This window comes from Lacerta agilis, chromosome 1 (genome assembly GCF_009819535.1).
Source record: "Lacerta agilis isolate rLacAgi1 chromosome 1, rLacAgi1.pri, whole genome shotgun sequence".
Taxonomy (NCBI): Eukaryota; Metazoa; Chordata; class Lepidosauria; order Squamata; family Lacertidae; genus Lacerta; species Lacerta agilis.
The window spans coordinates 123,092,928-123,381,285 of NC_046312.1; the positions used below are offsets into that span (position 1 = coordinate 123,092,928).

A 288,358-nucleotide genomic window follows, 5' to 3' on the forward strand; every position below is an offset into this window, starting at 1 on the left:
TGAATAATCGGTGCACTTTTGTCAGAGCAAGAGTTTCAGGATTGTGGGGACACTTGTTGTCATGGGGGAGATCATTTGTCCAAATGACCTGGGCCAGCTCTATTAAAAGGGGACACACTTAAAAGCAATCAAGAGAAACCACAGCTATAAGATCTCACTACTTTGCTGATCGTCTCCATTCTGTAAATTTAAACCTGAAGCTGAGGAAGCTGGGGAATTAAGGCAGCCAATATGTTTTACTGCTTACACTTCTTCCTTCCTCGCCCTTTCTCTCTGGGTGATTTAAGTTTTCTTTCTCACCACGGCAACAAGCTTACTCTCCCGTTTCCTTCCATTCCACTCTTAAAGGCATAGTACACAGACTAGCTTGGCTCCGTAATATAGTCGGGAACATAGGTAATAAAGGTAAAGGGGCCCCTGAATATTAGGTCCAGTCGTGTCCGACTCTGGGGTTGTGGCGCTCATCTCGCGTTACTGGCCGAGGGAGCCAGCGTAAAGCTTCCGGGTCATGTGGCCAGCATGACTAAGCCGCTTCTGGCGAACCAGAGCAGCGCACGGAAACGCCCTTTACCTTCCTGCTGGAGCGGTACCTATTTATCTACTTGCACTTTGACGTGCTTTCAAACTGCTAGGTGGGCAGGAGCTGGGACCGAGCAACGGGAGCTCACCCCGTCGTGGGGATTCAAACCGCTGACCTTCTGATCAGCAAGCCCTAGGCTCTGTGGTTTAACCCACAGCGCCACCCGCGTCCCACAGTCGGGAACATTGACTGTGCTTAAACCCATCTGTTCCAAAAACCAAAGAGGGATTCAGCTTGCTCTCGGATTCTGAATTACAAAACCATTACAAGGTATAAGAAGGGGAACAGTACATTAAAAGTGTGCATAAAGATCACTCAATAGTCAAACCTTTGCGATAACTAAAGAAACATGTCCTTCCTTGGCCAGTTTTTAGGTGATTCACTATTTTAGTTCCTCCCCAATTTATTACACACATCGCAACTCGCTTGTACATTCATTCACACACAATACCACGTCCAAGCTTTACACACCTCCTGCTTCACCAAGAGCAGATCTGCATATGCAATTACATTAGAATTTGCATTTTACTGTACGGATAGCGCTCAGGCTCATCCTTGAAAGCTTAGAACAGGTTTCACTACGTTATTGGTAGAAGCAAATGACGAGTTGTACATGTGGTATGCAGAACCCAGATTTTCCTTTCTTTCAGGGCAGTGAATAAAGCAAGTAACCATTCCACTAATATTAACTAAGCTACCTTGTCAAGTTCTGTGAAATATGTTGTGTTCATATCGTGATAGTCTTTATTATTTTATTTCCAATTGGCTGAGGACAATTAAGCTAGCACCATTTAATCAATCTTGCTTTATGGCAATGCAGAAGCGAGGGCAACATGAAATGACACATTAGATACACATTAGCAATGTTTGGAAGAAATCACTATACAACGAAAACTGTGCAAAAGGGTTTTTATGCATTTATTTATAACACTTGGTTTCCACTTCAAAATAAAAGTCATGTGCAAAAACAATCTGCCACTGATTATAAGAAAAGTTGCACAACCTGCTGAGTCAAAGCTTCACTCTTTTCTATACTGCTTATATAAGTTTTCTCCCTTCAGCTGAGGTAAAATTTACCTTTTTGGCTGCAAAAACAACTAATCTGTATAACCATTAGGATATGCATTTGGTTGTTGTTGTTTTTTAAAATCAGCTTTCTGGTTCAAGCAGCACAGAGGCTGAAACATATCTTTTATTTATCAAATGTGCGTTGAGTTCATAGTACGTAATGAAAATCTTTTCAATATTGATTTATCTTTTGTGCTCAGTTGGCACCCCCAAGTATAGTACCCATTTTCAAGTATATACGCTAGTAAAAAGATGGATAGCTGCACTGTCTCCTTGTTCGCATGATAATTATTTCCTTTCAGACATCCTACAGGCCTGCTATTATGGATAGCTGAACCACTGCTGTCAGAAAAAGCCGCCTTATACTGTAAGAATCTGGGATGTCACAGAGAGTCACCTGCATTTTTTGAATTTATCCTACCATCTCTTGAATTGGTTTTACGGTACTCTATGCTCCAAGGCTCATGCCCGAGAGGGGTTTTTGGCACAAATGTACTGTTTCGCTGAGAGAATGGACTTGAGGCACACTGTACAAAATGCACTTGAACAACTGTGGATACAAATAGGTTTTCTTCCTTGCTACCGCTGGCTTCACTCTGATGGGACGACAACTATTTTATTAATCAGCCTCCACTATCAGGGGATGGACCAGGCTTTCTCCTTTGCTGAACTGATATTTCTTTCTACCCTTTTTGGAAAGGGAAGGGGGGAAAGCTCTCTTTGAACAGATGAACATGCATTTACTGAATATACTGAATATACAAAATTAAATTTTACATGAATATGGTCTGCTTCATCCACTGATAACAGGGTGCATACAGTATAACTTAAAAACAGATGCAGTTACACGGAAGCCAGTTAGAAATCCACTCATCCTAGATTATTATTTTAATCAAAAGATTGCAGAAAGAATTTAGAATACATAAATCAGACATACGTTAACTTGCTAGCAGAAAGGTTGTGCTTGTTTCCCTCCAAGTATTGCTGGTTTTCCTGGGGAAATGCTACCATTTCATTACCTAATCTTTCTCTACTGCTGCAGAAATACAACAGGATGTGTTGGACTCCCAAGTTTAAGAAATTAAACAAAATTCCCTTTTATTTTTCTTGCCAAGGAATGCAAGGTTTTCTACACCAAGAAGGAAATCGAGTGCTTTCAGATTTTCAGAACGTGCTTGTCATTTAAAATGTAGTCAACCCGTATACAGTTAATAGTAATTTATAAATAAACATTTACTATTTACAGGATTTCATTTAGTTTCCACAACCTATGGAGCTATTATATATGCTCATAGGTGATACTGAGGGAGAGCAGTTGACAAAAGCACTTGGTGATAATTGTTTTTTGGGAACTTCTGCTTTACAGGAACCACCAGAAATCCCCACCTAAGAGATTGGTTAAGAGGAGAAAAATCATGTTGCAATTCACACATGGATATAAATGACCTGATGGCTTGGTTTGCAGTTAATCTGTTTAGAATTTGTGGTTATAACTTGAAGTAACCAGAGGTCTTGTCAGGTCACCCAGCCACTGTTTGTGCTTTATTTTGCCACGGAGCTCACTGCAAGTGTATCATGATTTGGAATATCCTCACGCCTTTTAGATGTGCGTAGAGGTCCCGCATCTCAAGTTTCCACTTCAGCCGTCACACAGAAAGTGTGAAAACAGGGAGGTACCCAAGTTAGGCGTGCTTCCTCTTCCCTTCTCCTGCCTCTGCCTCACATCCAAACTATCCCGAGAGAGACCAAATTTCTATCTGCTCATTCTGGCAAAACGAAAAAGGAAAAGAAAACTCTCCATCACGGAATAATTCATTCAGAACATTATCTTATCAATCGAGAAAAGGTTTCTCTTCCTCTCCTTTTAGCAATGCCAATGCTTTTGTCTACTGCAGCGTGAAAAGAAACCACTGCTATCTTGGTTCCACATTAACACAGAAAGTTATGCATGTTGCTTTGTGCATTTGATTTTCTCCTCTATTAAAGCCGTGCAGGCAAAGTCTACCAAGAACCAGAGGAAAACTGATTTAGCTATAAAAACCATCTTCCCAGACTGCAGCTTGGAGCCACAGACTGAGGTTGTGTCATACATCTATGGAAAAGACCACTCCAGTATTCAACATGTCCCAAACATAGATGGAGAACGTCAAACACATTGCTCTGTTTCTGCTAAATATATGCTCCCGATTTAAGTAAATTATGTCCCCTAAAATAAAGGACCTCGATTTTACTTCCTTGTAAATATTTGCTTGCCTGAGAGGGGTTTTCTTTTTTTAAACTTGTGCAACAGGACATGTTGTCATAATTATGCCCTCCTAAATATGAATAACTATCTCAAGTATTTTCTCTGCTAGGATTGTGATGCTTCATTTTTAGGAGAGCCCAGATATATATTCATTCCATTGGTATTTGTATTTTAAATTCACAAATTAAGCTATGCTCCTAAAAACAGTATTTAATAGATGTTTTGCTCCTCTGCAGGGGAGGCTGGTATGGTGCAGCGGTACTGCCCTCCAGACTCTGCCGCTGCTGCCACGTACCTGGATGGAGCAGGGCACCACTGAGGTCAGGGCTGTGCAGGTGCACTGGCGGACCCAATCCAGCATTCTCACCAGTGCCCCTGTGCAGCACTGACCTCCCTGCCCAGCCCTGTCCAGGTCAGCGGCAGCGACAGCAGTACTGGGAGAGTGGCTTTGTGACACCGCCCCATCAACCCCTTTCCTTAGAATTACATTTCAGTGGCAGCATCTCTCAGATAGCACCTGACAAAATACACAGAAGATACAGGACATGCGTGGATATTTACTGTTCCATACAAAGCTTGAAAACACAATGAATTCGTTTGTGCTGCCCTCCTATGGATCATGATGGACGATTAGAAATTTCAGTGCTCTCAAAACTGAACTTTGGTTTTCTTCCTTTCCCCCCTCTCTCTTAAAATGTATGACTTCTTTTCCATACTCCATGCAAAGTCCTCCCTCCCCTACTTTTGCCATATACCTGCCTCCTACAACAACCCTCTTTTTTAAACCTCCTCTTGACCTACACCCCCAAGTCCATGCATTTTGTATTATTTCCTCTGCTAAAGGTCAACCATGGTGAACTGCTCAGTTCTCCTCTAGAATTCCCATTTTTGCGGAGGGTGTGCTCACTGGACCTCCAAGTGCCCCGATCAAGACGGGAAGGCTGTGGTTTCTTCTCAGCCCACCCATCAGATTGCTTCCTGCACTTACATATGCAGCAGAGTCATGCCGGTGGAGACCACTCTTTGCCCCCTGAACCTTCCCGCTGTCCCCTGCCTCCGGCTGTTTGACAGCTCTGACAATGCCCAGCTTCTTTAGTCTCTCCACCAGGTTCATCTTCAGTTGTCCTGCGTCGGGAGGATTAGAGGTTTTCTGTCCGTACATCTCCTGCAGTAACGTTTCGGCGGGCCGAGAGGCCAAAAAGTTTTCAGAGGCATTTACTCGAGACTCAAACGGCAAAGGGGAAGGACAAGGGGAATGCAGAGGAGAATTGGGAGGCGTTGAGGGAACGGCAAGTATCTTGGGGGACTGAAACGGCGGCACTTTCTCCAAGACTGGACTGTTGTAGACCTTGGCCGAGATGCCTTGCTCTTGCAGAAGCTTAGCTAAGCTTGTACTGAGAGTGATGGTCGAGTCTCTTGTGCTTGTCAGGAATTCTCCAATACTAAGCCTGTAGGATGCGGATGGGGAGCTTGTGACTGTACTGCTTGCACTGCTGCTACTTCCAGAGCACAAGGGGGCATATGAAGCACTAGAAAACGAAGCAAGAGAAAATTACATTCGCTATACCAAGGGCAAAAGAAAAGCAGAACGCTTTCAGAAATCAAGGGCGGGACTTCTATGTGCTGTAACAAGGCTCCAAAGTCCTCGTCAGCTTTCCTTTACCAGCAACATCCCACAAATCATCTCTCCTTTTTCCTTTCCTGTTCCTACCCCTTTTCAAAAGTTTTAAAACATGAAAAGGTAACCGTAATTAGCTAAATGCATAACTGTTCTGGGCAGCTAAATGCAAAATTATGGATCACTTGGATATAGCTGAAGAGCTAAGAGTACATTTGACGGCAAGCAGAATTCTTTTTTTTTTTTTTAAAGAATTTATTGGTTTTTCCAGGACAAAGAACAACATATCACAAATAACAACACAAACCCAAACCCACCCCCAACAATCCACAATAAAACAAATACAAATACACCAACAATTCTTATTCTTGTTTACATAAAAAAAAAAACTTTTCTAGTTCGAATCATTGTTAAGTGACTTCCCCCGTTTTCTCTCCTTCAGTTCCAATTCCATTTTTACTTTAATAACTTCTCATCAAAATTAAATCATTTCAAAAATTTAAACTAAACATATTTCTTAAAATCTTATTTTAATTCACAATAATCTATCACTCATTAACTTAAATCAAATCAATCCAGTTCTAACTTCATGATAGTTAATAGTACAACTTCATAACACAACATATTACATCTTATGTCAAATCATATCAAACATCTTCTTTCCCTTAGGTTGCTGCTAATAACAAAAAATTCAAATATCTCTTCTTTCATTCAAAACTTAAGATCTTAACACTCCGGCTTCAGGGTACCATAGTGAACCATCCTAATTTTATCCCTAATACATTTCACCCTATCCCTTTTCTATCCATTTTCTTACGGCAAGCAGAATTCTGAGGTGACCACCAAACCTCTTACCTGGGGGTGACCTGAGTGATATCGGATGGATGGAGAATCCTACAGGTGGTAAAAGTAAATGTAGAGTTTGTAGATGAGAGACATTTTCCTGGATTTGAAGCTAAAATATAAATAAAAACACATCAGATGAAAAGGAGATGGAGAACAGACTAGAAGGACAAAAAAAATGAATATAAAAACCTAACTTAGTAAGGGGGGAAAAACTATTCTTCCAAGGGAAATATATTTCACTGACATTGGCAAAGTATGCTGCTAACGTAAGTCTTAACTGTGGTTAAGGCCTGCTGGGAGGAATTCATGCTAAGAGGAGAAAGGCTGTAGGGAAGGAATACAAAAGTCTACGAACTGCTCTCTACAATGTAGTAAATTTATTACGGCCATTGGCCAGCTCTCTACAATGAGCATTCAATCTCCAGCATCACAAGAACATTTCAACTCAGGACTGGTTAATCTTTCACTGTTATCTTCTGCAAAAGTGACACAGGAAAAACTCCTTCCCGATAAAGATGTGAGGGAGACACATTTAATAGCTGGCGATCTATGAAAACAGTAAGCCTGTCTTTACTCAGATCCTCTCCTTTAGCTACACACAAACTTGAAGGAAAAACGAATTCTACATGCCCCCTTAAAATGTGCATCTTCTTGTATAGGAACGGCACGACATCAGTCTAGTTAGCAGTTAAACAAAAACAAAATATACAGAAAAATAACCTTTGGTGCAACTAGAGCACCAGCAGAAACAGAAGAGCTGTCACAGAAAGAGATCAGGTCAGCCAAGTACTGATCTGCGAACTGCCCTGAGATCCTATGCTGTTTGGATATAGATCTAATCAACGGCAACAATAACAATCACAACTGTTACAGCCATTACCTGCTAGGGAAACCGTTGCTAAATTAGTAGGTGGCAGAAAGATTCCTGCCAATGACTTTGGCACTGTGAGTTTCTTTTCCTCGAGAGGGGACTGCTGCACTTGGAAGGTTATGCCTTCATCCCTTTCTTCCTCGTCTTCTTCAAAATCAGAGAGGTGGTAGCCGTCAGCTTCGGACAGTGGTGTGAAACCTTTTGTCACAACGCCAGGGCGTGGGTCGAGAATTGTGCCGAGGTTAGGCTGAGCCAGCTGTTGCCAATGGAACAGGGTCTGAGAACCTAAGGGAGGAGAAACAAATGTCAAAATGGTTCTTCCTTAGCATAATCTTAGGCAGCCAGCTATAGAATTTTAATTTTTTTAAAAAAACTTCATTGAGAAAGAGAAAATCATTGGATGTAAAGGAAATTCAGATCGGAAGGATTTTAAATGGTGATGACAAATATCCTAACAGGCTTTTCCTTACGTTTAACTTTTACTTATTTATTTAAAATTCTGTAATAATTATTTGTATATATTAAAAAAATTATATATGGATGATTTATGATGGCCTATATTTGTAATGTCTAATAAAGGTTTGGTGAAGCAATAAGAATTTAAAAAAATTATTATACAATACAACCTCCACAGAGAAAAGAATACGGCATTATCTCACATTTAACTTTAAAACAGAGGAGACATTTGCCCCTGACGCAGAAATGCAAGAGAGAGACGATGGCATACATATAGTCAGGTCTCCTTTGGGTAATCAGTTAAACAGCAATTTCAGCAAGCAAAAATGATTAAATTTCTTTAGCTGTTCATTCCCACAAACACTATGAGGTAAGAACTTGTTACTTCTGTTTTACTGATAGGGAAGTAAGCCTAAGGGCTGTGTATAGTTTTGCAGGAAATGTGGGGGTGGGGGTGGGGTAGAGGGGAGAGCAATGCAGAAAGGATCAGCTGCTGCAGGTAGGCTAATGAAAAGAAAGTGGTGCCAAATGATGTTTTAATGCAAAAGTTACTTTCTGTCTCCAGCATGCACTTTGGATGAACAGCAGCAGCAGCAGCAGCAGCAGCAGAAGAAGAGTTTGGATTTGATATCCCGCTTTTCACTACCCGAAGGAGTCTCAAAGCGGCTAACATTCTCCTTTCCCTTCCTCCCCCACAACAAACACTCTGTGAGGTGAGTGGGGCTGAGAGACTTCAAAGAAGTGTGACTAGCCCAAGGTCACCCAGCAGCTGCATGTGGAGGAGGGGGGACGCGAACCCGGTTCCCCAGATTACGAGTCTACCACTCTTAACCACTACACCACACTGGCTCTCCCAGTCAACAGCGGGAGCAAGTTGTCCGTGTGGAGCTTTCCGATGTCAAGCATGCTTAACCAGCGACCCAGCTTGATATCAGAAAAGTTATCTGGGAGATGACAACCTGGCTCAGGCCATCTCATTGACTGGTAATCTAAGATTTGAACCCAGGTCTATTTCTATTGTCTTTATTACACACGTCCTATATAGGGAAGAGCTGTTTTCACTGGAGAGGGAGAGAGCAGAGACTCTCTTCACCTTACCTTCGAGGGGTTTGACAATCTGCAGTTTGTCTGGGAGGAGGGAACGTAAACTGTTGCTGGAGGTGCCGGAGAAATCAGTCAGTTCTGTACTGCTCCCCAATGAAAGGCAGCTCTCCACTGGGGTGCTACAGCCACTAAATTCTTCTTTCTGGTCAGTCAGCAAACACATCTGGCGCTCCCATTCCTCTTCAAAGAACTGCTTTTCGCTCAAGTAGTTCTGCCGACGGAGGGAAAGTCTGTGTAGAGCAGTAGCCAAGTCATTTTGTCCAGGGATGCCAGGATGGCTGAGTTTTTGAGCTTCTCTGCTGAAAGCACAAAAAAATACAAAATGTTATTATCTCCTATCTCTTCTCAGATAGCAAAGTGGCCAATATACAGTCTGTCAACTTCACTTTATAGATGACTAGCATTGCTCTGAATTCTAGGAAACAAAAAAATTGGGGCAGTTTTGAAATCAGGGCAGTTTTGAAAGGTTCTGCCAGCCTGCTAGCTAGATTGAAAAGGGTGCTCAAACAGAGATCATTCATTTTATTTGCACGCTGATTTTCCACAAAAAGAATCACGCTCAAAGTGGCTTACAACAAAGGAAACAGAAATGCATTTTGAAATCAAACACAGCAAAACAACTTAATAATAACATAATAAAACAACAACACAATAGCAAGTATAAAAGCATACGAAACTGTAAGTATAACAAGGTTGCATTCATGACATCCAACAGCAAAAATAACAAGGGAACTTGACAGTTTCCCGTCTCCCAAGATGAGATGAAAATCTACTCCTTTATGCCATGAGCCACTTTGGTTAAAACGCCCAAATGCATAGCAAACAGAGAAACAACTTTCGAAAATATATAGTAGATGGGTGCAGTTGAAAACTACGTTTAACACCAGCTGTTACTGTGGGCTGAATTAGTGGTGCTGCTCTACCGGTAGTAATTTGCAAGAAACTTCATCTAGTATGGTTGCTGTAAGGACGTTCAGTGGTTGCTCATGAAGAATCAGCCAAATGCAGAAGTTCTAAGCTCTTTATTGTGCACCTTATTTACAGTGGAGCAAAAGTTTCAATGTCCATCTCCTCACTCTGCAGAGTCCAGGAATGACCTCTTCCGGTTCTTTCGCCAGCAAAAAAGGCGTGGGATCCTGAACCCCTGCCTGCCCCTGCCACGTCCTTCCTGCCTCCCCCTTAGGAGCGTGGGAACCTGACCCCGTTCCCCGCTATCCCTGCGATGCTGAGGCTCTGCGATCCTGTCAGAGCCCCTGCACCGCCTTCCTGCCTCCGACTCCCCCTCCCACTGGAGGAATGGTAGCTTCCGGAGGAGGAGGAGGGGGAGGAACTGCTGGTGAAATGCACAGGGGGTTCCCTGTATTGCAGACCCTCCTGCGATCCCACCGAGCGCGGGGAGGGGGGGTTTCCTGACAGTTGCTAAGTCTCTCTGCAACATTGGAATGCCATCATTTCACAGGAGAAAACAGAGCTTTCCATCAAGAATGGATGCAGGTTTAAGCATAGCGTGGCCACCACCAAAGAAGTCTGTGCAGAAGAATCAAAATGGTCTCCCTCTTTGTTGCTCAACCATACTCCCTACTGAATGAACTCCCTTCTGCCATACAATAATTGTAGCCCGTGACTACTTCCTTGTTTGAACTGCCTTCAGTGCCGCATTGTTAATGCGTTTGTTCATCTTGCATTTACTGCTTTGAGAGTTTGGGTGTTTTTTTGTTTTTAAAATAGAAAGCAACCTAAAAAGGATTTTAAATAAATAAATAAGTAACCTGTGCTCAAATGGTTTCTGTAGTGGACACAGGATTGAGCTATTAAGAGGAAAAATGTCTGTTCACAACATACCAGGTTAGGGTTCTCACAGGAATTAGAAGTTTGTACACACAAATAAAATAATTGTGTTAAAACAGGAATGGCCGGGGGCGGCGGTAGATCCGTACATTTTAGTGTTACCTATGATCATAGTAACTCTCTCCCCAACAATTCATTCTATCTACACTAAGCAAGTTCAGTTCTCATTGGGCTGAGTTTGGGTTATGGCTTCCCAACCTTATAGGGTTTGTTTGGTTTTGTTTAGCTTTTTTTTAAAACAACAACAACAACAAAACCCAGCCAACCTCAGGATCCCCCCCCCCAAGCAGGCTGATAACATCCTTCTTGCGCATGGATTGTACTGATCTGGCTACATAAGCAACTGCACCCAGGGAAGTGAAATCAGTGCTGGTGGATATGACTTCCTACTTGGTAAGGTTCTCTGAGCTGGTCTTGTGAGACGGAGTCATCTTCCCTTCCACCTGCCTCAAGTCAGAATGGAAAGGCTTTGCTGTCATGACAACACTCGAGCGATTTGACCCTGGAATGGGTAGCGGGGCAGGACATAAAGCGGAACGGCCACGTGCAACGTTGGCAACTCTGACAGTATCAAATATGCGCTTCTGTTGAACCCTGGAAGAAAAAAAGAAAGATGCAGAACAGCATTGAAATTCTGACCAAGCAGATAGGGAAAGTCATTCCCCATGCGTGGCTAAATATGATTTGCTAGAATTCTAGAGAATATAAAGCTTAACTTCCGGAGCAGTCATTTTGTGAAATAGCCCCCAAACAAGTGCAAACTCCAAAGGGACTGTGCCCCATAGTACACAATCTCTTCACCTGCACAGGCCAGTGGCCTCATTTCTCAGTTACTGCTCTTGCCATCCCAGGGGTTCGTGTGTCCTCACATTTGCCAGCTAGCCCCCTTTCCTCCAAGTTCTTTGCACCTGGCGTTACCGCCCCCTTTCTGTACCACATCGAGTGTCCTTTGCTACGATTGGCACCATTTCCACTTCTTCCTCCTTCCACACCTGTGCCTTTGTTCTTCCTTATCCTTATTAATTAAAATATTTACCACCATGCCTTTGAAAAATAATGGAAGGCTTACAATAAGGTAATGTGTTCCCCCCTATCACCACTCCGACTTTTTCTGGGTTTTGGACTGCACTCACACCTGATTCTTGTGTTACATTGGGGACGAGGTAGTTGCTGCAAGTAGAATAAACTTCTTGCATTAGTAGGGTTACATAAGCAGAGCAGGACCACCTACGGTTATGTGACCACCAGCATCAGATAAAAAGAGGCCTTAGATATTCTTATCATAGCTGTCAACTTTCCTTTTTTTGTATTGGGAAACGGCTATAGCGGTCAACCTTCCCTTTTTTGCAGTGGGAAATGGTGCTGGAGTAAGGGAATTTCCCGCAAAAAAAGGGAAAGTTGACAGCTATGATTCTTATACAGAGAGGGAAATGGCTGGGGCAGGGGGTGGTTGGGTTATGGGATCCATAGCTTCCTCAGCTAGCAGTGAAATGTACTTTAAAAAGATTTCAGGAGCATAAAAGTTCTGGCGGTGAATTATTTGCTTTTTTTTGGTTACTAGAAATAAATGGCAACTTCTTTCACCTCCATGTTTTACGGAATAATCTTTCAGAGTTTAATATGAATTAAAAATAAAATAGGATATGATGTTAAAGCCCTAAAATACTGGTCAAGAAGGAATTTCAAGAAGAAATTATGATATGAATTCTGAAGCAACTTTAAAAGGTTGTACTCGAATGCGCATAACAATAATTTTGTCACAGCTGCTGACGTCGTATGACCATGTAATGCATATGGAGGAACGCTGGTTTCTCACTCTTCAATATTTAAAGAAAAAGAGCCTCCAGAACCAACCGTGACATGTCAAAATGCATTAAGGGTAGAAAAAACAAGTGCTGCACTTACTTTTGCTTAGAGAGGGATTCCTCATCCAGACTCAGCTCTCTCCGCATCGTTCCCTCAATCTCTGCTGCCAAAGACTCCTTAAAGTCAAGCAGATATTGGTGTTTAATGCCCAAGTAAGAATTGAAAACACAAGTTTTCTTTGCTCAGGCTAACCACATTAAGAAAATGAAGGGATTAATTTAAAGTGGCTTCCTATACTACATGTGTGTGTGTGTGCGCGTGCATATTTACTGCCTTCTTGGAGCTAATTGTCAATTCTGGATCCTTTTCTGGAGTCATCCATCTCATCTCCAAGGGCTAGGTGAGTCATTCTTGTTTTTAATCTCCCTCTACCACTTGGTCATTAGAGACTGTTTTACTAAAAGAGATGTTCCTATTGGTTATTTAGAAAGGGAGATATTAAGGTAGAAAAAACAACTTTCTCTGCAGAGTAATTGAGAAGCTTCAGCAACGTAACTTTCTACGGTACGTTCCCTATACCCAGATAGGACACAATAAATATCCCTTTATTCTAAGTAATGAATCAATATGTTCTCATTTCAACATTCCCTCTTCCTCCCTCCAGAAAAAAATCCACCAGTGAAAATTCACTATGAACAAGACTCAGGTTGCTAACAGAACCAGGGAAGCCAAAGGAAATTAAACTAACAAGTTGTGGATCAAGAATCAAGTTGTATTTAAAATGGTTCAGAACTGTAACACCATTGTGGTTCTGTAAAATCTGGATGCTGAAGTTAACTATTGTGCCAAGTCTGAGGTCAGAAATGTATATGTTGATTGCTGAACTTCCATCATTCAGCTGCAATGAGAAATTTCCCAACATTAATGAAGGGATTAAGTCATTCCTTAACAGCAAATTAGCTGTTTCTGCATAGGAAGAAGTATTTAATATGATCCTTGTTCAGAACAAATGCTTTTAAAATGTTAAGTTCTGACTCTACAGTAGTCAGCAAGGCATAACACTGAGACCTTACTATGCAGACAAGTGGCAAATAATCACAATATGTACATGGAATAAAGCCTGAATAAATAATTATCCAAAAGTTTTATTAAGCACCCTTTCAAAGTTTGCACATTCTTTCTAGCAACATGATATTCTAGTAACTCCTATATTTTGTGTGCACAACTGTGACCAGTTACCACTAAAGGCTAAATACAACACAGCCTCAGATGACCATGCTGTGTAGTTGTTTTTTTTCTTGACGAAAAGAGATAAGGAGGAAAAATGAAGCAGCTGCTATTTTCACAGGCGTCCTTGACAAACAGACGACTAAAGATCAGTCGGGGGGTATCTATTCCTGCTTCCTCCCTCTGATGATGGAACAGGAGAAGGCGAAAAAAACAGGCACAGAGGTCACTAAGCGATTGGCTGAAAAGTCTGCATGATGGGTGAGGGGAGAGTAATAATGCTATAATGAGGGTGCAAAGCCCGGGACAAAAGTCCCAGATTCTAGACTGCACTAAGACATACCATCATGCCTTAAGCATGAATGCAAGGTTCCTAGGTAGGAGCAAAGCAACTACTTCACTCCTTACAAGAAGCCCACAAACTAAGGCACTGGCTTAGCATGATGTGCAAAGCAGGCTGATGTATGCTAGAGTTGTCAAAAGCCTCCTTGTGCAGAATTGCCTGGTTTTTATTTATGGTACATTTACACCCCTGCTTTCACCATTAAATCTTAGGTGGTGTGCATGGACATCTCCCATCCAGAAACTGCCTAGCTTCAACAAGGAGTCTGCATATTTCAGCGGAACATGCTATGACGCCTTCCTCCTCTTCCAGCTGGTTTGTGTGGCGTGACCCGCAATGGCAAACGCTGAACAATGCAGGAGACGTCGGGGAAGCTCTCTTAACAACGACAAAAGCGGAAGGCTAAATTTAAAAGATGGAATCATAGCATGGCAGAGGTGGAGACCGTTAGACCCCTTTAGCAAACTGCCAGCTCTCTTTAAGGGACAAGGACAGTCGCAGTTCAAGTTTGCCCTTGAGGTTTCATGTTACTTAGAACCAGCTGCCGGTATCAAAGGAAAGCCTTGTTGAGTTACCACAGGAAAGGCTCCACATGACTGTGGGCGGCAGAGAAGGGCAGCTTGGCTGGCTTTGCTGCGGAGCCCCTTCGCTTCTTCCTGAGATTCATGCAACATCCCCAGACACTCTGCACTCCGCTCTTGCAAGTCATGCAGCTGGGAGAACACAAAACGTCAGTCATTTAGTAGGCAGAAAGAACAAAGCTACTGAAGAGAGAGAGAGAAAATCGCACGTAAGCCAAGGAAATATTACTGCATTCCACTTTGGTATGTACAGAGAACAGCACAAAAATGATAACCCTAAAAAAACCCAAAGTGTCACCCAACATTTCAGAATCCAGGGCTCCAACTTAAATGTCTCTTGCTCTGTCCATGTAGTGGCATGTTCCTAATTTTCTTCTTTACAGGTGTAAGGCAAATGGCATAAAAGGGCTTTTTAGTAGCAAGGAAATCTGAAGTTTAAACATGCTGTTTTCAGGAAGCCCTTTCTTCTTCCCAGTTGAAGGGGAATGTCCGACGGCTATATTTTTATGTGGAAATTCTTCCATTTTAAAAATGATTTGTTTCATAAAATAATCAGAAACATAAAAAAACACATATCAGTCAGACTAAGCGATTTCAAAATTAACTTTTTAAGATACCTATTATCAGGGAAATATTTTTTCCTTAATCCACAGTTCTTTGGACATATTAAAATCAATATGTTGACATGCCGTCAGTTTTTATTTTCCCATAAAACTTAAGCAATGTAAGGGAAGGGCTGCTTTCAATTTGCTTTAATTTAACATACTAAATTTTTTTCCTAGTCAATTATTTTCCAGTATTAATTACTGGGGAAAAAACTTCTGAGATATTTACACAACATGTAAAATGAAAATGGCAATTTTCTTTTTAGCTTTGCCTATTCAACACTGGTCGGGACGCGGGTGGCGCTGTGGGTTAAACCACAGAGCCTAGGGCTTGCTGATCAGAAGGTCAGTGGTTCGAATCCCCGCGACGGGGTGAGCTCCCGTTGCTCGGTCCCTGCTCCTGCCAACCTAGCAGTTCAAAAGCATGTCAAAGTGCAAGTAGATAAATAGGTACTGCTCCAGCTGGAAGGTAAACGGCGTTTCCGTGTGCTGCACTGGTTCACCAGAAGCTGCTTAGTCATGCTGGCCACATGACCCGGAAGCTGTACGCCAGCTCTCTCGGCCAGTAACACGAGATGAGCGCCGCAACCCCAGAGTCGAACGCAACTGGACCTAATGGTCAGGGGTTCCTTTACCTTTATTCAACACCGGTCAGATAAAAATAAGCTGAACTGGATCCAAATCCATTTGGGGTATGGAAAAAAAATCCATCAAATATTCTGGGCAATTTTTTGATTCAAAATTTTCTACCCAACCACCCACATTGCTGAGCGTTTATCACGGCAGAAGACGATTCATATGCTCCTATCTCCTTCTGTCCTTCCCTCCTCACTTTTCAAATGTGAAAGTACAAAGATCAATACCTCTGCTGTCAGCTGTCTCTGGGCATCTTTGGAAGCTTGTAGGTGCAATTTCAACTCTTCCTTTTCAATTACATGCTGAGGGAACACAAAAGATGATTATTTCAGCCTTCCTTTCCAGAATATTAATGGAAGTAACAATCACTTAGCACAAGGAACTGCCCCCCACTCTCCCAAGAATGGTGGCAAACTGGATCTGACTGGCAGACCACAACCAGAACTGGCCCACCCTCCACAGGCCACTTTTTACCACCCCAACCTTTCACCTTATGTCATATGACAGGTGACTGAACTTTGAAGAAGCACTCGAATTGTGCTCACCGTTCTTTTTTGTATTTTTTACAAGCAGAACATTTGTCTGAAAAGTTCTGCTTTTGCAGCCCCAGCTTGAATTCAACCAGCAGCTGCAAAGAACCCATTCAGCAGCTATCAATTCCACTTGGGAGTTCCCGAGTGGAGCCAGTTCCTGGAAGGACCTCCATTTGGTGACCTCGAATGGAACAATCAGCAGTACCTTCTAAGTCTCCCAACTGTTGCCTTGCTAGTGTGAGATAACCTGCCCCACATCATATGATGTCAGGTGTGGGAGAGGTGAGTGTGGCTGGGGAAAAACCTCTTTGCAGGCCAGACACCTGACAAAACCTAAACTGGCCCATGGACCAAATGTTTCCCATCCCTGCTCTAGCCTATGAGCACACAAACCTCTTTAATTTTATGCTGAAGATCAACAATCTGGGACAAGAGGGATGAGATCTCTTCCTGGTACTGAAGCAGCTCTTCATTCTTCCTTGCCAGCTCCTCACTCATTCTTGCTATCTGAGCATTCGTTTCCCCTAAAATATGCAGCACAGTACATGGTAAGTTAAGGAAATGACTTAACTAAGTAACGCTCATACTAAAATAACATAATAACCAAAAGCTTTCGCAAACCTAAGTTGTTCGGGGGGGGGGGATCCTAATGAAACAGCAGCAGAATTCATTCCAGCACTTTGGTCATCATCAGTGCAAGTTTCCCAGACAGAATTATCCCCCCTCTCTGCTCCTGCATGCTGTTCTGGGGGTTCTCCCCATCAAGCCAATTTTGGCAGGGGGAGGAGAGGGAAAGCTCTGTGGTGCTAATTGTTGTCCTTGTGCAGTCATCTGCTAGCAGGGCTCAACTGTTGACACCCACGGCAAGATGGCAACAATCCTTACTCCAGTCCAGATAATAATAATAATAATATTTATTATTTGTACCCCGCCCATCTGGCTGGATTTCCCCAGCCACTCTGGGCGGCTTCCAACAGAAACCAAATACAAAAATATCAAACATTAAAAACTTCCCTAAAAAGGGCTGCCTTCAGGTTTTTTCTGAATGTCAGGTAGTTGTTTATTTCCCTGACCTGTGATGGGAGGGCGTTCCACAGGGCAGGCGCCACTACCGAGAAGGCCCTCTGCCTGGTTCCCTGTAGTTTTGCTTCTCGCAGTGAGGGAACCGACAGAATGTCCTAGATTCTGCTTCTTACACTGGCCTTAAGTCACAGCTAACATTAACCAGAATCATCATATCCGCATCATACCATTGTTTCAACAACCTTGCAAATACTAGTTAACACAAGATTTGTTCAGATTCCAGTCTTAACCACAGTAAAGGCTGGCAAGGAAAGGTTAGGAGAATAGGTGATTGTGGGGAAAAGGGATTAGGAGAAGTCACACACAACCCTGTGGCTCATTTTGATAGCTAGGTAGGTAATTAGAAACATCAGGTCGGTAATACATAAAATTCTTTAGGTATGTACGTGCAGAATTGAGAAACTGATATTGGTAAAGCAAACCTGGAGTATCAGTAGCAGATCTACAAGATCTTTAAGTTTGTGTGTCTGTTTTGAAAAAGGCCACTTTAAAATGGATTCTCATTGGTAAATTGCATAGCAGAGATTATTTGGTGCAACTGGATGAGAACAACTAAAAGCTAGAAAGGTTGTTGAGAAGTGGCTCTTTTATTTATACGACGTGTTAGAATTCAAAGTTTTTGAAAACCCCATCTCACCTACAAAGTTTCAAGGGACCCAAGAATAATGCAGTAATTCCTGGGCTTGCATTAAAGATGGTATTCTGCTCGTTAAGACATAACTAATTGCAAACTGTATTAAAGCAGCAAAAATGTTAGTTCAAAACGTTTAGAAAAGTATTATGACTGCTAAGCATGAGAGATTAGAAAACAATCTGGAATATCATGCTTACATTACATTAGAGAAAGACAGAGCTTTGGAAAAAAGCAAAAATGGACCAGCTTTACAGGAGACAGAAATTCAAACAGTAATCTGTTTAGACCAGTGAGAAACTAATTTACAACATGGCAAAAACCACATGGTTTATATTTTCTGCTATTTTCATTTATACTTTTTCATGTTTCTTTACAGAAGTGCATTTGCATTGTTGCCTGTGTCAAAATTAGCTATATGAACCCTTGGGCTCATATGCAGCAGGTTTAGAAAACTTAACATCTTTAAGAGAGCTCAATGCTAGTAAGGCTAACTGCTTATAGAGTTATGACATGGAAAGATAGGGGTGTGGCTGGTGAGTTTATATTCAAAGATAAAAATATTTTTCTTATTCCTAGGGGAAGAAACCACCTATATACTTACTGATCTCTTTGACACAGTCACTGACCAGCTGTTGCTCCTTCTCTTCGTATGTCATGGTTTCAGTCTTCAAATGGCAGGCCTTCAGAAACATTCAGAAGTCTTCATTAATTTTAAAGGTAGTCCTGCATGTAAATAGATTCTCTCCTCTACCCACTCCCCAACCAATCAAAAATAAGTTCACTCTATCCTAAGATGTTGTGAATTTGACAACTAAGTGTGTCATTTGTTTCCATTTAAGCCACTTCCTTCACTTCCGGAAACACTGATCACTATGAACAAATTGGGTGGTTATAAAATATCAACCAACCACATTCTAAAACAGACACTTCAAAGGAAAATGTTTACTGCAAAAGCTGTCGGGAGAAAGCAAGGGAATTAAGATTAACATTTCCGTTTGATCCACCTTGAGTTCAACATACTGCTTATTACTACGGCATTTTCTTTTTCAAATATGTAGGAGTATTTGTTAAACCTTAGCAATGTGTTGCTGTACTTATGTTGCATGTCTGCACTGATGCTTCATAATGCATATTTTATTTTTCAGGTATCTTCTCCCTCTTATTTTTCCTTCTGTATTTTTCCCCCTTATAATTCTAAAACACACACACACACAGAGTCAGAGAAATCCACTAGCCTGAAAACAAATGAAATCACCAATATCATGCAAAATGTTAGAGAATATACTGGTAGGTTGAAAAAATGGAGGTTTTCGTAATTAGTATTTTCATTTGAAATACAAAAAAAAGACAACAAGCCTTCAGTAAGACAGAAGTCACTTTCAATCTAAAATAAAGACTTGGTAAGTATATAAAGAATAACCAACTGAACAATGTGGAGATAGACAATGTATCTATGGGGTTTATGAGACTTGAACTCTAAACTAAATCCTCAAGGACCACCTTGGCTATGGGTTCTGGAGGACCTACTCCCTGCCTTACAGGCCTTTTCCATCTAGCCGGGAATGGTGGGGCCCTGATTGACTCCAGCTGCAAAAGGTGAGGCTGCTGAAGAAGCCACAGACTGTCTTGGCTGTCACTTAGTGCATACCCAGGTCATCGAGACTGAGCTTCCACAGCTGCCACTCGCCATGAACCACCATTGGCAGGATTGGCAGCAACAGTAGCTATGTTCTGTGCTTATGATATGTTATTCTCTTGTTAATTAGATGTGCATTTTATATTTGACTTCCTTTAGTAATGCTTTATTTTGGAACGTCTAAGATGTTTTTCGTTAACTTTGCTGCATTAAATGTGCATTCTATGCGGCAGTTGATCTCCTATGTAATGTTTCATTTTGAAATCTTTAAGATAACATGCGAGCATCCTGTTAAATGTTCTGAATGTATACTTTTTATCTGTTTTATTCTGGATTGTTTTATTTGATGGTTTAATATGTTGTAAACTGCTTTGAAAATTTTCTTTAAAATTTAAGTACTGAAATGAAATGATGATGATGATATATCACAAGCTTGTCCTGAGTTTTAGTAGGTCCTTAAGATCTGTTTCCAAATTCCAGTTAAGAATGCTCGACAGAAATATGAATGTAGCTAAACTTACCTTTGTCCGAAGAGAAATGTTTTCCTCCTCCAGTTCCCTGAGTTTATCCTGCAATATATCCAACTGTAGAAGACTCTGTGACAGGTTGAAGGAGTCATTGAAGCGCAGGGGTGTGGAACAGCTAGAGTCAGTCTCGCTTTCTTCAGAAGCAATGGACACGACACGAAGCAGCTCATCTTTTTTTGTTAGTTCATGTTGCAGCTGGTGAACCTGATTTCAAACAACATTTTTTTTTTTTACTGAACATGGTCAACAATGCACAACATTGCAACAACCTCCAGTGAATTGGGGCTCTAGATTGGAGGGTTCTACCCATTTCTCTTCAGTAGCTACCTATGCTGAACTGCCAATTGCAAGATACTTTTGAGACTCAACGAGTAACTCTGCTTAAATCGCTTGCCAAGTCCCGCACTGTCCCACAAGACATATTATAGCATTGTTTTTCCCATTGTACATAGGACACTGACCAAGCATTACAACATTTCTCATACTGAATTTGCTGGCTGATTTGACTTCTTCATCACATTATGTTTCAAATAAATACACATTTCTGTAGAGGGTTTAGTCTGATGCAATCATCTGATCTTCCACCATAGAGCAAGCACCTCCAGCCACTTAAAATGCTTCAGGTTTAATACTACTTACTTTATCAAAGGCTTGTCCCAGTTGTTCTTCCAGAGCTTCATTTTGCTCAGTTAGGACATGGTTCCGTTTAAGCAGGGCTTGTCCAATTCGTGCTGCCAATTCAAGGTCCCGATCTCTCTGCTCAGAAAGACCAAGAGAGGACTTTATGATCCTGCCCAAATTTAAGATCTGCATTTAAGGTCTTGCTTGTGTGCCTGCTGCTAAAATCGACTAGGTGCTGAGCACACAAGACAGGGCCTTCACAATGGTAGCTCTGCAGATGTGAAACTACCTTCCAGTTAACATTTGCTTAACCCATTCAGATCTGGCATTCAAGAAAGCCTTAAGAGTTTCTTTTTACTATTGCCTCTCCTTAACAATTTGCCTGATCTAGTTTGTTATCTCTTATGTGCCTGTTTATCTGTAGCTACACACTGGGCTGGTAAATTTGTACCAAACCAGTTAAAAACAAACAAACTATTGTTTAATGTGAACAATCATCACATTGGTGCGTGGAGCTAATGCAGTGTTTGAATCATTCTTCCCTTGCGGTTGCCTCAACTTTTGGCAACAAGCCAATGCCTGTCTTGAAATTGACGTTCAAATCAAAGCTCGTGGTTTGTAAGAGCCAACCTGGAGATTCCGGCACTCAGTCGGTGAACTCCAGCTGTTTTAATATCCTTTAATAATTATCTGCAACTCTTTAAAATGTGACTAATTTTTGCCTAAACATTCCCTTTTAATTCTCAGACCAATTCTTGGTAGCACAGCAGTTTATGACTTGAATCATAAATCTTTTTGCCTGCTACAATTTTTTTTTAAAGAGATCCTCTGCTTTGAGGAATGTCTGTAGCTCAGACAGTTTTGGGCACCTCTAAGTATGTCTGGGAGAGCTCAACATCAGCCATACTGAGCTAGATGGACTAATACTTTGACTCAGCTTAAGGCAGCTTCCTATGTAGAGCACATAAACCTTAACAAGTACAAAAATAATAATTGTACCTCAGCCAGCAGATGTGTGACCACTTCAACATCATTGCAGTTGTTTGTCACCAGCTCTCGTCTGTCTGTGCCAAGAACTGAAAACAGAAAGAACTTCTTAATGTGGTTTAAACAAAACACAGAGGGTTGAATCCAGTGCTCCGCATGCTTCACTCCACTATGCAATTTCCTTTCCTCCCCCTCCATGTGTCCTCAATATCTGCTCTGAAGGGTCCCCCAACTCCCCAGAGATGATTTTAAGGGTACATGGAGGGGGCAGGAGAGAAAGGTGTTACTGCGCAAATGGAAGTCCATTGCTGGAGTGTTGGATACCACCCAGAATCCCTAAGTGATACACACTTGGGAACTTCCAGGATACTTGCGAGAATTAGTGGATGGCTTGAAAGACATGTTAAAATGTATATGGAAACCATGAAACAATAACAGTATGGAGCAGTAAAGAGCAAGAGGAATAGGGGGAAAACTTTAGCCATTAGTTTTAATGGAAAAGGTTTGCAAAGGAAGATTAAGAAAAAGCATGACAACCATGGAAGCGTTAAACAACGAGCAATTTCTACTATCTCTTGTCATGCAAAGGGTGGCGAAAGGTGGGGACTTGAATTACCTTGGGCATGTTTGTGAGGTCCGGCCAGGGAAGAAGGGGGAAGTTCAAGAAGAGCTAGTACGGAAGAACAGAATAAAAGCAGAAGAGGAAAAGGAAAACATCAATAGTTACAAAACCGTTGTGGTTTCTGGATTTGTGGTTCGGTTACCAAAACAAACTTGCTATATATAGCCCTGAATGTTTAAGGAACTTCCTATTACTATGTCAGATGTCCTGATGAAGCTGGGGTAATCTGCATGCAGAAGCCCGAAATGGCTCAGTAAAAACTGTACATCCAGCATGTGAATCCCTTGCTGGACAGAATGTGTGCATACAGCAGATGGTTGACAGAGTTGACTCAGAGAGGCATCTACAGGAAAATCCTCGCAAGCAATATTTGCACTGCACAGCGCCACACAACAGGAACTCTAGACTGAGGCCATGCGGCACATGAACTGTTTACATCTCATAGAACGGAATGGATAACCCCTGAGTTCACGAGGCTCTTTCTACACTGTTGATACTATTGTATTCTGGTGTCAGATCAAGCTTTTTAAAAAATGCAGAATTAGAAAAGTAGCTGGGAAACCATTTATGCACACACTTTTATTTGTCAACCATGTTTTCTTATTTTCTCATTTTGCAGATAATCAAAGAATGATGAAACAAACAAAACCGCCATCTGCCCTCCTCAGGAGATGAGATTTACAGATTACCATGAGGCCAGCACCCCCTAGGAAAACACAATTCCAGTCACTTATCCAAATGAATAAACAAATTATATAGTTTAAAATTAGACTAGCCATAAAATTTGTAGTGTGGGAAGTTGTACCGTGTCCTCTTTAGCTGTGTGCAGTTTTAAAAGCAACATCTGAGCTATTGTCACGAACATTTTTAATTCCTAGGAATGTTTATGGTGATCTGATGTTTAAGTGCATACATGTCACACAGCAAAGATAAATAACTGAACCTCACTAAGCAAAGATGTGACTGCTTCAACATCAATTAACTTTAAAAGTGGGTACATAACCTGATGAACACTTAGTTGAACACACTCCAAAAAACAAGTGTTCATTATCCACAAGTATCTGAAGAAACATCATGCCTTGTGGTTCTCCTTACTGTATGATGTTCAATGGCTGGTAGGAGCCGATTTGATTTCCCACTGAGGCAGAAATTCTATGCACACTTACCTAAAAGTAAGCCACACGGATATAGTTGGACTTACGGGAAAGTGTGTTTAGGATTGCAGCTTAAAAGGTTTAGGGAATGCATCTAATCCAATGTACATGGAAATCTTTTAACACAGATCACAGAAGGTTCCAATGATTTACATCAGGTGTGGATATAGGAACATGTTATATAATTTCCATCCCAACAGAATTTCATTTGTAGGCTTCCACAGCATGGGATGATGGGCTTTTACTGTGAGAAGGTACAGAGAGGAAGCAAGTGTTGCCCCCTCAAAGCAGTTATAGCAGAGCTTACTTATTCAGAAGTATGTCTCCCTATACTCAATGGGACTTACTCTTAGGAAAGTGTGCATTTGATTGCAGCCTAAAGTTCCCTAAGGAAGGGCTTGCGGGAGCCAAAATAGAATGAACATTAAAGGATATTTTGCAGTCCCCTTATTTCAGCTTGTGGTGTTACTGATAAGCAGAGTCTCAAGTTAACTTCTTTTTAACCTTTCCCTCCCTTCCCCCGGAGAGTGAACTTACTTTCCTGTGAAAGCTGGCAGCAAAAGTGTCCTGGCTCTGCTCCAACCAGTAGGAGGAAAAGTCAGTTCAATAACAAGCAAGCCCTGGTATTTCCCTTGGTGTAAATCCTAGGTGTGCCACCACAGAGCAAATATAGATAACTGAACCTTAGCAAGCAAAGATTGGCTATTTCAACATCAATAATTTCTTAAAAGGTGGGTACATCATTTTATGAACACTGAGCTGTTTTTTTTCATTGTTTCACTGCTGTACAACTCCAACAAAGAAGTGTTCACCTAGTTATAGTTAATTCACATTATTTATGAATGTTTTGATGTGTTTTGTTTTAAACACAGTATCTAACAATCTGAAGACTGTGCATTTTCACCCTTACTCTGAGCAGAAAGGGCGATGGTGATGGATTATGCAAAGGCCACTAAAATGTAGCTGGGGCACTCTCTTGAGCAGCAATGCCCTGTGTGCCATAGAGAACAGTAAACACACAGATCGCAAATATTTTTTATGCCTCTACTTATATCCAAATGGCTTACAGCTTATTTGAGAAGAGGTCAGAAAGAAGGAATGAAATAATTCATTTTTCTTAAAGAATGGAAGGACAAATGCCTTCACAGCTTAAGTTCTAAGAATGGTTGCTTAGCAATGCTGTGCTCTCACGGCACTATCAAATTATTTAAAGTGCTCTAGCAATTTTGCGTTCTCAAAGCACAAATATTATCTTCATGAATTTCTCACAACTATCCTGTAAGATAGGTCAGCAACATCCCTACATTTTAAAAGCATTATATAATGGCAGGATTCAAACGTAATGGCTTGCCATTCACAAGCAGATCGTGTGCATTTTGCTCTTTCACATTAGTGCCAGGAGGAAACAAACCACTATCCCTGGCTAAACATTATGCCCAAACCAAAAATCATGGGTGGTTTTTTTTCATTCTAAACCACAATGGTAATTCAAAGTTTGTTCTTGGTGTTTATGACTTACTGATAGGCAAACATGACAAATAGGCCACGCATATTGAAAGATCAAAGTAAGAAAAGAAGTCTACGATCTCACTGTGCAAGAGTCAGCCCCTTGTATAAACCCAAGAAGCTTTTTAGCTCCCAGGCAGAAGACGTATAATTTAATTCTGTATCTTGTAGGGACTTTCCCTCAAAAGCTAAGAGAGAGAAGGCTTACTAAAACCACTAACAGTGCAGTTCTACTCATGTCTTCTCAGAAGTAAATCCTAATGAATTCAATGCAGCTTACTTCCAAGATAAATGGGTCAGGATTTCAGCCTCAGTGATTCAAACTGTGTCTATAGAGATTGGTCAGGATTGCCACCACGCTATTCCAACAGTCAACTACAATTTAACAAAATGATTCCGGATTTATAACTTGTAGCCAGCCCAAAATCAGGATAACAGGAATCTATGTGAAGTATTTATGTGCCCACTTACCCTGTAGAGTGACAGCTGTAAGTAGCTCTTCATTTAGATTCATGTCCCTGTTGTCTAGTGCCATGTCCGAGTGCCAGCATATGTATATGGAGCAGTTCAGAATATGCCCAAGAAGCACTGCTTGCGCAGTATTTTCCGTTCTGCAGCAGGCACTGCTTCTGTACCACAACACAAGAACTTTCTAATATTTACTCAGGTTGTCTAGCAAATAAACATTCCTGAGCAGCAGTGCCATAAAGCAGGGAGGAGCTATACTGCAATATTATACTATTAGCACAGTGAGTTCAGAGTGCATTAGAAAAATGATGCTGTAGTTCCCTAGATTCAGGATTCTATAAAAATGTGCAGCATTGCAATTTGATCTAATTCTCCCATGGAAGTTAGATTTCTTATTTATTCTCATGCTGTAGGTGTTCATAGAGTATTCAAATCCGATGCAATACTGATTCTGCCCTGCTAAATTAATTACTGATAGCTGTGAGCTTTCATTTGAATATATTCTGATGTTGCACTGCTGTGACCATGCAGACCAGAGTTGTTTAAGAATTTCAGGGCAGCAGATCTGCTATGGATACAGTAAATTCACCAAAGCTGTATAATTAGTTTTAAACGGGAATGCATGCATTCCTTTTTTGGAAATAATAATTTCTATCCTCTACTTTCCTTCTATTCCTTGTTTTATGTATTTATTTAATTTATATCCCATTCTATACCAAGAGCTCTGAGTAGTTTACAGCATTTTTAAAAATAGCCATGACTCCTAATAGCTCCCAATATAAGGACTGTGATTTATAATCTCAGATCAAGCAATATAGAAACCACAATGAGACATACAGATGTTACAAACCCAATCAAAGTATCTCTCCTACTTCCTAGCTGCCAACGAATAAGCATTTCTGTGTGAAACCTGTCCCCAACTGTTTTATTATATTTATTTTGTTCTAAGGAAGGGGTGAGGAAAGGAAAGAAAGAAGAGATGCACACCACTAGTTCATTTCTGCAACGACTTACTAAAAGCACGTTATGCTACAATGAGTATTTTGCATTTCTGGTAAAAACAAACAAACACCCAGTTGTTATTTTTATAAAAAATGAGGATAGTAGCAGCAGGGAGGGGCAAAATATTACCGGTATACATTTCAATTCTGCGAAGTTCTGATAAAACTGAAAACTAGACAAAGTCAAAACAAGATACTGAAAAAGAGTTTGGGTTTGGATTTGATATCCCGCTTTATCACTACCCAAAGGAGTCTCAAAGCGGCTAACATTCTCCTTTCCCTTCCTCCCCCACAACAAACACTCTGTGAGGTGAGTGGGGCTGAGAGACTTCAGAGAAGTGTGACTAGCCCAAGGTCACCCAGCAGCTGCATGTGGAGGAGCGGAGAAGCGAACCCGGTTCACCAGATTACGAGTCCACCGCTCTTAACCACTACACCACACTGGCTCTGATGAGAGTCAACCAGCTAAGTTGTAGAAATGCAGAAAAGAGTGTATTGGAATACACCTGTCACTAAATCTCCTGGGAGACTGTACTCATTTTGCCTAACAGTTTTTAAGTGAGTTTTGGGGGTGGGAGCGATGGGGAAGCATCAGGAAGAAAGAATACATGGTATACTTTGCATTGCATGAGAAAGTCCAAGGTGGTTATGTGTTCATCTCAAAACTAATCAATTTTTGAATACAATAGTATGAGACCAATATACTTTTTAAGCAGCCATGGATCCAGCTCATTATCAACTTCATATACCTAGAACAGCCAAACAAATTAACCCTCTAAAAATACAGATGACTTGCAACTTACATGGGGGTTAAGTTCTAGGGATAGTGCATAGAGCCAAAATAGTGTATAGTCAAAGCACACACTCCCTGCACCTCCAGAAGCTCTCCCAAGTGCAATGATGGGTGGGACTGATGATGTCCCCCCCCGATGCCCCCTGACCAAGCACGTAAAGCTGAATTCATGCAAGTTAAACAGGTTTAAGTTGTGAGTTGACCGTAATTGCCTTTACCACCCCCAGTCCAAGAGTACAGAAGAGCTGTAATTTTTAAGCCTTGTATACAGTATTGCAAAATCGGTTTTTGTGGAAAAACACAAGGTTTACTTATGACACACCACTTCATTACACATCTGCGTGATCCCATGCAGAAGTATGTGCAAGTCATCTGTTTGCATTCATATTTTTCTGGTCTGAAAAAGACAATCCTAGCTCTTTTGGGGATATTTAAATTAACTTTATACTAGTTTTTAGTTAGAAAATGACCAAAGCAATTATTATGCAGTCCTAATCAAATTGTCTTCAATAGTACCAAATTTTCTGTTGAGGAAGAGAGAGCAGTTTGGGATTTTCAGTGAGAGCAAATTGTTTCCTGCTGTGGGGCCAAACCTACTTTTCAAGCTCTGTACATAACCAACATTTCAAAAGGCTCTTTTCAACATTTTGGTAAAATTAAGTTCTAAGAATCCAGAAATGTGAACACTTACCCACAGCACACAGAACTATTATTTTTATGGTGACAGAATAGCTTAAAGAGTGAAGGTGAAAAACATGGAAATAAAAAGTTGTTTAAGTCAATATTAACCAGACCTACATTGTTAGAGTTGTATAATCAAGATATGAAAGAAAATGATACCAGGGCTCTGTTTATCTTAAGGGTTTTGCATATAACCCAAGGTCATTCTCTCAGGTATAACCAACAATTTATTCCCCATAAGTTATGTTCTTTTCTAACTCTGACCAAGAGTTATAAAATGTGAATTGCTACCAGCATTATGCCTACTTTTTATAGGCTATTACATTTAGAAATAAACATATTTCTGGGTGTGTGTACTGAAAATATGTGAACTCATGCAATGTTCATCTGAAATTGCTTAGATCTTCCGCTGCACAACATGCCGTGAAACCAGTATGGTTTCATGGATGAAGTTATGAGCTTTGACCTGAGAAACTTTCAAGTTTCAGTGCAACCACAAACTCACTAATGAGCAGTATTGGTTCTCATTATAATATGGCCTTCAACTGCTCTTAGAAACCGATTAAATTTCATAATGAGGGAGAGATTCTATGCATGCCTACCTAGAAGTAAGCCCCACTAATACTACTGGACTTATATCTGTGTAAACATGTATAGATTGCACTTCTAACTTGCATTTATATTTATCACAGTGGGGAGAGACTAACCTGTGGCCTTTAAGATGTGGTAATTTCCATAATTTCTGATCACTGGTCATGCCAGCTGGGGGGTGCAGGAGCCCAACAATGTTTGGGGCGGAAATGAAAGATGGCTGCATTGGTTTTGGAGCTACTGCTCTACAGCAACGAAATTGCCACCTCTCGTCTGTCCCATCACTGGCAGAAGTTGCCAATCACCCGCCCAAATGCCGCAGCGTCAGCCAATCAACACCAGCCATTGACGCAGCAACCAATAACATGACCAACAGCTGCTGACAGCCACAGCAGCAACCAATCAAACATCCACCCTATGCACTATCCATGTATAAGACGACCCCAATTTTTTAGCATGATTTTTAAAGAAAAAAGCCTGGTCTTATACACGGAAAAGTATGGTATATTGATGCCTCCTGGGACTGTGTTGGGGACCCCAGATATACAGTACTTGTACTGTAAGAAATTTCTACAGTCTTGTCAGGTCACTGTAACTCTCACTTTGTCCAGTGTCACAAAGCCCAAGCTGAGGCTGATCAGGGCATCACCTAAGCAGTTCATTTATATTTGTCATTTCAATCCCTGGCAGTGAGCAAAAGCACTTACTCATGTAACGGATGGTCTCTTCAGAAAGAACCGGAGAAGAGATTTCAGAGACATGACTGTGGCGGCCTGGAGACTGGGTCCAGTCGGCATTTTCAGAGAGACATAAAGAATCCACACGTAACTTGTATTGAGGCAGCTGTTCCTCCAGCATGCTCACCAGCTCAACTTCAGCAAGATCTTCATTAGGACAAACATCTAAAAAGGCAGGCATCATGATACCAATCTGCTTTGGAATGAATACTAAAGGAACTATTTATTTTCTTTGCTTTGACAATAAAAGCAGCCATGATAGCTTATCAATAGTGATTTAAACCTAGACTAGACAGAAACAGCACAATCCTTAGTACATCTAACTAAATAAACACTGTAAGAAATTAGCAGCTTTGTCAGCACCAAACTACTAAAATGCATCTACTTGGGTTTCCCCCCAGCTTACACATTTTCCAGCTGATAAATGTGAAATGCATTATTAACTAAAGAGCAGAAATGCTTTCATGCATTATTTTATATTAAAGCTGTAGATCAGATCAGATCAGTATTCGGATAAAGATTCTGTGAGTACATAAATCGTTGCAGTAGATTAGCAACCATTTCCCTTTGCAACTCGTCTCTTAAAAAAAAAATCTTCTAAAGGAGCAGCACTTGTACTGTATAGATGAGGGGTTCATCCAGGCTGTGTAACTATCTGTTCCATTTTTCAATCCAAACAGTTTATAACAAACTGCCCTTCATCCAAAAATGGATTCAAGAGTGGTATATCTGGGCCTTTTACCTGATTTTCAACTTACCAGTGATGTTTTCTGAATCTCTGTGGTTGAAATTCATGAGGTTTGCTTCACACTTCAGTTATTTGGAAACCACATCCTATATGCATATTGTGTGTTGCTCCTTCTCATTTTGGTTGATTGTTTTGGTTTAAAACCAGAGTAGGCAACAGCCATTAGTCTACACTGGCATTACGAGTATGTGCTTCTTTCTTCAGCCATGTTAGGTCCAAGGTGACACATTTGAAACTTGCGCCTCATTGACTATTATGATCTTTACGTTATGATCTTGCCTGGATCGGCCATCATCTTGAAATAAATTCAAAAGACAAAAATTCAGTTTTAGACATTAAGCTGAACAAAATGTCAGGAAACCATTCTTTGAAGAAACACAGGCAGGGTTCACAATTCATAGCTTTTACTACTTAAGGATTTTACAGAAATAGTTAAGTCAAGTTGTACAGCACCTACAACTTTCTTACACTTACTCATGTTCAACAGCTGCAGGACTGGAATGGGATCAACTCTTTTATCTGTTTCCACTGATAAATCTCTCCCTGGAACCATGAATCAACTCCCAAGGACTGCCCACAGGTTGCAGATAATTAACAGTGCCCCAAATATCTTCTTAATTAGATATGCCATAAACTAAGCTATCATCATTAAAAGTTAAATTATACAACGTTACACATTTCCCCTAGTTAATTCAGTTCACAAATTCCCCAAATATATTATAGATATTTCAGGACAACTTTATGAATCATAAAGTACTACCCCATTCTTTTTAGGGGTCTGAAGCTTTGTATTAATTTAAAGGATAATCTGTGATAATCACATATCCATTAACTAGTAGAGCACTCCAAGGGACTCTACTGTATATGCTGTTTAGAAGCACATGGGGTTTAAGCAAGCAACCTGTTTATCTGAACTTGCACCTTTCACTGCTGTTGTGAGGAGCTGGAATAATTATATATTTTTCTCACATGTGATCTACTTTCTACAAAAAACGAAATTAACACAGTAGTTTAATGTGCATTACAGAAGCAAAGAAAACAGCTGCCTCCTCTTATAAGTAGCTACTTCTAAAGAGAAGAGATACTGTATATTTAAAACAAAACAAAAGAAGGGGAGTACACCGTCAAGAGCATCATTTCCATTTATTATTATTTTTTACAAAAAGCCCATATTCACACATGGACACTGGACAGCTTTCTCTTCCTTTTATTAAGATGTTGGAACCCTATCTAATAAAGCTTGTTACCGTATGTTGCCTCCTGCAGCAAAACGAAGCACAGACAAAATTTAACCCTTAAAAAAAATCACTAGGCCTTGTATATGTACTATGGTAAAACACTAACACTTAGTTTCCTGAAGTAAACATAACCAGGTTTTAACTTAGTTCCATTGCAATGTTAACCTTGCCACCTATTAAGATATCAAATTTCATAGAATCATGCATTCATCTGTTTAGAATGTGATTTTAAATAATAATAAAAATAATAATTACTGTTACCAAGAGCACTACAATATAAACATGCAACACAACTTTGGCTACCAGTGTGTTTCTGGACTCAAATAAAGAGTGGTAGAATTGACCTTTGAGTCCCTAAATGGTTTGGGATTAGATTATTTTAAGGACTGCCTGTAACAGAAGACCTTGCCCATCATCTAAGATCCGTGTCTGAAGTCCTGATTGTGTGCCTGTCAGTGATACCAGTCAGGCCGACAGTAAGGAACTCTCTTCCAATGAACATTCATTCGGCCCTTTCAATTCTGGTATTCAAGAAAGCCTTAAAAGCTTCTATCTTTACTATGGTCTATTACAAACAAAACAATTCAATTTGATACAGAAGTCTATAATTTCCTTAAGAGAATTTTGGTGATCTAATCCAGTTTTCTTAACATGACGTTCTCTTTTTATTTCTCTCTTATGTTGGTCTGCGAGGACTTGGCCCTGAAGAGTGACCAATAAATAACTTAAATAAATAAATAAAAAACAAACATCTGCATGTTGCAGTGCTTGAAGAAAAACTTAAAAGAAATGAACTTTATCTGTAAAATAGTCACTCATCACACCTTCTATCCGTTCTGCCCCCCCCCCCATTTTTGGGAGGATGTCCCAAAAATTCAGGGGGAGGAGGACAACAAGCATGGAGCCGAGTGCGGTATGGCTTCAATGGCCAGCTCCTTTTCTTCTCCTCTTGCCGCGGAAGGGAAGGAGGGTCAAAGCAACCCTTGGAGGCAAGAGCAGCCACCATCGAAGCCATGCTGCTGCTACGTTTGGCTCCACCCCCGGCCCCTCCCAACGTTGCATGTGTGCGACATCATACATATGATGTCGTCCCCCCTAATCGCCCTCACAAGCTGGCAATTATGGTTCTGTATGTGTCACGTTATACATGTTAGCATCCTGAAATCATAAACAGAAGTTCATTGTGTGGATAATAACAGCTATCAAATCTCTAATCACCGATTAACCTCATTTCCCCGTTATCTGAAAGCTATCTATTCCATTTGCTTGCTTTCAATTTAAAGATGTTGCGATAATACAAAATCTATACTGGACTCTCAGCATCTTTAAAATATCACTAAACAATTGCATATTTATATTTAGCAGCCAACCACTGCCATCACTAAGTAAATATTAGCTGTGTTATTTATCTATAACTACTATCACTGATATTATACATATTGGCAATCCATGCATAATCTGCAAGTACAAAATCACAATTTTTAAAATTACTTAATTCCAAGGGATATTTTAGAAATGTATAATTTTGTATATTCAAGGTAGGCTCATATTGTTAGCATGATAGCAAGACAATGATTCCAGAGGAAATTATTTTGGTCTACTGGAGTAAACAAACTATACCAGTGGTACCTTAAAGAATAACTTATTTTCACGTGGCCTTTTCTAAACCAACCCCTACTTTATTAGACTCATGAAAAGAGGTAAGGTGGTGGACATGTATAAAAAGGTAAAGGGAACCATGACCATTAGGTCCAGTCGTGGACGACTGTGGGGTTGCAGCGCTCATCTCGCTTTATTGGATGAGGGAGCCGGCGTACAGCTTCCGGGTCATGTGGCCAGCATGACTAAGCCACTTCTGGCAAACCAGAGCAGTGCACGGAAATGCCGTTTACCTTCCCGCCAGGGAGGTACCTATTTATCTACTTGCACTTCGTGCTTTTCAACTGCTAGGTTGGCAGTAGCAGGGACCAAGCAACGGGAGCTCACCCCATTGCGGGGATTAGAACCGCCGACCTTCTGATCGGCAAGCCCTATAGAGAGGAGAAAATATTAGATGGAGAGAACAATAAGCACAGCAGAATAGAGAAATTGCATGATAAAATCCATTCAAGTCCAAGAAAAACATCTAGCTAAGTAAACTTTGTAGGCACATAATAAAATATATTATTTTATTGAAATGTCAGAATATTGGAAAATTTAAATACGTGGATTATTAGACCAGTAAAACACAAAAAGAAAGAGAAAAAGTGTTAAACATAATTGCATGTTGTTCTCTTTCTTCCTTTGAATAGGTTAGAGGGCACAGAAGTCAATGCTATTTCCCTCCCAGTGCTGTCTGGTTCTCTGGCAATCCTACTTTCAGACAGCTGTTGTGATGCATTCTGGCCTGCCTCTGGCCTTATTACTGTAATCCTGCTGAAAAGCTGTCAATACACTTCATATGTATGCTGTCTTCCAGTGATTAATTCTGAATATTTTAATCTGAGAAGTTCTTTACATTTAAAAAAAACTTATATAGGTCAATATCAGGAAATTAGGAAACAGAAAGCCATTGGTGCTGTTTATTCTGATAACTCAGTAAGTTATACCGCAGAAACTCCTCATCAGAATCTTAATTTTTCCCCAATATGAATGTATCAACAATATATCAAAATCATGCAAAGGATTGATTCTGTATCAATTAATGACATTTTGGACAAATTCATCACAGGCCGAACTCTTGGTATGCACAGTTTTTTTCATGGCAGAGTATTTAAAAACACCCTGAAGCAGTTTGGTCTGGGGAAAACTTTATACAATCAAGCATTATGAAGTAGTAAACTGACCACAAATAGCTCAGTACAGTCTATTTTTATACCGGTTGTTCAACAAGGAGGAGAATTTGCAAACATTCTTGACCTGTGGACGTTGCTTATGAGACTTCTCCCAGCAATGTAATGGGATATTATACAAAAATGGCAGGTACAATTCATCCTTCAGTTCCAGCTTCAGAATATTGCCAAATGATCTATTATTAGTATTTTTACAGAACTAGCAAGGCCGGGGGGGGGGGGAACAAATCAGCAAACTGAAATAGAAATAGATAATTTTTATGAACTAAACTTTGGACAAATGTTTTAAAAAGCCTCCAATGATGCCGTAGAAATACACAATGCAGGTTAGCAATGGCATGCACCCGTATTTTTCGCTCCATAAGACGCACTTTTTTTCTCCTAAAAAGTAAGGGGAAATGTCTGTGCGTCTTATGGAGCAAATGCATGGTCCCTGGAGCCGAATTGCCTAGGGGCCAAAAGCAGTTTGTGCTCTTTTTTTTACAAAGAGAGAAGGGGGTGTTGAAAGGAAGCCGCTGAACAGCTGTTCAGCAAGTGATGGGGAGAGAGATAAGGCTCCCTTTCCAGCCCCGCCCCCTTGCCCAGGCCTCCATTGTTGAAAGCAGAGGTAGGCTGTTTGTTTCCCCAGCGACATGTGACTGGCTGATTAGATTATCTGTCTGGAAACTGTAGAAATGGCTGTAGGACTAGAAGCTGCAGAACTGTGAGTTGAACCCCATAAAAACGAGGCTTTTTCTCTTTGAAAAAGAAGCTGCACCACTTTGAGCTGATCCACAAAAAAGCAGGGCTTTCCCTTTGCAAAAAAAGTTGCACCACTTTGAGCTGATCCTCAAAAAAGCAGGGCTTTTCCCTTTGCAAAAAAGCTGCACCACTTTGAGCTGATCCTCAAAAAAGCAGGGCTTTTCCCTTTGCAAAAAAGCTGCACCACTTTGAGCTGATCCTCAAAAAAGCAGGGCTTTTCCCTTTGCAAAAAAAGCTGCACCACTGAGCTGATCCTCAAAAAAACAGGGCTTTTCCCTTTGCAAAAGAAGCTGCACCACTTTCAGCTGATCCTCAAAAAAACAGGGCTTTCCCCCTTTCCTCCTCTAAAAACTAGGTGCGTCTTATGTTCAGGTGCATCTTATGGAGCAAAAATACGGTAGGTTTTCTCCTGCACACAACAGCTTTGGATTTCCCTCACTCATCTCTCCGAGTACAAATGATACAACATATTTCGGAAGCTTAGCACAGCAAAGAGCGCCAGTATCTTTAATGAAATAGGATTCTGAATAATGCATCAGTGCTTCATGAAACCTCCAGGAGCAAAGGTGAACTACTCTGGCAAAATGCCTTGAGGAAGTCATACAGTAAGTTCAACTAAGAGTCCTAAGCCACAATGCTTCTGTTTAAAACCACTTTTCACTTATTTTAGTGAACTAATTGATTGGAATATCTGCTCATATATCCGTCACTGCCAACCTGCACTTATGATCAGTGTGGAGACTGAGGTGAAGGCCCAAACCTTCATAAAATAACATTTAAACTGAAATCTGAAACTAGCTTACATAGGAACAAACGCTTGTGAGAACAGTGTGGCTTCTTTCTGAGCACTGCACAGGGCTATGCTGTTAGTACATAAGCCAAACACATTGAAGCACATAGTGTTGACAAATATTGAGGCAACATTTATCACAGGAAATACCTGTTGCTTATCAAACACCATGGCTATTTGCAGACTCTCTTTCTTGTGCCAAGCTATTTTTACTTTTTGCCAAAGTCCAACTCTTCAAAATAGCAGTCAAACAACAAACGTTCCAATTCTAAGCAGTCAAGAAAATTGTATGCCATTACTATCTGAACAGTTTATTTGCCAGATAAAGAAGTGCAACACTAGATTTATTTATTTTTTTACATATCAAAATGTACCTATAGCCTAGTGAAGACCTAATGATAACAGAGTAGTGCACTGGCAAGGAAAGAGAGTACAGTACTTAAAACTAAAAGATGGATATTGGAATATATTTTCTAATAACTGCTCTAGGTAGTATTATGTAATTTTTTAAAGTTTATTTGTACGTAGTTTATTGACGTTTCATTCCATCCTTCCTCTGTGGAGCTCAGGGGGACATACATGGAAACTTCCCCAACTGCCCCATGCTTTTATGACGGAAGGACTTGAACATTGGTGTTTCTCATGCACTGGGTGTATTGGCAAAGATCACTGATGCAACTTATCATAACTATTCGAATAGCACCAAAATAATTCTTAGGAAAGGAAAGCATTCAATAAATTATGCACCAAATAAGCACATCTAGTATATAATTCCAAACACTCTTTTAGGCTTTCCAAGTAAGTCTCTTTTAAAAGACTTTCAAACAACTCTTACGGTCAACTTTATACCTGTCATACTTTGAAACATGACAAATAATATGGATATACTTCTACTTGTAACCATAAACTTTCTGTTCAAACAGTACATCCCAATCATATAAAGAGCTCTTCAACATTTAATAGGCTTGCAGCAATAACACTAACTTTACACAGCCCGCTTGGTTTCATTCTTTTGCCTCCAGTTGGGACTGATGCCACTCAGGGGTACATGCAACATGATAATGCTGTTTCTTAAATACAGCATTGGATTTTTTTTTTTGGGGGGGGGTTATCTGAAGAAATATTAAACTGGCAAAATCCCATGTGCACCTATATGGGATAACATCAACATTCACCTGACTGGGCAGTAACTGAGACATTTCCCTAAGCACACCCTTCAGAACCTACTATAATTACTGCCTCTGCTATATATTATATATACTTCAGTAGCATCTTGTGCTTCTTATTCTCCCTTAACTGTGCAAATGACACTGTAAAATAAACGGGGGGCTTAATGCAAGCAGGTAAAATGGAATAATGGAATAAGGAATAACTTATGGGCAGAGCAGAATGAATATGGGGGCTTAATGGAACCGGAATAAGAGTTCTGGTGGAATTCGTTTAAATATATGCAATAATTGCAGGGTTTTTGTCTTTTTTCCAAATTATGAGAAACTTTCTCCTGCTGCCCATGCCTTCTGCTATTATCACCTTGAGCAAGAAAAACAGGCACAGCAATCTCATTAGGAATATGTATTGTATATGTATTGTTGTACGATGCCATGCACTGTATCCAAAATACTCAACTATAAGTTTCCATGTAATTTTTTGGTACTGAAAAGCAAAAAGCATTAAGTTTCCACCTCGGCCAAAGTCACTTTTACAGCTTAGCCACCGCTACTATACCATACGATTCTCAGTAGATACATTGGTTGATGCATCCCTTGACCCAAATAACATCAAGCACCCCCATTGCAGAAAGATTGATCATTACTGCTGTTACGTCGCAATCAGCTTTAAATAACTTTTTATCTACTGTTTCAAGCAATGGCTGCATTCCCCCATTATGGTAAACCACGGTTTACCATAAATATCCACATTACCCATTTGGATTCCGCATCCCCCACGAGTGGCAGCCACAAATCACAAACCTTGGCTAAGTGTTGCATCAGTAACAGGGATTATAGTATGTTTTGCACCAACAAACCGCAATCTGAAGCCAAGGTGTGTTTCTGGCTGACTAACTGTGGCTTGTTTGAATGAAATAAACCATTACCCCACATTTCAGATGCAATGCTAAGCCAAGGATCATGGATTGCTGCTACAGCTCACCAGCAGGAAAGACCAAAGCAGGGGTTATCTGCATGTTCACTGTAAGCAATTACTGGTAACAACTGATTTTGTCTTTCCATGGGCAAGTATTTTATTGAAATTATATGCCCAGTGAAAAGCCCACCAGTAAATTATCTGATTGCAGCCAATATGATTAGAAACACACAAAATTACATCATTATGGGTGTATTTGCCACTGGTACATTTGGCTGCTTACAAAAGAGGAGGCACCTGAATCTTTATCATAATTTACAAATTATATATTCCTTTGCAGCAGTCATGTGTATTACGATGAATGTTTGAAGGAGAGACATGAAGACCCATGTTTCATCATTCCTTACAGCATTTAATGGGGGTGATAAGCATTTTGATCCCCTTGCTTTCTTTTTTTATCTCAGAAAAAAAATCAATATTTCAAGTATTAGGAGCAAAATTCTTCCCTGTGACGGCACCAATGAGGTGAAGCATCATGCCATATGTATTTGTTATTGATTTTAAAACAATTAAACTTAATAATTAAAGCACAGTGCATGCTAAGAATAGGTTGCGCAGGGAAGCAAATTTAAAATATGGAACTCAAAAGACATACACACAGACACAGCACTGTCACAGTATATTAGCCTCTGACTAATACTTGTTTGCCTTTTAAATAGCTTCAGACATATATCACGGAGGTCAAACTATGACAGGACTACTGTATTGCTGGAGGATTTATACAGAAGAGAGATGCAGGGCTTCAAAGCTCACCCAGTCAGTTATGTGAACAAGATGATCAGTGCTCCCCCCCCAGGGGGTACACAAGGGTATGCAGTACCTGCACCCTTTTTTGGGGTTGTAAAAAAGTGAGTACCGGCACGTATTTTTCGGCGGTGGGGGAGCACTGAAGATTATAAAGCTGGAACAAATAACAGTAACAAAACAAAACAGCCCCTTTATATATTTTCAGAAGCCCCGCTTTTACATTCCTGTTACAAAAACAAAGGCTTGTGATGCATTTGTACATTATATACAATGCAAAAGCCTCTAGCATTTTAAACAAAGACAACTCTAATATAGTTATCCAAAAGGAGCTAGCATCCAAATAGCCTTATATACCCAAGCTGCTCTCCCTGACACACAGACACCACACACACACACACACACACACACACACACAGAGAGAGAGAGACAGAGAGGCTTGACAACAGATTTCACTGAGGTCATCCAGAAAGGAGAAAGAGACTATTATTTCCATTCTGGAAGGAAGCAGGAAGGAGAAAAAAAAGTGGGGAGCTGACTAATAGTCAGTGTGGAATAGTGGTTATGTGTGATGGACTGGGACTGATCCGAATCCTGACTTGACCATGAAACTCACTAGTTGATCTTGGGCCAATCACTGCCTCTCAGCCTAACGTACCTCACAAGGTTGCTGCAGGGATTAAACGAGGAAACAAGAGACCCATGCATGCCGCCTTGAGCTCCTTGGGTCAAAAGGCGGGATATAAATGCAATGAACAAGAAATCAATAAATAAATAGCCAAGGATTGACACTAGGCAGACTCCTATACTTAGGGGAGGGCAATAAACACCAACAGATGCTGCTCTGTGCTTGGTGCTTGGGCACCACAGCCCTCCAAGGTGGGAAGGAGTGGGGGGTGGGCAAAAAGAAAAGAAAAGAAAAGAAGGAAGCGAGAAGTGTCTGTTCAAACGAAGGAAGTTTCAAGTGAGAGACCAAAGATGGGGAGGAGAAAGGAAGGAAGGATGGTTGGAGGAGAGAAAGAAAGAAAAGAGAGAGAGAGAGAGAGAGAAAGGAGGGACGAAGGGAGGGAGGCACAGCAGGGCTGACAACACTGGGGGAGGAGAAAGGAGGAGCGAGGCGGGGTAAGATGCTCACGCTCCCCCGGGGTAACATCCCCACTGGGTTCCTAGCACTTACTTCGGAGTAAACATGCACAACGTCCGGCTGTAGGAAGGAAGAAGGAAGGAAGGGCTGACTTGGGAGAAATGGAGGCTTAAGAGGAGGAAGAAGGGAGATGGCCAAGGGGACTAGGGAATGGGGGGAGGGGGCGAATGCAGCGCTTGCCATGCCGTCTCTTCCCCCCCTCCCCCATTTGCCCCCTTACCAGCTCCAGGCTCGGGCTCCTTTCCAGCCCCTTCACTCCGGCCACAGGCGACAATTGCGCAGCCGCCTCCTCAGCTCCCTCTTTCGGAGCGCCGGCGCCCAAGTGGAGCAACGTGCAGGGGGAGGGGAGCGGGAGGCGGCCACAAACTCGGTCACAAGATGGAGGCAGAAAGCACCGCTCGGCCTCAGCGGCGGCGGCGGCGGCGGCGGCAGCAACTGCATCCCCCGGCCGCCTTTCAAACTACGCTTCCCGTCATGCAACGGTGGAGAAACGCTCTCTTCGTTCCTATCTGTCCCAGCTTCGAAACCTCCCTCCGCCCGAGGAGAAATGCTGCCGCGGTGCACTTCGGGACTGGTAGTCCCGCGGCAGGCGGCAACCCTTACGCCGGCCTGGGTTCACTCCGCAGGGCGCGTTCACGGAGGGGGGCGGGGCCTACAGTTCGAGTCCGCCTCAGGCTGGCCGAGGGAAGCGGGCGAGGGGCTGAGGTGATTTTCTCCCCCCCGTCCCCGTTTGTCTGAGGAGAAGCGCTGCGCTGTCCGCGGCCTCTTTAGCAACGGGCGGCAGCCTCTGTTTCTGGGGCAGCGGCCCGAGGCTGACAGCCGGTGTGAGGTGGGCGCGCGGGCGGAGGGAAGGCGAGGCGAGCGGGGAAGCTCCACCCCCCCCCGCCAGGACAAGTTTGGGTCTCCTCAGGAGTAAGGCCCGCTGGGCCCGGCGGGGCTTGCTTCCAGGTATGCGGCGCCGTAGTAGCTAGCAGGTCCGGTTCGGTTGCAAAAAAAGAAAAAAGAGGGGCGGTTATTGTTATCGTTTCGGTTATATGTTTATTTTTGTGTTGCGACGGGGAGGTAGCGGGGGTTTGCACCGCGTTGTCGCCTCTCTCTCCGCGGCGGGGGAGAAAATAGATCCTTGCTCGTGCAAACCTAACACTTCCACTGACCCTGAACTTTTTGCAACACTTCGGGGGTGATGAAGGCGCCGCTCCGTTTCGATATCGCGGGGCTAGATCTGGTCAAAATACGGAGAGGGTAAGTTGGGGGGGGAGGGCGATTCCTAACAACAACAAGAACAACAACAACAACAACAACAACAATTAATAATATGGTGCTGAAGTGACTTCAAATCAATCCATTACTGTTCAAGCAAGAATGTTACTTGCCCAAAAATGGAAAGAAGTCGTCCCAGTGAAAGAAGAATGGATACAAAAACCTATGGAATTTGCAGAAATTGTGAAACTTATCGGAAAAATAAGAAAACATGAGAAACTTTTTTTTTTTATAAAAGAATGGAAATGGTTTATTGAGTATTTACAAATGAACTGTAAACAGATAAGGACACGGCCAGGGTTACTGTAATAACCTGCAGTTTTATAAGAGCATGCTGTATATTTAAAGTAGATGAATAAGTGAGTAAGTTAAGTTAATTTGGAATATGCATTGTGTGTGTGTGTGTGTGGATAGAAATAATAAGGAACCGCAGAAAGAGGGAGAAGGAAGTCGAGTTTTGAAATGTTATAGTGGTTGTGAAATTATTGAAATGTTTAAAATTGAAAATCATAAATAGAAATTAAAGAAAAACATACACAAAGTAATCCATTACAATCTATTGCAGCCCAATGGGATGGCCCCTCAGGAATTTGTGACACAAAGAGAGTTTGTAAATCTGTCTGTGTTTGGCTACCCAGAGCTTAAATGCATGACCTTTCACACACCCTTTCAAACACATGTATTCCAAGCAGATCCCTAGCCTGGGGGAGGGTGGGGGGGACAAAACTGTATCAATACAGGACAATCCTGTACTGTATATAGGACAGGTGGCAACTGTATGTGCAAGGCTACAAAGGAGGGAATTTACTGACTTATTCCAGGTCAGCCTAACTGCAATCTCTCTGGAGTAAATTATCATTAGCATTTCAACGGGGCACATAATGTTTCTTTATCCCATATGCAGCCAGATTTTGTGCATGCTGCTTGGAAAGTTAGCTGCATTCAAGCCTGTACGTTTAAGTATTTAAGTAAGACTTGAAGCCTGTACAGTGCATATAAGCAGGACTTGTAGTTCTTTCTCCTTTGCAGCATGGAAATTGCTAGGTAAATAATTATTTGGAGGGCCCAAGCCAGTTCCATAAATATTATTTCAGTATTTAACAAGCATTTGATTTTTTTTATCAGTATTTTAAACGTGTTGGGGTTTTTTTTCTATGTAAACTGCTTAGAGGTTTTTAGGTACATAAGAAAAGCCTTGCTGGAACAAACCAATGTGGCGTCCTGTTCCCACAGTGCTTTAGTTGAGATTCCTGCATTGCAGAGGGTTGGGCTAGATGACCCTTGGGATCCCTTCTAACTGTATGATTCTATGGTCAACCAGAACCCCATGAGAAGCCCCAAAACACGGCTTAAGTGCAATAGCAGTCTCCTCACTTGTGTTTTCCAGTAAGTGGTGTTCAGAGACATACCACCTCCACTACTGGTGGTAGCCAAGAATATTTAATTCTATACTGACCAGCCATATGTAAAGCTGACTATGGGAGGAGCCTTCTGAGAGTTTCATTCATACATCGTTTATAGTCCAGACCTTCAGTGTGCTCAAGGCTGCATGCATGGTCAAAGGGAAGAAGAAAGACATCTTGGTTTGGTTACTGTTTGGGCTGAATGCAAACTTTATTTTGATATTCTGTTTCAGGGTAAATGGGTTTGCATGACATTTTCCATGAACTAAGGCAGTTCCATGTCTTGTTTGGTAAGCATATAATTTATTTTGACTTGCTTCCATTTTGTTTGGACTATTCAATAACATATCACAATGTTTGTAGAATGTTGCAGGTATACATCTGGTTTGTGTGCTTTAACAAACAAACAAAAAACAGCACCAAAATAACTTTCCCATTACTACCTTTGGTTCCTTTAAAGGTAAAGGTAAAGGGACCCCTGACCATTAGGTCCAGTCGCGGTCGACTCTGGGGTTGCAGCGCTCATCTCGCTTTATTGACCAAGGGAGCCGGCGTACAGCTTCCGGGTCATGTGGCCAGCATGACTAAGCCGCTTCTGGTGAACCAGAGCAGCACATGGAAACAGTACCTATTTATCTACTTGCACTTTGGCGTGCTTTTGAACTGCTAGGTTGGCAGGAGCTGGGACCGAGCAACGGGAGCTCACCCCGTCACGGGGATTCAAACCGCCAACCTTCTGATCGGCAAGCCCTAGGCTCTGTGGTTTAACCTGCAGCGCCACCCGCGTCCCTTTACATTTCCTTTACATTTCACTAAACATGCTAATTTTGAGAACTGCAAAGTGAGAATGGGAAATGTGAGTTCTTCAAGTGTTGTCCATAGAGGGTACAACTGAGGCCTGCTCTGCTTCACTTTTATATGGAATATTCTTTGGGTTTTAAGAATGGGCTACTATGGATTCAATGTCTGCTTTTATATCTGCGCCTAAACATAGTGGCCCAATTTTGGCTCAAACGCACACAGCTGCCAGGCTTCATTCAATATTGAAGACCTATAGGGAGATCTCTAGTCTCTGATTGCATACAATTCCCAGTTCAACATGGATTTGAGGCATCCCAGGTGTGCCTGTTTTTCACATCATCCATATAATGTTCTCATTTAACTGGCACCTGCACCCCCTCTTGAACTTTACCGAGCTGCAGATAATGTGGTAAGGAAAAGATCTAACATAAAATCATGTTGCTCAGCTGTGGATATACTGAAGTGCATTGTGTGGGTTGTTTTTTAATGTGGGGCTTTCCTGGGTGCCATCTATCGCCACACCCCCTACTTCCATTGGTAAGGTTCTTCTTGGTTGGCTGCTTGTTGGGACCAGTCTTAACACCCATGTCCTTTTCATATATATATTTTTTTACTTGCTGTTTTGTGCAAGTGTGGACTACTGTATTGGAAAAACTTGTATCATAAAAATAAAAAATTGGCTGTGTACACAGGAAAACCAAAGGCTCTGCACATGCCTGTAGTGGACTTCAGTTTCTGGGAGTCAGGGTAGGTGGGGAAGTACTAACTGAGGGGAGGGGACAACAACACATTGTGTGCAAGGGAAACACTGAGATACATTCAGTTGAAAGCACTCATGTGGACAAAGATCACCCTGGTGTATACACAGCCTATATGGAACATTGTTCATAGAATAGCTGAAGTCTGCAATACAGTTGTACCTTGGAAGTCGAACAGAATCCGTTCTGGAAGTTCACTCAACTTCCGAAACGTTCTCCTACAACCAATCAGAAGCCGTGGAAGCTCCACCGGATGTTCGGCTTCCAAAAGAACGTTTGAAAATCAGAACACTCACTTCCGATTTTCGATTGTTCAGGTGCCGGAACATTCGATTCCCAAGGTATTCGGGAGCCGAAGTACATTATTTGGAGAAAGCATACTTGGTCATGATTTTTCAAAATGGTGTTAATTGTCCAGAGATTCTGGATAGTCTGGGGTAGCATTTTACTTTGTTATTGTTTTGTGAGATTCCAGCTGCCCATCATTATAGGTCACCTGGTAACAAAGCTGTTATAATAAAGAGAACACTTATTGATTGACTGTTATGCTTTTCAAGGACTGTTCCTGTATTCTACGGACACGAATTGAATCCATTGGAGCAGAAAAGCAATCAGAAGGCAGCAGCACTCAAGACTTGGTAAGAGAAAATGTACAGTGGTACCTCAGGTTACATATGCTTCAGGTTACATACTCCGCTAACCCAGAAATAACGCTTCAGGTTAAGAACTTTGCTTCAGGATAAGAACAGAAATCGTGCTCTGGCGGCGCAGCAACGGCGGGAGGCTCCATTAGCTAAAGTGGTGCTTCAGGTTAAGAACAGTTTCAGGTTAAGAACGGACCTCCGGAACGAATTAAGTACGTAACCAGAGGTACCACTGTATATTAACTTGACCTGTTTCACTAGTGTTAGTCCTAGTACAATTATGTCCACATTCTTGAAGCAGAGCTCGCATCACTTATTTTCTGCTGTCTTTGGTATGTTTCCAAATGGAAACACTTGGTACCTCTGTTCTCAGCAGAGAATAGTTATCAGCCCAACAATAAGAAATAAGAGCCGGTTCCTCAGAGTGTTTTTGAGACAATTACATGGAGAGGCATATTCATAATAGATATATCTGAATTAAGGAGAGCCACATTGCTGTGATTCAGAATCTCTCACAGGGCTCCCATCGCTAGCTAAGCCAAGCAGAGCTTTCTGCATGCAACATGAGAAAATTTCCCTTCCACAGATGAGAATTTCTGGTGGACCATAGCAAGAGTACATAATTTGGATTGTGGAACCAGTTAATTTCTCTGCTTTGGATTTATAGTGCTGCTGTTCCATGAGTTAGAATCATAGGATTGTAGAGCTGGAAGGGACCACGGCTCATCTAGTCGCTAACACCCTGCAATGCAGGAATATTTCATCCAACCTGGGGCTCAAACTCACAACCCTGAGATTAAGAATCTCATGCTCTACCAACTGGGCTGTCTGGTTTTTCCCGTACACCACTTTGGATATGTTTATGAGAAAAGCAATTTATACATTTTAAAAATAAAATATATTAATTTGGCTGCACATAAGTAACGTTGTAATTCTTGATGGACAGATGGACACTAAGTCAAGTAGCACATTATATTGTAACTTGGCACAGTTCCTGAATATAATAGAAGTGGAAATACAATTGAAAAACATGGTATATGGTTTTTACTGTCTGATGTAGTAGGAAATGCATTATTTAATTTTCTTACTCTTATTTCTCATATGCTGTGTGGGATGAAGTCTCCTTTATGACATTTATAGTAACTAATTCACCCTCTGAAACTAAAAGCAATGGCAATAGAAAAAGACCTTGTGCTTCTGGAAGATGTATAGGCTGGCAGATCTGCAAGATTAACATGAAGTTACACTGTTCACTGCAATTTTATACAATAAATATGTGTGTGTGTGTGTACACACGTCTTTTTTTCTTTTCAGACAGATGAACCTGCTTTATATTGGGGACAATCAGCTCAAAGAGGAGATGAAGAAATATCATGGTCCTCTGATGTATCCCATTATGATATCCAGGTGGAAATAGGTAACTGACTAGTTTGTAATTTGAAACAAGCCATCTCCTATTTTTATAATTGAAAGCATTTTTACTCCATTCTTTAGCTGAAAAAAGGCTTATAGGGAGGGTGATTTATAAGTACCTTATCTTCCTACCTTGTCTGGTTGAGAGATCTTTAGAAAACTGGACAGTATTGTTCCCTGGTGTGAAAATCCAGTGTTTCGCCAATGTTTGGCCAGTATGTTTGAGTCATACAACGTTTTTAATTGATCTTAATATTTGCTTGTTCAATTCCATCTAGCTCTATCTGACTGCTTGTTTTCTTTGTGATTAAAATATCAGGCATCAATGCCCTTTTGAAACATAATAGCTGCAGTGGTGTAAGTGATGACTTAGTCTTCCAAAGATGCTGCAGACTGCTAACTTGTTCTATATCTGTCTCTTAGCCAGGGAATGCCTCTAGCCCCTTCCTTTTACCTGAGGAAAGTGCAAGTTTGCATTGTCCTCTGATGAAAACCTAGTTGCTGCCAATGGTTACTCTGGGACTGATGGGAGGGTACCACTTGTGGCACTGTGAGGCAGAAGCCTATTTTCAAATTGACTTGAATTGACTTTCTTATTAAATCCCCAATTTGCTCCTCTACCAACACTTTCTTTTAATCACTGCCTAAATGTGTTTCACATGTTGTGTATATACTGTCCATTGCTGTGCTTTCCTGTATGCAAGCTAAAGAGTATTGCTATCCTTTTGAAGATATCAGTCTTTGTCATTTAGCACTCAGCTTGACCTTGTAAAAATGGTTTGATGGCACTTGGTAGCTGTTCCTTGGATTCTGATAAATTAGCTCTTAGACATAGAATCTATTCCAAAACCCTGTGATAGTTGAGCTAAGTCAAAGCCAGACTTGCAGCAGTGTCTTTTTTGGTTGCTCAGCTTAGCTGTTTCCTTATGTGCAGTCTCAGAACAGCTTTTTCTTCATAATCTGTCAGTATTTGCCTTGAATATTGGGATTGTGCGAATGCTAAATGATAAAGCAGTAACTAAGAAACATTGCAAAGTTGTTAAAGTGATCAACTTCTGTTTTGCTAATAGGAAGGGGATACAGCAACTTAACTTCAATCTACCTCGCACGTCATATCCCTACAGGAACACTGGTGGCTGTAAGGATTACAGATCTGGAAAGATGTTCTGAAGAACACTTGAAAGCTTTACAAGTAAAACAGATGTTTTAACATTTTAAATATTTATGAAGTTAACATGTAAAAGGAGAGATGATTTTTTAACTTTATACAAAGTGTTTGAAAATGAAGACACTTTGAAGTTGCCAGGTTATTAAAAAGAAAAGTACTTCTAGATATGCTAATAATTCCAGAAAATTTATGATTAGATGCAGGGACAGCTTTCTCAAATTGCATCTCTGGCATTGTGCAACAATCCAAAAATGCATTCATTTCTGATTCAGGGATTGTCTTCAGAGTGGCAGTAGGCTGTGGCTACGGGTTCGTGGAATGTTCCATTGCCCTTTTAAAGAATTAAAACGTGTATTCTTTCATCTAGAATGAGGTGGTTTTATCCCATTCCTTTCGACACCCCAATATCATGACTCTTTGGGCAGTGTTCACTGCTGGAAGCTGGCTTTGGGTTATTTCTCCTTTCATGGCCTACTGTAAGTATTCTGTTTGGGAAAGTTACACATTAATTGAATTATCGCTGTACAGGCTCATTAAGGATTGTGTCCACTGCATTGCAAACGGACTTCCACTCATGCAGCAGGACTCTCATTTTGTCTCTTCATCCCTGCAGTCCACCCCCCCAAAGCCACTCCAGAGGATCTTCCAACCCTCTGAAGCAGATTTTGAGGGTACATGAGGTGCTCCAGGAAGCAGGAGAGAATGGGAAATTTGTGTTGTGAGAGTGGGAAGCTACTCCGCTCATGCAGTGGAAGTTTTGGATGCAACTCCATGTGTTTAGTTTACATACCATGCATTTGAGCTATCAAACTTAAGAGCAGCTTGCTCGTTTATTGAAAAGTACATATATACTGCTTAATATTTTTTAAAGCCAGTACCTTTTGCATGTTGACAAGATGCAAGTCAAGGATGGGATAGACCAGTTGTGGGGAACCTTCTGCCTTGCAGTCGTTATTAGGCCCAGTATGGTTTCCAACTTGGCCCATAAGGCCATTTCTTCCAAAGCATATGTGATGTCAGGAGTGGGGTAGGTTCCTTTGTAGCATATGGGAGCTTAATGTGAGCTCCCAGTTGTTTTTCTGCAAGTGCCTTGTTTGTTTGTAGGCCAAACTGTGCCTGTAAACAGACTTATCAGTGGTTACCATAAGCCCCTTTGAACTTCGACAGGTAGCACTACAGGGCGATGGAATTAAGGATCAGGTCCATTGGCCATATTCAGTTCTCTGCACATGAGGCAGCTTCTTCCTTTAATGCCTGCCTCTTTTAAGCAGTGGGACTACCTCAATAAAGAGGAAAGAAGAGAGAAATTGGCTGTTTTGTAAAAAAAACAAAAACAAAAAAACTGCATCATTCAGGCCTACTCTTGAGTCCACAGGCAAATTCTTGTGTGGCAATATTTTTAGGGGCAGCACTGATCAATACAAAAAGAGCATTTCCAATATCCTTCATAATATGCAAAGTTATTCTTTGAACCTACATAGTTGTACACTATGTAGCAGGGGGATCAGATTTGTGTGTTACACCTTTCTGAATTACGACAGGAAATGTCAACTCTGCTTTCATTATATAAATAATGTTTTGACTTGCTAGCAAGTTAGTTACATGCACCTTTTCTAGGTTCAGCCAGCCATCTACTGAGGACTTATTTTCCTGAAGGCATGAGTGAAGTGTTGATAGGAAATATCCTGTTTGGAGCAATCAGCGGGTTAAACTACATGCATCAACATGGCTACATTCACAGGTAATGTGTAGAAAGGTTTTACAGAAAATGACAGACGATTGGGACCAAGGGTAAATGGGGAGACCAGAGTCCCCATCCCTGTTCTAATTGGGTGACTTGGGATTTTTGAAACTGTTGAGTTGGGAAAAGGCGCTCTTTGCTCTGTGGTGACCATATCTTCATGCACCATCATTCAGTGAGAGCTGGCATTATTCCTACATGGCAGTCAAGAGCAACACAAAACACAATGCACCTCTCCATTTTGCATAGATACACTCACTCTCTTATGCGATGCAGGGTGATGCCTCTTCATATGAACAATCCTGTACAATGTGTGTTAGACTTTTGTTTTTTAATTAATCTAACTAAACCATCACTTGTTTTGTCTTTCAGAAGTATTAAAGCTAGCCACATACTGATTTCAGGGGATGGCCTGGTGTATCTTTCTGGATTAAACCATCTTTGCAGCCTAGTGAGCAGTGAGAAACGGTTAAAAGCTGTGTATGACTTCCCCCAGTTCAGTGCATCAATGCTTCCCTGGCTGAGTCCTGAACTACTGAGGCAGGTCAGTATATGATGCAGTTCACTGTGGCTGAGCAGTTGTGCAGAAAATACGTATTGGCACAGATTGCTTCTACAAAGAATTCTAATTGTGCATTATAAAAGCTAATCTTAATTGCTTAATGTCCTCCTTTTTATTATTTTATTAACATTTGACATCTCAATGTTCTATATAACACTCTATAATTAAATACATGCATTTCACATTATTTGAAGTTATGGATAATGTGAAATGCATGCCTCTAAATTGTTTTAGCCCTATAATGTATGTTGATATATGAAATTATTCTTGCCGATTATTACTGAAATTAAGTGGAATGGTTTCGCACATCCATACATGATGGATTGCTACCTCTTAATCAACCATATCTTTCTTGTAGGAGCTGTAACAATTATTCTAACTCCTAAATTTTTGCAAATACTTTCATCACTCTCCATTGCTGGAGTGAACTAGAACCATTAAGCTGGAGGTCTGATTTCTGTCTACTTCTATAGTTATTACTTGAGATTTTAAAGAACACTTAGAATGAAATGATCAGGCCTTAGTAGAATATCAAGAATTATATAATGATAAATGGGAAATTAGAAACTTAGGTCTAAGCATACAGCTATATCTGGTTTGGCATTTACATGTACTTATATTACCAAGTTGGTACGCGGGTGGCGCTGTGGTAGACCACAGAGCCTAGGGCTTGCCAATCAGAAGGTCGGCGGTCCGAATCCCCACAACGGGGTGAGTTCCCGTTGCTCGGTCCCAGCTCCTGCCCACCTAGCAGTTTGAAAGCACGCAGTGCAAGTAGATAAATAGGTGCCGCTCTGGCGGGAAGGTAAATGGCATTTCCGTGCGCTGCTCTGGTTGTGGCTTAGTCATGCTGGCCACATGACCTGGAAGCTGTACACCAGCTCCTTCGGCCAATAAAGTGAGATGAGCGGCACAACCCCAGAGCAACCTAACGGTCAGGGGTCCCTTTACCTTTACCTTTACCAAGTTAAATATTACCAAGTTCTTAATGGATCTTGTTTGAGTGACCCAGATGAATAATTTACACACACCTACATATATATGCAGGAGCTAATATCACAGATTACATGACAGTGGCTTTCATTATGGAAGTACAGTGGTACCTCACTAGACGAATGCCTCGCTAGACGAAAGGCATTCGCTAACGAAAGGGTGACTTGCAGGACGAATTTCCCTATGGCCATGACTCGCAAAGCGAAAACGTTTTGCGGTTTGTTTGTTTTTTCGTAAAACCGCACTTCCTCCGACCGTGCTTCGTCTTGCGAGGCACCACTGTAGTCTCCTGGCACATAAATTAATTTCTAGCTTCTTACAGGTTTCAGGTATTTTAGTGTAAATATGATTAACCTTGGTACAGATTTTCAGTATGAAACAGCACTGAAGACCATAGCTGTATTTTATGGTGTTGATATTCCATTTTGCAAATGGAGCCATTTGAAAGGAAGCTAAAGGTTGTATTATGAACTTGTTAAATATCATTTTTGTGAAGAAAAAAATAGTGCAATTGTGTTAAAACCAGTACTATACTCGAAGAGCATAACATTGTGTGATTCAGGGCTTGAATGTAGCAACAGGCTTATTTTTATTTAGATTTATAGGGTACCTTTTTTCAAAGAACAATATCAACTTCATATAGTTGAATATGCATGTTTCTTTCAATTCATGGCACATTGGCATGTATTCAGCAGTTATCAATGCAGTGTCTCCTTCCATAGGATATGTATGGCTATAATGTGAAGTCTGACATCTATAGTGTGGGCATTACAGCATGTGAACTAGCTAATGGGCATGTACCTTTTCAGGATATACCTCGGACGCAGGTAAGGCACAAAACTCTTCAACTTCTGATAGATAACAATGTCACGAAAACAGAGGTGACAATTTTGAGGGTCTTGAAAACCTAGCTACCTAATGCAATAAGACTTCCTCTGTTGTGATATTTCTAAAATGTATGTGTTTCAGCACATTTGCAAACACAAAAATGCATACTTCTGGTGCTCTATTTTTTTAAAAAAATGTTGCAAAGTGGTTCAAAAATGTTTACCTATTCAGGAAGCATTGTTTTGAATAGTGTTTGTGCCAAGTTTGTTACATGTTCCCTGATTGTCCAGCCTCACTCTAATTGGATTGTTTGCTCTTAGCTGGCTGTGTAGCTTTGTGATACTATAATATAGATAACTGATTGGATTCAGAAGCAACATGAGATAGGGCAGTGGCAGTGAACAGCTTTGATAAAAGGTGCACATTTTAGAATCATGCCCCCCCCCAAATATTTTCACTGAAAGTACCCCTATTGAGCTAGAAATTAAACAGGTGTACATTTGAGGTGTACAGGTAGGACTACAGTCAATGGACATTTTCTTCCAGATGCTGCTGCAGAAGCTGAAAGGTCCCTCTTATTGTCCTTGGGCTATAAATACTTTTCCACGTGGTGAATCAAGGATAAAAAATTCTCGATCAGGGATTGACTCTGGAATTGGTGAAAGTATGACACACACAATGACAAGTGATAGATTGCAGACTCCACCAAAAACTTTCTCCCCAGCTTTCCATAACTTGATAGAACTCTGTTTGCAACAGGACCCAGAGAAAAGGTAAAGCTGTGAGAATATAGTTGCTGCAGTTATATTTGTATGGGTTTCAGAGAGCTTTCCAATTACTTGAAAACCTTGTTTTATACATGAGCTCGAAGTTGTCAACAACTTCCCTCTGTATATTTCATATAGATGCATGTCATAAATGTATATTTTGTTCATTCACAGTGCAAGTGGATATGTAATTTTTGGTGCGGATGCACCTAAAACTTTTAGTTGATTGATAAGTGGGCAATATGGTCACACATTCCTTGCGTTTTAAAAGCTATTTTGGAAAATGTCAAAATGACATTTTCTAACTTAAGTGTAGCTATAAATTTAATCAGTTCAAGAGGCAGTTAATTGACTAAATTCTACAGTCAGTTGATAGTCCCAATTTTAAAATATCCACATATGAGGAGCCAGAAGTGTACACTTTTTGCAGGGTTTATGCTATTTTGAAAATGAGCAAATTTAACAAGTATAAGTGGGGAGCTTATTTAAAATGGAATGCCTATGCTTGATTTTTCTTTCTATTGATTGACCCTGTAATAGGCAAGAGTAGGGGAAGTTATTACAGTACTAGCTAACCCCACTGACAAAGCTTAAAATATCTAAGTTCTGTTTTTCTTCCTGGGATCTAGGCCATCAGCAAGAGGGCTCCTGTCACATGCTTTCTTCAAGCAGGTGAGCTTGTTACAAATTATTAATGTGTGAATTGCAATTAAAGACCAAGGCTTGGATTGAGAAAACGTTCGTGAACTGGGTACACAAGCTGCTCATAGCTGAACATGGCTGAAACTGTGGTGCCTATAGCTGGAAGGCTATGTATCTGGAGCTGTTTGATTGCAATTGGAGAACTACTGCAAGTGGGTTGTGCACAATATGCTTGTAGAAGGGACACAATACAACTGCTTCTTGTCCTATGTGGTAGACAGTGTTCTCATCAGCGGTGGGGAATATCTGGCTGCAGGTGCTACAAATGAGCAAGGAACCTCTGGCCCTCAAATGTCCTCCACCCCTTTCTAGTGTCACTAATTCATTGAGAAAGTAAACCAGAGCTTTAGAATCTGAATTCTGTGCCTGTTGCAGGTTAACGAGAATATCCAAATAAATTCACAATGGCTTTGGCATATTTGTGGGTACAAGTTCACTATTCCAATCACTGTGTTTTCCCATTTCAGGTAAAAGAACAAACAAAGGGTTCTTTACTTTCACTGCTGCCTCCTGCCGTCCAACATGTCCAGCCACAGATGCCAACAGTGTGTTCAGCAGCCATCTGTAAGACTGGATGCACTTTGCCAAATGAGAGAGAGATGTACTGGGAATTCTAAAGATACTAAATCATACCTCTGACATCTCTCTCGAGGAAAAAATGTGATTTTCATCGCTGCTTTTTCCTTTTCATGTTCAAAATACAAATATTAGTTATATACTTGAAAATGTTAAAAAATTTGTGCCAATAATTTATATGAAGAGGAAAATGCTTCCAAAGTGGTACTACAGAATGCAGTAACCCTCACTTCTTGAATTACCATAAATGTCTACACTTTCTCAAGCATCTCCCATCCATTCTTACCAATGAATTGCAATGGTGCATATTTTAGCCTGGTATATCTATGCCTTTACTGCCTCAGAAGTGCTAATCTAAAATACTGTTTCCCTTCTCTCAGCTTGTGTGTCTGTGTGTGTGTGTGTGTGTGTGTACTGTTCATCACATATAAAAACTTTTTAAAAGTAATGCCTATTCCTACTTAAAAAACTGGTGTGCAAACCACTGTGAGCTTTGCATGCCACCTACCCTCCAACAGTTGTTGGGGTAGCCATTACTGATGCCTGGAGATAGCTGTGATCTTTAATGCAAGGTATCTTTTTACAAAACCTAATCAAGGGAGAATAATTTGCATAACAGCATTAAAACAGTAGTTTGAGACTACTTGATTATATTATTTAAAAAGAGATTGCTTAATAGACCCGCAGCTCTAATTGGAATGCAGTGCCTTGGGCTCACATCTCACTAGCCTTTAAAAAGGCAACATCTCAAGTTGAATACTGTTGCACCAGCGAGGAAAAGGAATCCATGTGGCATACAGAAGATCCATTGAATGGAAGTATGGCTTTAATACTGATTATGGGAGTACATGACTGTTGGAGGTATACTGCTGCAAACACTATTCTAGGAAGCAATAGATGCTTAAATGAGATGGACATGCCTTGCATTTTGTCCTCTCTGTTGTGCCTTTCTTTAAGACATGAAAGAATTCCCAATTACAAACAAGAAGAAGCAATATAAAGGCCAGACTGACAAGAAAGAGACCACTTTCTGTTCTTGTTACTCTAGTACTGTGAATGACTGACTGAACATGACCTTAACCAAAATTCTTGCTTTCTGTACAGCATATAATTTTGGGGACAGGGTTTTTAATACTGAGATATTTACAGCTATATTTTATTAATGTACATTTTATTTGATCATGTAAAATAGATGTTAGCTTAATTTTTTTAAAAAAGTGTAACCTCACAAAGTTATATCAGATGTGATGTTATTAGCATCACAATTGTTCTTTTAAATAGGAAACTACTGAAGTAATTTTTATGTGTTTGCGATCTCTTGCCATCCCAACTCTGACAGATGTAACTGGAATAAAATGTACTTTCAAGAAAGCTCTTTAGTCATGCTTCTTCTGGTGGTATTTTTACTTCATACTAAAACTACTTTTGAGACCAAATATAAAATTTAAACAATTAAATATGTAATAATGCAGTAGTTTTTTTAACTACTACATTATTACATATTTAATTGGGTTTTTTTATTTAAAAAAAAACTACTTTTATGATAATTATTTCCTACAGATTTGTCAAGATATATATTATTACTGCCAGTGCCACTGTGAGGATAAAAACTGCTATTTAATTCACTGGCAAAATGTTAAATGTAACAAATATGCAAACTCTGCAGAAAGAATATAGATGTAAGTTGAAATCCTAACCCCCCTTATTTGGGGGAGCAGTCCACTTAATTCAGTGGGATTTACTTCTGAGTAGCCAGCGTTATGTTTAGGAACAAATCCCATGGAATTCAGTATCAAATCGACATGTATAAGAATATGCTTTCAGAACTGTGTAGACACTTCACCCTGGCAGTAAATTTGCTTTGACTGGATAAAAAGACTAGGTTAATGGGTCTGAGAATACAGTACAGGGCAACTCATATAGGCAGCACCATCCAATTAAGGATGACTCTTAAGGAGAGGTCTGTTGAGTGGATACAGTGGGTTCTAGGCTTTTCAGCCACTCTATCCGAAGCAGAATGAGACCTCAGAGCAGTGTGCGGTGTTCTGGAGTCAAATTCTAGCAGCAAGTAGTTAATGCTAAAAGGGAACTTAGCTCAGTTGGTTAGAGAAAGGATTTATTTTATTTCTGATAAATATATGCATTTGCCTCTGCACCCATGCTCAGTATGCATCTCAGAGGACGGAGCCAAGTGGGAAACTGCAGATGTCTATCGTTTTTCAGGTCTTTTCCAGCAATCACCTAAGCACATTTCATCAAGCAAGAGATAAAACATTGCATTCTGTATTAAAGTAACACCAGTAGGGAATTTTGAAGCAAGCATTAGAGGAAGGTCTGTAGCTCAGAGGCAAACACTTTGCATACAGATTGTCCCAATTCATCTCCAAGTAAGACAACCTGAGCTACTGCAAGCCAGTGTATGCAGCAGGGCTGAGGAACCTCTGGCCCATCAGCTTAATTAGGCCTGGCACAGGTCCCAATTTGGCCTGCAGGACTGTTTCCAACAAACAACATTCACTTGCCTTACATCTGACATGTGAGGCAGGTATGGGTGCAGCTCCAAAGGGAAGACTGGTAGAATTGGGCAAATCTGTCCATTTTGGTTTCTCTGCTTCTCATTTTTCCAGTGTTCAAGTTCACTTCTCCACTGTTACATATCAGTTGCTTTCTTTTTAAAAGAAATTCCTAAAATTCATCAGAATCCAAGTGCAAAGTTTTCCTAATATAAACCTTTTTACCTAATGCACCATTTTGCAAGATGCATTTCCCTAATACTTATTATGTTCCCTAGTACAATGCATCTTGTGTGTTTTCGTGAATGCACGCTTATGCACACACTTTACCTTGTGTTTTTGTACACATTACTTTGCAAAATTCAGTGAATGATAATTTGGCAGGATGTCTGTTTTTCATTTCACATATTGTTTTAAAAAGAGCTAACTAGGTAGATTCACCTTTAAATACAAACAGAATCAAATTTCTGCCCCATTCCTAGCTTAACGCCAGCTCCCAGTTGTTCTGTTGCAAGTTTATCAGAGCTGATAGGAAGCCCTACTTGGGATCAGCTGCACTAGGGAGTTTCTCCATCAGAATACCCTGGTGCAGTGGGGGGGGGGGGAGAGAGAGAGAGCTTGCTGTCAGCACTGTTCCATCCTAGAGGAAGCTCCTTTTTAGGGAAGTCATAGAATCAACAGAGTTTGAAAGGACCACGAGAGTCATCTAATCCTGGTAATGCAGGAATCTTTTGCCCAATGTGGGGATCAAACCTGAGCCCCTTTATTCATTTGCAGGCAGTTTTGATTCACATTGTGTCTGGAAACAGGTGATTGACAGGTGGGTGGCATTGCCTACCTGTCAAATTTGCCTAGGCCATAGTGGCATATTTTACACACACACACACACACACACACACACACACAGAGAGAGAGAGAGAGAGAGAAAGAGAAATATATGGGTCAATATTTGACTTGACATAAGGCAGCTTCCTATCTACAATAATTTTAAAATATCCTTAAACTTTCTTTAAAAATGTATATACAAAGAGGGTTTTATTTTTCATAATAGCTGGGAGGGAAGTAAGAACATACATACGTAGCTGGTTTACACAGATTGTTTCTATTCATCCATTATTTGGGGGTCTTGCGTTCTGCCTCAATATATTTTGGATAATCCTAAGCACAACTTCCAGTTGTTCGGGTGTCATTTTTAAGATCTGTTCTTGATTGTTAAGCATCTCTGTTATTGAGCCTGCTTGATTTCTTGGAGTCTCAACAGCAGAGAGATAGGATCTGGGTGAATCTTTGGTTAGGAGAGTAGTAGAACTTGGAGCAGGAGTTGGCCTTCCCTGGCTGGAGCTGCCTTCCGGGACTCTTCCTAAATCAAGAAGAGCTCTTTCTACGGCTTTTTCAAGATGCCTGTAAGCTTCCATATCGATATCATCTGGGCCTGCAACGTTCTGAATATCAAAATAAAAACAAATAGTTTTATGTATGTATAATAATTATGACAAACTTCACTGTAAGACAGAGCTGCATCCCACTCATTCCCCCTTCTCCTCCTCTTCCTGTTCTCTGTCTCTTTGCATGCCTAAGTCTTACTTTATTTCATTTGACAATTTCATGCCACTGTTAATATCTGGGTCAGGTTAGTATCTGCTGTCTTCTAACTAATCAGCTAAATACTAGTGGTTGCTGTTCTATTTCCTTCCCCATATTAGCAATTGGCTGAAGTGCTGTGACCGAGAAACCAAACATTCTAAGCACTTGGATGGCAATGCATAGGTGCAAGTTCTTGGTTTCCCTAAACAGGTTCTGGAGCAGGGGAACCTGTGACCTGCAGGCCAAACTTGATGTCATACAGGACATCGGCCATGGAGCAGGTAAATGTGGGTCTTCAAGAGCTTAAAGTGAGCTCTCAATCTTTGCTGGAAGAAGATGAGCTCCCAACCACCCAGACACTAATGAGCAGTGGGAGCACGCCTTGCCCATGGAGGGGGAAGTGGTTTTTATTTCATGGAAAAAAACTTCTCCCTCCCAGGGCTATTCTTTGAAGCCCCCTGACATCGCAGGTAGAAAAAAGATGGAATGAGGAGGCTTGCAAAGTATACGGGTGGCAATGCCCCTTGTGCTGCGGTTCCCAGCCTTGGAACCGTGCCCCTTCCAATTGTGATCTCATACTGACATTGTGCGACTGATGGGTGGGTTGCCCCATCCACCTGAAAAGTTGGCCCTTCGGCAGAGTGGGGCAGATAGAGGTTCTCCACCTTTCCTAGAGACTGAGACCTAGATGCTGTTGGCAGGGGATTGCAATGCCTGTAGGGATGCTGGTAAGGCTGGAAACGAGTTGGAAGGGAGATCAAAACATGCAGAACTTGGCATTCAGGAAGTGCAGAGGCAAGATGACGTGTATTGCTTTTGTGGTATCTTGTGTTTTACTGCACCTGTGGATATTGCTGTACACCACCTCAATTTTGTAAGTGGGTGGCTTATGCATATTGTTGCAAACAAAGGAATAAGACTGCTAACATTGCTAAATTTAAGGAATGAACACCGTGTGCTGAGAAGCAGTGAAAAAGAAGAAGAGAAAGTATGGTGCTAAGGGTAACGTGGGGCCAAGGGTGTGTATGCACTCTGTGTCAGGTTTAGAAGGGCAGAAATGGCCATGCTTCACATTACACTGAAAGCTTTGCTTGGTGTGGTGCTACTCTGATACAGCAACTGATCAGAACTGCAACCGGTGTGCGGGGAAAGGGTTTAAGGCTTTCTCGCGCATGCTGTGGTCCTGATGAAAACCCTCCTCTTCCGAGAAGTTCCTACTGACAGCTTCCATCCCAGGCCCAAATAGCAGGGCTTTTTTTGTGTGCAGGGTGGGGTAGGGACTTTTATCAGGACTGTGGCAAGGGGGAGAAGGGTTAGAAAACTCTCCCCACCCCAACTGCTACTCCTGAAAAACAGTACAGTCTCTGAAAACAATCATTTACATGGCCCAGGGAACATTGCTTAGTGCAATCAGCAGGCTGGCTATGTAAGCAACCAGTAAGCACTGGGTTTACTGGGCTCATGGGTGTAGTCAAATCAACTGGCATTAAAGTCTTTAATACAGGAGCCCCTGTTTTGAAGTCTGTTTTTCCAATATGTTGAGCTTTGGTTTTAATTTGCAACGCTAGTTCCATGGCTCTGATCTGCTCTCTGTTTGGAAAAAATAAATGCATTAAAGCATATATTGTCCTAGATGTGCTGCCTTCAGAAATAATATTTGTGGTCTCCAAGTACAGAGTCAATAACGCTCTTACCAATGTGTTGCTTCCTTTTGTACGCCCAGGAGCTGGTATTTTAGTTGTGGATGATTTTTCTGAAATATTTTTGGAATGGTTTTGTAGATGTGGATCAGACAGGACAGCAGTCTTGGTAAGTGATTTTTTGGGCTTAACCTCCGTATCTCGCTTCTTCTCGGATTTCTGCTTCAGGGTTTCCCTTCGCGTGCCGCTGGGAGATGCCGTTGCTTTGGAATCCTTCCTGGTTTCGGTGGCGCTCAGTTTTGGAGAAGTTGGTGGGTGCCTTCTGCATTTTTCTTTTAAAATCTCCTTAGATGTGCTTCCAGTAGGCACCCTTTCTCTCCTGGTTTGTGTGCTTATCGATGATTGCTGCACCTGGTGTGACCCGCTATCCTTCTTTGTGTCCGATTTCTTCCTTTTTGCCTTCTGGTGGTGTTTAACTGCTGGCTTTGTGTCTTCCTCAGACTCCGAATGCAAAAAGAGAAACGTCTGAGGGTTCACCGGAAAGGGAGGCTTGGAAATAAAACTGGGGGGCTTGTTGCAGAAATAACTTTTCGCCTCACTTTGGATGCCAATATCACGCGCACTCAAAAAAGATGACGTGGCAAATGGTTCAGAGATTCTCTTCAAAGTTTCCTCAGGTGACTTGCTTTTTAATCCTACATCAAATGTTGTTCTCGTTATATTTGGTATGGTCAGATTATCACTGTGCTTTGGCAACCTGTGACATTCTTTTTTATGTTTCACTTTTTTGGGATGAACCATCGTCTGAGTTTCTTGGCTCCTTGATTCTACGTCCAAAAGATTAGTTACAGAAAGGTCTACAGTTTCTCTTTCTATTTTGTATTTTTCACCTGCTGTCGAAATTTTATGAAGACTTTCCTTTGAAGGAACTTCTCCCCTCTCAGATGCATCTGTCTTACTAACTTTCTGACTTTCCTCAACATCTGGCAGAGATATAGTATGGCATTCATCCTTTACCTCAACTTCTTGGCTTATCCCAGTTTCAGAACTGTTTTGTACGGGAAGATCCTCAAAGCTTTTCTCTAAAACTGATGTTAAACCTTGTACTTCTGATTCTGAAAGTTTGTCTCGGTGGCCTTCATTTAGAAGTCTGCTCAAGAGAGACTTTAGATTTTGTAGTTCTTCTTCTGAAAACCTGTCATGCAGGCTTTGAGTATCTAGTTGCATACTTTGCTCGTCTGAGCCTTCGTCACTCTTTGCTAGTTTTTCCACTACTGGAAACAAGTTTCCAAGTATTCTCCTTAACTCACTCTCTGTGATCATTCCTATTTTTGAAAGTCTTTCTGAAAGATGGTCTTGAATCTTTTTGTTCAATGCATACTTTAGGTTGGCAATTTCGTTTTCTGAAAGCACTTCAAAGAGATTTTCAATACTTTCATTTACCGCCAATGTCTCTTTAGCAAGGCCCTCACTAGAGGAATCCTGCCATTCTTGCAGCGCAGCTTTCTCTGGTGTGACACTGCCATCCCCTTTCACAGCCAAGGACAACTTCCGGCACACTGTTTTCAAGTCTTCTCCCTTTAATCCAGCTGCCGAAAGTTTATCTTTAAAGTGATCTTGGTGTTCTTTGCTTAAAAGTGATTTTAAACTTCTTACTTCTGCTTTTAAAATTTTTTCTAGGAGAGCATCATGAATGGAAAGTCGCTGCTTAATGTTATCTGTGTCTGTGTTCACAGGTAACATTACTCTAATGATTTCCAGTGACTGTTTAGAGGGTTCTTTTCTTAAGTCTGTCTTTGCATTTGTTTGTTCAACTGAACTACTGTCGATTTTAGGACATGAAGCAGCCTCTTTATCGCCATCTATTTTGCTTTCAGATAAACCGGTCCCTGTAACTACTAACTCGCTTTCTTTACTACTTTCTTTAATACTTTCCTTACTACTTTCTTTACTATGCTGCATGGATTCAGCTTTGATAGAGGTTCTTGATAGATGATCACTTAGTGATTTTAGTGTTGCTATTTCAGTTTGTGACATGCTTTCCTTGGATGAGCTTTTCTTCCTCTTGAGCAAATCACCAGTAATTGGAAAAGAAACTATCTGGTCTTTTTCGGGTAGATCTGTATCTGTGATTATCCCCTCTTCACACAATTTCTCTATAAGATGAGCCTGCAAATTTTGACTTACAGCAGCTGTCAGTTTGGTTACATCTGGTTCTGCAACCTTCTCTCCTGACATCTTTCTTTCCTCAGGTAGACATTTATTATCCCCTGGCAAACTGCTATCTTCCAGAGTTTCAGGCAGCTTTGCTTCTGAGAGTCCCTCTGCAACTATGTTTTCAAGATTTTTGCTTAAAATCGACGACACTGCTACGACTTTTACAAGTTTATCAGCAAGCACGTCTTCAAGAGACTTCTCAAAGGAAATCTCAACCTGTTTTATTTCTGCTTGTTCTGCTAGTTTATCTTCTAGTGTCTTTTGAGAAGAACCCGATGTGACAGCGAGTGGTTCTGATGCCTTTTCATCCTGCATGCCACGTTTTTGATCCTTCTCTTCTAAATCCATTTTTCTTTCTATAAGCCTTAGTATAGAAAGGTCCCCACTGCTCTTGATTAATTTAGTGTCCGGACTACTCCCCAAATTTGTCAATGACATCCCATCAGGTGGGTCTTGGTCTTCTCGTTCTTTGTTAGCATCATATGGGTACGTTTTTTCTAAAAGACCGACATCTCCTTTGCCAAAAATAAGTGGAGGAGGCTGTACTTTACTGACACTTCTCAAGAATGGTTCAAACTTGTGTCCACAAAAAACCGCTTCCTGGAACTGTAATTTAAAAAAGGGAGAGAGGGCATAATTATGAAATTTTGAAAGCTGCAAGATGAACAGAGGAGTTATGTGGGTTTTGGAAATTCCTCTGCAGTTGGGTACTGTGCTCATCTCCCCCCCCCCCCCCCCCGGAGCAAGTTTTTTGTTACAAGAGGCTTTCTTGGTAAAATGTTTATGATAATGCAACAAAATGAAGAAAATGAAGAGAATAAATAGGAAAAATGCATATAAACAATATTAGTAATACTGTATATCCTACCAGTATAAACATTATTCCTAATTTCTGAAGTCAGGAAATAAAGGAAACAGGTTATATTTTCAGCTGGGCAGTCATATGCATGCTAGCAGATAAGTGTCAGAGGGTGTTGGATGGGGAATGGCAGCTGCACAAGTGCTATCCTATGATGATGTTATACAGTATCTGGGAGAAGTTGCAGTCAAACATAACTATGCATGGCTGCTAGTTGGTGAATGAAGGGGTTAAGACCAAGAATTAAATACCTAGACTCAGCTAGGTCATGCCTTTTCTTTCTGTTGTCACTCACTCTCTTCTCACTATGTAATCTACAAAGAAGAATGTCTTTAAGCTTTGCTCCAAGCTCACAAGTACGTGTTTGAAGCTATCTCTGTATTTTCTACCCAACACTTTTTTACCCACATTGTTCTTGCTGCCGCAAGGAATAACACATGAATCGGACCTTGGGAATTTGTAAGTAAAGCATTCAAACTTACTAATGGTGTGGTTTGTTCACTGCCAGAGGGCGGAAAGAGAAGAGTGCTTTGCTCGCGGACTAAATGGGATATGCAAAAGGTTTAACAGCCTACATTCCTGACTGCTTGACTTTGTGAGTTTAAATTCTGCCACTGGGGGCTTTCTCTTGTTGGAGACTGATTTAGCCCCATGTTTTGAATCCAGGCACCCAGCTGATTCTTTTGCTATTTACCCCACATGCGTGGGTCACAGGAATTCACATGTTTCCTCCCACAGTATTAGTGACACAAGCCAGTCCTGATCAGTGCTGACATCATCTGCTAGTACAGTGGTACCTTAGGTTAAGAACTTAATTCGTTCTGGAGGTCCGTTCTTAACCTGAAACTGTTCTTAACCTGAAGCACCACTTTAGCTAATGGGACCTCCCACTGCCGCTGCGCCACCAGAGCACAATTTCTGTTCTTATCCTGAAGCAAAGTTCTTAACCTGAAGGGTTATTTCTGGGTTAGTGGAGTATGTAACGTGAAGTGTATGTAACCTGAGGTACCACTGTACTGCTGAATGTCCAACAGCCACCATCCCCAGGCACAAGACAACGGCCAGCCGCAGCACTAAGCTAATAGGCTGCACACAGAAAAATGAGTTTAGAAGGTGTGTGTGAAGGTATTTGTACTGCACAGTGTTATTGCATGTTTACTTAGAACAATAGCTCTTTGTGAATTCAATAGGATTCAATAGGATGTACATTCAAAGGTGTGCACATAGAATTGCAGTCTGGCCGTCTGGGCTGGTAGCAAGCAAACTGTGCTGAAGGAAGTCTGCATGCTAGTTTTGCATGTACAACCAAGTCAAAGTTAAAACAAAGCTAAGTTCATAAGGCAATAACAAACCAAGGCTTCAGACTGTAGTTTCTTGGCAGTAAACAATCAGAGTTAAGCCAGTTGGCAATGTTCAGACCATCAGACAAACCATGGTTTAATAAACCATAGTTTAACAAACCATGGCTTTGTGTGCAAACCAGGCCTCTTTTAGTCCCAATCTGAACTGATTGTTTTCCACACAGAAACAGAATTAGCCCGGGAGGCGGAGGTGGGAGGGGAAATGTAAACCCCTTTCCCCAAAGGGTCTCCAACTATGTGGTTTCCCCCAAACTACACCCATCTACCCCACACTGGATGTCATATGTGAAGTAAGGTAAGGGGCAGGTGGAGACACAGCTGTCAATGCACAATTGGGAGCCTTAATATGCACCCCTGATTGTGCAGGGGCAAAGGAGGTTTGTTGCTTGTTCCTAACTAACATAAGGTTACCATATCTTTTTCAATGAATCCGGGGACACTTTTCAACTACCTACTAAATAGATGGATTTTGTCAGCGGACTGACTTGTAAATCCAGGGTCTGTCCCCAGGATACAGGGACATCTGGTAACCTTACCCTAACAGCTGACCTGTGGTGAGAGCAAGCTCCCTGAGATCAGCTGAACTACTCAGCTGAGTTCCCCATGGGAAATGTCATATCCAGCCAATCCTTGAAAGGGCTTTGCCAAGAAAAAAGGTAGGGGAAAGGTGGGAATCAGGACTGTAGATCAGAATGCTGAAAGTCATAAACAAGCCTCTTCTCCGCCAAACAAAAATAACTAATGGAATTAGCAATGTGGCAATAGCGAGAGACTCCAGTGCTCAAAGACCACCCATATATACCCCCAAATCTACCTGTTCTCTTTTAAAGCAGAAAAACCAGGGCTCTAATAACCAAGCAGGAGGAAGAGAAAGTGACAAGTGTCAGCACAAACATTTTCCAAATGAATCCAAAGTGTCTTTTAAAGAAATACTAACTATCCCTGGCAAGTGGATATATAATCAGATGCAGGGAATGATAGGAAGCCAGATTGTACCAACTCCTCATGCTGTTTTCTGCAACAGATCATGAACTAATGAGGTAGATAAGAAACGTTGCATGATGCTGCCATCACTACACAGACATCACCAAATTCACTTAAACGTATTATATGCTATCGGAACAGTGCTTAACGAGTTATTCCTTACCATAGATTTCCAAGGCAATTGCTGTACTGGTTCAACAACTGAATCTAGGATGGATCAGCAAGAAAAATAAAATATTAAAGATCAACAAATGGAAGAGCAACAAAATTTTAGTTGTGAAATCTGGTATTTAATTTTACTTAGTGTAAATTAATAATGCACAACACTCCCCAGGAAAACAGACCAAATCATTTGAGTAATGAGTTATTTTGTCATGGAATTCAGTAAAGACACTGTCACTTCCATAAATGACCGCAGAGAGCAGAGTGGATTAATAATAATAATAATAATAATAATAATAATAATAATAATAATAATGGTGCATGTAGTAGTGAAAATAATGTAAAAAAAAACAGGGGAAATAGGAAATATTTAAGGGAAATATACTTAGTAAAAATGTGTATACTGTATTAGAAATTCTCACTGAAATGCTAATGAGATTTTGTGCGGCCTAAAAATAATAATCTGAAAAATGATGTGGAAATGTGGAAAGCTGAATTTAGGATTAGAAGAATGAGAAACTGAGAGAAGTCTAGACTGACAGATATGCCCATCCCTAGCCCTTGGCCAGCATAGCGAATGGCCAGGGGTAATGGGATATGTAGTTCAACACAAGGTAGATGACACAATTTATGGCTATCTCTATATGAGGAAATTATGTATAACTGCCTCTGACTAAGGCAACCCCTTTCTTTTTCAAAGAGCAACTTCTAAACACTTTGCAGCAGTTAGCGCACAAACATCCAATCTCTTTACTTTGGCTTGATAGCAAAAGCAAGACTGCCAAATTGCTATTCTCTTCCAATACCCCTGTAGAGCAAACTATGGCAAGTTCTTAAAGAAAGAGTGCCTGATCACCTCATCTGTCTCCTGAGAAATCTCTATGTAATAAAGAAGCTACAGTTACAACTGGATATGGAATAACTGATTGGTTCAAAATTAGGAAAGGAGTACGACAAGGCTGTATATTCTCTCCCTGCTTATTTAACTTATATGCAGAATTCATCATGCAAAAGGCTGGACTGGATTAATCCCAAACCGGAATTAAGATTGCCAGAAGAAATATCAACAACCTCAGATATGCTGATGACACAACCTTGATGGCAGAAAGTGAGGAGGAATTAAAGAAACTTTTAATGAGGGTGAAAGAAGAGAGCGAAAAATATGGTCTGAAGCTCAACATCAAACAAATTAAGATCATGGCCACTGGTCCCATCACCTCCTGACAAATAGAAGGGGAAGAAATGGAGGCAATGAGAGATTTTACTTTCTTGGGTTCACTGATCACTGCAGATGGTGATAGCAGTCACGAAATTAAAAGACGCCTGCTTCTTGGGAGGAAAGCAATGACAAACCTAGACAGCATCTTAAAAAGCAGAGACATCACCTTGCCGACAAAGGTCCGTATAGTTAAAGCTATGGTTTTCCCAGTAGTGATGTACGGAAGTGAGAGCTGGACCATAAAGAAGGCTGATCACCAAAGAATTGATGCTTTTGAATTACGGTGCTGGAGGAGACTCTTGAGAGTCCCATGGACTGCAAGAAGATCAAACCTATCCATTCTTAAGGAAATCAGCCCTGAGTGCTCACTGGAAGGACAGATCCTGAAGCTGAGGCTCCAATACTTTGGCCACCTCATGAGAAGAGAAGACTCCCTGGAAAAGACCCTGATGTTGGGAAAGATGGAGGGCACAAGGAGAAGGGGACGACTGAGGACAAGATGGTTGGACAGTGTTCTCAAAGCTACCAACATAGTCTGACCAAACTGCGGGAGGCAGTGGAAGACAGGAGTGCCTGGCGTGCTCTGGTCCATAGGGTCACAAAGAGTCGGACATGACTAAACAACAACACCCCTGTAGAATTTCCTATATATGTTTTCTGCATAATTAGTCCTGTCCTGAGAGTTCCCTGATTATCAGTTTTATCAACTATAAAAGAATCCTGCAATTCTGCATAGTCTTATGGAAATAGCTTTACTGCCTCTAATCCAAATCCTACCTCTGGGAAAGAAAGTTCCTGATCCAAATCCTACCTCTGGGAAAGAAAGACAGGAGGAGAAATGGAAATATAGGCTGTGTTTGCATGTAACATTAAATCATGGTTTAGCTTCTTGAAGGTGTGGCAGGGGAGGATGGCAATTGTAGCAGGAAGATTCAAGGATAAACAAAGAAACATTTAAATATTTCAGTGTCCAATCCAATCCAGAGAGAGCCAGTGTGGTGTAGTGGCTAAGAGTGGTAGACTCATAATCTGGGGAACCGGGTTCGCGTCTCTGCTCCTCCACATGCAGCTGCTGGGTGACCTTGGGCTAGTCACACTTCTTTGAAGTCTCTCAGCCCCACTCACCTCACAGAGTGTTTGTTGTGGGGGGGGGAGGGAAAGGAGAATGTTAGCCGCTTTGAGACTCCTTCGGGTAGTGATAAAGCGGGATATCAAATCCAAACTCCTACTCTTCTTACTCTTATCAGAATCAAGCACTGCTAGGAGTCATTTCTTTTTTGCTTTCAAAAGTATTTCTTATCAATAAAAAAATGGTGTGGAGCAAGGAAATTTTTGTTCTGTAAGTGTGGCCCAAAGAAAAAAGATTGAGAACCACTGGTTTAGCCCTATACTGATGAGCTTCAATAAGTCTGAGGAAAGTGCTAGTAGTAGTAGTAATTATTATTATTATTATTATTATTATTATTATTATTATTATTATTAATTAATACCCCACCCATCTGGCTGGGTTTCCCAGTGCTTATCTCACATGGTGAGGGAAAATATTTCTGCCAAGTTTAGTTTCACTTTTGAAGAGTCTTAGTAGCTGGGTGCCATGTTTAAACAAGGAATCCTCATTTAAAGCAAACTAATCATTGTTAAATAAGCCACATTCGTAACCCATGCTTTGAAAAGTACAGTTGGTACCTAACTTAAGTATAGTTACCCACTGGCATTGCAGTGCTCTCAGGTTGGGTGCTGGTTCAAAGCACAGGATGAAGGCAGGAGGAACACTTTAGGAAGTAGGCTGTTCTCATGATGCAGTTCGCTCCTGCCTTTGTCAACAGCGGTGGTGGACTTACTTGAAGCTTGAAATGTCATGGGGGACCCTTCACAACCAGCAACGATGTTTGGGTAACCACTGTTATCTTCTTCAGTGGGATTGTTCCACGACAGATCACCACACCTTTACAACATCTGTGCTACTGACTCTCAAACTTTGGGATTGTTGAAATATATATAACAAAAGACCCACTAGACCCACATTTTTTTAGGCAATGTGGACTGAAGTCCTCTAGGGGTCCTGAATCTTAAGCTTCATTAATTTCATAGTGGAACCGCCCTGGGTTGACAGTCACATTCACCAGAGCTCCCTTGTACTTTTCTCCTCAGCCTAATGTTAGTTTATTTGTTAATCTTTTTTGCCAGTTTTTGGCCTAAGTTGTTCCTTGGGGGACAAAGCTTCACGCTTTGCTCAGAGTTGTTGAGGTTCACCCACTAGACAACCATTGAGTCATAGAGACAACACACAGTATACATATTTAACAAAAGTTTGTTGGCTTCCTATAGGTGATATTCTTTCTGTTTCTTGAACCCAAGCACCAGGCCAAGCGAGGTATTACTATTCAAAAAGTTATGTCAATTTACCTGATGGTCTAGGAGGTGCCACAAACTGAGGTGAGACACTCACAGAAACTTCAGACTTAGGCTGTGATTCCTTTGTAATTTCAACAAGAAGAAAAAGATAGTTATTCACTCTTATAAATCACTGTAACAGTAAGAAGGCAAAATGAGTGTGCAAAAGAACTTCTGCTGGCAGAGTGCAGCTAGGTAGAACATCACTGTGCAAAGTCAGTCAGAATGGAGCAAATTGCCATTTTCACAGACTCGAAAGGTTCTACTTTAACAAATCTTCCTGCCAATTGGACATTTTGCTGTTTGGAAAGTGACTGGGAAATTCACTGCAAAGGGTGGGATGAATGGGTGGTTAACAGGAAGACATGTAAATCCCGCAAGTAAATCAGGATGAATGCTCATTGTCAAATATCCCTCTCAAAAAAATTGGAACAAATGCTCGGTGAAGACCTGAGTCAGGGCACTTACAGATGACCTGTTTATTGAGCATTTATCCTGATTTGTTTGCAGGGAGGCTAGACAATGTTGTGTCAAAGCAAGTGCTGCCCACGTTTTCCAGTTAATTTCCTGTCAATTTCCTTACTGCAAAAAGTATGATCTTTGTGGGGAAGTGGGCTTTGTTGCTCAAGACACCCTAAGTACACAACCAGTATTTGCACTGGTATGTGACTGAAAAAGCCTGACAGCGTCTATAGCCTAATCACCACTTAAGTATTCTGCAATCAAATCCAGATGAATACCAACAAACAAATTGTCTGGAGGATCCCTTGGAGTACAGCATATTTACATTAAAAGTCTGATGTGGCACAGCTGGATCATCATTAGAGTTGCCACCCTTGACCACTGTAAGAACGCATCTATTAATTATATGCTATGGCTTCAAAAGAGTAAGAAGGGTAACCTCAAAGCTCCAAACAGCTTGCCCATTAGAGAAGGAGAAAGCTGAATAACCCACATTATCCCCTTGGGAGGGGAAAGTGAAACAATATGTTAACTATCACCATCAGCTACCTGTATTGGTACTGGCAGATATTCTTTGAAGGGTGGTTTTTTTACTATGACGGGTATTTGCTCAACTGTCGCTTTTCTCTCAGGACCTGCAGAAGCAAGGCTTTCTGAATCCCTAGTCTCAGATGTTGATAGAGAGCTTTCAGACGCAGGATGAAGTCTTTCAACCAGGTCTTTCATATTCTCTCCATCCGAAGAGTCAGGATGAAGTTGTTCTGTTACAACCATGTCTTTCATGTTCTCTCCATCCGAAGATACTGGAGAACACGTAGGGTTAGGGGTTACAGTCAGCGCTGGGACAGGTGGGGTTGTTTCAGCAGGTTGAGGAATCTGTTCTGCTGAAAATATGTTTCTGCGGGATGGCACAGGTCCAGAAGGTCGTGATGAGAGAGTAGAAATTTGACTTGTCCATTTCTGTAAAATAACAATAATCATCACCAACACTAGTGTACTAAAATGTAGTCTTTTTATAACTACTGGTCTTAATTTCAATGAAATATACACAGCTTGGGGTATATGGCTTGTACCTCTGGAAGGGGACACATTGTGCTCCTTTTTGGGTGTTATGTCCACCTTTGGTCTCCACCCTGCACTCAGCTCTCACCTGTGGCCCCTACAAGCAGTCAGCGTGCAAAAGCAGCCACATCCTGCAAACGGCTTCGACTGGCCGCATAACCAAGTGAGGGGAGCCAATGGGTCTCCTGCATGCCAATACAGGCTCTGGCAGATTGAGTGCACAAGACCCATAGTGAGCCCAATGGTCAAGAAGGTGGCTTCTGCACATGTTGTTGAGGGATGTGAGGGACAGATGGGGCTCGACAACCTGGGAAGGTAGCCCATATAGGAGAAGGACAACTCTGATCCTAGACCTCCGCTGCCTTGTGGTCATACTCATTCACGCAGAAGAGTTCAGTTGGTTAGAGCATGTGCTGATAATGCCAAGGTTGCAGGTTCGATCCTTCTTTGGACAGCTGCATATTCCTGCATTGCAGGGGGTTGGACTAGATGGTCCTCAGGATACCTTCCAACTCTACAATTCAACGATTCCATGAAAAAGACTTTGGGAGTAAACCCAGAGGGAAAAATCTGTATCTACTGTCTTGCAGGACATCTGCGGGAGAAGAAAATGCTAAGGAGTATATGAAGAATAATATGTTAAGATATGTTTAACAATATGTTTAGAGAGGAAGAATAATATGTTAAGACACGTAGTTTTGTTATTAGCTATATGAAGTTACAATATGATTTGATTTTATTCAAGATAAGAAGTGAAATATTATTGTAAACTAAAAAACAAGATTTTAAGGAGAATTTTTAGTTTTGAATTTTTAAAGGAATTTAATTTCAGAGATATGAAGTTATTAAAGTAAAATTTGGAATAGGAGCCGAAGGAGAGAAAGCAGGGGAAGTCAATAATGATGATTCGAACAAGAATTTTTTTTTTTTTTGGAACAAGAAGGAAATCGTTGGTGTATTTGTATGTATGTATAGTGGTGGGTAAGTGTTGGGGTTAATGTTGGTGAAGGTGTTGGAGTGTTGTTTGTTATGAAAAAACCAATAAATTCTTATTAAAAAAAAATATGCTAAGGAGTAAACCCTACACAAATCTGGAGTGGAATCCCCAAGATGGTTGGATGGCACCTTGTACGCCTCCTTCCACCAACTCCTGCAGCCAAGCTGGTGCCAAACATATTGCTCTGCTTTCCTTTGGACCACATCAGTGAGACCACAGGTGGTGGTCATCTGCGCAGCCAAGGACCTCCACACACACTGATCAGGCTTGCCCTGCAAGGAGGTCACTTTGGTGCTGCTGATGCAGCAAAAGCAATGCAGGAGGCAGCAGTTACGAGTTGCTGGTCTCTACAACCACAGCAGGTGCTGTGATTCTCCAGCGGTTTGGCTTCACCCCTAAAAGTGCACTCCATTGTCTCTTCAGACAGATAGATGTCGGCTCCTCAACACTACTTGGCAAGACTCAGGCCTCCATCAACTTGGCATTTCATGGTTGAATTAATGCAAACAGAGAGTAACTAAGTAGAGAATGCTAGAAATTATTCCATGCTTCTTTTTGAATGCTAGGAATTTCTGAACAGTTCAGTACAACAGAATAGGATTTGGTACTCTTGATGTTTATGAAAGGAGACAGGTGCATAGCTGTCAAGTTTCGGATTTGAAAATAAGGGATCAGCAGTCTCACCTATCCCGGGGACAGTCACATGTCAGTGGTGGGCGGAAAAGTGGGCGGAGCAGCAATGTAAACTCCAAGCGGGCTCGGAGCGGAGCAAAGAGGAGGGCAGCCATGTGCTCCGCGCAATGGAGCCCCATCGTCTTCTTGTCTGATCCCATCAAAACAGGACAGGAAGCAGCAGCTGCTCAAAGGCAGCCAGGCTCCGCCTGCCAGCTAACCCTATTGGCCGGCTGAGGGGCTCGGCGGCAACAGATAGGGGCAGATGCAGGGGGAGAAATACACCCTCCCCCCGTAAGCATGGGAAATGGCTCCCTGCTTTGAGGGCTGAGGCTTTTCTCTCCAAGTAGGCGAGGTTTTTCCACCCAGTCCCTGGCCAGCAGGGGAGGAGCTGCTTCCATTAAAAACGGGAAATTTAAGTGAAATAAAAAATAAGGGAGAGCAGAGGGAAACTGCTTAAAATAAGGGAGAATCCCGGGGAAAACGGGATACTTGACAGCACTGGACAGGTGAAGTTAGAACAATATCACAAAAACTCTGGGCATGTATAGCAAGTATTACACAGGCATTTGAAGAAAGGAATAGAAATTTCAAGAAAAATAAAGAAACTACATAGAAAGCAGTATCACAGGACAGAGCTCTTTACGGGATTTACCATTTTAAGACTGCAAGAGGGGAGACTATTGCTTCGATGCTTCCACAACTCCCTGAATGTAGAAAAATAACCATCAGGGAGCAAGGTGTGGTGGAACCTCTCTCCCTGTTGTACTAATTTTCTACATGCAGAAAGAATTTTCTAAAGTCAGGGGCATTCAGAATGTGATTTATTTTACCCTTTGTCCAGTCTGAAGTGATACAGTCAATCATGTGTTATTTCTGAATGTGCGTATGGCTGTCATTAAATGTTGTTAGGCTACAACAACACCTACTCAGTAATGTGATTTATAGGCTAAATTAAATATACCAGGGGGGGAAACCCTGACCAGTAGGAAGAGGAATTATTTCACAAATTAAAAGAAAATTACAATCTTGATACTATTAAAGACATACCCTTCTGGTGGTGTAGCCAATATTCATTTAAGAAGGGACAGGTGGTTTAAAAAGCCTAACCCCATTTTACCCATTTCAGGTGTTGCTGCTATTTCTATAGTTCAAAGGTGGGGAACCTCAAGGGCCCTATAGGCAACCACCTGAGGGCTGCGTGCCTGTAGTGGGTCAGGCAAGAGGCAGAAGCAACTTTCCAGCCATACCAAAGTCCAAACTTTCTACCAGCGTGTTGGAGAACTCAAATGAAAACACAAATGGGAATGGCTGACGTTTCCTCAACAGTTCTAAGTCTGGAACAGAAAACAGTTCAGCAAATGCAACTGGTATTTGCTATTGTTGTTGCCTTCAGTCCATAAACGATACATAACTGGTTATGCTACTTCCCCCCATGTTTGCACTGTGATCCTTTTGCACTGAAATGAATGGAGTGGAATAACATAATGGCAACACTGCGTAGGCAATTTACGTAGTTAATTACAGTACTTATAGAATCATAGATAACTGCAGAGAAGGAAGGTTATCTGAGGGTCATCAAGTCCAGCCCCCTGCAATGCAGGAATCTCGACGAGATATATGATGTAAAGTTACGTAATTTTGCCAAAGTGGACAGACAGCGGGGCAAATAATGTGGTTTTTGGTGGAAGACAAAATGCAGTAGAACGGAAACAGCGCAGCATGCAGTAAACACAGGGAAGGACAGGAAACAATGCCTTCTGACACCCCTAACTTTTGCACACCCATCTCTTCATCCAGTAAAGCATTATTGCCCATTCCAGCCAGACAAAAGCAGTCAAGCAGGGCTGTTGAGAGGTGTGGTATGGGGCAATGGGCACTGAGAGTTCTGAGGACCAGAGAGAGTGGCCGGGAGGGATGCATTTAGCCCCACATACACTATAGTCCTGCACATATAAGGCCCTGCACATATACTATCATTCCTAAAATATGTGGGAGTGTGATTGACAGTAACCTTTTTAGCTGTAGGGGTACCACAGTGGTGTAATTTTATGAAGCAATCTATCAATAACACACACCTTCATGTCTTCTCCAGCGAATGACCTTACGTTTTCACGAGACATTACCTCTGAAGCTGCAGGTGGTGGGAGAAATTTTAGAAAGTTACATTGTAAGAAACTGAAAAAAAGAAATACTAGTTGCATAGCAAGGCCACCAAGTTCCTTATGCCGGATAAATGCTTTATGGATCTTTTTTTTAAAATGCAAATGCGCATTATTATTACGCACCATGAACTCATAAGTGCATTGAAGTTCATAGGCATCCTCTTTAAAAAGCAGCCCCTTTGCAGTGTTTAAACACTCCATGCTGTCACCTTGAGTGACAATATGGTAATCAGTTGGTCAGGACTTCCGGGGAGGAACCTGCTGGACTGAACATCTTCTGTCGGCAGCCATGGGGCAATTCTCTCCCCTCCCCCATTTTCACACAAGGTAATATTGAACGTTGGAGCTTTTGCAAATACCAGTAAAGGTTAGAAAATTAACCCACTGGCCCTTCTAGTCTCCGCTCAAGATGAATAGGAAAATATTTGAGTGTTCACTAAACCTGAGGAGGTATAAACTGTAGATGCTTGAGGGCGCTGTATTTTCCCAACAGCTTCCTTGAAGCGAGATACCTGGTAGGGAGGGGAGAAGAGTTAGCAATAGGCATACAGTGCTTGCAAGTACAGACCATTCTCTCTCCTGTGGTAATTAGCACCGGGACTGGAATTCTGCCTTGTTTCTAAGACTGCCACTTTACCAGCCTTAACAATTAAATCAAATTGTGATTTCTTGTGCCGGATAGGAAGCTATAAAAATGCAATGGGAAAGGGAAGTAGCACTTTGGAGGAGACTCTTAATTAGGGTGGCTGACTGCAGAAGACGACTGGGCTTCTGTACTTTTAACAGGGGATTTCTGGAGGCCTACATGTGGCAGGGCTGTTCTATTTTTTTCTCATCCTCTCAGGTACTGTACCTTTTCGCCCACAAGGAGAAAAGCTGGCGATCAGGACAAATAGCAGGAGAAAGTGCTAAATAGCCCTGCCTTCCTTTTCTCTAACTACCAACCTTCTTCCCCAACCTTATACTGTCTATAACATTAGTGTCTCACATCGAATATAACTGACCTGTAGAAAAGATTCTATGAAAGGAAAACAGAAACACTGCATGCTCTTTTGTAACTCAAAAAAACCTTTAATACTTTTTTTTTCCTTGAAAAAGACCTCCACTTCCCATTTCAGCGACCTGCAATTGCTTTTGGGTTTCGTAATAAATAATAATTCTTCCCCTTTGCACAAAAATGAAAAATAAACAACTGCCTTTCCCATGAGGTTTTGCCCCTGGTCAGTCGTACATTATTTGTCTTTCTTTGAAAAGCAAATTACCTTTGCTTGGCCTGGTTTTACTTTTGGTCCCTTTTTTAGGATCAGTTGATCTAAATAATCTGCCTTTTCATGCCATGTTTTTAGATTCCGATATTCAGTTTTCAGTTTCTCCAGTCTAAATAGCAAGGGGGGGGGGAATTAGTTTAATAGTACTGAAATATCCAATATGCATATTTCTTTGCCATCAGCTAACAAAAAAATGACATTACGTGTTTATACAATCCATGAAGTTAAACTGAAATAGCTGAAACTAAGCCCCCTTTAAATCTAAAGCAACTGCCAGTTCACTTCACAATCTTGTAATAAGCTATTACCTGGAGAGAAAGTAGACCAATACTACTGAGGTTATTGGAACGGATCTGTTTTAAAGCCAATTTTTTGGTTGCTCTTACTTAACTGTTTATAGATAAGGCAGGTGATAATTTACAACACAATCCTAACCACATTAAATCCTACTGGTGTTTGCTCCCGGGGCTAGGCTTCCAGCTTCAGATTAACTGTCCTATAGTATTTTCCAACTATGATAATAGTTGAAAACATTAGAGGGTGCTATTAACAACTAAACCTACCATGTATAAAAGAAAAGACTGTGATCAATAATGTCAGATCAGAAATCCCAGCCACCGCCAGCCACTTTTCCATGAAATTCTCTGGAACCATATCAATCAAATTTCAAATGCCTTGCTTCAGTACAAAAACTGCACAGACTGCCCAAAAAGGATGACCTAAGTGCAAGCTTATTAATTCTCCTAGGCCTCTTGGCTGCCTTTGACCGTGGTTTGCTTCTGAACAGAGTTCAGCTTCTAGGATGGCAGCGCCCATACCAAGATTGTTCCACTCCTGCATGGAGGGCTATTTCCAGAATGTAGTGCTGAGGGACCACTGCTCAGCTTCAAGGCTTTTACACAATGGGATCTCCACTCCACTGTTCCACATTACATAAAGCTGCAGAGTGAGGACATCTGGGGATCTGGAGTAAGATGTCGAAGGTATGCTGATGCTATCCAGTTGTATTTCGCTCTTTTTTGTTTTAATCAAATTCACTTGAGGCAGTGGAAGAGCTGAACTGGGGCTTGGAAATCAGTAATGAACTAGACGAGGGTCAGTAAAATGAAGCACAGTCCCCCTGATAAGACAAGAGGGTTCAACTAAGTAGCTATGCTAGTGGGAGCCAGTTTAAGGGCTCCCGCAAGCTCAAACGTGGCTTTCCCTCTTTCCTCCTCCATATGCCCTCCCAAATTGGCTCCAAGAGGGTGTCAAGAAACCCCCAGTACAGTGCAGGGGGGGGTGGGGAGAGAGAGGGCAGGTTGTTTTATCAGGCAAACCGGCGTGGGGGGGGGTGTGTGCTTGCACAGACTGCAAAGCTTGTTTTAGCGCATTGTTAAATTTCTCCCAGAGATAGTCCACAGTGACCTAGCCACAGAAGATGCATACCAGAATGAATCTACTGCTGGGTTTGGTTGTGGGACTAAGGAAAAGCCTTCAAATTGCCATACTGGAACTGGATACCATATTTTTCCATGTATAAGACAACCTTTTTTTCCTGAATTTTTTTGTGATAAATTGAGGGTCGTCTTATACACAGGTTAATATGCTAAGTAAGCGAGGGCTGGTGCTGCGGTGGTAGCAGGGAAATGTCAGAGAGGAGGCTGCTTACCTGCTCTTCCCGGCTTAGGAAGATTATTTGGTGAGTGACAGTATGCAGTGTATTACGGCACAAGTTCCGTCAGCTAGAGAGGGAGATCGTTGAAAAACTGCTCAACAGCTCAGCAAACTTACAAAAGCAGCTCAGCAACTGTTGAGGGCTCCCCCAAAAAGGGGTCATCTTATACATGGGAATGTGTTATACACGGAAAAATACGGTATTTCAAAGCGCCATGCTGAAGGGTGCACTGGACTCCTATGACGAATCATAAAGTTGGGACTCCCAAGGGCCATCTAGTCCAATGCCCTCCTGTCATACCAGACCCAGATGGGGGGTCAGTGCTCCCTAGTGTTCAAGGGAACAAGGAACATACAGTACTTGCCCATTCCCAGAAGTGACCACAGTTACAGTTTTGCCAAGCCAGAAAAGAAACATGCAGAGCCCATACAGACACAGGTTAAAAAAAACACCCATGAGAGAAAACCTAGGCAGTGAAAACACAATCTCCATGTTGGGTGCGGCTCTGGGTCCAGCAAGACAGCATGGAGAAACACCTTTCAGGTGAGTCCAAGGGACCCTTCTCCCAGGATGCCATACTGGAGCCAGGGGAGGTGTTCAAAAGCTGACCAGAACCTGGAGGGTGGGAGAAGCCGCCTAAGCGAGAGGAGTAAAACTTTGCAATACTCGTTTCCCAAATGCAGAGGCTAGTACATTCCTGCTTTGAGTACTAGGGTTTTTTAAGCCCACCTGAGTCCAATATGTGAACAAAAGCGTGGGGCGGGTTTTAGGTCAGTGTTGTCTGTGCAGTCGTCCTGGGTGCAAGGCAAGGGGGAAGCCTTCTAAAAGCCTGGTAAGCGCTTCTCTGGCTTCAGGAAGGAGATGTGACGGTTGTGACAGGGCCCTAGAGTCCTCCCTCCTCCTTCCCAAAGTGGGCAAGCACTTACCGGGCCATGGGAAGAAGGCAGGAGGGCTCTAGGATCCTGCCAGAGTCTCACGCCTCCTTCCCATAACCTGGCTAAAGCCAGGGCTGCAAGGGCTGAGGGCATTAAATGACCTTGCACAGGGTGGCATATTACTAATGTCTGCCCCTGAAAGGTGAAAAAGGTACCCCAAGGCACTTGCATCCCACCTCTTCAGGTTTTTTCAAAATATTCTATAGCGGCTTTCCCCAGCCTGGTGTCCTCTAGAAGTTGTTGGGCTGCGTCTACACAGCTATAAAAAACGCTCTGAAAACACTCTGAGAAAACCCGTTTTAAAGCTCACAATGGAAAATTTCATAGAGTTCCTATTTCAGTTCTACAGCGCCATCTGGTGACACAGTGTTATAACGCATGTATAACTTTTTCTTCCTTTCTTTTTTTACTAATGTAGCTGAGTCCTTGCACTCCAACTCCCATCAGGCCCCAGCCATTTGGGCCAATGGTCCAGGATGACTGGGAGATGTAGTCCTGCAATATCAGGTTGGGGAAGGGTGCTCTGACAGCATATAACAAATGTTAGATACATTAATAGATACTTTTAAAAAAACCAAAAACTGTTGCCTACGTCCTTGCCTTTCTCGAGGTGGCTGATGCAAAGCATCCTGAAGGCTTTTGTAGTGCTCTGAAGGTTTTGGTTTGTCCAGATGAATCTTTGCCACTGAAACATTCAAGTCTGGAGATAAGAATGCAGGGTAATCCATGCGTAGTGGCTTGATGGCATTGCTGGGGGAAGAGAAAAGAAAAACCAAGGCATTCAAATGTTGCCTATGGAGATAATCATAATGGAAAGATTCTCCCCCTTCACCCTGATGGTCACCATTGTTGCTGAAGTCCCCTATATATTTGCAAGAAAAGTAAGTTTCAATATGATTTTGATTCAGAAGTAAACAATGTTAAGAATAAGGTTATTTGGGTTTATATATACATCCTTTTTTGTTTCAGCGAAGGAGCATATTAGGGTTCATGCTAAGGTGAGCTTTGGAGCAGGCAAGAAGAAATTTTTTTGCCTGAGTGCTCTGCAATTTGCAGAGATAATGGGTGTGTGGCTGAATCTATGCAATTCTCAAGAGTCTGGGTACAGCATGGCTCATGGAGGGCAGGGGGCAGTTGCTCCTTTGACACTACCAGATTTGTGGAGGTCTGATGTCTCATGACTGCATGTTAAAGTTAGACAGGAATTTCATTTCTTTGCTGATGAACAAAACTTTATCCATTAAGCGCCACTGCCAATGCTGAAACAGGAAGCTAGGTAAGGACTTTTCAGAAAAGGTTTCTCTCACTGGACACAAGTGGGGAGTCTTGTGTGAAATATAAAACCTTGTAGCAACCTTGGGGTGTGTCCATCCTGACGGCTCTTCCCTCAGCCACCAATTGGAATCATATAAACCAGAACCTATACACAGTCCACCTGTTTATTCATCCTGATTTGTTAGCACAAAGTATATGAGGAGCCTAGACAACACCAGCTTTTTACTGAGCAGTCATTTTGATTTGTCTGTAGTGAGGTTTTATGACATCGCATCTAGCAAATGTTATCCTCACTTTCCACTGCATTTAACCTTATCACAAAGTCAGATTTTGGGGAGAAGGTTTGTTTTGAACAAGAACAAACTCTGCTTTAATCGCACAACCTGAATTGGGGCCTATCCACACTTACCTTTCCAGGCACAGTCTCCACTGCAAAGTTCAATGTCCAAGCGCCCCGCCCCCCCGATCTTTCCCTGTGAAAACCCTCTCTTTAAAGCTGAATCGAAGCAAACAACAATCCATGGAAAACCTGAATCACTGTTTGCTCCAATTCAGTTTTAAAGAGCAGGGGAGAGCTCTTGTGGGGAAAGCTCTGGGGCAGAAAGAAAAGGACAGAGCTTGGACACAGTTTTAAAGTGTGGGCCTGTCCCTAGAATGAGCAGGGCGAAAGGTAAAGGTGTACAAGCCCTTTGCTGATACACAACTGAATCCCACTCAAAAATAGCAACAGCCTGGAAGTGCCCATGGAAGAGTCTCTGAAGCTTGGTTGCTGTACACTGCGCTGTAACTTATCGGCTTAAATTGTTTTGCGAGGGCAGCGGGGGTGAGCTAAGGGCAGCATTTGGCAATGGGCAGTGGGCTTGCACTTACATGCACTGTCCCCTTGACTCTTTCACACACACAGACATACAGCAGCCAGAGGTAAGAGAGGGGAGGGAGCTGGGAATAATAAAAGTGGGGCACAGGGGCAGCCTCTGTGGGCCAAATACACCAGCAGCCTTGCCCCACCTGTGGAGCAGATTATCCTGGTTTGGTGTAGTAACCTGGTACTTTTCAGATGTAAGGTAAGTGTTATACTGTAGAGTTAAGATTTTACGATAGACAAAACCAGAATACATCAGAAATTTCCATGGCAACGTTCAGGTAAAAGCTTGTTTCACATAGACTTTGGGGTTGCCTAGTGCTGTTAGGGTTTCGCCCAAGAACTGCGCCCTCCCAAATCTTCTCACGCACCTAATGAAAGGAGAGCGTGTGAGACAGAATATTTATTGTGCTGTATCTGACCAAGTCATTCTCAAAGTAGATCCACTGATTTCAATGGGTCTGAGTATGACTTAGCTGGATACATCCCACTGGAATCCCATAATTTGAAATGGGAGCTCATTTCCACCGTAAGATGTAAACAGACCCTCATATCTGCATACACCTAAAACCCTGTGGGTGATATCCAGCTAAGTAATGTTCAAAGTAGGCACATTGAAATCAGTGGCCTTAAATCAATAGGCCTACTCTGAGTACGGCTAACATTAGATATCACCATGTGGTTCCGATTCTAAAACATGACTGACTGTATGCATAGCATTATAAAACAGAGTCCATTACATATTGAAACAAATCTAGTTAGATGTCAATAATTGTTGCCTTATATTGTCTCTTCTGTCTTCTGGAGGGGGAACCCGCAGAAACATGGAATATGCCACAGACTTTGCAGGATCTGCACCTGGCAGTTTCAGCTGCAAAACAAAGCCATTTATGACAATCAATAAGGATGAATGTTGGGATAGCTAATAAAACATAGCATAAAGTGGTACTTCAGATTGTGTTCCATGACCTCCAATAGTCTCTCTACCCCCTGATTATGCATGGGAGACAGGCAAAGTTTCTATACCTACTCAATGTATTCTTGCAATTCTGTTCCTACTCTAAGGGAGCTGTTATGGAGTTGTAGACCCTTTTCATGGGTTATTATCTGGCTGTCTCTATGGGACACAGAATTAATGGCAAGTGGGGAAGAGTAGAAGTACACTTCAATAGAGGCTTGACAGGAGCTGAAAGTTCTGTCTCAAAAAGCAAGAGTGGCTTCTGCATAGGGGCTTAAATGGCAAACATGTCACTGAGATATTGCAACAGGGTAAATGGCAAACTGGGTGGATTAAACTAAAAACCTTATCATATTTCCTCCAGAAAGGGTCAACACAGATTAAATGGAGAAAAGCTGTTGACTGTCATTTTGATGTCAATGGCGTCGTGTAGATGCTCCAAAAGACATGCATACATGAGGACCACTGACTTCTCAATAAATATACATCGGCTGTACCCTAAATGCCATCATTCATCCACCCAGTCTGGGTGTGATTAGCTCATTAGAGAAAGCAATCATCCCCCTTTAAGTGTCTGTGTACACTATTCATTTTGCTTTTCCAGTTTGTGACTAGTTGAGAATGAATTATTCCCACCTTGATAGGACCTTTTATGGTTGAAAAACAGGCCTCATTTTCATCTCTGTTCTGTACAGTAACATTTTACCGTACTGCTAGGTCTCTTTGCCTCATTTTGTAATACACAATCAGAAGTTTGTTTAAAATAAGCAATCAAAACAACTTGGGCAGCTTAGGTTAGAAAACATTTTTAAGAGGCAGAATGTTGGATAGCATAGAGCTGATGGTGCTTCCTGAATTCACTCATTAATATGAGATTGAGAAGGAATCTTCCCTAGGATGTCTACTGAACCATCTGGAACTGTATAAGGAATGGCAATCTTTAGCATGGCGAATCTCGTTTGCTCACTCTCTGCCTATAAAATACTACAAATAATATTCTGTGAGTTGACCTGTGGGCTGGAAATTAATTTACAGTGCATGGGAGGGGTGCTAGGCTTCATGATATTCTGGTCCCTTTCAGCCTTGTGATTCAAATTCAAATCATCTACTTCAGCAAAGAGAGACAAGACCTGATGTGAATATCCATATCCAAGACATCCATAGCAGAACATATATTCCACTTCTGCTGTGCAGAACACCTGTAGGTATAAAAATCCCTTCTTAGCATAACAATTCCCATTGCAAATTAAATTTAAAGTTATTTTATGGCAAACGATCACAGGTATAATAAGTTTTTAAAAATCCATGGTAAGTCCTTCCCTGCAACAGCAATTAAATAAAAAGGAAAACCATGCAGAAATAGTAATAAGAAGCTCAGTTCCGCATCCTATAGCCAGGACCCAGAGAGAGAAGCTGCATTAATGTTGGTCTGGAAATTTTTGCATAAGCACCCGAGGAAGGCGGGTGGAAAGAAGGTGGAAGAAGCAACAAGGGGATCATCTTATCTTGGACTTGGTCCTCACCAACAGGGAGGAAATGATCAGTGAAGTGGAAGTGCTGGGAACTTTGGGAGGAAGTGATCATATCCTCTTGGGTTTCATTATACACAGACAAGGGAAGGCTGAGTGTAGTTGGATATGCACTCTGGACTTTACAAAGGCTAATTTCAAAAAGCTTAAGGAACTACTGAGTGAGATCTCATAGTCAGAAATACTCAGAGAGAAGGGAGTCCAAGATGGATGGGAGTTTCTGAAAGGTGAAATACTGCTGTACAACCCACAGAAAGCTAGCAAATACATCTAAAATGTAAGTGTTCAACAACATGGTTTAAAAATATTGAACAACAGATTGTGACATTACTCCTTTTAAAATACATACAGGGGAAAAAACAAGGCTGTGTATTTTTCATTTTCTTGCTGTCTCCATGAGTTCCTGTGCTGTTTACAATTATGCACACACTAATAAAAGCAAGATAAGCACAAAAATTCATTATCATTAACATCCTCTGCTTATAAACACAAAGCTTCTAATCAAGTCAGTTTCATGTTTACAGAGGAAAAAAGGGTTACAGAAGAGTTCATTCCCTTGGGCCTGAAATTTACTAGGTCACAAGAACATAGGAAGATGCCTCGTACTGAGTCAGACCATTGATCCATCTAGTTCAGTATTGTCTACTACACTGACTGGCAGCAAGTAATCCAGAGTGGTTTGAAACACAACCAGCAGAAACCTTGTGGCTTCGCTTTCAATTATCCAGATCTATAAACAGCAGCTCTAATCAATAGTCTCTCTCGTTCCCTCTCACATATCCACAGTGCAAAGATTTGAAGCGTTCCCTCAATTACAAAGCTGTAGTTCAAATTAGATGTGGCAATTAAGATGGGTTGTGTTTTTTTTTTTACAACCATTGTGCAATGTGCAATTAACAAAAATGTCTTACCATATTTCTGATTCTCATAGCACATGTTTCAATGAAGGACTGTTTCTGAATGGGAGAGAAGAATACAAACAATTCAAGAGCTTCTCTACTGTTCACTACATAAAGACCATGAAACAAATCTTTCCAAATGAAAGGCCGCAGGCAGGGGCGTAGCAAGGGGGGGTGGGCCACCCCGGGAAGCGCCCTGGGGGGGGGGTGACACTCGGGGCGGGACCCCGACCCCGCGATTGGCGCCTCCAAAGCTGATCGTGCGGCGCATGGCGTGGCGGCGGCTGGATTGCTTGGCCTAGGCGGAGGCGAGGGGCGGGCCAGCGAGGAGGGGTGACAAGCTGGCGTGACACCCCTCCTCGCTGGCCTGCCCCTTGCCTCCACGCCGTGGCTCCGCCCACCCAGGGCCAGCCCCAGCCTTTTTTTTAAAGGGCTTTCTTCAGCGCTCGGCTGGGGCTGGCCCTGGGTGTGCGGACCCATGGTGAGGAGGCAAGGGGCGGGCCAGCGAGGAGGGGTGTCATGCCAACCTGTCACCCCTCCTCGCTGGCCCGCCCCTCGGTTCTGCAGCTCCGCCTGGGCCAGCGCTGAAGAAAGCCCTTTTTAAAAAAAGCAAAAGGAAAGGAAAGCAGGCTGCTTTCCTTTCCTTTTCCTTTTTTTTAAGGGCTATTTTTAGCACTGGCCCGGGCGGAGCCGCAGAAGCGAGGGGCGGGCCAGCGAGGAGGGGTAACAGGCTGACATGATGCCCCTCCTCGCTGGCCCGCCCCTAGCCTCCACGGCTCTGCCCGGCCCAGTGCATGTCCGTGTGGGGCGTTGCTCCGTGCGCATGCGTCGTGACGTCACGACGCATGCGCACGGAGCGACGCCCTGCCCCCAGGGGTGCCGCTTGGCTTGCCGCCCCCGGCAGCCAAGCGCTTCACTACGCCCCTGGCCGCAGGTTTAGAAACGACTGCAATTGTCAGGAGTAATTCTGGATATTCTGATTATAAATCCACATTTGTAACTGAGATACACATAAATGGTTGGTTTCCACAAACTGGTGCATATGCACAACCATGAGTGAGCTATCTGTTTGTTAAGTGTATAAAGAAGAGCCTAGCTCAATCAGACCAAAATTAGCCTTCTGTTTTCAAAAGCAGTCAACCAGATGTCTTCTAGTGTTAAGCCTTCCCCTATTACAGTGGTACCTCTGGTTATGTATTTACCTATATACTTGAGTATAAGCCTAGTTTTTCAGCACACTTTTTGTGCTTTAAAAGCTGCCCTCGGCTTATACTCAAGTCAACCATTCCTTAAGAAGTGTGCAAGAACGGTGGTTCTTTACTCTCCCCAGGCAGCTTGTTCCATTCCTGAACTGCTCACATAAATGCAAACTTTAGACCCCAGAAGGCAGAAAGCCTATCAGTTAAGGAAGTATTAAAACCCCACAGGTGCTCACTTTCCCTGGCTCCTGCTTAAACAGGACAGGACCCCAGCCTTCTCTGTATAACACAAGGGAACATTGCGCTGTGAGTTAAACCACAGAGCCCTAGGGCTTGCTGATCAGAAGAATGGCGGTTCGAAACCCTGTGACGGGGTGAGCTCCACAGCAGCAAAGGAGGAAGAGGAAGGAGCAGCCCAAATGGCTGCTTTGGGCTGCTCGTTCCTCCTCTACCACAGTGGCAAAGGTGAACCGGCTTATACTTGAGTCAATAAGCTTTCCCACATTTTTGTAGGGAAATTAGGTGCCTCGGCTTATATTTGGGTCGACTTATACTCGAGTATATACGGTAATTCGTTCCAGAGGTCTGTTCTTAACCTGAAACTGTTCTTAACCTGAAGCACCACTTTAGCTAATGGGACCTCCCGCTGCCGCTGCGCCACCAGAGCACAATTTCTGTTCTTATCCTGAAGCAAAGTTCTTAACCTGAAGCGTTATTTCTGGGTTTGCGGAGTATGTAACCTGAAGTGTATGTAACCCAAGGTACCACTGTACTTGGACCAAGCATGCCTTATTCAGAGCTGTACCACTCCTCAATTTGGAGGCAATATTAAGTCTCTGAAAGTCACACTCTTCTGATGGTTCCATCATTGTAAGCATTTTGGCTTGCCAAACCGAAGGATGCCTGCTCTCCTCACCCTGTTCACTGTTCCAGAGGTTCTCCAGACCCACCCACCTACCCAGCCAATCTTCTTTGGGGAGTGCACTGTTGTGCAAGCAAACATCCTTGCATGGGTTTCTGCTGACAGGAATAATTAGCTGAATTCTGCCAAAAATAATTTGATGTCCCAGCTAGAATTTTAGAACTCTGGCACCAAATGGGGAATGGAGAAGGTTAGTAATCTTGCACTGCGACCCAGTGACTGAAAGACTCATCAAGAAGGAACCTTTATGCATGGTTTATTTGAATTTAAGGGAAAGTGTTACATAACTTATCAATTCTGATTATGTAAAACACCTAGTAGAGATTACTAATTTTACAACAGGAATTAATATTTCATACGTATTTATGGTCCTCTGTTTCAAAGCATAACCTGTATAATCCACATATAAGAGAATCTCTTTTTGTTATACTCACTTGAATGACTTCATAAAGGTGCATGTTTGCATTCCCATAGAGCCGTGGAAAGTCTTTTGGACCATCAAAGCCCACCAGCTCTAAAGTAATCCTATTCCTAGGATCACTTCTCTGCTTTGGAACCTGAAAAACAAAACATGGGGTATATTAGCTTTAGTAAAATTGATTCCTAAAAGAAGATACAGAAAATGTAACCTATCTGCAACAGCCTTCGTATCACAGGTATCACAGGAACCACCCCCAGAATAAAAACAGGAGTCCACAAATTTTGGCCGACTTAGACAGCCAAGTCCAAAAATTTGCATGCCAGGGCCCTAGCCCATCTTTTCAGTCCCATCCTATTTATGTTGTGAAATTAAACAAGATTATCTACTTAAGCTTTCAAGCTTCCCCCATGGAGTGGCCAAGAGAAGAACACAGGGCCCCTACACCTTTAATAGTTGTGCAGAAGGTACTTCAGCAGGTGGAGTTTCTTATGCAAGGCACACTTCCTGGAACTCCCTTTTCTGCACAACTAATAAAGCAGAGCCGGCCCATCCATGAGGCAGAGGGGAAAAACCACCTCTGGTAGCAGGATCTGCAGGGAAGCAGATCTGGCCTACAAGTAATGCATGGCCTGCTGTTGCTGCCACTGCACTCCCCACTTGTCCCCAAAGCAGTTTTTCACACACCCACCCACCCACCCGTTCCCAATGTAGATCTTTACCCCGCCCATTCCTGATGTAAACCTCCACTCCCCCCTTCTTCCCTGGTGGGTGGGGAGGCGTCATTTTGTGGTTTGCCTGTTGCCAAAACGTCTTGGGCCAGCCCTGAATAAAAGCACAAGAATCCTGTCCTCCGCCCCTTCCCCACACTTATGACCTCTCTGACATCACAGCAGTTCAATCAATAACAGCTACTGAGATTCTCAGACAGGTAGCTTTTAGACTATTTTAAGATTGAAGTACAAGTAAAGCAGAAACATACCTTCAGAGAAAAATATCTCACGTCTCCGAAATTAAGCGGAATGTGCTTCTTTCTGGGTCGGAAGACTTGGGGATTTGTGCATTTCATGATTTTATCAATGCTAATGCGAATCAGTAAGTAGGTGTCATGTTTAACATCAACTGAAAGAATCTCATGCTAAGGAAGCACAAATCTTTCTGGTGGGCAAGTGACCATAAAAGGAAGATGCGCATTGAGTAATAGTGCTAAAGAAAATTATGAGCAGCAAGTTACGACATCTAGTTAGCAGTTTGTATGTACAAGTCTCATTGACAGCAAAGGGAATAAAGGCTAAAACAGGTGACAAATCAGAGATCCATGTTCAGATTTCCCAGTGTTTGTATCTGTGGGGGCTCCAAATTTGACTGGAGCAGTGGTGTTGTGGGAGCAATTTCCTATGCATCATTTCCCTGGTCTATATTATTATTATTATTAATACCCCACCCATCTGGCTGGGTTTCCCCAGCCACTTTGGGCGGCTGCCAGCAAAATATGAAAATACAATAATTCATCAACTATTAAAAGCTTCCCTAAACAGGGCTGTCTTCAGATGTCTTCTAAAAGTCAGATAGTTGCTTATTTCTTGGACATCTGGTGGGAGGTATTCCACAGGGCAGGCGCCACTACCGAGAAGGCCCTCTGCCTGGTTCCCTGTAACCTTGCTTCTTGCAGTGAGGGAACTGCCACAAGGCCCTCGGCGGTGGACATCAGTGTCTGGGCAGAATGATGGGGGTGGAGACACTCATTCAGCTATACTGGGCTGAGGTCATTTAGGGCTTTAAAGGTCAGCACCAAAAATTGAATTGTGCCCATTCAAAGGTAGCCCCACATAGAGCACATTGCAGTAGTCAAAGCAGGAGATAACCAGAGCATGCAGCACTCTGGCGAGACAGTCCACGGGCAGGTAGGGTCTCAGCCTGCGTACCAGTTGGAGCTGGTAGACAGCTGCCCTGGACACAGAATTCACCTGCGCCTGCATGGACAGCTGTGAGTCCAAAATGACTCCCAGGCTGCGTACCTGGTCCTTCAGAGGCACAGTTACCCCATTCAGGACCAGGGAGTCCTCCATACCCATGCACCCCGCCCCCCCAAAAAAACAGTACTTCTGTCTTGTCAGGATTCAACCTTAATCTGTTAGCCGCCATCCATCCTCCAACCGCCTCCAGACACTCACATAGGACCTTCACTGCCTTCACTGGTTCCGATTTAAAAGAGAGGTAGAGCTGGCTATCATCTGCATACTGATGAACACCCAGCCCAAACCCCGATGATCTCTCCCAGAAGCTTCATGTAGATGTTAAAAAGCATGGGAGAAAGGACGGAACCCTGAGACACCCAGGGGTCTGAACACTCATCCCCCAACACCACTTTCTGAACACGGCCCAGGAGGAAGGAGCGGAACCACTGTATAACAGTGCCCTCAGCTCCCAGCCCCAGTACACTGACCAGAAGGATGTCATGGTCGATGGTACAAAGGCCGCTGAGATATCCAGCAGAACTAGGAAGCAGCTTTCACCTTTGTCCCTAGCTCGCCAGAGATAATTGATGATCTAAATAGGCTTACCAGTATGCTTCCCACTGCAGGGCTAATAGAACAGAAAAAGGATACATTTGGGGGTGAAATCTTTGCACTGCTTCACACTAACTGCCAACAAGCCATTCTATTAGAATATAAGTATTATATTATGACTAAATTAACTTTATTATAACCACAACCATAACTTATTAAAAGCACATTGCAGTTACACACAAGCTTTAAGGTGTAGGGCAAAATCCTGGAATTCTCTATTTCCCCCCTGAAATCAAATGCTTCAGTGTTCTGTGCACTGGGTGTATGTGATATGATAAGATCACTGATTTAAGTTCCAACATGATGACAAGATAGCAGCATGCTCCTCTGCATATTTACTTGGAAGTATGTACCACTGTGTTCAGCGGGACTTACTCTCTGCTAAGTAAGCATAAGAATTCAGCCTTGAGATTTAGGGAATTTCCAGGTACATCAGACCTCATTTAGAACTGCAATTCCTATTGAAATTTCATGCATCTACATGTTTCTTGATAGCTGTACGTACTTCCACCCTTAACAGAGAATAAGCAGAATGATCCTTCACATCAGGTGGTTTTATTCAGCCGTCATCTCCTTCTTAATTTGAGATACTAGTCTGTGCCACATCTCAATACTCTTGCCTTCTTTTCAGGCACTCCCCCCCCCCCCATTTACATTCTGTGACACCCCCCATTTACATTCTGTGAAATCACATATATTTTAAACACCACTGGAAAAACCCTGCAAACACCCTGCTCTGCCCCTTTTTGTGATGTTTTTCGGTCACCAATTGCCCGTGTGCACAGCTGCACACATACTGAACACATGTAAATGGTGGAGTTGCACACACACACACACACACACAATTTTCATGAGATAAGCACATATGCAGAATAAAAATGTATTTGCTTGTGTTACCCATGTTGCTTACTTGTTCATACAATTTCCAGCCCAAGACTTGAAGCTCTATGCTAGGTTAACACTATGAGAATCACAATGAAGCACTACAAAGTCACACCAGTGCCTTTATAAGTGCATCATAGGCATATACTGTATGCTAACCCAATGTATCTGAGGCCAGGCTATTAGTATTTGTAAGAAGGTAGTAACAGTCTAATGAAAGGAGAAAGTAAGGCGACTTCTCAAAGAAAATCTCATTCCCTAGCTTAGTTGTCAAAACTTATTTGCAGTCTCATAGCAACTAACAGGTAAAGTATCTCCTGTAAAAAGGAAAATTCTATGGAAAAATAATAATGTGAACATACTTAATCTACGTACCACATCACCACAAGGAATTAAATTATGTACATCAATGTACTGATTAACCACCGATTCTTCAGATGCCTTCAGATTTCTCATTAACATCTATAAAAAAATGGAAAATTCGGTTCTGCAATTAACTAAAAATAGTAGATACTGCAACCTGAAGCAACTTAGCTTTGCACATAATTAGAACATTTGATCAACATGGCATGTAACTCATTTCACCTGGTTTTGGATATGACACACTTAAATTTAACGCCTGCAGTATGGCCAAAGACATTTGGCTCCCAAAATTTGAGTCACATTAATCTAGCAGGTAGGCTGACAGGGCATCCAGAAGAGGTATGTGGATGAACTGACATAAAGGAACTAAACTGGGTTGGGAGTGGAATCTTTCCATTGCTCAACTAACTTCTCACACCTTTTGACTTAGAATGTATGCAACAGGGGCTTTAATAGTAGTTCTTAAAAGCAAAGTAAATATTAGGGCTCACAATCTGGACCTCGTAGTTCTGGGGCTACACACTCCAAGATCAAAGGCCTCCATCTTCTGAACAGAGAGTAAATTCTGATGTACAAATATAGATTACAGTAATTGGGAAGAGGAGTGACATTTATCCCAACATGATTGTTATTCCGGTACTAGCCAGGAAGCTGAAATAAGGCACAAATAGTGCCCAAGGCAGAGGCTGGGCTCCATCAAAAGGAAAAAAAAAATGAAGGGAGGGCATTTGTTTAGGGGATTTGATAATCAAGGTACCTGCAAGCCACCCAAAAATCTGGGATGTGGCATGTACCACGGCACACTGTTTAGAATAAGGTTACCAGACGTCCCCGTTTCCCGGGGACAGTCCCTGGATTTACAAATCAGTCCCCATACAAAATCCATTGAAGTTGAAAAGTGCCCCCGGATTAATTGATAAAAAACTGGTAACCTTAGTTTAGAGGAAATGTCTAAATAGCGGGCACTTTTGCACCAGAGACAAAATGAATTTACGTCATAATAGAAGCCAGCATTCTAGCACAGACATAGCCAAGATGCAGAAAGGGTGGAATGCTGGACCATGAAAGTTCTGCTTCTCAAGAGCCCCATCCACACCTTCAAAATTATGTTGCTTGGATTTGAAGAGAAGGGAGCAGGTACCTGCAGGTACTTTTCATGCGCCAGTTGCACATACAAAGCCTACATACGTACAGCTGTACCTGCGGAGCCCCTTTCTTACAGCATTGCCCGAGCTTGTGGAGTTGAGGGGTGCCAAGTTTCTCTCCCTTGCACCCCTTTCCACAAAATCAGCGAATGCACGTATTGAAGACATGGGCGCTCTGGTCTATGGTCTCTATGCCTGAGATATGATGTAGAGAAAGGGGCTCCTTCTGTAAGGAACGAGGAGCACGCGTCGATTTCTTTACGGGAGCGGTACATTTCGAAATAAAAGTTGCACCTGCGGATCGGGAGCCCCGGAGAAGACAGTAAGGTGGAAACGTTAAGACTCGCATCAGCAGAGCCACGAAAGGATGGGCAAGGATGCCGGCCGGTGGCCAAACCCAGCATCCCAAAAAGCAGGTACGAAGCCATGTTTCTCTTCCCAACTCCCTTCGAGGCGAGGTGCCCACCTCACAAGGCAGGACCCAGCAGAGGCAAATCTTTATCTCCCACTCCCCGGGTTCCTTAAGCACATCTCCCCTCAGGCCTTCTTCCCTGGCGGGAGGGCGGGCGCCATTTTGGGCTCTGCCTCAGGTGGCAAAATGTCTTGGGCTGACCCTGAGGAGGAGGAGCAGGGCGACCAGGGAAGTCTGCCCCCATCCTCTCCGGCCTCAAGCCCCATTAAATGGCGCCCTCTCTCGAGTTCTTTGAGGGCACTGCGCTCTGCACACGCTCAGGGGCACTCCTTCTCCAACTAAGTACCATGAGGAGGGAGCGGGCCCTCTCCCCCTTGAACTTTTCGGTGGAGGGGGCTCCCTCGGCGCCGCCGAAGCTTTCGTTGTGGCCTCGCAGGCGGAGGATCGTCGACAAGGAGTAGCGGGGCGTGCCGCCGGAGGTCGAGGCTTCGCCTTCGGTGCCGCCGGTGGAGGTGACGCTCGCGCTGGGGGCGGAGCTGGTCTGCGGCGGCGGCGGCGGGTTGTTGTTGGCCGGGGCTCCCCGGCTCGGAGGCTCGGCTTCCTTGCGGCCGAAGAGGCTCCGCATGGCGGCGGCGGCGGCGGCTACGATGGCCGGTGGTGGTGGTGGCGGCGGCGCGGGGCCCAAGGAAGCCCTTGGTTCTTTCTCATCTCCCGCCTCAAGTCAGAAGCTCCCTCCGGTTGGGGAGGACGCGTCCTCCGGCAGCCCCGGCTTTGCTGCCGCCTTCTCCGTCGCCGCTTTCCCCCCCTCAGGCGTCGTCACAATTTGGCTGCTCGGCGGCGGCCGCCTCACATAAAGGGGGCCTGGGGCTGCGGGGCCCAGGAGCCCCCCCCCCACCCCACATGCACCCCCTCCCCACCACCAGTAACACCTCATAAAAAATGGGAAATTAATGGTAACAGGTTATATGATTAGCTTTTGAGAGCAGCACGGCGGACAGCTGGGTACCACGGAAGCCCGCAAGCGGGGCTTCTTGTTGTCATCATTATCATCATTATTATTATAACTTTATTTATAACCCGTCCTTTTTACCAAACAGGGACTCACGGCGGCTTACAGATAAAATAGAAATAGCTAAAAAAAAATTTTTTTTGGGGGGGGGGGGTAATTATTTAAAAACCAACCAAACATGAATCGAATTAGAACTATACAAACAACAGTGCACACATGCAAAAGACAATTAAACGTGAAATAGAACTATATACATACAACAATGCACACGTACAAAAGACAAACGTGAATCAAATTAGAACTACCTATCTATACATACATAAAGGCAATTTATCAATCCCAATAGTCTTTTATCAATGCTAGTTGCATTCAGTTTGGCCCAAAGTCTGACTCGTGAAATTGAGTCGAAGGCCGCCCTCAGGTCTATGAAGGCCACGTATAGCACCCCACGTGTTTTTTTGACATATTTATCAATGAGGTGTCTATTGTCGTTCTGCCCTGTCTAAACCCGGCTTGCTCCTCTGCCAGAATTACCTCGGATTCCACCCAGTTAATTAATTTAATGTAAAGGTGTTTGGCATAATCAATGAAGCAGAAGTAGATGTTTTTCTGGAACTCTCTGGCTTTCTCCATAATCCAGCGCATGTTTGCAATTTGGTCTCTGGTTCCTCTGCCCCTTCGAAATCCAGCTTGCACTTCTGGGAGTTCTCGGTCCACATACTGCTTAAGCCTGCCTTGTAGAATTTTAAGCATAACCTTGCTAGCGTGTGAAATGAGTGCAATTGTGCGGTAATTGGAGCATTCTTTGGCACTGCCCTTCTTTGGGATTGGGATGTAGACTGATCTTCTCCAATCCTCTGGCCACTGCTGAGTTTTCCAAACTTGCTGGCATATTGAGTGCAGCACCTTAACAGCATCCTCTTTTAAAATTTTAAATAGTTCAGCTGGAATATCATCACTTCCACTGGCCTTGTTGTTAGCAAGGCTTTCTAAGGCCCATTTGACTTCACTCTCCAGGATGTCTGGCTCAAGGTCAGCAACCACATTACCTGGGGTGTATGAGACCTCCATATCTTTCTGGTATAATTCCTCTGTGTATTCTTGCCACCTCTTCTTGATGTCTTCTGCTTCTGTTAGGTCCTTTCCACTTTTGTCCTTAATTGTGGTAATCTTTGTACGAAATGTTCCTTTCATATCTCCAATTTTCTTGAATAAATCTCTGGTTTTTCCCATTCTGTTATTTTCCTCTATTTCTTTGCATTGCTCGTTTAGAAAGGCCCTCTTGTCTCTCCTTGCTATTCTTTGGAAATCTGCATTCAATTTCCTGTATCTTTCACGATCTCCTTCGCATTTTGCTTGTCTTCTCTCCCCCGCTATTTGTAAGGCCTCATTGGTCAGCCACTTTGCTTTCTTGCATTTCTTTTTCATTGGGATGGTTTTCGTTGCTGTCTCCTGTATAATGTTACGAGCCTCCATCCACAGTTCTTCAGGTACTCTATCCACCAAATCTAAATCCTTGAACCTGTTCTTCACTTCAACTGTGTATTCATAAGGAATTTGATTTAGATTGAATCTTACTGGCCCAGTGGTTTTTCCTACTTTCTTCAGTTTAAGCTGGAATTTTGCTATAAGAAGCTGATGATCTGAGCCACAGTCAGCTCCAGGTCTTGTTTTTGCTGAGTGTATAGAGCTTCTCCATCTTTGGCTGCAGAGAATATAATCAATCTGATTTCGATGTTGCCCATCTGGTGATGTCCATGTGTAGAGTCGTCTCTTGTGTTGTTGGAAAAGAGTGTTTGTGATGACCAGCTTGTTCTCTTGACAGAACTCTATTAGCCTTTGCCCTGCTTCATTTTGATCTCCAAGGCCAAACTTGCCATCTACTTCTGCTTCATTGATTATGCAAAAGCATTTGACTGTGTCGACCACAGCAAACTATGGCAAGTTCTTAAAGAAATGGGAGTGCCGGATCACCTCATTTGCCTCCTGAGAAATCTCTATGTGGGACAAGAAGCTACAGTTAGAACTGGATATGGAACAACTGATTGGTTCAAAATTGGGAAAGGAGTACGACAAGGCTGTATATTGTCTCCCTGCTTATTTAACTTATATGCAGAATACATCATGCGAAAGGCTGGACTGGATGAATCCCCAACCGGAATTAAGATTGCCGGAAAAAATATCAACAACCTCAGATATGCTGATGATACTACCTTGATGGCAGAAAGTGAGGAAGAATTGAAGAACCTTTTAATGAGGGTGAAAGAAGAGAGCGCAAAATATGGTCTGAAGCTCAACATCAAAAAAACTAAGATCATGGCCACTGGTCCCATCACCTCCTGGCAAATAGAAGGGGAAGAAATGGAGGCAGTGAGAGATTTCACTTTCTTGGGTTCCATGATCACTGCAGATGGTGACAGCAGTCACGAAATCAGAAGACGCCTGCTTCTTGGGAGAAAAGCAATGACAAACCTAGACAGCATCTTAAAAAGCAAAGACATCACCTTGCCGACAAAAGTCCGTATAGTTAAAGCTATGGTTTTCCCAGTAGTAATGTACGGAAGTGAGAGCTGGACCATAAAGAAGGCTGATCGCCGTAGAATTGATGCTTTTGAATTATGGTGCTGGAGGAGACTCTTGAGAGTCCCGTGGACTGCAAGAAGATCAAACCTATCCATTCTCAAAGAAATCAGCCCTGAGTACTCACTAGAAGGACAGATCCTGAAGTTGAGGCTCCAGTACTTTGGCCACCTCATGAGAAGAGAAGAATCCCTAGAAAAGACCCTGATGTTGGGAAAGATGGAGGGCACAAGGAGAAGGGGACGACAGAGGATGAGATGGTTGGACAGTGTTCTTGAAGCTACTAACATGAGTTTGGCCAAACTGCGAGAGGCAGTGAAGGATAGGCATGCCTGGCGTACTCTGGTCCATGGGGTCACGAAGAGTCGGACACGACTGAACGACTGAACAACAACAACAAAAGGTGTTTGGCATATAATTTGCTGGGTATAGGGAGGAGGCTGATGGGCCTATAACTTGCCGGGTCTGACGTGGGTCCTTTCTTATAGATTGGGATGATTATCGCCTCTGCCCAGCAGTCAGGGATTATGCCTGTAGAGTCGATGTAGGAGAACATTCTTGCCAATAGGGGGGCCCACCAGCCCATATTTGCCTTCAGGAGTTCTGCAGGTATATAGTCTATGCCCGGAGCTTTGTTGTTCTTAAGTTGCGCAATTAGTTTCACTACCTCCTCTGCAGAGACTGGATGCCAAGATGGTAAGTCCCCTGGCTGAGCACCAATCTCTTTTTGTTGGGATTCCTCATCCTGATACAGAGTTTGAAAATATCTCGTCCACTCCTGTGGTTCGACCGTGCATATGGGCCCATTGTACTCCTGATCCAAGAGGCCCGAGATAGTGCGCCAAAAACAGGTGGTATCTTTACATACATAAAGGTAAAGGGACCCCTGACCATTAGGTCCAGTTGCAGACAACTCGGGTTGCAGCATTCATCTCGCATTACTGGCTGGGAGCTGGCGTACAGCTTCCGGGTCATGTGGCCAGCATAACTAAGCCACTTCTGGCAAACCAGAGCAGCGCACGGAAACGCCGTTTACCTTCCCGCTCGAGCGGTACCTATTTATCTACTTGCACTTTGATGTGCTTTTGAACTGCTAGGTTGGCAGGAGCAGGGACCAAGCAACGGGACCTCACCCCGTTGCAGGGATTCGAACTGCCGACCTGCTGATCTACAAGCCCTAGGCTCTGTGGTTTAACCCACAGCGCCACCCGTGTCCCTCTATACATACATATACATACCTAAATGGGGCATGTACTTACCTGTACCTTGCCATTTCCCCAGATGGGGACTCAGGGCGGCGGGGAGAAACAACAACAATAATAAAATAATAATAATAGAATTTCAACTATATCTTGAACCTTGCCTTTTTCCCAGATAGGATCTCACAGCAGCTTGCAAATTATGATTATGATTGTTTCTTAAGTTTGTTTACCACCCTTCATCTGAAGATCATAGGGCGGTTCATGATGTAAAAATACAAAAATGAGAACACAAGATACATAATAAAACACAAAATTATAAACCCCCTCCCACAGAAATAAAATATGAATAACTAAAAACATGGGAGGGGGCAAGCATTAAAAAACAACTGAACATTAATGGAATTAAAACCGTGTGTGTGTGTGTGTGTATACACCCATGTGCATTTATATCAAATATTAAAAACACATAATTACTAGAAAAACAGTTGGGCACCAGCCCTTTCATTAAAAACAATCAGTTGCTTTAAGTCTGTTGGAATAAGAAGGTATTCACCTGCTGACAGAAAGACAACAAGGGAGCTGGTGTCACTTCTCTAGGGGGGTTCCATTATACCTTTATAATGAAAATACCTGATTAAAAAACCTAAACAAATCTCAACTATATTCTTCCAAATATAAGGCACATTAATTAAAAGAGTTGATTTTTTTTATTTGCACAAATGTTTAAATTTTACAATGTTGTACAAGAGGTAGACTTAGAGAACACTTATTTTAAAAACCAATTTGGAGTTTCAAAATCAGTGATATCATGAGGGAAGCTTAAGAATTGGCAGAGTCTCTATTTCTGCTTACACTTCCAACTACATTTGAAATACAAGTTATTAGTTCTTCATTTGTATGAAACATTTGTGTAAGTACATTATACCATAAGGGAACCTACCCAACCCAACAAATTAAATTGGGAGTACACATTTAACTGGAATTGGTCATGATATGAAACAATGAACTTCTGAAATCTATAATTCCAAGTAATGCAATAATAACTCTGTAAGAACTGGTAAACAAATTTATATAGTTGTTTAGCTAGATTTATAAATTAAGCACTACAATACAAACATGGTTTATGAGTGCCAGCAGCTGTGACTATGGAGCAGCACAAATTTGTAAAGACATTTTGCAAACTTTTTAATGAGTTATTTATGCTGCTGAAACTAATGATTTAAATATGCATTTTAATTCCTGATTTAATTCTTTAAAGACAAATTGGCACTAAAATTGTTGTAATATTTTGAATGTCAATGTGCTCGCAATTCTGTGAAAATATGGCTACCAAAATGCAGATTATTAAAAGGGAAGAAATGTGCTACAAAGAACGTTCTCTTATTCTTTTAAGTTTCCTGTTCCACGTGTCTCCTTGCATTAGTTGCATTAGCAAAACTAGATATTCAGAGAGTAATTTTAGAATATTCCTAAGGAAAAAGTAAACTTTGACACTGTCCTACCATTTAAAAAACTATTGACGTTTTAAAATAAACATAATTATAAGAGTTATGCAAAAAACCCACAACCCTATACAATGCAAAAATACATTTTAAATATAAAAAGTATTAAACAGAAATACAAATAGATAATACTAAGCCATCATAACAATTGTTTTTGAAGAGGGTCTCTGTGCTATGAAGACACTTTGGCTTCTTTATCTGGTGGGGGATATTCTTCTACTTCAGCATTAAACATCAGTTCTGCAAGAAAAGGCAAAACAGTAGGGAACATTAAAATACAGTTGAAAACATACAATTTTCGTCAGCATCAAACTCTGAATGCCCCTTATGTGTCTTAGCATTTGCTCTAAACCTCTAGCCTACAGGCCTAACGAGGGCCAGCAAAGGTCATTGTGATATTTACCCCAAACCAGACAGACCCACCCCACACCGTGACATCGGGTATGGGGCAGGTAAGCTGGTGCAACGTAGTAAACAGGAGCTTAAAAGTGTGCTTCTGACTGATCACTGGCATGAGGGCTCACAACAGTGATCAGATGATCGGCACCAACAGCAACCCCCTTTTGAAGTTGCCCATTTGTAGGCATGGTTTGGATTCAAACCACCGGCAAACAGATTTGAATCCAAGCTGTGCCTGCAAATGGATAAAGTGGGGATTGCTGTCAGCACTGATCCGTGCTGTCTTTTGAAGTTGCCGCCTGACGTAAGGTAACTGACCAAGTGGCTGGATCCACCCTGCCTCAATTGAAGTGGCCTGGAGGGAAGTCAAGATCAGGACTCCTGATCTAATGTGGTACTCTCAAGGTGGTACTGTACAGCTGTTTCCCCCCCCCAACCACCCTGCACTTTCTTCTTTTCCCCAAACCATCACAATAATCTTTCCGGTTTCCCTGTGTTCTGCTACCTCCAAACTGCAGTTGTTCCTTTCCTTGTAGCTTGCAGTCTACAGTGCTACCCTAAAATTCCCTGGATCTCAAACAGGTCTGGGAAAGAAAGGGCAATTTGCCCAAGAAGAAATCTACGATGGAGATTTTGCACGGTTTATGAATCACAATGGACCACCCCTGTCTTTTACCTTCACTGTGATCTAACTGGGGCCGGTAGGATAAGAAGAGCCAGGAGATCCCAACAAGAAGAGCTATCACGAGATTCACCACAATCCAGGGCTGAAGAATTTGTTCCTCTGCACCCGAGGTCCTGGGGGTGAAAGGGGGGAGGGTGAGACATGCACTTATGGCTAAACTACATTTGACAGCATCAGTTCTGCTTGCTTAACACCATAAATGTAAAGTGTGAAATGCCCTTTGAGCAAAAAGTTGAGTTATAAATCTATAGAAATCAAATTGGTTTGCATTCTATCTTTAAGCACCTACTTACCTATCTAGTGACAGTTATGATAAAAATTTGGTAAAGTGTTAAATGCTACAAAATAGGTGTTGCTCAGAGACAAATTAGACATGAAGGCAGCAGTTCCATGAACAGAGAAAGGAGGGTAAGGGGGTACAATAGCAACTGGAAAAGGGGATCCCCTGTGCCCACTACATTTCTCCTTTTTATCCACTGACGTCACTTCCAGTATCCTGGAGCTCAGCTGAGGAGTGCTCAGCAAGAGAAGTTTGCAAACGGAAGCTGTGGGTAACAGAAGAGCTCTGCATTCCTCAACCACATTTTACTGCTAAAATTGGATCCTGCCTCCCACTTTCGACTACAGTAGGCTCAAAACATATGTGATTGATTTGATTTGATTTTTACCCCCCCCCCCAATTGGGCTGAGTTGCCCCAGCCACTCTGGGTGGCTTCCAACAAAATTTGATTAAATTTGTTTACTGCCCTTCATCTGAAGATCACAGGACAATTCACAACATGAAAACTTGTGCACATTCAGCTTTACGCGTGTGACAAGAAAAGGGGAGCAGAGTTCTGGGGGAAATGACTTTAGCAATCCCACCCACCACTGAATCCTGAATGTTACCCCCCCCCTCCCCACATAAGTTGCGGGCTTACTGTATTACATATGGAACCAATTCTATTATGTCTAGTCTGCCTTGCTGATGGCTTTATAAGAACACAGTCTTCTAGTACTTCGGCCATCCATCTCTAGGCCACCATGGTCCACTGGCCAAAATTAATTAGGAAACATTTACTATGGGGAAACATTGACCACCATGTTGGCGTTAATACTGTACTAAAAGTCCTTGTAATAATCACATGTTGCTGGCAATCTAGAAGAGGGTTGCAAGATCTACTCACTAACCCCTTGCCACAACCTGGAATACTGCTGCTACTTCAAATTTTGTCCTGTTGTTGGACAGAGATTTAAACTGGTTCCAATTTAGAATTATATTATCATAAGCTTATCTATCACCTGAATATTAACCATAATTTGGGTTTTGACAGGTGTAAACTGCTGGCATCTTACACAAGAATATTTCTGATAAATCTAGAGGCCTGAAATCTGCGCAAACCCTTCATTCTATACAAACTATCAAGCTTCCATGTGTTTCAATAAATGAACAAACGGAGTCACAGAAGCAACATTATGGGCGGGATTCAATAATTAACTGCCAGATTCGCAACTTTTGGTGCAGCAATGCATTATCTAACACCTTCATTTCCTAGTAAAATAACCAGCAGAGCAAATCAACTGATTGTGTATTACATCACATACCATATTACGAAGATATTTGTGCTGCCCAATACAAAAGTCAAAGTAGTTGATCTTTTAGAAGAAAAAACCCACAATTCCTACCAGAGGCTACCATTCTCCGAAGGTGGTGTATACAGGTGAATCCTGTCACTCGTCATTTGCTGGCTCAGAGACAAGATGAGAGCAGCAAAGTACACTGAGAAAAATGAATGCAATTAGTAACATTTGCTGATTTTTCAAAGTCATATTATTGTGAAATTCACCACTGTCTTCAAAGTCCTGCATTTATTATGTAGGTCTCCCTCTTCACCACCACAAAACCAGTCATATTTCCTGTCTATCCACCCACCAAGTTCATGTGTGTCCTGTGCTGATTTTCTATTTGTTTCTTTATATATATATATTTCTTCTGCATTCGGATCAAGGAAATGGATTGTTTCAAGAGCAATTCACCACCCTAATTTACTGAGTTTTATAGAAAACACAACAGTATTTTTCTCTCTCATATATCTCACTTTTCTATGGAAATCTACTCAAATATTTCAAAACAAAGGACATGAAGGAAATCCTGCTTAAAGGCAGTAATGAAGTTGTAACAAAGACACATACAACTAGTAGTTTTGCAAGGCAAACTGTGACGTCTTACTTACTGAAAGAGGCAATTGCTGCTGGGTCCAAGGTAAGGAAGCCTCGTACAGCTACTGATGCTTTAGCCAAGTCAATCCTAGATATGAAACAGGGTTTGTTTAAAACTGAGTACAACGTGACATCAAGTGAATCAATGCTGTGTATTTTACTCTGATATGCAGCAATCCAGTCCCCGAGGAAGTCAAAGACGAAACTCCATTGATTTAAAAGGAACCGGGTTGCACCCTTAAGTCCCAATCTTAGGAACTGTTGTTCCAGTAAATAAGTGGCATAATTACTACTTCATCAGTGCATAGTCATGCTCTGGCCAGTGACATAAGCTAAACCCAATTTCACTACAGTGCAGAAACGTGAGTCATTGGTACCATGAAAACAGGAGCTTCTGTGGTCAGATGTTTAAGATGGCATTACTCAATGCTCCTGGCAGAGCTGAGAAATGGGAGGAAACATCAGAGCACAATGGAGATGTGGCAAGACTTGGAGGCAGTTCACATACATAGCATCTTAAAGGCCACCCAAGTGCCGGTTGCGTCAAGCCAACCCATAGGGATTATTGCAACAATACCTGTCTACAGTATAAGCTCTTTAATAATTTCTGCACACAATTTATTTTCACTGCAAAGGTGACTTTTGAAGGAAGCCATTAGCATTTGTTTGCTGACTTTGTTTATTAATTAAATTTTTTATACTGCCCTTCATCCGAGGATCACAGGGCAGACTGCACTATAAAAACAGAAAACACATGTCAGGGAACTGTCCCCGATGCTCTCCGGAGCATTACAGAGGGCTCTCCGGATGTTACAGAGAGCGCCAGTCCCATCTTGCCACCAGCTCCTCCTCTGGTAGCGAGAGGAGCGGCGAGATGTCCAGTGAGGTGTTGGAGAGTTCACAGGGGAAAGGGAGTAGAGAGTCCCAGCACTCCCACAGTCCCGAGGGCGATACAGGGGGAACGCAATTTCCGTCGCCCCACAGATGTCGTGGGGTGAAAAGAAAGGATGGAAGGCGGGGTTTTCATATTCCGAAACGCTTTTGTTGGGGTCAGAACCAGAAGGGGCCATTCCCGGATTCTGACACCGCTTGATACAGACATGAACTTTTTAGCTCTGCACTGTACATACCGTAGTTTGCACAATAAAATCCTTAAAGGAAACAGTGGAGTTGTGGCTGCTTACTCATGAGCAACTAACTGAGAACCTTACAACACAGTAACAAACAAAAGCAATACCCACCCTGCTAGTTTAAAAGGCTATATAGATTGTTTAATTAGCCAAAAGCTGGGGAGAAGAGGGATATTTTTCTGCCTGGCGCCTAAAGATATGTAACGAAGGTGCCAGGCAAGCCTCCATGGGGAGAGCATTCCACAAGCAGGGAGCCACTGATTTAAATTTCAGAAGTTAGGTTATCCCTGTCCAGACAGGGGCGCAGCCAGGTCACCAGCTAAAGGTGATGGTGGGCAAGAATTGCCGCAAGGGTAGAGAAATGCATGAAAATTGTACCTGTCGAAAGCTGAAACTGTGCTAATTGTAAGCAGAAGATAAAGGAGACACTGAGCAGGATAAGCCAACGTCTTGTATTGCTGCAGCAAGTTGGAGACAGTCGACAGCTGGTTTCCTGCCAGAACATAAATCACTATGATGTTCCAAACAGCATAGCCAGCAAGGAAGCCATGAGTAAATAGTCCAATCACCCTAGATGAATGAGATCATAATAAAATAAAAGTTTAAGCCCACACAAATCCCAAGAGTTAAAACAGTTAGGGTCCAACAGGTTTGAAAAGGGGGAAATTGCCTTTTATTACTTCACTTTCTAAAGTATGCATCTTTTCTCAACTTGGTTTAACAATGCATTCAACCACAAAGAAACACCAGCTTTTGCTCCTAAGTTTTAAGTTTCTTAATATATTTTTATAGCTACAACCCAAAATAAAAGTTTGTAGTTAATCATCATCGCGTATGACAATTGGTCTAGTTGGAATGGCAAGGAATAATTTATTGCTAGAGACCAATACTGCTTAATGCTCCTACAGTTCACTGAAGGAATTCACATGAAGTGTACAAATGAACTGTTGTGTATAGCTGGACCCACTGTGCAGAATACCCATCTCTATTTCGCTGTTTGTATACTTAGCACTCAAGCTTGCCTCAAGCTTGAATCATTCTCTGTTTGATACATCATTGAAAAAATCCCCTACTTTGGGAAATTCTCTGAAGTTACATTAGTTGGTGTTACCTTGTATATATTGTATGCCACTTGACTCTGAATGAAGATACAATTTAGTAGCTATATAAAGTGTTGTACTAATCAAATTATTAGCCTGTCGTGTTGCTTTTCAGGTTGCCATACTTTAAATGTCAGCCAAGTGAGACAAACCTCATACCTAAAACCACGATGGACGGAGAGTGCCACGTCTTTGGTTGTCCAAGAAGCCCTCATCTCCATGAATACATCAATGTTTTCAGTGGTTTTAATTAAATCTTTGCGGTCAGCTGCCTGGAAACGCCCTTCGGAGAGAAAGTTTAAGTAATTGTAAAGATAATCACTGCTAGTGCTACATTTTCCACCAATTCACAGTAGTAGCATCAGTGTGTTTTTTGGAATGAGACCCTGCACTGGAATGGCATTAACTTCTTTCCTTACTATTTGTTGTTGTTGTTGTTGTTCAGTCGTTCAGTCGTGTCCGACTCTTCGTGACCCCATGGACCAGAGCACGCCAGGCACGCCTATCCTTCACTGCCTCTCGCAGTTTGGCCAAACTCATGTTAGTAGCTTCAAGAACACTGTCCAACCATCTCATCCTCTGTCGTCCCCTTCTCCTTGTGCCCTCCATCTTTCCCAGCATCAGGGTCTTTTCTAGGGATTCTTCTCTTCTCATGAGGTGGCCAAAGTACTGGAGCCTCAACTTCAGGATCTGTCCTTCTAGTGAGTACTCAGGGCTGATTTCTTTGAGAATGGATAGGTTTGATCTTCTTGCAGTCCATGGGACTCTCAAGAGTCTCCTCCAGCACCATAATTCAAAAGCATCAATTCTACGGCGATCAGCCTTCTTTATGGTCCAGCTCTCACTTCCGTACATTACTACTCCTTACTATACCAAGGTGTAATCTTTTGCTCACTTACATTTGTAAATCCATTGCACTAAGTAAACACACATAGGGTGGCACTGTGGGGCTTTTTAAACCTTTCAAAGTTTTGTTTATTCCCGTTTTTTCCATAAAAAATAATCAAGTAAAAAGGAAACAAAATAGAAAATTATTTCCAGTAGCACCTTAGAGACCAACTGAGTTTGTTCTTGGTATGAGCTTTCGTGTGCATGCACACTTCTTCAGATACCCAAGTAAAAAGGGTTTGCCTGGCAGTCTTTTGTTTCTGCTAGACTTCTCTAAAATTCACCATAAAAACATAGTCTGAAGCTGCTGAAGCCACTGCTTCTGCCAGGTTGCAAGATCAAATGAGCGTAACACAAAATATCCTATCTTCAGCAAAAGCATGGATTAGAAAGCATATCTTCTGATTTAAAAACAACTGTGTGTTATTGTAATACTAAGGCTTACATTTTATTATGATTTTTATTAAAGTTTTTTTCATATTACAGTATGAAAAAGGAAAGTTTTAATGTAAATTAAAAAAAATAAAATGTAAATTAAAAAAATTAAGTAAGACTTACGATTTTTTTCAACGAACACCTTGCTAATAGGCTGGCTAACACCAACTGGAACAGAAAACACAGAAAAAACGGGATGCTGCTCTGAGCTTTTTACTTGCTCATCTTCAATTATATCTTCTTCCTCCACACCCAATTCGTTGGCACTTTCTGCGGGTCGAGTTTTCCTATAATTAAAAAGAAAGAGAAAGAAAAATATGACAATTCTCCTTTTAGGCTACTGACTAAGGCAGCAATCCTAAACTCACTTATACAGGAGTAAGCCGCATTGAAGTCAATGGGGTATGTATAGGATTGCCCTGCAAGGTCACATCAACAACACGTTTACTGATATTATTATCAACCATCATGGGACCTATGATCCACATGGAAGGCCCTGTTAGTGCTACCTCCGCTAGATGCTACTCAGTTGGTGCTGACCTGCGAAAGGGCATTTTGGGTGGCAGTTGTTTGTTTGTATAGAGCCCTCTATAGTTAGGTGTGTCGGTCTCCCTTGCTATTAATGTCCAGGAGGAATTTAAAAGCATTCTTCTCCAACCCAAGCATTTGATGCTTAAAATATGCTGCTCCTGGCAACCTTGAAATTATTAGCTGTGAGGGCATGTGACTATTTTTCAATGTCCTTCATGTTTTTAAAGATTTGTTTTTATTTTTAATGGTACTGTTCTGCTACTTTTCTTGTTTGCCCACCTGAGGCAGAAATTTAATAAGCAACGATAATAGTATTTGAAGTGACGTGATCAGCATCAGGGCTAGCATCTGATCTGAAGCATTGGCCCTTTGACATCTCTGATTGGAAGCTTTTGGTGTCCAGTGTATCTGTATCATCATCATCATCATCATCATCATCATTTCTTAAATTTTTACACCGCCCTATACCCACAGATCTCTCAGGGCACAATATAAAAACACAAAACACATAATAAAACAAGAACAAACCCAACAGTACCCGAGTGTAGCGGTGATCTGCTACGTTAGCACACAGAAAATACCAACTTTCCTTATTTCAGCTTGTCCATTTTTAGACTCGTTCTGGGTTATTTGTGCCATTATCAGTTGATGGCGAAGGACTATTTAATTCTTAGCTTAGTCAGTTCCTTGCAATTGCATGATCTGTTTTATGTTTTGCTAGGCCATGGTCTAAAGGGGTTGTTCAGCTGTGGAAGGGTAGAAAGTAACTCAGACTAGAAGCTCTCACTTTACTCTTTTCCGCTGTTTACGAGTCACTGTTTCTTCAGCCGGTGGAGGGTCCACGCCATTTCCGTTCTGTTCCATGAAAGATGTCTCGGACTCTGAAGATTTAAAACAAAAAACGCCACAATCTGTATTGCAGGCCGCCATAACTTGATGCCCAGAGAAGGGTGTGACAAGAGTATTTAAAACATCACAAACAAATTTGATTATCTGCTTCCTTTACTCCAAAGAGCTCAAGGCAATGTACACTGTTCTCCTGTGCCCCCATTTCCTCCTCACAATAACCCTGTAAGAAAGCTTAGGCTGAGAGATGTTTTCATGGCTGGGTCTTCCCGGTCCACATCTAACACTCTAATCACTACGTCACATTCTCTCTCTAGATACAAATACCATAGAAACAATTTATAATCCAATGCTAAAATAAAGTCATATTTACTTGATGTGTGCTTCATGATAAGATTCCCAGTTTAGTACCATTTTGTTTTACCAGAGTCATGAGCGCAATAGGCACCCCCAGTCTACCTGAAGGAGCATCTCCACCCCTTTCGTTCTGCCCGGACACTGAGGTCCAGCTCCAAGGGTCTTCTGGCAGTTCCCTCACTGCAAGAAGTGAGGTTACAGGGAACCAGGCAGAGGGCCTTCTCGGTAGTGGTGCCCGCCCTGTGGACCGCCCTCCCATCAGATGTACCCGGCTCTTCCTCCAAGGAACTCACAAGCTACATTTGAGCAACTCCACAGCGCCAAGGCTGAAAAATGCTCAAAGCTGTCCAACTAAGCATTATGGCTAAGTTGGGATTTCAACTTGGGTTTTATATGACCAGCCACAGAACCACAGTGACTTACTTATATTCTCTGCCGGTTCCCCTACCCCACCTGCCATTCTCTCCTTCTGTCTTCTTCAGTTCTATTAGCATCTTTTAAATACCCATCAGGGACATTTTACACTACTACAGAAATCTTAAACAGATGGCAGTTTTCAGAATACCTGTAGGCACCTTCTTTTTCTTCCGTTTCCTCTGAGGTGGTACATCCTGGGCTTCAGATGTCAGGGGGTCACTGCCTTCAGATGGCGGGCGGACAGCTTCTTGAACAGCACCATCTAAAAAGCAGGATCAAAAAGTGACGTCAATCAACACCTTAAACACTTCCTTGATCTTCTTGTATTGACTGTAAGCATTTATCTTCTACCTACTGCATAGTTATCTAAACAGTTCATGGGAACAATTACCACCTGACTGGGTTTTTAACAGGTGCATGCGGACCTAAATATGTCCATAATATTTTCTTAGGCTTACAGATTAGATCAGGGTTTCCCAAACATGCGTCTCCAGCCGTTTTCGGACTACATTTCCCATCATCACTGACCACTGGCCCTGCTAGTTAGGGATGGTGGTTGTAGTCCAAAAACAGCTGGAGACCCACATTTGGGAAACCCTGCATTAGAGCTTGTAAGGGGGACTGAAGCAATTGATGTCTTGTGAATGGGTTTAAGGAAGTGACAGGGTGCATTGCAACTGTTGTGTGTGACTCCTTCTAGAGCTGCCTGAGTTGAAATCCTAACAATAGGCAGGACGAGGTTTGTGAGACCGGCAGAGGAAAATAGTTTTTGCAGGCGAGATTTTTACCCAAAACCTATGGGGGCATAACTCTATATTGCAGTGCAGCTACTTATAATAACCCAATGGATCTTTCTCCATTGCAAAAGTGCCCTTTGGGGAGGATACATTGCAACACAGGGTGGCGGAAGAAGGAAAGAGCATAGCATTCCCCCTGCCAACCATTTGCCCTCTAAAAGTTAAAGAGTTTGGAGGGGCTTTCTTCCTGCCAGTGGCCAAATGACACAGTATGCTGTAAACTAGCAGTGGGAAAGCTGTGGCCTCTAGATCTTGCTAGACTCTAACTTCCATTTGCCTCGGTCAGCATGGCTCATACTCCAGGATTATGGAAGTTGTAGTCCAGCAATACTTGAAGGGCCAAAGGTTCCCCACCTCGCCATAAACTATGGCTTAGCCCAAACAGCCAATGCATGCTGCTGAATCTGACTGCACTTTGGCTTCAGACCATGGTTTGCTCAGAGCAAAACAAACCGTGAGTGCTGGTCTGGAGGTTGCAGGAAGCAAAGACTCAAGGTTTGTTGCTCCCGCTAGGGAAGGAGTGAAGTAGGAGCTATTCAACAGAATGCACTAGCATGCTACCAGTTCACGGTTATCCATGGTTTATCATTTTGACTGAAAGTGGCTATTGTTTCACACTCATGTTTACCTAGCAAACAGACCCCATGGAGAGAAAAACAGCTAAAGGAGAAAGGGGGGTGTTTCAGAAGAAGTGGCTGATAGGGGAAGGGTTTTAAGTACTGTACTCCCTTCTCTGTAGCAAAATGTCCACAACAGTGTAATGTTTGACTATATTCTTGAGATGGAATATAATTATGTACCAATTTAAAGATGAAGCCAATCGGAAGCACATTTGATGGAAAGTCCATGAAGCCACTCCAAAGAGGTTATTTTACAAACGTAATGTGCTTTCTCATTTTGTATTTTTCTGTTGTGAACCACCCTGGGATCTTTAGCCGAAGGATGGTATACAAATTTAATTAATTAATAAATAATAATAATAATAATAATGTGAATAATTTTAAAATCAGCATTTAACTCTGGTCTGAGTAATTTGTATGTTTGGAATATGGTAACGCTCCATATAATCTGTCAAATTGCTGTCCAGTTCTATGTATTTCTACTCAGAAGAGTCCTGCTGAGTTTAACAGTGCTTATGAACAGATCACAAAGAAAGCTAACTTTTGCTCTTCCGCCACATTACACTAGATTAGTTTCTATAATGAATTTCAAAACCAGCACAATACGGCAATTAAAAAGGCATCTTTTAAAAAGTATTAGTCTTATTGTTCAATGTATGAACAATGAGTGGGGGGGGGAAGACTCAAAAGCAGATGCAGTGTGACTCACTGTCTAGTTCCAAGTGACCGAGATGCTCTGAAAGGACAAAAATAAGAGAAAAGTAGGGGCGGGGGGAGGGGGGAGAACCCAGTTATTTCACGACTCTGCCAGGATATACTGTTCTACATAAAAAATGGAAGATTACAAGCAATCTAGGTCAATAGATTCCAAGTAGTACACAGCCACACAAGAGGTACCATATCTCACAAGCCCTCAACTGGAAATGTGACAGCCAGAACTGGTGAGATATAGGAGAACAGATCTGGATATAGCAGTCTTTACCCTATATTCATATTATCCTTGGTATAAAAGGCCTGTAAGTCCCCAAGACCTGACTGTTTCCAGCTGGGTGATTCTAGCTTGCTCAGCAGGTTACATGATGCTGGAATTTTCTGTCAAGAACACCAAGGCCTGGTTTGCACTGAACACCAAGCCAAACTATGCCTTAGCATGAAGATACAAGTGTACTGATGCGTATATAGAAAAGCTCATGGTCTGTTCAGATTCAGAACAAAACAAAGCACAATCCTGGGTTTACCTACAACGATAAGCCAAATTATAGTTTAAATCCTGGTAGCACAGCAGGAACATGGGAAGAGCAAAGCACAAACAATTTTCTAAATATGCGCCAGCATGCTTGCTTGTTCAGGGTGAGCATCACTTGTGAACCGAGCCAAAGTCCATTGTTTAACCAAGACCGAAGACCGCATCACACACTCTGACGAAGACAGATGATTTTAGCTAGTCTGGGTTGCAACTGGTAAAATTAACCTGGTCTTTGAGGAGATACATGTTTGTTTTCACTGTGGAAACAAAATAAAAAAATTCCTTCCAGTAGCACCTTAGAGACCAACTAAGCTTGTTCTTGGTATGAGCTTTCGTGTGCATGCACACTTCTTCAGATACCTGTGGATGTAACTGATTTAATTTAAAGATGATTCGGTTAGTACCATGTGCACTTCCTGCATACAAAAATGCTCAAAAAGGAAACTGTAAATAAGCTGTGAAGCATACACACACACATACACACAAATGATTATGGAAAGAATTCAATAATTGCGCAAATAGAGTTGACTTGATGCATTACCTGAATCTGTAACTGCATTCAGAGACCATGATTTGCTTGCTTTTACACATAATACTTGCTTAACTGAGTCAATAAACCTGGAGCTGCTTCTGTCCATTGAATGGTTTCTGGCTTTATTTGTTTTTATTTATTTGCTATTACATTTATACTCCACTCTTCCACCCAAAGGAGCCCAGGGTAGCAGACAGTAGATTCTTCAAGGCAGATAATTCATGTACAGAGCCAGTGTGGTGTAGTGGTTAAGAGCGGTAGACTCGTTATCTGGGGAACCGGGTTCGTGTCTCCGCTCCTTCACATGCAGCTGCTGGGTGACCTTGGGCTAGTCACACTTCTCTGAAGTCTCTCAGCCCCACTCACCTCACAGAGTGTTTGTTGTGGGGGAGGAAGGGAAAGGAGAATGTGAGCCGCTTTGAGACTCCTTCGGGTAGTGAAAAGCAGGATATCAAATCCAAACTCTTCTCTTCTTCTTCTTCTAGATGGGAGTTCCTACTAAATTTGCAGAGCTCTGATTAGCACAATCCAAGCTAACTAGCCATGCATAAATTATGCTGCCTGTCAAACTGTATGCACTGCAATAGCCAGTAGTCTATATGCTGTCCATCTAAAATCCACTGTACTGTTCTCAATCAAAACAGCCTCTTACCTAGTGAGCTTTTCCCCTTGGCCTTTTTCTTTTTTTGGCGACCAAGAGGAATTTCATCTGGAGTAAACAAAACAAAACAAAACACCAAATAATTTGTTAGATATCTGAGACAAGGTGCAATAATAGTCATACCTAGCATTTGTATAGCATCACTGGGCATTCAAAGGGGTTCACATGCATTATCTAGCTGTAAACCTTATAACCATCCTAAAGATAATCTGGGCTAGAACATCCTATCCATTTTTCTGTGTTCTTACTCTAGGAGATTCTTTTTTTAAAAAAAACCCAACAACAACCCTGCAACCATTTTAATTACTCAACAGTTACTGTAATTTCTGCTGCAGTCTTAAATTACTACCCCACTACAGCAACATCTGTGATTATTCCAGCACAGAAATCTGCACCCGCTCCAACCAGATGACAGAAGGCAATAGTTTTTTTTAAAATAAAATCTAAGCAAAACCTATCCAACTGATAACCACAGAAAATTTACACAAGAAAGAGTTTTGTGCAAATAATCTAGCTGTTTAGTAACAAATTAACTCACCTTGGTTTCCACTTCACAGCAAAGCAAGTTGTCAAAGAAGTTAGGAAGAAATATAAAAGAAAGAGCACTATTAACTTCAGAACAGATGGCAATCCAAAACTGTTTAAATTCTCCCACCTAACAGGTATGGCTGTAACATTTAGACATCAAGAAGCCTTTGGACTAGGGGGATTTCTAGCTTTCCCTGAGAGTTATTTTTACGATCCAATTTTTCCAGCAGTTAATCATTTAATCTTACCTTGGCACTGGTGGGAGAACCCGTGGCGGACACTGAAATAAAAACATAAATATATTTATATTGAAAACAGCTGTTCTCTTAACACATATCCAGCACAATGTAACCGATGAAGCAATATGTGATAGCTACAGCCAGGCCAACACATATTTACTGAGATGCAAGCATACATCATCTCTTTTAAAATCACTGCCTAGAAGTTTACTACTGTTGTTTATTAATTTCAATCTTGTCTATCTACCACAAGAAACAACAAGGCACTTTATTGATTAATGAATACAAAATACAGAAGAAGCCAAAACTAAATGCATAAATGAAACAGCAGTTAAGACACAATTTCTGAGCTGGAGCAAAAGTTACAATAAATTCACAGCCGTAAACACATTTACTCCAACACACATCTATCCGGTGGGGCTTACCCCCCAAGTAAGAGTGTCTAGGACATGTGTCAATATTCTAGAATACCCCACCTAGCCCCCTAAAATAATTTTTACTGCCTTTCTGTACTAGCACCAATATGGATGCCGTATCTAATCCAAACAGCTCCTATATGCACCATGTTTCGAAATACAATACAAATTATTTTTTGTTACCAGGTTATAACGGAAGTTCAGTCTGTATACCTGATAATCTCAGTGACACAGCTTAAGACTCAGACCTGTTATTACATTAACTGAAGCAAAGGAAAGAGTTTTTTAAAAATAATAATAATCAGATAAAGTCTTTATCTCAATAAATAGCCTAAGAATAACAACTGAAAATAAAACTCACCACTTGCTTCTTCCCCATTTCATTTAAAGTAAGATTTCATGCAACTGACACAAAACAATCTCCTATACCAACAATGACCTGTGTTAATTCTGTACTAAAAATATCCAATATCCTGGATTAGCTGGAAGTGAACCATTGCCCCACATGATTGAGGGCATGACAACGATTTCATTAAAGTTGTTTTGCTGCTGATGCCAAATAGCATCTTATTATTTCAAATTTAACAACCTGATCCCATCTCTCTAAAGTAATGCTCCCCAACGCTAATCTCAGCGTAATTTGTAGGAGTAAAAGTGGCAGAACTGGATTTAGGCCCCCCCCCCCTCTCTCTCTCTCTCTTTTTTTTTTTTGCTCCAAGAGCTCTTTAATTCTAACATGAATTACCGGTAACATCATGCTTTGTTTCTGTATTGAAAACCAAAACACATGACTCATCTGCACTGAATTTACCAGCGCCTAGATCCTCAGATTACTCCAGCAGCGTAAATGCAACTGAAACTAAAGGGGCTTACAGTAAGACTACAGTATTGGCACGGCTACTAAATGGACTTATAACAGTGTGCAGTATTCTTAACAGATAGAGGTGGGCATTAAGGTTTCAATTATTAGGTACACCTATTTGGATAGATTGATTTCCTTCTGAGGGTTGAGCTGCAACTGACAAAATGGGGGAAAAACCCCATAATATATGGTTGTTGCAAGATGTAGTAAGATAAACTGCAGGAGAAATGAGGGTGAAGAAGAGGTGCTTTGAAAATGCGGACAAATTTTCCTTGGCTGTCACTATGCTTTCAAGTACAGTGGCTGTGAAAACAGAAAAAGTGTTTATTACCCAGGCATTACTCTTAATTTTCCAAGAGGTCAAAAGCAGGGGTCAGCAACCTAAGGCCCATGGGCCGGAAGCAGCCCGCAGAGGTCATTTGACCGGCCCACGAGCCACCCCTGAACCGAGGTGCCTGCTCTCGCGCTGCGCTAAACTGGTGCATCTACGCAGACACCGAAAATTGTGGGTGCACGCACTCACACGTGCGCGTGATCCGGCCCACAGAGGGATCTCCGTGGGACCGATCCGGCCCAGGCAAGATAAACTTTGCTGACCCTGGTCAAAAGGTATGGGACACTGGCGAGAGTCTGGACTCTGAGTGGAGACACACAAGTTCAGATCACTTACTCAGCTGTGAAGCTCACTGGGTCACCTTAGGCCAGCCACAATCTCTCAGCCTAACCTATTTTACACGGTTGTTTGGAGGATAAAAATTGGATAAAACATGCCGACCACCTCAAACCCTCTTTGGAGGAAGAAGTAGGATATATATGCGCAACCTATCTATTAGACTTATTATAAACCACTTCACAACCAGAAATGACCAGAGTGGTGTCTAAAGGAATAAATTAAACAAAGCAGTTCTAGAGTAGCATCATTAGCCCACTTATGACCATGAAGGCTGGGGAGAAAAATGGAAGGGGAGAATTGTCCCTCAAAAAATAAAACCACAAAACTGGAAGCCGACATTAGAGACACTTATCAAGAGGCATGCCAACCCAGGGTCTTCTCAGAGTGAGTCTTCCAAGAATCTGGTTTAAACAGATTAGGGATACAACATACATGCATATCATATATGCACACACATATGCATTGCAGGGGGTTGGACTAGATTCTTAAGATTTAGTGTCAGGAGTATAACGTATTCCTGGACACCGCAGAGTTAGACGCAGACTTTTCTGGAAGCTTCTGGCTGTTGTGTAATTGACTGGACAGCACAACGCAGGAACTCAGCAACTCACTGGATAACTATATACAGCATTTATTGATTGAAGCAACTAGTATCCATAAGTTACTATTTACAGACTTTATAAAATAAAAGAAACAAAACATAAAATCTTTTCCTCTCTGTCTCTCTCTCTCTATACTGACCACTTTCCACATCAACACCTGACCACACACTAACCACACAGACTCTCACACGGAGCTGAGTCTTTAGGAACTTCATTGACCAATCACAGGTCGTTGCTAAGGGTCTGAGAGAGAGCAGATCTGGGCTTTCTGCCAACTAGTTAATTGCTTGGAGATAGACAGCTGCATTTCTGCACTTAGGCAACTCTGAAATCTCTAACATAGATGACTGTCAAGGTCCCTAGTCTGATTCTATGAACCACAACATCAAATGAGGACTTGTACACATGGGCGTATTAACATCTCAGCAACCGGTGTCAGCTGCTGCCTCATAGGACGGCACACCATTCAGAGAGACTTTGTAACACATTCAGACGTTCACACAGCAAGATGGCAGGAGCCCAGTCTCAACCTGCAGGTTCCCCATTCCCAAAATAAAAATAACTTCCATTGGGTAGCGGGGCGGGGGGGGGGGGGAGAGACGACGACACAACAGGAGCAACTGCTCCCGGGAAACAATGCAAAACAACAGAAACAAAACACCTAAGAACGGATTGATCCCAAGACCGTTACAAGGGTTTCCGGATTATAAAGTGATGTAGATTGTGTCCTCCTGAGGCAAGGCTAGTCTTGAGATAGAGGGCCCCCCCCCCTCCCCAGCCCTTCATCCTCCTGCAGAGGGAAGCGGGATTTCTCCCTCCTCCTCGCCCGCTTTTCCAAGCAGAGGGAAGGGGGCAGCTTCCCCTCCATTCGCTCCAGATTCGGGGCTTAGCGAGAACAGAGAAAAGGCTGCTGCTCAGGCACAGCAAGAGGCGGGCGGGAGCGAGCGAGCGAGCGAGAGGCCCTCAGGGCGGGCTTCCCAGGCCCGGCGCCGCGTCCCCTCTCCCTCACCGGGCGGGAGGAGATCTCCATGGCGCGCCGGGCGGGCGGCGTCTACACAGCGACAGGCCCCGCCGCCGCCGGCGCCCTCAGGGCCGCGCCCGGTCGCCTAGGCGCTGGGCCGGAGACGCCGAGGGAAGAGGCGGAGGAGGGAGCCGTTTCCGGGCGGAGAAGAGGGAGGGAAGACGGAGCTCCGCCCGCCGCGCCCCATACTCCCCCCGGGCCCGACGGGGATGTGGCTCTGCTTTTTTGCCTTGCCGAAGCGCCCGCCTTTCCCTGCCTCTCCAGGCGTCGTGTGAGAGGAAAGATATACAGTATATATACATACCTTCCAACATTTATCCCATGGAAAGAAGGACGTCCTATTCCAAAACCATCATCATCATCCCATCCATTCCAAAGCGCCCGCCTTTCCTTGCCTCTCCAGGCATCGTGTCAGAGGGAAAATTTTATACATATCCCCTAACATTTCTCCCATGGAAATAGAGACTTTCTATTTCTATTATTATTATTATTATTATTATTATTATTATTATTATTATTAGAAAATTTTATACATATCCCCTAACATTTCTCCCATGGAAATAGAGACTTTCTATTATTATTATTATTATTATTATTATTATTATTATTATTATTATTATTATTAGAAAATTTTATACATATCCCCTAACATTTCTCCCATGGAAATAGAGACATCCTATTTATTATTATTATCAATTATTATTATTATTACCCCACCCATTCCAAAGCACCCGCCTCTCCCTGCCTCTCCAGGCGTCCTTTCAGAGGGGAAATTATATACATACCCGCCAACATTTCTCCCATGGAAATAGAGACATCCTATTATTATTATTATTACTATTATTATTATTATTCATATACCCCACCCATCTGACTGGGTTGCCCCACTCTGGGCAGCTTCCCACATATATAAAAACATCATAAAACATTAAAAAGAAAAGAAAAAAAACCTTCCCTATACAGGGCTGGCTCCAGATGTCAGCTGATGGTTGTATATGGTAGTTACTTATCTACTTGGCTCTGGGGTCACATAACTCCATAGCCTCCAACGTTTCTCCCATGAAAATAGGGGTGTCCTAAGGAAAAGCAGGATCAAATCAGAAACCCGGACAGCTTCTGTAAATCTGGGACTGTCCCTGGAAAATAGGGACACTTGGAGGTCTGAAATAAATTAAACTTTGGTGGGACTTGAAGGATGCAGTGCTGCAGCTTTTAGTTCAATCCTGAATTCCCATCTCTTGCAGCCATTTGGGCCTGCAGTCCGGGATGATGGGAACCGGTGGTGTGCAGTCAATGGACTAGACTAGTCCCCTAAATGTTCCTGGTAAATTAGAGTATTAAAGTGTTAAAACCTGGAGCCTCCTTCCCAAAGCTTAGGATTCTTCTGCCCAGCTTTGGGAGGCACAATGCTCTCACACGCGACATCCACCCCCCCAATCACATTCACACGGAGAACACATTGTAGTTGTCTAACCTGAAGGTTACAAAAGCTAGTCATAAAGAACACAGAACCATATCGTACTGAGTGGGGCATTTTCATGTGCTCTGCCATTAGCAGTTTTGTCGTTTCCTATATGCAATGATATGACCCTCCATGCCCGAACTATGCCATGACACTGAACTGCAGGGAGACGGCCGATGAGAAAGAGGCTGTTCCTAAAATGAAGTGGTCTGTTCTCTGCAGAAAAAAAGCCATCAACCTCAGAGTGAAGGGGACAGTTCCATGTAGCTAATTATGCTTTTAATGTTTAATGCTTTTGTGCTTTCTTTAAGCTTGCTTAAATATAGTCTTAAATATATTTGTGTATTATTCACAGCATTGCAATATTTCTCTGTATTGCTTAATACTACAAGCCTCTGTAAAGACACGAGGGGCCCCTTTCTTGGCGGTCAGCCAGAATTGCCAAGGCTAAGATAAGAACTGTCTGGGCTAGAACAAAGCACCTTAGAGGAATAGATGGTATCTGACACCAGTTAAGATAGCTAAGATGAATTCTAAAATGTCGGATGTGTGTTGGAAATGTAAATCTACGAAAGGTACCTTTTTTCATATGTGGTGGTCATGTCCTGGGGTAAATGCTTTCTGGGATAAGATTTATAATGAGCTTAAAAAGGTAATGAAAGTTACCTTTAGTAAGAAGCCAGAGGCATTTCTCTTGAGCATGACCAATGAAGAGATACCCAGTCAGGATAGAGTGTTTTTTATGTATGCCACAACAGCGGCTAGAATTTTATTGGCAAGAACTTGGAAGGGTGAAGAGATTCCAACAGTGGAAGAATGGCAGGTGAAGCTAATGGACTATATGGAACTCGCTGAACTGACCGCTAGAATCCGAGACCAGAGGGAGGAGAAGGTGTCGCAGGATTGGAAGAAATATAAGGATTATTTACTTAAATGTGTAAAATTGAATATTTGAATATTTGAGCAGAATTATTTAGAAGAATCGGCTTTAGCAGGTTAATGTTAGTAAAAATTGTTTAGAATAATTTTTTTTGTTGTGAATGAATTAATGGTGTAAGGATTCTTTAAGATATTGATTATAAGTTATGATTTATATTGGATTAAATAAATCTAAAGAGTATTAAGAGATTTGGTAAATGTTATCGGAAAAAGATATAAAGTTACCTAAAGAGTATATATGAATTTAAAGGCAGTGGAGGGAATAGGGGAAGTCCCCTAATAGAGAAGTTAGAAATAAGAAAAATACAAAGATAATTGGTTGTTAAGGTTTGTATATGTTTTTTCTTTGTTTGTTGTTATTGTTATTGTTGTTATTTTGTTTATTGTTTATTATGTATTGTGTTGTTATTATGTTTATGCTTATGTAATGTTTTTTCTTTGTTTTATTGGAAAATAATAAAAAATCTTAAAAACAAAAACAAAAACAAAGCACCTTAGAGGAGTTTTGAAACTGTCTATTAATACACAAGAAACAGAAGCAGAGACCTTTGAAGAATGGAATGTGTCTATAATATTGAGCCTAAGAGCTAGTCTTATTAATTAATCGTATTAGAAGCATCAAGCTTGTTAGAGTTATGTACCTTTGCTATGTATTGCTTTATTGATTATACCCTTTGTATTCTAAAAGCCTAATGCAATAATTATTGCCAGTTAATTGATGTTATGCTTTCTTGTTGATTGGCAGTCACACATGTCCTATGAATGCTTCAATAGACAATGGGGATCTGTTTGCTTGCTAGCTAGGTTCTATGTTGCCATATTTCTGGGAACCTTGCCAGGTACACATTCCCAGACTGGAGGGTGAGCTAGGGAGGCTTTGGGAGGCTGTACTCCTAGAGAACATGTGAACCTTGAGCCAATTTTCGGTTTCCTATAATTCACGTGTTTTCCCGTAAGTCACATGTCCTTGTCATGAATTAAGTTTCAAATTCCTGTTGTATCTATAAAAGGAATGCACGCTAGTCTCTCCGTGTTCAGTTGGCGAATTAAATTCCCCTGCACCACTTCATTTCATTTCTTTTGCTTTGCCTTTGCTTTGCATATGCAATTCAAAATAAACCTGTTGTATCCTGCATGGTGTTTGCCTCTTTGTGTTCATGCTCCAGCACTCAAGAGCTCAAGAGCCCAAGAATGGTCTTACATTTCGAGAAGTGGGGGAAATCTGTCCCGAGGAAGAAGACAATCAAGCCATTGCTGAGGAGTGGGCCATTTCCAAAGGTCTCCGTACCAGTGTGGTGGTCTGCAGGTGCTTAGGGCTTTGGGCAAATGGTTATCGTGGGGGATGGCGAATTGTCACTCTCGAATACCAGTGCCAGACTCCAGGAGGAGAGTGGCATTGCCTAGAAACCCACACCAACAGCACAAGAGGGAGATATCAGCAGGCTTGGGGAAACCTCAAGGCTTGCAAAAGTAGAACAAGCTTTTAGGGAAAGAATAAAGAAGGGGAGGGGAACATGGTGGCTGGAAGCATTTTCTTGCAGGTCCCCTCTAAATTAAGCCTAAGATGCTGGACTTCCGCTAGGTGTGTTCAGTGGCCACAAGATTCACCTAATATCTGTCTCGGTTGATTTGGGAAGCAACTGTTTCAGGGCCAGTTCGACTGATCTGGGACAGAATGTGACCTGCTAAAAACAAGCTCAGTTCCACCCCCTTCCCCATTCACTACAGTGGGCAAATTTTAAGTTTTTGTACAGGTGGTGTAAAATTTACGGGCTTAACAGCTCCTCCAGAATGGATTAGATCTGCCAAACTATGGGTGGGTATATTCAGAGCTTGCAGGGAACCTTTGCATCTGATTCTTTAGATCAAGGAAAAAATGGCTTTAACTTTTGCATATTCTGCCAGAATTGGATGTTGTTTGCAGGCATTTTCCTTCATGCTTCTGAGAGGATGAAGTCTAGCAAATGTCAGAATAGCTCACCGTTCTGAACTTCTTGGGAGCGGGATAAAAATAGTGGTGCTGGTGATTGTGGTAATACTACTAGCTACAGTGACTCTTTCTTTCAGTCTTTTAAACTATTATTTTATGAGGGCACTCTCAGATTGTTATTTCTGGGTAGGATTTAAATCACATACCAGAAAACTCAGGTTGTGCAATTAAAGTTGGTTTGAAACTCTTTTGCAACAAAGAAAATTGAACCTTTTGTGGTAAGTGACGAGAAAATTCCCTGGAAGTATGGGGTGACACTTGGTTAATGCAATGCTGTGTAACCTCCGGACAAATAATTCAGAATGATGCTCAATAAATATAGGACGCATCCAATTTCCCCGCAAGCTTTGCACAAATAATAAAACAGGTTACTTAGAAGTGACTTAAGAGTTGCCACCCCTCTGCTTATGCAGGGAAAGTCAACAGAAGCAGCCAAACTGCCAGTAAGAATGGTGGGGTTAAAAAAACTTTTGGGGTTCTACAAATTTCTGCACCCTTCACTGCTCTCCTGGCATCTGAGGACTCTAGTTGCGACTGGATGTCATTTTGTGGCTGCTGGTGAGTCAAAAAGCTGGTGAGTAGGCGAGCCTCCAAATTCTGAATGGGAACAAATTTCTTGCATCCTTGTTATTTAAAAAATGGGGTCTGCCCATTGTGAGGGCCTAGGTAGTGCCACAGGCTTTGGCTGAGTGATGTGAGCTGCTTTGCTTCTCTCCTAGCCTGAAAGTGGGGAGGTGGGAAGAGATGTGTGGCAGAATAGTGGCTCTTTCCAGCCCTCTTGGCTTCAACCATCAACTGCCTTCCTATTCTGGAAGGGGAAGAAACAAATGTGGCCAAGCCAGGTGAGGTTTGGCAATCTTCCCAGGGATGCTCTTGACCTCAGTCTTTGGGTCCAGGCTGCAAGAAAACCATAGCCCAAGTCCCCTGCCCAAAATGGCACCTCGGCCCAGCCCACTCAAAAGATGTAAAATTCAAATGGTGTCACAAAAGCTCAGGCATGCACGAGCGAGGCCAGAACTCTGCTTGCCAGTTCTCCACTGTCATGTTGGCAGACTGCAATTCTTGCCATAAATCAATAACAAAGACTGCCCCCAACTCAAAATCACTGGAGAATTAACTGTTGGATGGATCCTTGAATTTTTTGACTATGGGGGGGGGGAAGCAATCAAAAATCAAAATGCCACAAAATTCAAAAGAATTTATGATTAGATTAATGCAGCTGGCTCACACAAATAAATAAATGCAACAAAATATATTCTTTTATTATTCTTAACCATTATATTCTTACACTACAACGAAGCAGTATAATTTTTTTTGGGTAGAAAATTAATGTTACTGAACATACAATGCTTAAGAACGCCACACCAAACATGAATTTTATCTTGCAATAGCTTTTTGCCTAATCCTCTCCAAAAATTCCCTGCGAAGAATGAGATATTCTCTCTGGCAATCCCAGCATTACGGTTATTAATGCTGTGAGACATGAACTATCATTTTTGTGGAACTGTCTAGCTCTGATCATTATGGCTGATTTTCTGAGCATATCCACGTTGCCGGGACCCACTGCGGTTCATCTTGTGCTCGGCGCACAGCAGACAGTAGCTGCATGCAAGCCTCCTGTAAGTTGTCGTTCACAATCACGTGATCGAAGAACTGACCAAACTGAGCTTCCATTTTCTTAGCTGACTCTTCCATCTCCTGCAGATCTTCTTCCTATAGAGAGCAAAGCAACAAGGAGCTAAAAGCAGAACTTAAGAGACATGGCGAATAATGGCTTATCTCAAGGCCGACAGGGTGACTGCTCCAAACATTTCTCAAGGTAAGAAGTCAGTTAGAAGAGTTTGGATTTGATATCCCGCTTTATCACTACCCGAAGGAGTCTCAAAGCGGCTCACATTCTCCTTTCCCTTCCTCCCCCACAACAAACACTCTGTGAGGTGAGTGGGGCTGAGAGACTTCAGAGAAGTGTGACTAGCCCAAGGTCACCCAGCAGCTGCATGTGGAGGAGAGAAGACACGAACCCGGTTCCCCAGATTACGAGTCTACCGCTCTTAACCACTACACCACACTGGCTCTTCGAAAGAAAGAAAACTGCACGGTGTTTATAGGGCAGATCAGTGTACACTGTGCCTGTGTAAAAATTGTAACTTGGTGTAAATAAAATCCATAAACCTTCGACGTATCCATAAAGAGATAAGAGTCCAGTTGTACTTCAAAATCGTTCATGAACTACAACTTCCATTCTGCTTTTCAATATAATGCATCAGCTGAATAGAGTGCTAATCTAATGCCCATTTTGACAGTTGTGTTCTTCACGAGTCCAGTAATACAGAATACCGGTAAGCATTTGTGCTAATACGCAGTTTATAGCACCTCCACATGGGGCTGTCTACTTGGCTGCCGTGATTAGTGTGGTTGTGGAAACCCCATCTGAACCCCTGCAAATCACACAAACCGCAATTGCTGAATGAAATTGTGGAGCTGGCTTTCACAAATGGCACCTCCATACAGGTGCTGCTGGGTTGGAAGCCATTGGGTACTCCATCCTAAACACTCTCCCTGCTGTTGTGTTTGAACTGGACTCAAGGGGAAAAAATGGAAGAGCTGAATATTGGAGAAGGGAGACACAGAAAACAAGGTTCTCATGCTGGGTAGGCTACAAAGAGGGAGGCAGAACCGTATTTCTCCTCCTCCTCCCATCTGACCGGGCTTCCTCAGTCACTCTGGGTGGCTCCCAACAAAATATTCAAAACACAATCAACCTCTAAATGTCAGATTTCTTTTACTCCCACAATGCTGACCCAAAGAGGTATACACTGGTTTTTAAAAAACATGTTATGTGATAAATATGAGGCTTTTAAAAAGTTAAAGAGTACCAGTACATGAAGCAGTGGACTTGGATTAACTGACTTCACATCTCACTTCCAGCTTATCAGGATAATTTTAGGGATTTCACTATTTCAGAGTTGTCGTCCCCCCCCCCAATATCATCTATAAAATTGAAATGATTCTCTTCCTCGCAGCATGGATTTGAAGATATTTTGCATACAAAGGCATATCAAGGAGGTAGCTGGGTTTCACATCACATCTCATCAATCCACCCCCACCTCTCTCCTCCCCTCCTCTCACCTTAAATTTCATATTCACATAGTAGTCTGTGATCATCCGAGCATTTTTCCGGGACTGCTTCATACAGCTCAAGCTTGATGGCTTAATAAATATAATGTAGGGCTTCAGTTCATGAGTACGAGCCAGGTGAATATTCTGCAAGATAAAAATACAATACAGAAAAAAAAAAAACCATGGCCATTTCAGCTTGATGCCTTGCATTCACACAAGATAAATACATTTATCTTTTTCAGGTTTTATTCTGATTAAAAATAGCTGTATATTTAAAAGACAGAGGCTACAATTCAAATATGCATTTGCACTGACTTCAACAGAACTGGATCTACCCTCTCTGCACTTTACAGTCATTAAAGAACGCCTGCGACAAAAAAATAATATTACTGACCATTCATAGCCCAGGCATCCTTTGGTAGCAATGCCATATTAATTTTCAAACAGAATTAAATCATGATTAAGGGTAAAGGGACCCCTGACCGTTAGGTCCAGTCGCGGACGACTGGGGTTGCAGCGCTCATCTCGCTTTATTGGCCGAGGGAGCCGGCGTACAGCTTCTGGGTCATGTGGCCAGCATGACTAAGCCGCTTCTGGTGAAACAGAGCAGCGCATGGAAACACTGTTTACCTTCCCGCCGGAGCGGTACCTATTTATCTACTTGCACTTTGACGTGCTTTCGAACTGCTAGGTTGGCAGGAGCAGGGGCCGAGCAACAGGAGCTCACCCCGTCGCAGGGATTCGAACCGCCAACCTTCTGATCAGCAAGCCCTAGGCTCTGTGGTTTAGACCACAACGCCACCTGCGTCCCTTAAATCATGATTGCCGACGTATAATTTTATACATGGATATTACTCACCCCAGCCTTGTCATATTTGGATTTTATTTGTGCTCCAGACCACCTGTGTTTCAAATTTCATTTCAGATTCTCCCTAGCCCCCAAATACATAACCAAGGAGCTTTGCACATGACCTGCAGACAGTAACATTATTTTCTTCATGACTCACCTGAGGCTCTAAGTCCACTATACAGATCTTCCCTTCATCAAGCACTGCGCGCACAGCATCAATGCTCGTGCCATAGAGATTCCCCTTGTACTCTCCATACTCCATCATTCTGCAAATGCGATCGACAAGGGAGGAGGAGACAGGCAAGGTGAGAGGGGCCTGCTTCAAGCAAAAGGTATTGAAAACCTTCACAACCTGTGCTTCAGTTGAAAAAATGTGTTTTGGGGGGGGTAGCAGAAACATTTCCTTTCTGGGTCCCACCAGAACTTGGTGTTTTGCTTTTGGCTGCTGTATTCTGCAACATGTCACCGATGCCGCAATAGTGCACTGGCGGCGGCTCATTCTCACGTCGTTCTGCTTTATGAGTTGTTCTGCGTTGCTTCTCCAGTACTGCTGCACTACGGCTGCCTGGAGGGGAACTTTTGGACTGTAGCGTGACAATAGCTGCACAACCTTCCCTCCCATTCCTCTGGGAGGAAGTCAGAGGATATCAGTGTTATGAAAACCTCCCGCGGGGGCAAGTTGTGAGACTGACCCCCAGGTAGGGACGAAGCCTGTGTGCCCTCCTGGCTACTCGAGTCCAGGGGCACACTGATAATATGCGATTGTTCCCCAGAGTGAAGAACAACACACACAAGCCATTAAGGCTAAAAACTACTTTATTGCAGATAAAATGCAGAGTATGTCTCTGCTTGCAAGCTCAGTAAGTCAGAGCTTGCAATAGGGTGTCCAGCATCTCTGAGCCAGAAACGAAAGTAAAAGACAATAGTTCAGTACAAAAACATCACGTGTGTGAGAAAGCTGGAAGGACTAGTGGCTTTCTCACAGGATGAAAACAGACACATAGTCATGTGAGCCTCGCTGCTGAGGCTTTTGCAGCTCAGCTTGTAATAATATCACAACAATCAGCAGGAAGCTATTGGAAATGCACAGATTGGAAATGAAGCGAGCCTGCGAGGAGGGGTGACACCCCCCAGGGCGCCCCAGTGTCACCGCCCCAGGGCGCTACCCGGGGCAGAACGCCCCCCCTGCCCCCTTGCTCCGCCACTGCTCTCCCCCACTTCCAGGCCCCACCTGAGAGGTGCCAGAATGCCGTTCCGGTGTGTTCCGGCTGAAAAAAAGCCCTGCTCTGCCTTGTTATAAGGCAGTTCCCTATGAACAGAACATATGGCAGAGAATGATAAGGTGCTTTGAAGCCAGCAGCGACTGCTTAGCAAGGTGTTTTTTACACACTGTCCCAGTTTCATTGAAGCCTTTGAGGCAAACGGGGAGCCACCTTGGCACGGCCAAGCAGTTGTGCAGCCAAGATGGAAACATAGCTGTCAAGTTTCGGATTTGAAAATAAGGGATCAGCAGTCTCACCTATCCCGGGGACAGTCACATGTCAGTGGTGGGCGGAGCCAGAAGCAAAAGTGGGCGGAGCAGCAATGTAAACTCCAAGCGGGCTCGGGCTCGGAGCGGAGCAAAGAGGAGGGCAGCCAGCAAAGAGGAGGGCAGCCATGTGCTCCGCGCAATGGAGCCCCATCAAAACAGGACAGGAAGCAGCAGCTGCTCAAAGGCTGAGGGGCTTGGCGGCAACGGATAGGGGCTGATGCAGGGGGAGGAATACACCCCCCTGTAAGCACGGGAAACGGCTCCCACTTGCTTTGAGGGCTGAGGCTTTTCTCTCCAAGTAGGCAAGGTCTTCCCACCCAGTCCCTGACCAGCAGGGGAGGAGCTGCTTCCAATAAAAATGGGAAATTTAAGGGAAATAAAAAATAAGGGAAAGCAGCGGGAAACTGCTTGAAATAAGGGAGAATCCCGGGGGAAACGGGATACTTGACAGCACTGGATGGAAAGCATACGTTATGTATAGCACAGCTCTTCTGTGTCAAATAGGAAGTCTGCCTCAGAACTCGGTACTTCACTCCAATGACTGCTAGTCCTGGTGCTTAACCGCGTGATTTCGAAACATAAGGAGAAAGGGCAAGAAATGTAAATCTACGGATTACCTGTGACCGTATACCATATTTTCAAAGGTTTCCTTCAACACATAGTGGTACTCTCGGCCATTCTCTTCATAGCTCTTTTGAGCACGGGTTGTGTCTGTTTAAAAAGAATAAAAATGGCAGCGCTATTATAAACCTGTTAATTCCCCGGTAAATGATTACAGTGGTACCTCAGTTTTCGAACAGCTTAGTTCACAAACAACTTGGAACCCAAAGGCTGCAAAACCAGAAGTAGGTGTCCCGGTTTTTGAACTTTTTTTCCGGAGGCTGAACGTGCTCCGTTTTGAGTCCGTCCCCCCCCCCCCCCGTTTTTCCTGTTGCGCCGCTAATTTGTGCGCCCCCCCCCCCAATGTAATTCAAGCCTTCCGTTTCCGATTGCAGTGCTCTTAGGTGATATTTGGAGCTTATATTTGGTGCTTTTGTTTTTGCTATTTATTTTGTGTTTTTTGTTTTGAGGCTTTTCCGTTAATTTGTTTTTGTGACTGTGTGGATCTCAGTTCAGCTACTGATTGATTGATTGATTGATTGTGTGACTGCGGAAATGGATAAAAGCCCCCCATCCAAACAATGACTATCAACAGTGCAGGTAAGAAAAAATTATAATTTTAATTTTTATCATCTACAATACTGTTTTATTTATTTTATAGTACACTACACTGATTATTGCTTTCATTTCATGGATCAATGGTCTCGTTAGATAGTAAAATTCGTGTTAAATTGCTGTTTTAAGGGTTGTTTTTAAAAGTCTGGAACGGATTAATCCGTTTTGCATTACTTTCTATGGGAAAGCGAGCCTTGGTTTTGGAACGCTTTGGTTTTGGAACAGACTTCCGGAGCGGATTAAGTTTGAGAACCAAGGTACCACTGCACTTGGATGAAACCTTTTGGCAAAGCTTCCCCTCTCCTCCTACTGCTAGAATGAAGGATACATGAAAAATGTCACGTACGTGGCACGGCACTTTGAAAGTGATGAGGGTTTATACCGATAAGCCGTCGCCGTAGCTCATTCACCCCAACACCGGAAGGACCTGTTTCAAGAAAGGAAACAGGTAAGTGTCAAATGAGTGTCAAAAACAGATTTCTTTGCAGAGGTGGGGGTGAGCATCTACTTTTCTGAAGAGATGCCTAGCCAAGAATTACAGGTGTACGTCTTCATATATATATATATATATATATATATATATATATATATATATATATATATATATATATATATATTGCTCCTTACAAGGACACGGGTGCAGTTGCAGGCAGCCTGGTTGCTTCCAGGAGAAGGAAGCCCCCCACTGCCAATTCCCCTCTTCTGGCCACAGGACTAGGGCTAGAGCTGGCTCGCCCCCCCCCCCCCCCGCGCAGCCAGTGGGGCCTGGCTTAATAAGACTACAGTATAGTGTAAAGATAAGATGGAGGGCACAAGGAGAAGGGGACGACAGAGGATGAGATGGTTGGACAGTGTTCTCGAAGCTACTAACATGAGTTTGGCCAAACTGCGGGAGGCAGTGAAGGATAGGCGTGCCTGGCGTGCTCTGGTCCATGGGGTCACGAAGAGTCGGACACGACTGAACGACTGAACAACAACAACAATAGTGTAAATATAAATTTTATATGCACTGGGAAACAACAACAAAAAGTGACTTGCTTTATTGCAATATTTGTTTTATTGCAGTGGTCTGGAACTGGATTCGCGATATCTCCAAGGTACGCCTGTACTTTCTCTGTACAAATTCAAGGGAAGTTGTTGTTGTTGTTGTTCAGTCGTGTCCGACTCTTCGTGACCCCATGGACCAGAGCATGCCAGGCACGCCTATCCTTCACTGCCTCTCGCAGTTTGGCCAAACTCATGTTAGTAGCTTCGAGGACACTGTCCAACCATCTCATCCTCTGTCGTCCCCTTCTCCTTGTGCCCTCCATCTTTCCCAACATCAGGGTCTTTTCAAGGGAAGTTAGGAGTTCTCTAAGCCTCCTGTTTGCAATGGGGGAAAGGTCCTTCATGCTGCATCCTCTAGCAGCTTGGAACACCGTGTTTCCCAGAAGAGATTACCCTTCAACCAGGTGGCAAAGGGTCATAATACCCCAAGTATTGTGAAAAGATCCATTTCCCTTGAGAAAAAACACAAATCCTCCCTCTCGTGAGTTGACCTGAGGCCTATCACAACCGCATCTAATTCATAGGATGTAACTAGGTAAGTTGTAGGCAACTCACCTACTAGCACAATTAATCTTGTTGCAACTCACCTACTAGCACAATTAATCTGTTTCGGTCGCTAGGGTGCCTCTGGTACCTCACCACCTCTTCATAAGGTGCTGCTGCAGCACTGTAGCAGCCGCTGGGGCACCGGGTGTAGCATGGCAGGTGGCTGTTACGACATTTCCTGCGGCACAGACGCATACTTCTCCGGAAACCGCCTGAGAATGGAGAATGGAGCACTGGTCACTGAAGGAATGTGATGGGCAGTTAGCAGGGCCAGCCTGCAATATTTCTGGCACCTCAGATGGTCCCCCACCCCATCACATCATAACCTGAAACTCCCCATCCTTGCAGACTGATAGACCATTCTTGTGTTTGGCCTCTCAAGTCCAAGATGAAGCTGCTCTCCCCCCACATTTCTACAATTCATAGAATCGTAGAGTTGGAAGAGACTCCCCCCCCGAGTAATCTTATCCCTTCCCTCCCCCCCCCACAATGCAGGGATCTTGGCTAAAGCATCCACTGGTTCGAGTCCTACCCTCCAGAGCAGAAGAAAGCAAGCTTGCTCCATCTTCAATGTTTAGATCAGGCTTCCCCAAACTAAGGCCCATGGACCGGATGCGGCCTGAGGGACTCAGTTTTCTGGCCCGCGGCAACCCCCGCCGCCCGCTCTTACCGGCACGGCTGCCCACTTTCGGGTCAGCAGAGCGCCGGAAATAGCTTGTGCGTATGCGCAAGCATCATTTCCAGTGCACTTCTGGGTCTGCGGAGGACCGTGCGCACATGCACAAACTATTTCTGGTGTTCCGCCAACCCAGAAGTGCGCCGGAAATAGTGTGTGGGCACGCGCTCCCCCGCCCTCCTGCCAGCCGCTCAATCTGCGCTAGAGGAACCAGCCCGAGGCCAGGTATGTTTGGCGACCCCGGTTTAGATATTTGAAGATCGCCTGTGACAAGCTCCCTATTTAAATACAGTGGTGCCTCGCTAGACGAAAATAATTCATTCTGCGAGTATCTTCGTCTAGCGATTTTTTCGTCTAGCGAAGCACCAATGCAAGTAGCGGTTTTCGCGACAATTTTTTTTTTTTGTCTTGCGAGGCAGCCCCATAGACTTTTTCATCTTGCAGGGCAGCCTTCCGCTAGTGAATGCCTTTCGTCTAGCGAGTTTTTCGTCTAGCGAGGCATTCGTCTAGCGGGGCACCACTGTACTTAAATATCTAAACACTTTAAAATTAAAAAAAAATGAATTTAAATTCCCCACATGCCATTTGGTGAGCCTTGGAAGCAGATGGCAGTTTCTGTTAAAATAACATTTGCTGGAATAGACTGTGGTCCATCTCAATGGCTACTCCATTCCAACAGCAGCTAGCCAAAGGCCCCTGAACTTCTGACGAGCTGGCCATGGAAGTGATGCTTGGTTCTTATTTTGTCTACAGAAGGGGTGGTGAGCCAGTGGGTTTCCAGATGTTGTTGGGCTCTCATCATTCCTGACTATTTGGCCATGCTGGCTGGGGTGGGTAAGAGCTGGAGTCCCAACCACATCGGGAGGGCTACAATTTTTTTCATTTCTGACCTGCAACACCTGATATTCAGAGCTATGCTCTTCCTGAAGGCACGAGTTCTTTTTAGATCTGATGGCCAATATCCATGGGTCTAGTTCTCACTGAGGTGGTAAAACTTGTGCACCACTTCCAACTGCTGCTATGTCAACATTTAATGCAATTCTCAGAGTCTTCCTGATTAGCCCATAGTAAAAGCTAAGCAGCTTGGAGTCAAAAGCCTCTGAAGTTGGTGGAAATTCATCCATTTCTTTCAGGCAGAGGGAACCACGAGAGCTATAAACTTACTGGAGAGGTGGCTTAGCAGGGAAGAATACCTTCAGTATACCTGAAGGAGCGTCTCCACCCCCCATCATTCTGCCCGGACACTGAGGTCCAGCTCCGAGGGCCTTTTGGCGGTTCCCTCACTGCGAGAAGCGAGGTTACAGGGAAGCAGGCAGAGGGCCTTCTCGGTAGTGGCACCCGCCCTGTGGAACACCCTCCCATCAGATGTCAAGGAAATAAGCAACTATCTGACATTTAGAAGACGTCTGAAGGCAGCCCTGTTTAGGGAAGTTTTTAATGACTGATGTTTTAATGTATTTTTTAATCTTTTGTTGGAAGCTGCCCAGAGTGGATGGGGAAACCCAGCCAGATGGGTGGGGTAGAAATAATTAATTAATTTATTATTATCATTATTATTATTATTATTATTATTATTATTATTATTATTATTACTACTACTACTACAAAACAGAACTGTACAGAAGAGTGGCTGGTTAGAGGCTTAAAATGAAGCAGTGGACTTGGATTAACTGACTTCAGATCTTACTTCAAGCTTAATGGTCAGGATAATATTAGGGATTTCACTAAAATTGAAATGATCATCTCCCTCGCAGCCAAGAGGAACATTCAGGAAGAAAGCACACGGTGAATGCACCTCAAATACAATGCCAAGGAACTACTTTCACAGGCAGCAACAGCACACAGCAATTATCCCGTCTCTCAACAAAACTACGTACTAATGAAGACCCGCTTGCCAGATCCACTGAATTCTTCCTCTTCTGCAATGTGAAAAAAGCAACATTTTTTTTAAGTCAGACAAATAAATGAAAAGCCAGACTGATTGTCAAACTGCAGGATTTTACCTGCTTTTTCATACAAAAGACGCAGCTAGCATCATTGTTTTTTTAAAAATTAATTTTTTCCCCTTGATTTACAAAAGTGTGTGCAATGTCTCGTATTTTTTCCATGTAACATTTTTACAAATCAGTTTTGGTTGTTGAGACATTAGGGAGAGAAGGGGGAAAGGAGGTGGGTGGGATGGGGGGGATGGGTGAGGTGGGGTGACAATATTTCTATTGTCCTTAATATATGTAGGGTTTGGTGCCAGCGTTGTTGTTTGTGTAGGTTCTCTGTTGTTCGCTTGTGTTTCTTTGGCGGTGAGAGAGGTCGGGATTGGCGTTGGGTGCGATTGTTCATTTGTGGTTGGCTGTGGTGATCTTTGCCTTCCTGTGTGAGTGGGACCAGCATCGTTTTAATGTCTAAGAGTGCCACCAAAAAGATGGAGGAGACCAAATTTACTAACCGAAAACACCATGTGGAGAATTGTTATGAAATTGGCTTGCCCAGCCTGAGTGTGGGCCCAGTGGCCAAATAAATAAATTAATAATAATAAAAATAATAAATTTTTATTTATACCCCGCCCTTCCCAGTTTAAAAACCGGGCTCAGGGCGGCTAACAGCAAATATAAAACATTGATTAAAATACAACTTAAAAACGGCATAAAACAGCATAGACTACAACATAAAATGCAGCATCAATATCAATAAAATTCAAAAATTCAGGGGTCATTTTTTTGGGGGGGAAAACACCAAACCCAGTCAGTAGACATTGAATGATCACCAGGGCTAACTGGCCAACTGCCCTGGGACCTGCTGGTGAAGATTGCCCTACTGAGCAATAATAAAACTATATATTAATAAAGACATCTTCTCTTTCTAAGGACTCAGGCTGCATAACTTGCCCTGAAATATCCTTCCAAGAAAGAAAGAAAGAAAGAAAGAAAGAAAGAAAGAAAGAAAGAAAGAAAGAAAGAAAGATAGGAAGGAACAAATTTTTACATGTTAAAAACTGGCCGATGACTGTATTTATTTTCTGACCACACATCAAATATGCCACGGAAGCACTCAGGTGCAAAAATAAGCAGCTAATATATTTGTCCACCACCCTAACATGCTCACCAAATAGTCAAAGCACACACACACACACACACACACCCCACAAAAACTTTCCTCATATTTCCAAAGAGGCTCTGTAGAACCTTAACTTGCGTAAGGGTTGGTTAGTGCTTAGTTCATACCAGGCATAGACAAACCTGGCCCTCCAGATGTTTTGGGACTACAACTCCCATCGACCCTAGCTAACAGGACCAGTGGTCAGGGATGATGGGAACTGTAGTCTCAAAACATCTGGAGGGGGCCGGAGTTTGCCTATGCCTGGTTCATACAAATGTGTTATCATTTGGTAAACATACATTTGCTAAGTGTGTGCATCTATATCCCTGCTCGGGTCCATCCCATAATTTCTCTGCATATATACCTGACGTGATTAGAAGGAGGCAATTCAATATATAAGTCTCTGACATCTCTAGCCATAAAGAAATGACCGCCAACCTACTTTTTGGAATCTGGAGGAAAAGGGGGGGGGGAATTCAAAGTTACCTTCTTTAAGCTCCTCTGGTATTGATGCATAAAAAAATAAAAACAGGAGGGCATATTAAAAATTAGGTCTGTGAAATTCACATCCAAAGCAGTATAGCGGAACATGTAGATAATTCAAGTATGACTAGAGCTACGTTGTACGAAAGCAAGCATTCCTTACTAGTACATTCAAAATATCTAGCAACCAGACACATCCACCATCTTTCTCCAGGGACTGCCAACTTTGCAACCTCCTTCAGATCCCCCTCGGTGTGAACTCTTCACACCCCAGCTCTTTATATGCCACTTATCAATGCTTCTTAACAGACGTCCTCTGTCTCAAATCACATGTCACCATTTTGAAATATCCCTATGACTTCTAAACTTTGGGTGCTATTTTGAGGTGGGATTCAACCCCATACCAGTTCAGGTTGTGCAATTGCAGTTGACCGAGAGGTCTTGCACAATAAACTCGCTTCCTTACTTTTTGCAGTAAGGAAAGTGATGGAGAATGGAGAGAAAGATGCTTTGATGTAACGTCCTCTAACCTCCCCACAAATAAATCAGGATGAAGGCTCAATGAACAGGTTTGTCTGGAAGCGTCCTTCACCTCTTACACATGCCAAAGCTTTAAAGCATATTTGAAACACGTTTCCCCCCCACTCAAAGAATTCTGGGTACTATAGTTTACCCCTCACAAAATTGCAATTCCCAGCAAGAAGAAGAAGAGAAGAAGAGTTTGGATTTGATATCCCGCTTTTCACTACCCGAAGGAGTCTCAAAGTGGCTAGCATTCTCCTTCCCCTTCCTCCCCCACAACAAACACTCTGTGAGGTGAGTGGGGCTGAGAGACTTCAGAGAAGTGTGACTAGCCCAAGGTCACCCAAGCAGCTGCATGTGGAGGAGTGGAGACACGAACCCGGTTCCCCAGATTACGAGTCTACCGCTCTTAACCACTACACCACACTGGCTCTTAACAAACTACAGTGCCCAGAATTGATGGAAAGAATGTGCTTTAAAGGTATTGTGTGTACAGAGTCCTCTCCACAAGCTGCCTTAAAACTTATGAAAATCAGTCTCTCAGCTTTATCAGTTATGGTCTCCACACAGCTTTGTGGATTGCAGTGTTATTGAAGTCACTGCAGATGCACTGGAAATCCTGGATCAGGACTACATGTATACCTTCTGATTTGTTCTAACAATCTGAACCATGTAAAAAAAACAAAACAGGACCACCGCTCAAGATTTGCTTGGTAAGGAAGCATGATTTCACTGTTGGGTGTTCTCAGTTGCTTTAAGCCTGATCTGCTCAGTTTACAGACAGATAAGCTTCACATAAACCTGCCCTACTTTTGTACATAATGTGCCAATTCATCCCAGTATCCAAGTGTCAAAAGGGATCCTCTTCCATCATCAGGAGTAATAAGGAGGCCATGAAGTAGATTAGCTCTTCAATCACACTTATATAATGTAATCTCATTATCTTCCAGCTGTCCTCTCTTAACACGTGCGTGGTTCGGCAATTTTCACCGTACGTATGGGAGTGATTCAAAACTGAACAAGCACGGAGAGGATAACCCAGTTGGTCTCAAATAAATGTGTTTTCATTTTGGTGATTAAAACCTCCAGATCTGGCTCAGAAAACCCCGAGAAAGCAAACGGCTTTCCAAACGCACACGTGCATCCCAACGGTACACTTTTAAAATGAAACTGATCACCTCCGCCACATGCTTAAAGTATAGCCAGCAACCCAAATTGCCAAAAAGATGTATACTTACCGGACTCAAACGTCTCCTCGTCTTTTAAGTCATCCGGGGAGCAAAAATAGCAAATACATTTCATTTCAGTACTATCCTCATCTAAGATAATTAAAACTCACCCCATCAGAAAGAGGTGGGTAGCCGTGCTGGTCTGCCATAGTCGAAACAAAATAGAAAATTCTTTCCAGTAGCACCTTAGAGACCAACTGAGTTTGTTCTTGGTATGAGCTTTCGTGTGCACGTATCTGAAGAAGTGTGCATGCACACGGAAGCTCATACCAAGAACAAACTCAGTTGGTCTCTAAGGTGCTACTGGAAAGAATTTTCTATTTTGTTCCCATCAGAGAGGTCTTCCCATCCCCACAGCAACAAGACACCCTTAGTTTCTCATTTCCTCCTCCGATCCGCGCTTAGGGGCCAAAGTGCACGTTACAGGGCAGAGCCATAATTGGATATTATTTTTAGTTAAAAGCAACTTGTGCTGTGGGGATGGGCGCCAAATTGGATCGCAGCAGCGGCACCGAGGGGAAAGGGCACTTAAACCTTTTGCCCCACACTTATTTCAATCCAAACTGCATCCCCAACACAGCTGTTACAGCCCCAGTAAAGGAGGGGGAAAAGAAGAGTTCCAGAATATTTCCATTCAGGGTCGGGTAACGTCATTCATCGCAACATACACAGCCCTCCAAGGCTTTATATCTAGAGAGACAACGATTGTGAAATGGCTTTGTAAAATTGGCGGTGGCTTTGATATTAAGAGGAATGTTCTGAATTCACACTCATTCAACAATCTGAACTAGAAACATTTCCCACTGAATTAGGAATAACAGACTCAGCATATTAGATCAGAGGTACAGTCCCCATTGTCCATGCTCGTGCAAGTTTGGCCAATTTCAGAGAGTCTGCTTGAACTCATCCTTAGCTCAATGGATTGTTCCCAGAGATCCCTTTCACAAACAGAAGGGACAGGAGTTCATGAGAAAGGCAGGTGATTTTCATCAAATCCTCCTTTCCACTGCAGCCATTCATGCTGTCTCCCTTACTATTCCAACCCTGTAGAGAAGCTTTTCAGGGTGCACAAGGAATCGGTTGAAATTTTCTTCTAGAGGGAGCATCTCAGGAGCAGAACTCTGCATCCAACCCATAAGATCCTGCGGGGATTCTTTGGCTGGAGCCTCCCGCGCACAGGAAAAGGTCAACTGCATGCGGGATACCAGTTGCTGGGGGATCTATGGCCAGCGCCTCACGTGCGCCCTTGCACGGAGCACTGGCCAAGCCTGCGGCCGGGACGGCCGGTAATTCTGGAGCCCAGCTCACACCGTGCCGTGAAGAAGCTTCTCCATTTATGAGCAAGCAGGTCAGATGATGCGATTTAGCATGAGCTTCCCCCGCTCAAAAGACTATTTCGTATTTGCATTTTTTCATATTTAGTAATGGGCGCGGGTGGCACTGTGGGTTAAACCACAGAGCCTAGGGCTTGCCAATCAGAAGGTCGGCGGTTCGAATGCCCATGACGGGGTGAGCTCCTGTTGCTCGGTCCCTGCTCCTGCCAACCTAACAGTTTGAAAGCACGTCAAAGTGCAAGTAGATAAATAGGTACCGCTCCGGCGGGAAGGTAAACGGCGTTTCCGTGTGCTGCTCTGGTTTGCCAGAAGCAGCTTTGTCATGCTGGCCACATGACCCGGAAGCTTTACGCCGGCTCCCTCGGCCAGTAAAGCGAGATGAGCGCCGCAACCCCAGAGTCGTCTGCAACTGGACCTAATGGTCAGGGGTCCCTTTACCCTTTACCTTTAATGTAAGTCACACCAACCCACATTCTGCTTATCCAGTTACAGTGGTGCCCCGCTAGACGAAAATAATTCGTTCTACGAATTTTTTCGTCTAGCGGTTTTTTCGTCTAGCGAAGCGGCAATGACAGCTGCGCTCTGCTAAACGAAAAAAAAAGACGAAATTTTTTCGTCTTGCGAAGCAGCCCCATTGACTTTTTCGTCTTGCGGGGCAGCTTCCGCTAGACGAATGCCGTTCATCTAGCGAGTTTTTCGTCTAGCGAGGCATTCGTCTAGTGGGGCACCACTGTACTGTACTCTTAGAATTGCCACTCTCCATCCTTTTTAGGCATGGCAGGAGAAGGCATCCTTTAGGTGGAACATCTGTAAGGTATGTGTCTCCTATATAACAAAAATGGTGGCTATGACTACTCATGTGCTTCCTTAGATCTGCAGAGGAACAGGGAAATGCTAATCCTTTAGCCCATTTGAATTAAACAGGGCCCATTTTCCTTGCTGTACAAATAATATTCATAAGCTCAAGAAACGCCTTGGTAGGAAGCAAAGCTTTTTAAGCTTGTGAGACTTAACTTGTGAAACAGTCGCAAGAGAGTCTTGAACAGCGTAATCAAGCGTTCCTTACAAAACCTATACTTCTCCTGCTGGTTATCTTTATTACGAACATTAGCTGACAAAACCAGAATGATAACACATTTAAAAAAAAATAAAACGCACACTTTCTTTTGCATATCCCATCAGAGATAATTGAACAGAGCATTTCACTTATACCACCACCCACCCAAATTCAATTACCTGTTTCTACACACTTCTCATCAATCTGCATGTCTTCTTCTGTTTGTTGTATGAAAAAAAATGGCAAGCAGAAACAAAAACAAGCCATGGGTTTGTTTGCTTTTAACCTCACACAATGATAGAAACAATCACTAATCCAACCAGAGATCCAATTTCTATTTTCTCTGACATTTCAATATTGTACCATGGTGCAATGCAGGGGTGGGGAACAGGTATGTCTAAATTCAGGTAGGTAGCCGTGTTGGTCTGATGCAGTCAAATAAATAAAAAAAATTGTCCAGTAGCACCTTAGAGACCAACTAAGTTTGTTCTGGGTATAAGCTTTCGTGTGCACGCACACTTCTTCAGATACTAGGTATGTCTAATTTTATTTTAGACTGAGGCTACATTTCACCAGGGGTGGAAAAACCAGTCCATTTCAGTTTTCTCAGTTGCTCACCCTTCCAATCTTAAATTGGAATTTAAACTGAGTCTTAAATTCAGTTCCCTGTATTTCTGCAGAAGTTTGCCCTTTTTAAAATCTGCATGAAAATCTTCAAGCATTTCACTGCAAATTTCTCCGAACAAACATGTTTTTGTATGCAGCTATTTACTAAATGTGCTCATTTTTGCAAGCAATTTCTCCTAACAGGATGCATTTTAGTGTGTCATTTTTCACTAATATATTCATTTTTTAATGCACACATTCCCCTAATGTATGCATCCAATTCCATAATAATAATTTTATTATTTGTAGCATCTGACTGGGTTGCCCCAGTCACTCTGGGCAGCTTCAAACACACACATAAAAATAATAAAACATTAAACATTTAAAAACAGGGCTGCCTTCAGATGTGTTCTAAAGGTTGTATAGTTACATCTCCTTGGCTCCAGGGTCGCGTAACTCAACATTTCTCTGATGAAAATAGGGACGTCCTAAGGAAAAGTGGGACATTCTGGGATCAAATCAGAAACCGGGACGGCTTCTGCAAATCCGGGGCTGTCCCTGGAAAATAGGGACACTTGGAGGGTCTGTGTAAATTACCATCTAACAATCTCTCCTCCATAAGACCATCCGGTCTAGAGATGAAAATTACCTGACCGCACCACTGCCTGGCATATGAAAAAGGAAATATACAATATTCAGACGCCTGTGCTTACCTTCTTCCACAGTACTTACTACTCACAGAAAATCCATGGAGGAAATTAAAAAGAAAGTAAACAGAGTTAAAGGAGACTGCCAGAACTTTTGCTAGACACAGACACAGACACAGACACAGACACAGACACAGACACAGACACAGACACAGACACAGACACAGACACAGACACAGACACCTTCCAACAGAAGAAAATATACCAGGAAGAACCGTAATTCAGCAACTGCTTTACAAGCAGAAGTTCGCTAGTTCAATCCTTCACAGCTGGGATTTCCTCCCTGTCTGAAACTCCAAAAAGCTGCTGCCAGTTCGACTTCCAAAACGTTTGGAAACCAAGGCGCGGCTTTTGATTGGCTAAAGGAAGCTCCTGCAGCCTATCGGAAGCCCCGCCAGACATTCATGTTCCAAAGAACCTTCGCGAACTGGAACACTCACTTCCGGGTTTGCGGCGCTCGGGAGCCAAAACGTTCGAGGCGCGAGGCATTCGTAAACCAAGGTACGGCTGTACTGAGCTAGATGCACCCTATGGGTTTTGTCACTGCCCCTCGATGTATGGTGGTCTGATCTGTGCTCTAGTCAATGGTGGGAGGCCATACAGCAAATGAAGTTAAGTATCAGAGAATCTTCCCCACCCGCTATTCACAACCAGAGGATCTTTCTACTCACGTATGGTTGATTTGAGGCAGGTGTGGGGTGTCAAGGGTTGAGACCACCAGAACTCTCGCTGCTTCCTTAAAAAGAGAATAAATGCGGTTTCCATTGATCCCACTTAAGACGGGGCATTCTTATTCCCTGTGCTCCAGAATGATAATAAGATGGAAAACTAGCATCTTCCACCCTATGTTTCAAAGACGCCCAAAGCGACAGGAATAGAAACCGAATGAATAACCTACCCGCTTTTTGCCTACACATCTTCATATGCTGGAATACAACCGCATTTCTTGATTATACTATTCTGAATGCTAGGATCCTACACAAAATAGCAACTTGCTACCATTGCCCTGTTGTCTTTGGCCAAACTGCGGGAGGCAGTGAAAGATAGGGGTGCCTGGCGTGCTCTGGTCCATGGGGTCACGAAGAGTCGGACACGACTGAACGACTGAACAACAACAACAACAACCATTGCCCTATCAGCCCAGGACACAGGGGAGAAGAAATTTCTGCTCAGACCTCTTCACTCTGCACCATTGTGATTTACACAGCAAATCCCCTCCCTTGAGGTCCTTTCCCAAAATAGGAGCCAACTCCTTGGGGCTGCGGTCCCTTCACCTCCCCCCGTAAAATATTTGAGGGGACCACCCCCCAAAGGGGAATTGCCATTCAAATGGGTGTGGGTGTGTCATGTCATGTGATCGATTATGCAGGCTTACCTAGCCCCCACCCCAGTATTTTATTCAAGTTGGCACCTGTTTCCCAAGAAAGTATCTATAGCAGTGGTGGCGAACCTATGGCACGGGTGCCAGAGTGGGCACGCAGAGCCCTTTCCGTTGGCACCCGCCATCACTCCAGCGGTGCCATTGTTTGGGGTTTTCAAATTGGGCAGCAGCTTCCCCCCCCCCATGCCTCCTCATGAGTAAACTGCTCCCACCCCGCTGGCAGCAGCTTAGAGGCACTTTATCTCCGCAAAGCAGCTGTATTCCTGCCCCCCCCCCAAGCAGGTGGGTTGTTTTTTGTTTTGTTTTTTGCAGCCAGCAGGCTGTAGTTCGTGTGATTGGTGGTTTTGTGAAGGGTTTTCGTTGATCGGTTGCTGCCTGCGATCTTTTGGATCCCCCCCAAAAGCCTCTGGGCAATGCCGCCCCCCAAAAGCTCAACAACGCAGGGCAGCCCCCCCCCCCAGCTCATTTTATTATGGTATATTAATTATTATCCCATATTAAATTACCGTGTTGGCACTTTGCAATAAATTTGTAGGTTTTGGGTTGCAGTTTGGGCACTCGGTCTCCAAAAGGTTCGCCACCACTGATCTATAGGAACCAGACAAGGCCGAACTATTTTGTTGATTGGCCTGGATTAGCAGATTCAAAACTCTTGGTGAAGAAGGCAGTGACACTTGGCCTCTGTATACAGCCAGCAGGCACTTCTTACGAGACCCACCTGTTCACGGGAGGAAATCTTATCTTCTGAGATTTGTGCCTGCCATCCACGGCTGCTGCACAATCACACTGGTTGCAAGAGGTGAGAGACACACTATGTTGTGGTGGTTTGAGCAGAGCTTGCCAAACTTTTCATGTTGGTGATGATGCACTTTTTAGACATGCACCATTTTGCAACAGGGGAATTCAGTTTTACCAGCAATCCGGAGGTTAAACCAACCCTTTCCCAGTATTTGCATGACACACCTACACCCGACACACTAACGTGTTGTGACACACCGTTTGCGAGGTTCTGGGTTATTGTGTCCTATTAGGGCTAGGTAGACTCTGGTTCGAATCCCCACTCGGCCGCAAAGCCACCTTCTTCTCAGCTGACGCTGGTTTTTCTTACCTCTTCAGAAGGTGGTTCGAGGGGATGAGTCCAGCACAGGCACTGAGGTCGGAGACTTTCCTCGCCTGCCACCACAGGGCATCGTTCTGGTCCACTATCTGAAGAATGTCTCCCTTTTTAAACGGCAGTCCTGCGTCAGCACACGGAATGGCGGGGTCCTGAAGGGGCCAGTAATCTGCCATCGCTCGCACATAGAGCTGACACAACCAAAGAGAAGGCTTATTGTAAATATTTACATCCCATCTGTCTGTGAATTATGTTTAAGGCTGCTGTGTGTAAGGGAAGGAGCTCGACATATGCTCTGCACGCTGAAGGTCCCAGGTTTAATCTCTGGCATCTCCAGGAACAGCGGAGAACATCTACTTGTCGGAAACCCTGGAGGGCTGCTGCCAGACCGTACAGACAGCACTGAGCTAGATGAGCCCATGCTCTGACTCAACAGAAGGCAGCTTCCTATCTTCCTATCCAAGCCAGACAAAGGTAATTAAAATTCAGCAAAAAATTAAAAATGGGGGGGACGGACGGACGGACCCAACAAGCATGGCTAAAACATGGTATGATAAAACATTAACAATGTAAACAGGATCAGGGTGGAATCTGGTCTTTCAAATTTCAGCAGAGCCCTGTGCGAGGTCAAAATTCGGTACCCAGTGCGGCGGAACCGGCTATGCTGCCCTAAATCCACCTTTGACAATAGGGAGAGCATGAAATAAATTATCTTACAGGTCAAAGACCTGCCTGAAAGGAAGACCTGAAAATCGGCAATGGGCAAGCCTCTCCAGGGGACAGAATTCTGCAGTATGTGACAGTCACAGAAAAGGACTTTCCCCCCTCATGGCTACCAAACGCAACTCAGAAACTGGCAGGACACACCAGAGCTTTGCTCCTGAATATCATAAATTGTCATTTTCATATAAGAGCCAGTGGGCCTTCGAGATTTTATATACTTCCGGATTACTAACAGTTTCACTGTAACAAGTCTCTATAAACAGCGCAGATTTGACAGCCCTTAGATGGAGTAAATTATGACATCGTCCTTTTGAGTACTAGCCAGCTGCTGGGAACAGGATAGCATGATTGCCCCCAGGTCTTGTTTGTGGGCTTTACAGGAATGGGAGTTGAATTGACAGTACTAGTTCTCCTTTTGGGATTAACTGGATTAACCACACTTACTTTGATTAACTCTCTGCAGCCACAGAGACCCGAAGAAATAAACACATCTTACCGTCGTTTGATTGCTGACTGGCCGATCAGAAACTGGAATCAGCTTGAACATAATAGTTCCCTGTGACAGTGCCTGCAAGAATGGCAAATGCAGAGGATTTCAGCACCCAAACCAACAGATTAGCAGTTCTAGAGTTTTAAAAAGACACTTCTGTGAAGGCAGGGTTAATACAGTTCACAACGACGCCATTTTAAGTGTGTAATTGTCGGTTATCAGGGCTAATAAGCAGAGGCTTTGAGCAGCAGACATTCGCCACTGGGTATGATGCCTGAATTTGCTTATGCTGGCCTGCTTTCCGTTTTGTAGCATGTCCACTGAATTGCAAGCCAGTATTTTAAACGTGGGTGGCACTGTGGGTTAAACCACAGAGCCTAGGGCTTGCTGATCAGAAGGTCGGCGGTTTGAATCCCCACGACGGGGTGAGCTCCCGTTGCTCGGTCCCTGCTCCTGCCCACCTAGTGGTTCGAAAGCACGTCAAAAGTGCAAGTAGATAAATAGGTACTGCTCTGGTGGAAAGGTAAACGGCGTTTCCATGTGCTGCTCTGGTTTGCCAGAAGCGGCTTTGTCATGCTGGCCACATGACCTGGAAGCTGTACACTGGCTCCCTCGGCCAGTAACGCAAGATGAGTCGAACACGACTGGACCTAATGGTCAGGGGTCCCTTTACCTTTATTTTAAACTGCAAACCATTTTGAGCAGATAGGCAGGATCCAAATAAAATGTTTAAAGCATGGGTAGGCAAGCTAAGGCCCGGGGGCTGGATCCGGCCCAATCGCCTTCTAAATCCGGCCCGCGGACGGTCCGGGGATCAGCGTGTTTTTACTTGAGTAGAATGTGTTCTTTTGTTTAAAATGCATCTCTGGATTATTTGTGGGGCCTGCCTGGTGTTTTTACATGAGTAGAATGTGTTCTTTTGTTCAAAATGCACCTCTGGGTTATTTGTGGGGCATAGGAATTCATTCTCTCCCCCCCCCCCAATATAGTCCAGCCCCCCACAAGGTCTGAGGGACAGTGGACCGGCCTCCTGCTGAAAAAGTTTGCTGACCCCTGGTTTAAAGTATCCCCGAGGCCTCTGACATTTATGCAATTTGTTTGCTAGGTGACATTTCTGGAGATTTTAGTAACGCGTCACCAAAGAACCCAGGAAGAATGCTATTTATTGCACACGGTGGTGGTGGGGAACAGTTCAGATGTTAATAGGTTCATCTGAATTAACTTGTGTGGGCTTGCCTACGGGGGCCAATAAACATTTTTTTTTTTTTTTTGCATAGAAAGCTGGCCTTGTGGTTTTTTGGTGTTCGGTTCAATTATTACATTTTAATTATTACAATTTAATGCAATAGCACCATTGCAAATCAACCAGATGTCCGGGTATTCGGGTTGAGCGCTGCCCTTGAAAACAACTGTGTTGATAACAACAGACACCCAATGTCAGGGAACTGCCCTCAGCAGGGCGGGAGGTCTTGTCGATGGGAGCCCAGACACCTCCTCAGTAGTGAGACCTCCTCAAGCGGTTAAGAGCGGGACCTCCTCCAGTGGGGAGGAGCGGGCTGGAAACAGCCAGGCGAGGCAAGGGCTTGGAGATGCTGCTGAGAGCCCCAACACGCCTCATCAGTTTCGCTCTGAGGGGAGCACGCCACTTCCGTCGCCCCAGTTGCACAGAGGGGTCAAAAGGAGACAGGGGGCGGTGGCGCTTTGGGGTGCCTAAATTCTTATGTTGGGGTCACAGCCGGAAACCGGCACTCTCGGATTCTGCGAGTGACTAGGACGGTCATGTTTTCACGTTCTCTGCACTGTAAATAGTCTGCGCCATTAAACTGTTTAAAGACAGTTGAGACTTATGCCTGATTACTCGTGAGCAACCCTAACGCAGACCTGGCACCCTGGCACCGGCAATCCAATTTAACACACACAGCAGGGTAAAAATCAGTTGTGTCTGGATTGTGTTAACGGATTTTTAATCACACTGCATGTGCTGATTGGTATCAACACAGCTGGAATTTTTTTTGGTGAATGACCACAGCTAATACTGCAAAATGCAGTAAAGCAAAATGCAAAAGCATTTGACTGTGTCAACCACAGCAAACTATGGCAAGTTCTTAAAGAAATGGGAGTGCCGGATCACCTCATTTGTCTCCTGAGAAATCTCTATGTGGGACAAGAAGCTACAGTTAGAACTGGATATGGAACAACTGATTGGTTCAAAATTGGGAAAGGAGTACGACAAGGCTGTATATTGTCTCCCTGCTTATTTAACTTATATGCAGAATTCATCATGCGAAAGGCTGGACTGGATGAATCCCAAACCGGAATTAAGATTGCCGGAAAAAATATCAACAACCTCAGATATGCTGATGATACTACCTTGATGGCAGAAAGTGAGGAGGAATTAAAGAACCTTTTAATGAGGGTGAAAGAGGAGAGCGCAAAATATGGTCTGAAGCTCAACATCAAAAAAACTAAGATCATGGCCACTGGTCCCATCACCTCCTGGCAAATAGAAGGGGAAGAAATGGAGGCAGTGAAAGCTATGGTTTTCCCAGTAGTAATGTACGGAAGTGAGAGCTGGACCATCAAGAAGGCTGATCGCCAAAGAATTGATGCTTTTGAATTATGGTGCTGGAGGAGACTCTTGAGAGTCCCATGGACGGCAAGAAGATCAAACCTATCCATTCTTAAAGAAATCAGCCCTGAGTGCTCACTAGAAGGACAGATCCTGAAGTTGAGGCTCCAGTACATTGGCCACCTCATGAGAAGAGAAGACTCCCTAGAAAAGACCCTGATGTTGGGAAAGATGGAGGGCACAAGGAGAAGGGGACGACAGAGGATGAGATGGTTGGACAGTGTTCTCGAGGCTACTAACATGAGTTTGGCCAACCTACGAGAGGCAGTGAAGGATAGGCGTGCCTGGCGTGCACTGGTCCATGGGGTCACGAAGAGTCGGACACGACTGAACGACTGAACAACAACAATACTGCAATCATTGACTGGACTTTTCTGCATTTCCTTTCCTTCATGTCTTCCTGCTGACAATTCCCCCTTATATCATGTGTTTGTGTTTGTGAGCATGAAATACAGTATACCCTGAAATTCAGCATAACATGCACAAACCTTTTAAGGTATCACAAGACCAGCTCTGGTGTTTACTTTTCCCTGTGGACTGATCTGATTTGATGTTCCCGGACCTGCTTGCAGATCAGAATGCAAGTATTGGCTGGATGATGCACCTTTCTAGATTTTTTAATGCAGTTCCATCCCCCAAAACAGCAAAAGTATGTTATGTTTAAAGAAATGCATATTTTAGAGAAAACGTCAATGAAATTTGCATATTTTTATGGGGAGATGGTCAGGGCCGGTGCTAGGGTTTTTTGCGCCCTAGGCGAGATCACCTTCTGGTGCGCCCCCCCCCCCGGCCAATTGAAGGAAGGAAGGAAGGAAAGATGAGAGAGAGAGAGAGAGAGAGAGAGAGAAGGAAGGAAGGAGGGTGAGAGAGAGAGAGAGAGAGAGAGAGAGAGAGAGAGAGAGAGAGAGAGAAGGACGTAATGTAGGGTGTGAGAGAGAGAGAAGGAAGGAATGAAGGGTGAGAGAGAGGGGGGAAGGAAGGAGAGAGAGAGGGGGGGAAGGAAGGGGTGAAAGAGAGGGAGGGTGGGAGGGTGGGAAGAGAGAAGGAAGGGGTGAGAGGGAAAGAGAGGGGGAAGGGGTGAGAGGGAGAAAGAAAGAAAGAAAGAAAGAAAGAAAGAAAGAAAGAAAGAGAGAGACAAGGAAGGAAGGGCTTAAAGAGAGGGAGGGAGGGAAGAGGGGGGAGGAAGCCTGCTCTTGCGAGAGGCGGTGGCAGGATGAGCACCCCAAAAGGAGCGCTTTCGGGGCGCTGATCGCGTCGCCACCTCTCGTAGGGGCAACCGCATCTCCCTTCTCCCAGGCTCTCAGTGGGGTGGGCAGAGGGAAGGCGGCTCAGACGGAGCCCTCCCTCGCCGCTTGCCCCAAAGCAGCGGGGCTAGGCAGGAGCTCAGCGTCTCCTGCACAGCCCTGCTGCTCCAGAGCAAACTGCGAGGGAGGTAAACGGAGCCCTCCTTCGAGGCTTTGAAGCAGCGAAGCTGGGCAGGAGCATCTCCTGCTCAGCCCCGCTGCTCCAAAGCAAGCCGCGAGAGAGGGAAACAGAGCCATCCCTCGCAGTTCGCCCCAAAGAAGCGGTGCTGGGCTGGAGCTAAGCGGCTGCTGCCCAGCCCCACTGCTCTGCAGCTGGCAGCAGAGGGGGACAGAGAAGCCCGATTTTGGGCTGCTCGCCACTCTGCCGCTGGCGGAGGGGGCAGAGAAGCCCGATTTCGGGCTGCTCCCCCCTCCCCCGGCACTCTGCCGCTTGCGGAGCGGTGATGGGGGGCTGCGGGGCAGGCTGGCCAGCGCCCCCTCCATTTTGGCGCCCTAGGCAATTGCCTAGTTCGCCTAAATGGACGTGCCGGCCCTGGAGATGGTATAAAAATTGCAAACCATTTCCATGCACTGTTTTTGCAAAGTTCACAAAAAATTAGGAAGGAATGGGTCTACAGGTGAGTGCCAGGGATGCAGGGATGGATGGACCAACTTGAGACCTTTTGATGTTCTCAATGGGAGGTTTTAAAAAGGTAAAGGGCTGACCATATCATACCAGAATGTGAATTACTTGCTCTGGCTCCAAGCCCTCCACTGGAACTCCGTTCACCTCGACCAGTTTGTCTCCAGCATATAACAGCCCTATGACAGAAAAGAGGGCATTGAGAGTTCTGCCAGAAAACAGGAGGGACAAAAATATTCCACCCTTCTGAGGGATGCCTGCATCCTTTGCCAGAAGCCTAGACAAGGGGATTCAATGATCATGTGCGAGGCAATATTGGCAGAGAAGTCAATTTACAGAACCTAACACATGCACACACAAAAATCACCCCCAAACTACCATTCTTTCCTTGATGTGTATTTTAGAACTGATCTTACCACTTCTATCTGCCAATCCACCATGGATTACTCTCGCTACAGTAATATCTCCTGTTAGCTCATGGCGTTTAATAGTGGCACCCTAGGGTGGGAGACAGAGAAAGAGAAAGAGAGAGAGAGAGAAAGAAAGAGAGAGAGAGAATATCACTGAACAAGTGAATGAAATAGAAACAAAGAATTCAGCAAGTATTTAAATATCCTTGGAAATGGCGAGAGTTTGTTAGAAACATTAAGGCTGGAGTCCTCATTCCAGACACTCCTTCCATCAATATCAGATGTTGCTACCAGCTGGTATTCTTTTTACCTATATATCATGAAACAATTTTGATTACCTTACATCACATAAGCAAAAAAATATGCTTAACTGCGCTGTCTTTTTTTTTGTAAGGGAAAAATATGCAATAGACACAGTTTGATTTCCTCAGTGTCTCCACCTATTACGTATAACCTTCTGCAACATTTCTAACAATATCCTATTTCTCCTCTAGCTTACTTTACCCCCGAAACAGCCGTTTAATAAGCCTACACAGGTTGCTAGCCCCCGCTGGGGCTCTGTCTCCCCTGCAGCAGCACATCGCATTTCTAAGCTGGGTAAGGAGCAGCAGAATTGTCTCCTCAGGCATCTTGTTTGACTTCCATGTGGAATTCCTTGCCCATCTATGACTACCAGGCTAGTACCTCACGACCAGTGCTGTCAAGTATCCCGTTTCCCCCGGGATTCTCCCTTATTTCAAGCAGTTTCCCGCTGCTCTCCCTTATTTTTTATTTCCCTTAAATTTCCCGTTTTTAATGGAAGCAGCTCCTCCCCTGCTGGCCAGGGACTGGGTGGGAAGACCTCACCTACTTGGAGAGAAAAGCCTCAGCTCTCAAAGCAAGTGGGAGCCGTTTCCCGCGCTTACAGGGGGGTGTATTCCTCCCCCTGCATCAGCCCCTATCCGTTGCCGCCGAGCCCCTCAGCCGGCCAATAAGGTTAGCTGGCGGGCGGAGCCTGGCTGCCTTTGAGCAGCTGCTGCTTCCTGTCCTGTTTTGATGGGATCAGACAAGAAGGCGATGGGGCTCCATTGCGCGGAGCACATGGCTGCCCTCCTCTTTGCTCCGCTCCGCTCTGAGCCCGAGCCCACTTGGAGTTTACATTGCTGCTCCGCCCACTTTTGCTTCTGGCTCCGCCCACCACTGACATGTGACTGTCCCCGGGATAGGTGAGACTACTGATCCCTTATTTTCAAATCCGAAACTTGACAGCTATGCTCACGACAAGGCTGCCCTCAAAGCTCAGCAGATGCAAGAACTTTCTAAAAGTAGGGGAAGAAGAAGAAGAAGAAGAAGAAGAGTTTGGATTTGATATCCCGCTTTTCACTACCCGAAGGAGTCTCAAAGCGGCTAACATTCTCCTTCCCCTTCCTCCCCCACAACAAACACTCTGTGAGGTGAGTGGGGCTGAGAGACTTCAGAGAAGTGTGACTAGCCCAAGGTCACCCAGTAGCTGCATGTGGAGGAGCGGAGACACGAACCCGGTTCCCCAGATAACGAGTCTACCGCTCTTAACCACTACACCACACTGGAAAATACGCACCTCTCTGTATCTGAAAGCAAAGCAAATAACTGACATTACTCTGATCACTGTGGCGCTGCCTAAGCTCTCTTAAGCGCCGTGTTGGGAAAGGAAGACTCTTACACGGCGATGAAATCTGTTCTTCATGAAAACCACCTCACGGGCATATCCTACTCCTTTCTCCTATTTTTAAAGCTCGTGTTAAACTCTTCATTTGTGAAGCCATCCTTTTAAACTGGGGGTGGGGGGGGTGGGGAGTTGCTTAAGCTGACGGCACAAGTTTAGAATCAAATGGCAGCTTACAAGGGGCTGCTTGTTTTTCACCAGGCAGACTATTCTCATTGCCTCCTCGTTTTCAGGGATGTTATCTGGCAGAGGTGGGAGGATTGGTTCATAGTCCTTCTGCGCCACCGTATCATGAGCAGATAGTAAGGCCTGTGAGGAGGAGGAGGAGGAGGAGGAGGAGGAGGAGGAGGAGGAGGAGAAGAAGAAGAAGAAGAAGAAGAAGAAGAAGAAGAAGAAGAAGAAGAAGAAATGGGCAATGTTTAGCATCATCTTTGGATCCAGATACTGTCATTTGTTTCTTTCCATTCTGCCCAAAAGCAGATGCACCAGAGGTGATCCTCTTTTATTATTATTATTATTATTATTATTATTATTATTATTATTAAGTTTACAATTTTATCATAATCACATTTCATCAGCTATTCATACCACCAAAAACATTGCTCACATTGAGCTTTGACTTCCCTCCTCCCCACTCTCTGCCTTTCCTAGGAATTCACTTAGGTCTTAGCATTCCACTAACAACTTAATTTACCTTATTTCTATCTTAATAGATTTTACCTTTTTAATTGTAAATTACCGGTAGTTCCCAACATTAACGTTACAAAATAATTTAACTCAATCCTACAAACGTTTTCAAATGTTTACAGTGTTCTTTCATATATTGTATGAATTTACTCCAGTCCTTATCAAACAGTCCATCGGATCTTCTCTGTCAGGTGATCCTCACCTGGTATATGAATCTTGTCTTTATACAACATTCCTCCCAGTTATCATTCTTTTACAAAAAGAGAACTAACAGATAAGGAATCAATGGACTATTTGTGCAGGGGTCTGAAGCGAGGCCTCACAGTTTTAGCATGCTATCTGCTTGCCAAATATCAGATATGGTCTTTTTTGGGTTGTTGGAGAAGGGTGATGGTATTCCATGGAAGTCAGTACCATCACAAAAAATAGTGCAGGGCATGACAGATAAGCGTTAAATTAAAAAAATCTCCTTTGGTGACAAGGTTAAGTAGTTTCCATATTCACTGAGTATGTTGCATATTAACATCCCAACCACCTTCTACTCCTAAACTTTCTCCTTTAATGCTGAGTAATTTCATGGTCGATACTCACCTTGAAGTGTGGTCCTCGGAGAAGTCGCCGTAGCTCTTTAACCTCCGGAGACTGTTGGACTCCACGCAACAGTTCCACCACCTGAAGTTGACACAAAGAAGACTAATTTCATCTTGGAAATCTATAGAAAAACATCATCTTTTTTTTTAGCAGCTGAATGACGAGGTACATATTTGATCACCGATACGGAGAAAAACCAAATCACACGCTATCACGCTACTCCTCTGGAGACCATTAACTTTGAACGGAAAGCTCAGGCCCATCGAGCTGTTGGGTTATTTTCCGTTCCAGTGACTTGAGTCTGAATCTAATCTCGCAATCTCACCTCGTGGGTCAGCGGTCGTGCCTGTGGTGTGAGTGGAACTGGTCTTCTTTTGATATACAGATGAAGACATTCATAAACCTAGGAGTAGAAGTGCTCAAGGTGAAAGATATCACTGCCACAACATAGGAATATGGAACAAATCTCGTAACATTGCTCCCATGCCCCTTATTTTCCTCTGTCACCAATGGGTGCGTCTTGGTTAGGTCTGGGTTGTAGCCAAATTGTCCACAGATTTTACCAGAGGCTCGTTTCCTCTTTTAGAACTCTGTCTCCAACACTTACCTGTATACTCATATACTGCTTAGAGTGCCAATATTATTATGAAATTTCCTGAAACTATCAAATAGGATGTGGGTTAGAGTGGCTGGGGAAACCAATGGGGTTTGGCAGTTGGGGGTGGAGGGTTAGAGTGAGAGGTTAGGCTTTGGGGAATGGGAGGAAAGGTCATTACCATTGCTAAAGGGATGCAGGAAATATTATAACAAAGCTGAATTACATGAGAAGAAGATTTGTACCAGTAATAACCCGAGACATCCATGTTTTCAAGTTACCTAATAAAGTTAAATGTGCTTAAACGTTCGTTGAGTCTGGCAGTGTATCAGTACCTTAAGAGGTGTGACTGAGAGGAGAGAACAAAGCTTTCCTGTGGAAGAGGAAACTGTTTGCTTATTCTCCTGTCATACAGAGGGCTGGACAGTGAAGCCAAGTGTGCCACTTATTTGCCTAAAGGGAAGGCAAACTGCAGTAGTTGGGAACCCTGGTAGGGAGATCCCATAGGTGGCAAAAGGTTTTCAAACGTAGAGCCCTGAGGTACCCCAGAGACAACTCCCATATGAACACTGAAGGATTCGTCCTAGTTGTCAGTGAAACCTAGGGAGTGTCTCTGTTGAGGAAGTATTGAGGGGGGGGGAATAGGATCAATTATTTGATCAATCAATAAGCAATGAATTATTTATTTATTTAATTATAATTATAATTATAATATCTTAACACTCTCATGTTTAAATGGAAAACATCCGGGTTTGGGAAATGTTTGCAGACAGGAAGCTGGAAGGTTGATTGCCTGAGCTGGTTCGATCATTTTGATAAGGCTTAAGGATCCTTCCGTATTTTATGCCAGGAAAAAATTGCCGTATTTTTTCCGTGTATACGACGCCTCCATGTATAAGACGCCCCCCCCCCTATTTTTAGGGACTCCAATTTAATAAAATGGGGGAGGGGGAGATTGCCCCGTGTATAAGGCGACCCACAGTTTTTCGCATAATTTTAAAGTAAAAAAAACAACAACAACCCTACTCTTATACACAGAAAAGTACGGTAATTTATACTTGCATCTACAGAATGGATCTGCAATGATTCTCTCTCTCCATCCATTGATTTAATCACCTCAACCCCCACATTGGAAAGGAATGGGTAGTTCTGAAGATATAGTCAATTTCTATATGCTAACAGCTGCCAAAGGACGTTGTTCACACTGGAAGAGATCTTACCTTCAAGAGAGCCTGCAGCCACGGAGATCTCAGCAGGTCATACAAGACACCAACCCCATTGACATCTCTCTTATAGAACAGACTCAGCTCATGCAGGACCAGAGACAGAACATGCGACAAACCTAGCCCACAGACAACATGCATTATTATTGATGGCGTCATTTCCACACCCAAGTTACAGCTGCAATCGAACCCCCCATTGCAAATCAGGTTTATTATCACAATTTACAGACTTTTGGCTGTTTGCAATGATCAAATCAAACAGAAGCAATTGGAATAGCTCAGCACAGAGGATGCCTCAAGAGGTTTTTTTCCAAATTGAGCTGAAAATGCAACTTATTGGTTGTGTATTTCTTGTCTTCCTAGGTAATAAAATCTTAGAGCTTTGCCTAAAGGCAAGAGCCAAAAGATGCTTGTTCTGTGGCTCTTCACCAGTTGGGCAGAGCCGGTGACCAACAAGGGGAGAAGAATGTCATCACTGGACCGCTTTGCTAATGCTGTCTGTCTTGAAAACTGTGTGATATAAAAGGGTGTTCCTTGGACTTGGCAGGGGCACCCTAGACCCAGGTTTTCATGATTTGTTAATAAGTTAGCATTTCGATTTTACAAACATTTTAGTAGTGGATTTGTCACATTTCTGAAGGCATATTTATTAGTTGCTGTTGTTGTTGTTGTTCAGTCGTGTCCGACTCTTCGTGACCCCATGGACCAGAGCACGCCAGGCACGCCTATCCTTCACTGCCTCGCGCAGTTTGGCCAAACTCATGTTAGTAGCTTCGAGAACACTGTCCAACCATCTCACCCTCTGTCGTCCCCTTCTCCTTGTGCCCTCCATCTTCCCCAACATCAGGGTCTTTTCTAGGGAGTCTTCTCTTCTCATGAGGTGGCCAAAGTACTGGAGCCTCAACTTCAGGACCTGTCCTTCTAGTGAGCACTCAGGGCTGATTTCTTTGAGAATAGATAGGTTTGATCTTCTTGCAGTCCATGGGACTCTCAAGAGTCTCTTCCAGCACCATATTAGTTGTTAACTTTCAAAAAAAGGGTAATGTCAGGGAACTATCCCCGGTGCAGCGCAAGGTGGTGGAAGGGCTCTTGGGATGTTGCTACAGAGAGCCCCGGCCCCACCTGACCAGCAGCACCTCCTCTGGCAGCAGAGGGAGCAGCAAGGCTTCCAGTGGGGAGGGGCAGGCTTTTCAGGGTATGGAGGGAAAAGGCTCTGAGGATGCTGGAGAGACCCTGCACTCCCCTAGCTGAAGGAGACGCGCAGCTTCTGGCGCCCCAAAGGCGTCAAGGGGTGAAATGAAAGGATGGGAGGCGGGGTTTCCGTATACCAAAACTCTTTTGTTGGGGTCAGAACCGGAAGGGGCCATTGCCGGATTCTGACGACGCTTGATACAGACATGAACTTATTAGCTCTTCACTTTACATAGGTTGCACCATAAAACTATTAAAGGAAACTTGGGAGTTTTGCCTGCTTACTCATGAGCAACTAACCGAGGACCTTACAGGTAAGATGATGAAACACCTAAGTAGTTAGGGACTTTGTCTCTCTATGCCTAAATCTGAACAAAGCAGAATTTATTCTCTTCTCATTTCTCAGCTGTTATCATCAACAAAATTTCTCCTTAAATATTTACATATTTTATACCCCGCAGGACAGCTTCATAGAATAAAACAATCCTCTGAAATAAGCAACAGCCATAAAGCCACTACATCAGATTAAAATGCAATGGAGCAGCAATATAAATGCCTAAAGTAAAGTACAAGTAAAAGAAACTGCATTATTCCCATTGGGATATCAGTCTCATACAATGGTCCAAAGGCATATGATGAATTGTTGACGCTAAGCCGATTTGATCAGACCAGTGGCTGAATGGGAGACTGCCTAGGAACTCTCCTTTGGGTTTTGAGCTCAGTCTCAAGTCTAGCCATTAGGCCTTTAGAAACAGATGTAAACATTTCAATTAAAATAGGTATATATTTTCACGACGATTGAGGAGTGGCAGATGAAGATGATGGAATATGCTGAACTTGCAAAACTGACTGGCAAGGTCAGAAACCAGGATGACTCAAGATTCCAAAGGGATTGGAATAAATTTGTTGAATATATACAGGTAAGATTGAATCGTGGAAGTTTGAAGACACTAGCGGGATTGGAATAACCCTATGACACAGTACAATAGATTTAATTAAGAAACTGTGCGATTAGAGTGGACTAGAAAACCTGCTGACGTGAGGGAGGGAAGTCGTAGCTCGGCAGAGCGAGGATATAAGTTGAATTGTATGTATGCATTTATATGTTTTTGTTCGAATCAATTTGTTTAATTGGAAAATATAATGAAAATTATTTACAAAAAAATAAAAGAGGTATATATTTTCAAACAGACAACAGGCTTTCTAGTTTGTACAACTGGACAACTCTGGTATGGTGGTATGCAGTTGCGCAGATTTAAGTGAAAAGAAGAGGAATACGTATCTACTATAACATTCATCTATTTTTTTAAATTTAAAAAAGAGAATAAACCAATGGGTCGCACCATTTTCATGGCTTCGCAACAGTGCAGCTTTCTCCATCTTCTCCCTCATCCTTGGAGTTTCTGCACGTTTCTCTGAGTGGATCATCTGAGCTGTATAAAATCAGAAGCTGAACTGGAAAACAAAGCAAAAGAAATAGTTTATATCATTAAACCTGAGTTGTTAAAAACTCATTGGAATGAAGACCGCAGGGAATTGAGGTGGATGCAGAATACCTTCTTTGAAGTTTAACTGTTAGATGTGTAAAGTTTTGGAACCCTATGTCTGGAATAACAACATGAAGAAAATACCATAGGTCTGGGATGCATTTACAACAAAAGTATTGTCAAACGTCATTAATGAAAAAACAAAACAAAATAAATTCTTTCCAGTAGCACTGTAGAGACCAACTAAGTTTGTTCTTGGTATGAGCTTTCGTGTGCATGCACACTTCTTCAGATAATAATTAACGAATAAAATTATAAAAGTTCGCTGTTGTACCCAGTGCTTTTGTTTTTCTAAGGGAATGTTTAGGGGTAGGTACTCTCATTCTGACTCAATAAAATCACCATTCAGGGAATATAAATACAGTAAATGGACAAAAGTACAAAGATTCACAAAACGTTTAGGGGTATGCGTCCCCCTGCGTCCCCCAGAGGAAAAGCACTGGTTGTACCTTTATATGGCTACGGTATGTTACATCTAAGGAATATCAGATTGTTTTCATCTTGACATGGGGCTCATACCAATTAAAACCCCGATATTTATTTAGTGCTATACTTGCGACTAGTTTCACACACACACACACACACACACACGAGATTTACACACTTTTGAGATTTTTAAAGTTTGCCTTGTTTTTACTATGACAGAAAACGACACAGACGCATAGAAGGGCAAGCAGTGTCCATTTTCACTCTCCAAAAGGTACCAGGACAGTCAAACAGAAATTGCAATGCATGTACTAGTTGGAATACGAGCAACTACATTGTCCAGCAAACAAATATTGATGTTTCAAGACTCCGAAGAAGCACAATTATCCCAGAAGCGTAGTCTTACGTTGTGGGTTTTCTAGAACCCCCCACAATATGACTAATGTGCCTTTGCCATGTTAAAAGCAACAGCAACTAAAGGAAAGCTCACCAGGACCATGTTGGAGAATGCATGGCTAACATTAACTCAAAAGCCTATAAAAAGGACTTGCGTTTCAGAACAGAACATATAATGTGAAAATAGCAACTACAGAAAGGAGAAAGCTACATTGCTCACTATTTCAAAAAGGCAAGTGCCGAGACAGCTATGCAAGCAAACTCAATCTATTTTAAGGAACGGATAAAAGAAGGAGGGAATATATTTCTCTAATATAGAGAAATCAGTCCCTAATTTGCTGTGAAAATGCTGCTAGAGGGTCACTGGTGTGAGAAGTGGTTTCTGGAAGGGGTGAATAAACAGATAAACTAAGTCGAAACAAAATAGAAAATTCTTTCCAGTAGCACCTTAGAGACCAACTGAGTTTGTTCTTGGTATGAGCTTTCGTGTGCATGCACACTTCTTCAGATACACTGAAACAGAAGTCACCAGATCCTTAAATATACCCACCTGTAACTGTAAGATAAACTAAGGTTGGCGTCCTCTCATCCTTTTCCAGCACAGATGGTTTTGGACAGCTTGTGGTTCTGAAAGTGCCATATAAAGTCTTCCCAAATAATAATAATAATAATAATAATAATAATAATAATAATAATAATAATAATAATAAATTATGCAGGTTCTTTGGAGGCAAGTTCAGCAAGACTCCTGGTCCTTTTGTGAAACTTCTCACTATCTGAGCTTGCAAGGAATTGCTCAGCTCCTAGTTAAAAGCTTGTCATTGACCAGCTGAATTGCTTGAGGTAGAATTCTTCCATCTCACTCAGACAACACCATCACTGTATAAAGCAGCAGTAGAAATATATATACAAGCCAGTTGTGCCACAACAATCACTCTCCTAGCTCCCCTAAAAAAGGGGAAGGGGGTGCAAGCAATGTAATGTTATACCAACCTGGAACAGAATATGCTGTATAATTTCTTATCTTCAGGTTTATCCACACAAGACAGCAGCCATTTTCCGTGGCTTTGTTCTGCAGATGTATTACAGTACCTCAATCTTCTTATCGGAGGCAAAGGAATTACTGTCACTTTTACTGCCCTTCTTAGGACCTATATTTAGAACTTGCTTCCTTTCTTCTGCCTTTCTGGATAACTCCACTGTCATGAAAAGATAGCTAAGGAGAAGAGAGAGAGAGAGATGGGAGGAAGATGAGAGAGGCAGGCCCAGTTGGGAGTGCGTGGAAAGCTGCGCTCAGGCATGTATCCCTGTGTCTGAAAAGTTAATACCATAAGATGGCAAATCGCTGCAGATAGGAGATAAGGATAGAAAGGGGGAGGGCATGTGAGAGGGAAGAGAGGGAGGGGAAAGCGGAATGGCTTGATAATGCAAACATGTGCCAGAGGGAGAAGGCTGGAGAAGAGGTGGGGGATACAAGAAGTGGGGTGGGATTTTGTACTTTGTGGCTGGTTGTTCTTGAGTTCCTGGGCTGAGGCAGAAGTGGTGGAATGGAACTGTTGCTGTGGTTCCATATTATCTTTTAAAAGCAGCAACAACAACCACCACCACCAGTGCTTTTTTTTCTATTTAAAAAAATGTTTAGGGGTACTCTCATTTTGACTCAAGAAATCACCATTTTTTTATTAAAGATTTTCTTGATTTACAAAAGGGTGTGCAATGTCTCTCTCATATTTTTTCCATATAACATTTTGACAAATCAAGTTTTGGTTGTTGAGACATTAGGGAGAAAAGGGGGAAAGAGGTGGGTGGGACGGGGAGATGGGTGGGGTGGGGTGACGATGTTTCTATTTTATATGTAGGGTTTGGTGTCAGCGTTGTTTGTGTAGGTTCTCTGTTGTTCACTTGTGCTTCTTTGGCGGTGAGAGAGGTCAGGGTTGGCGTAGGGTGTGATTGTTCATTTGTGGTTGGCTGTGGTGGTCTTTAGTTTCCTGTGTGAGTGGGGTGGGTGGGCGTTTTTGATCAGGCTAGCCATATTGATTTGTATGCTGTCAATAGATTTTTGTCATTGTCTTGTTGGGCCGTGTGTGTGATGAAGGGGAAACATACTGGGGTGAAGGTGTCTTCTTCTGTTTGTCCCCGTGCCAGTTTCAGGTTACTGGTTAGTTTTTCTAGTAGGGCTGTTTCCCATACTACTTGGTACCATTGGTCCACGTTTACTCCTGACAGGTCTTTCCAGTATCTGGTTATGTTTCTGGCTGCTGAGAGTAGATGGTTTATGAGTTTTTTGTGTTGTGAGTGGGCATTATTGTCTTGGATGATGTTTAGTAAGACCAATTCTGGGGTGGTTTCTAGCACTTGCTTTGTTATTTTACATATTTCTTGTATGGTTGTTGTCCAGAATGTTTGGATTTTGGGGCACTCCCACCACATGTGGAAGTATGTGCCTGTGTAGGTATGTGCCCCCCTGTGTCCCCCCAGGAAAAAACACAAGCACTGCTAATAATAACTACAACAATGATAATAACCCCACACCCCTAAATAGCAAATGTTGGTTGTGAAATTTCTCTCTAAGATGGCGAGAGTGTGAGTTTTAGGAGGTTCCTGGCTGTTCTTTTGTTTTGTTTTTTAAACCAAAACTGCAAGATTTCTTTAAAAGTAAAGGCTGCAGACACACCACAGCTATACCCTCCAACATTTCTCAAATGAAAATAGGGGCATCCCATTCTATAATGGTAATTTTAATATTTATACCATACTCATCTGACTGAGTTGCACCAGGTACTCTGGGCAGTTTCCAACAGATATGAAAACATAACGAAACATTAAACTTTTTTTTTTTTTTTAAACACCCTTCCCTATAAAGGATTGCCTTCAGACTGCCCGGGAGTCGAATAACTCCATACCCTCCAACATTTCTCCAATGAAAATAGGGGAACGCGGGACATTCCGGGATCAAATCAGAAACCAGGACGGCTTCTGTAAATCAGGGATGTCGCTGGAAAATAGGGACATTTGGAGGGCCTGAAATTCCTAGCACCCTTAACAAACTGCAGTTCCCAGAATTATTGGGGAGGGCATCACGTGCATTGAACATGGTGTGTATGCCACTGTAGTCATTGTCTTTAACAGTTATATATTATTTGCACTTTTGTACACGAACACAGCTCTGTCTGCCTCTGATTAATGTTTCCTTCCCGGTTTTCTTCCCACAAACCTGCACTAAAACACCTTCAACAGTAGCTATTCATTTAGGTCTCCATCTATTTCCTGATTTCCTCATACAGTAGCTTCAGTTGCAGTTGCTGATATGTCGATAGGGGGTAAATTCATATACACTCCGTTGACAACTCTTATTTGCTAAGCAGAAGTAATCTGCCTATTTATCGCCAGCATTCAAACAAAGGAGTTATATAAATCGGATCAGAACCATCCATTTCCTAAAAATAACAAAGCATATGAGACATCCAGAGTCAAGAAAGCTGGATAAAAATTGCAATGAATAAATCATTTGGAATAGGAGGAAAACCCTTGTTGTTTTAAATAAATACAGCCTTTCTCAACCTTGGGTGGTCTAATTTTTAGATTATCTGATTTTTGAATTTCTATCCTGCCTGACAAAACTAACTGGTCTGTGCTAGGTTATCATTTGATTAGGCACCATCTAGAGACAGGGATAGAAACAAACGAATACTATACTTTCCATAACTATACAAGTAACAGAGGTGACAACTTGAATAAAATATTGGGGAGGGGGGCAAGATAAGCCCTGCTGCACATAATCAATCACAAGACACAGCACACACACACACAATTTGAATGGTAAAGCCCATAATCATGGGGGGGGCAGTCCCTTCAAATATTTTAATGGGGGGGGGTGGAGGGACCTCGGCCCCTAGGAGTTGGGTCCTATGACAATTAGAAATGGAACCATGCAGAAAATAACTAGGTTTAGATCATTCAGTATTTGACAAGCCAAACAGATGGGGTTTCTTGTTTAGTTTTCAAAGGTAAAACACTGTTCAATGAATTTCAAACACATAGCAATCTGTATATATAGTAGTACCTAGGGTTGTGAACACAATCCGTTCCGGGGTGCTGCTTGCACCCCGAAAAGTCCGCAACCAGAGCGGCACTTCTGTGCGAACTGAGCAGAACGCTTCCACGTGTGCGCGGCGAAACCCGGAAGTAAACACTTCTGGGTTTGCCGCATTCTTAACCCGCAAAAAAACACAACATGAAGCGTTCGCAAGAAGAGGAATGACTGCAATATAATCTGCTTACACATTTTTAATGCTGCTCATCCAATATAGTGATTCCAGAGAACATCACTTGAAAATTCATAGGTGAATATTCCTAGCCTTTGGTAAGAGTTCTTTATGGCCTGGGGGAAGAGATCAGCAATCAATTAAACAATGAAACATATTAATTACATAAAGAGGAATGCAGATTTAGGACTCAGTACTCAAATTCCCTTGGCATACAGAACTTCAGAGGACTAGGCATGGCAGTTCCAAAGCTGAGCCCTAAAACAAGCATGCATAAAACTCATCCAAGCTTATCTTCTCACACTCCTGTATCACAGAGAAGTGGAAGGCATGTGCGCCCTTCTGCATTAAGAGAGCCTATGGTTCATGCATGTGCGCTGCTGCCACCCAGCTTAATGCCTCTCTCTCTGCTTTTCTCACCTTTCTAATCTGACTGCTCACCTCCTCTCAGGAAAGATGCTGCAGCAGAGCTTAGACCCTCAGATCCACCCCACGTCACAGTTGCGTGTCTAAGTAATCCAACTGACACAACCCAGTCTGGGGAAGGAGGCACACTCGGCCAGCGTGGACATCTAGATCTGTCTCTCATGCTCAAGGTCATCCGGCATCCTATTTGGGGGATTCCAGAAAGGTGAAAAGTCTGCCTTCCAAACCCTTCCACAGATCATTAATGTGCCTTCCAGTATGGGACTGCTAACCTTATTTATGAAAAAATAAAATAAAAATAAAAATAAAATTCCTTCCAGTAGCACCTTAAGAGACTGTTATGTACTGAGTTGAATAGGATCCAAACTGCAGCAGGCTGATTGGTCCTAGAACAATAGGATTGAGATTGCAGCAGTCTGACTGGTCCCAGAACAATAGGATTGAGATTGCAGCAGTCTGACTGGTCCCAGAACAATAGGATTGAGATTGCAGCAGTCTGATTGGTCCCAGAACAATAGGATTGAGATTGCAGCAGTCTGATTGGTCCGCAGGAGCCACCCAATCCAGCTCCAGGTGGAAGTGAATCTGCACTCTGATTGGCATACAGGAGTATCCCGGAATTAGCCAATCACGTGGGGCCCATTGTGTAAATAGTGTATATAAAGCAAACGTTTTGGGGGAACTACAGTCCTCACTACTATGAGCTGAATAAAGAGCATGAAATTCACACTCGACTCCGAGTATCTTTCACTGGCGACGAGGATGGGATCCCGCTGAGCTGACTGCAACACACAGCACCGCAGCAACGCCACCTGCCGCACAGCTGCCTCGCACCGTGTATCCAGGCTTCAGCTCCGGGTCCCAAGGAACTCAAGATGGCAACAGACAGCAGCTTCTCGCCGTTCAACCCAGCATCAGGAGACTGGGAAGGATATGCCACCCGTTTCACCTTTCTTCTAGAAGCTAAAGGGGTCACCAACGATGCCAAGAAGAGGGCGATATTCTTCAGCGTCTGCGGAGAGGAGACATTCGAAATCGCCCGGGCTCTCCTTGCGCCTGATGATGTCGCTACCGTTCCCTACAAAACAATAGTGGAACGGCTGAAGGGGCACTTCTCGCCACAGCCCTCGGTGGTGGCTCGTCGAAATGCCTTCTATGCAAAGCGGCAAGCCCCTGGGGAAACCATAACGGGGTTTGTGACCTCCCTCCGCCAAGCCGCTCGGTTCTGCAACTTCTCAGAGTTGGAGAACATGCTGCGTGACCGCCTCGTCGGTGGCCTGAGGGACGAGAAGCTGCAACGACGCCTCTATGCCAAGAAGGACCTAACGTTCCAGGTCGTTCTGGAGGAGGCCCTGGCAACAGAAGCCGCCGAGAGGTCGATGCAAGAGGCACGGCCGAGCGTGCCGTCCCAACCAAGGGTCCACCAGGAGGACCTCATCGACGATTCAGGATCAGACAGGGAGGAGGTGCACAGAGTACAGCAGCGCACTCAAGCCGTGCACACACCAAAGCTGCCTCGACCAGAAGGAGGGAACTGCGCAAGCTGCGGGGAGAATCACGAGAGGAGGACCTGCCGTTTCCGCAATGCCGAATGCAGGCAGTGCAGAAAATCAGGCCACATCGCCCGGGTGTGTCGGGCTCAGCCCACCCGACGCCAGGCATCAGATGACCGCCCCAAGAGCCCCAGGTCCCGGGGCCCAATGCACCAAGGCAACTCGACGGAGACCACGGACTACCAGGTATACCAGTTGCCCCACCCCAACATAGAGAAAATTTATGTAGAGGTACAGATAGAGGGGGCCCCGTGCCGCATGGAGCTGGACACAGGTTCAACCCTATCCATAATCTCGGCACGGACTTTAAGGAAACTGTGCCCTAGTGGGGGTCCCAAACTCAGGCCGGCCCCATTCACCCTCCGGGACTTCCAGAAACGTAAGGTCCCCACAATGGGGGTGGGGACCTTCAGGGTGCAATATCGAGGGCGGACGCGGCAACTGGACTTGCTCGTGGTCAAGGGCTCCTATGTTAGCTTACTGGGATTGGCATGGTTTGGACCACTGGGGCTAGCCGTCACCGGGGTGAACCGCACTACCTTACAAATGGATGTGGACGCCATATGCAAGGAGTTTCCGGCGGTTTTCGATGGGAAATTGGGACAGTATACGGGCCCCCCTGTTGCCCTACAGCTGGACCCCACAGTACGACCTGTCAGGCTCAAGGCCCGCCGGGTCCCGTTCGCCCTGAAACCCCGTATAGACGAGGAATTGGACCGGCTCGTGGAGCAAGGAGTGCTGGAGCCTGTACCTAATGCCACCTGGGAAACCCCGATCGTCACACCCGTCAAGCCTAATGGTTCAGTCCGCATCTGCGCAGACTACAAATGTACCATAAACAAGGCCCTCATGGCCCACGCATACCCAGTGCCAGTGGTCAGCCATGTCCTCGCCACCCTGGCTGGGTCAAATTTTTTTGGCAAGCTGGACTTGGCCCAAGCCTATCAACAGCTGCCAGTAGATGAAGCCACAGCAGAGGCACAGACGATTGTGACGCACAGGGGAGCGTTCAAGGTAAAGCGGCTGCAATTCGGTGTCAGCGTGGCACCAGGCATATTCCAGAATCTAATGGACTCGCTGCTTAAAGGGATTCCTGGCGTCACCCCCTTCTTCGATGATGTGTTGATTGCCGGGCCCACGGCAGAGGAGTTTGAGGACCGCCTTCGCACCGTTCTGCACCGTTTCCAGACGGCGGGTCTCAAGGTGAAGCGGGAAAAGTGTCTACTAGGAGTGCCTCAGGTGGACTTTCTGGGATTTATGGTGGATGCAGAAGGGGTCCACCCGACTGGGGACAAGGTACGGGCCATTTGTGATGCCCCAGCGCCCAAGGGCAAGACTGAACTTCAGGCCTTCTTGGGGCTATTGAACTTTTACCATGCCTTCCTTCCGCATAAGGCAGCAGTAGCAGAGCCCCTACACAGACTCCTGGACAAGCGGGCCCCTTGGGTGTGGGGCCAGCGCCAGGAGGCCGCATTCCAGGCAGTCAAGGACTTGCTCGTCTCAAACTCGGTCTTGGCACACTTCGACGAGAGGCTGCCGGTGGTGCTAGCATGCGACGCCTCACCCTACGGCATTGGCGCTGTCCTTGGACACCAACTCCCAGATGGAAGAGAGGTGCCAGTGGCATACTTTTCCCAGACACTCACCGCAGCCGAGCGGAACTACTCGCAAATCGACAAGGAAGGTCTGGCAATCGTGAAGGGTGTAAAAAAATTCCATGATTTCTTGTACGGGCGGCCCTTTACCGTGGTGACTGATCACAAGCCGTTGCTTGGTTTGTTTGCCCCCGAAAAGCAGACCCCCCAAGTGCTGTCTCCTCGTGTCCTCAGGTGGTCAATTTTCCTTGCCGGCTACCAGTATGTACTGATTCACCGCCCTGGGAAAGCGATGGGCCACGCAGATGCTCTCAGCAGGCTACCACTACCAGAAACAGGCCCCGACCCAGCACCCGCACAAGAGGTTATGAGCCTGGAGCTGCTTCCCGACCGCCCTATTCAGGCACAAGAAGTTGCACACCATTCCAAGAAAGATAGGGTCATCTCCCGGGTCCTGGACTGGGTGTGGAGGGGATGGCCCAGCAGCAGCCCCGGGCCAGAATTCGCTGGCTACACAACCCGTAAACATGAACTGTCGGCCCACAAGGGGTGCCTGTTATGGGGAAGCAGGGTCGTCGTTCCTGAGCCCCTTCGCAAAAGGGTCCTTGCAGCCCTTCACGAGACACACCCAGGGGTAGTGAGAATGAAGGCCCTCGCCAGGAGTTATGTATGGTGGCCAGGGATTGACGGAGAGATAGAGACCTGGGTCAAACACTGCCAGGCCTGCCAAGAATCCCGCCCAGATCCCCCAAGGTCCCCAGTGCAGTCCTGGGAGTCCGCCCGAGCACCATGGTCACGGCTGCACATGGACTTCGCGGGCCCCTTCCAGGGGAAAACATTCTTCATAGTGGTGGACTCCTACACCAAATGGCTGGAAGTCGCACTGGTACCATCCACTTCTACGTCCGCAGCCATCAAGGTACTACGCAGGCTGTTTGCAACCCATGGACTCCCTGACACTCTCGTCTCAGACAACGGAACCGCATTTACGTCAGAAGAATTCCTGACCTTCACAACGCAGAATGCCATCCGCCACATCCGCTCAGCACCATTCCACCCTGCCACCAATGGCCAAGCAGAGCGCATGGTGCGGACCACCAAGGACACCCTACGCCGCATGACGCAAGGGGACTGGGAGTACCGCCTTGCCACATTCCTTCTAGCACAGCACAGCACCCCCAGCTCAACGACTGGCCGGAGCCCCGCTGAACTACTAATGGGCCGGCGCCTTGCAATCAGACTGGACCGCCTCCACCCCGACAGAGCTCAGGATGAGGTAGTGGTGGGTGAAGGCATGAACCCCCGGACCTTTGTGGCCCAGGATCCAGTGTACGCAAAGAATTTTGGAGCAGGCCCAGCATGGGTACCCGCCACAGTCACCAGGGTGACGGGCCCTGTGTCATACGAGGTGCTAACAGAGGGGGGGCAATGCTGGCGCCGCCACTGCGACCAGCTACGGCGACGATTCCCAGGAGAAAACCAGGAGGAGGACAGGTCAGAGGAGTCCCAAGGGAACAGTGGGGCATTGAGACCCGTAGAGCAGGAGGGGCCGGCAGGGGAGGCAGAATCAGTAAATACTGAGAGGACCCGAGAGGCCGAAAGGGCACCGGAACCAGAGCCACGACAGAGCGAGCTGGTTGCGCCAGACCAAACAGCCCCATCACAACCAGCAGCCTCGGAACACGAGCCAGAACCAGAACCCCTGACCAGGGAACAGCCTAGGCCGCAACGCACACGTAGGCGACCAGCGTACCTTGAGGACTATGGATGCAACCTCCCAGGCAGGACTGGAACTTAGAGGGGAGGGGTGTTATGTACTGAGTTGAATAGGATCCAAACTGCAGCAGGCTGATTGGTCCTAGAACAATAGGATTGAGATTGCAGCAGTCTGACTGGTCCCAGAACAATAGGATTGAGATTGCAGCAGTCTGACTGGTCCCAGAACAATAGGATTGAGATTGCAGCAGTCTGATTGGTCCCAGAACAATAGGATTGAGATTGCAGCAGTCTGATTGGTCCGCAGGAGCCACCCAATCCAGCTCCAGGTGGAAGTGAATCTGCACTCTGATTGGCATACAGGAGTATCCCGGAATTAGCCAATCACGTGGGGCCCATTGTGTAAATAGTGTATATAAAGCAAACGTTTTGGGGGAACTACAGTCCTCACTACTATGAGCTGAATAAAGAGCATGAAATTCACACTCGACTCCGAGTATCTTTCAGAGACCAACTAAGTTTGTTCTTGCTATGAGCTTTCGTGTGCATGCACACTTCTTCAGATACACTGAAACAGAAGTCACCAGACCCTTATATATGGTGAGAGAGTGGGGAGGGTTATTACTCAGAAGGGTGGTGGGAATGGGTGATTGGCTGATTTTATGCAGATCCTCCAAGCGTCCCTCTTTTCCAGGGACAGTCGCAGATTTAAAGAAGCCATCCCGGTTTCTGATTTGATCCCAGAATGTCCCGCTTTCCCTTAGGACAGGCATGTCCGAAGTCCGTTTTGGGCGTCTAATCTGGCCTGCCCCCGACATTTAATCCGGCCACCGTGGCAGTATATGTCCTGGGGTAAAATCTTTAAAAAGAGCTCAACAACCTTGGTCAGCCCTCATGCATGTTCACTTCATCAAATCTGGCCCTCTTTGGACTGGCCCTGCCTTAGGACACCCCAATTTTCATCAGAGAAATGTTGGAGGGTATGGAGTTATGTGACCACTGAGCCAAGGAGAAAAGTAACTAGCTTTTAGAAGACATCTGAAGGCAGCCTTGTACGGGGAATTTTTTTTAAAAAAAATGCTTGATGTTTTACTATGTTTTTTATATATGTTGAAAGCCCCCAGAGCAGCTAGGGCAACACAGTCAGATGGGTGGGTGGGGGGGGATAAATAGTAAATGAAATAATAACAATAACAATCTGACATCCCTATTGTCATCAGCGAAATGTTGGAGGGTGTGATTTATGTGGTTGCTAACAGGCAGCAGTGCCTTGTATCTTGTTGAGTTCACTTTCCTATGGAGAGACCACAGGGTGGGAACTAATACAATTTTAGGGGGAAAGTACTGTTGCCAAAACAAATATACCGGTACTTTCATACGTAGATAGAAGAGAGGTTGCCATGACAGTCCTAAAAGCATTTCAAAGTTATTCAGGTGCTGTTTATCAGGCCTAACACGTGCTTGAGGTTTTGACTGTACAAAACAGAATCTTAAAAGTGCGGGTAGCCCAATTATATATTAAAAAAGGACACCCGTATGAAACTTCAATGCATGCATGTTGCACACAGTCTAGTTCAGTTAAGCAGGCCTCAGATTTGTACCTTCTCCTGTCCTTTTTATGGTGTGAGGGGATTAGAAGCATCTGCTTTCTATTTTTAAATAAGTTGTTGTTGTTCAGTCGTTCAGTCGTGTCCGACTCTTCGTGACCCCATGGACCAGAGCACGCCAGGCACGCCTATCCTTCACTGCCTCCCGCAGTTTGGCCAAACTCATGTTAGTAGCTTCGAGAACACTGTCCAGTGTCCAACCATCTCTTCCTCTGTCGTCCCCTTCTCCTTGTGCCCTCCATCTTTCCCAACATCAGGGTCTTTTCCAGGGAGTCTTCTCTTCTCATGAGGTGGCCAAAGTACTGGAGCCTCAACTTCAGGATCTGTCCTTCTAGTGAGCACTCAGGGCCGATTTCCTTGAGAATGGATAGGTTTGATCTTCTTGCAGTCCATGGGACTCTCAAGAGTCTCCTCCAGCACCATAATTCAAAAGCATAAATTCTTCGGCGATCAGCCTTCTTGATGGTCCAGCTCTCACTTCCGTACATTACTACTGGGAAAAGGATAGCTTTAACTATACAGACCTTTGTCGGCAAGGTGATGTCTTTGCTTTTTAAGATGCTGTCTAGGTTTGTCATTAAATAAACTATACTTAAACTATACTTACTTAAATAAACTATACTTAAATAAGTATAGTTTATTGATATATTTGAAAAGGACATCATCAAACCATGACCCTGGCTTCTTTCAACAAATCATAGCTATGTAGAAGGGAGTCTGAAGCTGGCTGCGATTTGTACATATATGCCCAAATAGATAGAATTAAAACAGAAATGCCTGTTGGTTTGCAGTGCCAAGTAGATAGGAATAAACATGCTCAGGTATCAACACCACAATACAGTACCTGAAGCTGTCAGCACATCAAGCTACATCCAAATAGTTTTCCTTATGCGCACAGTTCTAGAAAGAACACTTGATGGTGTCATGAAACAATGAAGAGGGACAAAGTAAGCCTCTAACCCCAAAACACAAAAGAAAATTCTGTTTTGCAAAGGGAACCAAGGCTTACTAAATGTAGATAATTTGTGAATCTGCACCCCATCGTTATAAATGGGAGGAGGAGACACACGTGAACATTTCACAAATGACATAGAAGTGGAAACATATTGCATGAACCTTAACAAGAATTTGTATAAATTAATATTCAGGTAGTACTTTAAACCACAGAGATTAAGCTGTTTGCCACTAAAACAGACAAATGCCGGAGACATGATTCCACCTTTGCTAATTTGTTTCATCTGGGCTTGTCCCATTATCAGAAACACCTGGATTTCAATAGTATACAAAATCAAATTGATTCCTGGTTATGAGTGATCTATGGAACCCTTAATAATTATTCGAAGACATTTGAAGAGACATAGGAACTCCCAATGACAGGGAAATGACTTTACGTTTACTGACAGTCACCCAGTTACAAATGGAAAAGGATTAACTCCCCTTTTCTACCTAAACGAGTTCAACTTCTTTGAAAATTACATTCCTATGATCGTCCTTTATTTTTACAATTTTAAGGATTCTGTCTCCCCCCCCCCTTTTTTAAATCTAGCAGGAAGATTAGTTGAACTATGGACCTTATTCATTTATCATCCAGTCTCACAAGGAAAACCCCCCACTTACGAGATATTAAACTGCAGTTCAGTTTCACAGCTACTGCGGAGAAATTCTTCTACCGGATGCTTTGCCGATTTTGAAAGCGACCAAAAGCTCCCACCAGAATTTACAACAGTTCAATCCCCTAGAATTGCCTAGAAGGAATTGCCTAGAAGGAAAACATTGACTGGATATTAGTAACTTAAGTCACCTCACCGCTCTAGCTAATCTAGGGACATCCTTTCCTTTTTAATCTGCAGAAACGTAACCAGCACGAATCTTCTTATCAAGGAGAGAACAAAGCTTCTTAACTGTTTTCTCACTTCAAACTTGGCTTGAAACATTATGATTTTTGCCTAATTATATTGTACTTTCTTCATTTGGAAAGCCAATTTCCCAAATTTGGAAAAACATTTTTTGAAAAAGAAATCCCTAACCCACGGGGTCAGAATTTCACCAAAAACCTGACATTCTCAAATTTTCTCAAAAATGGTGCCAAACTGTTGGCACAACTCCCCTGGAAGATTTCGCGGTGAAAACAGAAGGGTTTTTATTATAGGAAAGAAAATCAGGCCTCAACAACTTAACTTGCGGAAAAAAAATTCTTGAAAAAATCCCTAACCCATGTGGTCAGAATTTCACCAAAAATCTGACTTTCCCCAATTTTCTCAAATATGGTGCCAAACTGTTGGCACAACTCCCCTGGAAGATTTTGCAGTGAAAACAAAAGGGTTTTTATCACAGGAAAGAAAATCAGGCCTCAACAACTTTACTTGCGGAAAAACTTTATTTAATAAAATCCCTAACCCGCGCGGTCAGAATTTCACCAAAAATCTGACGTTCTCCAATTTTCTCAAAAACGGTGCCAAACTGTTGCCACAACTCCCCTGGAAGATTTCGCGATGAAAACAGAAGGGTTTTTATCACAGGAAAGGAAAGCATATGGATAGATCTGATTGGCTGTTGGGTTCCCCCCCCCAAAAAAAAATTAGTAGCATGGGGCAATTAATAAAGATATTTATATTTAGGTAGCTGTCCTTTGGCAATACACCCATATAGGCGAATGGAAGATGACTCAAGTTCAGAGTCCAAAGAAAGTAAGGCAATCCGTTTCTTTGTTAACCAGCAGCAACATTAAAGCTGTTACAGAGCTTTCAAACGCAGCTCAAGTTACTGAAACAAATCTATGCCCATTTAATTATGGGATTCTCTTTAGCTAATCATTACCTCAAAATGAAATGGCCTAGGAATAATCCAACTCAAGACACGCAAGGGGCTTCTAGCAATTACCGATTGAAAGACAACTAAAGCATAGCAATCCACGAAGGAGTGGAATGGAAAGCAGGGTAAAAATATTTTAGGGTCTGGACTTTTTAAGATGCAACTAAGATGTACTAGATTGTAAGCTGCATTGCTTCAAAATGTGCTAAGCTACTGGTAAGTGGGAATCTGGGCTTCTGCCCCAAAGGCCTATCCTTATGGCATGGCTGGGGATCGGTGTTCGTACTGAGGTTAAAACAATCCCATATTCAACACCAGGAATGTCAGAGAATTCTGATGAAAACAGAAATAGTTATTCGTCCCATGTGTGGAATGGATAGCAATCCAGCAAAAATTATCTATATTTATGTTGTATTTTCTTCTCAAAGCAACTTACAATTATAAATGCATACATAATATAAATTACTTTTTAAAAAATGTTTTGTCTACCATGAGATTCCTCGCCCTTTTAATTCCCTCCCTCCTTTTATACTTAGGACAGTCCTAAATGCCCATTTCCAAAATGTAAAACGCCTCTGTGTGTGGCATGTCTGCCTGATGTAGGGGCCATGTATCATTTGAAATAGAAGCTTCTATCAATGTTTCCAATTTTGTGTGTTTCCAAGACTTTTTAAGTAGCTGGTTAAGATCTCGCTCAGAAGGTTGGAGACAGAGAAATAATCTTGAAAAAACAATTTGAGAAGAATGAAAACAAAATGTCAGAATTATGCTTAATCTCTCTCGTGAGAAATTTCTTGGTATAATTTTGACATTTTGAGTTTTTCTCAAATTTAATATTCAAGATTGTTTCTCTGTCTCAAGCCTTCTGGGTGAGCTTTCCAGCTGTTTAAAAAGTCTTGGAAATGCACAAGCAGAACCCTCTCATTTGAGCCAGAGATTTAACCTGATTGTTAGAAATCCAGTCCATAAATCTCAATGCCAACTAGCTACCAACTGGAGAATCAACTTACAGTACCATTCTTATTAAATTGTGGGTGGTATAAAATGGAGGTAACTGGGGAAGTTGACGGGAACCGATAACTTTTAAGGGTGTATGGTACCTTCCACAGAGCTGTAACTCACAAAATTTTAACAGAAAAAAACCACCTTGGAGTGATCAGGGAATAGCACCAAATGGAACTTGTATTAATTGCCACAAAAGAAATCACAGAATTATTCTTTATTATGAAAATTGCTCCATTTACAGCCACTGATCCCACCATATTTTTTTTTTTAAATAAAGGAGCTACACAAAAGCCATGATTCAGATTTCCAGAAGTTATCTGCATTGTCTGTATTAACTCGTTAATTCAACTAGAATATTTTTTCACATCTCCCACACCTGTGACAGACATAGTGATGAACAGCACCTGTTTTATCCAAGATGTCAGCTAACATTATCCACATACACCAAAGGAAAAGTCACAAGAACAATGGCATGAATGCTTTGTGGCTCTCTTCTTTAAACAATACTTCAACAAAAAAAACCCCACACATTTGAACAAAAAAAGAGTGTTTCCTTCCACTGAGCAGGCAAAGCAGAAGACAGGTACTCAAGGTCCCCGCAAGCTAAGCCAGCATCTCAGGCATGACCAAGCATATACTTATTCCGACAGACCACATTGCTAGCCTTCTGTAATCTGTGGTTCACATAATGAAACTGCTCCAGTCACATGAATTGTATATTCAGTACATCTTATTAAGTCTTGGATTGCCATGGATCAGAAGGAGTATGAAAGCCATGAGTTCTGTAGACAGATCTTAGTGGATACACAGACCCAGGCAGTTTAACTTAGAAAGACACTGAGTGGTTCCATAGTGCACTTCAATCCTCCAGTCTCTTCAGATTAACAAGCAGCCACACTACACATTGCTTTTGTTAAGAGATTGGGGGGGGGGGACACTTTGCCACTTTGAAGGACAAATATTTTTTCTCCGAGAGCTGCCTTGAAAAAAATATTTTTGCTTCTTATAGATCCCCCCCACACACACACTGATGTCGGGCTTTGCTTTTTCTCTTTTTTAAAGGCCTCAGAACTGCATCCACCGCATAAAGATTCTCAGTTCATTGTAAGTGCATTTCTGTGAAGAAGACTAAAGCTGTGTTCATCGGTGTCTTCTCTATTTAGGTGAATTATTTAGGTGAGCTTCTCGTGTTGAATTTGGTAATAACATGCCTGAAAATAAGGTTTTTAAAAAATAACAATTAGCATTCTTTTATGTGGGTTGGATCCAGATTAAGATACTTTATTATTTTTATTCAACAGGATTTATATATATCTTAATCCTCAAAACCTTTAAGGTGTTTACACGAAGTATAATATTACCAATAAAAATCAGTTATCAGCAAGTTAGCACAGCTTTGTGGTTTTCCGATTTCCTAGTTAGCAGCTACTGTATTGCTGATTACAAAGATTGAGGACTAAAGGTAAGGACATTGTATTTGCGATCAAAGCAGGTGAGAGATCTGATAGTTCAAACAAGTCTAAATATAAATGATGTATACAGAAAAAAAATAAACAATTAATGTCTTAAAGAAGGATATTATTTATAGGCTTGCCTTCAGAGTAGTGAACATAATGCCTTGCTCCCCATGCTGGAGATATGGATCCATGAGGTCCTCAATCAAATGCACTTCAGAACCCAAATTCCTGATCCTGCCACAAAAAGGGAACACCTGTTTAAGCCGCTATTTCACAAGGCTTCACCAAGAGTACAGAGTGCACGCCTATCAACATTGAAATACAAAAGGCAGGGTAACAAGATAGCTATTCCCCAGGGCAAAGGTATATCCCCCTCGCATGTAACAGATGAAGAAGTATTGTGCTACTGCCTCTGGATCAGAGCCAATAGTGGTGTTATCTCAGCCCCATGTAATCAATAAAATGTGAGTGGGACACACTGATTTAGTCCACTTACACCCAGAACTCTGTTTAATTAAGCATTCCACCTATCTTGGCTCAGTTGCTAGTGCATGAGATTCTTAATCTCAGGGTCATGGGTTAGAGCCCCACTTTGGGCAAAAGATTTCTGCATTACAGGGGGTTGGACTAGATGTCCCTTGTGGTCCCAACTCTACCATTCTATGATTCTATGAGTATTCATTGCAATTGCAAATGACAAGATCCACTGCATTTGCAAAAATAAAAAAGTTGCCCACCTGGCTCGAAGCACCACATATAGAAAAACAGGAAACAAATCATCCATCGACCAAAGGAAATCCTCATGAAGACTCTCAAGGACGCTCTGTGAGATCTCCTCAAAAGTCTGCTGGATCACCTTCAGTTTGTCAGCAGGTGTAAAAGTTGTACTATTAGGAAGACATTTTTTTAAAAAAAGCAAAATTAAAGCATTCGTGATGCTGGCAAGGCAAATTCTTGAAAGATTTCAATAAGGCAGTAAAATAGTTGCTAGCGAATTCTGTACTTTCTCTAACAAGAAAATCAAACACACAACCCGAGCTTCCACTTTGAAGAAAACAGTAGTTTCTGATACCTTGATGCAGACAGAGGATTTACCTATACAAATTAGAATATTGTGGAAAAGTCCATTTATGTAAGCAATTGTTTTCATTAGCTACTGGAGTTTATTATACGAGATAGACTCACGACACGCAAAGCGAGATATGTCAAGCCTTTGTTTGTTATAATTGTGGTGATTATGGCGTACAGCTGATGAAAACCCCAAAGTTGAAATTGTTAATTTGGGGTTCTCATCAGCTGTACACCATAATCATCACAATTATAACAAATAAAGGCTTGACATATCTCGCTTTGCATGTCATGAGTCTGTTTCATATATTAGTTTCATCTTTTAAGTTGAATTACTGAAAGAAATGAACCTTTCCACGGTATTCTAATTTTTCGAGTTTCACCCTGTACAGAGATGAAGATGTCAAAAAACCAATACAAGAGAACTGTACCTTTTAATTTGGCACATAAATGTAAGCAAGAAACAGGCTGAAGAACAAAACTCTGGTGCTTTTCATATGCTTTGGACTACAACTCCCATCAACCTTATCCATAGTGGCCAATGATCAGGGATGTGGGAAGTGGCAGTCCAAAATATCTAGAGGGCTCCAGTTGGAGAAGGCTGTCCTACACAGTGACGCATTAAATTGTGATATATTACATGCTTCCAGCACACTCGGCAGTAAGTCTCTTGGTGTACAATGGGGCTTGCTTCCTAGCAAATGCGTTACCACCGAAACCTAAGACCACAATACTCAGACTAGGACCAGAAAGTCTGGACAATAAAGAGTCAATGTTCAAGATTACCTGATCTGTTGTAAGCACTCCACTGCAGAAGCAAAACAGGCATCTTTTGTATTTGGCAATACCTAAGCAGAAGAATGAAAACCTATGATTAGGATTATTATTTCTAACAGTGTATTGGATAGAATAATTCAGCACACCAATTTCAGAAGTAATCAGAGACGCTGGATTAAGACTGCAATAAATCTTAACTTCTAGAGCACCACAATAGTTCAGTTTCTGCATGAAGAAGAAGAAGAAGAAGAAGAAGAAGAAGAAGAAGAAGAAGAGGAGGAGTTTGGATTTGATATCCCGCTTTTCACTACCCGAAGGAGTCTCAAAGCGGCTAACATTCTCCTTTCCCTTCCTCCCCCTTAACAAACACTCTGTGAGGTGAGTGGGGCTGAGAGACTTCAGAGAAGTGTGACTAGCCCAAGGTCACCCAGCAGCTGCATGTGGAGGAGCGGGGAAGCGAACCTGGTTCCCCAGATAACGAGTCTACCGCTCTTAACCACTACACCACACTGGCTCTCAATTCCAGTTTAGAGAAAGCTACTTCAAATTGGGGTGTGTGTGATATTTTCAACAGTGCACATCAGGGCTGTGAGCTTTATGCTTTAGTTCTCTTACATTTAGGGATGATTGAGGAATTTGATTTCTGTGAACTGCAGTGCAAACAGACCCGATCCTCACCTCCCAGATTAATGTTCCGATTAGAATGTTATTAGATGTGACATAAGTCAAGTTTCAATTCTGAACACCTCTGAATTTAGCTACTCAATTCTTGGTTTCCGGGGGGGGGGGGAGTGTTTTCACATGCATAGGTTAGGGCAGGCTTCCCCAAACTAAGGCCTGCGGGCCAGATACGGCCAGAGGGACTCAGTTTTCCAGCCTGCCACCCACGCAGCTGCCCACTTTCGGGTCAGCGGACCGCTGGAAATAGCTTGTGCACGTGCGCACGGCCTCCACAGACCCGAAAGTGTGCCGGAAATAGCGCGCATGCGCTCCCCCGCCCTCTGCGTGATCGGGGCTGGAGGAACCGGACCAAGGCCAGGTAAGTTTGGCGACCCCTGGGTTAGGATAAAACATTTTAGCCATGGGCACATTATGAAAATTTTTAAATTTTTTGTTTTATGATAAAATATGTACTGTATTCAAACGTATTATTTGTGGGGGGTTTTTTTAAATGTGCGTAACGTGGAAACAAGACAGAACAGACTTATGAACGAACACATGCAAAATTGACAGGGAGTTTGATTGCTCTGCCCATCCCTACTTCTATATCGCGACTATATTAAAAATAGAATTAAAATTGTGATTCTGGCCATGTGTAAATTTGATCAATTAAAATGAAAGAAGAGGATCAACTTAAACAATTATCTAGTTAGTGATAGACATCTGCGCTTCAGAAATGCAACTCTCAAAATCCTTCAGTGAATATTACCATCTTACAAAATACTTTGGGTCCCCACTTTATGAGAACCAAGCCAAGACATAACTGTGGCTGGGAATATCAAGTTGGTGACCTGCTACTGCACTGTTCTTTCTGAGCCATATCCAAAATTCTCAGCTTCATCATGGTTGCACACTTGTGCTCTATAGACGCTAGCAGTCAGGATGGGCACAAAATGATATCATCAGGCTGTGCTGGTCCAAAGGTGCCTAGTCTGCAAAACACGAAGTTTTTCCACTTTCCCCCTGTTTAGCAACAACACCGTGGCCTGCCTCTGGCATGCAGAATGTACCAACTGGAAACCTGCACTTTATAAATTCCATATGGAAGGATTATTGCTTTTGCTTTAATAGAGAAAGTGCAGCTTAACCACATGCAGAATATGAACATCTAAAAGGAAACCACAGAAAGCCTCCACCCAAATCAATGAATAATTAGATTGTACTGTATCTATTAATGAAGCAATGATTTGGGGATCATTAAAAGATAACTATAAATATTACATGTCCTTGGAGCCATGCATCTAGAAGAACTGTACACTGTAAACTGTAAAAATGATTGATATATAAATGTCAAGTACTAACCAAAACAGCAATGTATTAAAACTGACACACACAGTGACTGTAGTCTACCTTTATTCAAATAAAAGATACGCAGTTAAGAGAACTCCAGATGAAATATAACATACCTTTTTATTTTCACCAAGAATACAGGTTTTCGTTGGCCAAAATTTCCTAAAAGAAGTACCATGAGTATAGTTAATTATTTTCCTACCGTGGAAGGAAGGATATTAAACAAAAGAATTTGTTTTCTAACACACTTGCTTACAAATATATAATTGATGTTTCAGGTTCTTAGCATAGTGGAATTTCCTCATATATCTGGATCGGTCAAATGAGGGGATCAAAGCAAGAACTTTCTGGCTTATCTTAATGCAAGCTTCCTGGACCTAGTGCCCTCCGAATGCCATTGAACTGGAACTCGCATTGATCCTGCTGGCTGCTGGGAGTTGCTGTCTGAAACATCTGGGAGGACACCAGCTTGGGGAAGGTTGGCTTAAAAGCAAAGATGAGTTAAGTGAAAAATGCACATTTCTTTGTGGCATGGCCATATGAAAACCATCGGAGCAAGGAAATCTCAGCCTTCTGCCCAAAAGACTTTGGAAAGCTCTAAATCTCCTTTGGGAGAGGTGACAATTAATCCCCCAATAGTAACAAACAGGAAATAAGTACTGCATTCTCTAGCCAGGAGAAACACATTGAAGCATGCTTACATTTGCACCCCCAAAAAGCTCAACAGAGCCATGTCTGGTTGTTTGTTCAGACGCAGGACGCACTCCCAGTAAACATCTTCCTCTCGCTCATTGTCTAAGGCGTACAGCATGAACAAAGGAGGGTAGAGTCGTGGTAGCAACACAGGAAGCAGCAACCCAGAGCTTGTGACCACATAGCTGAAAAATGCAAAATGAAGAGTGAGCTTTGGAACGAGGGGCAGCTCACAGAAATATTTATTATACGGTTCGGATCTCCTCAACCTGTCCTATCGACAACGCATGTTGAGGAAGAAAGGCAACTAGTTCAAGGAAGAGGTGGGTGGGTGTGATACGAAATTCACTCCTGTGGTGTTTCTAGTTGAATTACCACGGCACGTTACTTAAAAGAATAGAGAAAAGACAAAGACGTTTGAACCAGCAAACGACCTGTATGAGGGTAAATGAGAAAGAGCGAGAGAGCCTCCCCTTCAGCCCTCATACAGGTACTTTTTATTGAACACAAAACCCGCCTTCCAAGATTCAAATCATCCAATCACAGTGTCCAGAGCAAACTCCCCCCACAGGCCATGTGCCATGAAGAAGAACAAAGAATCTTTGAACTTAGCGGAACTGGTTTGATCTAACCCTACTTCCTAGGCTACAGATAATTAGCATTCCAAGATCAGGTAGAAGAAAGACACAAGATTGATAGGAGGAAGTGAAAGAACAAGCATCCTGGCCATATTGACATTTCCCAGGCCTCCAGGATGTTAGCAGATATACTTCAAAGAAACAAGAGGTACAGATGCTCTGAGGTTATCAAAGATACACTCATTGCCATGTAGTTGTAAATTAAACAGCAACCAAATTGGAAAAGAGAGACGTGACTCTGTTGCTAGCCAGCAATGGAGTTTTAAGACACAGCCAATTAATACAGCCAGATTCAGGTCATGTAGGATAAATATGAAAATCATATTTTGCCACCAGAACCAGAAAGGAGCTTTGCACTCAAACACAACCAATATTGGTCTCGGAATGTCCCGCTCTACCTCCACAATGTTCTTAGGCAATTTATTTATTCCTTATTTATCCCTGCATGAACACCACACACTCCCCAAACTTTCTGCTCCTTTTTCCACAAAGAGCAACCCCCTGTTCAGTTCTTAAGCTCTTGAGCAGCTTAAATGTTTGTCCATGTTGGAAGACATTACAGCCCCTAAATATTGGACAATTGTGTTCCATATTTGTGTGTGAGGAACAATTGACACTATGAGGTGTGCACATGCACACACTGAGCTCAGGAATATCACCACGGCAAGGGGGGGACTGGTCTGGCCCCAGCCATTGGTCAGAGAAGGAGCAGCTGTGGAGAGCTTCCTCCCCGATCCTACCACCCCATGTCAAGCATTTCTAAACAGATTTTTATCTACATACCCTGGTTCTGGAGATTCCGGCCTGGAGTCATTTTTTCCACTACAGAATGATCTCCTTCCTTTGGTCTCAGCCACCAAAAGTGGAATTGAACTGCCCTCTTCAGGAAGATCAGGGAACAGGAATCTTAAAATCAAAACGTGTAAAATTAACCACAACTCACCAAACTGTGTCAAAAATTCTTAGTAAGGGTTGCAACAATTTTTTCAAATGTAATTCTCTTCGAATAATTTTCTTCAATTTTCTTTCTTCCAGAGGAACCTAGTAACAATTCAACAGCTGCTGGATGATCAGCTTTTCTGCACAAATGCATTTCTTTATGCATGTTTGTTAAAAGAGAAAGGTGGAGTATAAAGGTTTTACACTAAATGAGAGACAAAGTTCATTGGTTTTTTTCCTACCTGACTAGCTGGAAGATGCGTTTGAGGTAGGATTTAATTTCTCTGACTGCTTCCTGCAACAGCCGCCGATTAGCTCCCACGCCTACATACGTCATTCGGTATACAGCAACTAAGGTCTCAACAAGTTTTCCCAAAGGATGCAGGGGAGTATCACATGCCTATGAAGAAGAGGGTCAGAGAATTAGCTGGCTACATAAAGAAGCAGAGTCCACTCATATTTATTTAAGGCTCTTTGTTTAAAGCAATGGCAGTTCAAACAATATACCTTATTTTTCTGTGTGTAAGACTAGGTTTTCCCCCTTAAAAATAATGTCAAAAATTAGGGGGCGTCTTATACACTGGGCAACCCACCCCCCCGCATTTTCTTAAATCTGAGTCCCCCAAAATAGGGGGCGTCTTATACACGGGGGAGTCTTATAGATGGGAAAAATATGGTACATAACCTACCCATCTCATAGAAAAGAAGAACATTTACTCTACAATATCAATGCTCTAGTTAGTATCATCTGAAAATTATACCAAAGACTGCAATCTGTAGGAGTTTATAGCAGAGCTGGGGGAAGAACTGGAAATAGTACTCTTACAAACTTACTATTTGTGAAAAAAATCCTCACTTTATAGTAGGAATACATGCAGGTCCCATTTACTGAACACAGTGTTCTCCCTGCTTGCATCCCAGCTTATAGATAACAGCTTATTTAAGAACAGTCACAATACCTTTATGAGATATTTCTTAATGTTGTCGTATTTTTCCAGTGTGAAGGCACCAACGTGTTTTGGAATGAACTCCAAGCTTTCCAAAGTTTGCGCATGAGATCTACTTAACATTTCTGGACTGCAACAATGGAAGCGATATAATTATAAGGTATATAGGAAACACACATGGGTCAAGTAGCTACAAACCAACCAACCAACCAACCAACCAACCAACTGTAAAGAGCTAAATAATAAGAAAGCCTAAAAAACACACAAGAAAAATAATTACAAATCCTGAAAACCAGAGATGTTGAAAAATGCAAGAAATTATACTAGCAAAATGTTCTTAGCTCTTTCTGTCATCTTACTATTACATTGTATTTGCCACACTAATTCCTTCCCCTCTCTTCAATAACTACACTATTGTTTCCCAATATCCCACAGGTACAGATTTTCTTGTGTACAAAAACAATACTTTTCTGCTTCTGTCAAAGGGCTGCTCATGTGGACATCTCCCTTCCCTATTTAAAGTATGCCACTGTATAATGTACTTGCCCTTAATTCTTGCCAATTGGAATGGCTCTTTCCAGCCATTTGTTCTAACCTGCTGATAACCTTCATCTCTGCCCTGAAACGTTTTCCCCTTTCTTACATCCATCTCCTCTCTTAAGAATTGTTTCCTATAATTTTACTGATTTAAAAATAATCCTGGGCAGTATGCGATCAACTGTGCTAACTAAAGGCTCTTGCTACCATACTAACATTCTGTCAGTACCTAATAGATTCATAAAATGCTAGAATTGCAAATGTTTCCACACACAAAATGGCAGATTTTTTTAAACGTACACTTTGCTTAGGCATACAAATGCCGTGGAACTACATATATTACAATATATATCCATAGCAAACTTCCAGTAAGCCGTTTTTTTTAAAAAAAATCTTAATGTAAAGTTAAAATGATGGCTGAACTTTACTTGATATTTTTTTCTGCTGTTTCTTGAAGTACAAGTGTCCCTCACTACTAACCTGTCTTTGTGTTGACGCCGATTGGTTGTCAGGGCAACAGCAATGTTATCCCAAGCTTTCCACCTGTCCCCTTGGCCTGGTTGCTCACAGCCTAGCTGATGCCAGCATTCCTCAAACACTGCCTTCCATTTTTCATCAGCAGGAACGGCAAGGTTTCCAAGCTTCCGCCTGGGGACATTTTAACCACAAGAATCGCAATTCTCAATGAAACGCCTTAACAGAGGTGCAGATCAGCAATTTCTCCTAAGAGCATGCAGACCTAGAGCATTATGGGATGGTGCAGGGCAGAAACATTCCCCCCACTCTTCAACATCTCAAGCTTGCTGTTAATTAATAAGACACATTAGCTAATGTTGGGCCATCTGACAATTGCTGAAATTGTTTTTATTGCCCATCACTTGGGGGTGTTTCATAAATGAATGGTTATTTATTATATCAATAACCAGGACAGTTAATAGTGCCCAAGCTGAAAAGATGAGGTGGTAAGGATCAAAGCATTGTGGGATGAAGACCAGAAGCATCATTTTAATAATATCTTATGGTAACTTCAAGGCCTTTGCTTAAAAGCAGAGAATCTGATTCTCTCTGTGCCGCATTAGACAGGTGAGCAGCATTAACTATTTCTTAGGGGGGGGGGAAATCAACCAATAAATTCTGAACTTAAGACAGCCAACATTCCTCGCTTCAGAGGCACCTGCATACATTTATTCATAGACCCCCTGGTGAGGTAAAAAGCAGCTCCCTAAGAAGTTTGTTAAGTTTGGCAGGGAAGCCTGATTCACAGTCAGATTTGGGCATCAGTGATGTCAAAAGCAATTAACAGCATCGTAAATAAAAGTCAAAGCGGGTGGGGAGAGGAGAAATAAAGTGTTATGCTGTCCATAAATATAAAATAGACATACATTTTGTTTAACAATTTAAAAACAACCACAGCTATGTATAATGGGTACTGCATCACTTAAAACTGACAGCCACACCAGTGCTCTTCCGAGATGACAATCGTGCACTGTTGCACAAGTCTGACAGGCACCTATTCCCCAACAGCATCTCTCTGATGACTTATAAAAATGCCTGAAAACATCCATTATGAATCAAAATGGGTTGTGCAGTCCAACCAGCGCACAGATGCATTTCCAGTTGTTTATAGCAGTGTTTTTCAACCTTTTTTGGGCAAAGGCACACTTGTTTCATGAAAAAAATCACGAGGCACACCACCATTAGAAAATGTAAAAAAAATTTAACTCTGTGCCTATATTGACTATATATAAAGTAATTCTCTTGAATAGGAATCAAATAAACACAAAGAAAGTATTTTATAATTACTTTATTATGAAATAGTAAGTAAACAGAAATATGAAAAATTATAAAATACTTTATTCAGTGTGCAACCAGGGCCTGTTTGGCTGAACACAAAGCTGATATTCTGGCTGGAATTTTTCCCACGGCACACCAGGCAACATCTCGCGGCACACTGGTTTATAGAAACCTCTATTTGTACTGCCTGTGTAAGGGTAGACGCCCTCACTCTTTAAGTGCCAGTGACCAATTGCAGCCCCCAAACTACCGCTGCGACATTTTCATCACATTGGTCACCAGCTGCTCATACGACTTAGGGAATTTTCACCACTTTTAGCCTTTTCTAAAGAACAAGCATTGTACCTCTTGACCCCCCCTGTCTTCCAAGCACCTCAGACAAAAGCTGCAGTGTTCCACTCAAATCTGATATCCCCATGAGGATTTGGCAATGACACTGTACTATTCCCCATTGCCTAACCAAGCAGAGGAGCTGGAAATAAACAACTAGAGTTGGGCAAACAAGGCAATACCGGGTGTGATCTGCAACCTACTTTGCATTCAAATCAGTGCTAGTGCTCAGGTACCATGGCTAGCTACAGACAAAGGCACGATACAGTCTGAACAGAAGCCAACTCCCATTCACTCACAGGGTTTTGGGTCGGTCTTTCTCGTGGTCGTACAAACTGGGTTTGAAGTAGGTTCCAGCAATCTTTATCCCAGATCCCCACTCACCACTGAAAATACCTTCAATAGTGTCTCCATTTGGCAAAGTCAGTCTTCCCTTTGAAGAAGGGATGGAGGGGAGGGGAGAGAAGAGAGTAAAAAAAGAATGAAATCACTCGTTTTTAAAAACTGCTCTTCTCAAAAAAAGCAATCCCCCAAAATATGATTTACCAACCTTTCCATTAAGGGTCCAATTATCTGAAAACTCTCCTTCATACACTGTGTCATCTTCAGAAAGCAAGACACCAGTCCCCTGCATAAAGCAGTATCACAATCATTACAAGCCCTGTTCTGAATAGTTCACATAAACACAGTAGTATTAGGGAAGAAAAATGCAGGAAGATGTATATATTTACAGTAGCCATAACACAAAGATACAGAACGGTCAATGTGCTGGATCCAAACTTGTCCTTAGTGGGAAGGGCAGAGATCCAGTGGAGACTCACAATGGGAAAAGGTGGAGGAAGGAAGAAGGCAATTTTCACCTATTCCTTTTTCCTTCTGCACCTCACAGCACTGTTCTGCTCAGTCCCCCAACCCTCCAGAGCAGATTTTCATTGGGGTATAGGGGCTGCAGGAAGAGGAGGGGTAACTAGCAAAAATTGCCTCCTCTGCTCTTCTACCATTGGGAGCACTCCAAGAGAGGAACTGCTCACAGGTAGTCTGGATCCAATCTGGCATAAACGCTACTTTGAAAAAAGGGAGTGAATTCTGATTTTTATATGTTGAGCATCAAAAAGCAGAGTAAGGTTAGGGACTGCTGGGAATGCTCCTTCAACCATAAGCCACTGGTTTGTGCAGTACTCACCATCATTTTATTGCTGCAAAAGGCTCCTTCATAATACAGTCCAAACTGTGTAACCACGACACCATTGCCCTGGCCAAGGTCATCTTGCCACATTCCCATATATTTTTCTCCCCTGAAGAGACAATAAGGGATTAATGGCCAAAGCAATCTAAATTTTAAGAAATAAGGCTCACCATACCATCTCCTGTTCTGTGACACTCTGACAACTAAACAACAGACATACTACCCTACCAGTTGAGAGGATTTTCGGCAATTACTAGGGTCACATCAGAGCTCTATAATGGGGTTGGGGGGGCACAAACTAGTGTACATCTTAATTGCAGTTTATGTATCATTTTCATAAGTTTGCCATTATTCTTTTTAATTTTATGTTATCGCACTTTTCAATATTTCCAAAGAGGGCTTACCGGTATATTAAGGTTTATGAAACATGAACGCTGAGCTAAAATATAAATTAATAAGTTTAAAGGCAGGTGATTAATTGTTGACATACAAGTTTTAGATTGCATTCCATGTCATCTTGTTAGTGATTTTATTCAAGTAAACTAGAGGTATAAGCAACTACTTAGCATAGGTTTTTAGAATGCTCAGAATCGATTTACCTTGTGATATCGTCAAATACTCCATAGCCAGTCTTCTTATCCATCACCCACTGGCCAATGAACATACTGGGAGAGGTAGATGTCAGTTTCCCACTGCGCAGGAGTCCATGCCCATGACGCATGTTATCCTGAAAGCTTCCTTCATACACTTCTCCAGTGGCATAGCTGAAATAAAAGAGTGTTATCCCTCTCTCCCTCTGCAAACACAAAAAACAACATTTTTGGCAGGAATGTGAAAACAGGACAATTATTTCCAGTAATGAGTTTTGGGGGAGGGGGGAATGGAGATGTGTCGTATTGTGGATTATGTAAAGGTAAAGGGACCCCTGACCATTAGGTCCAGTCGCGGACGACTCTGGGGTTGCTGTGCTCATCTCGCTTTATTGGCCGAGAGAGCTGGCATACAGCTTCCAGGTCATGTGGCCAGCATGACTAAGCCGCTTCTGGCGAACCAGAGCAGTGCACAAAAACACTGTTTACCTTCTCGCCGGAGCAGTACCTATTTATCTACTTGCACTTTGACGTGCTTTCGAACTGCTGGGTTGGCAGGAGCAGTGACCGAACAACGAGAGCTCACCCTGTCACGGGCATTCGAACCACCAACCTTTTGATTGGCAAGCCCTAGGCTCTGTGGTTTAGACCACAGCGCCACCTGCGTCCCATATTATAATAATATGGATTATGTAGTTCTGTGCAAAAAGAGCACGAACAGAAATGGTATCACATCTATGCACAGATTGTCGTGTGAAGCAACATGGGCACATGTATATTTCACTGCATGGACACAACGCAAAATGCAACTTCCCCGGAGGCGTTCACACAATGAAATGTGTTCATGAGTTAAAACTGTCACACAAGGTGATATTCATAGGGGTTTCATGCTGTTCCTACCTGGAAAGGTTTTGCATAGAAAGAAATGGTTTGTGTGTGTTAAGTGACACTTTGAAGTGCACTGTGGGTTAAACGGTGCTCTCTTTTGGACCACACAAATGATGATGACCTTTAAAACACCCCGCATGTTGTTTTGTATACTACCTGTAGATGCCTTGTCCACACATTTTGCCCTCCTTCCAATATCCAACATAGCGGTCACTCTTGTTCAGTATTTTGCTTGGTATTTTGTATTCACCGTGCCTGCCAATATGAAAACAACAACAGTCCTGAGCAACTAGAAAAGAAGAATATAATACAAAGAGCAGCAATCCCATACACATCTACTTGGCAGTAAGACCCATTGAACATTGTAAGATTTACTTCTGAGTAAACATGTACTGAATAATACTAAAAATGTACTATGTATCTGTGAATTATGTGTAAAAAAAAGTGACGGTTAATGAATTATATGATATGCAATTATAAAAACACCTATATATCACTTTTCTATACCTGTATATCTGAAGTGGTAGCTGTATAAATTTAAGCACACATTATAGATTCAGCCAACAATTCAAACTTGGCACTTTGAGCAGATCCATTGAAATTAATGGATATAAGTTAGTCATGCCCACTACATTTCAATGGTTCTACTATGAGTAAGATCAACACTGGATATAACCCAATATATAAGGTGACAACTTAAGTTAGTTTCACAAAACTCCCAAAAACTATTTTGACAGCTAAATAAATCCACCAGCCAAAGGGAGGTCATCTAACACCTTGCTGGTGGTAAGAAATTTTTAAGTAATAAACAGACTTCTCTTTCCAAAACCCCCAATTTGGTTTAACTCTTTGTACCTACCCATCTTCCAGGCCACTTCTGAACATACCAGAATACATTTTTCCATCTGCCCATTTCAAAACTCCCCTGAAATATACAAAGTACCATAATTAGACCAATTCCTCATTTGAATTAGCATAACACGTTTAATGCAAGAATATTACATCATTCAAAGGACTACTGCACTTTTTCTGGCTAGGTTTTAGAGCTCAGGGGTTAAGTGGTCATAGAGTAGGAGGCTTTTCATTTATTGTACAATGCTTTATTCAGATTTAAATACTTTTTACATGCCTTTCTTCACTTGTTACCTAGATTTAAGTAAAAGATAGAAAGAGAAGAAGATGTAAAAGAAGAGAATAGGGGGAAACTTCAGGTGCCTGACATGATTATATTGCAAGTCCAATATGTTAAAGAAAAAATCCTTCCTTGTGAGGCATGTTTTTAGCAGCAATTTTCACCAAATGCAAGCGATGCTATAACATTTCCCATGCAATTACTGAAAGCCTCTCTCTTTTTTGGCCTGTTATTATTGGTGCTTTTCTGGTTTTGTGGTTGGTTTTCTTTTATATGCTTAAGTAAATAGAACAGCCTCTTAACTAGCGAACATGTACATAAGAACATTTGCACAGTTTCACCTGCCGTGTGGTTTCCCAGAAAGCCATCGACCATCATAAGTGGCGTCCTTAAGCCGAGGATCTTTGTAAAAGGTGTATTTGGCACTCCGTGAGATAGGGGGCTCTTGCCTCTGAATATTTCCACTAACTCCATAAGGAGGCAAGTCAGTCGTCCCTTTTAAGGCCTGATCCACTGCTTGGCTTATTGCTCTCAGCCATTTAGTCTGAAACAATTACAGTAAAAGTATTCAAGATTTTGCCTACCCTTTGTGTTCCTTCTCTCTATTCATAACTACTTTTATGGGAATAATGAAGGAATCTCTTGGAGTTAGTCTGATAAGACTTATTGGTGCCACAGAATCAATAAATGATAAAAATCACGGGACTGCAAAAGTTCATCTGCTCCAGCAATCTTAACCTTTTCAGACTTGGGGCCTCATTTACCTTCTGCCTGGAACAAAGGGTCAGTTTTTAATACACCACCATATTATGCTCATCATTTTCTACGTCACTTAAAAACAAACTAAACTTAAATTTAAAAATAATAATTGGCAATGAATGCACTGGCACGAACCATCTATGGGCCAACTATGGATCACAAGTCACTATTTGAAGACCAGTGATCTAGTTCAAGCCTCCTTCTAAACCAAGATGCTACATACTCAGCTACAGCAATGTGGACCATACTTGCATGTCTTCTATACCATGGGCTGCCGTCTATGAGCAAACAATGTTAGTTTTGCTCCTCCTATTTGCACAGACAGGAAACAGACCACAATTCCTGTCTTAGCGTTACATTTGATCCGTGGATGATTTCACTCCCAAAAACTATGATCAGTACAAGCCAAGAACAAACCTCGGCTTACAGATTGTGTTGCAAAATGAACCACCATCTCTGATTCGGATGCAACACTAAATTGTGGCCTGTTTCATCCACATACAACCAGCAAGGAGGTGAACAACCCAGACAGGCATGTTTGCGGTATACCATTAACTATGGTTTGCCGTGCTGTGCAAGCAGGGTCATTGTATGTTTATTTCCCTTAGGTTACGGAGTGAAATAAGCAGAGAAAAGAAGCTTACAAAGTATTCCATATTCAAAGGAAGGAGTAGCTAAGGCATTTAAGATGGCTTTCACAAGTAAGCTGAGCCTACATTACTTGTGGGGAAGTAATGGAAGAAGTGGCTCAGCATCTGTTTTGCATGCATTACGTCAGGGGTAGGCAACCTAAGGCCTGGGGGCCAGATGCGCCCCAATCGCCTTCTAATCCGGCCCATGGACAGTTTGGGAATCAGTGTGTTTTTACATGAGTAGAATGTGTCCTTTTATTTAAAATGCATCTCTGGGTTATTTGTGGGGCATAGGAATTCGTTCATATTTTTTTTCAAAATACAGTCTGGCCTACCACATGGTCTGGGTGGTGGTGGTGGTGTGTGGACCGGCCCACGGCTGAAAAAGGTTGCTGACTCCTGCACTAGGTATAATCTCTGGCATCTCCAAATAGGACTGGGAATGTATGCTGACTGAAGCCCTAAGAAATGCTGCTGGTCAGTGTACACAAGAGAGTTAAATGCATCAATGGTCTGACTCGGTATAAGGCAGCTTCCTATGTTCCTACGTTAATCTACCCGGAGAGTGGTGCAAATAGGGGAGGAGAGAAGAGAACGCAGTCTCTGTGCCTGCCTACCTTTTCCTGTGGTGTTGACGAAACAAGAATGAACTGTTCTTCTGGTGTAGTGACTCTCAAACCATTCCTAGTATGAAGACAAAAAAAAACACAAAAAGATTCATGTAAAAAGAACCTAAGAAAAAAATAAAAATAATTTAACAGGTAACTGTAGCTAGCACAGGCAAAAATTCATACCAAAGCAAAGGGGCAGAGTCGCATTCTATTGTCTGTCCTTTTCCTTCTAACCTCTGGCTTAAATAAATGTTTCCCCTTTCCCCAAATTCATGAGAATTGGAGAATCTCCATTTGCCAGTAATGTAAAGTCTCCATTTGCAACAGTAAAGTGCCATGTAATCTAACACCTTCCATCCTATTTCAGTCTGTTATCACTAGTGATTATAAGGAAGACTGTACTCTGTACCAAAATAAAATAAAGAAGTTCCAAGTTATGCAAGTGAAGTATGCTTATCTGGCATATTTTACTTTACCTATGCCAGATCCTCAAACCACTAAATTTATTCAGCCATCCTTTTGCTTCATAAGAAATCACCAAACTGCCAAGCCTATACACACATCCATATAGACTACAAATGCTGCTTCAAGCTAAGAAAAAAGGTTGTAGGAAGCTGAATTCTGCACCAATATCACCTTGCATAAATATTCTTAACTGTCTAAACACAAGAAATGCCATGGCACTCTTCCTTACAGAAGTGACACTGGAATACTTGTTAGGGGTTTAGTCTAGTTTTAAATGTATTGACTGTTTTGTGTTTTTGTTTTTAATTATCTTATATGTAAAATGACTTGAGAAGGCAATTAATTAAGAAAAATGATGCGAATAATAATAATAATAATAATAATAATAATAATAATACAGATTAGACTGCACTGGTTTGGATGATTTCATGATGTCTGCATTTACAGTCAATACATGCTTAAAATGAGCAATATGAACACCTGTGATAACTATCTCACTAGCCACAAGCATGATAATCACATTAATGTGGGGATGGAGAACCTGTGGTCCTTCCAGCTGCTGTTGGATTATAACGAACATCATCACTGGCCATTGGCTGGCTGAGGCTGATGGGAGTTGGGGTCAAAAAGGAGCTGGATAGGCCACAAGGTTCCCCACCACTGCCTTTAAGGGACGCAAGTTGAGTATCACTTCAGAGACAAAGAGCACAAAAGGCCTGACGTACCCAAGACGTTTCAAAAGAAAAACTCATCTTGTCAACAACAGCAACAAAATAATTTCTATTTGAGGGATGGTCTTGACATACTTACATATTACCAGACTCTTCTGAAACAGGTTCTACCCACAATGTGGACAAGGAAAAAATATGATGAGTTGAAAACTGCAAAAAAAAAAAAGAGGAAAAGCATCAAGCTTCCTATTAGGATTAGATTCACTCTTTGTGTGTGTTCCTTCTTCAGTGTTTCTTCCCTTTTGGAAACAGAATGACGTTAAGCCACACTGCTGAAATGCAACTGCTATATCTCCTAACAAGTCTCTCTCTCCCCCCCCCCCATTTAATAAGTTCAAATTGCACAGCTTGCAAAGCTGCAACCATATTTATGCCAAACAGTGGGCTCTATGAACCAGAGCTCAGTGCATAGGATACCCTGTTCTTACTGTTTGTTTAAGGGGCAGCAAATGATCGTGCTGCTGTATGCTAGTGATGGAAGATATTTTCTAGTCTTGCCAGAAGACAGGGAGAAACAGTGCACAACTATTTTTTTGTATTTCAACATTTTTTTTGCAAGTGAGAAGCAATGGTGTTCAAAGACCCAAAACATGGTTTCCAAAACCTAATGCCGGCAATATCAATGGCACTAATGAGGTGGTGGCTGGACGGGTGGATTAGACCCGATTCTGAATTATGTTTCGGAACCCCAATAGAGTGATCTACATTGCATGGAAGATAGAACAGGCTTGGTCTCCAAGGCCCTTGTCACTCATACTAGACCCTGTTGTGGAGGAAGGGGCTTTGGTACCTGGGGCGGCGGGGGCATGGCATGTCCACACGAGCGTCCCAAGGGGGAGGCGCCTGCCCATGGCGATGTCACCTCCCACTAGGCTGGCACCCGGGGTGGCCCGCCCCCTTCCTCCACCACTGACTAGACCTAGCGACAACCCAAATGGACCTCAGGTCATCTTTGTGTGTGTTCTTCTGAAGAGCGTGGGGAGAGATCTGACTGCTACAGAACTTTGAAAATATCCCTGTACTGTGAGCTGCCCCATCCATTCAGGTATAACGGGAACAATTCAGCTCTAATCCCCAGTATGCGCTTACCTGAGCATGGACCAAGGCATCGTTAAAGAGGATGAACCAGTTCACTGAGAATCTCCCAGCATGCTGCAGTGACAGTCCCCGATTGCTGCTCTCACAGATTAGTCGCCGTTCGGGTTTCCTCAAGGAATCCTAGAATTGAGGAGTGAGGCAGGCACGCAAATTAGCTCGGCTGTGCCTATTATCGCCCCTGTGTCATTAACAGTAGTGCGCACTCATCACAGGTGGAGTCTGAATTTGTATGCATCTCAGCCATAATGGGAAATTGGGATTATTTGCTAAATATAATACTTTCTGAAATGAAGAGAGGGGAAGGGAAGGGAAGGGAACTACAGTAACATCACTGTGGAAAAATGGAATCCTACAGTGGAAGGGTTGTGCTAGCAGAGAACACAGCAATGCCCACGTACTGTCATTTTGCCAGGAAAGGTCTTCCAGAAGCCCAGCGTGTATTCGGCTTCTTTTCTTTTCCTGCTAAGATGGACAGCAAGGGTTTCATAACAAGAACTGGCATCCTGAAGGCTCTGATATTCTGGAGATGCCTACAGAGAAGGAACAAACAAAACAAGGTTAGCAATTGACAGTTGCTTCCAACATTTCATTACAGTAATTGCAGTTTCTGAAAATGTTATATTTAAATCAACTGAAACAACTTCTCCTGTGATTGAACACTATGAATAATATTTAAGCAACTAAAAAGAACACAAATACGATGAAGAATAAACTGCTTTGTTATTATAACAAATGCAACTGCATTTGTACTTTTTTTTTGAACTGATTAAAAATATTCCGCCACCTGGAATGCTATGTTAACCATGAGAGCAAAACAAACAAACACAAAATGTCTCCTTTTTAGTGAAACTTTCTTATCCAGCAACTTACCACTTCAAAACACGTAGCAAGCTTTAGTAAAGTTCTAGCGTAATTATGAAGTCGTCGGATTGGCAAGAAAAACAGATTATTTAACACTTCTACCAATGGGAAAGCCTCCTCATTTGTCTCTGACAGATCCTGAAGTAATGCCTGGCTTTTAGTTAAGAAATCCCTACAGAATAAAGACAGATGTGTGTTAATGTTTTGACAATGCTTTCAGTGCAACACTTACTATACTTATGCCTGACTCTTCTTCTGTGGAACTCAGAACATCTTTATATATGGTTTCCAGGTGTCCTTCCAGCCAGACAGCTTACAAACTGGTTTAGCTGCAGAACACCACCATGTGACTTTGGGCCCGGATATACATGGCTACCTGCCCTTTCACTGATGCAGAGGTTGGACAGTATGAGTTAGAACATGGGTAGGCAAACTAAGGCCCGGGGGCCGGATCTGGCCCATTGCACCTTCTAAATCCAGCCCACGGACGGTCCGGGAATCAGTGTGAGTAGAATGTGTGTTTTTATTTAAAATGCATCTCTGGGTTATTTGTGGGGCGTAGGAATTCGTTCATTAAAAAATAATAATAGTCTGGCCCCCCACAAGGTCTGAGGGACAGTAGACTGGCCCCCTGCTGAAAAAGTTTGCTGACCCCTGAGTTAGAACTAGCCCAGGTCTACTGCACTTAAAAATAGTCAAGGCCAGGGATCAGCAAACTTTTTCAGCAGGGGGCCGGTCCACCATCCTTCAAACCTTGTGAGGGGGCCGGACTATATTTCGTGTGTGTGTGTGTGTGTGTGTGTGTGTGTGTGTGAACGAATTCCTATGCCCCACAAATAACCCCGAGATGCATTTTAAATAAAAGGACACATTCTCCTCATGTAAAAACATGCTGATTCCCGGACCATTCGTGGGCCGGATTTAGAAAGTGACCGGGCTGGATCCAGCCCCCGGGCCTTAGTTTGCTTACCCATGGTCAAGGCTAATATTTTGCATTAATTTCCTAACAGCATCAAGCTTCACCTGTATAAAATCCTATAGTTACATTCACACATAAAAGGTAAGCCAAGAAGCTTGGCTTAATAAACTATACTGTGCAAAAGCTGCATTGTTTGTGCAAGCCCTACTCTGCACAAACAAACTAACAAGAGGGTGACTTAAGTGCTAGGTTCCAAACCAAAACTGTGGTTTGTTTCTCTCTAAAACAGGCCATGATCCATATGTAAACAGCAAACCATGACTTACGGCTGGGCTATGGATCACAGCCTGTTTAGGAAGCAGCAAACCACATACCTGTGTTCAAATGTAACACTAAGCTATCACTTTCCTGGCTTGCTTCCTGCTTGCACACAGTTCATGTAGAGTGTGGTTTATTAAACCAAGCTTCTTGGTTTACAGCTGCTTGAGAATGCAGCCTGTGTATTTTGCTAGCTCTTGTTAGAAGTGATATGGATCTACTGGGAATCAAACACAAAAATTACTACTTATTAACAAGACTAGTTAGTTAGTTAGTTTCTTTATTTAAACTAGAGGTATCTAACCTGTGGGCCATATGCCTCCTCCGCAATATGTTCTGGGTGTCCCTCGCCCCACCCTGTGGCATGTCTTTGAAATTTATTTTTAATTTAGATTTAAGTCATTTATATCCCTCCCTTCATCCAAAGATCTCAGAGCGGTAACAGCAAACATCAATAAAATGTTATATCCATACATAAATACCATAGTGTCATCATAAGCAAAGCCTCTACTATGGACATATGAATAAGCATCAGTAACAATAAAGATCAAAAGCCATGCTTGAGCTGGCATCTGAATACCATCAGAGAACATGCTCAACAAAATTCAGTGGGCAGGGAGTTCCAGAGCTGACTGCTGCTTACTAACCAAGTATATTTCCTGCATTGCTGAAGGAAGTCGTTATGCCTTTGCCTATCAGCTATATAGTGCCTCCAAAAATAGAGCCTTTCAAGTTTTCCAATGCAAATTTTAAGTGCTAAATTAAAAGTGGTGGAAAATCTACTCGAGTATTACAAGAGACTGCGTTGGCGAACGCAACCGTTTACTGCTTTTGACTTCTTCTGTATTGCTGGTTGCAATGAAACATCGAACTTGCAATGAATTTGTACAGCTATGAAATAAGTTAAGGTGGGAATTTGGAAAGAAAGACTTGCAAGGCAGAGAAGAGCGACACATCAAAGCTTTGGGAACAAAGGAGTAGCTTAGTGAACTAAACAGCAGGGCCACTCTACATGATTAAGGAGGTGCTGCCACAGAAGCATCAAAAGCATCTACCTTGCCTACTTCCACGACTTCTCATTTTCGAACGAGCTTCAAGGGGGGGAAAGTGCTCCTTTTTTTAATCAGGAAGCTCTTTTTCTCAGCCACCAGACTAACCATCTGGATGGTTTGCATTTTTAAAGTGCTTTGAGAGCAACACTTGGAAGTCACAATACACAAGCATCAAGGAGTATCAGAACTATCGCAAGACCAAGTCTCGGCTAATGTCTCAAAGGAAACGCTGCTAAGTTGCCTGACAATGAGGATTCCTGGTGAGCTGCTGCTTCCCTTTTATGATGAATTACTTAAAAGGCTGTACAAAGGAATAGTCACAGAAGACCCATCTCATATCATTAGCCACTGACATTGGTATCTTGCTGCAAAGATCTCATTTCCTGAATCAGTCATTCTAAGCATATAACTGTTATCTGCAGAGACACAGTCCTACATTCTTTGATACCCATAATGGAAGAAATGACTAATGCTTCAATGGTTTTAAACACAGATAATAAGAATAGAGCTACCTAATAAGATGCTGACCACCATATAAGGCCCCTATTCCTCCACACAATACCTGACATTAGGATCCAAATGTTATCCATGCTTATTACAGGCCCACTGTTTGCGCCAGAATTTAGGATAAAACTTGGATTTCTATTACTGTATTTTTCTGTGTATAAGACGCCCCCATATATAAGATGCCCCCTGCTTTTGGGGACTCCAAATTAAGAAAAAAACCCTCAGCACTACCCATGTATAAGACAAGCCCCAAGTTTAAACCTATTTTTTTTTTTTTTTTGGTTAAAAAACCTAGTCTTATACACGGAAAAATATGGTAAATTTGTGTCATTTCACCTGTTAAGAGGCAGGATCCTTTCCTATGAGCAAAGCACAGATAGCTCACAATGACATCCTAAAAGGGTTTTCATTATTCTAAAGGGTAAGAAACTTTATTTCTGGGATTCATCTGACAAAGGGAAGGGACAAACAGTAAGCAAGCAACTTTCATAATAATGAAGAAAAAAAACTAGGAAGCTGGGAAGGTAGGATGGGTATTATTATTACAATTTGTTTCCCGCCCTTCACCCTATGATTCCAGGGTGGGTTATAACAATTAAAATGTAACATTAACATTAAAACACAATATTACACAATACTAAAAACAGTCTAAAACAACTTAAAATTGCAAAACTAAGGTGGGTCTTAAAAAATACACACCTCAAGAGCCAAAAGTCAGTGTGAACAGGTACATCTTCAGGTACTGCAAGAGACACCAACCTCAGACACTAACAGACCACCCCAACCTACCAACCTACCTTCCTTCCTTCCTTCCTTCCTTCCTTCTTCCCCCCCTCCCTCCCTCTTTCTGTAGAACCCCTGCTAAGGATTGTACAAGATTCTATGCAGCTGCACTACTAACCATTATCTTAGCACTCACAGTAAGCAGAGCTACTAGATTCACACATAGATGCACTGGTAATACACCAGGATTTGCAGACATTACTGTAACATCAAATCACCAGACTCAACATCCAGAAGAACTTACATTGCTGGTTTGGAGAGAAGCGTAAATCCTCCCATCACCAGAAAGTTTGTCAAGGAAGTGCAGTACCTAAATCAGAGACATTAACGAAGAAAAGTGAGAAAACCTAGGAGTTTCAAATGTAAATCAGCCTGATGAATTTGCTGGATGAAGGACCTAGGGAGCGAGTGTGAACAACCTCTCTTTGATTAATGGAAAACTTATGTCACCACCCTCCAGTCTAACATTGTGTTTGCAGCACGATCTTTCTCTGCAGAATAGTTGCTTCAATAAACATTAGCACCTTGTCCAAACTGCAGCTTCCTCCCACACTAGTATTGCCACACACACCACACAAAAAATGGGTGAATATCTATTATAGGAAGACTCACAATGTGGGACGTTCTCATGTAGCCTGCAGCATCTCACATTATGTAAACTACAAAGGTAACACAAGAACACACAATGTGCCCCCCTTGAAATAATGGTGTTAGCTTATAAGATGCAACCTTCCAAGAACTTTTTGCACAATGCCCATTTCAACAGGGCTTGCACAGTGAGCATCTGCCACAATGCATCAAAATGAACAGCAATTTCACACCATGAGTTCTGATGGATTACACCTTAAAGATTAAATGACTGGCAGCTTTAACATTCCATTATATCCATAATAGTACATCAATGATGCCTGAGCATTTAAAATGCCCAATCGTTCCATTTCAGTGTCAACTAAGCCACAAATGTGGTTGTGTGACTTTTCTCTTGAAATTTTACATGAGGGAGAATTCAAGAAGGCTTGCAATCTGAAGTGGTACAGTCCAGAACAAAACACTTGCCAACTTTACTGAATGCGTAAAGTTCAGCCCTACAGTACAAGTCAATAATTCAGGTGATAGCAAGTGTGCTGTTTCAAGTCTTTCTTTCTTGGTTTCGCCTTAGTTTTTCCTTGTGACACGTTGTGCCTGAAACAATAAATCTCCAGAGAATAAAAATGAGATACTTGCTCAGTGTAACTTTCCAAAAAGAGGCTTGAATGTTTCAGGACAGCCAGGTTCTTTGCCTCTTTTGACCCTTGAATAAAGCTTGTCAAAGAGGCTCCATGCTGGCCGATTAGGTAACACAGCTTGCTGAACATACTAGCCATTTCCTGCAACAGCTGCACTGCCGACGAAGCACCTAAATTATCTGCAGAGGAGATGAGCAAACAATATGCAGTGAGCTATTTGAGGCCGAGGTGTGCACTAAGGAGTGGAAACTTTTTTTAGTTCAACACATCATGAGCAAGAATTAATCCAGGCTATCAAAACATGCAGTACAGTGGTGCCCCGCAAGACGAAAATAATTCGTTCTACGAATTTCTTCGTATTGCGGTTTTTTCGTCTAGCGAAGCGGCAATGACAGCCGCGCTCCGCTAAACGGAAAAAAAAGACAAAAATTTTTTGTCTGCCGAAGCAGCCTCATACTTTTTCGTCTTGCGGGGCAGCTTCCGCTAGACGAATGCCGTTCATTTTTCCACTCTCCTTGCAAAACCAAACCACACAACTTCCAAGGCTGCAATTCCGAACCCCATTTACCTGGAATTAAGCCGTACTAAATTCAATAGGACTTGCTTCTGAGCAGACATGGTTAGGACTGTGCTGTTGTCAATTAGGATTCGAATTACAGGCGGTGACAATTTTGTGCACGACCAATTGATGCATGACCGTGGACACGCAGGTACTTTTGGACCTAGAAGAGGTCAGGCCAGGGGTGTAATGGGTTGTAGCATGTTTAGGCATGCTCTGTCAAAGTGAATGGGGGCCAGGAACAGAATCCCTGCACAAAATGGTCACCACCAATATCGATAGCAGTTGCACTACTTACACAAACTCAACATCAAGCGGCCACAACATTGTGTCCAGCCTTCCCTCTAGTTTGCCAAATGTTGGTCTGACATTAGGCAAGTTTTTTTCTACTATAGAATAATGGATTTAGGAATGTGTACTCTCAAATAAGAGAGGCCTATTTCAGTTCTAAGTAATGCATCCAGTGTACCATGTCCAACTTGTTCCATTTCTTCTCTAATGTTATTACCGGATATTTCTGACAGAAGATCCATTTTGCTGAAGATGCCAAAATGGACATTGTATTCTCCAAATATTCAAAGTTATCAGTTTGGTACACTGAAACAAAATCTGACCATAAAAGGACTACTTACTTGTGGAAATTAACCTTTTCCCTCCACTAGACGAGCATTTACGCAGCTTAATGTCCAAACTACACCCACCAAATATGCGACTTGATTTTTTTTTTAAGAAGCCAACAAACGATTCCCTTTGTAAATGTGAATCAGACCAGATCAAAGACATTGTGCATTGCATCATGTTTTAAATCTTGTGCAAGCTTGTTAGGGCACGGGCAGGTGTGCTCAGCTGGTGTATGAGTGAATGCCCATTATTCAACTCGCCTAGGAATAGACTCCACTATTCCTTTCAGAATTTTCTAGAAGGCCAATTGGATGATGTCAAAATTAGATGGCTGCTGGCCAATGCAGACAAGTCTGGCCTGAGGCAAAGGTGGGTGGGTGGCAATTGCAACATGATAGAAGGCAGTCAAAAGATAGGACTGCTGCTTTATAGATACAGTCAGGGCTGCTGGCTGAGGCTCACCTGGAAGGGGGCTTGTGGTGTATTAAGTATTAAAAGAGCAGTGCTGTATCTTGAGAAACAGCAGGAGATTCATTCTAGCACAAAGACAGTTTGCAGTGCTTTCTTTATCTGAACCTCTCATCAAAACATCATGCATATGGGCAGAGAGGGGAAAGATATCTGATTACAGAGGCTTGGGTGCATAATGAAGCAGAAGACAAGATTATGGCAGGTACTGCCGTCCAGGAACATACAAACATCAAGAGGTTGTGTTTCTAAAGAAGTCACAATCAGAAAAGTGATGCTGTGGATAGATTGCTTACCTAATCCCAAGAGGGGTCTGAGAACTTGAGATTTTATAGCACTCAGTTTGGAATAGAACTGTCTCTCCATCGAAGCCAACTCATGCAGACTTGCAATGTAGCCCATAATGTTTTTGTCCACTAAAGCCAAACAGTTATTCCCACCAGCCATCACACTGCTAATGTACCCTAGCTGGAGGGAAGAGAGACTGTGTTAAAAATCCCCTAGGTAAGGGGTTTACGGATAACCATGACTTAATATAGAAATCAAGCTCTTCTATGTTACCCACCTTACACACTGGAACACTCACAAAACACAGATAGGTTTCATTAACATGGGCTATGTATACATTCTGCAGCCTAATCGGAAACCTTGTTTTTTTTAACAGTATAGCCAGAAATCATGATATAAAAATAAATATAACAGTCAAACGACTTATTAGATTGGCCCAATTCATATGCCACAATCTTGGACTGATAAAATATGCTTTATCAGTCCAAGAACAAGCTGTTGTCTCTGCCTAAACGCTCTTTCCCCACCCCTGCAACACATACTCAGTTTTGGCATCAATATCCTGACTCGTTATACCACAGTTTCCTGTGATATCCTGTACGATCACATCAGCTCCTTCAAATTGCTGTCCTCCTTCTCTTATGGCCCTGCATGCTTGAAGCAGCCTCCTAGAACACCTTTATGAAGTCTCCTCTCTTACTGGACTTCATCACCTTTCTTTTTTATTTTAAAACCTCCATACCTATTAAAAGGAACAGGTAGGGCTTCCATTAAGCCCTCAATACTGCCACAGTAGCAGCACACCAGGTGCAGGGAACTATGGGAAATGCAATTCCTATTATTTGTTGCGCCTGGGATACTGCTGCAGCAGGGTTGAGGGGCTAACAAGAGCCCCTTCTCAAGGCCTTCCTGTTGCTGTAAGGTTGGTTTGAGCAGGAGAGAGAAGGGAGCAGCTGGAGCAGAGAGGACTTTTGCAGGAGAATTGGATTTTTTTTGGGGGGGGGGCTTGGGCTCACTGGGGAGATGAGCTCCAGCTTACACTTTTTCCAAACCCTACCATTCTGCACCTTGGCACTATCATGCCACCGCTAGGCCCTAAGTTTTCTAGGACACAGAACTTAATTCATACCTTACTACAGTTTAGCAACAGTGTTGGGTTTTTAAAGCAGCTATTTTCAGATGAAACATCACTCTCTTTCCTTTCTTCTCGACCACTATAGTATAACCAAGGTTGAAACTCTTCTCCATCTACTAGGAATAATGAATAATCTGGACCAGCTGCTATGTTCCAGATGCTTTTGTCATCGCATACCTAGAAGGAAGTCAAAAAAGGACTTTAGTCTTTTACATGCGGAAATTTGACACCTGCTTAAAGCAGCAGGGACAGGTTTCAATCAATTAAGATGCTCTTGGGTGTGCAAGAATTTCGGAAGAATTTAAAATGTAAACCTGTACAGTTTCAATAGTTAAGTGCTATGCAAAGGGATTTTAACAGCCTGTATGATTTCAGTTTTCAGGCTTATTTTGCCTATATCCAGCCTTACACCATTTTCACTGGTCATGGTGAATGCACCACCATTGTCTGATAGGCATGATGATGAATTCCAGCCTTCTTCCCAACTTTGGGAGCTCCAGGTGTCTGGAGATCATCACCTCAGTTGCATAGACCTTTTGAGGCTCTCAGAAGATCAGAGAAACTATGGGGATGATCCATAGTTACGGGTGGGAGGAAATCTGGTGGTTATTTGGCTGCTGTAGAGATACGAGGGCCAAAAACACAAAAGCTTCTCCTTTTTGGCTCCGGAATTAGAAAGGGTGCTAAGGACTTGTTTGGCTGCTGCGTTTCGCAGACACTCAAATACCTGGCAAATGCCGAACCCAAACCAACCCCAGCCTTTCTTTTTAGAGCTCAAGGGGGCTGGGGCTTATTTTTAGTGCTGTGCTTCAAGTCCCAGCTTCTTTATGAAACCAAAGCTGGAGTGGGAAGGCAAGGATCATCCCCATATTTGCCTTGCACTTCCAAGGCCCTCTGAGCTGCATTGCAACTGCAGGGTCGTCTCGTCTCAAACTCACTATAGCTGCAAACTGGCAGAAGTGGGAGGGAAGATTCCGCACCTTCTTTGGTTCAGCTGAAGATGGGGGTTGTTCCTGATTTGCACTGTTTGGGAGCAGCAGTGAAAGGTCAGGGAAAACCTCAATCCCTATCAAGAGAGACATGGGGTCCTAGAGCCTACAATTTTTTCTGTCAACGAAGATGAGCCAACCCCTCTACCAATATACACGATGCAAAGAGGAAAAACTGCTAGTTAAGATTGAAGTCCACATAAATAACCACCATTGCTCTAGGAGGAAGCTATGTCACAAACAGTACTGATTTTTTTTTTTTAAGACACATATAGTACCTTTGCAAGGCGAGGGACTGTGGTCGGAGAACTTAAGTGACTAAGCTGCCCAAGGGTATTGCTGCCCCATGAATATACCTGTGTAAAAAGATCAAGGGGAAGGGGTGGTGGGAAAGGATAGTCATTTTCAAATAATTAACATTACAGTATGTTAGGAGACTACAGTATTATATGAATGAACAGAAGTCCATCCAGATATTATTCCCTACCTTTTGCAGAAGTAAATCTCCTTTTAGGAGCAGGATGGTAAATGCATGAAGCTACACAGTTCAGCACCCTATAGATCAGAGGCCAGCTCATTTTATGTACCTATTGCCCACAGGAGCTATGGGCAGAATGCCCTTCCCTCACCACCCAATAACCTCGGCCAGTGCTTCACAGTGGCAGGATTGAGTTCTGGAGCCCCCATTTTTGGAAGAGGAAGAAAGAAAAAAAAGAAAGAAAGAAGGAACACTAAAACTGTCTGGCTTGGTTCAGATGCAATAGGAAACCATTAACTTCTCTTTAATAAACATGCGCAAACCTCAGCAAGTTGTGGGCTCATATTTCCACTTTTGATTTTGATTTTAAAGCAAACCCCGGTCACATCAGGGCTGAGGAACCTGAGCCTTCCAGATGCTGTTGAACTCTCAACTTCCAGGTCAGCATGGCTAACGGACAGCGATGAGGGACGGTGCAGTTGAACAGCATCTGGTGGGTCACAAGTTTCCCATTCCTGGTTTAAACCTCTAGTTAGCAAGAGCAAAGTAGGATCAGAGACCTTAGTCTCTCCCAACAGATATATTGCACATGTTTGACTTTCTGTCTCCATCTTTTCCCACCCTGTCCTTCATGATTATAGGTGTTGGGGGAAATTCTTGTGCACGTCCAGCCTCTCTCTTATTATACCCCTTCTCCCTCTCCTCTTCTTCCCCCTCCTTTAAACTACTGCCACTCTATTTCCTGGCATTTCTGCCACTATTCCTTATCTGCCTGTCATTTCCAAGTTCCTTGCTGCTGCCCATTCATACAGGGGAAGAATTATACCAGCGCTGATCCAAAAAAACATTGAGGCATGAGGACAAGCCAGAACAAACGTCATCTGGTAGTTCATATCCTACACACAACTCATTAGCTAGTTACCTCTGCTTTTGGAGAGGTGTACACCAATCTTTTTCTACATTTCAATAGAAGTACTGATATAGATGTGCATGCTTTTTTAAAAAGTCTAAGCTCAGATGCATACATTCATACAAAATAAATACAACTATGTAAAAAGGCACCAAAGTCTATTATGTGTGCTGCTCAAGTTTCCTTTCCCCAAAAGTGAAATGAGAGTTTGAGCAAGGAAAAACAAGCAGACCCCACTATAACCCCTTGGAAAAGAAGCAAACAGTATTTCACCCTCATACCTGAGATTTGGCAGTGAGTGCCAAGGAATGGTGGCCACCAGCAGATAAATGAATTACTTCCTTCCCATCAAGACTTTTTACACAAAGTGGTTGGAGCCTATGAACCCACAAAACAGAATGAGGACCCACAAGGTAAGCACTCAGGAAATATACACACAGCAAATGATATACTCTATAGGAATAAGGAGGAAGATTTCAATGCATCTAAGGTATTGGTAGAGGGACGCGGGTGGCGCTGTAGACTCTAAACCACAGAGCCTAGGGCTTGCTGATCAGTAGGCCGGCAGTTTGACTCCCCATGACGGGGTGAGCTCCCATTGTTCGGTCCCAGCTCCTGCCCACCAGCAGTTCGAAAGCACGTCAAAGTGCAAGTAGATAAATAGATACCGCCCTGGCGGGAAGGTAAACAGCATTTCCTTGTGCTACTCTGGTTTGCAAGAAGCGGCTTAGTCATGCTGACCCCATGACCTGGAAGCTGCCTGCGGACAAACACCAGCTCCCACAGCCAATAGAGCGAGATGAGCGCGCCACCCCTGCGTCCACGACTGGACCTAACGGTCAGGGATACCTTTACCTTTACTTTAAGGTATCGGTAGCAATATAGATGAAAATATCAAGCAAATCTTGATCCCAAGTTGTTGTTTCGTTAGATGTTCATCATCTAATGATTGCAGAGGGTTGGACTAGATGGCGCCTGGGGGGTCCCTTCCAGGTCAATGATTCTATGATACAATGAAGCATTCAACAGCACACAGACAAACAGCTATAGATGATCATCCCCCACTATCACTGCCTATTGGCATGGAACAGATTTCCTCAGTGAAATATTACCTTGGCAGAGTATCACCATGTCCTAGCTGCCCTTCTTTTCCTTTACCCCAGCTCCACACCTCTGTTCGCAGGGATGGGAGAAGGGCATCAGCTTCGCCACTGTAGGTTGGTGTGAGTGCCACGGTCCTCATCTTGGCTCGTCCAACTTTCCTCAAGAGCCTTGGAGAAACTTTTAACACAGGAAACAAAAATAAATCAAGTGTACAGACACTAAAATATAACATTTCAGCCAAACACAGAGGGCTGATTTACAAAGTCATTTGGGAACATCAGGATGTTATGAAGGTGTTGACTAAGCAATATGCAACAAGCATGGCTTGGTCAAACAGTACCATTTCATTTTAAACTGAAAAGGCAATATGTCACCTTGCAGCACCTTCAAATTGTCACCCTGTCAATCCAGGTTAACAAACCCAAAATAAACTCCAAGATTAACACAGACACATACACTTAAGGGCAACTCACATCTGTAGTTCAGAGCACACTGGGTAGTTAATTTGAATGAGATCTGTCATTTTGTTCTCAGAGAATGGAATGTGATTGTGAGGACAGAAGATGCAACATGCTTCCTAAGTGCCACATACATAAGAAGGAGGAAACTGCAACTTAACTACAATCTAGTCTTCTACAAATTGCAGGGAAGATGACGGCTGGTCATTTTCCATGGTAGTTAGCTCTGTATCTGAAAGAGAATTCTATCCTAGGTAATACCTTAAGGCAGGGTTTTTCAAACTTGGGTCTCCAGCTGTTTTTGGACTACAATTCCCATCATCCCTGACCACTAGTCCTGGATGATAGGAGTTCTAGTCCAACAGCAGCTGGAGCCAAGTATGGGAAACCTTGCCTTAAGGTTATCCTAGGTTTGAAATGCCACTCATTTGCGGAAACAGAATTGAGAGACAAGAGTCGGGGCAGTAGTGTATTACTAGACCTCTTGTTTACCTACTACATGCTTAAGACTAAAGGGAAACATTAAGAAAAGTTGCAAACACAGGAGACTGCATCAACACTTTTACAGCAACCTCTGCTTTACATAAAAACTTGCTTTAGGTAGGAAAGGGATAATGTTAAGTAGCTTTCTTCCTTCCTCTTTCATTTCCGGCACAAGATGGATTACCAAATTGATTGTCAACTTGCCTTAGCAATTCATAACTCAAGGCAATGCACTTGGTTAAATACTTCAAAGCACTCTGAAAATTAAAAGTGATGCATAAATGAATAATCGTGTGCAGAATACAAGAGGGCAGTTCCTGGTTCACCTGTCCCAAGAGTTCCTTAAGTTAGGGAAGCTCCTCTTTAGGGGCTGCAAGTGAAAAGACTCTTACTGTTAAGACAACTGTTGTTCTAAAAAATGCATGCACTGCTGTTATTAGCGCACCACATTTTTGAGGAGATCAACATCTGTCTTAACAGTGACAGTATTTGCACTTGCAGCCTCTAAAGAGGAGCTTTTGTGATTTTTCTACTATATGAAAAATGTCCAGGTTAGTGGACAGTGGTAGCAGTTGGTGTTTTGTGTGTGTTTATGTATCTTTGGGAGTTCAACGTGGTGATTAGACCTATTTCAGCGGATGGATAAGTTGTTTATATGGTTTTATTACCTTGCATTATGCTTTGCTTTTAATTATTTTGGCTTTTACATACTGTGCTGTGTATTTTACCATATTTGTAAACAGCTTTGAGATGCTTGTTTAAAAATTTGTAACAAGCTTAATAAATAAGAACCAAGTAACAATATGCATTTTTAAAATTGATGGATAATCAACGTAAGGAAAAATATATGTGCCCTATCACACACAGAAATTACACATAAAGAACAAAAATCCCCAAGATGTATAATGTTGGAACCACCTGTGAACATCTCACCTTGGGAGAGCAAACCAGGTAAGGAAAGCCTTCGACAGACTCCTTCGGATTCCTCTTCTCGAATATCCACCAAGCTGGAACTCTTCTTTCCCTGCATTGACTCCAGCCTGACCTGCTCCTTCACCCCATCCAGGCTTGGAGAGCCAGCGCTAGGTGGGGATACTGTGTCACCTGGAACTGTGCCATAGAAGTTCATTACCTTCTTCAGAGACAAAGCCCCAGCTTCACAGGTAGCAGCAACTCTTACACCAACTGCTGATGCACAAGAAACCACCAGGCTGTTTAGGGCAGATGTGCCTGGACCTGGAGGACTGGGTGGGCAAGCGGTGAGGTCCTCTTCTTGAGATTGCTAGAAATACAGTAAAAGAAACCCCACTAAATCTAATTAGAACAAGCAAACCCAGAGTAAGGAAGCTTTAAAATAAGATCATAACCTCAACTCTTCTGCTTGATTACCATCCAAACCTGGTTTGCATGACAAGGTAAACCAAACTATGGCTTACAGCAGGGGTCCCCAAACTAAGGCCCGGGGGCCGGATGTGGCCCAATCACCTTCTAAATGCGGCCCACGGACGGTCTGAGAATCAGCGTGTTTTTACATAAGTAGAATGTGTCCTTTTATTTAAAATGCATCTCTGGGTTATTTGTGGGGCATAGGAATTCGATCATTTCCCCCCAAAATATAGTCCGGCCCCCCACAAGGTCTGAGGGACAGTGGACCGGCCCCCTGCTGAAAAAGTTTGCTGACCCCTGGCTTACAGGGAATGTGCAAACATGAGGGCTCTTGGGAAGTAGTTTGCTTTGCTCCTCCCTGGTTCTTTTTGGTCCCACACCGAAAGGAGCTAAGCCAAGGTTTTGGCCAAAAGGCTACAGCTCATAGACTGGAGGGAATCAGGTTCAGTGTGGAAGCAAGTAGAACCAGAAAGAGCAAAACGAAAACAAGCTCCACTCTAAGAGCTTGCATGTTCACACAGTTCCAGTAAGCCATTAGTTGGCTGACTGTGCAATGCATGCAAGGCCAAAATCATATTGAGTATGTGTACTTTTCATGATTTTATTCAAGCCTGAATTGAGGATTGGTTATTGACCTTACATTGTTTGTAACCTTACATATTTGGTTAGAATAAAAGTGTTCGTTGGAGATATGCTCCCCCCCCCCACGTTAAAATTTTCAAACACAGTTTAAGACAGCTTTTCCTTCAGGCCTGTGGAAGTGGTCAGTTGAAAGAATCTGTTTATTTGCTGCTGAACTACTGCTTTAGGGTGTCTAATGGTCTTATTTTATATTTTTAATGAAATGCTGTGCACCACACTGAAAGCCTTGTGGCTGAAGGGCAAGCTATAAATATAATAAATGCTATTATTTTAGAAAGCCAGTTATTGCAGTCACTAGCTTATTTAAGACATTAATAACAACAATAATAAAGTGAGTTAGCCAAGGATCAATACTTCAAGGGTTGCACAAGATTCAGACCCAGGTTAGAACCTATGGTACAAGTTTATTTAGGGGGGGGGGGGAAACCATGAAACTATGTCTCTGAATTAGTTTCTGTGCAATTGCGAAGTATTCTTCCACACTCTCCAAAGAGTAGCATTACTTTTGTATGCAGTTCTTGACTCACTGCAGGGCTCCTATTTCTTAGTACTCACATGCTATGCTTGTTTACCTGATTTCTTTTGGACAGAGTGCGTTAATATCACGTGTTAGGAGTCTAAGGATGCTGTACCTTATGTTTCAAGGGAGACGGTTAGAAAACAACTAGGATTCCTAACAACTAGGTTAGGAAATCTATCTTCCAAGGATATTCTAGGTAAAGTGGGTTATTTCCTCGTAACTAATCTGAGACAGGGGGAAAGGCTATCTAATGCTCATTTTCATGAGATTGCACTCCCTGATAGCTCCCCATTTAAGAGTCTTGGGCTGTTCTTAGGAAGGCAGTTTTAGAGCATTCTCTAGAACAGTGTTTTTCAACCACTGTTCCGTGGCACACTAGTGTGCCGCGAGATGTTGCCTGGTGTGCCGTGGGAAAAATTGAAAAATTACTTTATATATAGTCAATATAGGCACAGAGTTAATTTTTTTAACATTTTCTAATGGTGGTGTGCCTCGTGATTTTTTTCATGAAACAAGTGTGCCTTTGCCCAAAAAAGGTTGAAAAACACTGCTCTAGAACAGGGCTGCCCAAAGATATTTTGCTGCCTAAGGCAGAGCAGCAAACGTCCCCTCTCTCTAAGTCAAGGTGTGCAGTATCCAAGGTCAGGTAAGCTATTTTGGCACCCAAGGCAGAAAATCCCAGAAGCACTCCTCCACCTGTTGGGCATTAAAAATACAATGATGCATTAACTAAGATTTGGCTGTTCCTTCCATTTCCCTATCAATCAGCTGCCTGAGGCAGCCATTTCACTATGCCTAATGGTAGGGTCAGCCCGGTTCCAGGAGTATATATTACACATAGAGGGAAACCATGGCTAGACTATGACTGGGTTTAGCTAGGGATTTTGAGAGGTTTTTCAAGGCTTGGCACTCAGGCATACAATGGACACATGTACATCCTATCCTGAAAGATTTTTCTTTTTTCTAATAGAGAAATGTTTTTAGATGTCTTTTCAAGATTACTAGATACAGCTGGTGTGTAGAACAGGCATAGGCAACCTTCGGCTCTCCAGATGTTTTGGCCTACAACTCCCATGATCCCTAGCTAACAGGACCAGTGGTCAGGGATGATGGGAATTGTAGTCCAAAACATCTGGAGAGCCGAAGGTTGCCTATGCCTGGTGTGGAACCTGTGGAGCTCCAGATGTTGCTGAACTCCAACTCCCATCAGCCCCAGAAAACCTGACCAATGGCCAGGGAATGATGGGAGTTGTAGTCCAGCAACATCTGAAGGGCCAAAGGCTTCCTACATCTAGGTTACAGGATAAAAATCAAAAGAATTTCTGGTGGTTGATTCAAGTAATTATAAAAGTAGTCCTACTTAAACAAAAAAAAAAAAAAAACCAACCTCTCAACAAAGTACACATGTGCAATTCCACACACCCCACCCCACCCAGAATAAGGAACCCTGAGGTCTAAATTCTCAGCTGGGTGCCAAAGCTGAAAAACAAGAACTGCTGGGGACTGAACTTCAGTGCCCTTTATATGTAGTCAACTGCACATGTGCAGCCCTGGCTTGAAAAAGCTCTCATCTGCACACAGAACAGCAGTTCAAGATTCTGTAGCATAGCTGTCAACTTTTCCCTTTTCTTGCGAGGAATCCTATTCGGAATAAGGGAATTTCCCTTTAAAAAAAGGAAAAGGTTGACAGCTATGCTCTGTAGTATGAACTGAAAAAGGGGGTAAATGCCTTGTTCACAAAGCAGGGCTGTTTTGACCATAGTCACAGGAAAAGTCAGCATAATTTTATTTGTTGCAGCCAAACGGGAAATATTTAGACACAGACTGCTTGGACAGTGATCTTTTCATTATAGAAAAATCAAGATTGGCACACCACCTAACACTGCAGCACAAAAGTATCCAGAATACAAAAAACTAGTTTTGAGCATTACTACTGAACTCCTGGGTTTTTGTTCATTATCAAGAAACGAAATCATCAGACATCATCTGATTAACCTCCCATGATACTGAGTAGCAACCAAATGACACAGGCCAATTTAGATGAGGAATCTATTCTGCTTCTCCCACTTTTGGCACTAAAGGAACTCTTGGTGATTCCACCACCCTTACGAGAGTGCAAGAGGACTTTCTGTGGAACCAATAAATGGGGGAATTGCCTCCCCACAGAGGTGCAGTTTAATTGTAGTGCTTACTCAGGAGACTGAAGATGCTCCTCTTTATTCTGGCCTCTGTCAGTTAAGCTATTTTATTTTGTGGGACCAACCTCCTTTGTTAAATTTATGCAATTATTTCCATTTGGAATAGCTTTACTTGTTTTATCATAGTAAAGGTTGCATCTGTTTTTATAATTGTATATGAAATTGTTGTAACCTTATGGAAAGAAGTAAGAACTCTTGTAAACAAATACATCTTAAAACAGGCAATTATTTCCCTTTAGTAGGAATCCTGTAAAGATTATAAAATGTCCTGTAAAGATTATACAATGGTACCTCCGGTTACGAACTTAATTCGTTCCGGAGGTCCATTCTTAACATGAATCTGTTCTTAACCTGAGGCACGCTTTCACTAATGGGGCCTTCTGCTGCACGCGACTTCTGCTCGCATCCCGGGGCAAAGTTCGCTTCCAGGAGCACCTACTTGCGGGTTAGTGGAGCTCATTACCCGAAGCATTCGCAAGGAGGACAACATGTAACCAGAGGTATTACTGAAAAATGCTGAATAAATGTGCAGCATATATAGATCTTCTTTGATAATGTGCAGTTTATTTAATAAAAAGACATGAAGTGTCTACAACCAGTGGCGGAGCTTCATGCTCCGGCACCGGAGGGGGGGAGCAGAGAGCAGGTGGGGGCGGGGCTGTCTTGTGTCCTGGGGGCGTGGCGCCCAGAGCAGGCAGGGGGGCAGCCGCGATGGCACCCCACCGGGATTGCACTGCCGGGGGCGGTGCGCTCCCCCCACACTTCTCTTCCTCCGCCACTGTCTACAACAAATGTTTCTTTGGTATAACCTATCCACAGAACAGAAGTTGCCTTACACTGAAAACAATGCTAATATACAAAAAATGAATTAAATCTTTGCTTCACATCCACAGAACAATCTGCCTCTCTTGGTAGAAACAAAGCATGTGTTAGGCATATGCAAGATTCACTGCTTAGTCTTGCATAGTGTTCAGCAGCATTCAAAATACAAAGCAAGGGAAATAAACTACAGTATGTTTCACAATCTATGTTTAATTTATAACATGAAGCCATTTCCCCTTAGAGGTGAGGGAAAGGCACTCCCCATTTTCCCAGAATTCAGTCACAGTACTGAGAACAGGTTCTGCCATTAAACCTCTGTAAAGCCCAAGTTAAATTGTGGGGAACTTTGTCCTTTATTTTCCTGCTTTACACCAAACAACCAGAGTTTAAAATTCCGCACAAATCTATAGAACCCATCCATAAGGCTAACTGCTGTCAATCAGATCATAATAAAAGAATCAATATCAATTAGCTGCATGAATCCACCTATCTACTAAGATGTTCCTGGAAGACCTCTCTCCAAGTCTGCCTCTGCAAGTGAGTTTGATGAAAACAAGTAACTGGGTCTTCTCAGTTATGGCACCTTGACTCTGGAATGCACTTACCAAAAAGGCTCATTTGGCACCAAGTCTACATTTTGAGTGCCAGGTGAAGGACCTTTTGATTTAATAAACAAAACAATAATCCCCCAAACCCCACACAGTTTAAAAGGCCATATATTGTTTAATTTGTCAAGAGCCTGGGAGAAGAGGATTTTATTTTTCTGCTACTGTTGTTTTCTTCTGCATTTTTCCTACTGTTTAAATTGTGTGGGCTTCTGACCGCAGCTTAAGGGGAAGACAGAAGCTATGCCTCCTTCAGAACCATAGCTCTCATTTAAAGTCACATTCTCAAGAATCATCAGAACTTTGCAGGACAGCATGATCATACAGCAATGAAAGCACAGCCTAATGACTGTGGGTACCTGCTCCGGTTGTTGATCCATTGGCTTCTCATTTAATGGATGATCCGGAAGACTTGTCAAGTGCTGCTTTGTTGTCACCTTGTCCATTATCAAGAGATTTCCTGGACTAGAAATGCCACTGTCTTCCTGGGCATCGCTATTTGAAAACACACTTGCTGCATCATACTCTGCGACAGCGAGTGCCTGGTCTTCTGTAAGCGTTTTCTGACAATCATCACCTTGACTGCTTGTTATACTCTTTCTCTCTAGAGTTTCCAGCGAGGAGCAAGAGACGTGGCATTCCGAGTGGGAGTCAGCTAGAACCACTCCTAATGGACAGCAATGGCTATCAGAGATAATGACATGGTCTTCTTTGTCAGTCATGGTGATCAGGAGTTGGCTGCAGTGATTGCATCTCTCCGGAATAGGCTTTATGTCTTGGGTGGGGAGGCACTGCACAAGAGCCAGGCTGTGAGAGGCTCCGCAAGCAATCTGAAGCACAACGCGGCCTGCCAGGTACTCGACCTTTTGTGGTTTGGTAACTGGGAAAGTGTTGGTTATGAGCCCCAGCTGACAGCCACTTCCCCACGCCCATATCTCCCTGCTTAGGGAGAGCGCCAGGGTGTGCTCCTCTCCACATGCCAGCTGCAAAATCCGTACTGGCAAGGGATGGCTAGCTTCAGAGTCAGAAATACTGACGGGTTTGGGTTCCGGCACAAAGGCTTGGTTGGCCACTGCACATTGGCCAGCAGAATTTCCACCCCACATGTACACGTCGCCACCTTCAGTCACTGCTCCACAGTGGAAGCTGCCAGCTGCCACTGTAACAACGTGTTGTCCATTCAAAGCCTTTTCCAAGATGGGGCAGTTGATATAAGCATCTTCCAACTCAACCCTCCAGGGAAGCTTTCCAAAACTGTAAACCTCACCACCTGAAACAAATACACACACACACTGAAAATACAGTATAATTACTAGAGAATCAGGCTATTAATAAGCTAGTTTTCATTGGTTCTGAAGGCAAATTTACAGAGAAATCTGCCCACAAAGCAAGGTCCTACATATGAAAGAATTGATCTAGGACAAAAATCTTGAATAAAATTTTAAAGAGATTTGACATCATATTTCTTCACTAGAACATGCATGGCTCAGTTCTTGACTTTCTTTGGCTATACCAAATTCATTAAGAAGAGGTAGAGAGGTATAATCCAAATGTGCAATTATAAATACATTTTTTTAAAATATGAAAACCACTGTTTCCATCCTCATAAAATGCAACTTCGAAATTTCATTTTACAAATGCTATTTTTATTATTATTAAATAATTATCTTAAATATTAAATAATGCTCTTAGGACCAATGTTCCATACCATCTGAGAGAAGCACACCATGGTTTATGCCAACTGCTGCCTGCAACACTGTATTTCCACTCCAACCTGGAAGTCTTTCAGGATCTGGACAACTGCAACCAGCCTGCCATGTATAGACCAGGCCTCTCTCTCTCGCTCCCTCTTGGTCTGCTGAACTATGTAGCAAAATAAATAAAATGCTGATAATGTAAGATTAATTTAAAGTCTACACAAGTTTAATTCAGAGGAAATTGTTTTGTACATATGCATGATGTGTCAGCTGCACTTCATTCTCAGAATGCAGATTTTATCCGTATGTAATATCCAGGAGGGCAACTCATTGTTAAACACCAAACACCAGTAGAAGAAAGGCTTAAGAGCATGTTTGCAAACATTCAACATCTATTTGCGCAGGTTTAAAGCATCCAATGTGCCCATTCCCAGTATCCCTTGTACAGACAAGACAGGGAAGCAGCGCAGCGCAAATTATATGGTAGTGATTGGACAATGACCAGGGAGACATAGGATCAAATTCCCACTCAACCATTAAGCTCAATGGATGGCTTTGGGCCAGTATCTCTGTCTGGCTGTTCACTACTGGGAACAATTAGAAGCAAACTTTTATACTTTAAAATGCTGTGAACCAAAAATGGCTATTTGTTTTCCTTTTCCCATATCCTCTGGTTCCAAAGAAGAGTCAAGAGTTTAAATTGGTGTGCTGGAATACCATCAATTATTATTTCCTTGGCTTAATATGTTATACTGGTTTAAAAGCATATTAAATCAGACTTGTGAGTAAGTTCAGAAACCTTACTAGCCTGCAAAAGGCTTTTACTCTGCCTGCTTACAGGTAGCCATTTTTGCCACCTCAACAGTCTGAAATATTCACTTGTTTCCAATTTGTAAGATGCCCCATACCTACTGGACCAAAGGCGATTCTTCCTTGTCACAGGCAAGCGGATATTTACAAGCTGGTGTCCAATATTCTATTAGTTTGATTTTTTTTTTTGCACCACCTGTCTAGATGTAGCATCAAATACAAATAGGCTTACCTTTCTTCTTTAGGGTCCATCAGTCAGCACGAACATGCCATTACCAAATCATTCTTCTTTGAGATAGGAACTGTTAAGACGAAAGCAAAACACAAGTTTAGCCACTGAAGTACATGTGGAAAAGCATTCCCTACATGGTGCAAGAAAGCAAAACAAACAAACAAACAAAAAAAGTCAGCTCAGCTTTAACATCTACAGAAGACTGGAATGCGTAAAAATTTCTATGCTACGCCATTAAAAAAAGAAAGAAACAAAAGCTCAACAGAATTACTCTGCCCACAGATTTCATGAAAGGCCTTTTCACTTCGAGTTTTTTAAAAGAATGCTCCTAAAAGACAGACCTTTTCAGCTAGCACCACTCTTATGATCAGCTGTTAAAGTGTCCAATTAGGACAGTCATAGCCCTCAAGAGAAAGTTGTGATTATTCAACAACACTTTCTTTCCTTAGGAAAAGCAAGTTTTTAACATACGTTTTCAGTTTCAAGAGATCTCTTATATACAGAGTTGCAGAACAACAATCATGGCTGCTTCTCACATTTCCACACACAAGATTATACTTACAAAGCTGGAACTGTGTGTGTATTGTAGACCGCCCCCCAAAAAACCCAGCTCCTTGCCATGATACAAGTAAGAAAACCACACAAATGTTATCTCTTCCCTCATGATACACATATCCTGCTGCTTGCTGTTGTTCAGTCGTTCAGTCGTGTCCGACTCTTCGTGACCCCATGGAACAGAGCACGCCAGGCACGCCTATCTTTCACTGCCTCTTGCAGTTTGGCCAAACTCATGCCAGTCGCTTCGAGAACACTGTCCAACCATCTCATCCTCTGTCATCCCCTTCTCCTTGTGCCCTCCATCTTTCCCAGCATCAGGGTCTTTTCCAGGGAGTCTTCTCTTCTCATGAGGTGGCCAAAGTACTGGAGCCTCAACTTCAGGATCTGTCCTTCTAGTGAGCACTCAGGGCTGATTTCTTTGAGAATGGATAGGTTTGATCTTCTTGCAGTCCATGGGACTCTCAAGAGTCTCCTCCAGCACCATAATTCAAAGGAGACTCCTGCTGCTGGGCAGCCATAAATACATGCCTTGCCAAGAAGCAACAGAATTTCCCTATAATTCAGCATCTCTGTTTCCTTACTTGTGAGAACACTAACATTTAGAAAAATCTGATATGAGAAACAATTCTACTGGATGGTTAAAAACAAAACAAAAATTCTATTTACTAATGATCTCACATTGCCTTGCATATATAATTTAGCTGCATAAGTATACAGGTATATACAAAACAAAGACTCTTGTAGCACCATAAATATTAACAAATTTAGTATAGCATAAAGCTTTTGTAGATTACAGTCTACTTGATCAGATGCTTGGATTTTAATCCTAAATATTGCTGCTCTGTGTCACTGTGGTGTTTGCACAGTGAGGTCAGCCCAGCTTATTCCCAGTACTTCTATATTCTGCTGCCTTTGGCAAGATACACACTAGCGACCATCATTTATGAAGCTGTATTTTAAACCTGATTTTAGTTTTGTTTTGTAAGAGAATGTTGGGTTATTTTCTTTCATGTTGGCTTACTGCTTTGATGATAAAAGAAGTAATGCACACAGAACCATCACCTGAACATTGAAATTGTGTTATATTCCCCTAAGGCCTTTTAAAAACTTCCAGTACCACATTATAAAAAGAATAAAGACAACAAGCAGGAACCAACTGGCATACCTAATAAGTGCACAGTGGTTACTTTAAATGTCACCATTTCAATTACTTATGACTGTCAGGAAAAACTAAAGGATTATCATAGCAGTTTACTCCACCCCTCCTGGCTCTTATACCGGTAGGTTCTTAATCTAGTTTGAGTGCCTGCACTTGCTTCACTTCCTCCCAAGTAGCTAGCCCTGGACTTCCAATTTCACACACCACTCTTGGGGAAGTTGTGGGAGAATCCAAAGGGAGGCTGCAGAATCATCCAATATTTCCACTTCCTCAAACGGGGTAACACTCGAGGCTGTTAGCACAAGTTTTGTTGGCTCCAGGGGTTCTCACTTGTGTTTTATGGCCACCACAATATCTTGTTCCTCTCCCACAGAAGAGATTTCCTTGGGATGAATGCCCAGTTGGACCCCTGAAGTACACATTTTAGAAGTTAAGCCCCACTGAACCCATGGAAGTATGGAACATACTTCTGAGTAAATTTGATCGATGTTGCATTGACACTGAAGAATGCAAAACCCATGGCAAATGAAAGTAGGAAAACTGAAAACTTAACAGCATTCAGGATTAAAGGAACAATTAATGCAATTTTTAAAAAAGTTATAGAAATAAAGTGTAACCAAACATTAGAACAATTAGAGTGTAAACTACTGAAAGCTCTTCAAATGTTGCAGTTATGTAACACTATTCCAGAATTAAAGATGCAAGACTTCACCATTTCCTGGCCACTTCCCTATACACTTTTTTAAAATGCTGTGCAAGGAAATTGCCTCCCATCCCTGTCTTCAGATCGAAATAAAAACTAAGCAAAAACTGCTGACTGGTCATTTAACCATATCTTTATTCCCATGAACATCTCATTCAGCAATATAAAAGAAAACAGGATACAACATGAAGGTGCCACTAGCCTCCCTTAAATAAAAAAAGGTGTCACATCTTCCATTATGGGAGCCAATCTTGAAAATCAGAACTCTTATTCTTAAGGCAATTTGATGGCAACTGCAGACAATTTAAGAAGCTTGTAAACACTTCCAATCCCAGTTTTCATTCCCTTGAAGGTAAGATTGGATATACTTAATGATTAGTTTTAAAGGCTCTCAGGTCTGTATGGCATTCATTCCCAAAACAATATGGCTGCCCTTGAAGAGAATGGCATCAGTTAAGACATCATAGAAGAGTTGGAAGAGACCACAAGGGCCATCCAATCCAACCCCCTGCCAAGCAGGGAACACCATCAAAGCATTCTTGACAGATGGCTGTCAAGTCTCTGCTTAAAGACCTCCAAAGAAGGAGACTCCACCACACTCCTTGGCAGCAAATTCCACTTACTGTCAGGAAGTTTAGGTGGAATCTTCTTTCTTGTAGTTTGAATCCATTGCTCCGTGTCCGCTTCTCTGGAGCAGCAGAAAACAACCTTTCTCCCTCCTCTATATGACATCCTTTTATATATTTGAACATGGCTATCATATCACCCCTTAACTTTCTCTTCTCCAGGCTAAACATACCCAGCTCCCTAAGCCATTCCTCATAAGGCATCGTTATGAGGATGTGGGGCTTTCCTCTGGGAAACTCACAAGAACTCCGGGCTAAAGGGGAACCAAGCAAATGCTGCCATGGGGAATGGGAAGGAATCACAGTTTCTCCAGTAGCTGCAGTTAAAGAAAAATGCTTCTTTCCCAGCAAACAGGATTATTACACCCATGGTGCTGCAGGAATGCCCCTGGAACAGTGTATTGTTCTTATTGTATGCGAGGCAGGACAGAAGCAACTTTCGAACATAACTGTGAGATCTGCATCAAAATGTTGCAGTGTAGAAGGCTCCTGTTCAGGGATGCTCCATTCCATTTTTAAATAATTGCAAATCTTTGTCCCTGTCCTTCAAAATACAGTTGTCCCTTGGGGGCCTCTTCAGTCATCTGCTGGGTGATAGCTTCCATATCTTTGCAAAAATATATTTGGGCGGGGGGGGGGGGAGACTATCCCTCAGTAGCAAGGCTGGCCTTGTTCCATTGAATTAAGCAGGAACAGAGATATCACTAGCTGCGACTACAGAGAGCAAAGCAGTAGCAGCACCAAACGCAAACAATCTCCCCCTGGAAAAGCAAGCTCTGTTTGGAAAGGCCCTAAGCCACAGCTGGTAAGAGGGACCAATGCCATCACACATTGATACCTTGCCAGAGAGTTGTTTTTCCACACACACACACAAAAGACCTGCGCAAGGCACAGAATGAAACATTATCTAGCTAGCCTTTCTAAGAGACAGGCAAAAGCTGTATTCTGAGTGGCGGAGGGGAAAAAGGACAGAACTCCAAAATTCAACAGGTTCACACTTGATGCTAGTTAAGTCTCTTAACGTTTATGTAGGAAGGAAGGGAGTGGAAACAACATCCCCTTCCCTTCACGACGGGAAAAGGCCACAGCGCTTATGAGGTGAGGGACTATACAGGCGCATATATATATATATATGCAGGTTCGACTTGTGGAAACGAAAACAGATAGATGGAGGTGTCTTCCGCCCCCCCCCCCCACACTACAGAAAAAAGAAAATAAATTTCATGCTGGTTTATTAAAGGACAGCAATGAGAGCAATGACGACAGGCAGGTGAGGCTGGTTCCAAATGTGAGGCGGGCGACGGCCGTTTTCTCTCAATTCTCCCCCCCCCCCCCACCGGCTCACCCGCACGCTAAGCACGTGACTTAAGTTTCACTCACCCCACGCGCGCGCTGAGGGGTGGGGTGGGGTGGGGGGGTAGTGGAGGGAAAGGGGGCTAAAGCAGCGGTTGGGAGTTGGCGCGCGAGCCGCTCGGAACCCGGCGTCGTCATCCTCCTCCTCCTCCCGTACTATCCACCCCTCTCCTCCCTTCCCGTGCGTGCGTGTGTGTGGCGTGCCGCCCCCCCCCCTCACCTGCAACCGCGCGCCTCACGCTGTAAGCCGCCGAGCTCCCCGCCGGCTTCTAGGGACGCTCAAACCAGCTGATTCACGTAAAAGTGCGGGCGGGCGGGGGAGAGGCGGGGCCTGGTGGGCCAGGGGGGCGGGACCAGCTTTTTGGCCTCTGCTGAGGGAAGATTAGTTAAAGAGGCTGGAAGGCGAGGGGCGGGGGCGGTAGGCCGGGCGGAGAGCGCGCGCGAACGAACGGGGCCTCGAGTGGGACAAACTAGTGCGAGGGGCGCTAAGTAAAGGAACTTCTGCCAACCTGGAGCGGGAAGGTTTTTCCTCGCACCGTCACTTCACTATACACACAAACATATATATTTCCACACATATTGATATTTGATACGCACATGTGAGGTGGATGCTTTCCCTGAGATTCCTGCATTGCATGGGGTTGGGATAGATGACCCTTGGGGGTCCCTCCCAACTCCTCTATTCTATTATCATCTCTGTGGTAAGGAGGAGAGAGCTGACTGGAGCGCCCTAAGCGTCCCCTCAGATACCTGTCAAAGTGTATCATTCTGCCTTTTTTCTCTGCCGTGGCGTGGGGAAGATTAGCGCGTAAAGCAGCATGACAAGAAATTTAATAGTCTCCTCTGGGCTCTCAGTATAGAATTGTAGGGTTGGAAGCGTCCCCCAAGGGTCATCCAGTCCAACCCCCTGCAATGCAGGGATCTCAGCTAAAGCAGCCGGGGCAGATGGCCACCCAACCTCTGCTTTAAAACCTCCAAGGAAGGAAGAGTCCACCACCTCTCGGAGTCTAACCACTCTTAGTGTCACGAAGTTCTTCCTGATGTTTAGTTGGAATCTCCTTTCTCGTAACTTGAAGGCATTGGGTTCAAGTCCTACCCTCCGGATGTAGGGCGCTGTGGTCTAAACCAATGAGCCTCTTGGGCTTGCCGATCGGAAGGTCTGCGGTTCAAATCCCGGCGATGGAGTGAGCTCCAGTTGCTCTGTCCCAGCTCCTGCCAACCCAGCAGTTCGAAAGCACACCAGTGCAAGTAGATAAATAGTTGCCATTGCAGCAGGAAGGTAAATGGTGTTTCCATGCACTCTGGCTTCCGTCACGGTGTCCCATTGCGCCAGAAACAGCTCAGTCCTGCTGGCCACATGACCCGGAAAGCTGTCTGGACAAACACCGGCTCCCTCGACCTGAAAGCGAGATGAGCGCTGCAACTCCATAGTTGCCTCTGACTGGACTTAACCTTCCTTTACCTTAACCAACCCTCTGGAGCAGGAGACAGAAAGCTGGCCGCAGAACCCACCTGGGCACTGTGCTGAGTTTCCCAAGTTCAGAGTTGAAAACCATTGAACCAGTCAGTGTTGAGGCACTGCCATGAAGAAGCCCAGATTTAAAATTAACTTTAAACAAAGGGTGCAGTAAGCCAGGAACGTGAAGCTGGCACTTACTCGGAAGCAGAGTTTGGGGAATGCCGGCAGCAGCTGACTGACTTTTAAAAACACCACCTGCTCCACCAACTCAGCATCTTAAGTGGCTGTGATAGGTGAAATTATAACTACCCATCTTCAAAAACACCCTCTCACTTGGGATTTTGGTTAGTATGCAAGACAGCAGCTTGTGGGTAACCTAACCTAGGTCCGTGCACATGTGTCTTCAGGCTGTCCAGTAGGCCAACGGATCATTCACAGTCTTTGACAGGTAGAGCACCACAATAAATTCAAGTGGGTGGAATCTACATACAAATTAAAAAAACACGTTCTGACTTTTTAAAAATAATTTTTTTAAAAAAATACATTGAATTTTCCATAAGGTTCACCATCGCCATCTGGTGTCACATTGTATATTGCACTGAGTCCTTGGTTGGGGACTTCTAGGTGTAACCACAGACCCCAAAGCCCACATTCCCAGTCCACTAATGCTGTACAGTTTCTTCCTCTTCCAATTTACAGTTCAGTTCTCCACATTTCTGCATCAGTTTCCTTTTTTTGGTTTTGTTTTTTTGTTTTTATTGCTTTTGTTTATTACATCAACAAATCCACATAAAGATAAGGGGGAAAAAGTTTCCTTTTTTAAAAAAAAGCTTTGTGAAAATTCATCAGCATTTCAGTATGAGTCTCCCCTAAAATACACATTTTTGTATGAAATTCTACCCAATATGCACATTGTTGTAAAATGGTTTTCCCCCAATTAAAAAGTGCATTATGTGCTATTTTCACAAATATATGCATTTTTACGCACACTTCACCCTAGTATATGCATTTTTGTACACATTTCTTGGCCAGAGAACTGGACTGCAGCATTTGAAAGACTATTGATTTCAAATAGTAATGGCTTTGTTTCAGTTCATGTATTCTTTTGGAAAGTATAAATTAGGTAGATTTGCCTTTAAATGCAAACAACATCAAATGTAAATATCTCTGCTATCCCTAGAAGAGAAGAGCTGTCTCTTCTCCTGCCTTAGCAGACCACAGACTTCAGTCACATGGCAGAGAATTCAGGTTGTTCTGTCAAAATTGGTTTGGAAGGCTTGCACAACATAGCCCCAAAAGAAAAGTCTCTTTATGATCATGCAAGTAACAGGAAAATGCACTGGAAAATGTGAGACAACACTGGCTTTGACATGTTGTCTAACCTAACAAACATAAATGCTTAATGAATAGCTGGTGTTGTTTAATTTTGTTGCAAACTGATCAATAATAAGTAGATCACCTGGAAATTACCTGAGCATGCTCACTTTCAGAAGCCATGTTTATTAAATCAAGAGAGCTGCATAAGGAATGAATTTGACATACTGGGTGGTAGGTGGGAGAAAAAAGGTTTCTGAAGTCATGAGACCAATTCTGGCCAAGACCTCATGCAAGTCATATGAACATTCATGCCTTTCCAAGCTCTGGCAAACTGAAAGGGAAACGGATAACAAGAGAAAGGAAGAAGATCAAGCCGTCGGAGAACATGGGAGAGGTACTATGCGGAAATACTTTCAAGTCTAATTGCAGGTGTTGCCATGAAGTGATAGAAGACTCGTCACAAGACACTATTCAGCCTAATGGAGCAGAGTGTGTTTTGAAGGTAAGTGGTATTCCAGCCAGGCTTTGGAGTTACATATATGGGAGAAGGGAAAGGGGTCATATTTTCCATGGAAATCTCTGGAGTAGAGTCTCACGGTACACCCATTAAAATTAATTGAATTAAATACCATCTGTTTATACATAAAAATCCCTCAAAGTGGCAGGTGGGTAGCCGTGTTGGTCTGCCATAGTCGAAACAAAATAGAAAATTCTTTCCAGTAGCACCTTAGAGAGGTGGTTAGTGGTTAGGGTTAGGGTTAGCAATTATTTTTCATGGCTCTACTCTGAGTAGGACTCTCATTAGCAATAACCCTATGTAGCTGTGTTGCAAAACAAGCATGAGAGAAAGCAAGATGATGCAAATTCATTGGCTCGACTAATACGGTAAACGTATGTGCATTCTACTCAACACACCCACGTATGCACACAGCACCAGTGTAAGAAAGTGAAGAAATGAAAGCTATGGGCAAGAATATGTATATTTGGGTGCCTTATCTCTTGCCTTTTCCCCCTGCCAGTCGAGAGAGCCAAACAAGATGCCCCAGCCAATGGATTCAACACAGCCACAGTGGTTCCAGACACTTCCGGTACAAAAAGCTGGAAGAAGACGGCAACGCCGTCTCAGTGATCCTTCCCAGGAGCTGGATTTTGCTGCAAGGTTCCAGTGGGTAAGCTTGCACTGCATAAAGTGATTAATGTTGTTGTTGTTCAATCATTCAGTCGTGTCCAACTCTTCGTGACCCCATGGACCAGAGCACGCCAGGCACGCCTATCCTTCACTGCCTCTCGCAGTTTGGCCAAACTCATGTTAGTAGCTTCTAGAACACTGTCCAACCATCTCATCCTCTGTCGTCCCCTTCTCCTTGTGCCCTCCATCTTTCCCAACATCAGGGTCTTTTCCAGGGAGTCTTCTCTTCTCATGAGGTGGCCAAAGTACTGGAGCCTCAACTTCAGGATCTGTCCTTCTAGTGAGCACTCAGGGCTGATTTCTTTGAGAATGGATAGGTTTGATCTTCTTGCAGTCCATGGGACTCTCAAGAGTCTCCTCCAGCACCATAATTCAAAAGCATCAATTCTTTGGCGATCAGCCTTCTTGATGGTCCAGCTCTCACTTCCGTACATTACTACTGGGAAAACCATAGCTTTAACTATACGGACCTTTGTCGGCAAGGTGATGTCTTTGCTTTTTAAGATGCTGTCTAGGTTTGTCATTGCTTTTCTCCCAAGAAGCAGGCAAGTGATTAATAAAAGGCATTTATCATCATGTATGCGTTTAAATATGCAGTCCAACCCATTGCAAATAAATTTGACAATAAATGTAATAGATGAGCCAATGGTGATCACAGAATCATAGAAATGTAGAGTCGGAAGGGACCCCTAGGGTCATCCAGTCCAACCCCCTGCAATGCAGGAATCTCAACAAAAGCATCCATGACAGATGGCCATCCAACCTCTGCTTAAAAACCTCCAAGGAAGGAGAGTCCACAACCTCCCGGGGGAGACCATTCCGCTGTCTTAACAGCTCTTGCTGTCGCTTGTTGGTGACATGCAAGTCAGACAGTGTGCGTTCCACCATCTTGAATCCCATCACCTCTCTTTTTGGAAACGAACAGCTGCGGATTGTTCAACATCATGTAATCAGCTGAAGATCAGCTGCTGATCCAGTTTGTCTGATGAATAATTTTGGGTAACTTCAAAAGCATGTTCACTTCAATACCACACCAAATTAATCCAGTAATAAGTATCATCCGTTTTTCATTCATTGACAATGAGCCTGTGTTTCTGCTGGGTTTCGAAACGCCTTTGTTAAATCTAGTACTGAATACAGGCTTTCTCTGTCCTCACCCTCATCTAAGCAAAGAAGAGGTCTCCCGTTTGGAAATGCTTCATCCTACCTGAATCTGGAGAAGCTGAGTGGGAGTTCTCATTCCACAGTATACAAAGGAATCAGCAGGTGAGTGATTTACAGGGGAAACCTTGGGTGCTCTTGCATTAGTTGAACCTATAATGATTAAAATGTATCAGATTAATTGAGCACAATCAACTTAAGCATCACATGATAAATGAAATATCACAAGACACCTAAAGAAACAAAAATAACGACAAAGAAATGTATTATGTTCATAATCTTTTATTTCTGTTTATCGTTTTTCTTTTGAAAATTTTGCATGATTGTAATGTTGAAAAAGCATAATAAAAATACTTGGGGGGGGGGGAGAAATATCACAAGAAACATTCCAGAATGCAAAGGAAATGTTTGCAGAGGAAATGAAAAGTCTGATATTTGTGCGTCTGTTCTCGGCTATAAAAAAGGTAGCTTTAAATAGTCATACTGAAGAGAAGTGATTTTGGGTCCAATTTTAGGCATTTGTAAACATTTGTAAAATGTTTTCTGAATGTTTATATTACTTTTTGTAATATATTTTTAAAAAGTTTTCTTACACAGTTATCTGAATATGATGCATACAGCAAAGTTTGCCTGACCTCAATCAGAGGACATGTTTCGCCTGCAGACACTGGGAGGGAAGATCTGTTTCTGAGCAGAAGGCGGCACATAGATAAAGGTGTATCAGCTGGGCCATCAGGGCAGGGCTTTAGCGCAAAAGTACACACACACAGACACACAGCAATTGCAGCAGGGCTGATGACATATATTTTGAATTAAGTAATGAACATGACTATATGGAGAACTCTCACCTTCTACAAATAAGACCATTAAGTTCAGGCTCTAACACTACCTAACTCGGGGGTCAGCAACCTGCGGCTCCGGAGCCGCATGCGGCTCTCTGACAGGTCTCCCGCGGCTCCGGCATGCCCCCTTTCAATGCCCTTTCAATAATAATTAAATGGTTATCGGCAAAAACAAAAAGGGCCAAAAAACCATGAATAATCCGCATCAACGTTGAAGAGCTGGGCGGTCTTTCTCAGCCCTCTCGGGGTTCCCGAAGACAGACCCAAGATTGATGTCCACCTTGACCACTCCCAGAGAGAGGAAGCGACTTCTTCACACCAATAAGCGTGTGGGGAGGGCTGAGCTTTTACCACCTCGGCGTGCCGATTGGCAGGACAGATCGCCCGCCTTGGTGCATAGGCTCGGAGCCGGGGCCTTACTGCCGAGGTAGCCACTGAGGATGAAGGCGGGATGCGGGCACGGGAGAGCGACGCTTCGTCCGGCCAATGAGCCGCCGGGATGCCTGTTCCTGTTTGAGGGGAATGTGCCAATGAGGGTGGCATTAGGGCGGCGAGAAGAAGGAGCTGGGCTTTGCGAGTTATCGAGAGAGAGAGAGAGAGAGAGAGAGAGAGAAAAGAGTCGGGATAATAAAGGCAGCGGGAGGTGGCGGCGGCGATTGGAGCGGCCCCTGTTCTGAGCGGCCCCTGTCGGGCGGAATCCTTTTCAAAGCGGCTGCGCAGAGGGCGGAGCAGGCGGGCCAGGCGTCGCCGTGACGGGAGGGCGGTGATGGTCGCCAACAGGATGAAGTAGAGCTGCTTTGGAGCAGCGGCGGCGAAAACGTCTGGGCTGCTTCTGAAACCTCCGCCAACCGGTGCTTCGCCAGCGCTCGCTGCGGGCGGTGTACATGCTCAACGACAGCCCCAAGGGCGGCTCGGGGGCCCGGAGCCCCGAGGCCGGTGCGCTGCAGTGCCTGGCGTGATTTCCCCCCCCAAAACCTGTTTTTTGCTTTTTGGCTTTTTGCCTTGCTCTCCCACCCCCCTCTCTTTTTCTTCCTCCCCTCCTTTTTTAATCCAAGGGGAGAAATCCCATTTTTAAAACAAACAAACAAACGAAAAACAAACAAACACCCCCACAGCTGCTGCAGCCACTCTATTTGAATTTTTATTATTACCCTTTTCTCCCTCTATCCCCCCTTTTTCTTTTCTCTTCCCCTTTTGTTTTTGTTTTCAAAAAAAAGGAAAAAGAAGAAAAAGATTCCCCCCCTTTATTTTTATTTTTTAAACTACTACATATTTTTAATAGATATCCTCCCCACCCCACCCCACCCCCAATTTATATTTTTCCACCCCACTTTTCCATTTCCACCCCCTTTTCTTTCTTTATTAGTTCGCTTGCCAACCTATCTTAGAGGGGGAAGCCCTCTCTCCCACCCACCACACCCCCCCAAACAACTTTGAGCTGAACCCCCCAAAACAGGGGTAGATCACTGCTGAAAGTACCGGTAGATCACAGTTTCTTGGGAGTTGGCCACCCCTGGTATAAGACATGTAACTAGAATAAAAATTTAAAAAAAACCAAGCAAATAATTGTAATAACTACTGTAATAAAGCACTGCTATAATTATATATAATTTCCCTAAAATTTTGGTTTCATTCGCCTTTCTGTGCTGAAATGTCACAACCTGAACGACCATGGCTTGCCCCCCCCCCAGTTTTGATCCTGGGTACGCCCCTGAGTCAATGCAAAAAAGTAAGAACTTATTCTTGTTGTTTTTACTAATTATACTTTGCATTGGCTCCTATACGTTATTTATTATTATTGCATTAAGGTAAGAAACAATATATGCAGCGTTATATTTGTTTTAAATGTCGCAATGGTTTTGCGGCTCCCAGTTGTTGTTTTTTCCTTTGGAAATGGGTCCAAGTGGCTCTTTGTGTCTTAAAGGTTGCAGACCCCTGACCTAACTGAATCGCTGTTTAGCTCCACTGCTTCCCTGCTGGAAAACTGTGTATGTATGTTATTGTTATGTACTGAGTTGAATAGGATCCAAACTGCAGCAGTCTGATTGGTCCTAGAACAATAGGATTGAGATTGCAGCAGTCAGACTGGTCCCAGAACAATAGGATTGAGATTGCAGCAGTCTGATTGGTCTGCAGGAGCCACCCAATCCAGCTCCAGGTGGAAGTGAATCCACACTCTGATTGGCATACAGGAGTATCCCGGAATTAGCCAATCACGTGGGGCCCATTGTGTAAATAGTGTATATAAAGCAAACGTTTTGGGGGAACTACATTCCTCACTACTATGAGCTGAATAAAGAGCATGAAAGTCACACTGGACTCCGAGTATCTTTCAGTTATTAAAGCACATATAAATGTATTGGGCAACCATTAAAAGTAGTGTGCAGGTACAGTTTTCATGTGTCTGTAAAACTACATGTCATATAAAACTCTATGACCACAATGTGGAGGATGGGGGAAAGTTTTTTATCCTGTGTTCTCAAAACTCGCATAACATTGGGTTGCGGGAGAAGTTTGATTCAATCTGCATTTAAAGACGAACCAGCCTAAATCACACTTTCTGAAATAATACATGAACCCAAATGCAGCTGTCCTTCAAAATTTGCACTTTCAATGCATCTATCAGTAGAAGTAGCTTGCAAAAATGAATAATATTAAATTAAACTGCTTTGCAGAAAAATGTGTAGGTTAGAAGAAATTTGCACTACAATGTTGTTGAGTTTTCATGACTTCTTTTCCAATAATAATTGGAAACTGGTGTGAGAAATATGGACTTCCTGCAAAGCTCTACAAAAGAGTAAAACAACTTTTAATTTATGGCAACACAACAGCATCATATTTCCCCGACACAGTAGTCATTGGTTGTTCTTTTTCTTTTCTCTTTCTATTATTTTAAAGCTTATTCATTGTTTTTTGGTAACAAGTATACCAAATGCACCGTTCTGTTTATGTAAAAAAAAAATTGATTTTTTTAAAAAAATGTTACACACATTAGTATGTAATGCACAACTTGTTTCTTCAGTGCTACTAAATCAGTTGACTGAACTAAACCAGTGGCTGAACTAGGTTGAAGCAGTTTTGTGTGTGCCTTAAATTGTGGATCCAGTTGTTACCGTATGTATGGGGTTTCATCAGTTGTGCTCTGTCCCTTTAGGATATATGGACAGCTTGTAGCTTTGAAAGTCATTAGCCTAAAGACTGAGGAAGGAGTCCCTTGTACAACCATAAGAGAAGGTAAGATATTCAAAGTGGGCACCATCTCTGGCAGCAGGGCTCAGTTCCTGAATCCACTTTCTGTATTAGGGCTGAGCCCTACAATATAGGAACTAATAAAAGTGTCAACAACAACAACAACAACAACAAACTTTATTTGCATAGCCTACAGGCCATTGCATCAAACTTTGGACCAAACTGAACACAACTAGCATTGATAAAAGACTATTGCGATTGATAAATTGTCTTTACAAAGATACCAAGCTTTATGTAAGAACATCACTTAATGGGCAACTCATCGGCCCTATTACAGCCACCAAAGGGGTCAAACAAGGTTGCATTTTAGCCCCGGCCCTATTTAATTTATACATCAATGATATGATCAACTGTCTAATAGCCCCGGAGTTCCATGCCCCCAAATTGGCTGAAAAACCAATTTCAGCACTCCTGTACGCAGATGACGCGGTTCTCCTTTCACGAACTAAAATTGGCCTCAAAAGATTGATCAGGGAATTTTCAGCTATACTAATAAAAGTGTGTCTACATACATGCAGAGTACCAGTTCCTTGCCTCCAAACTATCTCATCTAGCAGGGCCAGGCTGCCTCAAGCATCTGATTTGTGGGGCCGGGGTAGAGAGAGATGCATGTGGGATTTTCTGCCTCGGGTGCCTAAACAACCTCATCAGCAGTATTAGCACCTTGACTTTAGGGGATGAAACAATTTCCTGCGGTGTCTCAGGCAGAAAATTATACCTGGCAATTCCTGGCACATACATACAATTAAGGAGGGCTTCTAGCATAAATGACAGTAGTATATTCCAGGGATGTCCAACTTCCCAGAGACTGCGATCTACTAACACAATTAAAATCTGGTTCAGGTCAAGGTTGTTCAGCTTTTTTTTTTTTTTAGGGAGGAACAACCCAATTATTCAGGTCATAGGGAATATCCGTTTATTTAGGGGTTTGGGTAAAATAAAAAACGCTCACAAACAGATTGATAATGACAGTCTCCCACGCAGAGGAAACTCCAGCTTCCACTCTAGCAATCTAGACCAGGGGTCCCCAAACTAAGGCCTGGGGGCCGGATCTGTCTCAATCGCCTTCTAAATGCGGCCCGCGGACGGTCTGGGAATCAGTGTGTTTTTACATGAGTAGAATGGGTCCTTTTATTTAAAATGCATCTCTGGGTTATTTGTGGGGCTTGCCTGGTGTTTTTACAAAATGCATCTCTGGGCTATTTGTGGTGCATAGGAATTCGTTCTTTTTTTTTTTTTCAAAATATGGTCCGGCCCCCCACAAGGTCTGAGGGACAGTGGACCAGCCCCCTGCTGAAAAAGTTTGCTGACCCCTGATCTAGACGAGGGGGCAGGGCTGGATGGAGGAGCCAGTGATCTACCGTGATCTATCTTAACCTCCCGGGGATCGACCAGTCGATCTCGATTTACCTGTTGGACATCCCTGGTATATTCTCACTAGAAGAAAGTGACTGGAGCTGCTTGGGAATTCTAAGAAACCAAAGAAATTGCAAGTTACTCAAGGGCATGGCAGTCCTCTTTTTGTCAGTGTGGTGCCAATACCTATTTTGAGAGTGTTCTCCTGCCACCATTGTTTTCATTGATCTTGTACTGGGCAAAATGTCCAGAGTTTTCTTGGTGTCTCCTTTTATGCATTAGATTAAGATTTTAATTATTGCCTTCAGGCCTTTAGATGCTCCCACTGATATACCGTAACATCCAAAAGCAGCTTGTTTAATTTTCCATTAAGGCTGTTGCTTTAGTCTGCCTCTGATTCCCAGTGGAAACGTATTATTTTCCCCTGCTAAGGGGTAGATAAACAATTTAATGCCAGCCTCTAGAAAGAGCAAGGCCTGCAGAAAGAATTTCTCATGGTGCTCCTATTTTTTGTTCTCTCCCCCTGCCCCCCACTCAGCTCTGGATTTCCTAATAGGGGTGAGCAGAAAAAAATATATGATCAAGTTTGACAGGTAGATCTCTGGGGGATTTAACAATAGTCACAATTGAGAAAGGTTTTCTTTTTCTTTTCTAAATTTAGTTACTGTGATTTAAAAAGTTTGCGGGGAGGGAGAAAGAACTTACAGTGGATTTTTTTGTGAACTGTGGAAGAATTATCAGTTCAGTTGAAGTTCTGCACATATATTTCTGCCTGAGCATATACTAAGAGGCACTCAGTTTCTTATTTCTAGGTATATGACACCTAATCACTGTTTTGCACCTGTCTCTATTTGTAGATCTTGGGGTGCTAGTGAAAAAGCAAGGTGTAGGGATCCCACAACAAGTCTGAAGTCTGTCCCCCCCCCCATCCTAATTCATCCTGAATGAAATTGTACATTGGAATAATTGAACGGGACAATGAAAAATACTAGATTTTGTCCAGCTAAGTCAACGTTTCCCAAACTTAGGTTTCCAGCTGTTTTGGACCACAACTCCCATCATCCCTTGCTAGCAAGACCAGTGTTCAGGGATGATGGGAGTTGTAGTCCAAAAACAGCTGGAGACCCAAGTTTGGGAATCACTGAGCTAAGTCATACTCAGAACAGAGGAAGTGCAATCAACAGACTTTTAAGTCATGATGACTAACAATTTCATTGCTTTTAGTGGCTCTACCTTGAGTATGATAGGACGCGGGTGGCGCTGTGGTCTAAACCACAGAGACTAGGGCTTGCTGATCAGAAGGTCAGTGGTTCGAATCCCCATGACAGGGTGAGCTCCCATTGTTCGGTCCCAGCTCCTGCCCACCTAGCAGTTTGAAAGCACATCAAAAGTGCAAGTAGATAAATAGGTACCACTCTGGCAGGAAGGTAAACAGCATTTCCATGCACTGCTCTGGTTCACCAGAAGTGGCTTAGTCATGCTGGCCACATGACCCAGAAGCTGTCTGCGGACAAACACTGGCTCCCTTGGCCTATAGAGCGAGATGAGCGCCGCAACCCCAGAGTTGTCTGCAACTGGACCTAACGGTCAGGGGTACCTTTACCTTTACCTTTACCTTGAGTATGACTTAGGTATGTTCACATTAGCGGCTTGAAACACTGTGTTTCATGACAAATTTTTACAGAGTTGTTCACATCAGAGGGGGGCAGGGATGTCTTCACCCAATATACATACCCTTTATGGTTTCTGTCATCTGTGCTTGCACGAGGACTGTCAATGTATGCTCACATTATGCTCTTACTCTCATGTGATTGAAATGTGTCTGAGAAGAAAAATAAACATTTGTCAAGAAACTACAGGACTGATTGTGACTGACATCGTGTGAGTGAGGCTTCAAAAATTACCGCATTTACTCGAATGTAATAATGCGCACCTTTATTGGCCAAATTACATCGCAAAAATTAGGGTGCGCATTGGATCTGATGGCACATTTACATTCGCCAGCAAATGCTTTCTGGGTTTCAAGCTTTTGAAAATTGAGGTGCGCATTAGATTCAATGGTGCATTAGATTCGCATAAATATGGTAGGAGTGGGAATGCGCTAGATGTGGAGTAAGCAGTAATGTGAACATAACCAGAGACATACAACCGTAAATTAGTTGGAGAGGGTGGTGTTCTTTTATGCCAGCATCTGGGTTGTGCTATCATTGAGAGAGACCAATATCTGGGCTGTTTTGGCATCTTGGTTCACCTCTAATGAGAAAAGCATGGTGGGGAAGGTTTCTATCGCTTCTGAGGCATTCCTCCTGTTTAAGAAGAACACAAATCGGGACCAGCTCCTGCTCAAAATTCCAGGCGTGGAAATGATGGGCAGCTGAATTTGACAAGGCAGCCTTGACTTGCTTTCTGTGCTGTTAAATTGTTCCCCCTCTCGCAGACAGCAGGCTGACCCCTATTTGTGTGTCCTCCCTTAGCATCTCTCCTCAAGAGCTTGAAGCATGCCAATATTGTGCTCCTTCATGACATCATCCAGACCAAAGAGACTCTGACATTAGTCTTCGAGTATTTGGTGAGTTGATTTTCTCCGGTTTATTTAGGGCTTGTGAGCTTTCTCATGAGCCGGTAAACAAACACCGGGTCTTATTTTTGCAGTGCTACAAAGCATTTTATAGCAATGCGTAAGAGTCCAACATGGTGACATATGTTTCTTGCTTGCTTTTCCTAATTGCCTCCGAGAGCGATCTTCTCAGGTCCCTAACTTCCCTTAAGCAACAGCTGCATTTTTAAAACATGCCTCATTTGCAGAAAAGCTGGTAGGAACTGATTGCTCTTGCAACTACCATGACAACAGACTCGTAAAACCACTGGTTTGTTCGTTCACAAGCACACTTGCAAAAACCTCTCCCTCCCTCACCATTTGAGTAATGATCCTTGTAAAAGCGACACAACCGGAGAAATAATTTGGTCGAGCTGAGGTATATGTAAATTCTCCTAACTTCTGTGTGCAATCTTCTGGTGATACCCTGGCAAACCTTTTGCGGGATTAAATCAGCATGGCGCGGGGACCCTGAATTCTTCAGATGTTGTTGTCTAGTTCTCTCTTCAGCCCCAGCTAAGCAAGGTCAATAGTCAAGGATGATGAGAATTGTTGTCCAGCAACATATGTAATGCCACTGGTTTCCCATTCTTGCATTAATCCTACAAAAGGAAGTGCAAGCTCCATTCAGAACAGGCCAAACAAATGGTGAGACTTTTATATGCGCAAAGATGGGAAAACTCATTATTACCAACAGTGGAGGAACGCTTGTTAAAATTAATGGACTTAGCTGAGGTGGTGAAACTGACATGCTTAATCAGAGAAAAGTCATTGTTAACATTTACTAAGGATTGGAAAGCTCTCATAGACTTTTTGCATTTAAAATAAAAAGAAATAATGACATTTGGGTTTTAGGATTGAAGATAATGATCAATAGAAAGTGGCTTTATTAGGTGTTATACTGGAGTGGATGATGTGAGTAATGCTTATATATAGCAGTCAGACAAAGAATTGGAAGTTCTTTAGTTCTTAACTTTCTCCCTCTATTTATTATGGATTGTTTTATTGATGATTTAATATGCTGTAAACTGCTTTGAGATTTTTATTTAAAAATATAAAGCGGTATAATAATAATAATAATAATAATAAATCTTTTTCTCTTTCTTTTTTCTCTGTATCTATCTCTTTATTTTCACCTTTCTCCTCTTTTCTTTCTCCTTTTGCCTTTAAATTAACATTTTAGTTTGGACAAAAAAATGATATTTGATAATAATCTTTGTATTTTTATTTCTAAACCCTAATAAAAATGTATTTTAAAAAAGAAGAAAAACAGGCCAAACAACACCTCCACAGCCAGAAGGGCCACCTACCAGCAGCCTCCATAGTGTCTGGATTCTGCCTCAATTTCTTAGCTCTCATCTTAATCTTCTATTGACTAGAGGCATAGCTTTTAATTATCAAAATTGCAGAAGGCAGAGAAGGGAAATGTTCCTTCCCCTGCTGAGATCCTGTAGAAATATCTCATCTGAAGCTAATATTTGTACTAGGAGGACACAGCACACCCCTCATGCACACATACACTGGTTCAGAGGTGGGATTTTCCTCAGGACCTCAGCAGGGGAGGAAAGGGTTAAACCACTCCTCCCTGGTTGTTCTCATTCCGCTGATTGTCAGCCGCTCTCCAGCAGATGCAATTTGCCCTTTTAAAAGATTCCTATATCATGAAAGTATTGCAGCCCATGTTAATGTACTTTATATATCGTGATAACTTGCTCGCATGAAAGTAAAGACGGATTCAGATCAATGGCATGCTATTTCGACTCAGCATAGTACAAGGAACTGGCATAGATTTGTGTAGTATTTGCGTGTCCCCAAGGCACACACAAAATTCCAGGAGGAGAGTTTCCATCTCCCCATACAATGTCCTACTTGTTTCATCAACAAGGGGCTGGCGGGAGGTTTGTGCAAAGCACACAACATGTGGTTGCATGGATTTTGCAGAAAGGCTCTAAGAAAATTGGGTTCACTGCCCTCAATTCCATTTCCTGTCTATTTATTTAGCACACGGACTTGGCACAGTACATGTCCCAGCATCCTGGGGGGCTTCATCTTTATAATGTTAAGGTAAGTTCTTGAAGAAAAATGTACTTTTCTTAAGTGTGCAACAGTGCAATCCTATGCAGGTCCACTCAAAAGTAAGTCCCATTGGGTTCGATAGGAGGCGCTCCCAGGTGAGTGGACATGGGATTATAGCCTAAAGGTCATATGCCAAGAGCAGCTCTGGTTATTGGATAGATTGTTTCACTGAACTGAGGAGACTTTGGACTCAGCTACACAGGTCAATTATAACATTAAAATGTGACACCAGATGGTGTTGTAGAGCAGCAATCCGAAGTCAATGGTAAATTGCATTGTGAGCTATATATATATTCATAGTGTTTTTTTATATCTGTGTAGATCCAGCCTTGGTTCAAATCTCTGGTTGGTTGGTTGGTTGGTTAGTTAGCTGGCTATATATTTATTTTACAGTTTCTGTCCTGCTTCTAAGCCCAGGCATGGGTGCTCAAAAATTATCAGCTGCAAATGCAATAAAAAGAGGTTTGTTCCCCCCCCCCTCCTAAAGAAATCAGTTCCATTCATCCATAAATACAACTACAAAGCTCATTTAGCAAGTCTCTCTCTTGCAGCTGCACCTATCTTGCAGAGGTCTTGCAATAAGTGAGATCTTGAAATGATTTTTTTGAAGCTGTAGACAGGTATGTCCATTGGTGCCAAATGTAAATAATTTGATTTGCTCTGAAGCAAAGCACCCCATAATACTCTACTGCCTCAGCCTGTGCTGTTGATTATAAGTAGCTTTCAAGGTTTTTATGTATTTGCTTACTTTTCTATCAAGGGTTTATTCTTTTGCTTGAAATGCAGCAGTAAAACTGATTAGTCATTAACCAATTATGTCCTGTTTGTGTCTGCCAGCTCTTTATGTTCCAACTTCTGCGAGCCTTGGCTTTCATCCATGATCACCGCATCCTTCACCGGGACCTGAAACCTCAGAACCTGCTCCTCAGTTGCCTCGGAGAGCTTAAGCTAGCTGATTTTGGTAAGCCATCACAGTCAGACTGCTGGACAATAGCCAGACCTTCTGGCAAAGGCCAGCTTTTCCCATCTTTATGAATCCCAAACTGACAGTTTTTTTGCTTTCACTGATCTTTTGGGGGATCACATTGCTGTACAACGTATTTTGTCATCATCCCTCTCCTCCATATAACATAAAATAAACAAAGGATTTAGAAAATATCCCTGGATGAAACCAATTGACGTCAAATGAGAATTCTCTCCAGCTCCATAGGGAACACATACCTGTCAACATTTGATAATTAAAAGTAAGGGGCAGAGATCCATAGTTCATTGGCAGGGCATACAGTATTGTACAACTGTCAGCATTGCATTCAGTACTAAGGTTAAGAATTGCCTTTTGTATGTATGCAAAAACCCTCGGTGAAAACAGTTGACTTTAACTCACACAGACACGACACATCTTGTGTGTGTGTTTCTGCAATTGCTTATTTCATTTATTGCAATTATTTATTTCATTGGCATCTGCTTGGCTGCATTTTCATAGCTGGCCTCATATCCTGGGTTTCTACACTTGTAGAAAAGTAGCATAAAATAAATGTAATAAATTTAGCTCCCTAACTAATAAGAGTTAAATAAGTCTGCTTCCCCATGTAAAGAAGCCCTTGGGTTCTGTACCGCTGTGGCAATTTTGTACACTTTAAGGCCCCTTCATGTAATGTCCTCGTCTATTAAAATGGCTCAGAGACATCCAGAATGTTCAAACCGAACCATAACATTGTGCGCATAATCTCCTGGTAATGAACCAATTAAGTGGCAGCACTAGAAAATAATCTAGTTTAATGCCCATGAAGCTACTGGGGGAAATTATCTTAAATCCAAGTGCTTTGACTTAAACTTAATTGAGGAGATGGGGTTGGCTGCTCACTTTATATTGACACAAGTGGGAAGTGCCCACTGCTGCCCAGGAATTTGTAGAAACAACCCCCCCCCCCCCCGTGATTTTTAAATAGATGTTGTAATTTGTAACAATTGGGTGAAGTCACCCCAAAGTCATGTTTTGGTTTGCCATTTTAATTCCAAGTGGCTCCTTGTTTGTATCCAAACGTTGATGAAGGCTGCCGCCCCCATTTCGGGAACCCTTTGACGATGATCTCAAGAGGCGGCTGAACGCCTGGTGATCAAACAGACAAACCACTTTCTTTTCAAAATACATAGTAGATGAGTTAGCAACAGTGTTGACATTGGGCCCATAAGTGTTAGATACTGGGAGTTTAGATATTTGGGACATTAGAAGTTAGTACTAAACTGCTGATGAATGAAACTGAGGAGCCACCAAAAAGTGGCTGTATGTTCAAGGCTTTGCATGCCTATCTATACTAGAAACTCATTTGAGATCACATAAAAAAGGTGCAAAAGAATAGTAATGGATGTTGATGTTGCAGTTAATTATAAAGGATAACTTCATAACGGCTAAAATCCTAATCCTGTCTATTAAGAAGTAACAAAGTTTTTTTTTAAAAAAAATATTATTTACTGGGATTTATCTCCAGGTAGGGATGCAGGAGAAATTTGGTTCCAATTGCATTTAAAGATGAACTTGCCTAATTTTCACTTTCAGAAAAAAAAGTGTGAACTGAAACAGTCATCCTTCAAAATTCACATTTCTCTGAATTTCGCAATGCAATTCTCACTCCAAGCGACATCCATAAAAATGCATGTACTGGGGTAAAGTGTGCATTAAATGTATACATGAGTGAAAATAACATACAGAAATGCATTGCATTAGAGAAAATCACACTATTAAATGTGTAGATTAGGCAAAATTACATGGGAAAACATTAGAAGTTAGTACTAAACTGCTGGTGAATGATTTTTCAAAAATTCTGCAAGCTGATGTGGAACTGAATTTGAAATTTGAATAATTAGAAACTGAGGGAAACTAAAATTGACAAAATTGCATATCGCTTAGGATTGCAGCCTAACCTTGATATAAATGGCCAAGATATTTATGCTATAGAGAGTGGATTGGAATTATAATTTCATGCATGGTTTTAAATGACTTGTTTCTTGGCAGGTCTTGCTCGTGCCAAGTCCCTTCCCAGTCAAACGTACTCTGCTGAAGTGGTGACATTGGGGTACCGACCCCCTGATGTGCTGTTAGGAGCCACTGACTATTCTGCTGATGTGGATATCTGGTGAGAGCCAGCTTTGGAGATCACGTTGAGCATAGCATTCTTCCCCTTTCAAGAATATACAGAACGTTGGCAGGGTGCAATAAGAGCACTTTTTGAGACCATCATTATAAATCACTTGAACTACATAAAAATTAAATTTGCAAGCATAATAAAAGGAAGAGCTTTCCTCGGCTTTCGAGGCTCACACACAAGTGGGGTGTGTGGAACCTAGATCCCTACCCCCAAGCCAACTGATATCACCGATTTGTAGACTTGAATTGGACTTGAGCCCCTATCAGAGTATATATGGAGATTCTTCCCTCTTTCTTACTGAGATAGGTACAAAAGAACATAGAAGCAGAAGTGAGATATTTTACCATGCCCTTGTGTTCATGCCAATACTCACTCAATCTCAGCATGGTCAATGCACACCTGACAGTAGGCTGAGAGGAGTTTTTGTTTCTCTTCAACTAATATACAAACTAATAAAGTCCCTTTAGCAATGACGGCAGGAGGGCTAGACATTACGTCCACTTCAAGGCAATCACACATAAGTCCGATCCACATTAGCATTTTATTTCTGAATTATTTTTGACATTGCTGCTGCTTTTCTTCTTGTGAGGCAAAGAGAGAGACAAACCTAACATACTTGGAACAGTGCAGGTGATCACTTCTGCTCATGATTAGTTCCTGTCCATTTTAGTTATTTAAGACCTGTCAGTGCTATTTTTCTAGAAAAAGAGGTGCCGGAACTCACCATTAACACCTTGTTCTCTTATAATGGCAATGGGTCCATCTGAGAGGTGCCAGAATTTTGGCAAGTTCTGGCTGAAAAAAAGCCCTGAGACCTGTAATTACTATCTGTAATTATTATTGTATTGTATTGTATTGTATTGTATTGTATTGTATTGTATTGTATTTCATTTCATTTTTACTCCACCCATATAATAATAATAATAATAAATAAATAAATAAATAAATAAATAAATAAGTTGTGCCCCGCCCATCTGGCTGGGTCTCCCTGGCCACTCTGGGTCTCAGCCTGCGTACCAGATGGAGCTGGTAGACAGCCGCCCTGGATACAGAATTAACCTGCGCCTCCATGGACAGCTGTGAGTCCAAAATGACTCCCAGGCTGCACACCTGGTCCTTCAGGGGCACAGTTACCCCGTTCAGGACCAGGCAGTCTCCCACACCCGCCCGCCCCCTGTCCCCCAAAAACAGTACTTCTGTCTTGTCAGGATTCAACCTCAATCTGTTAGCCGCCATCCATCCATCCACCAACCTCCTCCAGGCACTCACACAGGACCTTCACTGGTTCTGATTTGAAAGATAGGTAGAGCTGGGTATCATCCGCATACTGACGAACACCCATCTGGTCAGTTTGCTCCAGCCACTCTGGGCAGCTTCTAACACATATAAAAACATAATAAAACATCAGACATTAAAACCTCCCGATACAGGGCTGCCTTCAGGTGTCTTCTAAAAGTTGTATAGCTATTTATCTCATTGATCTTTGATGGCAGGTCCTTTCTTGCATTATGCTGACTGAGTGGGAGCCATTGCAGAGTAGCTCCTGCCCATGCCACCATTGTAATGTGATATGGCCTGGGAAATATAGGAGAAACCTGCATTGCAGCCTCGGCCAGTGCCATCCCAGAAACTGGGATGCGTGAAGGAGGTGCCATTTCCTGGACTGACATCACCCCCTCCCTATTCCCGGAAGCTGCTCATATAGTTGCATTGCACCTGTCTCCCTCCTGCCCGCCCCAATGGCCAATATAGCAGCTTTGGAGAAGTGATTCTGATTAGGAGCACAACGTGGTGCATGTGATGGGAGCAGGGAAGAGCTGGGCACACCACTGCTCAAACCCTATTTAGCAATCCTATTTAGCAACTGTCTTTAATTGGGAGATCCATTGACTGTCCAAATCAGGCCAGAGGGTTTGATGTTTTGGGGAAACACTTTACTTCTTCCTTTGAATAGAAAATGTAATTGAGGATGTAGTGCATGTGGTTTTCTTCCACCTACGGTAGATCTGGACTTAGGCATATTTATCTGTGTATTTAATATCCGCCGGGTGAGACTGAGAGAGTGAAGAGAATATACTATACCTTTTCTCCAGGGGTGCAGGCTGCATATTTGCTGAGATGCTTCAGGGTCAGCCTCTGTTTCCAGGGGTTTGCAACACCTTTGAACAGTTGGAGAAGATCTGGGTGGTAAGTATAATGATACATCTGGGAAACTGGAACAAAGATCATTAGCATCTCAAAAGGGTCAGCTTCTATCCGTCTGTCTATCTAGTCCCAATGATGGATGCAACAGAAAAAGGCAATTTGATTGAAAGTCTCACTCACTCCCAGTGTGTTAAGTTTGGGGTTGTATCCAATAGGCTGGTCTATATTTGGCAATTTCCCCACAAACGCTAAGATAAATCAAAGTGACTTCCCTTTGATGCCTCTCTTGTCTCATCAAAAATTTAAAACCAATTAAACAGATAGCAGGTTGAAGGAGGCACACAAAAATGGAGCTGCTGCACTTTCTGCTCCCTCTCGTTAAACTCTTGTATTTCTTTGTGTCATGTAAAACAGCATTCTCTTGTGTGTGTGCGTTTTGGGTTTTTTGGGGGAAGAGTATCCAAAGCTGCAGCCCCATAGCTGTCAAGTTTCGGATTTGAAAATAAGGGATCAGCAGTCTCACCTATCCCAGGGACAGTCACATGTCAGTGGTGGGCGGAGTCAGAAGCAAAAGTGGGCGGAGCATCAATGTAAACTCCAAGCGAGCTCAGGCTCGGAGCGGAGCAAAGAGGAGGGCAGCCAGCAAAGAGGAGGGCAGCCATGTGCTCCGCGCAATGGAGCCCCATTGTCTTCTTGTCTGATCCCATCAAAACAGGACAGGAAGCAGCAGCTGCTCAAAGGCAGCCAGGCTCCGCCCACCAGCTAACCCCATTGGCCGGCTGAGGGGCTCGGCGGCAATGGATAGGGGCTGATGCAGGGGGAGGAATACACCCCCCCTGTAAGCACGGGAAACGGCTCCCACTTGCTTTGAGGGCTGAGGCTTTTCTCTCCAAGTAGGCGAGGTCTTCCCACCCAGTCCCTGGCCAGCAGGGGAGGAGCTGCTTCCATTAAAAACAGGAAATTTAAGGGAAATAAAAAAATAAGAGAGAGCAGCGGGAAACTGCTTAAAATAAGGGAGAATCCCGGGGAAAACGGGATACTTGACAGCACTGTGCAGCCCTATGCTGGGAATAGGAGCAGTGCTTTTTTGTGATGGTACTCAGCGATATGGTGTACTGCAGGCATAGGCAAACTCGGCCTCCAGATGTTTTGGGACTACAACTCCCATCATCCCTAGCTAACAAAACCAGTGGTCAGGGATGATGGGAGTTGTAGTCCCAAAACATCTGGAGGGCCGAGTTTGCCTATGCCTGGTGTACCGTCATCTATCTTTTATTTTTATTTTTTGCTGCCTGTAGCAGCCATCTTGTGCTGGCAGCCAAGGCACTTTAATGGGTATCAGCTCCTCCTCTCTGTTTTTGACCAAAATACACTACTGGGTGGGAGTGAGAATCTGGGCCAGTTGTTCTATGATAGGGGTGGCCAACTCCCAAGAGACTATGATCTACTTACAGAGTTAAAAACTGGCAGTGATCTACCCCCTTTTTTGGAGTTCAGGTCAAAGTTGTTGAGCTTTTTTGGGGAGGAGGAAAGCCCTGTTTTGGGGGGATTCAGGGCAACAAAAAAATTGAGCTTTTTTAGGGGAGCCAAAACTGTTGAGCTTCTTTTGGGGAGCCAGTGATCTACCACAGATGTCCAGTGATCTACTGGTAGATCACGATCTACCTGTTGGACGTACCTGTTCTATGACATCCAAAATCCTGTCAGCTTGAAGCAATTGTGTGTGTGTGTGCCTTTTCTCCATTTCATTTCTTTTTGGAAAAACATGTGGCCCTATCGCTGGGTGGATAAGGGCAACAAGTTAGCCATGGATGCCATCGATCCAAGGCCAGCCCTGTTCCTTCCCCAACATGCACACAAAAGGCCCTGTTTGGGCCCTACTGCAGTCATAAAACCACTGGTGGATCCTTCACCTTGCATACTAAGTACTGCCCTGCCGCTAAAACTGTATCTGCACTGCTGCCAACCCTTTAACCAGCCATTAGCCCGATCCAGGTTTGCAGATCCTCCAAATGTCCGGTCCCTGTTTTCTAGGAACAGTTCCGGATTTACAGAAGCCGTCCTGGTTTCTGGTTTGATCCCAGGATTTCCTGCTTTTCCTTAGGATGTCCCTGTTTTTGTTGGAGAAAGTATCTATACAACCTTTAGAAGACATCTGAAGCTAGCCCTGTATAGGGAAGTTTTTAAATGTTTAATGTTTTAATGTTTTTAAATATGTTAGAAGCTTCCCAAAGTGGCTGGGACAACCCAGTCAGATAGGCGGGGGGTAATAATAATAATAATAATAATAATAATAATAATAATAGAATAGGACATCCCTATTTTCATCAGAGAAATGTTGGAAGGTACGGATTTGTACTCTAACACTGCCTAGCATTATTAATTTTTTTGTGTCGTGTTGTAAACAACCTCCAAAGACATATCCATCTTATTAATGTCTAATTAATGTCCATGTTCTAATTAATGTCCATGTCAAAGCGGTTGACACTTAATACCTTTTTAGCATTGTATAAACTATTAAGATTTAACTGTAGATACTTTTTTTTAAAATGTATTCCTCAAAGAGGCTTGCAGCAGAATGCAATAAACTATTATTAAAACATCATAGATAACACTGCAATCCATTAAGTACTAACAAAAATGTGGGGTGAGTGGGGGGGTGTGTCTCAAACTGGCTACAGCACCAATAAAACACAAATCTGACTACTCATTTAGAACGGCCCTGGTGGCAGATGGCCAACTAATTGTGACAGGAGGAAATTTATATGAGGCAGTGTCTAAAGAGATACGGCACATTTCCCATATCTCTGGCATTTAGTGTCTGGGTTTGGTAAGCAACAAATGTGAATCTCTTGCTTCTCATATCTATTGTTCCATTATCGACTTGGCGTTAAAATCTGAATCCCTATAATCTGAATAAAACCTCTTCCCTCTCAATCCTTGTATTGATTGTACTTTATGGAAGAAGCAGGAAAACAGCTGCCACAAGAATATTCATTCTTTACTTCCAAATAATTAAAATTGTTCTTGTCAATTGATGCCCTGAATAGAGTGGACTGGTTTAAATTTGCTGATAGGGAGCAAGAACCACCTCTGTTCGTTCGTTTGCTTTCTTTTTCCAAACTCCAAATTTCAAAAGACTCAACACTCAAAAGAAACTGATAGGATAAATATTAATTTTAAAAAATCCTTAGCATTTTCTAAGCAAACTCTTCAAAGTATTGGTCTGAATCACAAGTTTTGAATCAGTTTGAGCTTTGCTTGTGAATCTGTTCAAGTTTGGAACCACAAATTCGCCACAAAAGGGAAGGGGGAAATCTAAACATTTGGGTGGTTGGGTTTTTTTGTGAACTTGAAATTTCAAAAGATACCTGGCGAAAAGACAAAGTGTGATAGGATGAATATTCATTTCATTATTAGCATTTTCTGATGCTTTTAAAACAGAGCTACAGTATGTAGCTGCTCCAATTGCAAAGGCAAATAAGGATTCAGAGGCATCGCTCACTCAGCCAGTAACAAAAAGCTTGCTTGGTGGGGAGGACATATCACATTTTCATTGGCATGGATTTGTTTGCTTGCGGGCAGAATCCTAAGGTGGACTCAGACCACCTCATCAAGATACAGCATACTTGAGGCCCAGAATGTCTTTGAATTGTGCCCTGGATGGTTTTTTTTTTTTTTTGAACACCTGTCAGAAGATTCGTTTGCTATCTATTCCTTTTCATCTCAAAGCAGCAGGGATCTCCATCGCAGCCAGTGTACTGCTTCTGAATGCCTATCATTTGCGGGGAGCTACTACCATCAGGAGTCACTCATCAATGCAATCCTGGTCTCTAGGGGAGCACCTTGGGTGTAAAAAAAAGATTGCACCATGATCCTGACTGCTGCTGATATATTTGAAATGGCACCTGTCTTTGCAGTCGCTAAAGCACATTTGTATTCCCGGCTACATCCTCGTAAGAAAACCTTGCTGGGCCCCTTTCCAGGAGCAAAACCGAGACTAGAATCTAGTCTGCATACATGTATTTGGAAAAGACATTGGGTGTGTGTTGAATTGTTGTTTGGTTTTTGGTTTGTCTCTTGCTTTATGCAGGTACTGGGAGTCCCAAATGAAGGAACGTGGCCAGGGGTTTCCAATCTTCCCCTTTATAAGCCAGGTACGATCTCTCTTCAGATGGCAAATATGCCACAAATGCTATTTGAAGCTGCTTTTCATATGAGCAAAATCCATGGTTGCATCCTAAAGGTAAAGGGACCCCTGACCATTAGGTCCAGTCGTGTCCGACTCTGGGGTTGCGGCGCTCATCTCGCATTACTGGCCGAGGGAGCCGGTGTACAGCTTCCGGGTCATGTGGCGAGCATGACTAAACCGCTTCTGGCGAACCAGAGCAGCGCACGGAAACACCGTTTACTTTCCCGCAAGAGCTGTACCTACCGGTATTTATCTACTTCCACTTAGACGTGCTTTCGAACTGCTAGGTGGGCAGGAGCTGGGACCGAGCAACAGGAGCTCACCCCATCGCAGGGATTCGAACCGCTGACTTTCTGATCAGCAAGCCCTAGGCTCTGTGGTTTAACACTTTTAAGAGCTTTTGGCTCATCCATAAAAAACAGTTCATTGTTAAACAAGAACCAGAGAAAGACTGATAATACTATGAATAACACTATGGAAGGTATAGGCTTTCTCCCTTCTGGCTATTCCCTCTGGTTGCCCTCTCTTTTCAATAATAATCATAATAATAATAATAATAAGTACCCCCCCACACACACATCTGACTGGGCTGCCCCAGCCACTGTGGGCAGCTTCTAGCATATCCTACATTATTTCCTTTCTCTCTTATGCTCCTGGTTTCCTCTGTCCCTCTACTTAATCATGTATTTTACTCTCTTTTTTCTGCTTCCCTTTTCTAAGCTTTCTACTTCTGTCCCCCCTTGGACTCCTCTCTGGCCCAATTCCCCCTTCCTCCTCTCCTACATTTCTGGGCTCCCCAGGCATCTTCTGCCCTTCCTTCTTTACACATCCTTTCCCTCAAAGCCTGTTTGCCAGAAGCCTCCTTCTTGGGCTTCTTCTGCCTCTCAGTCCACTATGTTACCTTCCTGCAGGAATCCCTACTCAGGGGTCCACCCCCCCAAAAAAAATATATATCCTGAGGATGAGGGTGCTTGGAATTGTAGCTCGTTTCCCAGGATTCTTTGGGGAAAGCTGGGTGATTGAAAGGTCTTTTAAATGTGCTCTGCGCATGGGCATAGCCAGGATTTTTGTGCGGGGGAGCAGAACCTCAGTTTGCTATGTGTTTGTATTGATTTTTTTTTTATTTAAGGGGGGGCAACTGACCCTCCCTGCCCCCCCGGCTATGCCTATGGCCCTGCGTATACAGCCTTCCGAAGCTCACCTTTGCTGTTCATTCTGTCTTTCTTTTTTTCACTCAGTATGGGAGGCCTTCAGGTGCATTGCCACGTGGTGGCAGTGTGGGACAGCACAGGCTAGAGAAATCTGTTGGCGGGGGGGGGGGGCGGGGAGCACCAGCAGGCTGGATACATGCTGTCTGCCCCTTCCGTCAGCCATGCAGCCGTTGTGCTAGACACTGTACATGTGCATCAAACGCGCAAAGTCCTTCCTCTGCAGAGTCTGCAAGAGGTGGCGGCAGGTGGAGGCCACAGATTGAATAGCGACATGATCTTCGATCAGCCTAAAGAGATCCCTGTGTATGCTAACCATGCTTGCTTGTCAAATTTTAAATACACTGGCTGGTATTCTATTTTGGCTTTGGCGCTATAAAAATGATTGTGGCTGTACAGTGGCACCCTCGGTTTAAGAGCAGCCCGGTTTCAGAACGATTCGGTTCACAAACTCCGCAAAACCGGAAATAGTGTCCCGGTTTGAGAACTTTACCTCGGTCTAAGAATGGAATCCGAACGGTGGAAGGGCACCGGCGGCGGGAGGCCTCGTGAGGGAAAGCGCGCCTCGGTTTGAGAACGGCTTCGGTTTGAGAACGGACTTCCAGAACGGATTAAGTTCGTAAACCGAAGTACCACTGTATTGTTCAGTCTTTCTAGAGATGGGTTGGAGGGTCCCCTCTGCCCTTCCGTCTCTGGTTTGGATGTGGGCAAGGCGAGAAGCATGTGTGTGAAAGAATGTGAGTGAGAGAGAGAGAGAGAGAGAGAGCATGCACAGCCGCACATGTGATTTATAAAGCAAGTTTCTTTTATTCCCATGCAGACTGGGTGAGACTTCTGTGTCCTGAACTTCAAAGGGCCAGTTGTCTCTTATTTTGATGTGGGCAGATTGAGAAGTGCGCTTTGAAAAGAAGGCTCCCCCCCACACCTCCCGGTTTCCCTTTCCTTCCCCCCCCCCACCTCCTCTTTTTTTGTTTAATGTTTTCTCATGGGATATCTTTCAGAGCACTATACCCAGGTGCCAGAGAGGGTTGGGGTTGGGAAATGATCAACACCGGTTCTCTACCTCTCAGCAGGATCATTCTTTTGGAAATATATATACTGTGTATATATAAAAGTGAAATTTTTAAAAGCCTGAAATGTGAAATCCATCCATCTGCGTGTTAGCTGGTGTGCCTCTTGCTTGCGCTTGGAGAGATGAGGAGGGAGCAAGGTTTGTTTGAAAACCAGTAGCAGCAAGAATTGTGGTGGCGGTTGGCTGGGGTGGGGTGGGGTGGGGGAAGAGAATGCTTTCAGCCAGAGGTTTGCAGGTTTAGCAGAGCATAGTAACATCTCTTCAAAGAAGTGGGTGTTGTCCTGTGACTTGCTCCAAACTGCCCTTTCTCTGGCTCCAGTGCTCGAAAACTAAACATCTTCTTATTTTCACATGCTAGCCGTGATTGGCTAAACAATAACCCAAACGTGCATTGTAAAGGTCTGGAATTTTTCACACAATTAGCCGAGTCTCATTAATCAAACGGGCGTGAAATGAGAATGTGTCGCCTTCCTCTGCAGACTAAGGTTCGGTGTCCCATCTTCCCCACATAATAACTGGGGGTGCGAAGGGCAAGTAGTAAGTTTGCTAGCAGGAGTAGCGAGGTACTTTAAAACAAAATTGAAGAAGATACACATTCTGACACTGGGACGAGAGAGCACGTCACTACAAAAGAACTAAGGAACTTGTTTTTCTTTTTGGTAAGCGAAATATTCACCAGTGGTGGAGAGTCATTGCTGTGGTGAGAGTTGCTCATATTCGTTGTTGTTTTTCAGAGAGACTTTGATAAGTTCTATGGATGGGAATGATCTAAATGTCTGAATAACAAGCTTTTTAGAAGACCACAAAATCTTGTGGGTCTGAGAGGCATGAGCTGGGTTGCTGCTTTTTTTTTTTTTTAATACAGCAGAATAATACAGTTCTGGAAAGCAAGTGAAAGTAATTCATTTCTGACTTCAGTGTGTTTTATACACACACGGCATAAACCTACCCAGACATCTGGGTAGGGGAAAAAACATTTCTCCCAAGCCATGCAACCAGGAAAAAAGCAAAGGGGAAATGTGTGTTGTTGTTGTTTTTGTTTGGAATGTCAGATAAAACACCGTACATTCAAATTGTTCTGAAACGATGTAGAAAGAAGGGGAAAACTTTTAAAAAGCCAAGAAAAAACACAAATAGGAAGGAAGGCACTCTGATGGGATGGAGGAATGGGCCAGGTTCATGAGTTATCAGATGCCAAATAAAATGAGGTTGGGGCCACAGGTTGCCCACCTGTGTTGTAGGTGCACAGGTGAGTGGACAGGTGAGAGTTGTTATATGGTGGAGATGCAGGGGCATCTAATACATAGATAATGTCTGACATGGGAGTGCCACAGGAATACTTAGTCCTGCTGATACTGGATTCCCATGATGCTACCCTTTTAAGGAGGTAGAAGCTTGTGAATTGGACACAACAAGGTGATCTCATCATGGGACCTTATCTGCATAATTCAGGGCAACATGTCCACTACTCCATCATATGAAAGCTTTGCCGGTTTGATGAATGTATAAATCTGCCCAGGCAGTGAGTATCAATCATGGTTTAATTAGCCGGCATCTTCTGCGTTTCAGAGCAACGTTATCAATAAGAGTTCCTTGACAGCTGCCTTGCAAAATAGTTATTTCACATTCAAGTGTACACTTACGTGCTGTGTTCACAGTATGGAGAACATTATGCTCCAAAGGCTACTGAGAACAAAGACTCTGCCTAGCAAGAGCAATATAAATGCACGATTTAAGATTGGATTCTCTGCTTTCACCCCCACTGTTCTCAATTAGTCACCACTTGATACTCTCAAGCTATCGTCCCTTTTTTACGTGGTGGTTGGCACATTTACACAAGATCAACTGCTGCTCGGTGTTAACCTGACCTGGGTTATAAAACGCCGCAAGACCAAGTGAATCATTGACAGAGATGTTTCCAAATTCACTGGTTTTAAGTTCATTTACCGAGACACACGGCAGATACAGTGTTACACTTTGGCTCACCCAAAAAGGAACTTAGCACAGCCCCTACACTGAAATCAACACAGTGTCACACTGGCAAAACATGCCAGTTTCGCTTCCTCCTTTGAATTGTTGGGCAGGTCCATACATTTAAAGCACATCCACTGCACATCGTGTGAAGTATAGTTCTGCAGGCAGTTCTGGGGATTTATATATAAAATTTGGAATGTATGTGGTGTTAGGAGAGGAGTAGCACCTCTGGTGGGGGGACACATCGTGCTCCTTCTGGGGTAGTTTGTCCACCTTTGGTCCCCACCCTGTACTCGGCTCCCACCTGTGGCTCCTAGAAGCTGTCAGCATGTGACAGCGGCCACAGCCCAGGAACGGCTTCGTCTGGCCAGCTAAACCAGATGAGGGTAGCCAACGGGTCTCAAACGCTCAGTGGGTTAGGGACTTCACCTGTATGCAAAGACAGGCTCTGACAGATTGAGCAGATGCAGGGCCCTCTCATCCATAGGGGCTAGTGGTGCGCCGGCCCCCCCAGGGGCGCCCCCGCGAGCCCGCCGGCACACCGGGCACCCCCCTCCCCAACCCGCCCCCACGGGCGGGCTGGTGGCCGAGCAGTGCTCGCGCGCCGGCAGCGCAGCCGCTGCCGCCCATGCCACTCCCAGGCGGGCTGCGAGCTGGCCGCCCTCGTCTCCCATCCCAAGAGCACTGGAAGGGCGCGCAGAGCCCCGCGCTGCTCCAGCGCCACGCCCCTCACCCCCCGCTCGCCCACCCCCCCTCCCGAGGGGCAGCAAGCGCGGGAGGGAGGCGGAGAGGCGGCACACCAGGGGCGCCGGAGGGATCGCCGCGCCACGGCGGCCGATCTCCCTAAGACGGCCCTGAGCGGATGAGATCGATAGTGGGTCCAACGGTCAAGAAGGCAGTTTCGGCATGCGTCGTAGAGGGAAGTGAGGAGCAGATGGGGCGTGTCAACTTAGGAAGGCAGCCCATCTAGGAGAAGGAAAATTCTGATTCTAAACCCCAGGAATTAAATATTTATTTCAACAGTTAGAAGGTACCTTGCATGCCTCTTTCCGGCAACTGCTGCAGCCAAGCTGGTGCCAAATGTATTGCTCTGCTTTCCTTTGGGTCACATCACCAAGGCCGGGGTGTGTGTATGTGTGTCATGTCGTCTGGGCAGCCCAGGACCTCCATACATCCTGCTCAGGCATGCCCCGGGGAGGTTACGTCGGAGCTGCTAACACAGCAGCTGGACTTAGCATCCAGAGGCACGTTCCACTGTCAGTCCAGACAGATGGATGCCAACAACGTACAGTATATATATTTGTGGTGGCGTTGCAGTGTAATAGTGAAAATGGTGGAACCATGCAGCAGCTGTCTCCATGCTACTAAATGAACAGCGTGCGAGTCAAGAAACTGAAGCCAGATCCACAGCTTGCATTTAAGCCACACTTAAAGAATCCCGTGAATTGCACATTACAGTATTCCCAACAGAGCTACAACTCCCAGCGCTGTTAACAAACTACAGTACCCATGATTCTTTAGGGGGGAAGCCATGTGTTTTATATATGTATTAAATGTGCTTTAAATGTATAGTGTGCATGTGACCTTATGAGATCCTCTGAGATATTATTTGCCCATTCTGTGCAATAGTCAGGGATGAGAGGCATTGTAGCTCAGCAACATCTGGGAGCCACAGAACCTCCCCCCCCCCGGACATCTATTCTCCTGTCTTTCCGCTTCCTTTGTACCTGCTGTTATGCTTTAGCAAGAGTTTTGCCTTGTGCCTGTACATTTGGTTGGGCTGTTTTATTTTGCTGCTTCCAATGAGGAAGTTGTAGACTCTTTTAATACAATGCTGCTCACGCTGGGTGAGCTTAAATCCTTGCATTAATCTACTGCTGTGTTTGTTTCACCATACTGAAAAGCAAGACATGTAAATCCCCTCTCAATTCCGCTTGTGCACCTAAAGGCCAGCAGCTTGATCTTTTTCTAGATATGTCAGAATGAGGCAGTTAGACTCTAGATACATCCCGAGTTCAAGGATAGGAAAGGATTAGGGGTAACGGGACAGCTCTAGCCAAAATGAAATTGCTTCCTGCTGCGTTGGGGGGTTTGGGGGTCACTTGGTTTAAAACTTGCATCACACTGAAGCCTGCATCCCCACAGGGCCTTGCCTCTAAGCACTGCTTTTTTCATTTTGAATCGATGTGGCAGCAGCACATTCATTTTTAATTTTATTTTCTCGGTATTTCTCCCCCAGAACCATATACTGTACATTCTAGAAGCAAAGGTCACCCATACTAAAAAACAACAACAACACAGGACATACTCTGGCTCTGGGGTATTATGAGGCTTCATATGTGTCTCATGTGAACCACTTGGGTGTGCTCTCTCGCTCCCTTTCTCTCCCATGTGGAATGCGGGAAAACTTCTTGGCAGACAAATAAATAAGGAAGAGGTCCCTGAAGGTAGAAAGTTTTTGAAAATTGGAAACTATAATCATAGTTACTTGAGCAGAGCTAAAGTGGTCCTCCCCCATTTCACTATCCCATTCACAGGCAGCAAAAATGTCGCCAGTTTCTTTGGTGGAGAAGATGTGTGAAGGCAGAATTTACTGGTGGTCAGGGCCGTCTTGAAGGGATCGGCCGCCGTGGCGCAACGATCCCTCGGCGCCCCCGGCGTGCCGCCTCTCTGCCCGCCACCCTCCCGCGCTATCCGCCCCTCGGGAGGGGGGGTGGGAAAGCAGGGGGTGAGGGGCGTGGCGCTGGAGCGGCGCGGGGCTTTGCGAGCACCCACCCGTGGGGGGGTCAGGTTGGGGAGGGGGCGCCCGGTATGCTGGCGGGCTTGTGGGGGCGCCCCTGGGGGGCCCGGCGCCCTGCCGCGCCGCGCCAACCAGCATCTATGATGAGATGGCCCTGCTGGTGATAATTCTTCCTCCTCCTCCTCCTCCTCCTCTTCTTCTTCTTCTTCTTCTTCTTCTTCTTCTTCTTCTTCTTCTTCTTCTTCAGAATTCAACTGATTACCATAAGGGACACTATTTCCCCATCTCAGAATGACCCCTGGGAATGATGCAACATGATCGGGCCCAGTGTCAACATCTAACATAGGGGTCACCCAGACTTCCTTTTGACCTGTGTTTCTAGGCACATGTTCAAACTTTAATGCTCTGTGTCCTACTGTAGATGTTTCGTTTTGTTTTGGCGCTTCCCTCGGGAAGGCCCATGTTTTATTGTTGAATTGGAGCAAATGGCAGTTGGGTTTTCAGCGGATCAACATTTGCACCAATTCAGCGGTAAAATGCGGGTTTCCCCAGGTAAAGCGCTGGGACAAAAAACAAACAAACAGAAAACCTCTTGGACAAGGAACTTCAAAGATGTGGAACCTGTGTCTGGGAAGCATGATGCAAATTGAAGTATGGATGTGTGTTTGTGCTGAGCTGGGTGGCTGCAGCTACCGCCATCTTCCCCCACTCCCATGCCTGTAGGCCTCACTCCCAACATAGTGACACTGCACCAAGACCTGTCATGGCCTTCCCTGAGGATAGATGAGCACATTTATTCATATTTTTTTTAATGGAACCCCTTATATGGGATTTTGTATATAAATTTTCCCTCGGCTCTTTTTGCTGGCCCATGTAGGACCAGCATGGATAGTTGACCCCGGTGAATATTTGACGTTTTCTCCCCTTATGGCTTTGATCTATAAGCTACCACTCATATGAGGTAGTATTCTAACTTATATTTTAATCCAGTGTTTTTCAACCTTTTTTGGGCAAAGGCACACTTGTTTCATGAAAAAAATCACGAGGCACACCACCATTAGAAAATGTTAAAAAAAATTAACTCTGTGCCTATATTGACTATATATAAAGTAATTTTCTCACGGCACACCAGGCAACATCTCGCGGCACACTAGTGTGCCGCGGAACAGTGGTTGAAAAACACTGTTTTAATCAACTGTTTGTTTGGGTTTTTTGTTTGTTTTGTTTTGTTTTGAATGTTTTTACTGTATTTATATTCGGTGTTAGCCGCCCTAAGCCTGGTCTTGGCTGGGGAGGGCGGGGTATAAATAAATAAATAAATAAATAAATAAATAAATAAATAAATAAATAAATAAATAAATAATAATTATGGCAAGGAATTGCCCATGGATCAGAGCTCTCCCACCCAAGCTCGGGGCTGGGTCCTTCTGCTGAGACTCTCCCTATGGTCCCCTCTTCCTAGGGATAGGGAGCTAGAGCTGGTTGGTGGGCCAGATCTTTACCTCAGTCAGCCACCCATGAGCCAACGATCACTTGTCAATTGTCTGCCATCATTATGACATCAGGTGGTGACTTCAAAAGGGCTTATTCTCAGCGCTGCTCAGTTGATGGGCACTGTGAGATTGCCCCTCTGAAGTCCACATGCAGACTTCATATGCATTCAAAACACTGCTTGCAAAATGTCCATTTGCAGGCATGGTTTGAATATACTGTATACCGTGTCTGGAAACAGCCTTCGGAAGATGGGAAGACCCTGTCCCTTACTCTAAAGCACAGGAGGCTTTTTATTTTATTTTATTTCTAGGGCCTCTTGCTTTTTCACTTTCTGCCAGCAGATGGAAGCAAGAAACAACAAGCGCAGCCTTGCCAAACAACAGAATGCATTTGTTAGATAAATGATGTCCAAGATCTGGAATGTGTATTTTAATTTTGAAAGCTTTTTCTTCCCTTTCCCAGTTTGGATGATTCCTTTAAAAAACAAATCTCTATGGGGCTGAAAGAAACAGAATTCTAAAATGAAGGCAAATCTTCCTTGTCATATGAGCTTTTAGATCTAAAAGTAATCATAGCTGCTGTGTGTGTGTGTGTGTGTGTGTGTGTATCAACAAGGGAGTTTGCTGTCTCCACCATGGCCTGGAGGAACTCTTATTGGCAGAGTCATCTCCTGCACTGGCAAACTGAGAGTGCCTTCAGTCCGTGTAATTTAAGATAAATAGTTCAAAGTTCAGATGTGGGAAATTCAGGGTCAGTTCCCTTCCCACTCAGCCATGAAACCCATTGTGGGGCAAGTCCTTGTACGCCAACTCTAATCTCCTTACACAGTCATTCTTAAGGCAAAAATTAGCCCAGTTTGTGCTATGTAAACAGGATCTGATTAAGGGAGTTCATGCAATATACTTAATAGATCCATGCAGTGTTTGACACTCTGCATCAAAGCAGCCAAGCGATTGCTCAAACATGCATCCAAGCCATAAATCAGATCAATCCCAGCTCATATCCAGCAGCTTTGCAGATCTGACAAATGGCAGGCTCACCTTGAAGGAAAGTTGGGCTACAAATGTGATTGGCAGATAGGCAGATCAGTGTAGGTGCATAGCCAGGTAATTGCTCCCATTGCTACTGCAAGACTTTGGAATCTGTCAACTGGCATGTAAATGTTTGCATCTGCAATCCTGAGAATAGGTGAGCTGTTTGAATTCCATCGGGTTCAAATGGTGCTTAAGGAGTTTTTGAAAGTCCAAGTACACAATGTCAGACTGATCACCTCTGTATGCTGATTGACAGTCTCAAAGAACTCTTAAAGGTTCATGAGAAAGGACTGGCCCTTGCAGAAACCATGCTGACTTTGCTTCAGCAAGGCTTGTTCTCATATGTACTTGGTTACTTTTATGTTTAACAATACAGTCCCCCCCCCCAAGTTTCCCATAAAGGACCCCCTCCCCCAATCCCCTTTTAAGAATAGGTGTTGCTTTGGTTATTTTCTAGTCCTTGGGCGTGGAAATTGAGCTTAGGGACAAGTCACATATTTTTCACATTTGAGTTATTTGAGAACTCTCGGGTGGATACCATACGAACCTGGTGATTTGTCAGTTTTTATTTTGTCTGATAGGCCTAGAACTTCATCTCTCCTCACTACTATCTTCCTAGGTTTCTCAAACTCCCTTCCTGCAAGAGTTAGTTCAGGCACTGAGACCTACCCTATATCATCCATTGTGAAGACAGATGTAAAGAATTCTCTGCAGCCTCCTTATCCTCCTTTAGCATATCTTTGACTCTCTCATCATCCAGGGCCCAACTGCCTCCCTGCTACTATTTTTTTAAGAGCTTCTTGTTGTTGATCTTAATGCTTTTAGCAATGTATTCCTCGATATATATATATTTTAGCATGCCTTTCTGTCTGTGTGCACATCTTTTGCCAAAATTTCTGTTCCTTTTTTTTTTCTTTCAAAGGAAGACTTCTTGCCTCAGATAGTTTCTTTGACTCTGCTAGCTAACCATGCTGGGATCCTCTTGACCCTTGTGGTGCCTTTCCTGATCTGCATTTATACACTCCACTTGAGCTTCTAATATTGTTCTTTAAACAGCTCTCACATATTTTGGAATTACTTGACCCTCCTGACTTTACCTTTCAATTTCCTTTTTAACATATCCCCCAATTTTTTGAGATGTTTCCTCTTTTGAAGTCAAATGTGACCATGTTGGGGTTTCTTGGCAAATGGCTGTTTACATGCACATTTTGTTTAAAAACACTATGGTCACTGCTCCCAACTGTCTCAACAACACTTGCATCTTGCACCAAGTCCCTCAATATTAAGTTCAGGGCCCCTGCTTATGCTATGCCTACACCAAGGATCAGAAAGGTTTTACCTGCCTGGGCTGGTTAAGTCCCACGGAGATCTCTTCATGGGCCGGATCGTGTGCATGTGATTTCCGGCGTCTGGGCATATGTAGGCGCGATTTCCGGTACTATGGAAGCGAGTCCTCGCACTGCGCCGGTTTAGCGCAGCACGCGGGGACTCGCCAAGTGGGCGTCTTGGTTCGGGGCGGCTCAGGGGCTGGTTAAACTGCCCCCAGGGGCCACAAGTTGCCGACCCCTGGCCTACGCAGACCCTGCCCCCCAGGAAAAAAGGACAAGTAACATGCAAGAGAGCTGGAAATGCAGAGGGGTTTCTTTTCAAGGTTCCCAAATTCAAAAGGGGATAGAAGCCCATGCCACTAAATGTCCATCAAACCAAACACCCTACCAGACACCTGCGCCTAACATGCAACAAGTATTTCCTGAACAATTGGCCGGATTATATAGATATCTACGGGTTTGACCATCTCCCTGAGCACTGTGATGCTCAGTGACCTTACATGACTCTTCTTTTAATCCTAGGTCAGGAGTTGTCAGTAATGAACCTTACCCATCGAAGATCCATGCTTTACACACACAGGGGGAGCTATCTGCACACCTCCGCCCCATTCCAGCGAATATTTACAAATGCCAGAGGTGTGATGTTCTTTCATATCAGTAATTTTCAACTTACAGCTTCAAGTCAGCTCATCCACCCAGTCTGGGAATTATTATTTTTATCACTTATCTCTAATCAGTAGTCACAGCGTCTTGCATTCTGGCGGTTACGAAAGAGCTACTTCAATTACATTAGAGAGCTCCGAGGGAATCTTGTCGTCATTGTAATCAAAGCAGCAGTTCTCTCTTGTCCCTCCTTCCTTCTTGCCCCTCATACACACATGTTCGTATACTGCAAGTTAACATGTTTATTGGCAGTGAAATTATAGAAAGGCATGGGCATGGCGACAATTATTAACATCTCTCTTAGGCTTTTTAAAAGCAAGAATCCAGAGTGGTGAAAATATGAATCAAGGCCATTGTCCTATTAGGTAAAGTGAGGCTGTGGACGCTGGGGTTTGTGAGATGTCAGAGGCAGAGAGAGATGTGTGCCATGTGGTTTGGTGTGTGCCCCCTAAGTTAGCCTGATGCCTTCAAGTGAAGTGGAGGACGTCAACGTTGCCAAGATGGAAGGACAATTCAGCTGCCAGCCCAGCTGGCTTCAGTATGTGGAGAGGGGGGCCTCAGGTGACAAAATGTCTTGGGCCAGACTTGGCTTGAATGGAGTGCAGAAACACCCAGATAGGCTTTGGGAGGGAAACCAACAGTTTGTTTATTGCAATTATTTATAAATTGTAAAAAAAAAAAGTAAAGGGACGTGGGTGCCGCTGGGGTCTAAACCACTGAGTCTCTTGGGCTTGCCAATCAGAAGGTCGGCGATTCGAATCCCCGCGACGGGGTGAACTCCCTTTGCTCTCTCCCAGCTTCTGCCAACCTAGCAGTTCGAAAGCACACCACCGCAAGTAGATAAATAGGTACCGCTGCGGTGGGAAGGTAAATGGTGTTTCTGTGCGCTCTGGTTTCCGTCACCGTGTCCCGTTGTGCCAGAAGCGGTTTAATCCTGCTGGCCACATGGCCCAGAAAGCTGTCTGTGGACAAACGGCGGCTCCCTCGGCCTGAAAGCAAGATGAGCACCAAAACCCCATAGTCGTCCAGGGGTCCTTTACCTTTTACCTATATATTGTAAATACTGACAAAGCCAAGGAGGCTATTTATTTATTTACTTATTTACTCATGAAATTCCTATGCCACCCTTCATCCAAAGGCTATTTTTGTGGGCCTTGGGGTGGGGTGGGGAAGTTCTTTGAAGGCTGTCCACCTCCTCCCCAGTGTTTGCCCTCTCCGACTAGAGCCGATGGAGAGCAAACAATATCAGCAAGGTTATCCACAGTAGCATGATACGGAAGTGGAATGTTTTCTGCTAGTTTAGGAAAAAGAATCATTTTCAAATTGTCTAGGAAAGTCTTTAAATCCTGCCTAAGTGTTGTTACACGCTGTGAATTCTCCTCTCTATCGCGGCAACTGCCATTGATGTGGATTGCTGACAGGGAAACTCACCATGATACCCTTGATTGACACATTGAATTGTAATAGAGCGCCGTGTGAGAGCGTGTTTGAGTGTGCACGAATCTCGCCGTGGAGATGTTGGTCACCGATGGCAAGGGTGATGTCTAGCCCAGGATAACATGACATTTCTTCATCAGCATTTCTAAACCACTTAAGATTTTTAAATTTCTAACCGGTATACAAAAACACTTACCGGTAATATTATTTTATTACTGATTTACTTACTGTGCATTTATATGCCATATTTTTCTCCCGGGGAGCTCAACAACCCTGTGAAGTATTTTTTTAAAAATCTCTGAGTGGTATATCTAGTCCACAGGAGCAGTGCCAAAAGGATAAGGGGGTGGGTGAGACTCCCAATTATTTAGAAGAGAGGACAGAGCAATGGCCAAGAAAAAGAGAGGGCTTAAGACTGCTGCCTATTTTAATCTAGGAAAAGTTGTATCTCTTCAATGAGACACTGTAAGGCAGTGACAGATTGCGGATTTTGTGCCTCCCTGTATAGTTGCAGCAGGTCATGTGAGAAAACAGATTGTTGAACATACATATCAGCTGGTTTTCCTGGCTCCTGTTACATCTCCCTGTCTGCCTTACACTATTTCGGCAATCCCAACCTAGTCACATGTACCCACATACCCTGTTTCAGTTGCGGAATTTGGGAGTGCTGGTTGCAGAATCTATATTCTTAAAAAAAGAAAAGAAAGAAAATTCAAGCGTTGGTGCCTATATTCTTTAGCAAATGGGTAAAGAGCTCTACAGAATCGTCTTTATAGAAGCAATGTAGGTTCATAAATACATCAACAACAAATTTTATAGCAGGATTTGAAAAGCTAAGTGCATGGTTTGGACTGTTTCCTTGGGTTTTGTTTAATCTGGTGATTGCATATTAACTTTCCAGAGAGGTTCTTTGCCAGCAACCCTCGGAGGCTCGGAATGATCTGTGACAGGTAAACTACCTATGACAGCGTTATCATGCTTTCCCTTAGGGTCTGTTTGTTTTTATATGCAAGCTTTTAACTCCAGACTTGCAACTCCAAAGTAGTCGTGCTATTTACATCTATATGGAAGCAGCAGATTCCAAGAAAAAGGCATCATTATTGGGCTATTTGCATGAACTACCTAAGCAGCTGCAAGTGAGCCATTTCACGACTAGTCATCGCTGTGAAGCAAGAGGTCTCTGAGCTTATGGTATTCACTCTGTAAAAACCCAGGCTGAAATATTTGCCAGCTTGCCCAATGCTTACTAAGTACACACATCTCGAGGGGTTGGGGTCAGTAATTCCTGCATTGCAGACGGTTGGGATGACCCTCAAGTTCCCTTCCAACTCTACAATTCTGTGATAACTGCTATCAGATAACTGCTGTGATGAACTGGGTTTTTTCCTGGAGCTCTGAATAAGGCCCCTCCATGCCTACTCTGCTGTAGGGATAACTGCATTTGAGAAGGTCCCAGGTTTCTGGTATGTTTAGTGCAGGCTCAGCATATTAGTGTTGACAATAGTTTGCAAACAAAACTTCTGCACAAAATCCTGCCAGTCAGTGTGGACGATCCTCTTTTTTTTTTTTTAATAAAAATTTATTAATTTTCCACATTAAACAACAAATCACAAATACACCACACAAATACAATAAAAGCACAACAAATACAATGAAAAACTAAAAATTAAAAAATAAAATTAAAAAAGAAAGAAAACTTATACATACCTAACACACGAACACTGGAACATTATATACTTATTGTTTAACTCTAGTTTCAAATCTTATATGGTGACTTCCCCCGTTCTCTCAACTGCGTTCAGTACTAATTTACTTTAGTAACTTTGTAACTATTTTCCCATCATTCATCATTATTCTTATTACAATTTCAAATAACTAACTTATCTCATATAACTTATTACTACATTTAATAACATAAACCTTCCATAAACATTACTTCTAATATACTATTTTTACCTAACATCATTTAACTAAAGCCACTTATATTCACTGATTCTGCTTCAAATATCTAATTTTTCACGATTTTTTTAATAGTCTTTAAATTTCTTCCAATCTTCTTGCACCTTCTCCTCCCTCTGGTCTCAGAGTTTCGCGGTCAGTTCAGCGAGTTCCGTAAAGTCCATTAACTTCATCTGCCATTCTTCTACTGTCGGGAGCTCTTCACCTTTCCAGTTTTTTGCAATCAAAATTTTAGCAGCTGTTGTGGCATACATAAAAAACACTCTATCTTGCCTGGGTATCTCATGATTGGTCATGCCCAGCAGGAACGATCCTCAAGTAGAAGGGCCAATGGACTGACTCATATCAAGGCAACTTCCTAGGTTCCAGGCCGTGTGTCTGGGCATGGGAACTTCCTTCAGCCTTGTGCGTTGGGACCATGCTGCTTAGCCAGCGGCTGCTCAAGTCCAGGTGTTATAAAAATTCTGTAACTGGGTCCGTCTCCAGAAGGGAGTCCATAACCCCAGGAAGAGCGCTATATTTTAAGAGCCCCTTCCCGACAATGCAGCACAAAGACAAAGTATTTTTTTTTTCATGCCCACCCACGAACTTTCACCCATGTTTGTTGGATGGTTGAAGAGCGGAGCCAGCCTTGATTTACCCCTCCACATGTTTCTACCTTTTGCGCAAGTATGTAGACACGCATAAAAGCATTTGAAGTGGAGAAGGCACCCGGTTCATGAGAGATCCCAAAATGAGGCAGGTGGGGCGAAGCGTTGCCTACACAGAATGAAAAAGTGGCGTTGTTGTTGTTAAAATTTGTACACCGTCTTATACCCACAGGTCTCATGGTGGTTCGCAAGATAAAAACACAAAATACATTAAATAAAAATGAAAACAAACCTAATAACCCTCCCTCCAACACATTTTAAAAGGGCATTGGATGTCAATCAACCAAAGGCCTGGTTTAAGAGGAACATTGGGGGGGGGGGAGGCTGGTGCCGAAAGGCATCCAAATGCCCCAGGTGAGCGAGCCTCCCTGGGGAGAGCATTCCACCATTCTCAGAGTGGTTTAACAGTCAATGCCTTCCCAGCAGACTCTGGGAATATTAGCGCTGCATGATGCTGCTTTGAATGTATAGGGCAGATGGAACCTCATTATAAGGATTTCCTATCTGCACCCCGTTTCAGTTCTGGTAGAATTCTGCCCTCAGTTCTATGCGTGTAAATGGCTCCCACTTCTTCTCATCCCCCGCTAACTCCCCTCATGTTGGCAGCTAACATGAGATATTCACGCTCCAAGCCCACTTAGTTTCATGGGTATGTTTTTGTTGGGGCTCCAGGCTGAGAATGAAAGTGAGCAGATCCCAGCGGCGTGATGTCATTTGGAAGGGAAATGCCCAGCTGGGGAGGGTGCGAGGAGAGACACAGCAGCCAGGGCTCTAACAGGCCACCTGACGCTCTAAATAAGCAAGCAAATTAAATGCTATAAAACTCAGGGCACTGTTTTTGTTTGCTTGCTGTCTTCTTCTTCTTCTTCTTCTTCTTCTTCTTCTTCTTCTTCTTCTTCTTCTTCTGTTTTGCTTCCTACACCCCAAACTGTCATGTTCCCCAGGAGTCAACCACTTGGCATTGAAGGCCCCCCCACCCCCGCCTGGACATAGCTGTGGGGAGTAGAGAGGGGAACCGTGTAAATTTGTGACATGAAATTTGTGGTTTATGTCAGACCATTGGTCTGTCTAGCTCTGTCCACACTGAATGGCAGTGGCTCCACAGGGCTTCAGCTAGGAAGTCAGAGTGCTTATATAATAAAACGTTCTGATGTCAGATCTATGGAGCATTTGAAGAACATTCTTCACGTATGATGAAGTGATTAATGGGGCGGTTAAAAAACACCCCACTCCCCTTTTGATCCCATACTGACACAACAAAGTTTCCATGCTTAACTTTTCTGGCAAAGTTAATGCAACATGTCACAAATTTCACAGGTTTGCCCCTCCACTCCTCCCCGCTCCAAAAAACCCAACCCAGGGTGACTTTGCTCCCTTATAAGCCTCCCCAGGGAGGCTTTGGCAGACAGATAAATGCCTCCATTCTCTTGCAGGATTATTTGGAGTTGCATGTACTTGTGTGTTGGCCAGGACTGGCCCTCTCATTGCAAGGAGCAAGGCAGCTGTTATATCCTTTTCAGTTAAAAGGCACCAACTGATTTAATATAAGTGGTTGTCTCTATCTACAAACCCTTACCAGTATGTGTCCTCACTTTGGTGTAGAGATTTTACTTGGGGTTGTTGTTGTTGTTCAGTCGTGTCCGACTCTTCGTGACCCCATGGACCAGAGCACGCCAGGCACGCCTATCCTTCACTGCCTCCCGCAGTTTGGCCAAACTCATGTTAGTAGCTTCGAGAACACTGTCCAACCATCTCATCCTCTGTCATCCCCTTCTCCTTGTGCCCTCCATCTTTCCCAACATCAGGGTCTTTTCCAGGGAGTCTTCTCTTCTCATGAGGTGGCCAAAGTACTGGAGCCTCAACTTCAGGATCTGTCCTTCTAGTGAGCACTCAGGGCCGATTTCCTTGAGAATGGATAGGTTTGATCTTCTTGCCATCCATGGGACTCTCAAGAGTCTCCTCCAACACCATAATTCAAAAGCATCAATTCTTCAGCGATCATCCTTCTTGATGGTCCAGCTCTCACTTCCGTACATTACTACTGGGAAAACCATAGCTTTAACTATACGGACCTTTGTCGGCAAGGTGATGTCTTTGCTTTTTAAGATGCTGTCTAGGTTTGTCATTGCTTTTCTCCCAAGAAGCAGGCGTCTTCTAATTTCGTGACTGCTGTCACCATCTGCAGTGATCATCTGCAGTGATTACTTGGGGTACTAAGTATTAAGTCTGCCACCTCCTATTCAATCACCATTCAGCTCCCCTACCCCCAGGTTATTGTGTCTTTCCTACTTCATCATTCCCCCTGATGATGTAATCAATTTCCTAAGTTCAGCATTTGACTCAAAGCAAAACAAGCTGTTTCCTGAAAAACAGCTTTCCTTTGTCACCCAATTATTAAGGAGAGGTCGGATAACCTGTCACTACCCTCGCTGGTCTTTACCTTCAGAGTACTCAATATAGTCCTATTCTTACCAGAATATTATACTTTTTTGTCTGGGTCTTCATTGACATGCACGCAATGCTTGGTTCATAACCAGAAATTTAGTGAAAGAATTGTGTGCAGCTTGGAAAGAATCCTGGCTGTTCAATCCAATATATACATTTATTCTTAGGTTTGGGGTGAACGGGGACAATGTTGGAGTGGGCCCAAGTATGACCATTGCAATTTCAAGCCAAAATTTAATGGTAACAAAAGCAATATGCATTGCATTAGTCTTTCCCGTGCATTTAAATCCTTTGCTTGCAAAGTAGTGATTTTGCTTCCCAATGGATGGCCTTGAAGGAGGGGGGGGGGACTTTCTCTGCAAATGCGTCTAAAACATTCTCCAGCAGTTATGTCCCTAACTTGAAATAAATTTGGAGGAGATACAAAATGTATTGACCCATTTATATACCTTTAACTGGCATAACTCTGTGGCTGAGTTGTTAACACACAATTTTTCAAATTTATCTACCGGTATCTATGCCTTCGCTCAGCTTTGACCAGTTCACTCGTGAAAGATCCCCCTGTGATAGCCTTCCTCAACCTGATACCTTGAACTACAGCTTTCTTCAGCCCAAGCTGACACAGCCATGATGTCTGGGGCTGTTGGAAGTTGTGGTGCAAAACATCTGGTGGGCACCAGGTTGGCAGAGTCTCTCCTGTGGCTAAACCTATGGCTCAAGCTCTTGTTTTGGTGTTGGTTATTTCTCTCTGTTTTTTTTTAGGCTGGGCAGAGAATCCAAAGCTGAAGACTTGGCAACAAGAATGCTCAAACTTTGTCCACGGGACAGGATCTCAGCGCAGAAAGCACGTCTTCATCCCTTTTTCAACTCTTTACCCTCTCAGCTGCACCAGCTTTCTGATGGTATGTCATTCTATATTCTAACTGCCTCAACAAGGTGCCCTTCAGATGTTGTTGAACTACAACCAGTGCTTTTCTCGCAAGAAAAATAGGTGCCGGAACTCACCATGATGTTGTTACAGTAAGTCGCTGGGCGGCTTGGGGCAGCCCTCAACACAGGGGTGTCTTACCCATAGAGGCTAGTGGGGCGGGGGACCAGGGCACCAAATTCTGGAGGGTGCCAGGGAAGAGGCAGAGGCTGGACGCGGCACCTCCCAGAATCAGCTTGCCGCCCTCGCCCACCTCCGCCACGCCCGGAGCCTCTGTCTGCCATGGCCACCATGGCACGAAGCTGAGCTGGGAGGTGCCTCCCCAGCGAAAGGCGACAAGAAGCAAAGTTTTTGAATTTCCAGTCCATAGTCTGAAATTTGACTCCTACTACAGTTTCACTTTCATCGCTTTTACGGCTGTCTCTGTTTGGTCCATGGTCTCTCTTAGCTTTCCCAAGGGAGCCTGGGAATCCTCCGCCTCCATTAACGTGATAACTGACAGCGGTAGAAATATACCTCACAGCAAATTAAAGCTGGACCTCACAGGCGGGGGGGACACAATATTCTTTGCGTACGAAAACAGCTCTTGACAGGCTTTCCCGCCTTGTTGTTGTGGGTGGGTTGGCGGGTGGGAAATAAATGATTTTGACTTTGGAGGCATGTCGCAGGCTCAGCAGATGCTGCCAGAGATAATTTTTGTCCATGTACTAACCCCCTGATAAAGTAGATGTGATGAAGGCAGATCCATGGGCGGAATTGAACTACCGGTAAGTTTTTGCATGTGCAGAAGAAGGTCCACATGTGTGATGGGACTCCCCCCTCTGCCTCCTTTCTCTCCCCCCCCCTCTCTCTCTGTGTGTGTGTAGAGCAAGGGAGAGAACTGCATTCCCTTTCTACCCAACCAGCCGCAGAGCACAAATCTACTTTGACACTTTTAGAAAATTGAAAAGATGGAATCTCGTAGGAGCCTGCCTTTGCCGGGGGATGGGGAGGCCGAGGAGAAGGGGGGGGAGGACTCTCAGCGGGGGAGGGGGGAGTTGACTTTTCTTTATACATATAGGTTTTTTTCCCATGCAGAGTTTAAATTATGCCTGATAAAAGGAGTTTCGTGGATGTTTCAGTTCTTTCAAACCCTCCTGGCTTCCTCCCAATTAAATGAGGTTTGTCAAAGCCACAGGGCTCTGCCGCTGCCTGAGAGGCAGACAAGCACTTCCTGCAGTGACATCTCAAATCCCCGAGGGAGGAGATGAAAGTGCCCGTGCCAAAAGACAGGAAAAGAAGGAGTGTGTGTGTGTGTGTGTGTGTGTGTGTGTGGAGGAGAGAGGGGTGGGGTGGGGAGCAAAGAGACAGAAACGCAGGAGGGGAAAAGGTGGGGAGGGAAGGAGGGAGGCAACAGATTGGCGAACACAACATGTCACTCCCCGAGACAAGATGGATCATTTCCATATGAGGAATGCATTCCCAGTCCCCTGGGTTGGTATATTGGAGTGTTTCTTACAATGGCTGATATTTCACCCCAGTTGCAGATCGTGGGGCCTCGGTGGATTGGGGGCAAGTCCATGATGTCATCATGGCAACCCAACGTTTTGGGAAGCCAACCAGGGTCTTTCTGGCGGAAATCGTTGCAGTTTGCGATCCAGCAGGCTCATATTCTCAAGTGAATAGCTATGATTGCAATGACGATAATGGGTGATACCCAGTGCTAGCCATAACCAATAAAATAAATGGGATGAAGTTACTGAAGCTGATCGATTTCCGTGGGTCTGTTGATAATATAGCTAACATTGGATATCACCCAACAACAACAATGTGATTTCAAAAAAACTCCCGACAAACTTCTGTCTGTACTTTCACAATCAAGCAAGACATTTGGGTTCCAGGGGCACTGCAGCTAATTTAATTGAATTATATAAAACTTAGCATTCTGAGTGCATACAAGATTGTGTTGTAGCTATAGCCTAGTCTAGAGGATGCTGGTGATTAGCTGTCGTATGCTCAAGTACAAATTTGAAGTGGCAGTGGGTAAAAGAATCAGCTTGTTATCTTCATCTGAAAGGATATGAGAGAGAGATTCCCCCCCCCGACATTGTTATGAAATTGTTATAGCAGGGACCACTCTTTCCTGTAAATTGCCACAGGGGGTGACTAGGTGGGTGGGTGGGAGATACTTGCAGAATGAACAATGCAAAGATCACTTATTTTAAAGAAGAGTTTTGATGATGGCAACAAGAACAACAAGATTTTAACCATTATTTAAAAGAATGCGAAGGATCAGATATTAACCGCGTCAGATTGTGAACTGTCGGCAGAGGAGGCTGCTTTGCTTTGGTTCAGCAAAAAGGAGGCGGGAGGTTTGCAGGAAGGGTGGGGTACTTCTTATCCCCTTGTAGCACGGGTGGGGAACCTTTTTCAAACGGAAGGGCTACATTCTCCTGTGGCCAAATTTGTTGTTGGGCAGGGTCAAAGGGAGAAGCAGGTGGAGCTACAAATGCATACCGTATTTTTCGCTCCATAAGACGTACTTTTTTCCTCCTAAAAAGTAAGGGGGAATATCTGTGCGTCTTATGGAGCGAATGGTGGTCCCTGGAGCCGAATTGCCCAGGGGCCAAAAGAGGATAGTGCTTTTTATTTTACAAAGAGAAAAAGGGGTGTTGAAAGGACCCCCGCTCAGCAGCTGATCAGCAAGAGATTGGGAGAGAGATAAGAGTCCTGGCTCCCTTTTAGCCCCACCCTCTTGCCCAGGCCTCCATTGTTGAATGTGCTGCAGAGGGAGGTTGTTTGTTTCCCCAGGGACATGTGACTGGCTGATTAGCTTTTCTGTCTGGAAACTGTAGAAACGGCTCCCTTTCCTTAAGAAGCTGTAGAAATGTGAGTTGAACCCCATAAAAACAGGGCTTTTCCTCTTTGCTTTTCCCCCTTTGCAAAAGAAGCTTTGCTTTTCCCCCTTTGCAAAAAAGCTGCACAAATCTGAGCTGATCCTCAAAAAACCAGGGCTTTTCCCTTTGCACAAAAAGCTGCACAAATTTGAGCTGACTCTCAAGAAAGCAGGGCTTTTAGAGGAGGAAAACCAGATTTCCCCCCCCTTATTTCCTCCTCTAAAAACGAGGTGCGCCCTATGGTCTGGTGCGCCCTATGGAGCGAAAAATACGGTGACTTCCAAGTGTCCTGATTTTCCAGGGACAGTCCTGGAATTACAAAAGCTATCCCAGCTTCTGATTTGATCCCAAAATGTCCCGATTTCCCCCGCCAGTGCCGCTGCTACCGAGCTCAGGGAGGAGGGTGAGCTGGCGCTTGTCCCAAGCAATTGTGGCTGCTGCGAGGGAGAATCTTGTGACCTCTCCCTGGCCACTGCTTCGAGTAGCTATGGCCTAAACGTGGCGAGGGATGCACATATATTCCTGTAGAAAAGTAAAATTCATCTAACAATCAATATAAATAAAAGTTTTTTTTAATTATTACTTGTTATTATTCCTTTGTAAGAAAATATGAAATAACGTAAAACAATTTTTGCGGGGGGTAGACAAGAAATTTTCCGCACCGGGTACCACCTGACCTTCCCATGCCTTGGGGTGTGTGTGTGACAAAAAATATTTTACAGAGAGCTGGGCTAGATCATTCTCGTGGTCCCTTCCAACTCTACTATTATTATTATTAATAATAATAATTTTATTATTTATACCCCGCCCATCTGGCTGGGTTTCCCCAGCCACTCTGGGCGGCTCCCAACAGAATATAAAAACACGACCAAACACTAAAAACGTCCCTAAACAGGGCTGCCTTCAGGTGTCTTCTAAAAGTCAGATAGTTGTTTCTTTCCTTGACATCAGATGGGAGGGCGCTCCACAGGGTGGGCGCCACTACCGAGAAGGCCCTCTGCCTGGTTCCCTGTAACTTTGATTCTCGCAGTGAGGGAAGCGCCAGAAGGCCCTCGGCGCGGGACCTCAGTGCCAGGGCTGGATGATGGGAGTGGAAACGCTCCTTCAGGTATACTGGAATTCTACGATTCCAGCCAGGCAAAAACATTCAAGGAATTCAGAACAGGGCTAGTGAGGGAAGTTGCCTGGGAGCAGTTAGAGAGACTGGGGGGGGGGTGGGGGTGGGCTGGATTCAGACCCTGGACCTGAAGCTTCCCATTTCTGCTCCACTCGGTGGCTAAGATTAACATACATTGTAGGTGTTGGGTGTAACATGTAGACCAATCCTGGGCTCTTCTGAATGACCACATTCATCCTGCAGTGAGATTAGATGCCATTGTCAAAGTAAGTGTTACTGCACACTTTCCAGTGCATTTTTCTGTCACAGAAAGTCCGGTCTTTTGGGGAAGCAGGTTTGTCGCGCAAGACTTCGGAATCAGCTTTAATGGTGCGACTTGAGTTTGTTGATACGGGATTGAATCTCACCCCGAAACAGCAACAGTGTTGAAGTCTCCTCCGAGAGAGACAATTCCTCCTATAGTGGCATGGGCACTTGCTAAAGGAAGCAAACCTGCCTCCCTGACCCCTCTCTCATCCATTTTGATCTATGTCAATGTGAAAACAAGCACACCTCCTCTTGTGCGCTAACAGCACAGGGAACTGTCCGTCTGTTCACTTGGTGTGATCGCTGTTGAGCAAGCTTCAAATCTTTCACATAGCTGTGGGGCCCTAAAAAGGACTAATTTGATCTATCCATTGTAAAGTTTCAGCAAGAGTGTATGCAGACTTTGGAAATTTTCACATATGAAACTTAAGTCAGTGGTATGTTATATAATTGATTTAAAAAAATAATTCACTACAACGATAATGTACTGGATTTCTTTTCTGTGGTATGTCCTGAATTTATGAGAACAGCTGTTTAAGGATTGGTACCAAGAGTTTGATTTCTTCCCTCCTTGTCGTCCCTTTCCCCTTGTGTGTTGTGTTTTTTAGTTTGTCAGCCTGTAGGCAGGGACTGTCTTGTTTTTATTGACTGCATGTAAGTAATCCACACTTCTAATCTTCTTGGTTGAAGAGTGAGGTACAAATGCTCTAAACAAACTAAATAATAAATAAGATTACAACATGCATGTGCCAGGCAAGTAGGTGAGAGAGTCTCATGTCTTGTCAGTCATTGATAGGACTTCACACTTGAGGGAGAAACAAAATGGATTCCCCCCGCTGCACATGTGCTAACATCTGCGCATTCTCAGTGGCTGCCTGAAACGTACACACTTCAGCTGAACTGGATGGAAACTGGTTTTAGGGAAAGCACGTCAAACAGGAGTATTTTTCAAGAAGCTACAGCAGAAGATCCCAATTGGTGGTCCTTGGACCCCAGGAGATCTGCGTAACCCACCCAGGAAGTCCATGTCACATACCGATCAACTGTCCAGGATATCCCGTTTTGGGGGGCTGAGCACAGTGCCCCAAAATGCACAATATTGTGGCACTGAAAAACACATGTTTTCGGGTGCTGTGCTCTTGCACAGGTCATGTGATTCATCTGGGCATGCAGCCCAGAAGACGCATGTCCTGGTTTTGTGCTGGGACATGTTGGAGGGTATAGTGGCACCATTCACATAACAAAAACCTCACCACATACATGTCAACATTTTCAAAAGCAGGGGTTCCATGGCTTGGCTTTTGAAAAGCAGGGGGTCCGCAGTACTTACCGTAGCTAACTGGGGAGCACTGAGCTACAGGAATACCATCTTGTGTACTTAGCTTTAAACACCACCAGTTGGAGTGTGCCAGAGTAAGTGGCAATTTTTACACAACCTAAGAATCCCATTCCCAAGCTACTCATACCGATGATATACAGGTGAAACTCGAAAAATTAGAATATCGTGGAAAGGTTCATTTCTTTCAGTAATTCAGCTTAAAAGGTGAAACTAATATATGAAATAGACTCATGACATGCAAAGCGAGATATGTCAAGCCTTTATTTCTTATAATTGTGATGATTATGGCGTACAGCTGATGAGAACCCCAAATTCACAATTTCAACTTTGGGGTTTTCATCAGCTGTACGCCATAAGAATCACAATTATATCAAGCAAAGGCTTGACATATCTCGCTTTGCATGTCATGAGTCTATCTCATATATTAAACTCCAGTAGCTAATGAAAACAATCGCTTACATAATGGACTTTTCCACGATATTCTATTTTTTCGAGTTTCACCTGTATATTTTTGTAGTGGAAGTAGAAGCATGGGGGGGGGCAGGGATTTTGAGCAGAAAAAACAGTGTGAGGAGGAAGGGCACAGAAACTCCTCTCCTGCCCCCCCCAAACTGGTTCTCTTCCTCAAATTACAGCCTCTAACGCAGCTATGCTGCATAAAAGGAAAATTGAAAAAAGACTCAAAGGACTACATAGATTGTGCTTGTTGTTCCAGCGGCAGAGGAAATATTTAAACTGGAGCGCTTGTCATTTCCACCCCCCCTCCCACTATACTTGTGCCCCCCTCCCCAAGACAGAAATAATTTAAAGAATAACTATGCTCTGCGCAGTGTTCCACCGCTGCATTTTGCTGGCTGGATTGCTTTGCAGCCAGGGATGCTTGGGGACCAAAACAGGCAGATAGGCAGAGCTGAACCTTGCTGCCACCCACAAGCTCAGAGGAGAGAGAAAGAGAGAGTGAGAGAAGCGAAATAGAGATGCAGGTTTCACAGGGAACAAAAGTTTAAAAGTTAAAATGGTGACAGCAACAAGCAATCATCCACCAAGTGAGGAACTCAATTAGCCTGAAAGACAAACTATCGCACTGTCTTCCCCCCCAAAATGCTCTAAATACGTACGGATATAAAAATTTAAAACAAACTCTCTCCCTCTCTATTGACTGCCTGGATGATGGCTCTTTCCCTTCTCGTTTTCTTTAAACATCCACTTTCATATTTATTTATTCTAAGCGCAAAGCAGCTGCGATAATTAGACTGTCAGATTCGGTAAGTTAATGAGGAGTCAGTGGAGTGGAAGCGTTTGCATTTGTTAAGATTGCTGAAAAAAGGGAAGCACCATGCTTTCGGTTTTGCTCTGTCTTTTTCTCTCTCTCTCTCCCTTTCTCTCCCTCTCCCCTTCCCAGAGAGCTTGGCAGCACATAGGAAGATTTGAATCCTTTTGATTAGCAGGCTGCATTCCCACTACTGTTATGCCAAATTATTTCTTTTCTGGGGCTCCTGGCATTTAAAAAAAGAGAATTTCCAGTCCAGATAAGAATCCTGCGAGGGCAGGAAGCTGTGCTAGAGAATCCCAGCTTCACTCCTCGCACCCTCCAAATGGAAAAGGTAAACTTGTGGAAGTTTCTGGGCTACTTTTTATTATGATATTAAGAAAATACTAATGCGCGTTTCTTCCTCTTTACATTTTTTTTAAAAAACAAAGTAACAATAAATAGAATTGGGTTTTTTTCCTGGGAGGATTAATGGGACTGAAATGTAGAAATGCCGGTCAGCTTCACATATTGCCTGCACAGTAAAAGCACGAGTGTCTGGGATAAGGAGGGCCGGCTCTATCATTGGGCAGAGTGAGGCACCCATCTCAGGCAGCAGATGCTGGGGGGAATTGGGACCAGTGGCAAGGAGGACAGGCTTTGCTTGACACACACAGGAAGAACATAGGAAGGCTGCCTTGTACTGAGTCAGACCTATAGCCCATTGCATTGGGCTCAATATTGTCTACAGCAGGAGTCCCCAAACTAAGGCCCAGGGGCCGGATGCGGCCCAATCGCCTTCTAAATGCGGCCCGCGGACGGTCCAGGAATCAGTGTGCTTTTGCATGAGTAGAATGTGTGCTTTTATTTAAAATGCATCTCTGGGTTATTTGTGGGGCCTACCTGGTGTTTTTACATGAGTAGAATGTGTCCTTTTATTTAAAATGCATCTCTGGGTTATTTGTGGGGCCTACCTGGTGTTTTTACATGAGTAGAATGTGTGCTTTTATTTAAAATGCATCTCTGGGTTATTTGTGGGGCCTACCTGGTGTTTTTACATGAGTAGAATGTGTGCTTTTATTTAAAATGCATCTCTGGGTTATTTGTGGGGCATAGGAATTCGTTCATTTTTTTTTCTTTTCAAAATATAGTCCAGCCCCCCACGAGGTCTGAGGGACAGTGGACCGGCCCATGCCTGAAATAGTTTGCTGACCCCTGGTCTACAGTGACTGGCAGCAGCTCTCCAGGATTTCAGACAGGGATCTCTCCCAGCCCTTAAGCCAAAAGAAAGAGGCCGGGGAATGGAAAACAGTCCATAATTGGAACAGGTTAGAAATCCAGGCTGCAAAGTATGGTCTGAGAGAGAGATGGAGCTCCAAGCCAAAGCTGATGATCAGACAAAGTCTAGGTGTGGCTAGTTGTTGTTTTTGTAATCCCCAGGACCCTCATCAGCATCCCATCAAAAAAAGCCATCCACAGAGGTGACCTGGAAGATTTGTAAGGGGTGGGGGGTGGGTGGGAACCCCATCAGTTTTTAGTCTGATAAGCAACTGGCTAACTGGAGCCAAGGATAATGGTTCAGGAACCATTCCCTGCTGTGCAGCGATAACAAGCAACTGACTCATCCACTTTGTGTGCTTCCAGGCTCATGTAGGATCAGGAAACTTGTATAATCTGTGCCCACAATCAGATCTTGCACAGGGAGGAAGATGTGCACACACAACCTCAAGATTACAAAAAAAAAAAAGTGGATTCATGAGTCACTCTGGCTTTTTGACACTTCTTGTAATGTGCAAAATTACCCTATTGCTTGCTTGTTAAATAATACAGATGTGTGACTTTTTGCCAGTAAATCAACTGATTGCTGGTTTACTACTAGAACTGCAGAGTGGAACATGTTTCTTTCTACTGTTGTAGTTTCCAGTGGTGGTTTCGTGTTAAAATTACCTTGGGAAGGAGGCCAGGAATAGTTTGCTACTGGTTCCTATGGTATGTTTCAGTCTGTGTGAATATCTGGAGTAGATTGCCTGACTCCCTTCATTAACCTGGTGTTTCCCAGATCCTTGGAGTACAACTCTCACCAGTCCCAGGTACCACAGCAGATAGGAGTTGTAGTCCAAAATATCTGGAGAGTTGCAGGCTCACAAAGGTTTGGACATGGCATAGCTACTGGGTTTTTTTTTTTTTAAGGTATCATAAATGTTACTAAAACGATAGATTCCACTAGAAGAGGGATGGAGAACCTACAGATGTTGTTGGACTCAAGCTGCTATCATCCCTGACCATTGGCTGAAGCTGATGGGAGTTGGAGTCCAACAATATTTGGAGAGCGACGGGTTATACATCCCTGCAATAAAACCCACTTGCACTGGTGTAGAGACTCTCCCAGAAATCTGGGGAAGCTCACCTAGGAATAAGCTTACTCCTGTGTCAAGCAGCATCACACAGGAGCAGTTTTCTTTCAAGACAACCAATGTGGGTCACCATCAAGGACAGATTTGACCCAGTGCAGGCTCCCCCTGTATTGCTCCCCTGTAACTGATACTTGACTTCTTTGTTTCCTTCACAGCACAGTCCATCTTCACGGTTCCCGGATTGAAGTTGAAACCAGAAATGTGTGATCTCTTTGCTCCATACGAGAAGGGTCATCAAAAAATCAGCTCCAGCAAGTTTTGGTGAAAAGAACAAACGAAGTGTGGGCTTCTTTTCTGGGGCAAGGAATTCAATGGATGCAGTTCGTCGTCACTATTTGAGACATCTGCTGATATATATCCTCAATGTTTTAATGAGTCTGGACTTGCCATTAAAACTAAGAAGTGATCATAGAAAATAGGAGCAGACTGTATTATAGGCGTAAGTAAAAGGAGCAAAAAATTTCCCCCTTTTAGGTTTCAGGATTAAGTGCAGTAAGAGGTAAGAGAGTCTAGGCATATATAGGTATGTATAAGTAAGTGAATGTATGGATTATCTAATTATATGCCTGGCTGATTCCCCCCCCCCTTTTTCTATATTTTTTTCTTTTTTTACCTTTAGTTTTCTCTTAAGATATAAACAATAAGACACAGATACGACTATGTGGGATGTTAAATTTTATTCAGTAATATTATATAATAATAGTTGTAATACTTTGTTACCTTTTTTCTCTTTCTTTGTTAAACAAAATGAATTAATAAAAATTAAATCAAAAAAAAGTTTCAGGATTAAGTGCAACTATCAATGTGCTCTGGGACCATTTCATTAAGGGTGGGCTATATGAACAGATAATAATGTCATAGGATGGGGGGAACCCCCCCCCAATTCATATACAATTGGTAAATGGTAGAATTTTGATTATTTGGAATGTGAAGGGAGAAATACAAGCTGTAGAGGAATTTCTGGGCAGCCTATGCAAAATGACCTGGCGGGAAGCTAGGGCCATTAATAAACAATACAGGGCCATTGAGGGCCATTGGCAACTGTCCGCCCTGAGGTGTGAACAGAGACTGGGGAGTTGGAAGGTTGCCATGGTAACTGGGTGTGAGGCGACAGGAAAATAGAGTTTTACGCAGGGTGTTCTGGGAAGAAGAAGAAAGACCGGGATCCATCTTGGGCAGGCTGGCTGCACTACTGTGGGAGACATGCCCCTCTTGAAATGACCATACTGTAAGATCTGGACCCCCTCCATGCAGACTGAAGGTGTAAATACAGTGGGTGAATAAACCACATTTCTTAAATCTACAACAGTCTCCGGCATGTTTCAGTTCTCCAGAGGAACACAGACCCTGGAATCCCCTGGAGTCGTGCAGAGAGTGGGGGTGACACCCAACTTTTGTAGCAATAAAATAGTACCAGCACACTACTAGCAATACTGAGCTCTCCAGACGTAGTCAGCATAATGACACTACAAAGCATGCTTTACCGACTGCTGTGTTACACCAGCAGCTGCATTCCACCAGCATATAACCAAATGAAAGTCTTTCAGTGCCTGCTTCTCTATTCCAGCGGTGGAAGCTGCTCTTGCTCACCATGCACTGAAGTGAAGGAAACAGCACCCATTGTTACTGCTGCCACTTTGGCTCAAGACATCTGGCCAGGTGGCCCTCCGCCACTTTCTTAATGCAGTCTTAAGATCCCATGGCCAGAGTGAGCCATAGCTGGCACCAACACAAATCAAGGCCGGCAAGACTGGGTGTATATATGAAAGCCTACAGAGCTGAGCCTCAGATCCAGCCTGAATCATCATCTGGTGCTATTTCATTGTTCAGAAGACCAAGAAAGAAGGTGGATAAGGGACTGTGGTTGTAGTGACCCAAGAGAGCTAATCTTGATGGGAAAAGGGCTTTTGGCACACTGTCGCAAGCCCACAGCTCCTAAGCCCAATGTCTGCACTTTGTGTTAGCTATGAGTTATAAGAAGGACATTTCCCCCTTCGCTTTGAAGAGCCTCAGCTTTATTTGTACTGAGTGCTACAGCACAAGCAACATGCACACAGCAAAAGCAGCAGCGGAGGACAGTTTGAGCTGCAAGTTCATTTGGGTCAAGCAAAAGCCAAGCTTTTTTTTCATTTTTAAAAGAGAAAAGACATTTTCTATCACAAAAATAAACTGAATTTGGCCGTGCTTTGTAATTAGCGAATCTCTGATGTTTACATCAATCTATGGCTGCCTTACACCAGCATAGATGCTAACAGAAAATGGTTACGGGGCCATGTCTTCCTTCTCTGACTACACATCTCAGCAGTAACAGGGGAAACAGATGTCCTGAGTTGCGTATTATCTTTTGTTTAGAAAGCAGTGTCAGTAAGATTGACTTGGCAACTGAGATGTTAACAGTGCGGTCTGATTTCTGGACCCTTAGGATAAATCTGACTGTCCCTTGATAAAGAGATCGCCAGACCAGGGGCTGGGCGGACAAACAAAACAGACGGGGGCCAATAATTTCAAGAATGTATTGACTGATCCAAGGCTTAGGGACAGACTTGTCATTCCTGGAGTTTGTTTCCAATCTTTCCCAACAAAGGGATTCCTGGCGGAAGGAGAGGATTAGATTAAAGTCGAGCAAAGTCTCCGGGGAAAGATGGCTCATTGGATGAAGTCAACAAAAGGAATTGTTTAATATTTGTTACACTGTCCTAGAGGGACCTTCCGCCATCACTAATGGGATTATCATTATGCCAGTTCCAAGCCAACGGAGTATTCAAAATGTGCCGAGCGGGTGGATGATGACTTCACTAAATTCAACTGTTCCATCCCAAATATGCCTGCTTTTGAAAAAGAACAGGGTGGCAAGTGATCTTATATGGATCCAGCCAAGGATTTTTGGTGGTAGAAGTTTTCAGCGGAGGCCAGTGATATTCTAGTGAGTCAGAAGCACATGTTTAATCTCCTTGATCTCGGCATTCTTGACAGAATGACAGAATGTCAATAGGAAAGGTGCTCTTAAGCGACTTCTGAAGTGGGGGTGCTGGCGGGAGCATCTTTTGAGTTATTTCATAGACAGCGCATTCTCACAGCGTTTCTCATCAGAATTCGTTTCCGGAGACAACAAGAAAACTCAAGGCTTGCTCTTGCTGTACCAGATTGTTTTCCTCCAGCCAGCCAAGGCAAACTTGCCTTATCTCCAAATAATCAGGCCCACAACTGAGGGAAATAAATATAGAGATGATAAAAGTCATTAGCAATTATATAACTAAGTCCATGAAAGTTAATTGCCCATCTGCCCACGCATATCTGTATTAGTCATTTGTGGCCTAAAAGAAACAATTTTATTTTTTATTTTTTAAAAAAAGATTCCCTAGAGGTGATTCTTACTCACCACAGCTGGCTAGACAACTAAGAACCCCAGCCTGTTTGCATTAGTACGCTCCTAAATTATGCCACAATTAGTCAAAAGGATTATTCTGCAAAGTCTGAACTAGATAGCCCTATGCCATACAAATTTGCGGACACACGTGCAAGTCTCTGTCCATGGTGCCCACTCCACCGAAAACATGAGACGAGACCAAGGTATGGGTTCAAATTGGCCACAACTTTATTAATTTCAGAAGTGGGAGAACTTGGCATAGGCCTTGGCAGGCGGCCCTCTCAGCCCGAGGGCTGAGGATATGCAGGATGTAGAGGCACAGCGGGTGGGGACTGCAAAGCACACACTTGCACAGCATGCCCATCCACTAGCCTCGGTTCGGGAGTTTGACCTGTGTGCCAGTGGTCAGGGACTCCCGAAATTTGCCCTCTAACGGGCCCCGCACACGCTGCCGCTTGGGAAGAGGAGCATGGCTGCTCCCTTCCCCCAGATGATAGACTAAAGGCAGCCTTGCCAAGGCCTAACTCCGCCACCCGAGGCCCTATAGGGGCCTTGCCGCCAAGAAATCCCACGACTGAGAACCCATACCCACACACTGCTATTAAGCCCTGCTGTCATTCATATTCAGGAGTACCTGACGCAAGTTGCTCAGCTTGCTCCGTCGTCCCTGAACCATAGATATCCATACATTATGGGACGCGGGTGGCGCTGTGGGTTAAACCACAGACCCTAGGGCTTGCTGGTTCGCCAGAAGCGACTTAGTCATGCTGGACACATGACCCAGAAGCTGTACGCCGGCTCACTCAGCCAGTAACATGAGATGAGTGCCGCAACCCCAGAGTTGGACACGACTGGACCTAATGGTCAGGGGTCCCTTTACCTTTACCTTTATCCATACATTTAATCCTAATGCAAACAAGGAACCATGAATACCAACAGTTACAGGTAGGTAGCCGTGTTGGTCTGCCATAGTCAAATCAAAATAAAATAAAAAATTCCTTCCAGTAGCACCTTAGAGACCAACTAAGTTTGTTCTTGGTATGAGCTTTCGTGTGCATGCACACCTCTTCAGATACCAACAGAAAGTGATAGGGAAATTAGGGTCCATGCTACAGTTTTACCGGTAATTTAGCTACCCTTGTATATTATTTTTATGCTATTGTGGGCTGTGTGAGTTAAAGTCACCTGGTTGTTGACTTTATCATTGCCATCTTCTCATTTCTCATTTTCTCATCAGGGTTAATCCAAACCCCAGCCTTTCACAGAGGCTTTTTTTAATTTTATTTTTTGGTACAGGTCATTCACAAAAACCTCACAACGGGGTCACAGCAAACCCATCCTTTGACAACTTCGTTACATCTTCAAATAATTTGAGAATATACCAACATGGGGAACTATGTCATGCATGAAGATGGAGGGAGTGGGGAGAGAAATTGTGGTGAAGGAGAGAGAAAGTAGGCGTTAAGATGTACCAAAACAGGGTTTCCTTCCGTTTTAAAAAAAGGCCTTTATCAGAGCAATGCTAACATTTTGGGGGAAGGAGGGGGGCATGCTCCCCCCCCAGTCAATTCAAGTGCTGGCTAGTGGAGGCGAAATACTGCAATATTCTTTGGGTCCCCCCACCCCTAGACCCTTGGACTGTGTGCTAAAGTAGCATACCTTGTGAATGGTCCTTGAGTAACAAACAAATTGACTATCGTATTATTTGCACACACAAAATCATCATTATTATTTCTTTTTACAAATATGTGTGTGTGTGTGTTTAAAAAACATATAAAAGAAATTCTTCTTCTTTTCCTCCTCCTCTTCCACAAAGTAAATTTCATGGCCAATTAAAAAAAAAACCCCAACCAACCCAAAGGAGAACTAAGCCACAGATCTCTTGTCTAAACGCTGACACAACTGTAGCCAGAATGGCAAACGATGGGCAATATTCTCTCAGAAACCCGGCAAAAATCCCTCACGCAACCTGTGACTGCTGTTTGGGAAACGCAGATTAAAAAAAAAGCCCTGACTTGGATCATGGGAAGGTGTCACCTCAGTAATGATACCAGGGACAGAGATAAAAGTCCCCTCGCTCTGGTCATGAGACACAGCTTCATTACTCTCACAGCGGGTGGTCTGTGGCTCTCAATGCTTACATTTATTTTTTTATTTTTTATTTTTTTATTCTCTGATAATGAGAAAATGTTTAAACTCCCATCCCTGTGTTTAAACACTTCTTCCTGCTGACAGCAGCAGGGAGAGCCCTTGATCAGCTGTCAGGCTGAAAAGTGCAATTTTTTCGGGAAAGTAAACAGCATGTTTGCCAGTGGGAAATAATTTTCTATTTGTTTGCACACTGTTAGTGCTTGGAGTGATGGAGCCATGTCAAAGTAGCTGATTGACTCGGGGATGGGGAATAGCAAATGGGCCGGAGGGGGGGTAGGATGCCCTTTATTGTGTGCTTTTGGTAACAAGAGACTGCGATTTCGGGGGTTTCACTGTACACCAACATTTTGAGGCTCAGTTTCTGTACCTCCCTCTGTGTGAGCCTCTGAATCAGTGGGATGAAGAAAGAATAATGGGGAGTTGCAGCGCTGTTCAATATAAAAATCTGTTGTATGAAGAACATTTTACAAACCAGGTGTTCTTTTATATATAATACCCCAGATGAAACATGATTTATACCTGTCTACGTATTTCTCGGGGACGCGGGTGGTGCTGTGGTCTAAACCACTGAGCATAGGGCTTGCTGATTAGAAGGTCGGTGGTTCGAATCCCCGCGACGGGGTGAGCTCCCATTGCTCGGTCCCAGCTCCTGCCAACCTAGCAGTTCGAAGGCACGTCAAAGTGCAAGTAAATAAATAGGTACCGCTCCGTCGGGAAGGTCAACGGTGTTTCCGTGCGCTGCTCTGGTTTCGCCAGAAGCAGCTTAGTCATGCTGGCCACGACCCGGAAAAACTGTCCGCGGACAAACGCCGGTTCCATCAGCCAGCAAAGCGAGATGAGCGCCGCAACCCCAGAGTCATCTGCGACTGGACTTAACTGTCAGGGGTCCTTTACCTTTACCTTTGAGGCCTTGACAAAGATGTTCTATACAGTAAAGTAAGATGAGCGCCGCAACCCCAGAGTTGTTCGCGACTGGACTTAACTGTCAGGGGTCCTTTAGCTTTTTACCTTTACATATTTCTTGCTAGATTTTACAAAGCGTGGTAGACTGGGGAGGTCTGCTTATCTTAGGGATATTTTCACATGAGCATGCAGTGATCAAATGGATCGCATCTCAGATACAGTCACCTATTGCTGCTTTATACACACACACACACACACACACACACACACACACACACACACACACACATATATATATATATATATATATATATATATATAATTAAAGATTTTCAAAGGTAGTGCAATGTCTCTCTCGTATTTTTCCATATAACATTTTTACAAATCAGTGTTGTTGAAACATTAGAAAAAAAGGGGGAGAGAGGTGGGTGGGACGGGGAGATAGGTGGGGTGGGGTGACAATGTTTCTTTTTTACTTGATATGAGTAGGGTTTGGTGTCAGCATTGTTTATGTAGGTTCTCTGTTGTTTGCTTGTGCTCCTTTGGCAGTGAGAGAGGTCGGGTATTGCTGCTGTTTTAATATATTTTTAAAAAATTCTTGTATGACTTTATTCCGGGCTGCTCTGAGTATGTTGTTTATTAACGGGAAAGGCCAGGGGTATCAGTTATGTTAAATAAATAAAATATTCATTAACAAACTCTGAGTGGAACAAGTTATTTCTGGAGGCTACCTGATCAGATTCGAGGATGAAGGATCGGGATAGGTGGGTGAGGGCATAGAAACTAGCCTTCTGTACAAATGTACAAATGTAAAGTTTAGTTCCATTGCTCCCCTTGCATTTCCCTCTGGCCCTGCCCACGGTTGGCGTGTGGCCCTCAGAAGGCTTCTCAGAAAGAAATGTGGCCCTCGAGCTGTGAAAGTTTTCCTGCCCTTGCTTGGTGCAGTGACTTTGCACTAACCGGCATTGCACACATTCAGGTTTAAATGTTTTCATACTTTTTTTGGAGTACCAACAGCTTTTGATATACCTACAGCTCTATCCAAATATATTAAGCCCTAGCGTCACTGACGAGGAATTCTTTTGCGTTTACCTGGAAGAAGCTTTGCAGCAAATTAATCCGTTCGCAACTGTAACAGGCATGAATAGGCCAACTGCAGGGAAGGTTGCTTAAGAAATTGAACCCCTGCCTCTTCCTCTCGGCCCCTGAGGGCAACGGCTTAAGAGTGCGGCACACAAATGTTTGAAAGAAGCAAGTGACTCATGACACCAAAACTGATCTCGGATCAACCCAGGCATTTGGCAGCTGGACAAATTTTCACAGTCTTAGAAAAGGTTTCCCAGCTATCATACCCTACCGGAGGAACACGCTCACAGCCTACAAGTTCCTCCCTCCTTCCAAAGGGAACGCCAACATGGCAGCTTTCTGTACTACTTTTCATAAACAGAGGCATGGAAGGGAGTGTATAGGCTTGGCTCCAAAAATATAAGTTAACTCATGGGTAGGCAAACTAAGGCCCGGGGGCCGGATCCGGCCCAATCGCCTTCTAAATTCGGCCCGCAGACGGTCCGGGAATCTGTGATTTTACATGAGTAGAATGTGTGCTTTTATTTAAAATGCATCTCTGGGTGATTTGTGGGGCATAGGAATTCATTCATATTCTCCCCCCTCCCCCCAAAAAATACAGTGGTGCCCCGCTAGACGAATGCCTCGCTAGACAAAAAACTCGCTAGACGAAAAGCATTCGCAAGCCGAAAAAGTCTATGGGGCTGCCTCGCAAACAATTATTATTTTTTGCGCGAAAACCTCCGCGCTCCATTGCCGCTTCGCTAGACGAAAAATTCGCTCTACGAAGACACTCGTAGAACGAATTATTTTCGTCTAGCGGGGCACCACTGTATATAGTCCGGCCCCCCACAAGGTCTGAGGGAGAGTGAACTGGCCCCCTGCTGAAAAAGTTTCTTGACCCCTGGTTAACTAAAGGAGGTTCGCTGGAGGAAAATTCCAATATCCATATCAGGGCAATACCTTTATCAGACCAACGTAAATGTCACAAAGCTTTTGAGCTCTCCAAAACTCATCAGTAGGCTACATGGTCAACAACACAGAGGGGGGAAAACGAAGTGGCTCTTCATTAAGCCACGCACACCCCATCCCATCCTTGTCATCTGAACCCGTGTTCATAGTTAAGCTCTCTACTCACTAGCCATGTGCTGTAGCCAAGAACAAACTTTGGCTGCAACTTGTGGTTAGTTAAGAGCTTAATCACAAGCCTAGATTAGACAACATGGCATAGCACAGGATGAAAAAAGGAGCAGGGAGTTTCTCTTCCAGAGGGTCCCAGTAAGCCATAGTTTGGCTTTGCTTACCATGTCATGCACAAAAAGTCCACACACACACACACACACACACACACACACACACGGCGCTGTGGTCTAAACCACCGAGCCTCTTGGGCTTGCCGATCGCAAGGTCGGCAGTGTGAATTCCTGCAACCGGGTGATCTCCTGTTGCTCTGTCCCAGCTCCTGCCAACCTAGCAGCTCAAAAGCATACCAGCAAGAGTAGATAAATAGGTACCGCTGTGGCAGGAAGGTAAACAGTGTTTCCGTGCGCTCTGGATTCCGCCAGTGTCCCATTGCGCCAGAAGCGGTTTAGTCATGCTGGCCACATGACCCAGAAAACTGGTCCGCGGACAAACGCCGGCTCCCTCGGCCTGAAAAGTGAGATGAGCGCCACACCCCATAGTTGAATTCGACTGGATTTAACCGTCCAAGGGTCCTTTACTTTTACACGCACACAATATCAAATACTCCCCAGAGATCTTGCAACACAGGCACTCCATACGCTTGCAATCCAAATTCACATTTTCGTATTGATTACTTCTTTCCTTTTGCTTACTTGACACAGGCCTGCAATACTTCAAGAAGTGGCTCCCTCAGAACCAATTTATTATGGAGCGTTTCAGTAATGTTCTCTATTAATATCCTCTGTAGGTGATTCAGAATTGCTTTCCTATTCTTAATATAAGCGACTCTTACACTGTTGTGAGAAACTGTTGGTTAACCTTCTTGTCCGATGTGGCTCAATATTTGCACACAATTGAATCAGCAAGAGAAAGAGCAAAAGATTCTGGAATTAACCGGGGGGGGGGGGGGGTTGGTTTTTTTTTTTTTTTTGCCCATGCTCTCTTTTTCCTTATATCAGTATGCTTTCCTAGAAGCTGGATGGAACAGAAACTGTACACCATGCAACAGCATTTAATGATTTATTATTGTAGAAGAAAAACATTTTTAAATAACTGCCCCCCTCCCAAATATCTAGCTTGGAAGGAGGGTTGAAATTAAGGCCAACCTATTTGCATTGTGAATAAAAGCTACCCACTCTCTAAGAAAATGCAGAAATTATCAATGCCCTCTAATGAACTCTGTGGGGTCTGGGCCTTTGATATGGATTCTGCTGCTGAAGAGGAAGGGGGGGGGTTCTAGCCAGACTGAAGCCCAGTATGGTGTAGAGGGAGGTGGGCAACCCAATCTCCCTCAGAGTGAGAGAAAAGAAATGGGATTATTGGTGGGGGGTTTTCTTGTCTCTCCTGTGAGAAGGCCCAGCTGGGGAGTTTAATCCAGCCCTGTTTAATCAGTACCATCTCCATCTTCACAAAAACCAGAAGCAAACCCAAACTAAGAATGAATCATCCTGAGGTTAGAACAGGGATGAGCAAACTTTTTCAGCAGGGGGCTGGTCCACTGTTCCTCAGACCTTGTGGGGGCCGGACTATATTTTTTTTGGGGGGGGGGTGAACAAATTCCTACGCGCCACAAATAACCCAGAGATGCATTTTAAATAAAAGGACACATTCTACTCATGTAAAAACACGCTGATTCCCGGACTGTCTGCGGGCCGGATTTAGAAGGCGATTGGGCTGGATCTGGCCCCTGGGCCTTAGTTTGCCTACCCATGGGTTAGAACATCAGTGACAGGAGCAGCCGGACTTTTCTTCGCATTACATTTGTGGCTACTTAAAAGGTGTGCATGTTTGCAACCTGATTCTCGCAACCCTTCTTCCCTTGTGAACCTTCAGTCAATTCACATTTCAGTGGTCATGTGAAGAATATAAAACCTACATTGTCTGGAGCACGCATTTGATTTATCCTCCATACTCTGTGGCTCATGGAGAACATTTGCCCATGACACAAAAAGCATGAGAGAGGCTCTCAAACGGATAAATGAGCTCAGTGCTCAGCGCTCAAATGAATAAATCCTACTCCTTGAGGGAGGCTGGATCAGAGCCACTTTGGTGTAGGGATCTGTGGGAATCACAAGTTCATCTTGGGTCACATCTGGCTCATGTTCAGACAACCTTTTTATTTTTTATTTTTTAGCATTCATTCCAATGCAGGTTGGCATAGAGCTTATACAATGTCTGCATAGAGGTTATACGGCATTGTATCAAGCCCTTATTTTCCCTCACTTTCGCATGCATTTCCCCCTCAATTTTACTTATCGCAAGAAGTCTGAAGACAGTCTGGGGGAGACAGGAGCAGGTTTGTTGCACACAAGCACCCAATCCACTTGAGCTAAATTTTCAGGTGTGTGATTGAATCCCCCTCAGTAAATAGTGATAGACTGGAAGCACCCATGGGCCAAGACAAAGCAAGGTGCCTCTGTAGGTGGATGTGCTTCTTCCGCGCACAATGGCAACATAATGGTTCTGCGTTTCGACCGACTGCAATACACATGCCTCAGAAAACCCAGGAAGGTCACATAGCTCTGACCATAGGTAAAGGTAAAGGACCCCTGACAGTTAAGTCCAGTTGCAAACGACTCTGGGGTTGCGGCGCTCATCTCGCTTTACAGGCTGAGGGAGCCAATGTTTGTCCGCAAACGGTTTTTCCAGGCCATGTGGCCAGCATGACTAAGCCGCTTCTGGCGAAACCAGAGCAGCGCACGGAAACGCCATTTACCTTCCCGCCAGAGTGGTACCTATTTATCTACTTGCACTTTGACGTGCTTTCGAACTGCTAGGTTGGTAGGAGCTGGGACTGAACAACGGGAGCTCACCCCGTGGCAGGGATTCGAACCGCCAACCTTCCGATTGGCAAGCCCTAGGCTCAGTGGTTTAACCCACAGCGACACCCACGTCGCTGACCATAGAGTGCTATGCTATTTGTCCTGCATGGATTGTACACATGCTAGCTAATTCAAAAAGGACAACTTGCCCTTTTTGCCCAAACTGTTTTGTCTCACCAAGGAGTTTGCGGGCAGTGCAGTTGGGTTGCCCAGAATCCCTGCAATAGCTACAGTGCATATGTGAGAGAATATTAGCTCTGCGAACCTAAATGACCACCAGCAGGGATCATTTATTCTAATCAACAAAAGGAAATGAAGGCCACAGATGTGCAGAAAGTGAGTTTTGCTTCCAAATATCAAGGAAATGGTATGTATAGGTTCAAAATAATCAACAATCCCACCACCACCATCAGAGCATTGGGTTATTTTTTATTTTTTATTTTTACGATGGTAGCATTAATGCATAAGATCCTTGTGGCTTCTGTTTGTTTGGGTTCACAGAGCTATCATATTTTCAACTGTCCTTAAAACCACGCAGGTGAGAAACTTGAAACCTTACATCCATTTCCCTCCCTCTCACCCCTTCCACGTAGCCCCGGGCGCTGGCAACCCATGCTACGCCACTAACTAAGACAGACTTTGGAGGGATTAAATTGAAAGTGCTCGTGCATATATGAAAGCACACAAACGTGTACATGGAAACAGTGAGCCATGTATACACATTCATGCCCTAGTGTGGACGCAGCCCAGGATTACACGGTCAGCATATGTCCAATGAATTCTTATTTCAATTCCACTGGAGCCCTTGTTTCGTAGTTGGGGAACGGATTCTTTTCTCTTTTGGAAGGGAAATAGAAAATGTGGTGTAACGGCAGACAAAGCTAAGGAAGAAGAGACAAGAGGTGAGGTGCATGCCTTTTTATTTTTGTAGCATGGAAGGAAAATGAGGAATCCAGCTGTGAGTCTCCTCCAATATGCAGTCTGACAGTATGGCATATGAGGTTTGATCCTGCTCCAGGCATGCTTCACAGGGAATACTCTGTTCAAAGTAATTATCCTCTTGAACAGCCTAAGTATTAATTTATGTTTGGTGAGGGAGGGGCAGAGGGAGAATACTACCCTCGATGGTTCCTAGGAGTTGATTACAAAGTTAATTTTACACAATTTGCATGCCTTGCCCACAAAGTTCTGGAGGGGCCTGAAGCTGGGGCCCTTTAGCGAAAACAACGCAAGGAGACAGACAAACCAGGAAAGGGCTACTAATCAACCCAAGAGAGGAAAGCGGTTTTTATAGGGAACACCAAGGCTAGTTCGCCTTGTTGTCTGTTTCTGTTCTCAATTAATTTAGTTTGGGGAGGGATTTTGCTGCAAAAGGTTGGTAGGACTAAGGGCAGCTGAGCTGTTCAGAAGAAATACTTGTATTCAATAAAAAATGAACTGATAGTTTCTCGTGTTACTTCTGGTTGTATTGGTAGACTTCTGACGTGCACGCGCGTGGCTGAAACGAAATACTAAAGTTTAGAAAGGAGTTGCTTTCAATTCCTTTCCAGAACAGTAGTGTATTGGTCCATATTACTCCTTTAAAACCATCTAATCCCCTTATATCACTGCTAGATCACTGAAATCTTTGTGGGTGTTGCTCTCTCCTAGGTCAAATTTGACAGGCTCTCCTCCCTGTTGACCTTCAGGTGCCTGGCAAAGACCTTTCTCTTTCAGCAGGCGTTTTAAGAAAGCTTTCTATTTTTATAATTAATTTTTATTTCCCATAATTTTTATTAAATCGCTTCATTAACTAAGCAGGGTGCAAATACTACAAACAAACAAACAAACAAATGTCCTCCGTATACATTTTTGAGTGTAACCTACCGTACTTTTCTGTTTATAAGACTAGGATTTTTTGTTTAAAAACCTTGCTAAAAATGGGAGTTGTCTTATACATGGGTAGTGCATAGGTTGGACGTTTGATTGGTTGCTGTTAGCGGCTATTGTGCGTGTTATTGGTTGCTGTGTCAATGGGTGGTGTTGATTGGCTGTCGCTGCGGCAGTTGGGCGGGCAGTTGGCAGCTTCTGCCAGCGAGGGGACAGACGAGAGGCGCATTTAGTGACACATGCGAGTGAGCGATTTTCAGCAATCCCCCCTGAAAAAAGCTCAACAACCCTGGGTAATCCCCCCCCCAAAAGAAGCTCAACAACTCTGTGCCATCTCCCCCCATTTTCTTAAATTTGAGTCCCCCAAAATAGGGGGCGTCTTATACATGGAAAAGTATGGTAAATTCAAACCCACTGTGACTTATTTCTGAGTAGACCTGCCTGGTATTGGAAATTCTAATCTGATGTATCCATGATCCATAAAGGCGGTCTTTATTTCAGATTAGTCAATCCCAAACACTTTTGTCTCTGACTCTGCTCATCGCCAACTCTTTTTGATAGAAAAAAAAATATTACCTACTCCTGAACTCTGAAATAGTGCATATTTCACTGAAGGATACAACAGCCTTCCAAAGAAAGAAAGAAAGAAAGAAAGAAAGAAAGAAAGAAAGAAAGAAAGAAAGAAAGAAAGAAAGAACAGTGGTGAAGATAATCCAAAATTATGTTAAAAAATAAAACATAAATAAAACAGTGAACAGATCAGCCCTTCTGGAGTAAAAGGTAACCATGCATAAAAGAAAACAGATAAACTAGAATTCACCAAGAGGCTTTGAGACTGAAACTTCAAAGCAGGACGTCAAGTTAATTCCTTTCAAACCTTTAAAAACAACCAACCTGAACAAATATACAATTTTCAATAATTACTAATTGAAATGGCATGAGCATATATCCCAGCAAATCCCAGGCCATGAAATTACCCTTTTCAGAATTTACCGTGTTGTTTTTCGTCAATATAGCCGTTAATGTAACCTTGCCAAAGTTTGCGAACGGTTACCAAACAATTAGGGCGGATAACCCTGAAACATAGCAAGGAATATCCCTGGGAAAGAAAGTCCCTGGTACTCTCAAAGTTTTACATTCAGATGATATGAGTAATGCGTATATTTCCCTGTTTAGGGAAGCTTTTAATGTTTGACGGACTACTGTATTTTAATATTTTGTTGGAAGCCGCCCAGAGTGGCTGGGGAAACCCAGCCAGATGGGCGGGGTAAAAATAAATTATTATTTGTGGGGATAGCCAGCAGATGGGACGACCAGTAATTCTGGAGTTCCTGCTCCCACTACGCCGTGAAAAGGTCCACTGGCTATGATCTGAAGGTTTCTGTTGTGAGTTCTGAAGGTTGCTGGAGTTTCTGAAGGTTTTCTGCAGGTATCTGGAAGTTCCGAAGATTCCGGAGGTCTCCGGAGAAGAAGATAGACTAAACTAGGTAGCGGCCAAAACATAGAAGGCCAAATAAAAGCTTTTTAAATAAAATGAAATAAATACTAAGAGACTGCAGTCAATGGTGAAGAAGCTCTCAACTGCTCTGTGCGGCTGGTTTTGCTTTTGGTTTCTCTCTGGCTTGTCACGCACCGATGTTCTCTCTAGCTTGTCTCGCGCGTTCTCCACACACGCTACAGAGAGCGGAGGCTATTTATTGAAGACTCAAACATCATCATAACATTTACATTAACCAATCACAACCTTGTCTCTATGCTAGCTTTTGGGCGGGAAACTAACTACTGACCGTTACATTGGCCAAATTGGCGCGCTTCGCCCAAACGCGGAGGGATCCATGCAGCAAACTCCCTGTTGGATCCTTTGTCCTTCCTTCCTAATGCGGAAGGACACCTAAAGTAAATCCAAACAAACAGGTGCAGTAGCACCTTTAAAAACCTATTCCCACAATTATTATTATTATTATTATTATTATTTCCTTCGAGATAATAAGCAGATCTTCTGGCGAAGCAATCCTGCGTCATTGGCTATTATTTCCAATTCGACTCAAATAGTTTTCTCTAAGGGATGCAACGCTGAACGTATCCCATGCAATCCCATCTGCAAAAAAAAAGGAATTTGAAAAGTGTGCGACACTATTTTTTTGAGTACCACAGCACCAAGGGAGGGGAGGTTTTATACTAAAAACAAACGAACTGGGGGAAGGGAGTAGCCAAGCTTGTTGCTGTTGCCGTTGTTGTCTCAGCATCCTCATCGCCTCTTGCAGCAAACGCAACAAGAAGCAGGGGCGTAGCAAGGGGGGCGTAGGGGGCGGTCCGCCCCAGTTTCCATAACAGAGGGGGTGACAAATTATCAAGGAACAATTACTACCCTACTAGGGCAGTTCATAAAAAAACTTTTTTTAAAATGCCTGCTCCAAAGGTCTTACCTTACTATACTAGGGATTATATAGCTATATATGAAATTTCATGCATATCGGTTAATATCTTGACCCTCCTCCACCAAAATAGCTGTTTAATTGGCTGTTTTCCTATGTTGTGAAGGCTGAAATTTCAGTTCAGTGGAGCACTTACTGTTCCCAACCCTAACCCTGTGGAAAGCCATCTAATTAGACTGTAATTTGATTTTGAGATGTTTTTAGGAGGTAATTTAATTATTGTTTGATTTTATACCAATGTTATGTATCTGATGTTAGCCACCCTGAGCCCGACTTCGGCCGGGGAGGGCGGGATATAAATAAAAGTTTATTATTATTATTATTATTATTATTATTATTATTATTATTATTATTACTTGTTATTATTCCTTTGTAAGAAAATATGAAATAATGTAAAAACCATTTTTGTGGGGGGGATCAATGGGGGTGGTGACAATAAATTTTCCGCATCGGGTACCACCTGACCTTCCTACGCCTCTGACAGGAAGCCTTGTTTTGCACCTTTCAGCCTAACAAATTTAGTATGGCATTTGTGGACTCAAGCCCACTTCATCAGGCGCACACAGGAATTCATTCACTGTGGTTAAAATACTTCCAAGAAGCCTTTGGCACACCAACCCATCCTCATCCCTTTATTGTAACTTGGCTTGGGTGCATAACCAAAATAAATGCACCTTCTCCCCTTGTGCTTCCCATCTTTCTCTTGCCCTTATGCATGCCAATCAATCACCCACAGCTACATGCCTATGACATGCTTTGCTTTACATCCATTCAGGCTTGACTTTCAAGATGACTCACCAACCTGAACTTAAGATAGCTGAACAAAAGTGCTCCGAAAATAAATGCCACTGAGGGGTCATGCCTCTCTGAACTAGACCATAATTTAATTGCTGCCATAGTGAAAGTGAAGCATGCAGGGGTTGGGTGATATAACCCGATACACTGATGTCAAAGCCAGGCATTTGAACACCTAGCAGTTTAATTTTACTAGGGATATAAATAGGTTTGATATTTCCTGCTGGCCCTGTAACAATAATTTATTCCTCTGTCTCAGTTCCTGTTTTATGGCTTATCAACTGGGAGAACAGAATTCTGCTTGGCCATGTAATGTGACTCACAGAATCTAAATTCTGGCTACTTGTTGTTGTTCAGTCGTTCAGTCGTGTCCGACTCTTCGTGACCCCATGGACCAGAGCACGCCAGACACGCCTATCCTCCACCGCCTCTCGCAGTTTGGCCAAACTCATGCTTGTAGCCTCGAGAACACCGTCCAACCATCTCATCCTCCGTCGTCCCCTTCTCCTTGTGCCCTCCATCCTTCCCAACATCAGGGTCTTTTCCAGGGAGTCTTCTCTTCTCATGAGGTGGCCAAAGTACTGGAGCCTCAACTTCAGGATCTGTCCTTCCAGTGAGCACTCAGGGCTCACTAGAAGGACAGATTCTGTGACTCACAGAATCTAAATTCTGGCTAATAATAATAATAATAATAATTTCTTCTTCTTCTTTGGTGATCACTCGTAGCCGAGTAAGATTGTCTTCCATGAACCCGGTTTTAACAGTGAGTCCGTAAGTGACTGTGAAGGCCACTTCTGGATCCACATGTTCTTCCACAACGGGGATATACATTAAGTTTCTGGGCGGGAGTTGATCATAATGAGGGTTTGCCAAACGTGCCTTCCTCTTAGTGCGTTTCTCCCTTTCATCCTGAATTTGAGTGTCTTCAAAATCCTTGACACCTTTGTTAAAGGTTGTACCTACCCATTTGGTTGCATTGCCTCAGCCAATTTGGGCAGCTTCCAACACATGTACAGTAAAACATAAAAAAATGTAAAACATAAAAAAAACTTCCTGATACAAGGTAACAGGGCTGCCTTCAGATGTCTTCTAAAAGTTCCCCATCCAATTCTATATATGAGATAGGGAATAATCTTCTTGGGCCAAACTTGGTCCTCTGCCGTTGAGCAACTCACAACAATGATGTCAGGTGCATTAGGCTGAGGAGAATTTGGTCCAAGGGCACCAAGTGAGCTTCATGCCTCCCTCAGTAGGAATTGGAACATGGTTCTTACTCCAAGAGAAACACTCCAACCACGATCCCTGTGTTGCCATTAAAATAAATTACAGTTGACTTGTGTGTGAGGGTTTCTCTAAGAGCGCAGATCATGGCAGGGTTTTTTTTTGTTTTTTGGGGGGTTTTTTTTGGCTAAGAGCACATTTGGAGTTTTGAGGCAGTGCTGTGGGCTCCAGTCACAAAATGGCCACCACTGGGTGTGGCACGAGGCAAAATGGCCGCTGTGCTGGTGTAGAACAAGACAAAATAATTGCCAGGCGGTGTGTGATGTGGCAAGAAATGGCTGCCACAACTGAACGAGCAGAAAAAGCAACAGGATTTGTGTGTGTGTGTTTGTGCGTGGAGACATTCTCTCACCGAGAGAAGCTCTCTGCTGTTAATATGGCGGGGGTCCAAACTTGGCATCCAATGAAATGTTTGGCAGAGAGGGTATCCAATCTAGGACAGACCCTCCAAGTGTCCCTATTTTCCAGGGATGTCCCTGGATTTAGAGAAACCATCTCGGTTTCTGATTTGATCCCAGAATATCCTACTTTTCTTTAGGATGTCCCTATTTTCATTGGAGAAATGTTGGAGGGCATGGAGTTGTGCAACCTCCAAGCCAAGGAGATAAGTATGGTGTTATCCTATCCCCGAGTCGTCTGAAGGCAATCCTGTATAGGGAAGGTTTTTTTAAAAAATTGTTTAATGTTTTGTTATGTTTTTATATATGTTGGAAGCTGCCCCGTATATACTGGGGCAACCCAGTAAGATGTGTGGGGTATAAATAAAGCAAAATTATCATTATGGAATGGGACGTCCCTATTTTCATCGGAGAAATGTTGGAGGGATAGGCAGAACCAAAGCAAACGGGAACTGAGCAGGAAGAGTGAAGCGTCTCTCATATGCCATAGATTTTTTTAAAAAAATTAATTTTATTAAAGATTTTCTTGATTTACAAAGGTGTGTGCCATGTCTCGTATTCTTTCCATGTAACATTTTTACAAATCAGTTTCGGTTGTTGAGACATTAGGAAGAAAAAGGGGAAGAGAGGTGGGCAGGATGGGGAGATGGTTGGGGTGGGGTGACGATGTTTCTATTTTGCTTAATATATGTAGGGTTTGGAGTCAGCGTTGTTTGTGTCGGTTCTCTGCTGTTCGCTTGTGCTCCTTTGGTGGTGAGAGAGGTTGGGGTTGGCGTAGGGTGTGATTGTCCATTTGTGGTTGGCTGTGGTGATCTTTAGTTTCCTGTGTGAGTGGGGTGGGTGGGCGTTTTTGATCAGGCTAGCCATATTGATTTGTATGCTGTCGGTAGATTTTTGTCATTGTCCTGTTGGGCTGTGTGTGTGATGAAGGGGAACCATACTGGTTCCATACCATACCATACCATAGATTTTTGAGGGGATATTGCAGACACCCTGGGCACATTTAAGCTTTTGTTGGATTGGAGGCCATACACAAACAGCCCATCTTTAGCCCTGTCTCGAGATAAGCGCAGCTGCCTCTGCACTCCATCGCTATGTGAAGTGGCATGATTTCAAACGCATGAAGAGGAGGGAGGCTTTGTGGTGGCTGTTTTATAGAAAGCGAAACCCCTTAGGCCTCCGGATTCGGTGCCAGAGATCAGCTTCCATGTAGAGTCTGACACGTTTTGGATCCCAGAAGGCAACCGGGCGCCTGTCTCGCCTTTTGCGGAATGACAGTGAGCTCCTGGTGGTTCAGACAGCCACAGAAAAGGAAGTTCTGCACAAGTGACCTTGAGCACTGGCAGCGCACCAGGGAGCTGGTGCACTGATGTAAAAAATATAGCAGGAAGCAGCACCCTTTGCGTCCCCTGCCCGGTTTAGAGAGAGCGCAGCTTGTCGCCAGGAATTCAGCGCGAAATAACCAAGAGGGTCTCGAAGGGGTTAACTGGATTCTGCCTATCTTTTCTATTGAACTCATTGATTCAGGGGTGTTTCCACCCCCTCTCTCTGTTCCTATTCCTTTCTTTTACTTTCTTCTTCTTTCTCTTGCAGCTGATTAAAAACTCTTTTGAGTTTGAAGGGGCTTTTTTTGTATCAAAACAGCTCAGCTGCCAGCTGGGTGCCAAGCAGTGAATATTCATGGTATTTAAATGCGACAGCATAGTAGGGTGGGTTGGTGGTGGTGGGGTGGGGGGTGGGGGGGAGGATGGACTAGTTATAGCTCTTTTTAGATGGAGATTAGCTGCCACTTTGCTCCTTATGTTCTTAATCAGGACTGTTGTTGAAATATTAAGGCTTCTGTTACTACGACTAATGCCCCCTAAATGAAGAACAGGCTCCTCTGAATAACATCAAACATAAAATGGTCACTTTTAATTTCAGTACAGCATTTCTCTCCACTTTGGGTGGATGGGGAGAAAGAGCTAGCCTGGCACCCTCCTGTTTGCTTTCAGAACCAGAAGGCAGTGAAGAACTTTGGCTGCTTAGTAAAAAAACAAAAACAAAAAAACAGGTGCATCTCTTCCTTTTCTTCCTCTGAGTTCACCATAAAGGTAAAGGTAAAGGGATCCCTGACCATTAGGTCCAGTCGCGGACGACTCTGGGGTTGCGGCGTTCATCTCGCTTTATTGGCCGAGGGAGCCGGTGTACAGCTTCCGGGTCATGTGGCCAGCATGGCTAAGCCGCTTCTGGCGAACCAGAGCAGCGCACGGAAATGCCATTTACCTTCCCGATGGAGCAGTACTTATTTATCTACTTGCACTTTGACGTGCTTTCGAACTGCTAGGTTGGCAGGAGCAGGGACCGAACAATGGGAGCTCACATGGGGGGGGGAGGGCAGGAATCGATCCTCCTTCCATTAATTAATGGCTATCAAGCATATGGGATGTGGCATTACACAATCAAATTAATTAGCATTGTAGGAGTTATAGAAGGCTGGCATTTGGACAATCATTTCAGTGGGAGGAATGTG

The 288,358-nt window shown here is 43.2% G+C and overlaps 7 protein-coding genes across 15 annotated transcripts; 2 read left to right on the forward strand and 5 right to left on the reverse strand.

Annotated features, from left to right (window-relative positions):
- Positions 1–4,574: 4,574 nt before the first annotated feature.
- On the reverse strand, positions 4,575–40,148 carry TRAK2 (trafficking kinesin protein 2). Of its 5 annotated transcripts, none has more exons than XM_033169619.1 (17): positions 40,010–40,148; positions 30,167–30,451; positions 29,379–29,573; positions 22,472–22,525; positions 21,868–21,944; positions 20,887–21,003; positions 20,242–20,451; positions 18,686–18,764; positions 16,761–16,891; positions 16,062–16,136; positions 14,588–14,725; positions 12,542–12,618; positions 11,027–11,230; positions 8,783–9,084; positions 7,238–7,513; positions 6,367–6,466; positions 4,575–5,422 (listed from the first exon to the last, which is right to left on the reverse strand). In XM_033169619.1, exons 2-17 carry the CDS (start codon positions 30,201–30,203, stop codon positions 4,756–4,758), a joined length of 2,739 nt encoding a protein of 912 aa, XP_033025510.1. In that variant the 5' UTR covers positions 30,204–30,451; positions 40,010–40,148; the 3' UTR covers positions 4,575–4,755. The 5 variants fall into 5 exon arrangements, with proteins under 5 accessions (XP_033025510.1, XP_033025502.1, XP_033025525.1 ...); XM_033169611.1 differs by having other exon boundaries at positions 8,783–9,087; XM_033169634.1 differs by lacking the exon at positions 22,472–22,525.
- A 491-nt stretch (positions 40,149–40,639) lies between these two features.
- STRADB (STE20 related adaptor beta) lies at positions 40,640–54,611 on the forward strand. 2 transcript variants are annotated; one of them, XM_033169653.1, is made up of 12 exons: positions 40,640–40,737; positions 42,686–42,742; positions 44,569–44,649; positions 45,970–46,072; positions 47,139–47,260; positions 47,604–47,712; positions 48,854–48,977; positions 49,350–49,521; positions 51,255–51,359; positions 51,907–52,133; positions 52,757–52,799; positions 53,297–54,611. In XM_033169653.1, exons 2-12 carry the CDS (start codon positions 42,731–42,733, stop codon positions 53,444–53,446), a joined length of 1,248 nt encoding a protein of 415 aa, XP_033025544.1. In that variant the 5' UTR covers positions 40,640–40,737; positions 42,686–42,730; the 3' UTR covers positions 53,447–54,611. The 2 variants fall into 2 exon arrangements, with proteins under 2 accessions (XP_033025544.1, XP_033025553.1); XM_033169662.1 differs by lacking the exons at positions 47,139–47,260; positions 47,604–47,712.
- Positions 54,612–56,922: 2,311 nt separating this feature from the next.
- C2CD6 (C2 calcium dependent domain containing 6) lies at positions 56,923–91,391 on the reverse strand. The gene is made up of 17 exons (XM_033169675.1): positions 91,337–91,391; positions 89,446–89,532; positions 88,228–88,279; positions 86,601–86,740; positions 85,635–85,757; positions 83,092–83,136; positions 81,782–81,850; positions 80,473–80,564; positions 78,157–78,306; positions 74,959–75,073; positions 74,139–74,208; positions 73,610–73,665; positions 69,350–69,760; positions 68,351–68,420; positions 64,727–64,770; positions 59,197–61,965; positions 56,923–57,360 (listed from the first exon to the last, which is right to left on the reverse strand). Exons 1-17 carry the CDS (start codon positions 91,337–91,339, stop codon positions 57,025–57,027), a joined length of 4,632 nt encoding a protein of 1,543 aa, XP_033025566.1. The 5' UTR covers positions 91,340–91,391; the 3' UTR covers positions 56,923–57,024.
- Positions 91,392–96,469: 5,078 nt separating this feature from the next.
- TMEM237 (transmembrane protein 237) lies at positions 96,470–114,491 on the reverse strand. 4 transcript variants are annotated; one of them, XM_033169686.1, is made up of 14 exons: positions 114,456–114,491; positions 110,903–110,934; positions 110,665–110,675; positions 110,118–110,174; positions 108,397–108,423; positions 106,419–106,532; positions 105,438–105,531; positions 104,243–104,406; positions 102,956–103,079; positions 102,075–102,266; positions 100,581–100,654; positions 100,033–100,126; positions 98,359–98,480; positions 96,470–97,523 (listed from the first exon to the last, which is right to left on the reverse strand). In XM_033169686.1, the coding sequence occupies exons 1-14, from the start codon at positions 114,474–114,476 to the stop codon at positions 97,456–97,458; spliced, it is 1,194 nt and encodes a 397-aa protein (XP_033025577.1). In that variant the 5' UTR covers positions 114,477–114,491; the 3' UTR covers positions 96,470–97,455. The 4 variants fall into 4 exon arrangements, with proteins under 4 accessions (XP_033025577.1, XP_033025585.1, XP_033025601.1 ...); XM_033169694.1 differs by lacking the exon at positions 108,397–108,423; XM_033169710.1 differs by lacking the exon at positions 102,075–102,266.
- A 5,643-nt stretch (positions 114,492–120,134) lies between these two features.
- MPP4 (membrane palmitoylated protein 4) lies at positions 120,135–152,910 on the reverse strand. Its single transcript, XM_033151556.1, has 20 exons — positions 152,862–152,910; positions 150,325–150,446; positions 148,835–148,912; positions 148,510–148,590; positions 147,409–147,540; positions 145,554–145,635; positions 145,231–145,316; positions 140,589–140,660; positions 139,364–139,560; positions 137,546–137,610; positions 136,881–136,898; positions 135,741–135,779; positions 131,423–131,437; positions 129,721–129,762; positions 127,209–127,379; positions 125,921–126,001; positions 124,977–125,070; positions 122,986–123,094; positions 121,988–122,122; positions 120,135–120,571 (listed from the first exon to the last, which is right to left on the reverse strand). The coding sequence occupies exons 1-20, from the start codon at positions 152,908–152,910 to the stop codon at positions 120,380–120,382; spliced, it is 1,860 nt and encodes a 619-aa protein (XP_033007447.1). The 3' UTR covers positions 120,135–120,379.
- Positions 152,911–169,876: 16,966 nt separating this feature from the next.
- ALS2 (alsin Rho guanine nucleotide exchange factor ALS2) lies at positions 169,877–214,935 on the reverse strand. The gene is made up of 34 exons (XM_033169723.1): positions 214,838–214,935; positions 210,219–210,288; positions 209,188–209,342; positions 207,839–208,749; positions 202,240–202,588; positions 200,374–200,542; positions 199,543–199,639; positions 198,152–198,229; positions 196,879–197,061; positions 195,758–195,929; positions 193,812–193,992; positions 192,832–192,897; positions 189,018–189,180; positions 188,546–188,677; positions 188,139–188,267; positions 187,129–187,199; positions 185,860–185,926; positions 184,193–184,395; positions 183,579–183,644; positions 182,876–182,974; positions 181,841–182,005; positions 181,239–181,350; positions 180,606–180,683; positions 180,355–180,488; positions 178,412–178,579; positions 177,407–177,524; positions 176,690–176,847; positions 176,292–176,414; positions 174,879–175,055; positions 174,294–174,339; positions 172,177–172,238; positions 171,060–171,209; positions 170,460–170,556; positions 169,877–170,076 (listed from the first exon to the last, which is right to left on the reverse strand). Exons 2-34 carry the CDS (start codon positions 210,236–210,238, stop codon positions 170,038–170,040), a joined length of 4,938 nt encoding a protein of 1,645 aa, XP_033025614.1. The 5' UTR covers positions 210,239–210,288; positions 214,838–214,935; the 3' UTR covers positions 169,877–170,037.
- Positions 214,936–217,473: 2,538 nt separating this feature from the next.
- Positions 217,474–268,063, forward strand: CDK15 (cyclin dependent kinase 15). Its single transcript, XM_033169737.1, has 13 exons — positions 217,474–217,895; positions 218,413–218,562; positions 219,751–219,848; positions 223,740–223,819; positions 227,665–227,759; positions 229,788–229,850; positions 230,700–230,823; positions 232,876–232,996; positions 235,102–235,195; positions 239,247–239,310; positions 253,197–253,245; positions 258,112–258,251; positions 267,734–268,063. Exons 1-13 carry the CDS (start codon positions 217,692–217,694, stop codon positions 267,841–267,843), a joined length of 1,392 nt encoding a protein of 463 aa, XP_033025628.1. The 5' UTR covers positions 217,474–217,691; the 3' UTR covers positions 267,844–268,063.
- The last annotated feature ends 20,295 nt before the right edge of the window (positions 268,064–288,358 follow it).

What these genes read in the sequence shown, in the direction of transcription:
- TRAK2 (XM_033169611.1), bottom strand. Translation starts at nt 30,203, where the DNA reads ATGAATTTCAACCACAGAGATTCAGAAAACATCACTG. An exon ending in AGATTCAGAAAACATCACTG is followed by an intron (nt 29,574 to 30,166) that starts GTAAGTTGAAAA and finishes CTGCCTTTTTAG; the next exon opens with ATGTTTGTCCTAATGAAGAT. An exon ending in TGACTGTGTCAAAGAGATCA is followed by an intron (nt 16,892 to 18,685) that starts GTAAGTATATAG and finishes TGCATATTTTAG; the next exon opens with GGGAAACGAATGCTCAGATA.
- CDK15 (XM_033169737.1), top strand. Translation starts at nt 217,692, where the DNA reads ATGAACATTCATGCCTTTCCAAGCTCTGGCAAACTGAAAGGGAAACGG. An exon ending in CATTAGTCTTCGAGTATTTG is followed by an intron (nt 227,760 to 229,787) that starts GTGAGTTGATTT and finishes CTATTTATTTAG; the next exon opens with CACACGGACTTGGCACAGTA. An exon ending in TCTGCTGATGTGGATATCTG is followed by an intron (nt 232,997 to 235,101) that starts GTGAGAGCCAGC and finishes CCTTTTCTCCAG; the next exon opens with GGGTGCAGGCTGCATATTTG.
- MPP4 (XM_033151556.1), bottom strand. Translation starts at nt 152,910, where the DNA reads ATGAGGGAGAAGATGGAGAAAGCTGCACTGTTGCGAAGCCATGAAAAT. An exon ending in CAGTCAGCAATCAAACGACG is followed by an intron (nt 139,561 to 140,588) that starts GTAAGATGTGTT and finishes TGGTTGTGTCAG; the next exon opens with CTCTATGTGCGAGCGATGGC. An exon ending in TGGCAAGCGGGTCTTCATTA is followed by an intron (nt 127,380 to 129,720) that starts GTACGTAGTTTT and finishes CTCCATTCTCAG; the next exon opens with GCGGTTTCCGGAGAAGTATG.
- STRADB (XM_033169653.1), top strand. An exon ending in TGATATCCAGGTGGAAATAG is followed by an intron (nt 46,073 to 47,138) that starts GTAACTGACTAG and finishes TTTTGCTAATAG; the next exon opens with GAAGGGGATACAGCAACTTA. An exon ending in TTCTCCTTTCATGGCCTACT is followed by an intron (nt 47,713 to 48,853) that starts GTAAGTATTCTG and finishes CACCTTTTCTAG; the next exon opens with GTTCAGCCAGCCATCTACTG.
- C2CD6 (XM_033169675.1), bottom strand. An exon ending in TAATTCCTTGTGGTGATGTG is followed by an intron (nt 88,280 to 89,445) that starts GTACGTAGATTA and finishes ATATTCTAATAG; the next exon opens with AATGGCTTGTTGGCAGTTAG. An exon ending in TACAGTTTATACCTCCTCAG is followed by an intron (nt 73,666 to 74,138) that starts GTTTAGTGAACA and finishes CACCACCTGCAG; the next exon opens with CTTCAGAGGTAATGTCTCGT.
- ALS2 (XM_033169723.1), bottom strand. Translation starts at nt 210,238, where the DNA reads ATGGACCCTAAAGAAGAAAG. An exon ending in CATGGTGATACTCTGCCAAG is followed by an intron (nt 199,640 to 200,373) that starts GTAATATTTCAC and finishes GTGGGTTCATAG; the next exon opens with GCTCCAACCACTTTGTGTAA. An exon ending in ATTGGACCCTTAATGGAAAG is followed by an intron (nt 180,489 to 180,605) that starts GTTGGTAAATCA and finishes CCTTCTTCAAAG; the next exon opens with GGAAGACTGACTTTGCCAAA.
- TMEM237 (XM_033169686.1), bottom strand. Translation starts at nt 114,476, where the DNA reads ATGGAGATCTCCTCCCGCCCG. An exon ending in CGGTCACTTGGAACTAGACA is followed by an intron (nt 106,533 to 108,396) that starts GTGAGTCACACT and finishes CCTGCTTTTTAG; the next exon opens with ATGGTGCTGTTCAAGAAGCT. An exon ending in AGCAGCAATTGCCTCTTTCA is followed by an intron (nt 100,127 to 100,580) that starts GTAAGTAAGACG and finishes CATTTTTCTCAG; the next exon opens with TGTACTTTGCTGCTCTCATC.